Below are 288,358 nucleotides of genomic sequence, written 5' to 3'. Positions count from 1 at the left end.
GTAGGTTTCAACTTTACAATATTATCACACACTGTCTACATTATTGTGTTTTTATTCAAGTCATATTTATCAACAATTATTTTTTCCTTTTGTATATCAATGCACTCCCTTCCCATCTTTTTTTTTTGAAGTATATTTTACTGATGATGCTATTACAGTTGTCCCATATTTTTCTCCCTTTTATTTTCCTCTGCCCAGTAACCCCGCACCATCATTCCTTCATCTTAATTCATGTCTGTGGGCATACACATAGATTATTTGGCTTCTCCACTTTCTATACGATTCTTAATTCTTTCCTGTCTATTTTGTACCTACCAATTATGCTTCTCATTCCCTGTACCTTTTCCCCCATTCCCTCCCTCCAACAACCCTCCATGTGACCTCCATTTCTGTGATTCTGTTCCTGTTCTAGTTGTTTTTTTTTTAGTTTGTTTTTGTTCAGTTGTTGATAGTTGTGAGCTTATTGTCATTTTACTGTTCATAGTTTTGATCTTCTTTTTCTTAGATAACTCCCTTTAACATTTCATATAATAAGAGCTGGGTGACAATGAACTCCTTTAACTTGACCTTATCTGGGAAGTACTTTATCTGCCCTTCCATTCTGAATGATAGCTTTGCTGTATAGTCGTCTTGGATGTAGGTCCTTGCTCTTCATGACTTTGAGTATTGCTCACCAGGCCCTTCTCGCCAGTAAGGTTTCTTTGGAGAAAACAGTTGATAGTCTTATGGGAACTCCTTGTAGGTAACTGTCTCCTTTTCTCTTGCTGCTTTTAAGATTCTGTCCTTATCTTTAATGTTGGGTAAATTAGTTATGGTGTGCCTTGTTGTGTGCTTCCTTCAGTCCAACTTCTTTGGGACTCTCTGAGCTTCCTGGACTTCCCGGAAGTCAATTCTTTCACCAGATTGAGGAAGTTCTCCTTCATTATTTTTACAAATAAGTTTTCAATTGCTTGCTCTTCGTCTTATCCTTCTGGCACCCCTATGATTTGGATGTTGCAACATTTAAAATTGTCCTGGAGGTTTCTAAACCTCTCCTCATTTTTGGGGATTCTTGTGTCTTCATTCTGTTCTAGCTGAATGTTTATTTCTTCCTTCTGTTCCAAATCATTGACTTGAATCCCATTTTCTTTCCCTTCAGGCTTGGTTCCCTGTATGTTATTCATTATCTCACTTTGCGCAGAATTCACTTCTTCCTGTATTTTGCATCTGTACTCAATCATTTCTGTGAGCATCCTGATTTCCAGTGTTTTGAACTCTGCATCTGATAGGTTGGCCATCTCCTTGTCACTTAGTTCTGTTTCTGGAGCTTTAATCTGTTCTTTCATTTGGGCCATATTTCTTTGTTTCTGCACTTGTTATGTAGCAAGGGGTGGAGCCTTAGGTATTCACCAGAGTGGGGCAACCCATTTCACTGCTGTTGTGATGCTGTATGTGGTGGGGCGGTCAGAGAGGGAACAATGCTGCTTGCTTGGTTCTTACCCCACTTTCAGTCACTTCCCTTGCTACCCAGAAGAAAATTGGGCCTTTCTGGTGCTGATTCCTGGGCAGGTGGGGTTATGTACATTCTATGACCATGGGTTTTGCCAACAAACTCTTCTGTGAGCCTGGGAGTTTTTTTTCCTCCACCACAATTCCCACAAGTTTTTACAGCAGAGGTTCTGAGGCTTTAGTTTCCCATGCTGGAACCCTGGTTTGTGTTGTCTGTTTTGCTCCCAAGTTTTTCCTCCTGGCTATTCTGCATGTGAATGTGGGACCCCCTCATCCATCTGCTACCATCTTACCCCCACTGTGGTCTGTCAACCTGCGGTGAGTCCTTTTCGCCCAAGCTGCCTGTCTCCGTCCCTCCTACCAGTCTGGATGAATGTTTGTTCTTTAACTCCTTGGTTGTTGGACTTCCATACAGCTTGACTTTCTGGCAGTTCTGGTTGTTTTTTGTTTTTAAATTTGTTTTTGTCCTGTTGTTGTTGTTGTTGTTGTTGTTGTTTCAGGAAGCAGAGCATATCTACTTAATCTCCATCTTGGCCAGAAGTTCAAACACAGGTGTTTTTACACACTCCTTTTCTCGGGTTCTGAGTTGTTAAAGGAAAAGGAGCTGAGTGAAAGATAATTAAAGGGTTAGGGTCAAGACTGAGTTATGATGAGCAGAACTGGCATAAGTTAGCCCTGGCTGGTTATAGGAGACCATCCTGTGTGGCATGGGCCTGAACAGCCAGTGGAAAGTGAGGCCCAGTGCACAGGACCCACACCCACACATAGGTTCTCCCATGGGGAATCAGGCTTTCATTGTACCCAGGCCACTATGAGACTTGCTTTTTGCTAAAACTCCCTCTCCCTAAATTGAGGCAGCAAACATTTACTGCATATCTTTAAAGTGACTTCCTAAAAATCTATGCTAAACCTTCCAAGGACAAGTGTAACCAGTTTAACCACTTTTCCCTTTGCATTTGTAAATATCCTTCTTCTGTGATGTGACCAGCAGCATCCTCTCCTTTGTTTTCTGTAAAAGGTAAACACGTAAAGCAAACCTGTGCTTAGTAAATGAGGACCATCCTCAATGTAATGTGCCCAGAAAAGCAATAAAAGTCTGTCAAGGCAAGGGTCAGCGCGCTCTCCCCTTGACAGAGTGGCTGTGCCAACTCTTTTCCTCCACAGTACTTGGTAGTCTGTGTAAATTTGTCTTATCTCAGCCACAACACTGCGGACCCCACGAGCCAGGGTCCGCATGAGCTGGTGTAGCTCAGTGGATTGAGTGCCGGCCTGCAAACCAAAAGGTCACTGGTTTAATTCCTAGTTGGGGCACATGCCTAGATTGTGGGCCAGGCTCCCCGGTGTGGGGGTGCATGAGTTGCAACCACACATTGATGTTTCTGTCCCTCTTTTTCTCTTTCTCTTCCCCTCTTTCTAAAAATAAACAAAATATTTTTTAAAATAAAACCAAACTGGCATAAGTTAAAAAAAGCAAGGAGACTTAACCATAACTGACATCAGTTGGAAAGCCCAGAATATAGGCAGTAATGCAGTTAGTTGGAAGGCAAAGAATAGGGGTTGGATATAGAATTATCTGTGAGGCAGGGAATGGTGGGGTGCTGACCTCAATGGGAAAGCAGGGAGATGTGGGTAAGAGAGAAACAAGGCTGGATTCAATGGAAAATATGGAAGAGGTGGTTGGGGCTGGTATCAGCTCAAGTTTCTTTTTCTATATGATTAAAAAGTGTAGTCCCGGGTTTTGGGGGTGGTGTGGGGCAGGTACATATTTTGTTTTTCCAAGATGAGGTGTTTAAAAGTCTGTCAACTCTGCAATGTATACATCTACATTCTCTGTCATAGATTAGTTTTTCATGTAAGCGAGGGTTTAATTCTGGGCTCTCTTTACTGTTCCATTGATTTAGGTATCTGTTTTGTGCCAATTCCTTTCTGTTTTAGTATAGCTTTATAATATAGTTTGAGAACATGGAGAGTGATATCTCCAAATTTCTTCTCTAAATTTATTTGGCTACTTAATGTATTTGTGTTTCCATGTAAATTTTAAGACTGAATTGTTCATTTCTGAGTAGTTTGATAGGGTTTGACTTGGATGAATTAATTGCTTTGGGAAATACCATGATTATAACAATTTAATCTTTATGATATATAGGAATGTTTTATCCTTCCTTTTTAAAAAAATATATTTTATAGGTTATGCTATTACAGTTGTCCCATTCTCTCCCCTTTATTCCCTTCTGCCCTGCACACCCCCTCCCACCTGCATTCCCCCGCTTTAGTTCATGTCCATGGATCACATATATCAGTTCTTTGGCTTCTCCATTTCCTATACAATTCTTAACCTCCCCTCTCCCGTGTATTTTCTACTTACCATTTATGCTAACTTATTCTCTGTACCTTTTCCCCCTCTCTCCCCATCCCACTCCCCCACTGATAACCCATCCATGTGATCTCCATTTCTGTGATTCTGTTCCTGTTCTAGTTGTTTGCTTAGTTTGTTTTTATTTTTATTTTTTAGGTTTGGTTGTTAATAGCTGTGAGTTTGTTGTCATTTTATTATTCATATTTTTATCTTCTTTTTCTTAGATTAAGTCCCCTTAACATTTCATATAATAAGGGCATGGTGATGATGATCTCCTTTAACTTGACCTTATCTGGGAAGCACTTTATCTGCCCTTCCATTCTAAATGAAAACTTTGCTTGATAGAGTCATCTTGGATGTAGGTCCTTACCTTTCATGACTTTGAATACTTCTTTATAGCCCATTCTTGCCTGTAAGGTTTCTTTGGAGAAAACAACTGATAGTCTTATGGGAACTCTTTTGTAGGTAACTGTCTCCTTTTCTCCTGCTGCTTTTAAGATTCTGTCCTTATCTTTAAGGTTGGGCAAATTAATTTTGATGTGCCTTGGTGTGTTCCTCCTTGGGTCCAACTTCTTCGGGACACTCTGAGCTTCCTGGACTTCCTGAAAGTCTATTTTCTCTGCCAGATTGGGGAAGTTCGCCTTCATTATTCCTTCGAATAAGAAGGACAAAGGACTTGCCCAGGCTACACACCAAGTAGCTTTAGATGTGTATTTCATCCAAACTCAGAATGCCAACAGGCCTGTGAAGGAAAAACAGAGAGATTTTCATGAGTGAGTGGACATTCACAAACCCGTATCACCACAGCAGGTCCAGCAGTCCATTCTGCAGAACCAGGTACCGGGTAAGCGCCCGCGTAGGCTGGTGTGGTGCTAGATTTATTGACTGACACCCTCTTTTCCCACAAGCAAACTGAAGCCCACGGAGATGAGAGGATCTTCCCAACACACCACCTGGAGGTGGACAGAGTCACTTTTGGTTAAGAAGGCGCCCGCGTTCGCCTAGGGATACTGGGATTCGTTGGATGGTGATGATTCTCTATAGGTGATTGGATAGCTGGCCGTGTAAATGACAGTTCTGCATGGAAACTCAGTGCCTGCTGTAGACAGCATGGGGCACTTCTGGCGGGCCCCAGAGGCAACCGCCTCCTTTGGGGACAAGCTGGTGTGACCCTCACGCTAAGTGAAACGGGAAGCCGCATGGCTGTGAACTACTCGAAACATCAGCCCCTTCGGCCCACCCCCAAACTCTCAGCCTTTCGGAAACATGTACGGAGAGAATGGGATGCACGAGCTGGAGGAAGATTTTGAGCATTACGTGTCCCTTTCTATCGCGTGCTGGGGTGGGGGGAGAATGATGTGATTGTGTTTCTCGAGGGATTTTTTTGTGAGAAGTATTCATAGCCTGCTGTGAGAGGATCACCCCCAGAGTGCACAACCGAGGACCCCAGTTTTCTGAAACGTCGTTTCCTTTCCCTCTCTCTCTACCTTTGGAGAATTTGCCTAGCGATGCGATCGCCCGTCACGGCGGTGAAGCCTTCCTGTGTGTGTCGGGACAAGCCTGTGAGTGTCGTCGTTCAGAACTTAGAGAGATGGACAAAGGACTTGCCCAGATGCTTGTCCAAGGAGGACGCGGAGACAGCCCAGAGGCCTATGAAAAGATGTTCGGCATCACGAGCCATCGGAGAGACGCAGACCCTCAAGCCGCCACCACGAGATTCCACCTCGCACTGGTGAGAAGGGCCATTGTGAGCAAACCGACCAACCCACCAACGACAAGTGTGGGAGAGGATGTGGAGAGAAAGAAGCCCTGGCGCGCTGTGGGTGGGAATGCAGACTGGTGCGGCCCCTGGGGAGAGCGCCGCGCGATTTCCTCAGCGAACTGAAAGTGGAACTGCCTTTTGACCTGGCGATGCCACTGCTGGGATTGGATTCCGAGAACCCCAAAACACCACCGTGTCCACACGAACCTCTTTCTGACTAGGGTACCCGCTTGACAGACCCGGTGGTCTCTTCCCACTGAGCAAACCGCTGCTGTCCGGGAAGGCTCCCCTTTCCTCCCGCCGTTCCGTCCACCCCGACACACACGGCATCGGGAAGGCCTCATGTGCTGCCCACGTGAGATCTTTCTTCAGAAGAGTGACCTTACCTCGACGGTCTCGCACCGGTCTGCCCTGTTACCTGTGGCTACGCTCTCTTGTCGTACGGGATGCTGGAGGCGGCTGCGGTGTACAGTGAGCGGAATGGGTTTCCGATAGGCTCTTCGACACTCGCAGCCTACGAGAGTGCCCGAGACCCGGGAGAACATCTTGTTCTCTCCACTCTATCTACAGTTGGGGGAGCTAGATAAAGGCCCGTCTCAGGACTGTGGATGCCTGGTCAAGAGAGTTCCAACCTCTCTATTGTTCTGTCCTCGAGAAAGGTAACTTTTTAAAGGTTCCATTACCTGGTCCTTTGAAAAAAATCAGACTTGCCCAAAAACTCCACAGGGACGTTGACCCTCACCCACAGCCCCTGTCTAAATGTCACGAGGTATTCACCAGGGGTCTCCCGTCACCCCATGTGGTGGTGGTGGTGGTTCAGGTGGAGGGACGCTGAAATCCACCACTCACTATCTCCAGAGGGCACTGATGTTCCCCACATGCGCCTCTTCTCTCTCTGGGCTTTGTTGTGATCTACTCAGAGACGGATTTCTCTTACACTTCACTGTGCTCACTGTTACTGCTTATTGCCCATAGGGCTGCCAGGCTCTGTTTTTCAGTTTTGGATACACCCACTCCCGGTGCAGGAAGTGATAGATTGGGGTGGGGTGGGGGCAGAAGGACCCAAAAGAACAGAAAAGAGGACTTGGGGGGGGGGGGAGGGGTTGAGGATAAGCAGGGATAAAGAGAGACTTGATACTTTGGGCGGGGAGTGCTGGATGCAGATGATGTTTTGTGGATTGGTACGCTTAGAAAAGACTGGTGTGGGTTTCTTCCTTTCTCTCTCCTCTCCCCCACCTCCCACTCTTTTTCTTCAAGGAGTCCCATCCGGTCTCCCTGATGTCATTTCATTTTCAGTCCCGTGTGCTTGTGCGAACTGATGTGACCCCTGACAGAGTCAATGTGTGTGAAACGAGCTAAAAGGAAATAAGGAGGGGGAAATGATTTTTAAAAAGAAAAAAAAAAAAAAGCCCTGGCTGGCGTCGCTCAGTGGATTGAGCGTGGGCTGGGAACCAAAGTGTCGCAGGTTTGATTCCCAGCCAGGGTACATGCCTGGGTTGCAGGCCATAACCCCCAGCAACCACACATTGATGTTTCTCTCTCTCTCTCTATCTCCCTCCCTTCCTTCTCTAAAAATAAATAAATAAAATCTAAAAAAAAAAAAAAGAACGAAAAGAAAGAAAAAAGAAAAGAAAAGAAAAAAAGAAAAGAAAAGAAGCACAGTGGCCTCGCTCGGGTTGGTCGGTCCCGGGCCGGCTGCCGGGATCTTCTCTGAACCCTCTCGGGAGTCGGGCGCCCCGGAGGAGTGGGGGACGGCGGAGGGAGGGTTGAGGGGTGGGGAAAGCTCGGTGGGGCCCAGTCCGGTCCTTCCGGTCTCACCCGCCGGCAACCCTGGGGAAGTTCAGTCTTGTGCGAGTCGCTTGGCCGCAGCGACCCGGAGCCGGAGGTCTTCTTCCGGAGTCCCTCTGCGGCTGCCGCAGTCGCGCCGTGGCGGCCGGGAGCTCCGAGGCGGACGTGGTGTGCCGGGATGAGATGGGTCCTCCGGCGGGCAGCCGAGCGCCCATTTTTATATCGTCTGTCCCTTCCGGAGCCACGAGGGAGGCGATCTGGCGGCATCCCCCCGCAGGTGACTTCCAGCAGGCGGCAGCGCTGGCGGGATAGTGCTGGGGGTGCCGGTGTGTCCGCGCCCGACCTCCTGGCCGGAGACTGTACCTGCAGGATTATGAGCCGGTTGTAGTAGCCCGCAAAGGTGGACCAGCACGCGCCGGCGCCCGCCCCCCTGCCCCGCAGAAGCCAATGTCTAGCCTCCGTGACGGACCGACCGAATGACCTGGTCATTCGGGCCTGGTCGCTCCACGGAGAACGCTTGAGGTGGGTGCCTCGCGGCCGCGGAGGTGATGACAGGGGCAGGCCGCATCGGGTGGCCGGATGGGGCGCCACTGACTCGGTTAGCGCTCGTTCCTGGCATCGGTGCGGTCTTCCGCAGTGCCTCTGCGGAATTTTTCAAAGTCCAGAGGCTACCCGGGAGACGAGGGGACAGGCGCCCCGCCCCCACCCGGGTGGCGGCCCGGGGTCTTCCCCTGCCCATGTGCCTGCCCACCCGTGTCCCGCTTGCAGCGCGCTGCTGTGTCGCTGCCCAAACTTTCTGTGTCCCGTTCCGGAGGTGGGAGGGCACAGGCACAGGCCACCCGTGGAGGCCCGCGGAGGGCGAGGTGGGCCTGCAAGCGGGCACACGTGGGTCCCGGGCATCGCACTCCGTTCCTCTCCGCGGTTTTCTTCTCCGGAGTCCCAATACGGAGGCAAGGAGCGCCGCTGAGCTGTCCTGAGCTGTCCCGCGCGTGGCCTGTGGCCGGGGGCATTCCCTCCTCCCAAGGAGGCCGGTTCACTAGGGGCGCCTTCCCGGTGTTATCTGCAGGTTCCGGGGCGGAAGCGCGTTCTGGGTTGGCCTCCCGCTCCTCAGGCTCCTGCGTGTGCCCACGCCCCGGGGTCCGCTCTTGTACGGGGCTATTTTGAGGGGGTGGGGGCCATGTGGTCGACCAGATGGTCTGTGGAGCATTTGGCGACCCCCTCCACCACGCTTCTTTAGGGTTGAAGGAGTCGTGGCAGGTGGCCTGTGGCCGCGCCTCCTTTGCTGTTCGGGAACATCCACGATAACCTCCGAGAACTCAATCATTCCCTGGCCGTTTCCTAGAAACCTTGCCAACTCTGGCCTGGTGAGACTTCCCGGGCCAAATCTTGTCCCCGAGACTTCCCATTCCTGCAGTTCAGTGTGGTCCTCCGTGATTCAATCACTCACTGGCTCTCTGATAGCCTGGAGAGAAATCTCATCTTGGGGGACTTCCGTTTCAGGAGTCTCCATGTTAATCACTGAGACTCAATCAGTCCCTGGCCTTCTCCTACCACTGGGCCATGTCTGGTCTCCCAAAACTTGCTGTTCGGGAGTATCCATGATAACCACCGAGACTCGATCATTCCCTGGCCGTTTCCTAGAAGCCCTGCCAAGTCTAGCCTTGCCAGACTTCCCGAGCCAAGTCTCACCTCAGGAGATTTCCCATTCCCGCACCTTGAGGGTGATCCTCCCTGATTCTATCACTCACTCTCCAATTTATATCTCCATGTCACCTTCTCCTGTTGTGTAACACCCCCTTCCCACTTCTGGAGTTTGATCCTCTGTGATTCAATCAATCACTTTCACCCTTGTATCTCCTTGTCACCATCTCCTCCAGCAAGACATAACCTGGACCTGTGACTGGAGGGTCCATGAGTGTGTCTCCCTGGCTGATTATGTGAGGGAGGGCTCCCACTGGAGCCATGGCACGGGGAAGTCTCGAGAGAGGAGAAGATGACTCTGACCAGTGAGAAGAGGAGCCGGGAGTGAGCCTCCATCGAGTGAGGAAGGGCTACCGCTGTAGCTGTGGCAACGAGATGTCTGGTGGGAGTAGAAGGTGACACAGACCTGTACAGGGAGGGGCAGTGAGTGAGACTGAGTGAGGGAGGCCTTCCCGCTCCAGCGGCCAAGAACAAGAAGTCTCCCTAGGCAAGAACATGATCCGGATTTGTGAGGGCAGGGTCCGTGAGTATGGTTACCAGACTAATTGAATGAGGGAGGACTTCTGCTCAAGCTGCCGGGAATAAGAAGTCTAATGGGTCCTGAACATGACCCGGACCTGTGAAAGGAGAAGCCTTGAGGGTGGTTGTCAGACCGATTGTGTGAGGGAGGCCACCCGTTCGATCCACAGGATGGCGAAGTCTCTCAAGACGAGAACTTGACCCGGACCTGTGAAGGGAGGGGCCCTGAGTGTGGCTGCCTAACTGATTGAGTGAGGGAGGACTCCCGCTCAGGCCGTGGCAATGGGAAGTCAAGCAAGACTGGAAGAAGGCCCGGAACTATGAAGGGAGGGCCCTAAGTGTGGCTGCCTGGCTGACTGAGTGTGGGAGGGCTCCCACGCGAGGGGACGGCATCGTGAAGTCTTGCTAGACCTGAACATCACTCGGATCTGTGAAGGAAAGGGCCCTAGGTTTGGGAGGCCTCCCGCTCGGGCCGCCTGGAACTGGAAGTCTCGCAAGATGAGACCATACCCGGACTTGTGAAGGGAGGGGCCCTGAGGGTGGCTGCCTCACTGACTGAGTGATGGAGGACTCTCTCTTAAGCCGTGGGGAATGGGATGTCTCGCGAGATGCAAACAAGCTACAGACCTGTGAAGGGAGGGGCCCTGAATGTGGGAGGCTTACACTCAGTGTACACTCAGTACACTGAGGAGAAGATGACACGCATATACTAGAGAGAGAGTGAGTGTTTCAATCACAGAGGATCACAGTCCAGCCACGAGAACGGGAAGTCTCTTCCAAGGAGAAGGTGACACAAGCAAATAACTGAGAAAGTGAATGATTTAATCACAGAGGATCCGCCTTGAGCTGCGGGAATGGGAAGTCTCGTGAGATGAGACTTGTCCCAGGAAGTCTCATGAGAGGAGAGGTGGACGGCTGCTAGGATACGGCCAGGGCCTGATTGGGTCTCGGTGATTAACATGCGGATGCCCAAAAGGTAAGCTTCCCGAGATGAGACTTGGCTCCGGGCTATCAGAGGGCCAGTGAGTGATTGAATCACGAACGATCACAATCGAGCCACTGGAACGGGAAGTATCATGCCAGGAGAAGGTGATACGGAGATATAAGTGGGAGAGTGAGTGAATCAATCACGGGGGATCACCCTCGAGCGGCGGGAATGGGAAGTCTCGTGAGATGAGACTTGGGCCGGGAAGTTTCACGAGACAAGAGTTGGCCGGGTTGCTAGGAGATGGCCAGGGACTGATTGAGTCTTGGTGATTATCATGGAGCTGCTCGAACTGAAAGTCTCCTGAGACGAGACTTGGCTCCCGGCTCGCAGAGGGCCAGTGAGTGATTGAATCATGAAGGATAACCCTCAAGCCACGGAAACGTGGAGTATCTTGCAAGGAAAAGGTGACATGGAAATATAAGAGGGACAGTGAGTTATTCAACCAAGAAAGATAACACTCGAACCATGGGAATGCAAAGTATTGTGTGAGGAGATGGTGACAGGGAGATATAAGTGGGAGAGTGAGGGATCCAAGCACAGAAGATCACACTCGAGTCACGGGAAGGAGAACTATCGAGCAAGGAGAAGCTGACAGATATAAGAGGGAGAGTGAGTTATTCAATCACGAAGGATAACACTCGAGCCGTGGGAACAGGAGGTATCATGCAAGAAGATGGTGACACAGAGATATAAGTGGGAAAGTGAGTGATTCAATCAGCGAGGCTCGTCCTCGAACTGAGGGAATGAGAAGCCACCTGAGAGGTCTTGTGAGACGAGAGGTGGCCCGGTTGCTAGGAAATGGCCAGGGACTGATTTGAGTCTTGGCGGTTCCCAGGAGATCCCCCAACCGGAAGACATGTCTGGGGAGAAGAGACTTGGCCCGGTTTCTAGGAGATGGCCAGGACCTCACTGAGTCTTGGCGATTACCATGCAGACACCCAAACAGGAAGTCTCATAAGAGGAGACTTGGCCAGGTTTCTAGGAGACAGCCAGGGACTGATTGAGTCTTGACAGTTCCCATGGAGATGCCCGAACCGGAAGTCTGGGGATTAGAGACTTGGCCAGGTTGCTAGTAGAGAGCCAGTGACTGATGGAGTCTCAATGATTAACATGGAGATGCCAAAACAGGATGTCTGGAGAGACGAGACTTGGCTCTCAGCTGTCAGAGGCCAGTGAGTGATTGAATGAGGAAGGATCACACTCGAGCATGACAACAGGAAGTATGAGTTCTCTGTGCGAGGAGAACATGACACAGAGATATAAGTAGTTCAGTCAGGGATTCAAACACAGGATCACACTTGAGCCATGGGAATTAGAACTACTGAGCAAAGAGAAGGTGACATGGAGATATAAGAGGCAGAGTGAGTTATTCAATCACAAGGGTAACACTCGAGCCTCGGGAACCTGAAGTATCGTGGCAGGAGAAGGCAACACGGAGATACAAGAGGGACAGTGAGTGATTCAACTATGGAGGATCACACTCCTACTGCGGGAATGGGAAGTATCATACAAAGAGAAGGTAACACGGAGATATAGGAGGGAGAGTGAGGAGTTCAATCATGTAGAATCACACTCGAGCCTCAGTAGTGGGAAGTATCATGTGAGGAGACAGTGACATGGAAATTTAAGTGGGAGACTGAGTGAGTGAATCACAGAGGATAACCCCCCAGCTACAAGAACAGGAATTATCATGGAAGGAGAAGGTGACATGGAGGTATAAGAGGGAGAGTGAGTAGAGGGTCACACTTAAGCTGCAGCAATGGGAAGTCTCACGAGAGCTAGAATTGGCTGGAGAAGTCTATTGAGATGAGAGTTGACTCAGTTGCTAGGATATGGCCAGGGACTGACTGAGTCTTGGTGGTTTCCATGGAGATTCCCCAACCAGAAGATACCCAAGAAGAGATTGGCCTCAGCAATCAGATGGCCAGTGAATGACTGAATCATGGAGGATCACACTCAAGCCATGGGAACAGGGAGTATCACATGAGAAGAAGGTGACACGCAGATATAAGAAGGAGAGAGAGTGATTCAATCATAGAGGATCACACTCCAGCCATGAGAACGTGAAGTCATGCACGAGGAAAAGGTGACATGCAGATGTTAAGTGTGAGTGAGTGATTCGATCACGGAGGAACACACTCCAGCCTCAGAAACGGGATGTCTCTGGCTAAGAGATGGTGACACAGAGATATAAGATAGATAATGAGTGACTCAATAATGGAGTATCATTCTCAAGCTGAGGGAATTGGAATTCATGCACGAGGAGAAGGTGACACAGATATAATGGAGATAGTGAGTGATTCAATCACGGAGGATCACACTTGAACCATTGGAATGGGAAGTCTTGCCTGAGGGGAAGGTGCCACACAGATTTTAGAGGGAGAATGAGTGATTCAGTCACGGAGAATCACACTCCAGCTACAGGAATGGGAATTGTTGGGTAAGGGGAAGGTGACAGAGATAAAGAAAGAGAGTGAGTGATTCAATCACTGAAGATCTCACTCGAGCCACAGGAAAGGGAAGTCTCACGAGATGAGTTGGGCCTGTTAGTAGGAGACGGCCAGGTACTGATTGAGTCATGGTGTTCCCCATGGACACGCTGGAACCGGAAGTATTGTGAGAAGAGGCTTGGCCCGGGGCTATCAAGGGGCCAGTCAGTGATTGAATCACAGAGGATCACACTTGAGCCAGGGGGACAGTAAGATTCTGGAAAGGAGAAGGAGACATGCAGATATTAGAGGGAGAGTGAGGCATTCAATCACAAAGGATCACACTCCAGCCGTGGGAATGGGATGTATCTATCATGTGAGGAGAAGGTGACAGGCAGATATGAGAGAGAGTGATTGATTCAATCACAGAAGGTCACACTGGAGCCACAGCAATGGAGAGTCTCATGAGCAGAGAAGTTGACACACAGATATAAGTGATGCAGACCCCAGCTTATGGGGTCCACCACATTGTGGATGAGGCATGAGACATTCACACAGACTACTGAGTCCGGTGGAAGAAAAGGGACAGCATGGCTTTTCTCTCAAGGGGAGCAAAAGCCTTGGCCCTTGCCATGACCAGTCTTTGCTGGGTTTCTCAGCACATTACATTATGGTCTTCATTTACTATGTACAAGTTTGCTTTATGTTGTTACCTTTTACAGACAACAAAGGAGATGAAGCCACTAATCACATCACAGAAGAAGAATATTTGCAAATGAAAAGGGAAAAGTGGCTGGACTGGTTACACTGGTCCTTGCAAGGTTTAGCATGGATTTTAGGAAGTTACAGTAAGCACTTGCTGTCTCAATTCAGGGTAAGGGAGTTTTAGAAAAAGCAAGTCTCACAGCAGTCCAGGCAGAGTGCAGGCCTGATTCCCCACGGGAGAACCTATTCATGGGCATGGGTCCTGTGCATCTCTGAGTGGGAGCTGGGCCCACACCACGCAGAACGGTCTCCTACAATAAGTGGGAGAGGTAGTGATTGAATCACAGATGATAACACTGGAGACATGGGAAACAGGAAGTCTTGTGCGAGGAGAAGTTGACACAGATATTAGAAGGACAGTGAGTCATTGAGTCACCGAGGATCACACTGGAGCTGCAGGAACTTGAAGTCTCCCAAAAAGAGGTGACACGCAGATATTAGAGAGGGAGTGATTCAATCAGTGATGATCACATGTGAGCCAAGGAAACGGGAAGCCTCTTGGGAGGAGTAGGTGATATGGAGATATAAGATAGAGAGTGAGTTACGCAATCACAGAGGATTACACTTCAGCCACGGGAACAGGATGTCTCATGTGAAGAGAAGGTGACACACAGATATTAGAGGGACAGTGAGTGATTCAATCTCAGAAGATCACACTAGAGATGTGGGAAAGGGAATTCTCTCGAGACGAGTGTTGGACCTGTTGGTAGGAGATGGCCAGAGACTGACTGAGTCACAGCGGTCTCCATGGAGATGCCCAAACCAGATATCCCCAGAGATGAAACTTGTCCCAGGAAGTCTTGCTAGGTGAGAGTAGGCCAGGATGCTAGGAGACGGCCAGGACCAGATTGAATCAAGGTGCTTCCCATGGACATATCCGAACCAGCAGTGTCAAGAGGCGAGACTTGGCCGGGGGCTATCGGGGGCCAGTGAGTGATTGAATCACAGAGGATCACACTTGAGCCAGGGGAACGGGAAGCTTCACACGAGGAGAAGGTGACACGCAAATATTACAGGGAGAGTGAGGGATTCAATCACAAAGGATCACACTCCAGCTGCAGGAATGGGAAGTATCACTCAAGAAGATAACACACAGATATAAGAAAGAGTGAGTGATTCAATCATGGAAGATCACACTCGAGCTGAAGGAACAGGGAGTCTCACGCCAGGATAGGGTGATACGCAGATATAAGTGGGAGAGTGAGTGATTGAATCATGGAGGATAACACTCAAGGCACCGGAACTGGAATTCTCACGTGTGGAAAAGGTGACATGCAGATGTTAAAGGGAGAGTGATGGATCCATTCAGGGAGGATCACACTCCAGCCGCAGGAATGGAAAGTCTCATGCAAGGAGAGGGTGACACGGAGAGTTAAGAAGGAGAGGGAGTGATTCAATCACAGAGGATTACACCTGAGCTGCGGGAATGGGAAGTCTTGCAGGATGAGAGTTGGACGGGTTGCTAGGAAACAGCCAGGAACTGATTGAGACATGGTGGATCCCATGGTGATGACTGAACCAGAACTCTCGAGATGAATCTTGGCTCAGGGCTATCAGAGGGACAGTGAATGATTGAATAATTGTCAATGAAAGTCAAGCCGTGGGAACGGGAAGTCTCGAGTGAGGAATAGGTGAAACACAGATACAAGGAGAGTGAGTGATTCAATCATGGAGGATCACACTCAAGTCATGGGAATGGGGAGTCTTGTGAGGAGAAGGTGACATGGAGATATAAGTGGGGGAGTGAGTGATTGAGTCACGGAGGATCACACTAATTCCACGGTGATGGGAAGTCTCCTATAAAGAGAAGGTGACATGCAGATATGAGGGGGAGGGGGAGTGATTCAATCATGGAGCATCACACTCAAGCCGTGGGAATGGGAAGTCTCAAGCGAGGAGTAGGTGAAAAGCAGATATAAGGAGAGTGAGTAATTCAATCATGAAGGATCACACTCAAGTCACAGGAATGCAGAGTCTCAACCAAGGAGAAGGTGACACAGAGATATAAGTGGGAAAGTAACTGATTGAATCATGGAGGATCACACTTGAGCACAATGGCATCATGGTTTTCTTCCACTGCCCTCTGCCACCTTCATGCAATTTCACCATTCCATCATCCCAAGCATTGTTCTCTTTCAAAGCAGAGAACTCTTCTAGTGTCTTCTGCAGTCTTCCAGGGAATGGAAATTTCTCTCCATAAAGAAAAATTCAGAGAGATGAACTAAATGGCTGTGGGAAGGAGCAAGGTCTTCTGAGTACTGTGGAGGAATCTGGACTGTGCAGCTCAGCTGCAACCGTTTTTCCTGGTCACCAAAGAGAAATGTGTTCTCTCACCTAATCCTAACCTTCCACATCTTCTGCTGGCAAATTTTGGGCTCCTTCCCTTGGGCAAAGCTTTCAGTTAGTATGATGGGGAGCAAAACTTATTGCCAGTAACCTGCTAGCTTTCCAAAACAAGCTCCTACTGCAGGACTCCCTCCCAAATTCACCACAAGGGCATCATCACCTCCTTTAGATGAAGACCACCCTTGGAGGGGCAAGTGCTGGTTCCTGTTTGCCCACAATCTCTCCCATTCCACATTGCAGGAGACTGTTCTGTGTGGCGTGGGCCCAGCTCCCACTCAGAGATGCACAGGACCCATGCCCACGGATAGGTTCTCCCATGGGGAATCAGGCCTGCAATGTGCCTAGGCTGCTTTGAGTCTTGCTCTTGCTAAAAAACTCCCTCACCCTGAGTTGAGGACATTTACTGCAAAGTAACTTCCTAAAATCCATGCTAAACCTTCCAAGGATAAGTGTAACCGGTTCAACCACTTTTGCCTTTTCATTTGCAAATATCCCTCTTCTGTGATGTGATTAGCAGCATTGGCTCCTTTGCTTTCTGTAAAAGGTAACCACCTAAAGGGAACCTGTGCATAGTAAATGAGGACCATCACATAATGGGTCGAGAAACCCAATAAAGATTGATCATGGCAAGGGCCACGGCTTTTGCTCCCCTTGGAGAAACGCCATGCTGTCCCTTTTCTTCCACCGGTAGTCTGTGTGAATGTCTCATTTCATCCATAATGACATGGACACTGTGGGCTAGTGTCTGTAATCACAACATTATTCTCAAATAGCAAAGATTCATTCTCCCCCCCCACACACAATCTTGATGAAAATGAAACGTTTTCCTTATATTTCAGTGGAGAACCACTTGTGGAAATCCACTCATGAAGGATCCCCCACCATCCCACTTACCTCCAGTGGAGCCCAAATGGCAAACTGATTAATGTAACCAAAGTGGTGCAAATGATTTTTGAAGCCTGATTAGGACACTTTGAACATGTTGCCTGTCTCTTGCCTGCTATGACATGATATGTCCTCAGTGAACATCTGCAGTTGAGGGCTCTCCACTGCACCTGGTCTGCTGATGCACAGGAGAAATCTCCAGCATGAAACTTCGCAATCCATTTCTGACATGTTCCATCAGTCACAGCATCTTCTCCATGCATACCGCAGATCTTTTCTTACCTTACAGTTGCCCTTGTACCTTTCTTGAAATGACAAAGCCAAAGGGATGGAAAATGTTGCTTGTGTTCATGCATCTTCAGTGTGAAAATGGCCAACCATACATTCACCACTTGTGGTGAGATTTTTTTATCACACGGTAATAAACACAGACACCTGTCACAATATGGTCTAACACAATGGTTTCAAATGAAGCTAAAGACAAGTCATGATATCAATCACAACCCCAACCCCTAATCCTAACCCCAAACCATGCCACTCACCAGACACCAGACCAGGTGTCCAAAGCCTGTCCCTGACTCCAGATGCCTGACTCTGGACATCATACCACAGAGAAGAGTGTGTCCTCCTATTTAAACCTGTAAACCCTTGAACTGTAATCACCTCCTGTCTAAAACCATAAAGCAGGTTTCCATGAAACAAGTTATATTAAATCAAGCAAATTAAATAATGCAATGATAATGCACTTAAGACCTGAAATGCATGAGGCTACTGCTGGCATATCAAGGCATACCCTTCCAAAGCAAAATTGATTAAAGTAAATGAGTAAATGTGATGTCTTCCTCATTAAAAAAAATCTGGGTAGCAGGAGAAGCTATTCATGGAGTAAGAAGACCACCCATGGAATTGAAGAAAATGGTTGCACATTATACTTTCAATCAGACTCTTTCTTCCACAACAAAGAACTTTATGACTCCTCAATGAAAAGACACCTATATTATTTTAAACATTTTATGTATTCATTTTTAGAGAGGGGGAGGGAGGGAGAAAGAGAGGGAGAGAAACATCAATGTGTGGTTGCCTCTCATGCACCCCCTACTGGGGTCCTGGCCTGCAACCTAGGCATGTGCCCTGACTGGGAATCGAACCAGAGACCCCTTTGGTTTACAGGCCGGTGCTCAATCCACTGAACCATACTACCCAGGCAGACATCTATATTCTTAAAAAATTTGAAGAGTCCCTTCAAATGAGAAGACATTCGTAGAAATGGTAAAAAAAAAAAAAAAATACCAGAGAAGGTGTTCAATGGCCACATCACAGCACAATACCCCTTCCCAGACATTACAAAGAGTATAATGAGAAAGCAAACCCAAGAAATATTTATGATCACAAACAAAAATTAGAACAATTGACCATTTCTTTTGTAAATGTAAAATATTGCAGACCTGTTATAAAATGGTTTGACGTTTCCTCAAAAAGTTATCCTATTGTGTTCAATAACTCTACTTCGAAATATATAGCTGAGAAATTGAAGACATGTTATAGCAAACTTATACATGATTTTTTCATAACAGCTGTTACCAAGGAATGAAAGGTAGAAAGTATTAAAATGTCCACCCCCAAGTAAATGAATACATAAAATTTGGTTATTCTGTCACCGAAAAAGGACTGGACCCAAAGGGGGCTTTCCCTGGCAAGGTCTCATAAATGTAGGTTCTTGACTTCCTGCAGCAAAATTTCACAATACAAAGCTAGGGAATTTTGAGAGTTTGTATATTAAATTCTAAGGAAAGTGAAAGAAAAGGCTTCACGGAGAAGAGGCACAATCACAGCAACAAGAGTGAGCATAGGCGGAACTGTTTCTTGGGAAACAGAAAAGTTAGACACAAAGAAGGTCCTTGGGGACAAGATCAGAGAGTCATCCCAGGACAAGCTGCCGCTGCCCACTGCTCTCCTGACTTCAAGTCCCAGGAACTTTGGAGATAAGGAGAAACAAAGCAAAGATATGCAGCAAAGAAGAGAAGGGAAGATGCACATGTGCTCAACAAACAGTGCATACTGGGTCCTTTTTTTAGGGTTTTGCCTGTTTTCTAATGTTGAGGACTTTAGAGGAGGTCTTAGAGGAGTAATCTGCACAGAATACTCAGCTTTCCAGGGGTACCTTTGATGTGCCGATGCAACAAAATGAGCAAACGGAGCCATCAGGGTCCTTCTCTGGGCAATTTCTTCAGAAAAGTCACCAGAGAAGGGGTGGGACTGAGGTGAGTCTTCCCCTGAGTGGTCTGAAATGTGTAAACCATTTGCTTTCCAATGTCCTTGGTTGGGGAAGATAAGATCCTCAGATTTATTACCCTGGCTATAAATCATTGTCCTTATTTAGCTATCAAGCTCACTTTTCCCATTCCACTTCCCAAGGAATTTTCCTACCTTTTTTACTAATCTGCCTCAACTCCATACACTTGGGGACTCATATTGGCATTGAATTTAACACAATGTTCATCTGTTGACAGACACCAAACACCAGAACCAAACTCAGGACACAGATCTTTGACTTCAAAACCTGAACCCTGGAGCGAACCCAAATCAAACCCAGGACTCCAGGCCCAAAGCTCTAAACCCAAGCCATGTGCCCACACCTGAGCCAGACCATGAGGTCCAAAGGCCAAACACCAGATGCCAGGGACTGACATCGGACTCTTGTAATGCCAGACTCCATGCACCAAAACCTAAATCTTCATCTGCACATGGACCTCACAGGCAAACCCAGGACACAAAGCCACATCTTAAGAGGTGCAAGACTGCAGACACACAACCGAACACATTTTGACTCTGAAGCACAGGCTCTGGACATAGGACACAAATCTGTAACCAGGATGCCATGACCAGAATTTGGAGTTGGGGCCAGACGCCGGGCCCCTATTGCCAGAGGCCAGAGGCGGGAGCTGAACCAGATCCTCCCATTGTAAACAAACCTGTGATTCAATAAGATAAAACCCTTGTCTCTCCAAATGTAAACTTCAAAATTTTACCAAACCCAGCAGCAATAGGCCCAAAGACAGAGTGGACAAAGAGGATGCTGACCTTGGATGGCAGACAACCATGATCTCTCAATTGCAACAGGCTCAGGAGTTAGCACTGTCTCACCATTCATTCCACACTGCCGGCTTTTCAAAACTGCAGGGGGATTAAAAAGGGATTATTTTCCACAAACCTTGTCAGCTCTAACACCTGTGGGATAATAATCAAAATATCATAATCAGATCAACACAAGATATTCAACATTTAATAAATGCATGAGTACAAATGAATACCAGACAATGAGGTGATATCAGGTATATAGGACCTTTGGGATTATGGGGAAACCGGGTCTTATAGAGGTAAAATGGGTGACAGGTAATTTATGAAAAGTGCAGCCTTTGTGGAATGTTACTTTTTGGTAGGCAATCCCACAAACTATAGGACACAGCTAAACTAATAAACTCTTCCAAATTTCATTAACATAATCATTCAGTTGATAATAGGTTGCTTTGCTAAAATTTTTAAATCTTGTGGCAACAGCAGCAGACACAGCCCGAGAGTGCAACCAGCTGCCAGGAGGGCCTTGCATCACCCACAGGGGGTCAAAGGACTGAGCATCTCTGTCTAGTGCAGTACGGACTGTCCTCCTCTGACTGCAGCCAGTGGAGTGCAGTGGAGCCCATGAGTGCAAGTCAGGTGAACGTGAAGCCACAACCAGGAGCTGAGCCATGGCCACACAGGTGGGACAATGACACAGTCAAGACCTCAGTGCTGCCTGTACATCAGGCAGCCGGGATGTGGGCACATTTGAAACATTGATTGAGTTGGGACATCAATGAGCTGGAACATCGATGCAGGAGGACAAAGGCACAGCCAGGACACTGACACAGGCAGGACATTGACACGGCCAAGACATCTACACAGAAAGGACAGCAGCGCAGCTCACATACTGACTTAGTTGAGGAATGAACACAGTCGGTACAGAAGTGTGGCTGGGATAACAGGGGAACCTGGACATCGACAAAGATAGGAAAGTGGCACAGCCAAGAAATCTATGCAGGTGGGGCAGTGGCGCAGCCGGGACATCAAGGCAAATGGAATACTGAAGTGCAGGCAACACAGTAGCATGACCTCTACATCGACACAGACAAGACAGTGCTGTGGAAAGGACACAAACACAGACAGAATAGCAGCATGGCCAAGACATCAAGGCTGAGGGGACCTAGACACAATCACGATTTTGGTGAGGCTGGGACATTAGCATGGTGGGGATGTGGACATGGGAGGGACATCGATACTGTCAGGATGCTAACACACACGGGACATTGGACCACAAAGATGTGGACACGGTTGAAACATGAACACAGCCCACAGGAGGCACCTAGTTACCTGACATAAAGACACTACTGATGTACATGGGGGAGAGAAGGAAAAATGAAATACAAAGCCCATTTATATGAAAGTAATAACATGCATGACTAAGTACCATGCCACTCAACATTCGTAGATCATTCACTACAGCTGACAACCTTTCCTGCTGGCCTGCACTAAGGTGTTGTTCCCAAGATGAACTTGAGACGAGAAGAGAGCCACACTTAGGACATTTTCTTAAGTGACCATAATCAGCTATAAAGCAAGATTTAACAAATAGCAAAGAACTGAAATTATATAGAGTACAAGTCTAACTCTCATTGCTGTGAGTGTATAAATCAGGAACAAAAGGTCATTAATATATCCTTACATTTAAAAGTTATGAAATACACTTCTAAACTACATTGCAATCAACAGTGGTTGATATTCCACTGGAATCAACCATGTTTCCTGCGGACCTGCACTAAGGTGTCATTACTCAGAACTCCCACCAGATGGCCAAGTATGCACACTTAGAACACTTTGGAAATGACCACACGGTACCATCCATCAGTTTTCAACCAACTTCCAAAGACTGGAATTATTTAAAAAAAAAATACATGTGTCGTCCTCCTGACTGCTAAGATAGAAGTCAGAAACAGAAGGTAACTAGAAATCCCTTTTATTTAAATGCAATGAAAGACTTTTCAAATAACATTCCATTAACCCTTAGCAGATAATTCACTATAGCCAATTGAGTTCTCCTGCAGGCCCGCACGAAGCTGTTATTCCCAAATTACACACGAGATGGCAGCAGAGAGCCACACTTGGGACATTTTTCAAAGTCCTGTGCTAAGGCAAGTTTTAACAAATTTCAAAGGAATGAAATGACATACAGTATGTTTCTTACTGTCACTGCTGTTAATATAGAAATTAGGAACAAAAGTAGCTAGTAAGTCCTGATATTTAAAAGTTGCTAAATACACGTCTAAATAACATTGCAATCAATGTTCATTGATATTCTCCTACAGTCAACCATTTTTTCCTGCTCACAGGCTACTAACATGTTATTCCCAAAAATGCCCACGAGATGGAAGCAGAGATGCACACTTGGAAAACTATTTGCTTGGCCAACAGGTTCATTCGGTTTTTAGGTAAAGACACAATGAAAGAGACATTTTTCATTTTCACGAATAATTTCACTGAACAATGTACTCTCTGTTTTTTTCCCACTGCTTTCTGCAGTGTTTTGGGCCTCTTCAAAATTCCATCTTCCCAAAAGTTTCTCTCTTTTGGCCAAGTCCATAAAAAGCCAGTTTCAAAAAGCATCACAGCATTGAAGTTATATACAATATGTTTCTCAAGTGTTCCTATTCCACTTAAGCTAGAATTCACTAAAAATGAATGACTGGAAAGTCCTCATACTTGGTAGTTATGTAATACACTTCTAAATAACCTCAAAAATAAAGCAATTTGAATTACAAATATAAACTGAATGGTGATAATGGTACTGTAACTGGAAAAGACACCGGTGTTCGGGCTGCCTGTCACTACCAAATCCAATAAGCAATGACAGTGATTGAATCTTTTATAGGCACTTTATTCAGATGCCTGGCGATCCGAGAAGATGGAGGGTTCATACCCTAACAAACCATCTTGCTCTCTCTTTCCCAGCCAGATCTTTTATAAGGGGGTTGTGGGAGGGCAAACAGGAGTTAGTGAGAGTCTTTGAAATTCCAAGGGGAAGGGTAGTCGCCTGGTAGGGATGTCTCCAGGTGGTGGTATCTTTAGCCAGCACTCCAGAAGGTCAGTTTTTTTTTCCCTCAGGGGCCAGATGGGCCTTATCTGTAGTTTCTGAAACAAAAAGCTTAACATACACATTACTTGCTAGATTTATGGCTATTTACCTTAAGCTAAAATTTTCCAAGTTCCCCTATCAGTCCCCTGTCAGTACTACATACCAAAACTTATGAAAAACATCTTCACCCTTAAATGCACAGTATCAAAAATAAAAGCTGAAAATATACAAGTTTTGCTTGTATAACCTAAAATAATAAATGAAATCCAGAGAAAGTGGACAGAAACGTGCGCATCGACAGATCTGCAAGTGTATATACATAAAATGATAGCAGTTCTTTTTAACTCCTGGGGTAGAATTTTTAATAAATATTTTCTCATTGTTTAAGTAAGCAGCAACAAAGTAAATTAAAAATGCTTTTCAAGCACACTTAGAACTTTTTTTAAAATGACTATATTTAGCTATAAAGCAGGTTTCAACAAATGTCTCACAAACTATGTTTCTTGCTCTCTCTGCCATTAATCTGGAAACCAGTCGCAAGGTAACTAGAAAGTCCCTACATTTAAATGCTTCAAAATACACTTCTAAATACCTTCCCAAAATAAATCACAGTCAGAGTGGAAAATAATTTACATAGCAAAATAATAAAAATACTGCATACCAAACCAAGATTTTTCTGGTTTCAAAAATGATCAAAGCTTCAAACTGTTTCTCAACAAAGGTGATTTTTGCCCCCAAGAGGACTTTAGGCAAGGTACTGAGCCATTTTAGATTGTCCTGATGGGAAGGGAAGTGAGGGTGTTGGCAATGAATAGAGGTATTGGATGCTAATAAACACCTACAATGCAGATGACAATCCCCCAGGAGAATGAATTCTCTGTCCCAAAAGGTCCATAGTGTTGAGAATAAGAAACCCTATTCTGTGTCATGAAGACTCCATTAGAATACAAACAGTATGTCCCTTTGCATCCTAGATCTGACAGGCTGCCTTTCTTGGAAGAGGAAGCATGGAAGCTAAAACTTTAAAGAACGAAAAATGCTAGCCATCTTGCAAATGTCGGGAGAAGTGTCCTAGGCAATAGGTCAGGAGGCAATATCTGTCCACTTAGACCAGATCACACTGTGATTAAACGGAGCAGTCATCTGAGGACACCTGCTTCTTTCCATTGCTCATACATCACTTTAATAACTGATGGATAATCTCACTTAGAACAAAGAGGGGGAAGGGGTGAGGACATCTAATATGTCTTTCTAATATCTCCTAGACACCTTGAGTTCTGGACCCCATTCCAAATCCCTATTTTTTGGGCCCCCCGATAGGGGGCTTAAGACTTGGAAAATTTTAGCTTCAGGTAAATAGCCATAAATCTAGCAAGTAATGTGTATGTTAAGCTTTTGTTTCAGAAACTACAGATAAGGCCCATCTGGCGCCTGAGAAAAAGCGGCTGACCTTCAGAGGTGCTAATGTTGGGAACAAGGAAATTAAAAACTAAATGTGACCTTAGTAAGCAGGAACCGCATTGTAGCTAAAAGGAACTAATAAGGGAGACAGAGTGCAGGATGTAGTTGAGCAAACGTCCTGTGTCGTGCAGATGTTCTCTCCTGGGTATGCTAGATAAGCAAGCAATGCTTTGTTTAGTTTTAAAAATTTGAATTTTACCCTGTTCCCGCATGCGGTCTCTGTAAGCCAATAGCTAACTGCCACATCAGCTTCTGTGAAACGCTTGCTTGCTCGCGCCAATACCCCTATATAAGGACTTAGCTGTAGGCGCTCGGCGCGACTCTCGTCTGCAGCCCTTGTGGGTACTGTGTCTCCGGACACTTTGAGAGTTCGCCCCTGCGCAGGTTAAACTTGGCCAATAAAGCAACATCTTTGATACCCTGAAAGTCTCCGATATTTGTTCTCGCGTTTGCTGGATGCAACATTTGGAGGCCCCAGCGAGATCTCCCTCGGTGGAGCTTCCGTTCGGAGACCAGACAGGCAGCTCGAGCTAAGTAAGTATTTACTGAGGATCCTCTTCTGGTTTCTGGTTTCTGGGCTCTGGAGCAAATAACCCTGAGGTAGTAGGCGGGACGCTGCCGGTAGCCTACCCAGGGACCTCCAGAGGCGGACGCCCCCCCTGGAATCTGGTTCTGGTAATTAAGTAGTGATTGGTCACGTTAGTTCCCTTCCCTTTGCGCCGCACTGCGCTGTGATTAGTTTCAGTTTATAGGCAATGCAACTAGAGTGTGTAACTGTGTAAGTGAATGTGTTTGTAGCCCCACGGGGAAACCTACGGGGCATGAGAGGGCCCTAACCTGCGATCCTGTGTCAGATCATACGGCATAACGGTTGACAGTCTAACCCGGACTCTGATCGAGCAACCTTAGCCAAGATCGACATCACCTCGAGAGAGGGCAGGCCAGGCGGGTGAGCGACTGTGCTCTGTACCTTGTTTGTCTGTGTATTGTATTACATGTCAGGTACGTCCAAAGGTTCGTGTCTTCGTGAAATTGCCTTGTTTGTTGCCTTGTTTGTCTGTGTGGTGTGTTGGTCGTTTTCGATCTTAAGCCCTCCCAGGATGGGGCAGCAAGAATTGGTGCCCGGTTCCCCACTTGATTGTCTATTAAAGAATTTTTCTGATTTCCAGAGGCGGGCCCGAGGCTATGGCGGACCACCACTGGATTCTAGTTCCTGCAAAAGCTAAGCCAATTAGGATGGCCCACCTTTGATGTAGGATGGCCCACTGAGGGTACTTTTGATCTGCCTATCTTATTTGCAGTACGGGCCACAGTGTACAAGGTTCCCCATCCCGACCAGTTCATTTATATAGATGTCTGGGTCGACATTGCCACCGAGCGGCCCGGGTACATCAGAAAGTGTCAGGGTGGAAATCAGAGAGGGAGGTGGGCCGTGTGCCTAGCATCAAAGGGACATAAGGCAAAGGGAAGGGGAACTGGGACTCCGGCCACCGCATCGGGCGGGCCCCCGGAGCGGTAGAGGCTGTACCCCATCTTACCAGGACCACCAGAAGACTACTTGGACCCTGTGAATGCACCCCCGCCTTATCCCCGGAAGGAGGCCTGATTCTTCCTTGCAGGGAATGGGTGGACTCTCCAGCCCGCCACATACGCGAGGAGGAGCCCACTACAGAGCGGGCGCAGGAGGCGCCGCCATTTTGCCTCCTCCGGCGGGAGGCGCTCCCGGCGCCGGATGCTCCGCCACGAGCATCCCCATGGTTAATCTATGTCCCCTTTTCTACTAGTGACTTATATAATTGGAAGCATCAGAATCCCCCATTTTCTGAAAAACCCCAGGGATTGATTTCCCTCCTAGAGACTATTTTCAGGACTTACCAGCCAACCTGGGATGATTGTCAGCAGATTTTGCAGACTCTCTTCACATCAGAGGAAAGAGATCGTATTATAAGAGAGGCTGCAAAAAATATACTTGGAGAGGAGGGAGAGACAATGGCTGGTAGAAGGGAGATTGAGGACACCCTCCCCTCTCAACCCCCTGCTTGGGACCCCAACACTACTGGAGGAAGGGACGCGCTCCTCCAGTATCACCGGGCTCTACTCAGGGGATTAAAGGCAGCAGCAAGGAAGCCTGCCAATTTTAGCAAAGTCAGTGAAGTCATCCAAGGTAGGGAGGAATCACCAGCAGCATTTCTAGAAAGGTTAATGGAGGCATATAGGGTATATACCCCCTTGATCCCGAAGCAGAAGAGAACAGGAGGCTAGTGAACATAGCTTTCATAACCCAGGCAGCCTCAGATATAAGAAAAAAGTTACAGAAGATAGAGGGATTTGAAGGGGAGAATAGGAGTAAATTGTTAGAGATAGCCCAAAAGGTTTATGTAAACAGAGACAATCCAGAAATTGGAAGGGCCAAGGAAGTCGCCAAGATCCTGATTGCTGCCCAACAACCCCCTACCCAAGGAAAGGGAAAAGGGGGAATGCAGAAAAGCCAGAAGTGGCGAGTTGACAAGGATCAGTGTGCGTACTGTAAAGAAAATGGCCTGCTCTGACATTTATAATTGGAGACCAGTGGTAAATATAAAAGACAGGGAAATGTTTTCATTGAAGGTTGCTAATGTAACCCCAGCTAGAGAATATGTAATTTTTGTCAACTGCACTAAAAACTGTCTTGTGCTCTCAGCAGATGTGAAGATGAATTGCACCACCACCACTGATGTATCTTATGCTTATGCCCATATTAAGCTGCCAATAGCATGGTTCCTAATATGTGGAATAACAGTTTATTCTTATATTTCAACAAACAGCTCTGGGGGACCGTGCTCTCTGGGTGGGAAGACTGACAGTGTTTTTGCCTCAGAAGCCCCACTTAACCCAGGTTCGATGGAATGTCTCCCTTGCACCTGATTAAGTCAGTGATTTAAGCCTCTTTATCCCTGCTGAATATGTGTCTTTAACTATATTTGTGATGCCAACCATGGTAACTTATTTAAATATAGAAATAAGCAAGTTAGCCTGCGCTATGGTGATAGCCTTAAATGCCACCTCTCAAACTATTAGTGCCACATGCTGAGTCTAAGTACTGAGTTTAAGTATAGTCCTTCCCAGTGTGGGAAAGGAACCAGGATTAAAAGAGATTGATGGTTAAATCTGGATGTGTAAAAATTATGTGTAAAGGATGTGAAAGTTTTAAACCTGGAGTAAAGGAAACCTGAATTGTTTTCTGGTTTTGTAGGAAACGAGCAAGATTTCTAACATTGGTGTTGTTTCTGATCAGAAACCTTCTGTACTTTAAGACCTAGGAAAGGTTGCCTGTAACCAGTTGGGGAGGATGCCTTTGCCACTCAGGACCCAGGCAGGGTCATTTGGGGCTGACAAGTGCTTCAGCCATGGGCAAAGCAGCATGTCTCTGCCAAAAGACCAGGCCTGAAGAAGCATGTCTCTGTGCAAGAGAATGCCCCTGCCTGTGTACTGTTCTGGAAACTCTGTGTTTTGGATTTTGCTCTGTATCTGCTCTAAAAAGGAAATTGAGAATTCCAGGGAAGGTTGAAACTTCACACTCTGTAGGAAAGTAAATGGGAACCACACCTTCCATCCTTTCTAAATCACCATTGAGTTGCATTCTTAGTAATTGGGATAAATTTAACCCAGAAATTAGTTTTCTTTTGTAACACTGTTTGGCCCCAATATAAACTAGGGGATGGAGAAAGATGGCCCGTGAATAGGAGCAGGAATTATAATACTATCCTACAGTTAGATCTATTCTGCTGGAGGAGAGACAAACGGTCTGAAGTTCCTTGCATGCAGGCATTTACGGCTGTACCGAGATCCCTCATTTTGCTCCAGCCCCACCCTGACAAAACCTACAGGCCCAAGTATTGATCAATTAGAAGATACCCTCCTTAGATCCCCACCTGTCTCTCAAGGGAGACCAAGGGAACTCCAGAGTTCTGGAGTCTCTGACCCTACCTTAGAGGGAGCGACCTCTCTACCATCTTACGCTATGGACAACCTAAAGCCAACAGCTAAAGAAAAACTCAGCCCCATGGGACATACTTAAATGGAAATGTGAAAGCTTTGGAAAGAAGTTATGTGGTGTTAGTTAGTAATTGAAGGTATAAGGCATGGAGATGCAATCTTGGTGAATGTCAGAAGGTGTATGAAAGAAAAATAGAAGGTTTGTGAATGTTTCAGAAGGTCTGTGGAAGTGAAAGTTTTAAGAAGCTTGGTGGATATCAGAAGGAAAAGAATTTTCCTTCACGCTTTATATTTTTCTCCCTACCTGATCCCTCCAGAATTTGGCATTCTAAAGGAGTAAATAATAACATAAGGTTTTCTTGCATAAATCCAATAAGAGCAGTTGTTAATAGTGGTTTTATTAACCAAGACTTTGACTGGAATGTCATGCCTGAAGGAGGCATGTATGGGTTCTGGTCATCACCAGAAAGCCCTGAGGAACTAGGATTGACTTTTGAAGCTAGCGTAAGCCCACGAGAAAAGCCTGGTACTTTGGTTGGTTGTGTGGTTCGTGGCAGTCTTTCCAGGGAAGGAACGAAGGTTGCTTTCCTAAAAGATGGTCAAAAAGGAACCTACAAGCACAATGGAAGCCTCAAGGATCTGAGTGAAACAACTGGTACAGGCGAAGCCAGATGGTGGATGTGTGGCTCTGCTTCTGTGCCCGAGGGGCAGACTGAGAGGTCAATCTAAAGGTTCCCTGCATAAGTTCCAGCAAAGCAGACTTAAAGATCATAGATGATACAGGCTGTTCTTGGTGTGTTTATGCAAACAAACAGGCAAAATTAAAAGCTGGACTCAAATGTAGTCCCTTCAATGACAATGAGGGTAATCTTAAGGAGAAAAATCATGGTTCAAGGAAGATCACAATGCTCAGTATTATATATCAGAATGGTGCGACTAACTGGCTTAAAAGTTTGTTTTCATTTCAAAGTTGAAACTGGGTTTGTAATATCACCAAAGATGTTCAATTTACAGGCATAAGGGACCTGTCAAATTGCCACTATTAGATGTACCTTGTAGCAAAGGCCTTGCAACTGGATGTCTTCCCAAAAGACAGTCTCACAGGCACAGAGACTGGTTTGGGGATTGTTGTGTGAATTAACCTGTGTGTTTTTCTGTTTTCATAGGGCATATGCCTATAACCTCATTACCTGAGTAATTGCTTGCAATATAAACCTCATTTAAGGAGCCCATCTTCATCATCACCCCCTGAGACTCAACAGTTTGGCTAAACTAAGTGGTTGGGTTGGTAAACGGTTTGGGCAGTCTGTGGGCTTCACCTAGAACTAATTTTCCCTTTTCTGTCCTAATAGCTTGGACAGAAAGGGCTCAAAAATCTGAAAGGAGGGAAATCATAATATAATCCCTCAGCCTGAGTAAAGTACAATGGACTACAAAAGCTTTGGATAGGTGTAGCATGTTTTGTACACCTTCCTCCAGATAAGCCATACGTAAGCCCCTACCTTTGTCATTTAATGGTTATGATTTAATTGTGCCTTCCAACTCTTTCCAAATCTGTCACCTCCAGACTATAACCAAGATGCCAACGGACCAGTAATGCCAGCCTTTGGACAGTGAGCCTGCAACTTCCTGGTAATAGCCAACTGACCAGGATTCTGTAAGATCCTTCCCCTTACAGGAAGGACTCCCTCCATGCTGCACACACCCCCCCCTTTCAGGGCACCCCTGACCCATGGGTGGGTAAAACAACGTCCATTCCCGGCAGGAAGCAGTTACAAGAAGATGAGACCTTCGTCCATTGTCCTTTAAAAGAATTTAAAGTGGGTATATCTAAAAGGAGGGATTTGTAGGAGGGTGCAGCTAAAGGGTCCCCAAATAGAGATTTGGAGGACAAAATCCCCAGAAAATCAATTAGAAGAAAAGTGAACTGGACCTTGGGATATACTCCTGCTAGCAATCACTATAGGGCCTATCATCCTAAATAAAATTCTTGCTTACATCAAACAAAGAGTAGAAGTAGTCAAACTGATGGTGCTTTCCCAGCCTTATACCATCCTCCCAGGTGATGAAAAGTCAATGGTTTGACTTATTTTAAAGAAAACGGGGGAATGTTGGGAACAAGGAAATTAAGAACTAAATGTGACCTTAGTAAGCAGGAACCGCATTGTAGCTAAAAGGAACTAACAAGGGAGACAGAGTGCAGGATGTAGTTGAGCAAACGTCCTGTATCGTGCAGATGTTCTCTCCTGGGTATGCTAGATAAGCAAGCAATGCTTTGTTTAGTTTTAAAAATTTGAATTTTACCCTGTTCCCGCATGCGGTCTCTGTAAGCCAATAGCTAACTGCCACATCAGCTTCTGTGAAACGCTTGCTTGCTCGCACCAATACCCCTATATAAGGACTTAGCTGTAAGCGCTCAGCGTGACTCTCGTCTGCAGCCCTTGTGGGTACCGTGTCTCCGGACACTTTGAGAGTTCACCCTTGTGCAGCTTAAACTTGGCCAATAAAGCAACATCTTTGATACCCTGAAAGTCTCCGATATTTGTTCTCGCATTTGCTGGATGCAACACTGGCTAGAGATTACCAACTGGAGACATCCGTATCAGGAAGAAGCAGGCGACTACCCCTCCCCCTTGGAATTTCAAGGCTTTCACTGACCTGTTTGTCCTCTCCCAACCCCCTTATAAAAGATCTGGCCAGGAAAGAAAGGGGAAGATGGTTTGTTAGGGTATGAACCCGCCATCTTCTCGGATCACCGGCCATCTGAATCAAGCGGCTATAAAAGATTCAATCACTGTCATTGCTTATTGGATTTGGTAGTGACAGGCAGCCCGAACACCAGTGTCTTTTCCGCTTACACCCCCTCTTGGTTGCACCCTGTATCAAATAGGTAAAGGCAAACAAAAAAAACAACAAAAAAAACCTGGGAATAAACTTAACAACAATGTACAGGATCTGTATGAATGAAATTGGAAATTGCTACACAATAACAGAAACTTGAACAGATGAAAAATATCTTGTTTGGAAGTTAAAAATGGCTATTTTTGTATATCCATTTCCAAAGTTATCCATAACTAAACTATTTAAATAAATAAAGAAAAGTGGTCCCACAGGAAGTAGTCAGTTAAATTGGGACCCAAGACATGTACCCCAGAAACAGTCTGGCCCCCCTTTCCTGCTCCCCACAGGGTGGCTGTATCTGCCCCCCAACTTCCTTACCTCATAGCCCCCATGCAGCTCACCTCCTGCCCCTGGACTGCATTGCTTGCATCATGTTAGGCTGTGAGCATCACCTTGAGACCACAGAGACTGGCAGCCAGCAGCGCCTAACCTCCAGTCCTCGTGGTTGCTCATCTCCCCACCAGAACTGCCTGCCCCTCACACCTGCCAGCCTAAATATGCCTCCCACCCAGCCCCACCCACATCTGTGGCCCCCTTCACCTCCAGCCCAGTCCCGACTCTGACCTTAGACAGACCCCATCCCTCATTTGTAGGTTTGATTTTTAGTGGTCCATTTAAACAAAAATAGCCAAGAATCAAGGATACTGGTGAACATGCAGTGTAATGAAGAAATACATTAATAATATATACTTTATAAAATTAAAGACAACTCTGAAAAAGAACTTGTTCAGACAATAAAAAGAGAAGACACAAACTGGGAGAAAATATGAATTACCTAAAACACGGGGTGAAAAAATATTGAAAGTAAAAGAATGGGAAAAGATATACAGGATGGTGCAGAAGCAGCTTTACAGTTGTTCACATGGAAAATAATGTCATAATTATTAAGTAATAAGACAACAATAAACTTTGTTTCTCATCCTCACATCTCTAAACTTACTTTTGCCTCACCCTATCTTATGCAAACATAAACCACGTGAAAATTACATAATAACGTGCAGTAGACTTCAAGGTAAAAAGCATTACTAGAGATGAAGAGCATTTCATATCAAAAGTTTAATTTACCCAGAAGATCCAAATTCACCATGTACTTAATGTCATAAACTTAAAGTATATAGAATAGAGACACGAACAAAAATTCATAATCATATAGATATAACAAACCTCTCTCATCAGTAACATAGCATTCCTCTTTCAGAAACAAGAGACCACCTCAAAAAATTCAGTAAGGGTATAATAAAACCATGAGCAGCAAGTTGGATTCAGCATTCACATACAACCGACTCTACACAACTTTTCCTGCTGAACTACCCTAAGGTGTTATTCCCAAAGTGACCTCGAAATGACAGCAGAGATGCATGCTTAGAGCATTTTTTACATTGACCATATTGTAATGAAGATTCAAAAAAAAAATTCAAAGGATTGAAATTACATGAAGTTTCTCTCTCTCATTGTAGATAATCTAGAAATTAGTTGTAAAGGTCACCAGAAAATTCTTACATTTAGAAGTTATGAAATAGACTTCTAAATATCCCTCAAAATGAATTGCAATTGGAGTTAAAAAATCATTTCAACTGAATAATATTTAAAATAATACATTAAAAACCTATGGGAAAACATAGTGATAAATCCTCGCATTAGAGGGAAACAGTGGAAAATTCACATGTTTTTCATCCATATTACAAACCCAGAAAAATAAATTAAATCCAGAGAAAGTAGAAGAATGGAAATAGGCAAGTAGAGATGTCTGGAAGGGTATATACTTAAAATAATAACAGCTATTACCTGTTTGGGTAGGATTTTGAATTAATTTTTATTTTTCTATATAATTTAAGTAAGTTGCCACAAAAAAGGCAGTCTTACTTTGGGAAGAAGAAGAAGAAAGAAGAAAGAAGAAGAAGGTACAAGAGGAAAACTTGGCATAATTTAAGAGTAAAAATAACCTAGACTGCTGTGGTGACAACACCAGAGGCCTTTTCTCTGCTCAGCCAGCCTGATCCCCTCACTCAGAGAGGTCCCTTTTCCAAAGTGCCCTTCTTTGTGTGCAAATACAGCCAAGCAGAGAGGAAATGACAGGACCAGACCAGAATGAATAGAGAAGCTGTGAGCAGCACAGCCTGAGGTGGAACTTGCCCTGGGGCTGCTTCACTTCAAGATCTCCTCACAGCCAAAACACTTTACAACTAAGCAGCTGCACTATTGGGCTGACCCACAGAGGTGCTGCTTCATGATTCACCTGTAACAACACTGAGCTTCCTAACAGACATGCTGCACTGACAGCCATTAGTATCAAAACACAGCTGTTTGCACTAAATACAGTTTCCTTCTTCCCCACACCCCAACTCTGGAACTCCTGCTGACATTGAATTGGAGCCAATGACCATCACTTCACAGATGCCAGAAACCACAGACAGAGTCAGGACTGAACACAGGCCCTGGATTCCAGAACGTGAACCCCAGAGCAGATCCAGAACCAAAAGCTGAACTCCAGGCCCCAGCTCCAATCCCAAAACTGTCCCCACAACCCAGGCCAGACCATCGACCCCTGAATGCCAGACATTCAAAACCAGAGACTGATAGAGAACCCTGGACAACAGGTTCCATACATCAGACCATAGGGCCAGAGCTGCACATCGACCCCACACACCCACCCAAGACACAAACCCACACCTGAAGAGACTCCAGATCCCAGACACACAGACACATTCAACCCCAGGACACAGACCCAGGAGACAGAACCCAGATCTGTAACCAGGAGCCCACAGCCAGACTCCAGAGCTGAAGCTGGACAATGGAGCCCAGTTGCCAGATGCAGGACTAGGACTGAGTCCTCACAGTGTAAACAGAGCCAGGAGCCGATACAGAGCATTCCTGACTCTCTAAGTCCAAGCAGCTGGCCTCAGAAATAGTTTTTCATGCCAACGTAAGTGTACAAGGGAAGAAAATAACTCCAGGCACTACTAAATTATGCCAAGGCCCGCAGAAATAGACCAAAAAGGCTGGCAGAGCAAAAAATAATATTAATGCTTACTTTTGCCAGATGTCCACGATCTCTCATAAGCTGCACTTTCCTGAAATTAGTTTTCCCAGCCATGAATGTCACACGGCTGGCTCACAAAACCTGTGGGGGAATAAAAAATTATTTTTGTCATACCTTCTAAGTTATAACAGCTGGGATAACAATCAAATTAACATAATCTGATGAATGAGAGGTATTTAACGTCTAATACATGGCCAAGGGGAGTTCATGTTCAAATGAATACCAGGACATTCGGCCAAGATGGAGGTGTAGGTAGACACACTGTGCCTTCTCACACAACCAAAAGAAGGACAACAATTTAAAAACAACCAGAACTGACAGAAAATCAAACTGTAGGGAAGTCTGACAACCACGGAGTTAAAGAAGAAACTGTCATCTGTTGGGAACCGCCCTGACTGGTATCAGAAGCTAAACGGCTCCCCCCAACCCACCCCCCCCCCCCCCACCGCTAAGGCTAAGGGAACGCCCTTGGAACCGTAAGCCAGCAAGGAGACAAAAGCTTATCTCCCTGGCAGGAATGCTACTTCTGCTGCTTTATTCATAACTGGACCCCAAAAAGTTTAGTCGGTTAGCCAAAGATGGGTAAGATTCCCCAAGGGGGGAACGACCTAAGACAGGCATGATCACTTTGGGAGGCTCTCCAAAAGAAGGACTTTGGGGGCTGCAGCAAAAGGGGGTGATGGACCCTCGCTCCTCAGGCTTTGACATAGCCTGAGTTCTCATGATCTGGGAGAAAATCTCCTTATCTCTTGGTTGCCTTGGTTCCCTTGTTCCACCTAAGCCTGAGACAATGACAGGGTGGTGCAGCTCTGTGCTGAAAAGGGCAGATTCCCCGGATGATCAGGCCTAAGAAAGAATATGTAAATTACTGTGAAACCTTCTTTGTTTAGAATGCTCTCAGTTGAATGAGAGGGGTCCAAGGAGGAAGTTAGTTTGTTCCTCAAAGTCTTACAGCTCTTTGACCCCAACTCAAAATAGACCAGCAGAGTTCTTTGTTTTCTATAGTTCCTTACTTCCTCGTAATGAGTACTGTACTTTACCTGAATTATTATGCAAAATGAGCCCAATAAAAGCAGGTATGGACGGTAAATCAGCACATTCCCCACTAGGGGGGGTGACCATTTTGTCCCTACTTCTCCACAAAAACTAGTTTGTCTCTGTGCATGTTTTTTTCTCGCGTGTTTTCGTTGAGCCATCCACAGTGTTCTGTGATCACTGCTGGCCGGTGACCCACGCATCACTCATCCAGACCGGTAGGAGGGGCGGAGATAGGCAGCCGGATGGAGAGGGTTTGCAGCAAGGTGGCAGCTGGTGGAATGAGAGGTCCCACATTCACGCACAGATAAACCTGGAGTAACACCTAGGGAGTGAGACAGCACTTGCAAACCCAAATCTCTGATTGAAAACACCTGTGGGGGTTGAGGGGGCAGCAGGAGAAACTCCCAGCCTCACAGGATAGTTCGTTGGAGAGACCCATGGGGTCCTAGAATGTACACAAGCCCACCTACCCGGGAATCAGCACCAGAAGGGCCCACTTTGCTTGTGGGTAGTAGAAGTGACTGAAATCCAGCAGAGAGCAGAGCAAGCACCATTGTTCCCTCTTGGACCCTGCCCCACATACAGCATCACAACCCAGCTACATGGGTTACCCTGCTTGGGTGAACACGTAAGGATCCGCCCCTCACTACATCATAGATGCTTCAAGACAAAAAAAAAATGGTCAAAACGAAAAGAACAGATCAAAACTCCAGAAAAAAAAATACAACTAAGCGATGAAGAGATAGCCAACCTATCAGATGCACAGTTCAAAGCACTGGTGATCAGGAAGCTCACAGAATCAGTTGATTTTGGTCGCAAATTAGATCAAAATATGAAGGCTATGCTAAGTGAAGTGAAGGAAAATGCACAGGGAACCAATAGTGATGGGAAGGAAACTGGGACTCAAATCAATGGAATGGACCAGAAGGAAGAAAGAAACAACCAAACAGAAAAGAACGAGGAAACACAAATTCAAAAAAATGAGGAGAGGCTTAGGAACCTCCAGGACATCTTTAAATGTTCCAGCATCCAAATTATAGGGGTACCAGAAGGGGAAGAGGAACAGCAACAAGTGGAAAAGTTATTTGAAGAAATAATAAAGCAGAACTTCCCCGATCTGGCAAAGGAAATAGACTTCCAGGAAGCCCAGGAAGCTCAGAGAGTCCCAAAGAAGTTGGACCCAAGGAGGAACACACCAAGGCACATCGTAATTACATTAGCCAAGATTAAAATGAAGGAGACAATCCTAGAAGCAGCAAGAGATAAGGAGACAGTTACCTACAAAAGAGTTCCCATCAGACTGTCAACTGATTTCTCAAAAAAGACCTTACAGGCAAGAAGGGGCTAGAAAGAAGTATTCCAAGTCATGAAAGGCAAGGGCCTACATCCAAGATTGCTCTATCCAGCAAAGCTTTCATTTAGAATGGAAGGTCAGACAAAGTGCTTCTCAGACAAGGTCAAGTTAAAGGAGTTCATCATCACCAAGCCCTTATTATATGAAGTGTTAAAGGGACTTATCTAAGAAGAAGAGGGTAAAAAATATGAACAGTAAAATGACAGCAAACTCAAAATTATTAACAACCACACCTAAAACAAAAGCAAACTAAGCAAACAACTAGGACAGGAACAGAACCCCAGAAATGAAGATCACATGGAGGGTTAGCAACAGGGAAGTGGGAGGAGGAGAGAGGTGGAAAAGGTACAGAGGATAAGTAGCATAGATGGTAGGTAGAAAATAGACAGGGGGAGGCTAAGAATAGTATACGAAATGTGGAAGCCAAAGAACTTATATGTATGACCCATGGACATGAACTAAAGAGGGGGGTAATGTGGGTGGGAAGGGGTGTGCAGGGTGGAGGGTAATGAAGGGGGTAAAATAGGACAAGTGTAATAGCACAATCAATAAAATATATTTTAAAAATGAATACCAAACATAATAAGGTAATATTGGGTATAGAGGGTATTTTGGAAAATGGAAGAACAAAGTCTTAGATTTCAAAGGTGAAATGTGGGACATGCAGGTAATTTAGAAAAAAAGGCAGCATACCTGTCAGGTTAATTTCTGTTGGACAACTCCCACAACTTTAAGACGCAAGGAGTACAGTAAGAGGGTCAACAAGCTCTTGCTAGGAGTCCTACTGTCTGAAGCTAAGGTGATTGTGCTGAAGCTCTCTTCCTAAACCAAATTGTGGCAACTAAACCTCTTAGGAAGAAATGAGAGGACAATCCTAAGTAATTTCTCAGTCTTCCCTTTCTTAAAAACCAGTTTAACATCAACATGCCAAGTGCAAAATGTTGGCCCTCTTCATTGTCACCTTTGAAACTTTAAATAGAAGTTCTATATCCACAAGCTACATTTGTACATTGTTCCATATTTCACCGACACAATCAGTCAGTTTTGACAATAACTTACTTTACTTAAATTGTTAAATCTTACCTAAATAAATGGTGACGTACATATACTCCCCAAATTCTCCTCATATTAAACACCTGACTGCTTGCCTATGTGATGGGGAAACAACCTTTCCTGTAACCTCAAGAATCTTTGGCCTAGTCTAATAATCCAACAGGCATGGTACAGATTAGCAAATGAAAATGACCAAATGTCAGACATACATAGGCAGGAGAACTTCACTCACAGAAGAGAGTCAGAAACCCCACATGCAGAAGAGCATGAATGAGGCAACCATGATGTGAGGGACCATAGGGCTTCACAGTGTCCTTTCAAAACAGTAATAGCAGCTGCTGAGTAAGTAGTTGCCATCCTCAGGATGTGCACTAGATGGAAGCAGAGAAGAGCATTTCGGGGCAGTGGGCATCTGAGAGTGGGTGGGGTCCACTCTGCCAGCACAGAGGGTCCTGTCCCATCAGCTCTGCATTCTCTGACTGCCAGGAGGGGTCTTACCACAGAGAGTATGGGGCCCTGACACATCAGAGCATTAATGGATGTACCACCAACAAAATTTTTTCTAACTCCTCACATTACCTCCTATCTTCATATTTCCTTTCAAGCATTATGTATTTTTACATGTTGCTACATAACTAAAGTAATGCAATTTTATTATTGTATGGTAGCTTCTTTACCTTGATGAATCATGAAAAGCAACATAATGATCACAAATAATAGAATTTATTACCATGAGGGGAATAACACACAGAAATAAATATCTTTTATATGTATACAGAAACACTAAGTTAAAGATAGAATTGAAAAGATCAAATAGCAGCAAAACAGATACAATACCTAATGTTAACCTTAGGGAGAATGTGCATGATCTGCATGAACAAAATGTTAATGTGATGCCCAATAAAAGACACTTGAACAACTGGAAAGTAACATCGTGTTCCTATCTCTCTCCCTCTCTCTCTCTCTCTCTCTCTCTATATATATATATATATAGATAGATAGATAGATAGATCTATATCTATCTATCTATATGTATATATATAATAAAAGAATGTCAATGTCCCAAAGATGCTTATAAATTGAATGTGATACAATTTAAAATATTAACATTTTATAACACTAAAACAAACTCATTTTCAGTTCACTTATTAAAATGAGGAAAGAAAAGAGAATTCTGGAAAATCAAATTCAAAAATATATCCTAGTCCAACCAAGCATAACTATGTATTGTGTTACAAACCTACATTAATCTAAACAGTAGGGTAATAGCCTTTGAATAGACAAATTAATGGGACAGAATACAATGTCCAATAATAAGTGCTAAATCAGATGGAAATTTTCTGTGATAAAGCTATCTCCTTAGATATGTGGGAAAATGTTTGTGATATAATAAAAGGTGTTGGAACAACTGAATGGGAAAAATATTAGGCCCCCTGCAATACATCCTCTACCAAAAGCAATTCTTTGATTGAATTTAATAGCCACTCATAACTAATATAAAACACTGAGAGCTATCTGAAACATACAAACAGATCTAAAGTGAAAGAATAGGAAAAATATACTATACAAATATTAACAAAATGAAAATTATATAATAACATAGTAGACTTGAAGAAAAAAAACACTACTACAAATAAAAGGAGTACTTCATATCAGAAAGTTCAATGTACCAGTTTGTTCCAAATTTTTTTTAAAGATTTTATTTATTTCTTTACCACACATCAATGTGTGGTTGCCTCTCATGCCCCACTACTGGGGACCTGGCCCGCAACCCAGGCATGTGCCCTGACTGGGAATTGAACCAGTGACGCTTTGGTTCACAGGCCTACGCTCAATCCACTGAGCTACACCAGCCAGGGCTAGTTCCAAATTTTTATTCACTTAATAACATAAAGTCAAAATTACATAGAACAGAGCTGAATGGAAAAATATACAAAACAATAATCATAATAGATTATTTAACAAACCTCTATCATTTGGGTTCTGTTTCAGAACCAATAAAGCCCACAAAAAATAGTAAAACGTTTTAAAAAATAACATGACAAGAAAATGGCATTCAGTGTGCATAAGTACTTCACTATACCCCAAAACTGCAAATTACAGATGCTTTCCAAGCACCCTGGAAACTTTTTAAACACTGACCATATTGTGATATAAAGCAAGTTCCAACAAATTTCAAATGACTGAGATTTACATATATATTTCTTGCTCTCACTGCCATTAATCAAGAAATCAGTAACGACAGATAACTAGAAAATACTTATATTTACAAATTATGAAATACACTTCTAAATAACCACCCCCAAAAAAATCACAATTGGAATTAGAAAATAATTTGCATGGAATGATAGTAAAAATACTGCATATCAAGGTCACTCAGGTTCCAAAGATGATCAAAGCTTCAAGATCAGTGGTTTTCACCCTGGCTGGTATGCCTCAGTGGATTGAGCACGGGCTGTGAACCAAAGAATTGACAGTTGATTCCCAGTCAGTGCACATGCCTGAATTGCAGGCCAGGTCCCCAGTGGGGGCCACGTGAGAGGCAACCACACATTGATGTTTCTTTCCCTCTCTTTCTCCCTCCCTTCCCCTCTCTCTAAAAATAAATCAATAAAATGTTTTTAAAAGATCAGTGGTTTTCAACCTAAGGTTGACTTTGCTCCCAAGGGGACATTTGGCACATTGTATGGAGACCTTTCAGGTTGTCATTAGGGGGGTTAAGGTGGAAGTTACCGTCATGCACTGAATGAGATAATAATTGCTAATAAGCACCTACAATATGGAGAAAAATCCCCCAATCTCATAGCAATGAAATTACTGCTCTATATGGAGCAGGATGAAGAGTCAATTAGAATACAAACGACGTGTGACTTTGCACCCTAGATCTGAAATCATGCCTCTGTCTGGACAGGCAACCTGGAGGCTGAGAGCTAAAGAACAACAACAAAAATAAATAAATAAAAATGCCAGCCATGTTGCAAAGACTGGGGAAGAATGTCCTTGGCTAAGAAGACACCCACCAAAGCTCAGAAGCCAGGAAGATATGACATCTTAAGAGACTGAACCACACTGTGAAAAACCACAGCACTGAGGGTCACTGTCTCCTTTCATTGCCCATAAATCACTCTGCAATAATTGTTTCTTAAAATTACTTAGAATCTATAATCTTACTCTTTACATTCCAGAATTCACCATCTAACATTCTCCGCTTTGAAAATGTACACATTTGCCATATTGTGAGCTCTTCAGATAACCTACAAGGGGCACAATTTTACTTACAAAATACTTCTGATTTCTAAAACACCACTGCTCCAGGTCCTGAACTCATTTACAATGCTAAGAATCATGTTATTATCTTATTTAATTATTAATGAACTTATAACTTACACATTTTAACTCTTCTTGTCTTCATGTTTTATTCCAAGCTTTAACTATTTTTTTCATGCTTTATCAGCTAAACTAACATAATTTTATTATTGCACGATATCTCATTTACCTTGACAACACATGAATATCAACTTAAAGTTATTATAAATAATACAACTTAGTAAAATTGTGTGGTAAATAACATGCAGAAATAAATACCTTTTATATACACAGAGAGTAATTTAAAGATATAAGAAAACAACCAATGGTGCACCCCCAAATCTGGTGTCTGCTGTAGATGATGTGCTCATATAAAGTGGTCCCAAGGAACTGATCACTGACATTGGGACCTGAGACTTGTACCTCAAAACAGTCTTTAAAAACAATCAAGTCACTGATATTCCACTATCTCAACCACTTTTCCTGCTGATCTGTCCAAAGATGTTATTCCCCCAAATTCCCATGGCATGGCAGCAGAGATGCACACTTGGGACATACATGTATTAGTGACTTGGCCTTGGATCGAAGACATAAATATAAAATTCATTGTTTTGATAATAAATGGTTTTCATCTCTCAAACAGTAACTGTGTAACAAAGTATATTTTGCACTATGGAAATGTTCCTGCTGGAACAGGGCTTTGGATGCAAATTGGACACTTTGGATGGACAAGGTGCTATTTGAATAAGGAAGGCAGCATGGGCCACTGGATATAATGAGGTTGTGCAGAATTTTTGTTGAGTCATTCTTAAATGCATACATATATAACCAACTACTTCTCATCCATCCTTTTATCTACAAAAAATATTTATAGATAGGTTTATGTAAAGGAGAAAACAAATGACACAACATCCAAATGACATGAAGGAAAAGCAAGTTTTCCCCTGCACGTTGCCCAGGCCCTGATCCGGGTGACTAGTCCCTGTGTCTCCTCTTAGCACATCCTCTGCCTGTTTTGTTGTTTTTTTTTAACACAATTTGTTTTGCAAAATACTTTTCTCACATAATGACATTATTTAGAAGTTATTCTCTGTTAAAATCCATTACAACCACCTTACTAGGTTTTATTTCTTTAATGAAATATCATGTATTCCACCCATTTTTAATTTTATATAGTATTTCACAGTGTGAGCAAACCATAATTTAACAAATTCTCTTCTACTGAAAACTTCAAAATTATATCTGTTATTACATAAGTGTTGGATAAAATACATTAAACATACTTCATTTCATACCCAGGGAAGCATAACTGGGGGGAATTTTTAATGTTTTTCTTTTAATTTCATTTATTAATTTGAAAGAGAGAGTTGCTCCACTTATGTATTCATTCATTGGTTGCTTCTTGTATGTGCCCTGATTGGAGAATGAACTGACCACCTTGGCATATAGGCAGAACACTCTAACCAACTGAGCCACCAGGCCAGGGCTACTAGGGGAAATTTTTGAAAAGTGGAACTTCTGGATCAGAGGGTATGATGATGTTATTTCTGGATGATCACCAGAGAGTCTGCACCAAAGGACCCTTCCCTGAGTCTTTCAGAACAAGGACACTGCACCTGCTTGCTCATCAGCCTCAGAGATATCAGGAGTCCTCTGGATCCCCAGATGGGCCATCAAATTATGTTGACCTAAAAAATATAGCAGTCAGTTATTTTATCTGCAGATAAGGGAGTTATTCAGAAACAGTAAAAAAAAAAAAAATGCAATTTAGGATGAGCAAGCTGTAGCAAAAGTCATAGGCAAGCTCCACAAGTAAAAGAGAGGAATGTTGTTTCACAGGGAGAAAGGAGGAAGTTGGGAGGGGTCATTTCAAACGAAAGTGCAGTGGAGAAAAGCATCAGTTCAGGGTGAGGGTGGTTTCTCTCTGGATGATTTGCTGGGGAGTCGGTTTCTCCTGGGAGCACACGGTACATCTATATGTTGGGGCCTGTGACAGAAAATTTTTCTGTAATTGATCCCGGATGCAGCTATGTGACAGCACCTCCACTGACCCCCAACTCCATTTTAGTGAGGTTTCCCTTTATGGAGTTTCACAGTAATAACTACAGTTAGTTGGCTCATTTCCAGTCCATGGAAATCAAGTTATATTTACATGCTCAAGACGAGGTATGGGCCAAAAATGCTCTTCCCACTTTATCCCGTGAAAGCCAGTAGAGGCTAAACTGACCCTGCTCTGTGGACCCCTGACCTCAAATTTGATGTGTTATTTTTATGCAAAATACTTGTAGGTTTTGTCAGTATTATTAAATTTATTTAGTTTTGTTTGGTTTTATCTTGTCTTCCATTTTCTGAAGTGTTTTTAGACCTGGGTTACTTAAACATACCTATTACTCATAATGCCAGTTCTTTGAGATGTGAAATTCTCCCAGTGTGTTTTCCAGTATACTTATTATATCATTTGCTGTGTTTAAATCTTTGAACCCTCTGGAACTTATTTTGTGTCTATGAATTGCATGGTCAGAATTTACTGACTTAACTTTCCCCAGAATGCATTGCAGTCTTCACTCCATCCTCACTGGTTATGCAGCTTTTGCCGAAAGTGGGTTTGACCAGGGAGAGCCTGGACGGGCCTAGACGAAACTTGGGGGTCCAGACTACAGCCTGGTGGAACAAAGACACTTTGTCAGGCGGTAGGAGGGCCATGTCCAACCTAAGGTCTGGCCCCGGCTCGGGGCTCCCAGCTCGGGGTGGTGGGGGGGGGGGGGGTCCCTCACCAGCCGCTGGGAAACAAGCCACGGAAACTGCCGAGCCGGTCCTAGGCTGCGTGACAGGCATGACAGGCTCTCTCAAGACCCTGAGTAGCCAATCCCTGCGGGTAGGGCGGGTCTTCCGCTGGCCAGTCCAGAACCCAGGGGGCTCCGCCCCCCTGCTCTGCCCTGTCAACTTCTTCTGATCGCCCATTGGTGGGCAGGGGGGGACCTCCCACCCTGCACCCTCACATCTCCCAAGGTCGGGAAGCCCAGGAGCTCGGAGAGGACTCTCCAAGGAGGTGGACAGCATGGCAGGAGCCCCGGGAGAGTGACTGGTAAGTGGGGAGTCTTGCCATGTAGAACCCTTAGCCTGAGACCTTCAAAGTCCAGCCTAAGAGAGACCCCAGATGCCCTCATTCTGAGGGGCCCCAAATCCCTTCAGCACCAAAGGGCCCGCATCCGCCAACCCGGAGGACCCCATATCTCCTAACCCCCAACTCTTGGACCCCCAAACAACCTGAAAACCCCAGTTCCCCTCAGCTCGGGGCACCCTACCTGCAGCTGGCGACGGAAAGACCTAATCTCCCCAAATTCAGAGACCCGGAATGCCATCACCCTGGAAACTAACTCAATGGTGGGGAACCGGAAGTCCCTCGATGAGAGGCCCCAAATCTCCTCAGCCACAGAGGCCTTGACCCTCTCACCCCCCACCCCCCCATTCTAAGTATCCTCAGCCTGGAAGACGCAGGCTCGTGTCCTGAGGGACCCCAAGCCTCTCAGCCTGAGAGATGGTGGTCTACTGGAGACTGCGCCTGCATTTTGTGCAGGCTTCTCCAGAACCCCGGGGCACCTCCGGGCTCTTCCATGGGAAAAGTGAGTTTCCTGCGCTGCCACAGGGCCCCGCCCTGCTGCTACGGCCCTCAGACGCCCCAGCAGTGGCCAGTGCAGGGAAGGGTGGGAACAAGGGTGCCCCACCCCCTCAGGCGAGGCTGCCAGCAGCGTGGCCCTGCTGCATCCAGCCCCTTCTCTCCCCGCACGCCACCCCCAACCCCGCGTCCTCTCCTCTCTCCCGGAGCCCTGCCAGTGGGGAGAAAGGTGTTTGGCCTTCTCAGCGCCTTCTTCCACAGGCGCCTGGGACTCCGTGACCCCCGATGGGGGCCTGCAGGAGCACCCTGAGGGCAAAGCAGGGTGAACGGGGTGGACACCTCAGGTGAGCTGTGGGGTCGGCAGGAAGTGTAGGGACAGGGCTGGGGACAGAGCTTTACAGACGCCTGCCCGGGCCTAGGAGTGACCCTCGCTGTGTGAGTGCAAAGCGCTGGTGGGAGAGACAGGACTCCGCATGGCAGAGCCAGGTCAGGGAAGTGGGAGAAGGCCCAGAGTGCGAGCAGGCCCCCGGGACGGATGTACTCCAGAGGAACAGCCGCTTGGGGGCCCAGGATATGACAGAGACACGGGCTCAGCCCTTGCAGCACAGTGACCATCGAGGCCCCCGCCTGCTCCCTGCACCTGGGGCCAGCATTCTCACTGGCATCACTGACTTACTGGTGTTTCCACTCTCCTCTCCAGGCTAAAGAAGCTTTGAAAGACGTTTCCCTCTACTTCTCCAGGGAGGAGTGGGCAGAGATGGGAGACTGGGAGAAAGGCCCGTACCCAAACATGAAGAGAAACTTCGAGGTGCTCCTCAGCCTAGGTATTGCGCAGGCACTGGCGGGGAGGAGCCTGGTGAACCCGAAAGACTGCTGGGCTGGCTCCAGCTCAGGTGGCTCCATTCCCCTGCAGCTCCCTCCTGCATGGTCACCAGTCAGGGGGAATTTGCTCCTTTGGGTCAGAGCAGGGCTGGCACTGGTGGTGCAGTGCTCACAGCAACTCCTTGTAGACTCTCCCATCCCATCAGAGCCAGTCACATGGGCTTCCTGGTGCTTTTTCCTCCTCCAAGCTCTTTGCTTTCAGGGCAAAAGTTTTGTCTCTTTCCAGGTTTCAGGGCCCCTCCGCCAGCTTTCGTGTGTCACCACAGGCACGCCACCGAGCTCCAGCAGGAGGATCCCGAGGACTCTGATGAAGAATGGACTCCAAGGCAGCAAGGGGAGAGGCAGGAGGAGCCAGAGCTGCACTCCTGACATGGACCTGGTTTAGGTCAGGGTGCATCTCAGGAGTTAAGCAGGGAATAGGGTTTGCCTGTCAAGAAAACAAGCAAGATGCAAAAAGTATATCGTACAGTCATGGGCTATTCCTGTAAACTTTCTTTACTGTGGCTTTTAAAAAATGTATTTTATTGATTATACTATTACAGTTTTCCCATTTTACCCCCTTCATTCCCCTCCACCCTGCACACCGCCTCCCACCCACATTCCCTACCTTTAGTTCATGTCCATGTGTCATAACATAAGTTCCTTAGCTTCTACATTTCCCATACTATTCTTGCCTTCCCCCTGTCTATTTTCTACCTACCATCTATGCTACTTATCCTCTGTACCTTTTCCACCTCTCTCCTCCTCCCACTTCCCTGTTGCTAACCCTCCATGTGATCTTCATTTCTGGGGTTCTGTTCCTGTCCTAGTTGTTTGCTTAGTTTGCTTTTGTTTTAGGTGTGGTTGTTAATAATTGTGAGTTTGCTGTCATTTTACTGTTCATATTTTTTACCCTCTTCTTCTTAGATAAGTCCCTTTAACACTTCATATAATAAGGGCTTGGTGATGATGAACTCCTTTAACTTGACCTTGTCTGAGAAGCACTTTGTCTGACCTTCCATTCTAAATGAAAGCTTTGCTGGATAGAGCAATCTTGGATGTAGGCCCTTGCCTTTCATGACTTGGAATACTTCTTTCTAGCCCCTTCTTGCCTGTAAGGTCTTTTTTGAGAAATCAGTTGACAGTCTGATGGGAACTCTTTTGTAGGTAACTGTCTCCTTATCTCTTGCTGCTTCTAGGATTGTCTCCTTCATTTTAATCTTGGCTAATGTAATTACGATGTGCCTTGGTGTGTTCCTCCTTGGGTCCAACTTCTTTGGGACTCTCTGAGCTTCCTGGGCTTCCTGGAAGTCTATTTCCTTTGCCAGATCGGGGAAGTTCTGCTTTATTATTTCTTCAAATAACTTTTCCACTTGTTGCTGTTCCTCTTCCCCTTCTGGTACCCCTATAATTTGGATGCTGGAACATTTAAAGATGTTCTGGAGGTTCCTAAGCCTCTCCTCATTTTTTTGAATTTGTATTTCCTCGTTCTTTTCTGTTTGGTTGTTTCTTTCTTCCTTCTGGTCCATTCCATTGATTTGAGTCCCAGTTTCCTTCCCATCACTATTGGTTCCCTGTGCATTTTCCTTCACCTCACTTAGCATAGCCTTCATATTTTGATCTAATTTGCGACCAAAATCAACTGATTCTGTGAGCTTCCTGATCACCAGTGCTTTGAACTGTGCATCTGATAGGTTGGCTATCTCTTCATCACTTAGAAGTATTTGTTCTGGGGCTTTGATCTGTTCTTCCATTTGGGCCTCTTTTTGGTCTTATGGCACCTGTTATGTATGAGAGGCGGAGCCTTAGGTGTTCACCAGGGCAGGGCAACCCAGTTGCTGGGTTGTGATGCTGTCTGGATGAATGTGTCTATCTTAATTCCTTGGTTGTTGGACTTCAGTACAGTTCAATATTCTGTCAGTTCTCATTGTTTTTTTTGGTTTTTTGTTTGCTTGTTTCTAAATTTTTGTTGTCCTTATTTTGGTTGTGCAAGGAGGCACAGTGTGTCTACCTACACCTCCATCTTGGCCGGAAGTCCTATTTCTGTAAACTTTCAAGTGTGCAAAATAATCATATATATATTTATAGATACATTAATAGTCAGTAAATGTATAAGAACATACAAGTGAATAAGAAATAACTAATTCAGAATAGTGATGGTGCCCGATGGCCTGTATAGAGACAGACAGGAAATGGTATTAACCATGGCAATTACAGGAGTTGGGGGGGGGGTCAGGGTAGGGAGTAGGTGATCGCTGTATCATTTCAAGATTCAGAATTTGAGCAGACACCACTGCTTTCGCCACATAGACTCAACTGCCCTGAGAAGGAAGCATGAGGTTGGAGATGTGCCTCCCTCCAGATTACCACCCTCACACTGAGCCTGGGCATCCTCAGAGTGTCCTCAACACGGGCAGGTGGTACTGAGAATAACCTGTCAAACAAGATTCTTGCCCATCCCTTGCTAAAAACTGACACAGGAACAGCATCTGCCTGCACTGGAGTGTTGGGTAGGACATATGGTAAGCCAAGGCAGGGAGGACGAGGAAGACATGTGTCACCCACTAATTGAGTAGTCCTGAGCCTGGTCCATTTCTATTGCCAGATGGTCCAGCATCATAAGAAACACCATGCTTACACCTTGAAATTCTATGTATCATTTCCACAGTCTGGGAAAGAAAGGCTTTGAAACTATTCATCCCAAGGCCTAGAAAATGGGAGGGGTTCCATAGCACTCAAGGAAAGGAGCTATAAAACAAATTTAGCTAATAGCTTTCCTCTGACCACTATCTATTTTATGAGAGGGTCCCTAGTGCTTACAGAAAGAGCCCATAGATAATTTTGGGTAATTGCCTCAACTTTAACTGTCTCTTGTCATGTATCTATTTTACAAGATGACCAAATGGGGTCTGAAGCAAGATAAGAGTTCAGGCTAATGACCACCACACATACCTGCATTTGGGTATTCACGTCCCCTTGGAAGCTGGCACCACTTTTACACACCAATCAATATGTAAATTATTCACCCCATCCCACCAACTATATAAGTCCTCAGGACAAAGGACCTGGTGCTCTTTCCACCCAAGTGTTTGCCTTTCGCTCTCACTTCAGCAAGACCTGTCCTCTTCCATGAGAATGTATCACTAATAAACCCTGCTTACACACTAATACACTTGCTGACCTGTAATCCTTTACTGCATTGGCAAGAAGAAATGAGTTTCTCCTGTGACAGGTGCACCCAATTTGCATATGGCATTCATGAAGCCCACAACACAGCAGCTTCTGTAATGCCCTTTCCTTGTACCTGGGGCCCACAGAGTTTAATACCACTGACACTGTCTCAAAATTATTACTTATTGTATCTTTAAACTTTTGTTTGTGAAGTAAAGTCTGATGGGATAATGGATATGCACAATGTTGGTCATTCCTGGCCACCCATTCCCAGATATTGTCCACAATGGCCCAGGAACACAAAATTCCTTTGGACCCAGTGGGTAGGAGTACAGCGAGACCCAGAGTGAGAACAGTTTAAACATCTGCATCTGCATAAGCATAAGGAAGTGTGCTAACATCTCCCAGTGGTCACACTTTTCTTAGAACCAGAGCTGAGTTCAATACAGAGAGATGGTGAACAATTAGTGAGGACCCCATCATACCCTCTCCTGCATGAGGGAGACCTAAGCATGACCCACCCTGTTCCTGCTGGAGTGAGTTTACCAAAGGGGGACACCCACTCCCATGACCTGAAACGAGGACCTTTCTGTCCTTCCAGTGCCAGGCTTGTGAAGAAGGGTGTCTACATAAACTATGTGGATTTCAATAATAAATATCCACTATTATTTCCTTTTTTATAATTTTTAAAAGGAAGATGCGTGTCTTTCTTGGGTTTTGTTTCTCTTCCCTGTTTCTCACCCTACCAGCAAAGCCCAGAGAGAACACCACAAACTCAATATTCTGTGTCTTTCAGTAGAAGGGGCTAGAAAGTATTCCAAGTCATGAAAGGCAGGGACCTAAATCCAAGATGGCTCTATCCAGCAAAGCTACCATTTAGAATGGAAAGGGCAGATAAAGTGCTTTCCAGATAAGGTCAAGTTGAAGGAGTTCATCATCACCAAGCCATTATTATATAAAATGTTAAAGGCACTTACCTAAGAAGTTGAAGATCAAAAACTATGAACAGTAAAATGACAACAAACTCACAACTATCAACAAATGAACTGAAAAGAAAAGACAAACAATGAAAACAAAACTAAGCAAACACCTAGGACAGGAACAGAATCAGAGAAATGAACATCACATGGAGGGATTTCAGTGGGGAGAGGAAAGGGAGGAATGGGGGGAAAGGTACAGGGAAGAAGAAGCATAATTAATTAGTAGGCATAAAACAGACTGGGAGAGATAAAAAAATGGTATAGGAAACAGAGAACTCAAAGAACTTATACGTATAACCCATGGACATGAACTAAAGGGGGGAGGAATGCTGGAGGGTTGGGGGTACAGGGTGGAGGGGGGATAAAAGGGGAAAAACTGGTGAAACTGTAGTAGTATAATCAATAAAAACTTCAAAAAATAAAAGTAAGTAACTAAAAAAATTAAATTTAAAAAAATAACTCAACACGACTGATGGTAAAGATCCTCTGAACCAAACCTTGAAAAATAAATCTTCATCCTTGAATGCACAGGTTAGAAACAGAAGCTGGAAATGCACAAATGTTGCACCCATACGAGGAACCTAAAACAGTAAACAAAATCCAGCCAAAGTAGAGGAAATGAGCCCATAGACAAGTCCTGAGGGGCATGTACATAAAATGAGAGCCCTTGTATTTTGCTTTACTTTTTTTTACCTCTTGGTGGAGAATTTCAAATACATTCGACCTCTGTGTTCTTTAAGGAAGCTGCAACGGAAAAAGCAAATTACAAATTATTTTCAAGCACACTTGGCACTTGTAAAAATCTGCCTCTATTATGCTGCAAAATCAGTTCCAAGAAACATCACATAAAACATGCTTATTGCTCCCTTGGCCAATATCTGGAGACCAGTCGCATAGTAACTGCACAGTCCTGACATTTGGACGTCTTCAACTGCGTTTCTAAACTTCACTACTATGAAAAGTCAATGATATTCCCCCCTGCAATTAACCACTTTTCCTGCTGACCTGGCACTAAGGGGTCATTCCAAAAAAATGCCCACGAGATGGCAGCAGAGACCGATAGAGGCAACACATATCCCACTAATGGCTTGGCTGAAAGGTTTCTTCCCTTTCTGCTGTAAGATGCCATGAGGGGAACACTTTTTGTTTTCCCCCAACAACATGACCACACAACGTCATCGCCAATCAGTTCCACTGCCCTCTGCCATCTTTCATGCAACTTCCCATTCCGTCATCCAACAGCACTGTTAACTTGAGGAGCAGAGAGCTCTTCCAGATGCCTTCTGCAGTCTTCCAGGAAATGGAAATTTCTCTCCAATAAGAGAATTTAGGGAAGACCAAACTAATGGTGGTGCAAAGGTGCAAGATCTGGTGAGTACTGTGGAGGAATCACATCTGCACAGACAGGCCGGAACCATTTTCCCCTAGTCACCACAGAGAATCTGCACTTTCACCTCATTCTGAAGTTTTGGAGTCTTCTGCTGACGAATTCCAGGCTCTTTCCCTTGGGCGGTGCTTTCAGTTGGTCTGATGGGGAGCAGTACTTGTTTCCAGTAACCTCCTGGTTTTCCACAAGGAACTCCTACTGCAGGACTCCCTCCTGAATCCACCATATACACAACATTGCCTCCTTTAGATGAAGACCGCCCTTTAGAGGGGCTGCTGATAGTGATTCCTTTGTTTGCCCACAATCTCTCCCATTCAATACTACCGTAAAATGTCGATGGTTCATCCCCCCCTCACAACTGGTATTGGAAATGAAACGTTTTCCTTACATTTCAGAAGAGAACCACTCATGGAAATGCAGTCAAGAGGGGTCCCCACCACTCCACTTAACTTCTGTGGAAGCCAAATGGCAAAGCAATGAACATATCCAAGCTGGTGCAAATGATTTTTGAAGCCTGATTAGGACACTTTGAGTATGTCGCTTGTCTCCCACATGCCACAACGTGGTCTGTCCTCAGTTCACATCTGCTATTGATGGCTCCCCACTGAAACTGGTCTGCCAGACCTGTGGGACAACTACATGGGAGAAATCTTCAGAATGAAACTTGGCAATCCACTTTGGACATGGTCCATTACTCACAGCAATGTCTCCACACATACCACAAATCTTTCTTTGCCTTACAGCTGCACTTTCACCGTTCTTGAAAGAACAAAGCCTAAAGGGCAGAATATGTTACTTATATTCATGCATCTTCAGTGTGAAAATGGCCACACACACATCCACCAGTTGTGTTCAGATTTTTTTAACACAAACAGGTATGACGGCTGTCATGATGCAGTCCAGCAAAACAGTTTCAAATGATGTTAAAGGCAAGTATGTGAGACCAGAACGAGGTGATGGGGTAGGAGTGTGGTGGAGTGGGAGGATGGGGGAACCAAACTGATGTTTTTCCCAGACTGATTTAAGGCAAGTTTCAACCATCATCACAGCCTCAAAATCCTATACAATATATTTTTTCCCTCATAGCACTTAAGCAGCATTCACAGGGAATGGATGACTAGCAAGTTCTGTTATTTAAGACTCCTGAAATAGACTCCTACAGAAGCCCCCAAATGAACTGCCATTAGAATTACAAAATAACTTTACCTGAGTGATAGTGAAGATACTCTGTAACAAAAGTTGAGAAAGAAATCTTCACCTTTGAATGCACAGGTTAGAAACAGAAGCTGGAAATGCACAAACTTTGTACCCATATGAGGAACCTAAAATAGGAAACAAAGTCCAGGCAAAGTGGAGAAAAGAACCTGTAGACATTTTCCGAAGGGCATGTACACACAATGATGGCACTTGCATTTTACTTTGCTTTTTTATATCTCTTATACCAGCAGTATATATAAATTATACCTCCGCGTTGTTTAAGGAAGCTGCAACAAACAAAGCAAATTACAAATGACTTTCAAGCCCACTTGACACTTGTAAAAACCTGCCTCTGTTAATGCTACAAAGCCGGTTCTGAGAAACGTCATATTAAACGCATTCATCGCTCCCTTTGCTCTTAACCTTCAAACCAGTCACAAGGTAACTGGACAGTGCTGACATTCGGAGGTTTTCAAATGCACTTGTAAATACCACTACCATCCAAAGTCATTGATATTACACTGGAATCAACCACTTTTCCCGCTGACCTGCACTTAGGTGTCACTCCCCCAAATGACCACGAGATGGCAGAAGAGATGACAGAACACACACTCTACTATTGGCTTCACACAAAGGTTCCTTCGCTTTTTACCTGTACCATGAACCTAAAATAGTAAAGGAGTCTAGGCAAAGTAGAGGAAACGAGCCCATAGGGGCACATACATGAAATGAAAATGCTTATATTTTCATTTACTTTACATCTTGGTAGAAAATTTTAAATAAGTTCTACCTCCTCATTGTTTAAGGATTCTGCAACAGACAAAGCAAATTACAAATGATTTTTAAGCACACCTGTAACTTGCAGAAACATGACTATCACATTACACAGCCAGATCCAAGAAATGTCACATAAAACATGCTTATTGCTCTCTTGGCTGTTAATCTGGCAACCAGTGACAAGGTAACTGGACAGCCCTGACATTTAGACAGGTGTAAATACCCCTGCCCTCCTAAGTCATTGATATTCCCCTGATGTGTACCACTTTTCCTGCTGACCTTTACTGAGGTGTCATTCCATAAAGCAGCCACGAGGAGGCAGAAGAGAACGACACTTGGAACACATCGAACTTGGCTCTGTGGAAAGGTTCGTTTGCTTTTTACCATCAGATGCTATGACAGGCACCCTTTTCATTTCCCCCCAACAAAGTGACTGCACAACGTTGTCTCCGTTTTGTTTCACTGTCCTCTGCCACCTTTCATGCAATTTCACCATTCCATCGTCCCACAACATTTTTCTCTTTTTGAGTGGAGAAGTGTCCTAGCTGCCTTCTGCAGTCTTCCAGGGAATGGAAATTTCTCTCCATAAAGAAAAATTCAGACAGATGAACTAAATGGCCATGGGAAGGTGCAAGGTCTGGTGAGCACTGCGGATGAATCAGGACTGTGCAGCCAGGCCGAAACCGTTTTCCATGATCACCAAAGAAAAACGTACATTCTCACATTATCATGAAGCTTCCATGTCTTCTGCTGACAAATTCTGAACTCTTTCCCTGGGGCGGAGCTTTCAGTTGGTATGACCAGGAGCAACAAACGTTGCCAGTAACCTGCTGGCGTTCTGAAACAAGCTCCTACTACAGGACTCCCTCCTGAACTCACCACAAGGGCATCATCGCCTCATTTGGATGAGGTGGTTCTTTTCTGTCCCTTTGGAGGGGCAAGTGGTGGTTCCTTTGTTTGCCTGCAATCTCTCCCATTCCACATTATTCTCAAATAGCAAAGATTTGTCCCTCCCACACACACACAATCTTCATGGAAATGGAATGTATTCCTTATGTTTCAGTGGAGAACCACTTGTGGAAATCCACTCATGAAAGTCCCCCACCATCCTGCTTAACTCCTATGGAGCCATATCGGCAAAGCGATTAACATAACCAAGCTGGTGCAAGTGATTTTCAAAGCCCGATTAGGATGCTTTGAACATGTTGCCTGTCTCTTGCCTGCTATGACATGATATGTCCTCAGTGAACATCTGCAGTTGAGGGCTCTCCACTGCACCTGGTCTGCCTGCCTGTGGGAGAAATCTCCAGCATGAAACTTTGCAATCCAATTCTGACACGTTCCATCAGTCACAGCATCTTCACACACACCACAGATCTTTTCTTGCCTTACAATTGCCCTTGTACCTTTCTTGAAATGACAAAGCCAAAGGGACAGAAAATGTTGCTTGTGTTCATGCATCTTCAGTGTGAAAATAGCCAACCATACACTCACCACTTGTGGTTAGATTTTTTATCACACGCTGATAGGACACCCGTCACAATACAGTCTAACACGGCAATTTTGAATGAGGTTAAAGACAAGTCATGGTATCCACCACAACCACAACCCCTAATCCTAACCCCAACCCATTGCCATGCACCAGACACCAGACCAGGTGTCCAAAGCCTGTCCCTGACTCCAGATGCCTGACTCTGGACATCATACCACAGAGAACAGTCTTTCCTCCTATTTAAACCTGTAAACCCTTGCAACCTAAACATCTAATGTCTAAAACCATAAAGCAGGTTTCCATGAAACAAGTTATATTAAATCAAGCAAATTAAATGAGGCAATGAGAGATGCATGAGGCTGCTGCTGGCATATCAAGACATACTCTTTGAAAGCAAAATTGATGAAAGTAAATAAGTAAATGTGGTGTCCTCCTGATTAAAAAATTCTGAGTAACAGGAGAAGCTATTCACAGAGTAAGAAGACCACCCATGGAATTTAAGAAAATGGTTGCACATTATACTTTTGATCAGACTCTTTCTTCCACAACAAAGAACTTTATGACTCTTCAATGAAGAGACACCTATATTATTTTAAACATTTTATTTATTTATTTTTAGAGGAGGGGAGAGAAGGAGAAAGAGAGGGAGAGAAACATCAATGTGTGGTTGCCTCTCACATGCCCTCTACTGGGGACCTGGACCACAACCCAGGTATGTGCCCTGACTAGGAATTGAACTGGATACCCCTTTGGTTTACAGGCCAGAGTTCAATCCACTGAGCCACACCACCCAAGCAGACATCTATATTTTTGAAAGAATTTGAATAATCCCTTCTGAAGAGAAGACATTCATACAAGTGGTATAAAAATAACAATGACAGAAAATATGTTCAATGGCTACATCATGACACATACCCCTTTCCAGACACTACACAGGCTATAATGAGAAAGCAAAACCGAGAAATATTAATAATCACAAACAAAAGTTAGAACGAATGACCATTTCTTTTGTAAATGTAAAATATTGCAGACCTTGTATAAAATGGTTTGGCATTTCCTCAAAACAATTACCCTACTGTATTCAATAACTGTACTTCAAAATATATAGCTGAGAAATTGAAAACAGATGTTACAACAAACTTATACACAATTATTCATAACAGCACTGTTAACAACAAATGAAAGGTAGAAAGTATTCAAATGTCCATCCACAGATAAATGAATGAACAAAATTTGGTTATTCTGTCACCAAAAAGGTACTGGAACTATGGGTGGCTTGCCCTGCCAAGGTCTCTTATGTGTAGATTCTTAACTTCCTGCAGTAAAAATTTCACAACACAAAGCTAGGGAATTTTAAGAGTTTGTATATTAAATCTAAGGACAGAGAAACAAAGAAAGGGCTTCAGAGAGAAGAGGCACAATCACAGCAACAAGAGCTAGCATAGGCGGAGCTGCTTCTTGGGAAACAGAAAAGTTAGACACAAAGAAGGTCCTTGGAGACAGGATCAGGGTGTGAGCCCAGGACAAGCTGCTGCTGCCCTCTGCTCCCCTGGCTGAAAGTCTCACAGGGACCTTTGGAGATTAGGAGAAACAAAGTAAAGATACGGAGCTAAGGAAAGAAGAGAAGGGAAAGCGCATGCGTGCTCAATGAACAGTGCATGCTGGGTCCTTTGTCTTAAGGGTTTTGCTTGTTTTCTAAAGTTGAGGATTTTAAATTGCCTCAACTTCATACACTTGGTTACTCACATTGACACAGTGACCCTCTGTTGACAGACACCAACACCACAGTCAAACTCAGACCTTTGACTCTGAATGCTGGACCCTGAAGCAGACCCGAAACCAAAACCTGGACTCCAGGCCCAAAGCCACAAACCCAAAGCTGTGGGCCCTCACCTGAGCCAGACCATGTGGTCTGAAGGCCAAACACCAGATGCCAAGGACTGAAATCAGACCCTTAATGTCAGATTCCATACACTAGAACCAAAAGCTTATCTGCATATGGACCTCACACGTCAACCCAGGACACAAAGCCATGTCCTAAGAGGTGCAAGACTGCAGACACACAACCGAATACAGTTTTGACCCTGGACACAGAACCCACATGATGCCATGGCCAGAATTTGGAGTTGGAGCCAGGCACCGGGCCCCCAGTGCCAGATGCAGGAGCTGAAATAGACCTTCACAATGTAAACAAACTTAAGATTCAATCAAACAAAATCTGTGTCTCTCTAAAAGTCCAAGCTTCAAAATTTTACCAAACCCAGAAACATTCAGCCAAAAGACAACAAAAAGGATGCTGACCTGGATGGCAGACATCCATGATCTCTCAGATGCAACAGGTTCAGAAGTTAGCACTGTCTCACCATTCATTCCACACTGCCAGCTTTTCAAAACTGTGGGAGATTAAAAAGTGATTATTTTCCACCAACCTTGTTGGATCCACCACCTGGGATAATCAAAATAACATAATCAGGTTAATACAAGATATTCAACATTTAATACTTGCATGAGTATGAATGAATAACGGACAATGAGGTGATATCAGGTATACAGGGTATTTTGGAGTATGGGGAAACAGGGTCTTGTGTTACAGACATAAAATGGGAGATAAGCAGGTAATTTATGGGAAGTGCAGCACACATGACATGTTGGTTTTTGTTACGCAATCCAAAAAACCATTGGACATGAGGGGTAAGGTAAAGGGTTGGACAGAGCCCTGCTTGGGATATTAATGTCTAAACCTATGGGGATTATGCTAGTTTCCTCTTCCTCAACCAGGTTCTTAAACTCTAGCCCTAGCCCTAGCCTTAACCCTAACCCTAGCCCTAACCTTCCTACTTGTGACAGTTCCCCTGTGTATGCTTAACTTCCAACTAACAAGAGCCCTGTTCATTTGATCCTTAACAGCCCTGTTTCTATAAATTTTTCACTCACCCCCTTTTCATCAAAAGCACAGAATCTGAAAACACCAGTGTTCAAAAACACTAGTATTGGCTCCCCTTTATTCTGTCTGAAGACTGAGCTTCCTCAGGTGAGACATCTCGAGAAGATTCCCAAGCAAGACATATCAAAGACTCTTACAACCAGTTCTCTAAAACTGGGTCTAGTTTTCAACTTCAGCTCTATCTCTCCACCTAGAATGTATCTCTCTTTACAAGTCCCATTACTTTCTTCTGAATACTTCTACTCATCAGTGCCTAACATATCCCATGCAATATTTATTACGTAGAGTAGGACAAAATGTAGTGAATCAAATCCTTTTCACTAAATACCTCATAAAGGACACACCTTTGATACATCGCAGAGGCCACATCCTCATCATATAGCGTCTCAAAACCCACAGCACTTACAAATATTTTGAAAAGTAATACCCAATATGCCCAGTGTATGTATCCACACTTGGGCTCTTAATGTGCATAAATTACTCACACTTTAAGTCCAATCATTTTGTTTTTAGCTTCCTTGCATATCATCAAATATTTGGCAGTACCTTGGTCTCTACAGAATAAACTGCCTGTAGAAAGTCAACCCCACAAAGAGGTAGAGAAGAGAGAGACACAGATTAACTGAAAGCATAAGAAGATAAGAGGAAGATGAAAACAAGTAGAGTCATGACTGGTGTGGCCCAGTGGGTTGGGTATCATCCTGTGAACCCAAATGTTACTGGTTCATTTCCAGTCAGGGATCATGCCTGGGTTGCAGGACAAGCCCCTGTTTGGAGGATGTCTGAGGGACAAATAGATATTTCTGTCCTTTTTTTCCCTACCTTTCTGTGTCCCTAAAAATAAATAAAATGTTTTTTAAAGAGATGAAAATATTTCATTGGAACCTAATTTTTAAAAAAAAGCAAGCAAAATATAACCAGCCACATTGAAATTAAGAACAATCTGACAGTAACCAGAGAGGAGGTGGGAGAAGATAATGGAAGGATATGGGGGAAGGATTTCAGGGACAACTATAAAAGACACATGGGCAAAACCAAGGGTGGGTGGAATCAGGGGAGGGAAGTGAGGATGGATAAGGTGGGAGGGCAGTGGTGGAGGGTAAATGCAGATAACTCTACTTGAACAACAATAAAATAATTGGAAAAAAAGACAAAAAAAAACGGAAGAAGGATGTGAATGTACTTTGGAGATCAAACTTGTGTTTGAGGTATCATTGGCAAACATGTTGTCCCATACAGTTGGTTCCCTTTTCACTTTGCTGATGCTTTGTTTATCCATGCAAAAGTTCTTATTCAGATGAAGTTCCATTTGTTTATTCTTTCCTGACAGAAGAACTAGCTTCAACACAACATGTCCATACCCACACAACAGAACACAAGATGTGGTGGATGGAGTGACCCTCAGTTAATCAGCTGGAGGGCAGGACCCACTAAAGAAACATTCAACAACAATAAAAAACCAAAGACATTCAGAGAGCCAACATAAATGACAGCCCAAGACCAACAAGCTCAAGAGATCAAGGAGACTGCACTACTGAGTTCACACTATAAACCCAGAGAGTCAGAAAAGATCAATTCATGAAGCAGAGGATAACAAGAAGACTCTCACAAATGATGGGAAGGCAAAGAAACAATCCTCAAATGAAAGGGAAGGAGGAAGCCTCAGGAACAATGCTAAATGAAATAGAAGCAAGTCGACTATCAGATATTGAGTTCAAAGCAGTGGTTATAAGGAAGCTCAATGAGCTCACAGAGAATTACCAAAAACTACAGGAAAACTACAATGAACTCACTGCAAACTATATATCAACATAAAAAAAGGAGATCGAAACTATCAACAAAGGCCAAGAGGAAATGAAGAATACAATTTCTGAACTGAAGAACACAGTAGGAGGATTCAAAAGCAGGCTACATGAAGCAGAGGATCAGATCAGCAAGATGGAGGACAAGTTAGAAAAAAAAACACTCAGAAAGAGCAAGAAAAGGAAAAGAAACTCAGAAAGAATGAAGAGGGCTTAAGGGAAGTGCAGGACAACATAAAACATAATAATACCCATATAATAGGGATACAAGAAGGAGAAGAAGAGCAAAGGATAGAAAGCCTGTTTGAAAAAGGAATGATGGAAAACTTCCCTAACTGGATGAGAGAAAATGTCACACAAATCCAGGAATCACAGAGTCCCAATCAAGAGGAACCCAAAGAGGCCCACTTCAAGACACATCATAATTAAAATGGCAAATTTCCAAGACAAAGAGAGAATCTTGAAGGCAGCATGGGGGAAACAGGAAGTAACAAAAGGGAGTCCCAGTAAGGCTAGCAGAGCTGACTTCTCAGTGGAAATGCTCCAAGCCAGAAGGGAATGGCAAGGAATATTTCAAGTAATGAAAACCAAGGGCCTGCAACCAAGACTACTTTATCCAGCAAGGCTCCCAATTAAAATGGAAGGCTGAAGAAGGGGTTTCCCAGACAAAAGAAGCCTCAAAGAATACACCTCCTAAAAACCAGCTGTGCAAGAGATACTAAAGGATCTGCTTTAAGAAGAGAGAGAGAGAAACACATGTATGAAAAAATGGAAATGAATAAGTACCTATCAATAATAGCCTTAAATGTAAATGGCTTAAATGCTCCAATCAAAAGACATAGAAGAGCTGAATGGATAAGAAATCATGACCCTCACACATGCTACTTACAAGAGACCCACCTGAGAACAAAAGACCTCCACCAACTGAAAGCGAAGGGCTGGAAACAAATATTCCAAGCAAATGGGCAGCGGGGAAAGAGCCAGGGTAGCAATACTCATATCAGACAAAACAGACTTCAGAAAAGGGGGCATAAAAAGAGACCTAGAAGGTCACTTCATAATACTCAGGGGAAGAATCCATCAAGATGTTTACAATAAACATTGTACATATATATGCACCCAACATAGGAGTGCCCAAATACATACAGAAAATCTTGGAGGACGTCAAGAAAGATATTGACAGCAACATACTTATAGTAGGGGATTTTAACACCCACTGTCAATAATGAATAGATCTTCCAAACAAAATATCAACAATCGTATTGTGGCATTGAACACTGTCCTTTATCAAATGGACCTAACTAATACATATTGAGCCTTCCATCCCAAAGAAGCAAAATGCACATTCTTTTCAAATGCACATGGAACATTTTCAAAGACAGACCACATGATAGGACACAAAACAAGCCTCAACAAATTCAAGAAAATTGAAATCATATCAAGAATTTTCTCTGACCATAAGGGGCTGAAACTAGAAACCAAACTCAAGGGAAAAAAAAACAAAAGACACAAACTCACAGAGATTCAATAGCATGCTATTAAACAATGAATGGGTCAAGAATGAGATCAAGGAAGAAATAAAAAAGTTTCTGGAAACAAATGAAAATGAACTCACAACAATCCAAAACTTATGGGACACAGCAAAGGCAGTCCTGAGAGGGAAGTTCATACCTAAACTTCCTAAAAAGGATGGAAACATTTTAAATAAACAACTTAACTCTACACCTACAAGAACTTGAGTAACAACAACAAAGACAGCCCAGAGCAAGTAGAAGAAAGGAAATAACCAAGATCATAGCAGAATTAAATGACATAGAGACTAAAAGCACAATTCTAAGGATCAATAAATACAGGAGCTGGTTCTTTGAAAAGATAAACCAAATTGACAACCTTTAAGCAGACTCATCAAGAAAAAAAGAGAAAGGACCCAAATAAACACAATCAGAAATGAAAGAGGAGAGATTACAACTGATACCATAGAAATACAAAGGATTGTAAGAAGTTAGTATGAAGAACTATATGCCAAGAAATTTGAAAACTTAGGTGGAATGGACAAATTGCTAGAAAAATACAGTCTTCCAAAACTCAATGAAGAAGAAGCAGAAAGCCTGAACAGACCAATAACAGTTGATGAAATTGAAGCAGTAATCAAAAAGCTCCCAACACACAAAAGCCCTGGACCAGATGGTTTCACAGGAAAATTTTACAAAGCATTTAAGGAAGAGCTAACCCCTATCCTTAACAGATTATTCCAAAAAATCCAAGAAGATGGAAGACTCCCAAACTCTTTTTATGAAGCCAGCATTGTCCTAATCCCAAAACCAGATAAAGACATAACAAAGGAAGAAAACTTCAGGACAATATTGCTGGTGAACACAGATGCTAAAATCCTCAACAAAATATTAGCAAACCATGTTCAGCAATACATTAAAAAGATCATACACCATGACCAAGTGACACTCATCCCAGGGATGCAAAGGTGGTACAATATTCACAAATCAAAAAATGTAATACATCATATAAACAAAATGAAAGACAAAAATTACATGATCTTATCAATAGATGCAGAAAAAGCATTTGATAAGGTACAGCACCCATTCATGAAAAAAAAAAAACAACCTTAGCAAAGTGGGAATAGAGGGAACATTTATCAACATAATAAAGGCCATATACGAGAGACCTACAGCCAACATTATTCTCAATGGGCAAAAACTTAGAGCTTTCCCACTAAGATCAGGAACAAGACAAGGATGTCCGCTGTCGCCACTCCTATTCAACATAGTATTGGAAGTTGTAGCCACAGCAATCAGACAAGAACAAGAAATAAAAGGCATCCAAGTTGGAAAAGAGGAAGCAAAACTGTTATTGTTTGCAGATGACATGATAGTGTACATAGAAAACCCTATAGACTCCACCAAAAAATAACTTGACCTAGTAAGTGAATTTAGCAGAACAGCAGGATACAAAGTCAATATTCAGAAATCAAAAGCATTTTTGTACACCAACAAGGAAATAACAGAAACAGATATCAGGAAAAAAATCCCATTTGATATAGCAACAAGAAGAATAAAGTATCTAGGAATAAACTTAACCAAGGATGGAAAAGACCTGTACTCAGAAAACTACACAACACTGAAGAAAGAAATTAAGGAAGACACAAACAAATGGAAGCATATACCATGCTCATGGATTGGAAGAATTAACATCATCACGTTCATACTATCCAAAGCAATTCATAGATTCAGTACAATACCTATGAAAGTACCAATGACATATTTCACAGATATAGAACAAACATTTCAGAAATTTATATAGAAACATAAAAGACCCCGAATAGCTGCAACGATTTTGAGAAAGAAGAACAAAGTAGGAAGGATCACAATACCTGATATCAAGCTGTATTACAAGGCCACTGTAATCAAAATAGCCCTGTAGTGGCATAAGAACAGACACATAAGCCCTGGCTGGCATAGCTCAGTGGATTGAGCACGGGCTGGGAACCAAAGTGTCCCAGGTTCGATTCCCAGCCAGGGTACATGCCTGGGTTGCAGGCCATAACCCCCAGCAACCACACCGCACATTGATGTTTCTCTCTCTCTCTCTCTCTCTCTCTCTCTCCATATATATATATATATATATATATATATATATATATATATATATATATATATGTATGTATATATATATGTCCCTCCCTTCCCTCTCTAAAAATAAATAAATAAAATCTTAAAAAATTAAAAAAAAAAAAGAACAGACACCTAGACCAATGGAACAGAACAGAGAGCCCAGAAATGAACCCAAGTCTCTATGGTCAATTAATATCTAACAAGGGGGAAGAAGCATAAAATGGAGTAAAAATAGTCTCTTCAGCAAACGGTATTGGGAGATCTGGAGAGCTACATGCAAAAAAAAAAAAAAAAAGAAAGAAAGAAAGAAACTTGGTCACCCACTTACACCATATACAAAAATGAATTCAAGTGGATAAAAGACTGAAATATAAGTCATGACACCATGGAAGTCCTAGAGGAAAACATTGGCAGGAAAATCTCAGACATTCCATGCAGCAATATCTTCACTGATATGTCCCATAAAGCAAGGGACATAAAGAAAAAAATAAACAAATGGGACTTCATCAAATTAAAAATCTTCTGCATGGCTAAAGAAAAAAAGCATTAAAATGAAAAGAGAATAAAGTATATGGGAAAACATATTTGCCGATAAAATCTAGGACAAGGGTTTGAGCTCCGAAATACATAAAGAACTCACACAACTCCATCCAATCCAGTTAAATAGTGGGCAAAAGACTTGAACAGACACTTCTCCAAGGAGGACATACAGAGGGCCCAGAGACATATGAAAAGATGCTCAGAATCACTAGCCATCAGAGAGATGCAAATTAAAACTGCAAAGAGATACAACTTCACACTGGTGAGAACGGCCATCACAAACAATTCAACAAACAAGTGTTGGAGACAATGTAGAGAAAAGGGAACCCTAGTACACTGTTGGTGGGAATTCAGACTGGTGCAGCCACTGAGAAAAGCAGTATGGAATTTCCTCAGAAAACTAAAAATAAAACTACCTTTTGACCCAGCAATTCCACTGCTGTGATTATACCCTAAGAACTCTGAAACACCAACCCAAAAGAACCTATGCACCCCAATGTTCATAGCACCACAATTTACTATAGCCAAGTGTTGGGAGCAACCTAAGTGCCCATCAGTAAATTAGTGGATCAAAAAACTATGGTACATTTACACAATGGAATTCTACACAGCAGAGAGAAAGAAGGAGCTCCTACCCTTTGCAACAGCATGGATGAAACTGGAGAGCATTATGCCAAGTGAAATAAGCCAGGCAGTCAGGGACAAATATCATATGATCTCACCTTTAACAGGAACCTAATCAACAAAAAAAGCAAGCAAAATATAACCAGAGACATTGAAATTAAGAACAGCCTGACAGTAACCACAGGAGAGGTGGGAGGGTATAATGGGGTGAAGGGTTTTCAGAAACAACTATGAAGGACACATGGACAAAACCAAGCGTGGGCGGGGGAAGGTGGAAGCAAGGGAGGGAGGTGAGATTGGTTGGGGTTGGGTGGGGAAGTAGTCGGGGGTAAATACAGACAACTGTAATTGAACAACAATGAAATAGTTTAAAAATTAAAAAAACCTTTTTATGAATCAGTATGTATCTGAATAGCATAACAATTAAATAAAGACCTTGGGAGAATTGATGCTTTGTAATAAAATAGAATTATACATTTGGAAGCATAGTACACATAAGTGTTTGTTGCTTTTAGAATTCATTCTTGCCCATAAAATTTCTGAAGGAAACTCAGTGGCCCTAGCTCTAGTGCAAATTCATTTGTTCACATCATTACTGCTAATTAAAGATTAAAATATTTCCCATTAAACCTGGTAGCTGTTTTTATTTAAAGAGAAGTTGACTTTCTCCATTTTATGTCTGGAAATTACTCACGATGTATAAATCAGAAATAATGACAATTAAGTAAGAACTTCAAGTCCTATTCACCCTGTGAGAGTACAGCTGTGATGTCTTTCAGAGATTTGTGACAGCTCAGCCCTAAGTACAAGCTCTATAAAATGATGGGCTTTGAAATGCTGGCCAGGGTAGAGTGAAAAGCAGCTGCTGGTGATAATACCAGACCCTCAGCCAGTACCAAGTTCTGGTTCAGGTCTAAGGACAAAGAACTTGTGGAGCCTTTCCTGGCCTCTCAGGACTTCAGCACCTGCCAGCTCCAGTATTCTGCAGGACAGAAGGCTCACGGGGAGCACTCCTAGGCAAGAGATGGAAACCAAGAGGAACCACCAGCTCCTCCTGTTCCTGATCCTTCCCAGCGTGCTCTTCTGACAAACAGTGGCTTCCTTTGGGAGCCCCTTCTGCTGTGGGGAATGATGTCTTGGAAGATAGGGACCAATCAAATACTAGTCAGATGCAGTCTTCACTGACATCTATTCCTGCATTCAAGAACAAATGGCTGCGAAGAAATTTTTGACCTCACTGACTGGAGATGCAAATAATCAGGGTAAACCTAAAGTGGAGGAGTCACAAAGTTGATAAAAAAAGAACTCTTTGGAGCAAAGCTGATAAAAAGTTTTCAGTGAATTCTAGAAGAAAAATGATTAGGTGAAGTAGTTTTATTTTGATTTCTAGAGAAGTAATTCAAGCAAACATCTTCAAATAAAATAAATTAAATGAAAAACAAATGAAATGCTATTTTGTTAAAAAAAAAAAAGAATTTATCAGTTTGCCATGGCTGGTGTGACTCAGTGGTCTGAGTTATTTAGTCAGAGGCACTAAATATGGAGGGATATGCAAAAAATAGGTATAATTTTGCTTCATTCACAATGGATGGTTACTGTTGCCTTGGCTGTCGTCATTTTATTTGGCAATCTAAGGGAAAAGAGGTCAGTGCCCCTGACTCAATAGCCAGGTATTGCATGTTTTACAAATCCTTGCGGCACACCAGTTGGAAATCGCTGCTCTGTCCAGTTTGAATTAGAGCTTTCTGCAACTCTTGTACATTTTTCCAAAGGCAAACAAAACAAAACAAAACAAAAAAAACAACCCCCACCCCCCCACCCCCCCACCCCCCGCCCTGAGTTCTTTTTAATTCCTAACTATGCCCTAAAGATGGCAGTGTTTCACGATAAACCACTGTGGCAGGTAAAGAAAACTCCAAAAGTTTCTTATGCTCTGTAACTGTAACACTTGCAAAATTTCACACAGGACTGTAGAAGCTGACAAGTCGTAACCAAAGCAACGGCCAGTTACTCAAGGTCGTACACAGACTCCCATGATAAGTTCCTGTGCTCTGTGACTTCTGCAAATTCCTCCTGCGTTTTCTCTTTGTCTCCCATATAAGGTAGCTGGACCTAACTTCCGCATTCGGCTTCTGTAACCTTGCTTCGCCACGTAGGTAGGAAGCCCGGGACTATTTAAACCCCGGGAGAGTGAGGATCGGTGCTCAGAGGATTTGGATGTTAACCACCCCCTCTGGGCCCCCGGGTAATAAAGTTTGTGCTTCATTATCTCCCCGTGTGTGGGTGGATTTTCCACAACACCACAAACCAACAAGTTTCCTTTTCCCTGGGAACCACAGTGAGCAGCCAATGAGGTCAGTGTTATATTTTGTAACCTGCAAATACTGATTCTTCTTAGGGTACAAATTGCTTTACCTACCTAGTCAGGAGATTCTTTCTCTTTCAACATACATGTCAGCTGAACACAGGACCCACTCCCAGAGCAACAATATGCCAAATAAAGTTCCTACCCCCCTCATCACCCTGTGCACGGAAATGATGTACCAGACTACTCACTGCAAATTTTACGAAATCATAACCAAAGAAAAGGAAAAATTGGGAATGCTCTATGGTCAGCAGTATCCAGGGTGTGGATTTGTTCTAACAGGTGGTCCTAATGGATGTGGGGTGCCTCAAAAGAAACCATGTGTTTGCTCACAGGCCACTTTGCATGCCTTACAAAAACAAGCCTGCTTATCTCCCACAATGGCCCTACGAAGCAGCGATCGTGATACCCACCTCACAAATGAGGAATAGGAACAATGGGAAGTCCTTACAGCTCCTCATGGCAGAGCAGAGATTCAAAGCCAGGTGAGGGCTCTGGACAGGATTCCTGAAACACTAAGACAAAGAAAACTTTGCAGGTGGCTGGCAAAACCAGAAACTGAACCAGCCAAGTCCACTTGAGGGTAGGGGAATTCATTAAACATGGAGGCCCAGACCCTGCCCCAGAGGTGCTCACTGAGGGGGCCAAGGTGTGGCCTAGGAAGATGCCCCTCTTGCTAACAGGTGGAACTCTCTGATGAGCAGCCCCTCTAACATTCAAGACTCAGAATGAAGCTTCAGGACCCTGTGGACAAACACCATCACTCCAGGCAAGGGCCCCAGGGACCCTGTTAAAAGCTGCACTGATGTCACTTGGCCAGGAGTTTGAGAAGCCTAAGTGGCCCCTCTGGACAAACAGACCACCGACCCACATTCTCATCCTGAGATTCAAGCATCCCTTGAGAGTCTTTTCTGGGGAGAAAAATGTTTTTATTTTCCAAGAGGTTCCTATTAAATTTCATCAACCCGGGGAGGCATAATTCAAGCTACTGCCACTCCCAATTAGCAGTGGCATCAATTTCTTGGAGAACAGGAAACTTGGAGGGTTTTGGGGGTGTAGGGAGGACATCTTGGGAGGATCCTGAGGAATAAGCCTTACCTCAGTTGATCTACACTGCATTCATATGAAGTAGGTTTATCATCTTCATTCATAGATGGATGAAGTGAGAAGTTCAGGTGACTATTGTAGGATTTGATCCCCAGCTGCTGCACACCGTCTGGTATCCAGCTCTCCTCGGTCCTTCCCCTCTCCTACACCATGCTGACTTGGCTCATCCATGTCACTTCCTTTGGGCACTGGGACCATAGCAAACACGAGTGGAACGTTGGAAAGTGCTTGCACATTTGGAGCTTGCTCTCTTGTCCAGGGATAAGCTGCAACCCCCATCATTTGAACAAGTCCCAGCTTGCCTCCTGGAAGATGAGTCCCCCCTCACCCCACCTCATAAGAGGCCTGACACAGCAGGGAAACTGTGAAGAACTGCCTCACCAGCACATAGAACTGAGGAATAAATGTGTGCTGTTCTAAGCCACTAAGTTTTGGGACTGTTTGTTACACAGCAACAACCAACATGAGAAATTATGTGACTCATGCAAAGTCACACAGGCTGCTGAAGGCAGGGCGTCTGTCTCCTCACCCATAGCACTCTGTATTCACCTCAAGGAAGGCTGTTCAAAATCCTCCTGCAGCCTGCAGTCCCCTGCTGGCCACCCACCTTGGGGAGAGGTCCATGCTCCCAGGATGGTGTGTAAAATATTTAGCATGTAAGTCTCTAGCATGTTGAAATGGAGCAAGATCCTAGAGGTTCCTGTTATTCCTGGAATGAGCCCTAGTGCTTGGATCTCAGCAGCTCTAGGGTCACTGAGGGAGCAGTTATATACCAACTAGAATGGACAGTTTGTTACTTAAACCACCAGTCCAACTGTACAAGGTGAGTACCAGTGCATCGCCAGCCCCACTGGTGACAATATTTGACCTCCCAGTTCATGGCTTTGAAGAATCTAGAAGTTTGTCCCACAACTTCCTGAAAGATTTCCCCTAACACAGCCCACCCCACAGCCACACTGCCACATGGTTCACAGGTCCTTGTTCGGACACCACACAAAAACAAGACTCTTCTCAGATAATTTATTCAGAATTTTCATATAAACAGGTAATTACCCCATGTTTTACATGCAACACAATTTCAAACCCCCCACCCTCACCCAAAAAAAGGCATGTTCTGTATATGGCATTACTTGGCTTTTGTAGGAAAACATCGAAAATTATAACTGAGCTACTGGTGTGTTTTGTCTTTCCAAGTTGTTCTCCACAGAAGCCAAGGCACATTCGATCCTGAAAGGCTGAGGGTGCACAGGTGTCTGCTGCTGACACACGGGGCCAAGGCCACCCCCACCCAGACACACACGGTCGGAGGACCTGGCCGATCCTCAGTGTGCGTGTGGACACACACTTGCTTGGGGGACTACTCCTTCCTTCTCACACGGAACCAAGAGCCTCAGATTTATGATCTGGTTCCTAACAAGCATGTTTAGGGCCCACGCCCAAATAAAAATCTGGCCGGAGGTTGGTTCTGGACCTTGACGGGTATCAGGTGACAGCAAGTGGAAAAAGTCATTGTCCCCTCTGTTTCTGGGGGGACCCTAAGGAAACATTTGCCTTCAGTCGAAGCCCCTGAAACTTATTTTGCATGTTTGAAAAGAACACATGCCAATCAGTTCTTTCCATTCCCAACCTCACCTCTGGTGTAAATCAATATTCTGAAGAACATTCTGGAAGGTTTTCTGAAAGGACACCATTCTACATGCACCATTTATGTACAATCATCATTTCCCCATTCCTCACCCCCAACAAAAACCATAATTTCTGAATAGCCTGAGGTGTCGAGGACTCGCCAAGTGGCATCCACAAGTGTTTTAACACCACCTTCCACCAAAGTAGAAAAATGATTGACGATGGGACTACAGCACATCCACTTACCCAGGCGGCTGCAGGAACTGTGCCCTGAAACGATGTCCCTGCCCACTCACTGACTGGCATTCTGACGACTGTAGATGGACACCTCCCAACCCAACCAGCACAGTTCACGGCAGCCCATCCACGCCTGAGCACTCCGTGTGCTGGCAGCAGTCTCTGCAGCTGTGGGCTGCATGCACAGAGCCTTGCCTCAGTTCCCATGTGCTCTCTCAGTTGTGCTCAACATCTCTTCGAGAGCCTGCAGTGTTTTCCCTGCATCTGGGACAGCTCCTGGAACACTAGCGTCCCCAGATGTGCATTTGACGTCACTGGTCCAGGGAGAAAGCGGTTTGTTTGGTATTCTTCCCATAAGAAGAAACTACATGGATTTCACCACATGACTGAAAAGGGTTTCATAATAGAGTGACATCTTTAAAAACAAACAACAAAAACTGTCAACCTAGGCTGGCTTTGTTGCTTTTTAGCCATCACTACAACCCCCCAGGACAACCACGACTTCCTAGGACCGAAGTTCTGTCATTATAGTCACCATCACTTGGTGCACAAGGAGGTGTGTGATCCGACGGCTACTCACTCATCTCACTGCAACAGCAGAGACAACTAAATAAAGTCTGTGAAGTCCTGTCTGCACAGGGGACCTGCCTCTGTACCACACCTCTCCAGGGCAAGCAGAAACGTGTGAGTCTGCAGGGTAGTGCCTAAAAGTATGACAAGTGCGGCAGGGTTTGGTGAACAGGACAGCAGTCCTGCTGGCCCTGTCCAGACTCACGCATGGGCTCTCATAACCCCACAAGGTAAAACCAACCGTATTGGCTTGAGATCACCAAACCACAACATAGAGGTGCAAGGTTCTGCTGCTAAAAAATGCGTTCAGTATGCTGGTGGGTTTGGAGTTGGGATTTCTTGACATGCCTCCCAGGAGACAGTGCACTGGGTGTTTGCATGTGAGGTGCCCATGAGAGTGATTTGATTCACCCTAACACAGCGTCTCAGTCCGAAAGTAGTGGGGACAAGTCACAGAGTGACCAGGGCACCTGTGGTGCTCACTTCAAGGGGATGCAATGGGACAGGGGGAGGCCAGCTCTGAACCAAAGCCTGCTTTTCCTTGGAGGGAGACTGAGCGACCACTCCCTCCAAAGAGGAGCAGCTCAGGCCTGGGCACCCCACAAATCATATGCATAACATTGACCTAAAACTCAGTTCCTATTTGGGAAGCATGGTATCAATGAAGAGAAGTAAAAAATAAAATAAAAAAATTTCACAAAGATTAAAATCAGAGAAGACGATCACCTGCTAGAAAAAGGGTCTACTACTCACAGAAAGCCACACTTCATCCCAAATGCCCCCCTTGAAATTCTGACTGGTCCCTGGCATCCAGAATCAGTGGATGCGGAGTTTTCCTGATTCGGATCAGATCCTGGCAGAGTTCTGAAGTCTTGAAGACATCCGTTACTGAACCTCATCCTAACAGTACTGAGGTAGACTATGCTGGAGAAGAATCACCATCCCACATTCACCTGTTTATTTTTCTTTGATAAAAACTTATGTGCACTCCATTTTTTAGAAAAATGATTTTTAGTGATTTTATATTAAAATAAATTATTTTCCCCTGATGTAAGAAAAACTTTCTGAGTTAGAAAAATGTGAAAATTGCTGGCAACTGTAGTCTAGAGCCACTACAAATTTACTATGAAAAGAACCAAATATCTAGACCTATGTGGTATTTTTTAAATTTGCATAAAGACCTTCTCCTATGTACAGAGTGAGCTTGGTAAAAATAATTTCTGTACTCTTGCTCCTTGTACCCAATCGAGGAGGCTCCCCAGAAATATTTTACATGCTCTAATTTCTCAAATCTTATAAATAGGAGAGCAATAGACAATTGGTGTTTGTGTCTACCTGTGTTGTTAATCAGGAATTGAAAAGTTTGGAGGTTGCACTGAGTCTCTATCTGTTCTTGAGTCCACAACTCAAGAGAAGAGAAGGAAGCCGTCAAAAACCTGTGAGGAAATGCACTCAGGGGTGATCAGGGTGATGATTCTCACGAACCAAAGTAACAAGTTCACTGTGTTCTTTACTTGAGCAGCTGTGGTTCTTTTCACCAAATAAAGAAACTGTGGATTCACGCTAGTTCAGAAGTCTGGGGGAGTGTGAAGGTCCTCGGCGTTTTCTCCCCTGGGCTCGACTTCGTTGGGGCTGCAACACTGTAAGCACCTGAGAGTTCTGCTCAGGCCCCACACCTGGCCCAGCTGAGGTCACAGCACAGAGCAGCTTCTGGGAGGCTAGTTCTGAGGACAGCTGGATGCCCTGAGGTTGCAGGGGATGGACAGAGAGGCCCGCACTTCTTATTGCTCAGTGTCCTCTAAGTCCATCTGTGCCGTCACACATGGGGATATGATTCTGTCGTGTCTGCAGAATAACTAGAGGATATGTACCCCCAGTTGAGGAAGAGCTTGAGGTACACAGAGGGAAGCAGGAGATCCAAGAGCCACAAGTGTATTTGAAGATAGGGCTCAGTTCCAGGTGGCTGCCAGCTTCCCCAAGCAGAAACCTAACCATCCATCAAACCCAACTGTCCATGCCCTCAGCACGGCCTCATCACATCCAAAAGGGTTAGCAGCAACTGTGGCTTTATTTCCAGAAAGACAGATGCCTTGAAGACCAAGCAAAGAGGCCCTTCCTGCCTAGCACCCTATTCCCACACAGGGAAACCAACCCACCAACCCTGCCCCCAACCCAGGAAACAGTCAATAACTTATGGGGCGGATTGGAGATTTTTTAAAACTAAAATGTGTTACAAATGTATTCTCAAAACTCTTTATCATCTCAGTTTTCCCCCCTTTTTCTTATGTCCTGGTTCTGTTTGGTCTTTAAAAGATCCATTATCACTCCAAACCACTCCCTCAGCCCCTGGAAAACTAGTTTTCACCAAAGTTAAGGGACAGAAGACTCCTGAGGCTAGACTAGGGCACATGAGACTCTATTGAGGGCGTAGTCTCTGGTGAATGAGAAGGAAGGAGGGGAACCAGGATGCTCACACACTTGGAAAAGGAGAATCTTCACGAGCCGATCCCCAGAGCTGCACCTCAGCACGAGTGCTTTGCACGCACACACACACAGCAACCCTGCCTGCCCTGAACGCACATGCACACACACCGGGACTGCAGGTTATGGAAAGTATAAAAGCAGCAGCTATTGGTCAATTTGAGAAACTACTTTTGTGAAGGAAAAAAAAAATTCTTCAGCCTGGATGAGAAAAACCTCCCAAAAGTTCACTCCATAAAGCCTGAAACTCTACTGGAACAGCATGTTTTTCTTTCTTTCAAACTTTCGTTCCATGAACAACTTTTATGTTTTACACTGTAGCTCAGACACCAGCCCCCATCCCCACAAAAAGTCCTTTTTCAAAAACAGGTGCTTTCTTTCAATCAACTGGAGAAAGAAGTAACATCCTGGCCTGACCCAGCAGCTGCTGCCAAGGGCAGCAGCCGTGGTAGCCTCGCCCTCTACGTTCAGCCAGACTCTCCAGCCATGGGTCAGACCAGCAATCGGACAGTGGTGGTTTGAGGTCGTGCGATGAACACACGCAGAGAGCAATGATCTCTCCGCTCCACTGACACCGGCAGAGTCCTGGGAAAATCCTGAGTTTCTGAAGACCTTCCAACCAGAGGAGAGTGAAGTGGGGAGCCCCTCCCGCAAGCAGAAGCTGTTAGGAAGGGCTGGACCTCGGCAGAGTCAGGGCCCGCCCATTTCTCTTGGCCCCGTTCATGTGGGTGTAGGGGACGTGCTCCTCGTAACTTCGCTTGAGGCCCAGGGGGGACCCCACCACCTCCTCCCTCGGGAAGTGTGAGGGCCGGTCCAGGGGCACGCTCTCCATGTCCTCACACTCCATCTCCAATTCCTCGCTCTCAGGTGCCTTGTTCTCCTCGCTGTGAAAGAAGGAAACTTCTGGAAAGGTGGGGTGCAGGTCATCCTTAAGCAGGTCAACGATCTCTAGGAAGGTCGGCCTCATCTTGGGGTTGAACTGCCAACACATGCGCATCAGTTCGCTGCTGTGGGACAGAGGACACATTGAGGATGAGTCCAGGCTTCCCACCCAGCAGTCCCACCCACCACCCTAGTCAGATGGCATATTCATTTCAGACAGCGGCTACACACACAGGTAATGGTTAAGCAAAAGCAGCAATTTTATTGGGGGTGAAGGTCAGTTTTCAAAAGAGAACTGAAGGGGCTGCCTTAACCCAGAGATAGGTCAAGAATGGCCTCTCTTGGTGTTGCCACATGGTGAAGACCACAGTTCCTCATTGTTATACATCCCCACTGCTGACGGCCATGGCTATTGTGGTTTGAACCTGGAAAGCCAGCTCTGAGAGGCCACTGCACAGGCCCAGCTGTCACTCTTTTGAGGATGGCAGGAGGACATTACACCTTTGCTTGGCCAATAGCAAAGAGGACAGGTGCTGAGGGCTTGGGATTTCCATTCTCACCCCTTCCTTTCCCCACTGTAACTTCTTCTAGGGCAGGGTTGGCAAACTTCGGCCCCCTCACCAAACCCGACCACCCTGAGTGTTTCTGTCTGTGAACATTTATTGGTAAACACTGTCCACCTTCTAGCTACAGCAGCAGAGCTGCAACAAAGAGCACCACGGCCCACAGAGTGAAAATTCTAACAATATGGCCCTCTGCAAAAAAGTCTACAGAGCCCTGCCTTAGTGCTCCTGAGGTTCCCTGGTCCTGGAGCCAGAGCTGGCTGCTGACTGGCTAGGAGAGGGCCTCCACAAGGCAACAGTTTGAAGTGCTTTGCTCAGAGACTCTAAATAACTCTGCATCATACTTTTCTTGATAAGCAGTCCCTTCAAAACATATTTTTAAAGTTGGTGTCTTATTCTTTTGGGGATGAAGCATAAAAATGGCCTCTCCCCACGAATTTTCAGATCAAACTTTTTTCTTAAGCAACACTGATAAAGGATTTCATATGTAATAAATGCTCATTGTAGAAAGTTAGAAAAAAACCCAAAATACAGGGAAAATGCAGCTCACACAGTACTCTCCTTCAGATACAATCTCTTGTCTTTTATCTGGACATATTTGGAAATGTAATATATACACACTTTTTCACTTAATATTTAACTGGTTTATGCACTGAGTTATAAAACATTTTATAAGCATCATTTGAAATTTCAATTGCTACATCATATTCATGTATCAATTTACTTGGCAATTCTCATTTTGTTGGATTATTTGTTTAAATCATTTCAATTTTTTGAGACTTTAAAAATAACTTCCCAATTCCCAGTCAGGGTACATGCCTGGGTTGTAGGCCATGACCCTCAGCAACCGCACATTGATGTTTCTCTCCCTCTCTCTCTTTCTTCCTCCCTTCCCTCTCTAAAAAGAAATACATAAATAAAATCTTTAAAAAAATAACTTTGTTCTGGGTAGCTCTTATAACAGGAAGATAAGAATGGTTATCTAGCCATACCGTTGTTAGCACTGAGTGTTAAACTCACCCTGCTTTCTTTCCTCTCCCTCCTTCCCTCCATTCTTTCCTTCCTTTCTTTCGTTGTTAATTAAGGAAGACAGTAGTTTCCTTTCCTTTATTTTATACTCATTGGACTATTAGTGGGGCTGAATGATTTTGCAACTGTTTAGTGGTATGTGTATATGAGTATGTGTTGTTCATTTGATCTCATAACAAATATTCAAAACAAAAGTTTTTTAACGTTTATGCTTACTGACTTATTTTTTCCAGTATTATTGAGATATAATTGAATATAACATTATATTAGACTTGTGACAAAATTTTAAGTGGATAGAGAATTATACCTCAGTTTCTCACCAAACTCCCCAATTCCCCTCCAAAAGTATGATATACAAACTCAGAGGTCATGGAAACATAAAATATGCAAACATGAGCACACATGTAGATATAAGCAAACACTAGCACACATATAGACATATGAGGTAGCAACACTACCACACATATAGACATGATATACAAACATAAGCATGCAGGTAGACATAAGATATACAAACATAAGTATGCATGTAAACATGATATACAAATACAAATACATGTACAACATGCAATGCCTTTTAAATGAGCACCCATTGGGGAGATAAATAGTGATGGAAGGAGACCTGAGTTTGGGTGGTGAACACAAAATAAAATATACAGATGACACACTGCAGAACTGTAGACCTGAAACCTATATAATTTCATTAACCAATGTCTCCCCAATAGAGTCAATTAAAAAAATTTTTTTAAATAATTAAATAAATAAAGAAATACCCCTTTCTACACTTACAGTCTATCTGGACAATTGTCAGGCTGATCCAGATGTCCTCCATCCATGACAAATTTCAACACCTGCTCATTGGAGAGGCCTTGGTATGGCTGTTCTGCCAAGCTGGTGATTTCCCAGAGGACCACACCAAAGGACCTGCCAACAACAGTTGAGAAGAGTAACAAAGAACAAAAAAATATTTAAACACACACACACAACTTTCTTGGTTTACTACAACCTGGTGGGCTACTTATTTAAATAATCCAGATTCACTTCCTCTCAAGATGGCAGAGTAGCTAAACGCTCTGCCTGCACCCTCCTGTGACCACATGAAAATTACAGCTGAGTTACAGAACAATCAGCCTGGAAGAGCATCTGAAGGCTAGCTGAAGAGAAGTCTTATAACGAAGGACATAAAAAAGCAGCCACGTTGAGACTGTTAGGAGGGGCGGAGACATAGAACAGGGTGGCCCCACACACCTGTGTGGAGGTTGAGAATCAGGAGGGATATCTCAGCTGCAGAAATTCCCCTGAGGAGCAAGGGGGCCTAGGCCCGCATGGGACTCCCCAGCCCGGTGCTGGGAAGAAGAGCCCACAAAATATCCGCTGTAAAAATCAGTAAGGATTCTGTCCATCTGGGTGAGAGGAAAGGCTTCAGGAAACTGACATCCTCTTAAAGGGCTCACACAGAGACTCACTTGCTCTCAGGCACTTACCATGGGCTCTAGTGGAGAGACAGCAGCTGGGGGTGGCAAGGGGTGGGGGAGGGGTTGTCACTAGAGATATACAGAGAGAAACAAATTGTGTGGCTTCAGAGCAAGGGCTGGAGAAACAGCTCCTACCACACAGCCAAGTGTGAATCTGCATTAGCTTAATGAACTCCACTCCCCGACCCTCACAACCATGAGACTATGTCTGACCCAGCTCACCTACTGCCTGAGTCTTTCAGCAGCTGAGCCGTATGAGCAGTCCGAAGGCAGCAACGGGCCTTGGGGTACCCTGTGCCTTTCACTAGCGTCCCAAGGCCTGGTACTGGTGGCAGGAGGCCTCAGTTCACAGTGTGGCCTCTCCCATGGACCTCCAAACCCAGAATAGGCAACTACCAACCACAGAACACTTTGCAGCTTCCACAAGGTAGCCTCAGACCAGTCACAGCCAGTGGCTAGTGTAGATCTGTACCAGAGTTCCTCCCCAGAGGCCTCAGAAACAACACACCCAATGGCCACCTTCACACCACAACAGAGAACCACCCGATTAAGTAAACAAATGACATACCCAAAGGGTGGTCTCAGCTGGCATCAGAGTCCACTCGGGCAAACTTGACTCTGTGAGGTCAGCCCACACACAAAAGCTCATTCCCTGTGGTAGTGGCCAATCCTTACAGCCAGACAGCCTGAGGGTTAATATCTTCCACTGCAGTGCCAACAGCAATTGAGACTCAACTAGAACAGAATCCGCATAAGGGGCAGTCCGGGAGCATGAGGTTCAGGTGATCGGTGAGACTGTACCACTGGTCCCCACAGGTGACATACTACATAAGGCCATCCTGCCAACACTGGGAGACATAGCGGCTCTACCTAATACATAGAAGCAAACACAGAGAGGCAGCCAAAATAAGGGGACAAAGAAACATGTCCCAAATGAAAAAAGTGTAAGAAAACTCCAGAAAAAGAACTAAATAAAATGAAGTCGAGCAACCTACCAAATACAGAGGTCAAAATACAGGTTAAAAGGATGCTCAAGGAACTTAGGGGAAGAATAGATAAATTCCATGAAAACTGCAACAAAGAGATAGTAAGCACAAGAAAAGAACATGGAAACCATAAAAAAGAACCAGTCAGAAATGAAGAATATACTAACTGAAATGAAAAATACGCTAGAAGGAATCAACAGAAGATTGGAAAAAGCACAGAATTGAACCAGCAATCACAAAGTACCTAAACAGCAAAAACACAAAGGAATCCAAAAAAATAAGGATAGTTCAAGGGTCCTCTGGGACAAGATCAAGTGCAACAACATTCAGAAGAAGGGACCAGAAGAAGAGAGAGACCAAGGGATTAACAACCTATTTGAAAATATAATGGAAAACTTCCCTAACCTGGTGAAGGAAATAACATGCAAGTCCAGGAACCACAGAGAATCCCAAACAAGATGAAGCCAAAGAGGGCTGCACCAAGGCACAACATAATTAACATGGCAAAGGTTAAGACAAAACGAAAATCTTAATAGTGGGGGTGGGGGGGGTGGATAAATGCAGTTAGTTACCTACAGGGGAGTTCTCATAATACTGTCAGCTGATTTTGAAACAGAAACAAACTCTCCAGGCCAGAAAGGATTGAGATGAAATAGTCAAAGTGATGAAAAGCAGGGACCTACAACTAAGACTACTTTCCACAGCAAGGCTATCATTTAAAATTGAAATAGAGATAAAAAGCTTCCCAGACAAGAAAAAGTAAAGGAGTTCATCACCACTAAACAAGTGTAACAAGAAAGTTAAAGGGGCTTCTTCAAGAAGATTATTATAAAAAGATCATAAATATAAACAATAAAATGGAAATCACTACATAACTAACAATAATCACTTAAGAAGTAAATGGACTAAATGCTCCAATCAAAAGACATAGGGTAGCTGAATGGGTAAGAAAACAAGACCCATATATATGCTGAGTACAAGAGACTCACTTCAGATTGAAAGACATACACAGACTGAAAGTAACAAGACGGAAAACATATTTCATGCAAATGAAAATGAAGAAAGAGCTGGGATAGCAATACTTAGACAAAACAGATTTTAAAACAAAGGCAAATTAAGAGAGAGAAAAACATTTCATAATGATAAAGGAATTAATATGACAAGAGGATATAACCCTTGTAAATACCTTTGTACCCAACATTGGAGCACCTAAATACATAAAGCAAATACTGATAGACATAAAGGGACAGATCAATAGAAACACAGTCATAGTAAGGGGCTTTAACATACCATTAACACAAACGGATAGATCTTCCAGACAGAAAAGCAGCAAGGAAACAACAATCTTAAATGATACATTAGACCAGGTGGATTTAATTGGTATTTCTAGAGCATTTCACCCAAAAGCAGCAGAATATACATTCTTTTCAATTGTACATGGAACATTTTCCTGGAGAGACCAAATGATAGGCCACAAAACGAGTCACAATAAGTTTAAAAAGACTGAAATCATATCAACCATCTTCTTCAAACACAAATCAACCAAAAACAAAAAAACTGAAAACACACAAACACATGGAGGCTAAATAGCGTGCTACTAAACAATGAATGGGTTGACAATGAGATTATGGGAAATAGTCTCATTTGTTCTCAAGATACCTTGAGAAAAATAAAAATGAAAACACAACAACCCCAAATCTATGGGACACAGTAAAGGCAGTTCTAAGAGGAAAATTCATAGCAACACAGACCTACCTCAAGAAACAAGAAAAATCTCAAATAAACAATCTAATCTTACACCTAAAGAAACCAGAACCATAAAAACAACAACAACAACAAAAAAGCGCCAAATGAGGAGAAGAAAGAAAATAAAAAAGATCCATGCAGAAATCAATCAGATGGAGTATAAATAAACAATACAAAAAAATCAATGAAACCAAGAGCTGTTTTTTTGAAAAGATAAACAAGATTGATGCACCTTTAACCAGACTCATCAGGAAAAGAGACAGAGGACTTAAATACATAAAATCAGAAATTAAACAAACTGCATCACAGGAATACAAAGGATAATACTACTACCAACAATTATATACCTACAAATTGAACAATCTGGAAAAAGTGGATAAATTCCTAGTAACATCAATCTTCCAAGAATGAATCAAGAAGAAACAGAAAATCTGAAAGGAACAATCACTACTAACAAAATTGAATTAGTAATAAAGAAATTCCTAACAAACAGAAGTCCTGGACTGGATGACTACACAGTGAATTTTAGCAATTCAAAGAAGAATTCAAAGAAGAATCAACACCTATTTTACTCAAAATATTCCAAAAAACTCAAGAGGGAGGAAGGCTTCCAAGTTCATTTTGTGAGGCTAGCATTGTTACCCTGATTCCAAAAAAGAAAAATTATAGGCTGATATCCCTAGTGAATACAGATGCTAAAATCCTCAACAAAATATCAGCTAACCAAATTTAGTAATACATTGAAAAGATTATACACCATGATCAAGTGGGAGTTATTCCTGGAATCAAGTTTGGTTCAATATCTACAAGTCAAGTAACATGATACATCACATAAATAAAAAGGATAAAAATCATATGATCATGTCTAGATACAGAAAAAGCATTTGACAAAATCCAGCACCCATTTATGATAAAATTCTCAGCAAGGTGAGAATAGAGGAAACATTTCAACATAATAGAGGCTAATATCATACTCAAAAGGGAAAAGCTAAAAGTGTTTTCCTCAAGTTCAACATAGTCCTGGGAGAACAAGCCACAACAATCAGACAAGAAGAAGAAATAAAAGGCATCCAAATTGACAAGGAGGAAGTAAAACTGTTATTATTTGCAGATGACATAATATTACATATAAAGAACCCTAGAGATTCCACCAAAAAAAAATTTAGAACTGATAAATGAATTCAGTAAAGTAGCAGGATACAAAAAATAATATTCAGAAATCAGTTGCATTTTTGTACACTAATAATGAACTATCAGAATGGGAAATTAAGATAACAATCCCATTTACAACTGCATCACAAAATACCTAAGAATAAATTTAACCAAGGAGGTAAAAGACTTGTATGGTCCTTGGAAAATTATAAGATGTTAAAAAAATGAACTGAAGAAGATATAAATAATTGGAAACATATACTATACTCATGGGTAGGAAGAATTACCAAAAGTAATCTATAGATTTAACGCAATGCCTATGAAAATGTCAATGGCACTTTTCCCAGAACTAGAACAAATAATTGTAAAAATTTTAAATACTTTTCAAAGGTTTTATTTATTTATTTTTAGAGAGGGGGGAAGGAGGGAGAAAGAGAGGGAGAGAAACATCAAAGTGTGGTTGCCTCTCACATGTCCTCCACTGGGGACTGAGGCCACAACCCAGGCATGTACCCTGACTGGGAATCCAACCGGCAATCCTTTGGTTTGCAGGCCAGTGCTCAATTCACTGAGCCACAGCAGCCAGGGAAAATAATTGTAAAATTTAAATGGAATCACAAAAGACCCCGAAGAGTCATAGCAATTTCGAGAAAGAAAAGTAAAATTGGAGATATCATGCTACCTGATATCAAACAACACTACAAGGCTACAACAATCAAAACAGTATGGCACTGGCATAAAAACAGACATATAGATCAATGGAACAGAACACAGACCCCAGAAATAAACCCATACCGATATGGTCTATTAATACTTGACAAAGAAGGTAAGACACAGTCTATTCAATAAATGGTGTTGGGAAAATTGGACAGATATATGCAAAAATTGAAACTAGACCACCTTCTTAACTATTTACAAGAAATAGGACATGAAACCATAAAACTCCTAAATGAAAACATAAGACAATAAAATGTATGACATTTCTCTTAGCAATATTTTTTCTGATATAAGTCCCCAGGCAAGGAAAACAAAAGAAAAAATAAACAAATGGAACTACATCAAACTAGAAAGTTTTGTACATCAATAAAGCAAAAAGACAACCTGCCAAATGAGAAAAGACATTTGCCAATGACACATCTGATAAGGTGTTAATATCCAAAATGCATAAGGAAATCATAAATTCAACACCAAAAAAAAATCCCCAACAACAAGCAATCCAATTATAAAAATGGGCAAAGGGGCTGAATAGAAACTTCTCCAAAAATGACACACAGATGGCCAGTTAATGCTTATAAAGATGCTCAACATCACTAATCATCAGAGAAATGCAAATTAAAACCACAATGAGATACTACCTCACACCTGTCAGAATGGCTACCACTAAAAAAATCAACAAACACCAAGTGTTGGTGAGGATGTGGATAAAGGCAACCCTCATGGACTGTTAGTGGGACTGCAAGTTGGTATAGCCACTGTGGAAAACAGTGTGGAGGTTTCTCAAAAATTAGAAATAGAACTACCTTATGACTCACCTCTGAACATTCATCTGAAGAAATCCAAAACACTAATTTGAAAAGATATATGCACCCCTATATTCATCGACCCATTATATTTACAATAGCCAAAATATGGAAACAACCTAAATGCCCATTAATAAAAAATTGGATAAAGATGTGGTATAATACATATATTTATAATGGAATATTGCTCAGCCATCAAAATAAAATGAAATCTTATCATTCCCAACAACATAGATGGACCTAGCAGGTATTATGCTAAGTGAAATGGGTCAGACAGAGAAAGACAAATACATTGTGATTTCACTTACATGTGGAATCTAAAAACCAAAATCAGCTAATAATTAAAACAGAAACAGACTCATGGACACGGAGAACAAACTGAGGGTTGCCAGATGGGAGAGGGGTTGGGGAGCTGGATGGAAACAGTGAAAGGATTGAGAAGGACACATTGGTGGTTACAAAACAGTCACAGGGATGTAAAGTGCAGCACAGAGAATAAAGCCAATAATATTGTGATAACTATGTATGGTGCCAGATGGGTACTAAACTCATCTGCTGGGATCACTTCATAAATAATTACAAATATCGAACCATTATGCTATACACCTGAAACTAACATAATATTAAATGTCAACTATAATTGTAAAACAAATAAATAAAAATGAAAAAACAAACAAACAAACAAACATTTTTATGCTGCATTCAGAAATGCCTTTAAGATTAGTCCCGAATGGAATGGAATGGAATGGAATGGTGGCTAGCTGCTCAAGGGTCCTCAGACCTGACACTTCCTTCATTTTCTGAGGGCTGTGAGGAAGGTAGGTTTTAACTGCACCTCTTCCTTAGACTAGTGGAGCAACCTGAAATTCAAACCCAGCGTTCTAGCCCCCAGCCCACACTCCTCCACTCACCACATGTCAGAGGAGGTGGTGAAGACCCCGTCTTTCAGGGACTCTGGCGACATCCACCGCACGGGGAGTAGGCCTTTGCCGCCTTTCCGGTAATAGTCCGTTTCATAGATGTCTCTGGTCATCCCAAAGTCTGACAACAAAGCGTTCACAAACTTTTACCCTTCAGCCTTTTTACCCTGTGGCTCAGGTGTCTGCCATCCTCACTGCCTCACCACTGGCAGAGCCCTCAGATGGGCTCACCGGGCCCAGGTGTATGCTTGCCTGGGTGGCTGCCAAATCCTGGGAGAATGGATTCTGAAGGTGCTCGTGGGATGTGGAGGGAGAGGATGGGCCACCACTTAAAGGAAGGAGAAGGAACCACCAAGTGGCAAGGAAGCAATGCTCCACCCACAGCTTGGGAATCCCAGGCTCAGAAACGCTTCCTTCCCACCCAGGACTCACAAGCATCCCAAAGTATTGACTCTCTGTAGCCAATACACTGCTCCCCATTGGATATGGCCCCACCTAACTGCTAGCTGTTCCACCAAAAACCCAGAGTCGGCCCCTCCTTTGACCACTCTCTTTCCTCACATGCATAACTGTGGTGAGTCCTACCCACCCTCCCTCCACGTTCCCCTCTAACCAGCTATCTATTCCCCTCCACTGCTCTGGAACCAACCAGGTCCACCATCTTCTTTCACCTACAGGACCCTCCCTCCATCCTGACCCTGACAGCCCACTCCCCAACAGAAGCTACATAAATAGGACGGCATCACTTTGCTGCTTCCTGCCTCCCTTGCTGATATAGGGCAAGATCTTTGGGGATTATAAATAGAATAACATAATCTACTGCTTCCCAATGACTGCTAAGGAGGGAAATGTCTTTTTGGATCACACACAGAACCACATCACTTCCTGCTCTTCACTGGCTGTGCGGGATAACGTTCAGATGCCTCCCCATGACTTTTGAGCTCCTTCTGGGTCTGGCTCCCACCTGTCCCCTTAGCCTCATGTCTCGTGCTGCTCTGTCCCCCTATGCTCGTCTTGTTCAGACGTCAGTCACCCCTCCAGCCGCATGGCCGCTGCATGAGTTCCCACTGCCCCTGGGACGCTGTCACTCAGGTCAGCTTCTGACCCTCCAAATCTTGGGGGGAGTGGTGCCTCCTTTTAGACGGGGACCTTCCTCTGGTCACAGAAGTCCATTTCTCTCAGTGCTCCTCTCCCGTCTTCTCCACCTTGTGAGCTGTTCCATTGTTCACCTAGAACACCTCTGCCCAGAACTTTCTGTGGTGATGAATGTGGTTGACACCCACACTGTCCCACATGGCAGTCACTGGGCACCTGAAATGGGTCCCATGTGACCAACAAACTGAATTTTCAATTTTCCTAAATGTGAGTTAATTTATATGTAGATAGCCGCACATGGCCAGTGGCTTCTGTGCTGGATGGCACAGACAAAGGCTGCAAGCTCCTGGGGGCAGAAGAATCGTGGTGACGTCTGCATCGTCACACACAGGTGCCTGCTCGTGGCTGCATGTACAGGCGCACGGGTGTGACGTAAAGAAGTGAATGAGTAAGTTAATGAACGAATGCAATCCCATTACAGTATGGGAATTTGTAAAGTATATGGTTGTCTCAACTAATATAAACTAATGGCGAATGTAAAATGTAACTGAAAAATAAAAATTTTTAAAACTTAAAGTAAAGGAAAAAAAGAGATTTTCAAAATTGGAAAACATTACAATGTGGGGATCAAGCCCCCATCGGAAACCCTGCTGTTTCCACCACGGGAAAAGCTCTCACAACCCACAGCAGACAAGCCCCTCTGAAACGAAGCATGGCCCGAGCTACAAGTTCCAAAGCAGAAAGCCAGACAAACCTCCAATTTTGACAGTGAAATCATGGGCGACCATGCAGTTTCGAGCTGCAAGGTCCCGGTGCACAAACTTCTTCGCATTCAGGTAGGCCATCCCGTCTGCAATCTCAGCTGCCATCTGAATCATCTCATGCAGGGTGGGGGGAGGGCGGCCGGGATTATTCTACAGTCAAAACAAGAGGTCATGTTCAGCAACACTGGGGCATGCAGCCAGGAGGGAGTGTCCTGCGGGGCACCCGGACAGCTCACCTCAGCCTCAGGCCGCAGGGAACGGAGGTAGCTCTTCAGGTCTCCATGAGCCATCAACTCCATCACCACCAGCGTCGGCTGGCCCTTGGACACCACCCCCAGGAGACGGACCTGGAGAGCCAAAATTTGGGGTGGGTGGGAGTCTTGGATGAGGGCATGTGGGAAGATTTCAACTCGCCAAGATCTCCTTGTCTGGTCACACACAGCACCCTGCTCTTGGGTTGTGTGTGGTGAACCCTGGCCTGTCCGGCTCACATGCCTGGGCCACCACCCAGAGGTGGGAGAGCAAGGAGGGAGAATTCAGGACTCACAGTCTGGTGGGTGGGGGCATACACAGGCCTGCCTGCACATTGGAACATTCTAAGGCAAATCATGGGATATCCCTTGATGTCTCTGAGCACACACCTCCACCTTCAGGCCTACGCAATAGCTGTTCCCTGGGCCTGACTCTTTGTCCCCGTACATGCCCACACGCTGTCCCTACACTCTTTCAGTCTTTGTTCAAACACACTTTCTCCACTCCTGAATTCTCAACCCTGCAACCCTGCTCTCCTTTCTCATGTACCATAGCAGCATCTCCTAGCCAGGAACCTGTTGGGTTTGGAGTCCGTCTCCACCCACTGTGTTGAAAGCTCCAGAAAGCTACTGCATTGCAGAGATGAGAACAGGGCTCAGCACAGAGCAAATACCCTGCTCATACACATGGGGCAAAGGTGAAGGGACACAAGGCTCAAGGAGAAACCTGGTGAGGGAAGCAGGGGGCCAGGGAGAGTGTGTGCTATCTTAGGGGGTGCAGGCTGAGGGGCACCACTGTGTGTTTAAGGGTTAAAAAGGAGCTGAGAGGAAGATGAGATGAAAGACTCCAAAAAGCACTGGGGCAAAAAAATTTGGCTCCATTTGAGGTAGGACTGGAGAAGGGAGACCGACCCTCCTCCCACTTTTGGGATGCTTAGCAGGGTAGGGGCTGGGCAGGGGGCCCACACCCACCTTCCTCATGGGGCAGAGCAAGACCAGGGAACTGACAGGGAAGAGATAATGCCGAAAAAGTAACAGCAACAAGCATTGCTAAAAGAGTCATTTAAAAGGAGGCTTTTAGGAAAGGAGGGCCTCTGCAAGACTGAGCCCCACCCCGCCTCCTCTCAGAGCTGCTACTAAGTTGCTAACATGCTGCTAAACTCAGCTCAAGCTGAGCCGTAATATCCTGGAACAACACAGGGACTTGACCATCTGCTTGTAGTTTTCACGCTCTCCTCTGCTTACTGTAACTAGCCAAGCCCAGGCAACCCAGTCAGCACACTTCATCTGCAGGAAAAATGACACTCGGGGGTGTTTCCTCTGCAAACCCTGCCTTTCTTTGTTCTCTCTGCAGACAGTGTAGTTGCTATCTGAATTAGGGTCTCTAAGGTTTCAACTTTTTCCTCAAATAAGTGCATCTTGTTGTTTATTGTAGCCTGAGCCTCAGCTCTGGTTAACAAAAGCAGACTTTGCTCCCAGGGCAAACTCGGGACTCACCACATGATGGCAGGTGAAGCCTTTCATTACTGAGGCCTCGTTGAGAAACTCGATCCGCTCCCGCAGGCTGGCTGACTCGTTGACTGTCTTCACCGCCACTCGGGTCTCTGCCTCGCCCTTGATGATGTCCCTGGCGTTGCCCTCGTACACCATGCCGAAGGAGCCCTGCCCCAGCTCCCGTAACAGGGTAATCTTCTCCCGAGGCACCTCCCATTCGTCCGGCACATAAACAGAACATGGGAACACTACCCCTCACTTATCTACACAGCATCCTGTGGGGTCCCCCAGCCACCTCTGACCCAAGCCCCCCCACAAATGCTCATTGACTCCTGTGGTCCAGGACCCCAGGCACACCGCCAAGAACAGGACAAGTGTGGGTCCCTGCTATCACGGAGGGGATGGCAAAGGCTCAGAAAGAGGCCACACCAGTCCAGGGTCCTCCAGTAAATGCCTGCTAAGCCTGCATCCCCATCCTATCTGTGTGATTCAGAGATGCACAGTCCAATGGTGCCACTTCCCAACTAAGGCTGGTACCGAGGGGCTGGGGGACCACCTGGCCTGTGAAACACCGTCTAGCACCACCTCGCATCCACTGACCCCCAGGCAGGGGCAGCCACATCAGCGAGACCATGAGAACTGCCCAGCCAAGCACAGCCTTAAGGGCAGACCCACCCAGCTGAGAGCTAATGAGTTGGTGGTTTTACTCCACTGTTTGGGGCCATTTTTTACATAGCAAGTAAACACTGACATGTGCACGAAGGCCTCGTAAGAGTCCAGACGCTTCCTGCCTTCCCTGTGTGGCCACTGTGATGAGTTGAACTGGTCTCTCCCCAAAGTCCTCTGTGGAAGCCCTGACCCGGGACCCCAGAATGTGACTGTATTGGAAGAAAACGTCTTTAAAGAGAAAATCAGGGAAAATGAGGTCATTAGTTAGGGTGGGCCTTAAGCCAACATGAATAGTATCCTTATAAGAAGAGAAAACTAGGACAATGACACACAGAGGGACGACCATGTGTGGAGAGAGAAGACGGTCTTGCTATCAATCCAGCCACAAAACCTCACTGTCTAGAACTGTGAGAAAATGAAACTGCTTTCTAAGCCACCTAGTGTGTGCTACACGGTTACCACAGCCAAGGCCAATCATACAGGCACCAAAAGCTCACACAAGGACACTGAATCCACAAAAGCTCTGCACCCCAAAGAACTCACGGATGCCTAGTAGAGGTACCCTGCCTGCCAGGGCCCTGAGTTTGGATCTTTCCCTGTGTGAAGGCTCAGGCCTTCCCGACCTTCAAGACCCTGGAATCAGAATTTCCAGCCCAGACTGGGTACCCCAGAGTGGCCGAAATGATTCATACAAGCCAGTCCTGATCCCACTCACCCTGTCTCACCCTTTCCTCCCCATGGAAACCACGCTGGCCCAGGTTTCCCCTCCCTCTGCCTCCTGACGGCCCTGGTGGAGGTATGTGCCTCCTATTTCTCGGGGACTATGAGCAAAAACATCTTCCTTCATGACAAGTCACTTCCATGCCTGCATGTCTGATCAGACCTGATTAACACAAATAGGGGGTACCCTTAAAAACATCACCTACCTGTTCCCCAGCCAACATCCTGACAGGCAATGGTACCCATGCCTTGAAAGTCATTTCTGTATTTTTGCTGCATGAAGCAGTTTAGAAACTTGCAATGCAACAGACACCTTCCCCTGGGAAGGCAGCCAGTCCTTTGGTGTGACCAAGGGGAATATGGGCATCATATGGGCGTCAGACCGATGCTCCTGCCCCCGGCATCACATGCATTCTCAGCAGCCACCGACAGCAGGTGTGTCCCTAGCACCCACACTGCCTCCCACCCGTCTGATCCTGTCCCTACTTCTCATCTTGCTCACTGATCCATAATCTCCCATTTTGGCTTCCAATTCCCACCTCCTGGCTCGGGCACCAAGTTCAGACACAGCGTTCTAGCTCTGACCCTCAGCACTCTGTCTCGCACAGGCCTCAAGGTCCACACTCCCATAGCTGGGGCACCAGGTTCTCAGCCTCCCAGCCCAGCCCAGCCCATGGGTCCCACACCAGCTGGACCAGCTCATCCACACAGGTGCCAGTCAGCAAGTGTCTACGACTGCTCCCTGTGAGGGGGCTGTGCAGCAAGGGGCAGGTCTTCAGCTCCAGTGACAAAGAGGGCTGGTCTCAGCCTCTTGGGGTGTCAACTCTTTACTTTCACTTGACAATAGTGGTGAAGGAAACCGGACAGTAGGATTCTGGCCACCCATAGGTAAGGGGATGGCACTTACCATCACTGGCACTGAGGTACTCAGGGTTTGAAGAAGCATATAGCGGTCCCAGCGGCCCATCTGGCTGCCTGGAAAAAAGAAAGGGAGCCATTCCAGCTGAGGTTCCCCCAGGGCTTCACGGGTCCCTGCAGGCCTCCCCAGTGTAAGCAGCACCTCGAAGTAGCACCCGAGCAGCACCCACGTCCCAGTGCGGTTCTGGGGCCATCTCATCTGAGCTCACGAGAAACAACTGTTAAATTTTGGGAAACTTGCAAGCCAGTTTTTAAATAAACCATCATTCAAAAATAAAATAGATAGGCTTACAATTAAATAAATTATATTAAAAGCAAAGACGATGCCATTCAAAACTCACCACTCCCTCATTATCATACTACACCTCACTACGTTCAGCGCTCTGAAGGCTGCCTGCATTGCCTCACTTCTTATAGTGCTGCACACGTTGGGCAGCGACGCCACGCGTCAGGGCCACTGCATATCCCTCCCAGCTCGGCACTCAGGGGCGTCACGCTGTAGCTTGAAATTGGTCATGGTGGGAGTATTCACACCATGGAAGTAGGCAAACACTACAAACTAAGACTGAATTTCTTGTTCTGTTGTTTGTCTGGGTTTGACAAACTGACAGAAAAATATATTAATAATGCAGAATAAACTTAAACATATCATCTGTAGCCATGATGTTGCAAATGGCACAAAACACTGGGAAAATATTAAGTATTTAAGGATTACTAGACGGCTGATTCCACAAAGCCACTCCTGTGACTGATGAACATGTATGTCTCTTTTCATTTCTGGCCTACTCTTCAACATAAACAAAATGAACACGTGTCTATCAGCAACCATAGGCTGACTACAGAAACAAACGTTCAGGGGAAGAATTGATGGAAGTACTTGGTGAGGAAAATTACAATAAACTGGATGGCACATTGCCTTTATGATCATAGCTAGAAAGTGTATGCTACTTAGATACAACTGTATCTACATCTATGTATCTCTCTAGGCTTAATTTTTCTGCAGAGCCAGTTGTTAACCATCCACCACTGTACTAACCTCTTTCTCAGGAACAGGTAAATACTCCCAATCACAACACTGAAGAGGAAGACAAAGATGAGGGGGCCAATGATAATTTTTGCAATATCTGGTGAGGGGACTACTGAAATACAATAAGAAAACACATGTTTTGTATCAAAATGTGTTCATATCACAAGCTGCATCTACAAAGATAAAGGTGGGCCACACATACTTTTCTCCCATCTTTTGCCCCTGAGGTTCTCTGCTGGTCTCCTAGAACCTATTTCCCAGCAGTCCTGAAACACAATTTGGCTCCTTGGGGCTGGGCAGCAGGCTCAGAGGTCACTATTCTGAAAGCACACACTGACCCCCATTCCATTGCCTGCTGCCAGCCCTCTCTTCCCACCCAGGGCCAGCTTCACAGCCATGCCAGCCAGGCTGCCACCCACAGCCCCACACTCAGAAGGGCTGTGCTTTGGGTTTAATATTCCATAGTCACTATCTTGAAAGTCTTAATTTTAAAACAAGGGCCCTGCATTTTCATTTTGTTCTGAGCCCTGCAAATTAAATAGCCTGCCTTAATTCGGAACAGCAGCTCTGACAGATGACAAATCCACCAGGAAGTGCCCTGTGTGTGCTAGAAGGTCCTGCCCCTCCCCACTGGACAGCTGGTCCATGAACCTTGGAAGAACACCAGGCAAAATAAAGTGCACGTCCCCCAAAGAACCCATATGACTACATTGCTGAAGAAACGTTACTCGGCCTTTATTTTTTAAATTCACGTACAAGGCTCAGTTGTCTGAGATTGTAAACAGGCCCATGTCTCCAAACTCTTCCAAGCTGAGGTAGAAAATGGGTTTGGAAAAACCAGAGAAGGAATCTGGTCGTCTGGGCCTTTTAATAATAGTAGTTTACTCAATACTCACTAAGAACCAGGCTCTGTTCAAAGTGCTTTGTGCAGCAATCTTATTTAACTGTCCCATAAGCCAAGGCAGAAGGTACTCCAACTAACAACAGTTAGTGGGCTAGGAAACAGAGGGGCAGGGAAGGGAGAGGTCCTGCCCACAGTCTCAGAACTGACCCACAGAGCAGCATGTGTCCAACCCAGGCGGTTAGGGTGAGCTCTGACCAATGCCCCACGCTGCCTTTGGTGGCCAGGTGTAACCTGAGATGTCTCATCCTCCTGTACCTCCCCAGTGAAAAGCAAACCATCAGAGCCATCTCCAGTGGCTCCTGGCTGGCTGAAGGTCTCCACAAATGTTTAGTGATCGAGTATGAGTGGGAAGCGGAAAGGGTGTAGCCATGTGCAGCTGTGTGTGCAGGTATTTAAATGTTCCTCCTCCCCTCCCTTTTTCCTAAAGAGTGGGAAACCTGCAGGTGACCAAATGGTTAGGAGTCAGCACGACCCAATCCCATCTCTGCGTCCCAGACCCTACAGTCCTGCTCACTCCTCAGCTTCCAGTGGCAGCCAGAACTATACTGACAGAAGGGAGGTCTCCGGGTGCAAAATCCAAAAGCAGCTCTTGCTCTGGGTCATGCAAGGGTTGGGGCAGCCCCTGACGGAGAGCAGCAGCTCCTTCAGTTCTGCACCCTGGCGCCTTGCTTCCCTCCTTGTTCTACAACAAAGAATTTCTTTAAAAAGTATAGTGGACCTTTGAACAACACAGGTTTGAACTGCATGGGTCCTCTGATACATAGATTGTTTTCAATATATACACAGTACTGTAAATGTATTTTATCAACATTTTCTTTTTCTCTAGGTCACTTTATTGTGAGAATACAGTATATAATATGTAGAACATACAAAATGTGTTTGCCAACTGTTTGTTATCGGTAAGACTTCCTGTCCACAGCAGGCTATTAGTTGAGTTTTTGAGGAGTTGAAAGTTACACAAGGATTTCTGATAGTGCTGGAGGGTCTGTGCCCCTTGTCTGGCGTTGTGTAAGTGCTGCCGGTCCTCTGAAGGGTGACATTGAACTCCCCAGGTTTTTGGCTATTGTGAGTGGCACTGTGCTGGATTTCCTCGAACATGTATCTTTTTAAAACATGTCCGATTTTTCCTTAGGATACATTTCTAGAACAAGAATTGTTGGCTCAAATAGTAAGATCACTGATAAGATTTCTAATGCACATTATTTAAGTACTACATTTTAGCACTGGCCAACCATAAAAAAAAAAAATTCCATGTGTCTGAACTCTGGGACAGCACTAAACACTGTAATTGTAAAAAAGAAACCAACAAAAACTTTGCCGGTTCAATAAGTTGAAAATTACAAGTTGTTCTAATTTGCATTTTTCTTTTTTAGTGTGGCTTTATGTGAGGTTGGACATTTTTTCCTTGTTTTCTATTTATTTTTACACAGGCTTTCTACATTCTTTGCTTATCTTTAATGGTAGGACATTCACCTTTTACACATGTAATAGATAAGTGACCCTTGAACAACACAGGGGTCAGGGGCTCCAACCCCCTCCAAAGCTGAAAATCGGCGTTTGACTTTTGACTCCCCCCAAACTCAACTACTAATAGCCTATACTTTGTGTGTTCTATGTATCATATACTGTATTCTTATAATAAAGTGAGCTAGAGAAAAGAAAACGTTAATAAGAAAATCATGAGGAAGAGAAAACACATTGCTCTATTTTTTAGAGCATACACAGACCCATGCAGTTCAGGAGTCAGCTGTACCTTCCTTTTGTGTTCAGGGTGTTAACTTTTTGTCCACGTGCTATAAACACCTTTCCCACTCTGAGAGTATTTTCCTTTGAATTTCATCCATGGTGCCCCTGCTTCTTAGAGAGAGACTCCAATCTTGGATATCCTGAGTAGTAAGTCTTTGTGATTGATGAGCCTCTTGGAAGACACCTGAGTTCACGTCAGAAGGTGAGGTGACTCAGGAGGGGGCTGGTCACCAGAAGAGCAAGCATGTAATCGGGGGGCCGGTGTCAGGGGAGTGCCCAGCCAGCCTGACTTCCAGAAAGGGGATCAGGGCTCGAGATTCAGTTCAGTCATGTGGCCATTGATTGGATCAATCACACCTAGGTAGTAAAACCCCAATAAAGACTCTTGACGACAAAGCTGAGAGGATGAACACGTCTATGCATCGAGAGGATGACACGAAGTGTCCTCGTCGATGAGCAGGGAAGGGCGGCCCCATGTCCAGAGACCTCCTGGCCCTTGTCCTGTGTGTCTCTTCACTGGAATGGTCCTGACATACATCCTTTAAGTAAAACTGTCTTTGTGATTATAGCACTTTCCTAAGTTCTGTGGGCCATTCTAGCAAATGATCTAATAGAAATGACATACCAGAAAGGGTCATGGGAATCCCCAGAATTGTAGCCAGTTGGCCAGAAGTGCAGGTGGCCTGGAAAACCCCCAAACTTGCATCTGGCATCTCGGTAAGAGCAGTCTCATTGGCAGCTGCGCTCTCGCCCTGGTGGGTTGTGTGGTGACCCCAGTGGGCAGCGTTGAAAGCATGGCACAAGACACTCAGCTGGGGTAAAAATTTTCATCCTAGTCCTGACCCTGAGCAGAGCTACCCTGACAAGAATCACCCCCACTTTGCACACTCCCATTGTGCCAGGTCTCTGGGCATCCAGCCAGCCAAGCAGAAGCCATACCTCATCCCTCCCCACCAAGCCCTGCTCCTCCCCTTTCCCCTCCATCCAAGCTATCTGTTTCTCATTCCAGAGTCTAGGCTCCTGCCACGTGCCAGACTAAACGTCTTCTTTTGCCCTGGCTTGCACATTCTTCAGGTCTCGGCCAACTGGGCACTGGCTCCAGGAACCATTCCCTGCCCAGCTCTGCCTTCCCCACCTCTCCCCACCCTGCTATGCAGTGTGTCCAGCTGGCCCAGGGGTGGCACTTATGGTGTGAACATCGAGAGCACCCTCCATGGGAGGACATGGCCCATCTAATAACAGAGATTGAAATACCAGTTCAAAGGGGCTGATGTGCTTATCAGTCTTGTCCTGTTCCAGGCCACGTGACCTTCATGTTGTCATTGAAACCTCCCTTCACCTCCAGAGGTGGTCCCACTATTACCCCCATAGACAGATGAGGAAGTACATGCTGAGAGAGGGTAAGCACCTCACCCCAGTCACACAGTAGCCATTGGCGTAGCCGGAGGTCAAGTCCAGGGCCAGCAGGCCCAGCCTCCAACCTCCCCCCACTATTCTCTTAAATGTGCTGTTGTTCCCAGCAGCAAGCACAGACCCAGCTGGTCCAAGTTGCCATGCAGATTTACCATAGTCTGTCACGTAAAAATAGGTGGTTTCCGTCCAGGAGCCATTGCCCGCCAGGGAGGTGGCCCGTACTCGCACACTGTAATTCCCCGGCAGCAGCCCACGCAGCCTGCAGCCCCGCTCCAGAGCAAAATTCCTGCGGGAGACACACTGGTGCAGCTCCTAGAAGACAGGAGGAGAGAGGGGTGTGGGCGACTGTGCTTCATGCGCTCAGGTGTGTGTGGCCTGGGTAAGACTGTCACAGACGGGGTCTGCTCAGAAATGATGCACAAGGAGTTCCCATGGTCAGTGATAACCTGTCTTCCTTGACCAGAGCCAGCCATCTGGCCTGGGTTACCTCATTTAACCCTTGAGGCCCCACAGCTTAGTCTCTCCTCAGAGGTGGAGAAAGGGAGGCTCTGGACAGAGTCGGTGAACTTCTGCTGTAAAGGGCCAGGCAGTAAATATTTTCAGCTTCCAGGGGACAGGTGGTCATTGTCACCAACTCAACCTTGCCGTCAAAAGTAGCAAAAGCAGTCAGAAACCAACCTCCAATTTGTAACATCTGTAAACAAACAGGCATGGCTGTGCATCCATGGATGGACACGGTGGGGGTGGAACACTGAACTTCACATCACTGACCTGTACCTGCAATGCTCTTCTTCCCATGCTTTCCCAACCATGCTGAAATGCAGAAGCAGTTCTGAGCCCACGGGCTGTAAGAACTCGGGCACACTTGAGGCCGAGGCAGGGAAATGATGCGTGGTAAGTGCAGGGCCAGCCCTTCAGCCCCGACTGTCTGCCTCCAAAATTTCTTGCAACCACTGCGGGATGTTTCCACCCAGCCTCCAGAAAGTCCCAGAAGGGCAGGAAAGAAGGGACCCACATCACCTAAATCACATATCAGGCCTTTACCTTACACCTGCTGGCCTCTATCTCATTAGAACCAAATGGATACATGGGCTTAATGTCTAAAGAATAAATTTAAATTCCCCTCCCTCCCTCCCTTCCCTTTGCTACCTTTCTTCTACTGCCACTTAAAACACTGGGGACCTACCTACATTCTGATAAAAGAGAGAAGATAAGCATACACACCCCAGCAATAAACACACGTATAGAGGTAAACCCAGAGCTTATAAGGAAAGGTGTGATGTGCTCAGGGCCAAATTGTGAAAACCTTCCAACATAACTTCAGGCTCATAGTGCAGGCAAAGAACTAACCTGGAGAGTCTTCGGGGCAGAGAAAGAAATGCAAAGATTCCCGTGTTCATCATGTGACAAGAGCAGCCAGAAAACAGATCAGACTGTGAGCTCCAGTCCAAAGGTTCTTCCAAGAAGGATGAGTCACCAAGCAGAAAGGGACAAATAAGCAAACATAGAAACCAAAGGCAGCAGCTCTCCAGGACAAAGGGGACACATACCCTCCAACCTCAGTCACTCGCCCGATGCCTGGGGTGTGGATGAGAAGGGAGCGTGACAAAAGGAACTACAGCAGGGGTGTCACACTCATTTCACCGGGGGCCACATCAGCCTCGCAGTTCCCTTCAAAGGGCCAAATGTAATTTCAACTCCTTAACAGTTAAGGAGTAGTTACAATTATACAGTCCTAAAATTATATTTGGCCCTTTGAAGGCAGCCACGAGGCTGATGTGGCCCTTGGTGAAAATGAGTTTGACACCCCTGAACTAGAACCTGACACAGCTTCCTCCACAGACACAAAAAGGTTTTTGTAAAAGCTGGCAAGAATTGTGTGCCTTGGCTGGTATGGCTCAGTGGATTGAGTGCTGGTCTGCAGACCAAAGGGTCATGGTTTCAATTCCCAGTCAGGGCACATGCCTGGACTGCAGGCCAGGTCCCCAGTAGGGGGCGCACAATGACCTGCACATATACTGCTTACAAGAGACCCACCTCAGAACCAAAGACCCACACAGAATGAAAGTGAAGAATTGAAAAAAAATATCCCAAGCAAAGGGACAGAAAAAAAAAAGCTGGGGTAGCAATACTCATATCAGGCAAAATAGACTTCAAAACAAAAGCCATAAAAAGAGACACAGAAGGACGCTTCATAATACTCAAGGGAAGAATTCACCAAAAAGACATAAACATTGTAAATGTATATACACCCAACATAGGAGCACCCAAAATATTAAGTAATCTTGGAGGACTTCAAGAAAGATATAAACAGCAACACATTTATAGTAGGGGATTTTAACACCACACTGTCAACAATGGATAGATCTTTCAAACAAAATATCAACAAGGATATAAAGCTCTGAACCATGCCCTAGAACAAATGGACCTAATTGATACATGTTGAGCCTTTCATCACAAAGAAGCAAAATACACATTCTTTTCAAATGCACATGAAACATTTTCAAAGATAGACCATATGATAGGACACAAAACAAGCCTCACCAAATTCAAGAAAATTGAAATCACATCAAGCATTTTCTTGGACCACAAGGGCCTAAAATTAGAAATCAACTGCAAGGCTAAAACTCAAAAGCATTCAAATTGATGTAGACTGAACTGTATGCTATTAAATGATGAATGGGTTAATAATGAGATCAAGGAAAAATAAAAAAATTTCTGGAAACAAATGAAAATGAACACACAACAGTCCAAAATCTATGAGACACAGCGAAGGCAGTCCTGAGAGGAAAGTGCATAGCATTACAAGTCTACCTAAAAAAGATAGAAATATTTCAAATAAGCAACCTAACCCTACAGCTACAAGAACTGAAGAACAACAACAAACAAAGCCCAGAGCTAGTAGAAAGAAGGAAATAATATGAAGAGCAGAATTAAACAACAGAGAAACTAAAAGAACAATTCAAAGGATCAATAAATCCAGGAGCTGATTCTTTGAAAAGATAAACAAAACTGACAAGCCTTTATCCAGACTCATTAAGAAAAAAAGAGAAGACCAAATAAACACGATCAGAAACAAAAGAGGAAAAATTACAACTGATACAACAGAAATACAAAGTACTATAAGAAATTACCACAAACAACTATATGCCAAGAAATTTGAAAACCTGGATTCAATGGACAACTCCTAGAAACATAAGCTTCCAAGACTGAACCAAGAAGAAGTAGAAAGCCTGAAGACTGATAACAGCTAAGTGAATTTGAAGCAGTAATCAAAAAACTCCTGGCACACCAAAGCCCTGGGCCACACAGCTTCATAGGAGAATTTTACATTTAAGAAAGAGTGAACCCCAATCCTTCTCCAACTATTCAACAAAATCCCAAAAGAGGGAAGACCCCCATACTCTTTTTATGAGGCCAGTATCTTCCTAATCCCCAAACCAGATAAAGATACAACAAAGAAAGAAAACTTCAGGCCAGTATCACTGATGAACATAAATGTAAAAATCCTCAACAAACTATGGGCATATCACATCCAACAATACATTAGAAAAATCATACACCATGATCAAGTAGGATTCATCCCAGGAATGCAAGGATGGTACAATATTTGCAAATCAATAAATGTAATACATCACATAAACAAAAGGAAAGACAAATCACATGATCACATCGAGAGATGCAGAAAAAGCATTTGATAAGGTACAGCACCCAGTTTTAAAAAAAAAAACCCTCAGCAAAGTGGAAGTAGAGGGAGCATTCCTCAACATAGTAAAGGCCATATATAAGAATCCTACAGCCAAAGTCATACTCAATGGGCAAAAACTAAAAGCTTTTGCATTAAGATCAGGAACAAGACAAGGGTGTCTGCTTTTACCACTGTTATTTAACATAACATTGGAAGTTCTAGCCACAGTAATCAGACAAGAAGAAGAAATAAAAGACATCCAAATTGGAAAGGCAGAAGTAAAACTGTCATTGTTTGCAGACAACATGATAGTGTATGTAGAAAACCCTATAGATTCCACCAAAGACTATTCAACCTAATAAGTGAATATGACTAAACAATAGGATACAAAGTCAACATCCAGAAATCAAAGGCATTTTTGTATATAACAACAAGATATCAGAAACAAAACTTAGGGGGAAAAATCCCATTTGTTAGAGCAACAAGAAAAATAAAGTACCTAGGAATAAATCTAACCAAGGAAGTAAAAGACCTGTACTCAGAAAACTACACAACACTGAAGAGAGAAACTAAGGAAGACACAAACAAATGAAAGCATGCGCCATGTTCATGAATTGGAAGAATTAACATCATCAAAATGTCCATTCTACCCAAACTAACATACAGATTCAACACAATTCCTATTAAAATACCAATGACATATTTTACAGATATAGAGTGAGCATTTCAAAAATTTATATGGAACTATAAACGATCCCAAATAGCTGCAGCAATTTTGAGAAAGAAGAACAAAGTAGGAAGGATCACAATACCTGACATCAAACTATATTACAAGGCCACTGTTATCAAAACAGCCTGGTACTGGCATGAGAATAGACATGTGGATCAATGGAACAGAATAGAGAGCCCAGAAATAAACCCTTGTCTCTATGGTAAATTAATAATTGACAAACGGGACAAGAACATAAGATGGAATAGAAATAGCCTCTTTAACAAATGGTGTTGGGAGATCTGGACAGCTACATGTAAAAAAATCAAACTCGACCACCAACTTACACCATATACAAAAATAAACTCAAGATGAATAAAAGACTGAAATGTTAAGTTTTGACACCATAAGCATCCTAGAGGAGAACACAGACAGGAAAATTTCAGATATTCCACACAGCAATACTTTCACCGACATGTCCCCTAGAGCAAAGGATATAAAGGAAAGAATAAACAAATGGGACTACATCAAATAAAAAGTTTCTGCACAATTAAAGAGAACAACAGCAAAATCAAAAGGGAAACATCCGTATGGGAAAATATATTTGCCAATGATACCTCAGACAAAGGTTTGATTTCCAAAATATATAAAGAACTCATGCAACTCCAGACCAGGAAGACAAACAATCCAATTTAAAAAAGGGCAAAGGACCTTAACAGATACTTCTCCAAGGAAGACACACAGGGCCCAGAGACATATGAAAGGATGCTCAGCATCACTGGCCATAAGAGAGATGAAAATTAAAACCACAATGAGATACCACTCCACACTGATAAGAATGGCCATCATAAACAAATCAACAAACAAGTGCTGGCAAGGCTGTGGAGAAAATGGAACCCTAGTACACTGTTAGTGGGAATGTAGACTGGTGAAACCCTTGTGGAAAACTGTATGGAATTTCCTCAGAAAACTAAAAATGGAACTGCCTTTCCACCTGGTGATTCCACTGCTGGGATGATACTAAGAATCCTGAATCACCAATTCTGAAGAACCTATGCACCTGAATGTTCATAGCGGCGTTATTTACAATAGCCAAATGCTGGAAACAGCCTGAATGCCCATCACTAAATGAATGGATCAAAAAACTGTGGTATATTTACACAATGGAATTCTATGTAGCAGAAAGAATTTCTGCCATTTGCAGCAGCATGGATGGAACTGGAGAACATTATGCTAACTGAAATAAGGCAGGCAGTGAAAGACAAATGCCATACGATCTCAACTCTAAGTGGAACCTAATCAACAAAACAAACGTGCGAGCAAAATAGAAACAGAGACACTGAAATAAAGAACAAACTGACAGTGACCAGAGAGGCTGGGAAAGGGGGACAATTGGTGAAAGAAGGGGAAGGGTCAAGGAACATGTGTGTATAAAGAAGGCATGGATAAGGACAATGGGGTGGGAGGGAACTGAATGTGGAAGATGGGGGAGTGTAGTGCAGGGAAGAATAATGGGGGGGGGATGAGGACAACTGTAACTGAACATCAGTTAATTTTTTAAAATACTAAAAAAAAAAAGAAATATAAAATGGTGCAACTGCTTCGGGAGAGAGCTTAGCATTTCCTTTGAAGTTAAATGTAGAGTTACCATATGACCCAGGAATCCCACTCCTAGGTATGCACCCAAGAGAACTGGGAACATATGCCCACACAAAAACTTGTACACAAATGTTCACAGCAACATGATTCCTATTAGCCAAACGGTGGAAATAACCAAAATGTCCATCAATGGATGAATGGAAAAACAAAACATGGTCTATTCATACATTGGAATATTCTTCAGTCATAAAAAGGAATAAATACTGATATAAGCGACAATATGGATGAGCTTTGAAACTATTACACTAATGAAAGAAGGCAGTGACAAAAGGCCACATATTACATGATCCAGTCACATGACCTGTCCAGAGTAGGCAAATCAATAGAGACAGAGAGTGGAGGAGTGATGGCCAGAAAATGAAGATAGACGAGCCAAGAACAAGAAGATTAGGGGATGATGCCTAAGGTGAATATGAGGTTTCTTTTGGGGGTGATAAAAATATTAGAAGTCAACTGTGGTGATGTTTCCACACTTCTGTAAATGCACTAAAAACCACTGAATTGTACATGTTAAATGGGTGTATTTTACGGCATGTGAATGTATCTCAGTAAAGCCACTATGAAAAAACCATCATGCTTGAAGCCATCCAAAGCACAGCACTCCCTGGCCATGGGATTGGTGCCTGAACGTCCCCTGGCCTCAGACTGGATGGGATACCAGGATAGACTCTCACTTCTGGAAGCATTGATGCTGAGAGGATATGAGGCTTGGAACCATGGAAACCAGAGAAGGACAATCAGGAGCTGTTCGGCTCACTGCAAGGACCCTTAAGATGTAATTGATCCAAAGGAATTCTGGATCCAGCCATGCCTGAACTCCTTAAATTGTTCAGTTATGGGAGTTAATAAGCTTTCCTTGTGCCATAAGCTAGTCTGATGAGTGTGGGAGGGTTTCTGAAGTGCTGGTGGAATATGAGGATCTAAAGCCCGGGGCCCGTAATGTCAACTATTACATTATATGGAACAAAGGTCTTCTCAAACACCCTTGTAAAATGCTCTACATCTAGCCCTGGCCAGTGTAGCTCAGTTGGTTGGAGCATTCTCCCATGGACCAAAAGGTCAAGGGCTCAATTTCAGGTCAGGGCCATGTCTGGGTTGCAGATTCAGACCTGGTCGGGGCATACACAAGAAGCAACCAATTGATGTTTCTCTCTCACGTCAATGTTTCTCTCCCTCCCTCTCTCTCTCCTCCTGTTTTTCTCTCTCTGTGAAAATCAATAAGCATGTCCTTAGGTGAGAATTAAAACCAATACATAAATAAATACCTGTGCATCCACCTGTTTTTTGGATATACCATTTTCTATGTATCCATTTCCAACAGACATACATCTTGTATGTGTGCACTTTTGGCTGCTGATGAAAATCTTATTAGTAAAGTTTTTATCCCCCCTCATTCTGAATTATTTCCCTGGGACATATGGGATTAATATATACAGGTTAAGACATTAACAAGTCTTGCAACAACGACCCTCCATGAGTCATACCTCTCTGTCTGCAACCCTGAGAGGCCCCTCCTACACTGATGCTAGGTTTGGCCACTGAACTCACACTGAGCACATTCTTCTTTATTTCTTTGTACAACCGTCTGCAGTTGCATAAAAATAGGCCTCAGGCCAGATTCTGACCACAGGCCTGGAGTTTGATGATTTCCGTTTTAAATCATTGTCAAAGCTGAATATTGGGGCAACAAGAGTAAAGGTGGTCCCAGGTGGTCAACAATGGGAGGCCCACCTGTTCTCTCTGGCTTGGGGAAGCCATGCCATGCCCACCTGGCTATAGGATCACTGAAGGTCCAAGAAATCAGGCAGTTTTAGGTGCTGGCAAACTATGGCCCACAAGCTAAATCTGCCTCACTGTTTGTTTTTGTAAATAAAGTTTTACTGGAACTTCTGACCAAGATGGAGGCATAAGTAGATACACTTTGCCTCCTCCCACAAGCAAAAAGGACAACAACAAATTTGAAAACAAAAAACAACCACAACTGCCAGAAAATTGAACTGTATGGAGGTCCAACAACCAAGGAGTTAAAGAAAAAGCATTCACCCAGACTGCTAGGAGAGGCGAAGATGGGCAGCCAAGGCAGAGAGGACATGCAGCAAGGCAGTGGCTGGACGACTGGGTGGGCGAGGAAGCAGCTGGAGGACCAGGCAGTCCTACATTTGTGTGCAGATAAACTGGGAGGAACAACTGGTGAGCCAGGCAGACCATGAAACCCAGGGTTCCAGCACCGGACAAATAAAGCCTCAAAACCTCTGACTGTAAAAATCTGGGGGTCGCAGTGGTGGGAGAAACTCCCAGCCTCACAAGAGAGTTCATTGGAGAGGCCCACAGGTTCCTTTAATGTACACAAGCCCACATACCTGAGAATCAGCATTAGAAGGGCCCGATTTGCTTGTGGGTGGTGGGGAAAGTGACTGAAATTGGGCCCAGAGCCAAGCAAGTGGCATTACTCCCTCTCGGATCCCTCCTCCACAGATAGCATCAGAAAGCAGCAACATGGGTTGCCCTGCTCTGGCGAATACCTAAGGCTCCACCCCTTAGAATGTAACAGGCACACTGAAACAAAAAAAAAATGGCCCAAATGAAAGAAGAGATCAAAGCTCCAAAAATAGAACTAAGTGATGAAGAGCTAACCAACCTATCAGAGTCAAAAACATCAGTAATCAGGATGCTCACAGAAATGACTGAATATGGTTGCAAAATACAGGAAGAAGTAAAGGCTATGTAAAGTGAAATAAAGAAAAATATACAAGGAACCAACAGTGGAAAAAACCACGACTAAAATAGACGATTTGGAGCACAAGGAAGAAATAAATACTCAACCAGAACAGAATGAAGAAACAAGGATTCAAAAAACTGAGCAGAAGCTTAAGAACCTCCAGGACAACTTGAAACATTCCAACATCCGAATCACAGGGGTGCCAGAAGGAGAAGAGGAAGAGCAAGAAATGGAAAATTTATCTAAACAAATAATGGAGAACTTCCCTAATCTGGCAAAGGAAATAGACTTCCAGGAAGCCCAGGAAGCTCAAAGAGTCCCAAAGAGGTTGGACCCAAAGAGGAACACACCAAGGCACATCATAATTGCATTACCCAAGATTAAAGATGAGAAGAGAATCTTAAAAGCAGTGAGAGAAAAGGAGAGCGTTATCTACAAAGATGTTCCCGAAAGACTATCAGCTGATTTCTCAAAAGAAACCTTGCAGGCAAGAAGGGGCTGGAAAGAAGCATTCAAAGTCACCGAAAGGCAAGGAGGACCTACATCCTTGGATTACTCTATCCAACAAAGCTATCATTTAGAATGGTAGGGCAGATCAAGTGTTTCCCAGATAAGATCAAGTTAAAGGAGTTCATCACCACCACACCCTTATCATTTGAAATGTTAAAGGGACTTATCTAAGAAAAAGAAGATGATCAAAAATATGAACAGTAAAATGATAACAAACTCACAACTATTAACTACTGAACCTAAAAACATAAACAAAAACAAAAACAAACTAAGGAAACAACTGGAACAGAAACAGAATCACAGAAATGGACATCACATGGAGGGTTAGCAGCGGGGAGGGGGAGAGGAGAATGGGGGAAAAGGTACAGGGAATAAGAAGCATAAATGCTAGGTACAAAATAGACAGGGGAGGTTAAGAATAGTACAGAAAATGAAGAAGCCAAAAAACTTATATGTATGACCCATGGACATCAACTAAGGGGGGTGGGGAATGCTGGTGGGAGGAGGGGTGCAGGGCAGAGGGGAATAAAGGGGAGAAAAATTGGGACAACTGTAATAGCATAATCAATAAAATATATTAAAAAATAAAGTTTTATTGGCACATGTCACACCCATTCATTTATACATCATCTATATGGTGGCTTTCACATTACGATGGCAGAGTTGGGTATTTGCAACACAGACTGGCCACAAAGCCCAGCATATTTACTAGCTGGCCCTTTACCACTGCCAAACCCTGGATAGACTTGGATTTGTATCCTGACTCTATTCTTATGGCTTCGGACACAACTTAAATTCTAGAAGCCTTAGTACAAAGCTCACAGAGTTATTCTGAGCATTTACTGCACTCTAGCAGATCCAAGGGGCATATCATCTTCACATTTTGACATTTCTAGAACTGGAACACATCTTAGAGGTAACGCTACCTCACAGTTAGAGGTGGCAGTATCTTTTTTTGTTTCTTAGTGGTCCATAACAATAACATGGCCTCTAGTCACATCTCAGGTGTGATTAAATACAATAAATGAGACACTGTATGTAAAGACCTAAGCATGTGCAGGGCACACAGTGAGCCCTCAGGGTGGCTTGGCTGCTTTCTGTTCTTAGGTCCCCTGTCATGTACATCTCAGCACTCACCCTCACCGTGCACAGTGTCTGGTGGGAAAGACAGGCACCCAACAAAAAGTCACTTATTACGGTTTTTAGTTATGTATTTACAGACTCATATAACTCTCTAAAATGAGATGAGTCTGCTGTCATGCCAGGAAGGACAAATGCAGGCAGCCACCATTCAACTTGTAGGGCAGACCTGAAAAGCAACATGAGAAACTACTGAACAGAGTTTGTGGACTGGCATTTCTGCCCCACCTCTGTGGAAAGTTACGTATCAAGGCTTTGAGTCCTAACAGGGAAGCATCTAACAAGAGAAGTGTTTGGGCCAGAATTTAAGGAAAAGGAGGAGATACCAACGGCAGCCTTGTGGGCTCACGTCCAGGTATCAAGGGTCTTACCTCATCGCCGTATCTCCTGTAACTTACTTCATATAGCACGATCAGACCGTTGGGCTGCTTGGGCTCCTGCCACATCAGATGAACGCCATTGCTCTCGATTTCATGGGTCACGGGGCCAACAATGTCATCTGCCTTGGCTATAAGGTGCAGTGGTTGTTAGAGGCAGGGACTTGACCTGAGATTGAACCCCACCTCCACCACATACCAACCGTCGAGCTTGAGTTGGTTATATAAGTCTCCTATATCCCGTTTCCCTTGTTGGAGAATGAACATGTGAGACTCACCTCACAGGACTGTCCACATACCTATGTCTGTCTGTCTATCTTATGTCCCACTGGTTCTATGTCTCTGGAGAACCCACTACATGTATGTATTTCGTATTTTTTATTTTTTCTTACGGCTCGTGTGCATTTTTTCATGTTTATATGCCAGCTCTGTATGACCAGTGTAACTAAAAATAAAATAGGCACCATAGATGGACCTTGAGAGCATTATGCTACGTGAAATAGGTCACTCAGAGAGACAAGCTCTGTGTGATCTCACACGTAGAATCTGGAAAAGCTGAACACAGAAAGCACACTGGTGGATCCGAGGGGCTGGGTGGTGGGAAAATGGGGAGAGGGTGGTCAAGCGTAAAACTCCCAGTTGTGAGATGAATAATGTGGGGCACGGTGGTTATAGTTAACAGTATTATATTGTGTACTGAGAGTGTAGAACTTAAATGTTCTCACTGCAAAAAATGAAAAAAGAAACAACAAAAACAAAAAGAAAACCCGGTAACAATGTGATCTGATGGCGGCGTCTGCTGCCAGTGTCGTAGCACACACACTGCAATCAGAGAGCACATGCGAGGGGGCAGATCAGCACTCTGTGCACTGTGTTAGGTTAACTTACATGACATTACATGTCAACTGTACCTCCATGAGGCTGGGGAAAACTAATAGTAAATGACAAGTGATAAACAAGCAAATAAGTTAAGGTGGGGAGGGGGCTTCTGCTTGGTTGGCGTGGGTGCCTGGCCCTTGTGAGGTGCCACCCACCTTCGGGCATAGTCCTGGCACTGACGTAGGCTGCCACACTGCATCTTTCCTCGGGGGCATCTTGGTTGCAAGCCTGCAGCTCGATGCGATAGCCAGTGAAGTGGCGCAGGCCAGAGATGACCAGTGACTCTTTGTTAACCACCTTCTCAAAGGGCCGGTGCTCCTCCAAGTTTGTGGGTGCACTGGTAGAGGAGGTATTGGGGAAACCGGGAGCTGTGGGCACGGCCGTCGTCACATTGCCCTCATCACCAAGGGCCCTGCGTTTCCTCGATGGCCTGTCACGACAACAGGACACACAAGCACCACCTGTAAGTACATGCCCCTGGAGAATGCCAGACTTAAAGCAAAGACTGTGGAGCCTGGGATGCAAGGGAGCGGGTGAATTAAAATGTAAATTGCCGAGAATTACAACTCAGAACAGCTGTCAAGAAGTCCTTAGAAGCATCAGAAGTATGGGGAGGCCCACCCAGATAGGGCTGGGGATGCCAGGACCACCGTCCTGACACACAAGGAGCCTGCCTTCAGCGGGCGTGATTCAGGTTTTCATTTTGCAGAGTAACAGACCAGCCAAGGTCAGCGTTAAAAATAAGATGCCGAAAGCCTGTAAGGGTCCAGCTTTTCAGGAAGGCCTGCTGAATGGCATTTGCCCAACACTCTGAGCTACTGACCATCAGTTTAAAAAGGAGAAACGTAGCCCTGGCTGGCGTAGCTCAGTGGATTGAGCGCGGGCTGGGAACCAAAGTGCTCCAGGCTCGATTCCCAGCCAGGGTACATTCCTGGGTTGCAGGCCATAACCCCCAGCAACCGCACATTGATGTTTCTCTCTCTCTCTCTCTATCTCCCTCCCTTCCCTCTCTAAAAAATAAATAAATAAAATATTTGAAAAGAAAAAAAAAAAGGAGATGTCTTCCAATTCTTACAACCTGCTAAGGTGCCTGCAAATTTGAGTGACTCATCCTCAGTTGTGAGCAAAAGAACCTCACCAAGGAGGCTGGTCCCAGTAACTCCAAAGAAACGCCATGCAACTGATACATCCCTCCCCCTTAAAACGCTATATTGAAAAATAAATGCCAGTAGCCTGAAAGTTTAGAAATACATATATACTTTAGAAATACATATATACTTTAGAAATATACCTTACTTTCCAGGAAGTCCCACTGCTTCCCTCTTTCCGCTGCTATGCCGTCTGTTCCCCGAGGCACAGCCCTCACCAAGCATGCCGAGCATGCCGAGTGCCTTGTTCTGTGTGCCAGTGAGCTTTCTTTAAATGGCCTGAAACAGCCTTTCCCACTTATCTGTAACATTTTCTATCTCAGTAAACTGGCTAGAGAGGGCCTAAGCGGGGAAACTTGGGAAAACTGTAACAGCATAAACAATAAAATATAATTTATAATAAAAATTTTCACAGGTAATTGTACGTGGGGTTACTTAGGTTTTCTGGCAATTATGAAAGCAATCTTTTCCCCTGTTTTACATACTAATTATTGCTAGTATATCCATGGGCTTTTGTTTATATTGTCCCTACTTTTCCGAACTCTCAGGCTAAGAGTTTCACAGTTGACCTTGGGTTTTCAAGGAATACACCAGAAGAAACCAGGCCAGCACACTTTTACCATAAGTGTTAGAGGGTAAATATTTTGGTTTTGTGGGACATGTGGCTTTTGTGACAACCACTCCACCTTCCATGGTTTGCAAGCCACCACAGCATGAGCGCGGTGCAGCCATAGACACAATGGGAACTGGCGGGCGAGGCTCGAGCCTCCGTTGTGAACACAGGGGAGCGGCCAGCAGGCAGCCGGCTGGCAGAGGGGTGGCCAGCGTCCGTGCAGCCTGGTGATGGCGCATCTGCAAATACCCATGATTTCATTTCCCACAGTCCGCTCTTTTAAATTCTAATTTCTGCTCTGTGTCTAACCGCACTAGCTGGGTGCCCAGAAACAGGTCAGCAACCGCAGCATGAGGGTCTTCCTGACTCTGACAGGAACGGTTTAAGACGGGGGTCAGCTCAGCTGTTGGCTTCATCTAGACAATATTGACCTTGTTGCCTTTTCCCCTTCCTTTCTCTAAATTTGAATTTCTTAACATTATCAAATGAGCTGCATGCTTTTCCTTACGGGGTCCCCCCTGATGAGTCAGACCGCGTTCTCGGGTCTCCGGACCTTACCACTCTGGGACACACAGCACGTGTATCTCAGTGTGAGTTCTCCTTGTGACACTGGCATTTAACGCTGCCTGTGTGCTGGTCCTGAGGTTTTCTTTCAACGCACCATCTTTGTCAGGTTCTGCTAGGAGGTATTATTTTAGTTTCATAAAAAGAAAGCAAAAACTCGGTAAATTTCCATAGTCTATGCTCTGAAAAAGTTTCCATTATTATAGGAAGAAAACTGCTTTTGCAAGTCTGAACAAGCTTCTCAGTAACACTCTCTAGGCCAACGGTCTTTTTTTTTTTTAAGAAACTTAACATCTTTTCTTAGTCTTTTTTCAAGGTTATAAGAATATTTAATTTTTGTACTTCTTGAATCACCTCTGACAAGTTAAATTTTTCCACCTCACTGAAACTGTGTATTCAAATTGCACCGCACAAGAGAATTCAATGTGTTAAAATCTTCCTTCAACCCTAGTTTTGTCACCTTTGTAAATCCTAGTTATTTGTGTTTTTTCCTCTTTGATTTTATTTACAAGTTAAGCTATATTGATTTTCCCCTTGCTCCCTGATACATTTATATTTTTACATTTTAATTTCTTTCTTAACTCAAGAAACGATGTAAGTCTACTGATTTGCCTCAAAGCCCAGCTTTGTGATATTCTAGAAGTTAAGGTATGTGACTTGCATCTCCATTATTTTTCAGACATTAATGAAAGTTTCCATTTCTGCTTTGACTGAAAAGATATCTAAGTAGTTGGCTTTTAATTACCAGGAAGTAGAGTTTTCTGTTCACACATTTAAAGTCAACTTTCAGTGTTTATTGCCCTGTAGTCAGAAGGTGTGTGGCCAGAGAACAGCCCCTGCTCTGAGGCTTACTCATCAAGATTCTCACTGTGGTCTGTTTGCATGGAAAGACCAGTGACACTCTCAGATGGAAACCAAAGACATATCCACAACAGCAAGATCCAAACATCCCTATAAGTCAGTGGGCCATGAAATTACCAAGGAGCCGATGTGGAATTGACACCTCAACAACCGAGACACAAAATGATCTCATCAAACAGGCAAAATACGTATAGGCCACAGGGATTATCTCCAAGGAGACCACAAGTCAGTCACAAAAGACCCCCATGACCAAATGTCAGCTGGTCCTTCCACTCCCCACAAACACAGCGTTTTATTGCCCTACACCTGTGCGCTAGACCTCTGTGCTCAACCAGGGTACTCTGCGCCCCATCCCAGACCCTGGGGACACAAGGCCTGTCTGGAGACATTTTCAGTCATCACTGCATGCAGGAGAGATTGTGCTGCTGGAATCAAGTGAGGGGAGACCGAGGAATAAATGATAACAATCTAGCCCTAAGTGTCAACAGAGCTGTGGTCAAGAAACTCAGGTGTGGGCCAAGGTCTTACATTTCTAGACCCCTTCTCTGCAAGATGATATCACAAGTGGCTACTGGAGGGCAGATCAGGGCCACACTGAAGCCTAAGTATAAACAAACAAACTCTGCTTAAAGGATAAAATCACCAGGGTGAACAAAGGGGATGAGGTGGATTGAAAGGTACAACTTCCAGTTATAAAGTACATCCTGGGAGTGTCAGTGCACAGTAGGGACACAGTTAATATGCTGTAGTACATATTTGAAAGTTGCTAAGAGAGTAGATCTTAGAAGTTCTTATCAAAAGAGCTTTTGTGACTATGAACTTTTTGTGACTAAAGAAATGTGTGACTATGTGAAGTGACAGATATTCACTAGACTTATTGTGATCATCATTTTGCAATAGGTGCAAATATTGAATCTTTACATTGTACACTGAGAATATAATATTACCTCAGTAAAAATAAAATTGAAAATCCTCTTTTCCTGGCCCCAGTCTGCCTCTCCAGCCTCGCCTCCAATTCCTCCCAAGAGCCCACGGTTTGCTCCACCACCTTGCCACCCCTCCGGCTCTATCCTGCCCATCATCCTCGCCTCCCGGACAACACTGCATCTGAAGCGAACAAATGAAGTTCATTCAAAGGGCGGCGTGGCACACTGTCTTCAGTGGAGCTCAGCGACATGGCACACCTGGTCACACCTGGAGTCCCACACTTGTCACCCAATAAAAATGTTTTATTTCCAGGCCAGTCTTCTCTACTACCAGTTACACATGATTTAGACTCTGGGCACAGGAAGAGTGCCATGCCCACAGTAGGCACTGATCAATGGTCAGTGAGTGAATGCAGGGAGGAAACATGTGGCATCGAGGAGAAGTGTTAGTACAGACTTTCTCCCGAGTTCATGCCCAAATCCCACTTCAGGGTGAAGGCAGTGAAGGCAGTGAAGGCGTGAATTTGTGAAGCACCCAGTCCTGGCAGAGCTGCCCTTCAAGTGCATCAAGCCACAGAAGCCCCTGGGTCTCAAAGGGGCACAGCATGCTTTCTGCCCTGCCTAGTCCACCAGCCCTGTGCTGAGCAGCCCCCAGGGGCCACATGCATGTCCCACAGGCGAGTCATACCTACTGTCCTCGGCATCAGACCCTGAAGAGGATTTTCTGTGAAAACAAAACCAACTGCTTTGAGTACAGACAGAACTTCAGACAGGCCTCTTGCTTCTAACACCCTGGAAGCCACCTTCTGTCCAAGCAGCGTAAAGGCGCCCTGCCATTCACCATGGACCACTTTTTCCCATCACTTGAGCCACATCTTCCCCCACAGGTGTGGAGAACTTAGCAAGAGGGAGAAAACATAGAGAAAATACTCTCAGGGACCTGCCACCTGGGGTTCCCCTTGGGTGTCAAACTTGACTTCATTTAAACTCAGCCATAATCACAACCAACTCAGCCATTTCCCCAAGTCCGGCACCATTTTGTTTTTAGCAAGTAAAATGGTAACTGCCTCAATGCCTGCTGTGTAAAGGAAGGGAGGGAGGGAAGAAGGGAGGGAGAAGGGTACATGTTGATGGATCCAAGGAAACATCTAATATACTTGGATGACAAGTGAGGGTGGAGGTTCGAAGAGACACATTTTAGAATCTTGTTTTATCCCAATGTAAACCTTTTGGGGTTTTGATCTGCTTTGGAAATGGCCACACATTTCTGGATAGCTGTCTGCTAAAGTCTTTAAGGGTGAAGAGGAGAGGTCAAGGGTGAAAAGGCAGAAGGCCATTCAAAGCCCACGTCACACACTTGCTGGGATAACTGGGAGCAAGTTCTCATCCACTCAGAAACATAGGCTTGACCCGAGTGAGTGAGGGAGGTGGCACCTGCTTCAGTGGGCGGCAATAAAAATAAACAAACCAAAGTGATGCAGATGGTGCTGCAGGCCTCAAGGCAGGGAGGCCAGGGATGTTGCTCCACAGCCCACAATGCTCAGGGCAGCCCCACCACCAAGAGCTATCTGGCTGCAAACACCAATAGTGTCAAGGCCAGGACTCCCGGTATGACTCATGGAATCTCACAATCCTAAAGGATAGGGATTATTATTACCTTCATTTTACAGATGAGTAAACAGGCACTGAGACCAGTGAAAAAACCTGAGATTCTGCACCCACCACCGCCCCGCAAAACTTGCCTTTTACCTAAGGGTACTTGTTTGTACAAGTAAAAATGCTTGAAAAGCCTAGAGTCATTTTTACTGCAAACTCTCTCAGTAGATCAAATGTACATTAGCAGGTCCCTCCACGAACTAATGGGAAATGCAACATATTTAAATAGAAGTCTCTGGGTCGGAAGATGCTGTAGAAAGTTCCAGAAGGATGAGAAGCTGACATAGATTTTAAAAAGAGAGAATGCTCTCAGCTTGAGACTTGGTGACAAATCAAGCCTAGGCCATTTCTCACGACTGACATTAGTAACCTTACAAAGTTTGTCTAAGAACTTGGATGGATACTGGAGGCTAGGTATCCATGCTGGAGAGTCGGAAAGCAAAGGTTAACTTTAGAAAAGTTAACTTTTCTAAACTCTCCCCCTCTTTGGTCTTGGCAGTAAGGGTCCTATTGAAATCATGGGCTCTGTTCCTCCATGCAGGGAAGGGACTCAGCACGGACTCTCTGGGTCCCTGCTTCATCTTGTTCCCTAGGTCATGACCCCCGACCTCCAACCCTAAATCAGCAAAAGCCCCTGACCTGGGGACAAAAACCACATTGTGCAGGTAATCCTCAAATGTCTTCCGGAACGAGGACTCCTCCAGCTCCTTCAGAATCTGAGCATCGGTCTTCGGGCAGGAGCAGCACTCCCCAGCAGACTCCTCGTCCTCGCTCTGGTTGTGCTTCTGGGAGCCCTCTGACTCAAACGGTGGGGACCAGGTCCGCGAGGGCAGCTTCAGCCCTGCAGAAGGACAGAGCAGATGGACTCAAATCTCCTGGAAACACACACATACAGAACAAAAGGGACCTGCTCAAGAGCAGCTGGGCACACAGGACAGAGCTTGGAGCCAGGGTCTGGGTTCAAGTTCTACTGTGAAAAGCCCTTGCACGGGAGAGTCCAAACAGTGCCAACTGAGAAGGGGCATGTTCCAGACACTGCCAGACACCACCCTCCCCACAGGGCTGGAGATTTTGCTGGGCAGCCAGGCTTGCCCCTGCCCTCATGGAACTTTCTAGTGCACAGGTGCTGCTGAGAATAGGGAACACACAATAAACTAATAGATCAATAGATCAATAATAGATCAATCTTCCATGAGTCCGATGGCAGGGTCAAAGGAGAGGATAAGGAAGGGAGTGTTCTTTAACATGAGGTTTCAGAGAGAGTGGCTGCTGAACAGTCCTGCATGAAGTACAGGAAGGAGCCGTGCACACATCACAGCATCAGGCCATTCAGACAGAGCACAGAGCATGTGCAGAGGCCCTGAGGTAGGAACTTCCTGGCATGTTGAAAGACACCAAGGACCCAATGTAGCAAAAAGAGGATGTTGGAGGAACAGTGGGAGGAAGGGTTAGAAAAGAACAGGGGCGCCAAGTCACAGTGGAATGAATGAATCAAGCCAATCAATCAACCACATAACTATGGAGGCCAGAAGACAGAGCAGAATTCTACCAGGACTTCTAAGAGGTTTGGCTCAGAGACCCGATGATCACACTGAGCCACCAAACTGTGAAGCACAAATACCACAATTTACAGCTCCTTCAGGAATTCCTAAGTCAGATCAGAGCAGTGGTTCTCACCAGGGGCTGATTTTGCACCACTGGACACTGGGCAAGATCTGGAGGTAGTGCTAGTAGTTGGGATGTGTGGGGGGAGATGGGACTACTGGCCTCCAAAGGGCAGAGGCTGGGCTCCTGCTGGTTGGCCTGTACTTTGCAGGATGGCCTCACCCCAGGGGTCCTGGGCCTGGAAAGCCCACACTGCTGAGCAGAGGAACCCTGGACTAAAGACATGAGAGGAGAGTGGGGGGTGAGGGGGGAATTGTTTGAATCAGCTTAGGAAAGGGAATTAACAAAACAAAAACAACCTCTTCAGATAGCAGTCATGCAAACACAAAGCTGCTAAGTGACACAGCTGGCTGTGTCTTGATCCTTGAGGTCAAACTGCACAGCCACACTTCTGGTGCAGCCCAGAGAATGCACACTACTCCTTAGGGGCAAAGTCCATGACGGCCCTTCGGAGTCTGCTTTCCTGCCACCAGCCTTTGCTGTCTGGTGCCTACTAGTGCCTGCTGAGCAAAGGCACTTCCAGCCTTCCTCTCCCCTTGAATGGGTCCCTTAGACAATGAGCCCTAAGTATCTTTCTATGAATGGTGAGTATCTATTTAGAAGCCCAAGTACTTACACAGCTTTCAGGGCTACAAGGGACTCTTAAAAGTACTTCTTACACTTATTAGTCGACATGGAATAACCTGGCTGGGTAACTGTTAAAAGGCCAATCACGGCATTATGGATAGAAAAAACTTGGGTTTCCTTCATGGCAGGGTAGAGGTTTGGAGGGGGGCATGTTCTGACAATTTTCTGGAGAGAAGGGACTTCTGATCGGGTGCAAGCATAGCTCCTGACACATGTTACCCTTTGTGGTACCCACTCATGACACTTGGTGTCCCACGGTATTCTGTGACTATAAAGCATAATGACATCGCTCGGATGCTCCAATAGAGACAAAGAGTAGATGGTGGGAGACAGGCTGGGGGAGGGGGGTGGGAAGTTAATGTTTAATGGGACAGGGTTTCAGTTTGGGAGGATGAGAAGGTTCTGGAGATGGTGGTGGTGATGGCTGCACAACAGTGTAAATGTCCTTAATGCCACTGAACTGACACTTAAAATGATTAAAATGATAAATTTTATGTCACATGTATTTTATCACAATAAAAAGCCATACAGTTGATAAAACTGTACTGTATAATTTAAATATGCTGAGTTAGCATGTATTCTAAATGTTCTCACCAAACAAGAAAAGATGGATGTGTGCAGTGATGGATGGATATTAAGTAACTACCCTGTTTTTCGGACTATGAGACGCACTCCCCGGCAACGGTGGAAAGGGGTCACGGGTTATTAAATATTTTACCACAGTTTTTGCTTCAAAATTTTTTTTCCTATTTTCCTCCTCTAAAACTTAGGTGCATCTAATAGTCCTAAAAATATGGTAGATGGAAGGGGTTCTTTCACAATGTACATGTACATATGTCAAATCACAATGTATGCTTTAGATATCTTAGAATTTTAACTTGTATGATATTTAAAAGTTAAATGTCAAATAATTAATATCAAATATTAAATAAATATTTACAAAGATCTTACCATTTTAATTTGTAAGCAACCTCAATAAAGCTAAAAAAAACTAATATTGGATAATAAGAAGCCACAACTGGTCATGATTAGTATATTCAATTATTTTGAGTGTGTTAGTAGGTTTATAGAGTTGTGTGTGCATTGAGGTTTTTTAAATTATAGTAAAATACACCTCACATAAAACTCACCATCTTACTCATTTTTAAGCGCACAGTCCAGTGGCATTAAGTCCACTCGCATTATTGTGCAGCCATCCCCACCCTCCATCTGCAGGACTTTCTCACCCTCCCAAACTAAAACTCTGTCCCCATTACACACTAATCTCCTCCCCTCCCCCAGCCCCTGCCCCACCATCTACTCACTGTCTCTGTGGATCTGAGTCCTCTGGGGATCTCCTGTGGGTCACACCATATCCAGCCTCAGAAGGTTTCTTTTTTAATTACACAAACTTTGGGTTCATCAGAAATCAAGCCATGTTTAAATAGTCACATTGCAATGATAGATTTAGAATTCCAGAATAAAAAGTAAAATAAATAAATAAAAAATTTTAAAAAGTTTTTGCTGTTAAAAAAAAAACAAGGAAAAGTTGACAGTTTCCATCTCTGATATGGGACCAGCAGTTCATAGCTTAGGCCACAACTGGGCTTGCTCTCAAGTTATATAAAGCATCTGTGGAAATAAATGACACCTGCGGCCCTCAGCTAAGGCAGGGAATGAGGTCTCAGGCATACAATAAACATAGCCCATTATCCTGCAGCTGGGACAGCTACCAGAGATCACCTGGACTTCTGCCCTTTCTCCCAAAAAGGAGGTAGCTGGTGACAAGCTCAGTGACTTGCCCAGAGCCCTACAGCAGGTCGGAGGTCCAGCCCAGAAACAACCAAGAGTTCCTGGCCTCAGCCATGCCTCTCCAGCAGCCCCAAGGTCAAAGGCTAAAGATCACTAACTCAAAAAAAAAAACAAAACCCTATAGAAAAATGAATACAATCAAAAAACAACTAAAAAAATGACCTGTTTCTCCAGTTTGCTGGAGTCTTTTAAAATCCATTAAAAAATAATTTTTTAAAGACTATTTTTTAGAGAGGGGAAGGGAGGGAGAATGAGAGGGAGAGAAACATCAATGTGTGGTTGCCTCTCGAGTGACCCCTACTGGGGACCTGGCCCACACCCAGGCATGTGCCCTGACTGGGAATTGAATCAGGGACCCTTTGATTTGCAGGCTGGCACTCAACCACTGAGCCACACCAGCCATGGACATTTTAAAAATAAGCTTAAACTAATTTATACAAACTAGTTTGAGGCTTCAAATATTTTTTTCATTTTTTTCTGTAGAAAGAAGGAAACCCATTAAGTAAATAAGATGAAAGGCTGAAGAAAATCACCATCAGTACAAATTTCTAACAGAAAGCACAGGAGGAAAGAGATCATCACTCCTTTAAAACTTGAAGGTCCAAATTGAGGGCTGAAGTCCTTCCCTGACTCTTTCAAGCACCTCTCAGCACACTCGGTTATTTCTAGTCCAGCAAGGAAGGCTCCTGTGGGTGAACACAGCAACATCCCCACCAGGCAGGGTGGGAGAGGAAGAGGGGGAGCAGTGGGGGAGAAGAAGAAAATTCCAGACAGAAATGATGCCAAGATATGGGAAATACCTGGTTTCCACACGAGACCTCAGAGTGTGCTCTCACACTGTTATGTTTAGAAACGTGCATGCGTGTTCCCGTGTGAGATGGAGCAGAGTGTGTGCAAGTCTGCTCTCGAGCACACACTGGGGAACGGAAGAGGAGAGATGTTTCCCTGGAGGTGGAACATTTGCCCACACTCACCTTTCAGGCAGTAATCCAACTCATACAGCTCACTGTCCTCTGCCTGCCTCTCCCAGAAAACCAGGTAGTGTGTGATGTTGCCGTTGGGGTCAGAGGGAGGCTTCCACTTGAGGATGATCTGGGATGAGGAGTTAGAAACCGAGATGGGATCCAGGGGCACGGAAGGATCTGGAGAGGTAAAAGAAAACAGGTCCCCTAAGAGGAGGGAGCAAGCCATAGGGAAGGTGTGAGGGGATACACAGGTCAGAGAAACCTAAAGGTGTTTGCTGCAGTGATGTGCAGCATCCGAGAAAACTGGAGGCACATAGAGTACCAGCCCAGAAGGGACAGCAGGTATGGAATCACAGTCCATCCCTGCCACAAACCACATGGATCATGTGGGCATTCGTCTGCCCCTCCACTCACCCAGCTCCAACACGGCCCAGGCTCTCTGCCTGGGGCACTGGAAAGATGCTGGGGAAAGGATGTGAGAAGAGATGAACTCATATTTTCTGGTTAACACCCCAAACTGAACCCAGTCACAGGGCAAATTTTGGCAGCTAGATGCCATTCACCTGGCTGCACAAAACCTTCCTGCAAGAATGGAGGTGGCTGAGTGCGTCCTGAGGAACGACACACAGGACACTGTGTACAAACACCTGGGAGCTGGAAGTTTCCAGAAATTCTACATCCTTTGGTGTTGTTGGAGGGTACAGGATGAGAGGGCACTCGCTGAAAAAGCTGGGACTGATTCATGAAGTTCGTGCTCTACCATACAGGACAGGGTTTCTCACCCACAGCACTGCTGGTGTGCGGCTGTCCTGGGCACTATGGATGCAGAGCAGCAGCCCAAGGCTCCCCTCACTCGATGCAGTCACAACCAAAACTGTCCCCAGACCTCATGAAAGGTCCCCTGGGAGCAGAATCACCCCCAACTGAGAACCACCACTACAGGAGAAGTATAGATACAACTGAATTATTCCGTAATAACCCAACACCCAAAAAAACAGGGATGGGAAAGGTGGTGCAGGGATGGGATGAGGATGGGGGATAAGGAAAAATGGGGAAAGGTTGATGATTGTTGAAGCTGAGATGGTTCATGGGGTTAATTTTTCTTTCTACTTTTGTGAGTATTTGAAAATTTTCTGCAACAGAAGAAGAAATATATTTATACCCCTCCGCTGGCTGGCTGCTACTGCCTTGTCCTCTGAAATGGTAAACCTCAGCACTAGCTCTTCCAGAAGGCGCAGCCACACACGGAAGCACTTCACCGGCCTGTTAAAGGCAATACATCTGGTTCCTGCGCAAACCCCCAAGCCGCACAGCATACTCACTGGTGGCATCCGTCTGGACATAGATGATGTCGCTCTTGGCCCCATATGTGCGACGCTCATCAGAAAAGGTGACCAAGGTCTTCACGAAGATGGCATACTGGGTCCAGGGCTTGAGGCCCCGCATGAGCCACCCGGGGTGGCTCTGGGACTTGGGGTCATTGGACCTCACAGGCGGGTCGATGTCCACGACTGTCCAGCTGTTGGATCCACATGCATCCTGCCCATCGAACTCCGTCACATTCTGGTAAGGGCTTTCAAGGTGAAGGAGAAGACATTACCATTTTCGGCTATCACTCTGAGGACCAGAGATGGGGCCGGGGAAATTATACCCTATGGGCCTGCATCTTTTCACTGACAGCTTTATGCCACAAGGGAAACCAGCATGGCAACAGCCAAAGAGAAAGGAACCACCTCCACTGATTCCTCAATGATAATATTTAATAGTAGTAACTACCAATATTTAATAACACATTTTATTTAGTGTTATGTAATATATACTGTTTAATTTTATTATATAGTACAGTATACATAATATTATATACCCTGTACATGTAATTACAGTAATAAATATCACATAATGTCTAATAAGAAATAATATTTAGTAGTAATTAATGCTGTTTCCCAGTTACAACAGTGATGACGACGACCCTGACAGCAGCTACGGCAGGAGTTGCTGGTGAGGTTCAAGCGAGAGAACACAAGCAGCCCCTCAGCAACCGCCCGGCACACAGTCAGTCCTGAGAAACGGGGTCACCATGGATGCTAACGCCAAACCCGCGCAGGTCAGAGAACGTGGGCACTGGGGGAGCTGTGGTGGGCGGGGCGCCAGCAGCATGCACAGCACCCTGAGCCAGACACTTAGATCAGTTCGAATGCTCAACTTCGTTATGTGCCTTTCCCGCAATTCTTCTGTTCTCTCCAATGGTTTCGGTAAAGATCAAATTTTCCTACGTGGTCAACAAAGCCAGGTAAAGACTCTCCCTCCATTACTTCTCTGGCCTATTCTCCCATCAGGCCTTGCATTCCTCCTTCCCACCTGTCACTTCGTTAGAGGTGTCGGCTCTCTCCTTTTCTTGAGTTTGCTCCTCTGGCCCTTCTGACGTTGTGACTCTGGCCCTTGCCTGAGATTTCAGGCCCTTCTCATTCCTCCAGGGAAGCCCTCCCTGACCTCCAGGGCAAGTCCACTCTCCATGACCCTGCCCCTTGAAGCACTGTAACAGTCGTCATTTTATTTGTTTATTAAATTTCTAGGGGGTAATACTGGTTAATAAAACTACATAGGTTCAGGTGTACAATTCTACAATTCATCTCTACACTGTATTGTGTTGAACACCCAAAGACAAGTCTCCTTCCATCACCATTTACCCCCCCTTTACCCCCTCCTACTTCCGCCAACCCCACTTTCCCTCTGGTAGTCACCATACTGTTCACTGTTTCTATGAGATTTGGGGGTTCAACTTTTTCACTGATTCCTCCAACACCCCTCCCCTCTGACAGATGTCAGTCTGTTCCATGTGTCCATGACTCTGATTCTACTTTGTTCATCAGTTTATTTTATTCATTACATTTCACATATGAGTGAAATCATATGGCACTTCTTTCTCTGACTGGCTTACTTCACTTAGCATAGTGTTCTCCAGATCCATCCATGCTGTCACAAAGAGTAAGATTTTTATTTTTTTTTTTAGGGCTGAGTGGTATTCCATTTTGTAAATGTGCCACAGCTTTTTTAATCCACTCATCTACTGATGGACACTTGAGCGGCTTCCAAATCTTGGCTATTCTAAATACTGCTGCAATGAACACAGAGATGCAAAAATTCTTTCCAATTAGCATTTCAGGTTTCTTTAGGTATATTCCCAAAAGTGAAATCACTGGGTCAAAACATTTTCAATTGTTGAAGTATCTCCATACTGCTTTCCACAGTGACTGCACCAGTCTGCATTCTCATCAACAGTGCACTAGGGTTCCCCGTTCTCCACATTGTCGTCAGTACTTGTTGTTTGTTGACTTATTGATTATAGATGTTCTAACAGGTATGTGGTTTTAATTTGCATTTCTCTGATGATTGGTGATATTGAGCATTTTTTCATGTCTATTGGCCATCTGTATGCACTCTTTAGAGAAGTGTCTATTCAGGTCCTTTGACCATTTCTAATTGCATTATTTTGGTATTGAGTTTTATAAGGCCTTTATAAATTTTGGACATTAACCCCCTTATCAGATGTATCATTGGCAAATATGTTACCCCACCCAATAGGGTTTTTTTCCATTTTGTTGGGTTTGTTGGCTATGCTAAAACTTTTTTAGTTTGATGTAGTCCCATTTGTTTATTTTTCTTTTGTTTTCCTCGTCCAAGTGAATATATCAGAAAATATAATGCAACAAGAACTGTCCTAGATTTTCTGCCTATGTTTTCTTCTAGGATTACTATGGTTTTGAATCTAACATTTAAGTCTAATCTGTTTTGAGTTTATTCTTGTGTATGGTGTAAGAAGGGGGTCTAGTTTCACTTTTTTTGCACTGAAATTGCAGATACTGCCCTATTTTACTAACGTCATTTATTGAGTAGACTAGTTTTACCCCATTGTATAATCTTGTCTATTTGTCACAAATCAATTGATCATATAGGTATGGGTTTATTTTAGGGGTCTTTATTCTGTTCCAGTATGTTTTAATTACAATGGCCTTGTAGTATAGTCTGATTTTAGGTAGTGTGATTCCTCCAACTTTGCTCTTTTTTCTCAGGACTGCTGTGGCTATTCCTGGTCTTCTATGCTTCCATATAAATTTTTGGAATATTTGTTGTAGTTCTGTGAAATACGACATTGGTACCTTCATAGGAATTGCACTGAATCTATAGGTTGCTTTGGCTGGTATGGACATTTTAATGACATTAATTCTTCCAATGCATGACTTCAGTATGTGTGTGCTTCCACTTATTTGCATCTTCTTTAATTTCTTTCTTCAGTGTCTTACAAATACAAGTCTATTACATCCTTGGTTAAATTTATTTCTAGGGATTTTGCTTTTCTTGATGCAATTGCAAATGGGATTGTTTTCTTCATTTCTTCAGATAGTTCATTACTGGCATATAAAAAAAATGCAACTGATTTCTGAAATGTATTTTCTATCCTGCTACTTTACTGAATTAATTTATCATTTCTAGTAGTTTTTTGGCTGAATCTTTAGGGTTCTCCATATACAGTAGCACATATAGTTTCTTCCAAATGTCTTCCTTTACAATTTGGATGCCTTTTACATCCTCTTCTTGTCTGACTGCTGTGGCTAGGACTTCCAGTGCTACATTGAATAACAGTGGTGAAAGTGAACACCCTGTCTTGTTCCTGCTTCTTAAGGAAATGCTTTTGGTTTCTGCCTATTGACTATGATATTCACTGTGGGTTTCTCATGTATGGCCTTTATTATGTTAAGGTATGCTCCCTCTATTGCCAAGTTCCTGAGATTTTTTTTATAGTAAATGGATGCTGGATTTTATCAAATGCTTTTTCTGCATCTATTGATAATCATATCAATAACCACAATCATGTGGTTTTTATCTTTCGTTTTGTTTGCATGGTGTATCATATCCCTTGATTTGCAAATATTGTACCAAGCTTGTATCTCTGAAATAAAACCCACTTGATCATAGTGTATGATCTTTTTAATGTATTGTTGAATCCAGTTTGGTAATATTTTGTTAGGGATTTTAGCATTTATGTTCATCAGATATATTGGCCTGTAATCTTGCTTTCTCTGAAGACTCTGTATCTAGTTTTAAAATTAGAATAATGCTAACCTCAAAAAAAATGAGCTTGGATGTGCTCTCCTCTTGAATTTTTTTGAGTAATTAGAGAAGGATAGTTGTTTGTTCTCCTTTCTTTTTTAATCCTCACATTATGACATTTTGTTCATTGCTTTTAGAGACAGAGGAAGGAAGGGGGAAAGAGAGAGAGAGACAGACAGACAGACAGACAGACATGGATATGAGAGAAAACACGGATGGGTTTGATTAGTGGTCTCACACACATGCCCTGATCCGGATCAAACCTACAACCTAAGTATGTGCCCTGACCAGGAATTGAACCCACAACCTTCAGTGTACAGGATGATGCTCCAGCCAACCAAGTCATACCAGTCAGGACTTGTATTTGTTCTTTACTGAATGCTTAGTAAAATTCTCCCGTGAAAACATCTAGTCTCAGATTTTTCTTTGTTGGGAGTTTTTTGCTTACTGCTTCAATTAATTGTAACTACCTATTCAGACTTTCTGATTCTTCTTGATTCAGTTTTGGAAGATTGTATGTTTCTAGGAATTCATCCATTTCATCTGGATTGTCCAATTCGTTGGTATATAGTTGTTTGTAGTACTTTCTTAGAAATTTCTATGCTATCAGTTGTTACTTTTCCTTTTTTCTGATTTTTTTCTGATTTTATTTCTTTGTGTCCTTTCTCTTTTTATGCTTGATGAGGATGGTTAAATGTTTCTCAATCTTGGTTATCTTTTCAAAGAACCACATTTTAGTTTCACCGATCTTTTGTATTTTTTTAGACTCACTTATTTCTGCTCTGATCTTTATTAATTTCCTTTCTTCTATTCACTTTGGGCTTTGTCTATTGTTTATTTGAGTTTTTCTTGTTTTATTGAGGTAGGCCTGTAAAGCTATGAATTTTCTCCTTAGGATTGCTTTCATTATGTCCCATAGATTTTGTGTTGCTGTGTTCTCATTTTCATTTGTTTCAAGATATTGTTTGATTTCTTCCTTGATCTCTTATTACTAACCCACTCATTGTTTATTAACATGTTATTTAGCCTCCAAGTCTTTTTTGTGTTTTTCAGTTGTTGTTTTTTTTATTGTGATTGATTTCTAGCCCCATGCCATTATGGTCAGGGAAGATGAATGACATATCAATCTTCTTAAATATACTGGGCCTTGTTTTGTGCCCTATCATATAGTCTATCCTACAAATGTTCCATGTGCACTCGAAATTAATGTGTATTCGTTCTGCTGCTTTCGGGCAAAATACTCTGAAGACAGCAATTAAATCCATCTGATCTAGAGTGTCGTTTAAGGCCACTATCTCTTTGTCAACTTTCTGTCTGGAAGATCAATCCACTGATGTCAAATATGTGTTATGTGATGTCAAATGATGTCAAATGGGTGTTAAAATCCCCTCCTGTCTATATTCCTTTTGATCTCTCCTTTACATCCATCAAGATTTCCTTCACATAAATACTTAGGTGCTCATGTGTGGGGAGCATAAATGTTTACAAGGATTACATCCTCTTGTTGGTTTTCTCCCTCTATTATTATGTAGTGTCTTTCTTTGTCTCTTACTATAACTTTGGTTCTAAAGTCTATTTCATTAGACATTAAGAATTGCTGGCTTGTTTTTTTTTTCCATTTCCATATGCATGAAGTCTCTTTTACCATTTCCTCACTTTTAGTCTGTGTGTATCTTATGTTCTGAGGTGGGTCTCTTGTATCCAGAATATATGTGGGTTTTGTTATCTTACCCATTCAGCTACCATGACTTTTGACTGGAGCATTTGAGCCATCTACATTTAAAGTGACAATGGATAGGTATGTGTTTATTGTCACTTCATTGTTTTAACTTTGCTACTTTTCTTCTTTTCTTCCTCCTCCTCCCTCTCCTACTTCTCCTTCCCCTGCTTCCTCTTGAAGAAGATCTTTAACATTTCTTATAATACTGGTTTGGTGGTAACAAACTCCTTTGGCTTTCTCTTATCTGGGAAGCTATTTATTTCGCCTTCAACTTCAAATGATAGCCTTGTTGGGTAATGTAGCTTTGGTTGTAGGTCCTTGCTTCTTATCAATTTGAATATTTCATGCCAATCCCTTCAGGCCTGAAGTGTTTCTGTTGAGAAATCAGCTGACAGTCTTATGGAAGCTCCCATGTAGGTAACTAACTGCTTTTCTCTTGATGCTTTTAAGATTCTCTCTTTGTTTTTAACCTTTGCCATTTTAATTATGTTTTGTCTTGGTGCAGGCCTCTTAGGGTTCATCTTATTTGGGACTCTGCACTTTCTGAACTTGTGTGTCTTTTTCCTTCACCAGGTTAGGGAAGTGTTCAGTCATTATTTCTTGAAATGGATTCTTGATCCCTTGCTCTCTCTCTTGTCCTTCTCATATCCCTATGATGCAGATCCTATTACTCTTCATGTTGTCCCAAAGGTCCCTTAAACTATCCACAATTTTTTTTAATTCTTTTTTTCTTTTTGCTGCTCTGATTAGATATTTTCTGCTACCTTGTCTTCCAATCACTGATTCAATCCTCTGCTTCATCCAACCTACAGTTTATTCCTTCTAGTGTTGTCTTCATTTCAGATATTGTATTCTTCATTTCTGATTGGTCCCTTTTTATGGTTTCTATGTCCTTTTTCACGCTGTTGTAATTTTCACTAAGTTCCTTCAGCATCCCTCCAACCTTTTTTTTGAATTCCATATCTGATCCATAGTTTGACTCCATTTAATGAAGCTCTTTTTTCTGACAATTTCTCCTTTCATTTGAGGCATGTTTCTTTGTCTCCCCATTTTGCCTGCTTCTTTGTGTTTGTTTCTATATATTAGGTAGATCTGCTATGACTCCCAGTCTTCATGGGGTAGACTTATACTGTAGGTATCCTGAGAGACCCAGTGGCACAGTCTCCTTGATCACCTTGCCTGGGTTTTCCAGGAATACCCCTTGTGTGGGTAATGTGGGCCCTCCTGTTGGAACTGAATTTTGGTGCTTTTGGACCATGCTGGCTGTGAGGATCAACCCCAACCAGTGTACAAGCTACAGTTCAGGTGCTGACCACATGAAGCAGAATTCGCCTCTGTAGGGTCCTGTGCCTGCCGAGATCCCCCTTTGGATATGCCTCTCATGAAGGTAATTGGATGTTGCTCTGATGTGGTCTGAAGCTAGCCACTGTGTGTGTTGGTTCTGCAACCTCTTGGGATGGACTCTGGAGCGGTCCAATGTCAGACACTGCCTGTTACTGGCCCTGGGCAACCTTTCTGATGCTACAAAGCAATCTGCAGTTGTTGCTGTTTCTGTTAGGCCTCAATATGTGCAGGGAGGACCAAACCACACACCAAGGGCACTTTTACCAGCACTGGGTCCAGAGGCAAGTCTGCAAAAGTCCCAATGCACCCTAAGATCCACCTCTTCCTGTCTCTGCCTGCCAGCTGCCTGTTACACTCAGTCACTGGCTGTAGTCGAGTTGTCTAAGACAGGCGAGTCACCAGAGAGGGCCGAGTGGTGTTCACCAGGCTGAAACACGTTCGAACTTGGTGCCAATGCTGGGTGTGAGGTCACTCAGCAAATATCCCAGGGTACACCAAGTCTAGCTGCCACCTGCTGGGTGGTTAAACACCTTTGTGGTGGGGCCGAGTCTAGGAAATCATCAGAGTGAGGCCAGTAGAGTTTATGCGGCCCAAATAGACCAAGATTTGGCCCTATGATGGGAGGTCTCTACACAGGTTGGGCATGTGAGAAAAAAAATGGCCCCTGTACTAGACCCACACAACTCAGTCTGTCCAGAGTTTGCCCAAGCTCAGCTGGGGGAGAGTTGAGAGGATAGGGCTAGTAGATCCCCCACGAGATGGAAACATTGGTTAGGCTTTGGAGAAGTTGAGGGTCATGGCCTTTACCCCACAGCCACACAACTCAGGCTATCCCAGATTCTGCCCAGACCTCAGCAGGGCGGAGCCACCAGGACTAGGGATGGTGGGACCAGTGGATCTCCCATGGAGGAGATACATCACAGGTCAAGTTCACAGGAAAGTGGGAATAGCTCCACCCCAAAGCCACACAATTCAGTCACTGACACCCCCTGAGTCTGTTCGGACCTCTATGCCTTGGCCCAGGCAGCTGACTCCTCAGCAGGGGTGGATTACAGGAAGCCCAGAGAATGAAGCTATTGCATTTCCCCAGGCTGATGCTGTGTGGAAGGGGGTGCTCCACCCAAGAAAGATGGCATCTGTGGTGTGGGAGAGGGCTCAACACAGGGATCCTGGCAGCTATCTCTTTAGCTTTCTCCCCTGAGCCATGAACTCCCGTCTCTCCTCAAGCAGCTCTACTCTACTCCACCCTCCCTCTGACAGAGCCCAGGGTCAGTGGCCGTGAATGACATTTTGTGTGTTGCCCTTTAAAAAGGTACCTGTGTCTCTAGCACAATGCTGTCAGGCAGAATCCCTGCTTATTTTCAAAGTCAGGTATCCTGTGGGCATCTTTTCCCAGCTCTGGTGCTCTGGCTTGGGAAGCCCAGCTTGAAGTTGAGACCCCATACTTTTCAGGGGGAACCTTTGCAGCTGAAATATCCCTCCAGAATCTCAGCTGCCAGCCAGGAGAGTGGAGCCAGCTCTTTTCTCATCTCTGCCCATCCCACCTGTCTTGGTGTGGCTTCTTCTGTAAATCCTTGGTTATGAGACTTCTCTTCAGCTAGTCTCCAGCTGGTTTTTCAGGTTGTTGCTCTATATTTTTGTTGTAATTCCAGTTTGGTCCTGGGAGGCCGTGAGTGTAACATCTACCTACTCCACCACCATCTTGGATCTCCCTCCCACAATTTTTTTAATGTTGGGAAAATACAAAATAGGCAAACAAAATGAAATTTTAAAAACTATTAACCACACTGAATGACTTTTCATTGAGCAGAGCTGCTGAGATGTACATATAAAAGGCAAAATGGAATATTGCTATGGGAAATGGGCCAATATGGACCTCTGGATGAAACCTGTCTTCTTTAATTACTGGCTTTTCCACAAGTTTATTCCACAAGCAGGAAGAAGATAGAGAGGAGCCTTAGAGGGGAAGAGTGAGCACACATGTAACACCCACACCTCTTCACTCTCTACTTACGCCTCTTTGTAGAAGAGCATGAACCCCAGAAGGTCTCGGAAGTCAGGGGGCCAGTATGGCTCCCACTTGAGCAAGATCTTGTCAAAAGTTGTCCGAATGTAAGAAAATTTAAGCAATTCATTTTCACCTAGAAAAGTTTTTTTCAAAAGGCAGTATCAGTATTTCATCATTTGTTTCAGCCCAAGGCAGTGATCCTACTCTCCCAATAATGTCCACGAAACGGGAAATGTCAACCTGCTGTTCCACGTCACCCAGGATTTGAAGGCAAGAACTGGTCATGGCAGCTGGCCCTACTGCCAGTCAATTACCTGGCCAGATACTCAGCTGAATAATAGCAGTTGGCACCAATGCAAAAAGAACAACAGGCCAATAGTTAGGGATTTTTGAGATACCTGACACAGTTTTGTCATGCACATGGACTTCCAAGCCTGACATGTCAGAAGATACAACTCCAGTGCAAACAAGTGCACATTAAGTGAATTTAATGAGTGGACAGGTCATACCTCAGAGAGACAATTCCTTAGCTCTCCCATGCCTTGGGAAGGGTAATTTCCTCTGCCTGGAGTGCAAATCTTCCCTTTATGCTAACCCCAAACTCACTATTCCTCCCCAGAACTCCCACAACATGGACCACATCCTGCTGTAAGGAATCAAGTTCATCTGAGGGTATTATGGAATCCCTGGCAGCTCAGTAAGTAGGTATCTCCTCAAGAGGGTGCCTGTCACAGGAAAACTCCTGTGGTCTGACAGTCCCCAGTTGTAGCAACTACAGGACCTGCTGTAGCATTTGAGCCAAAGTCATACATAAAGAGGTGTCTTTCTTTTTTTTCATTCATTCAATGTTTATGTGGCATCTTCCAGTATCAGGCACTGTATCTGGTGCAGTAGATACGGAGACAAGATACACACCTGTCCTCAGTATTTAAAAAGCCAATCACACAAAGAGTTGTTTAAGCTCACTAGAAGGACACTGATAACCCCTAGGGGCCAGCATGGTAAGTGAAGGGAATGGAAGCCAAATTATCTGGTCCACAGGTTGGAAGTAACAGGGTATCACCACTTACAGGATGCCTGGTCCCCATTGGTCTTCAAGGCGATGTCATTCCTCTCCTGGCGCCCCTTTGTTCCCGAAACTTCTTCCATTTTATGAATTTCTGACAAGCAGAGTTTGGGATTATAGTGGAAGAACAGTTTCCCCTGAGTGATGGTAAGGTTGTGCTTGCTCCAGTCCCATAGCTGCCTTAGGTTCTGGTTGTCTAAGGCATAGAAAGAGTAGTTCCTATGGAAACACACACACCTAGTCATTCATCAATTTATAATCTCCAACTCCAAGATGGTGAGGCTGAGGCTGGATTTAATCTTATTCAGCACCACAGATCCAGCCCTAATCCCTTGCTTATCATACACTCAGTAAGTATTGAATGAGGGGTAGTAGGGGCAAGGGAATTTGAGGGAGTGTTCATGGCCAGGCAGGTGTCTGAGCTCCATACTGTGGGGATGGAAAGGAAGACTGTGATGGATTGAGATATGGGTTTCACAGAGAAAAAAGAATGAAGACAAGGGGTACCTGGGCTGGGCCCAAGAAAGAGCAAAGTAGCCTGCTCTGGCCAACAGGTGACAGGAAACAAGACTGGAGAGCTGCAGTGGGCCAAGTCCTCTAGCATACTACACACCAGACCAAGACTAAGAACACGGGACCTTCCTTGGTAACAGAGAGGAGCCATTGACAGTTTCATAACAGCTATCTTGCTTAGACCTGTGCCTTACAACTACTAATGGGCCACCAGCATGTAATGGATAGGAGAAACAAAGCATCTAGGCCTGTGTTGCACAATTCAGAAACTATTAGCCACCTTTAGCTATTGTGCACTTGAAATGTGGCCATTCTGAACTGAACTGGAAGTGAAAAAAAAAAACAAATTTTGAAGACATAGCATGCAAAAAAGAAGAATGTTAAGGATCTTCTTTGTTATTGCTTATATTGGTTGCAAGTTGAAATGGCATCTTAGATGACACAGGTTAAGTAAAATGCATTACTGAAATTCATTTCATCTATTTCATTTTAAATTTTTAAAATTTGGCTACTGGAACATTTCAAGTCATACATATGACTTGCATTATATTTCTGTTGGACAGCACAGGCCTAATTCTAGGATGCCCAGCTAGGAGATCATTGGAATACTACAGATGGAAGGTCTAAACATCAACAAAAAGGCAGTTTATGGCAGAAAAATCAGCATGAACTGGTCAGTGATTCAAGAAGGTAGTCTAAACAATTCTGTGGAATGGCTACTTGAAATGCATGTACATTCTCTCTTTTCCCTTGCCTACACAGACTGAAAGAGGTAAATATTCACTCTCCCAGACTCCCTTGCAGCTAGAAGCAGCCACATGACCCAGTTCTGGCCGAGATACAGACAGAATCAGTATTGAGGGTGAGAGTGTGGGAGGTTTGAGGTAAGATCCTTTTGAAGAGTCTCAATTGGCATATACCTTTGTTCCTTTCCTCTATTCCTGCTGGTTCTACAGACATAAGGTTGGGTGCAAGGCAGTCATCTTGTGACCATGAGGAACACAAAGATGGAAAAATCCTGGGTCCTTTCCTTGATGGAATTTTTGAATGGCCTTCCTCTGACTTCTGGCCCAGGAGTCCAACTCAATCTTCATGAAACATGGCTAGTGTGGATTTCTGTTGTTTCACTAACTGAAAGAGGGTTAGTGAGACTTCAAGAGGAGCAAATCCAAGAAATTTGAGGGTGAATTTGCTGAATTTGAGGCTGCTGAGGGTCACCTGGCTGGAGACAGACTTGGTGGTAAGCCACGGCTAAAAGTCTCAGCACTAGAAATCACTAGAGAGATGGCCAAGTCTGGAAGCCCAGGATACCAACTTGCAAAAGGGAGCTGGAAGAGGAATTAGGAAGGAGATCCAGGAGGCCAGCAGAGTATCTTGGGGAGTCAGAACCCTAACGGCCAGAGGAGATGAGATTTCATGGAGGAACAGGTGCAGTCAACACCAATGGGACCAGGACATGAGAAGATCCTGGACACAGAAGTTGAAGGGTCCTGGTCAAGCCTGTACTCCATCTCACAGTGAAGTCCAGAGAGCTGGATGCCCTGTTCTATTCTAGCTGGTGCCCCAGGAGGGCACACAGTTAGGTTGTTCGCCCTGCGACTTCCAACAGACTATAAGACAGGCATCACTTTCCTTGGCTGGATCTTCAGACATGGTCCTACACACATTCCTTCCTTTCAAGGGGCACCAGGCACATCCTCCTAATAGACGTTTTTGGGATTTAAAAACCCCTAAGTTACAGCATGGTGACTGTGGCTAACAATACTGTACTGAATATTGGAATAGGTTTTAAAGCTTCTCATTGCAAGAAAAAGTAATGTTTTTGTTGCTGTGTATGGTGATGGATGTTAATGGGACTAACTGTGGGACCATTTCACAATGTGTACAAATATGGAATCACCATGTCGTGCACCTGAAACTAACATAATGTTATACGTCTTGAAGAACAATTAAAAAAAAATGTTATATGTCAATTATATCACAATAGGAAACCCCTAAGTTTTTCTATTTTCCCTTCAGTTTTATTGCAATATAACTGACATCTAATATTAATTAATTTTATGTGTACAATATAGCAATTTCACATATATATTACAAAATTATTATAACACTAAGTTTAGCTAACATCCATCACCTCACACAGTTAAAAATATTTTTTTTCTTATGGTGAGAAGTGTTAATACCCACTCTCTTAGCAACTTTTAAATACACGCTACAGTGTTGCCAACTGCAGTCACCGTGCTACACACAGCACGTCCCCAGCACTCATTTCATACCTGGAATTTTGTACCTTTGAACACCTTCATCCACTTTACCCATCCACTCCCCAAGCCCCAACCTTGCCTCTGGCAACCACCAATCTGGTTTCTGTATCTATGATCTTGCTGGTTTTATTGGGTTCTACATGTAAGTGAGATCATACAGTATTCACCTTTCTCTGATCTGTTTCATTCAGCATAATGCCCTCTAGGTCAATCCATGTTGTCACAAATGGCAGCATTTCATTCTTTTTTTACAAATAATATGCCTGAATAATGTTCCCTGTATGTGTGTGTATACATGCACACACACACACTTTCTTCATTCATCTTGTCTTGACAAAACCCCTAACTTTTTATAACACACAAACTTCCTAGTTACTGCCAGACCATAGCCACAAAACCAGGCCCACATACCCGATTTCCAAGGTATCCCCCCGAATCAGACGTAACTTCCGAAAGAAGGAAAGTGACACAAGAGCATAGGAGCGGCGGATTTTCAGATACCCTGAAATTTCTTCAATGAGGCCAAGGTTGGACTCTAGTTCAGCTGCCAGGTTGTCTATGGAAAGGAGAGCATATCAGTGAGCTTTACACAAATATTTTAATCTTCCCTTAATTCCCCATAGTAAGGAATTAAATCACATGCTGACATGTCCTGCTCAAAATGAATCATAATTAAAAGACAATCCAAAGCCCTTACCATGGGGTCAGCAAGTCCCCCACCTTGTACCCTGCTCCCCTGTTCCAGACGTGTGGAGCCCCACACCACCCTCTCAGCACACCAGGTGCGCTCCTGCCTCAGGGCTTTGCCTGCTGCCTCCTTTCCTCAGAACATCACCCTCCCACCCATGTTCTTGGTGTGTTAACACCACCAACTCGAAACACAGCTCCCCTAACCAGAAACTTCTAAAATAGCAACCTCTTATTGTGTGTCAGAGGTCTGCAAATTCTAGCCGAATGGCCAAGCCCAGTCTGCTTTCTAAATAAAGTTTTATTGGCACAGAGCACACCCATTTGTTCACATATTCTCTACAAGGGCAGAGTTGAATAATTATGACAGATACCCTCTGGCCTGCGAAGCTAAATATATTTATTATGTGGTCCTTTATAAGAAAAGGTTACTCACCTCCCTCCGTTATCCCACTTTGCTTCCTTTGTAGCAGGACCACTACCTGAGTATATGTCCTAAATTGATTTGCTTTTTTGCAAGATTCATCATGCAAAGACTGCCTGATGTTTTGCAAATGTTTGCTGAAGAAATAAACAGAGAAATGTCTTTTGGCCTGCAATGGTATTTCTGGACACATGGCCCCTAGCTCTGAAATAGGGCATGTTGCCTGCTTGTTAAAATCACAAATTCCCACCCTGGCTGGTGTGGCTCAGTTAGTTGGAGCATTGTCCTGTACACTGGAAGGCCGCATGTTCAATTCTCAGTCAGGGCACATTCCTAGGTTGCAGGTTCCATCCCTGGTCAGGGAACGTATAGGAAGCAAATGATCAATGTTTTTCTCTCACATCGATGTCGAGAGAGAGAGAGAGAGAGAGAGAGAGAGAGAGAGAGAGAGAGAGAGAGAGCAATGAAAAATTCTTAGGTGAGGATAAAAAATAAAAACGTAAATTCCTGATGTTTCAGCTACCCATGTGGACATTCAGAATCTCTTCTCTGTGGGGACAGTGAGACCACATGGAGGTGTGAATTTCAGGTTTGGAAGCAAATGGCTGGGTGGCTCCACTGATCAGGGAACTACTCAGGATGGACTTAAAATAACCTAAGAGGTAGAAAACAAAGTCTAGACCATTTTCCCTCTCCCCTCAGGAACGTGGACCCCAGCAGGCCACCCCCCCAGCACTCACTGCCCCCTCGAATGTTGATGATGAGGCTCCCATTGATGACAGTGCAGCCTCGGAGCTCCTGGGCAGACGTCACTGAGTCAATGGTCTTCTCGCCTTCTAGGAGGTGACAGACCTTAGGACAGGGGCCCAGACACGGACTGCACATCAAGCTGAGTAAAAAGTGGAAAGAGAGGAGTCAGGGGTCTAGACACACAGACAGCATGTTGTACAGGGTCCCAAGAAACACGAGACTGCCACCATCAGCCTAAAGCAGGTACTACACCCATAGCACCATTAACATCTGGGGCCTGAGAATGCTCCATTGTGGGGCTGTCCTGTGCATTATGTTACATGTGTTACGCAGCATCCCTGGGCTTCACCCACTGATTCCCAATTCCACACACCCTCAAAGAATGACCACCAAAAATGTCTCCAGACTTGTCCCCTGGAGGGAGGAGGGCGACTGGCCCCAGGTAAAAACCACTGTCTACAACAACAGACTCATCCTGTTTCTCCACAGCAGTGGGTCCTGCAGCACTGCCCATGGTACCAATGCTTCCTCCCCAATATGACAGGGCTTCTGCTGTGCTCCAGACTGACAGGGTTCACACCATGCCCCATAGGGAAAGAAATATCTTCTACCCTGTGGAAACAGGACTCCCACTAGCACACTGAATTGATGGGACTCCCTGGAGTTACCATGGTGATGGAATGATATCGAGCTGATGGGCCTTACATGGGACTCACTTCGCTACTGTGCCAAAGAGGCAGAACTGCTGCAGTCACCCGAGGGTGGTAGAACTTAGGCTGTCACTCTCAGATAGCTTGTCTGTTCTGTGAGGGGTTTGCCATAACTGTGGTTAAAACAGGGCCTCATGTCTGATGAAGGATGACTGGGAGCAGACTTTGGCTTCACCTGCCTGCAGGCTGATGTCCTCAACTCTATAGCTCCCAGGAGTCCTTTGGGAACCCTCCCCAAATGGGGTCTCTGTGTCAATTGGCTGTTGCTGGCACAGCTCTCCTGGGTCCAGGCAGGACACAGGATCCAGGTTGGGCTGGGCACCACTCTCCATCTCAAGGGCTCAGACACACCAAGTCAATGTAGCCAGCTTTTTGCTAGAGCTTCCTGGAAGGAGACATTGTCCTCCTTCTGGGGTATCTACAAAAATATTGCTATATTGTTAGCATGGGGCAAGAAGTTGGGGAGAGGTTGCCTGAGAACAAAACCAATGGAGAGAGAAATAAAACCAAGGACAGAAAAGAAAGTGATTGTGTATATCACACACTCCTGGTTACAGCTGTACCTGAAGCCATTCCCTGAACTTTTTGGTTACATGCACCAATAAACTCCTTTAATCTTGCTTCAGCAGCTTGAGTTGGGGTTTGGTTACACACAACCTCAAGAATACCAACTGCTAATTTCTCAAAGTCTCAGTTTCCTCATCTGTGAAGTGGAGAGAATGACAATATCTACCCTCGAGATGTAGACTATGTGATATATACCACCCAAAGCACTTGGTACATAGAAAAGAAAATGTACTTGTCATTGCTACGGTGATCACTTTTTATCAGGGGTTTCATTGTCACTGTTATTTCCACATGCCTGTGGAAATCCACATGCCTGTGCATTCCAATTCTTCAGAATGATCTTGAGATGGTGGTAAAATAAAGAACATAGCTGGTCTTTGTCCCAGGTCCCGGCACAGAGCTTCAAAAGCTCTTGGAATTTCCTGAGTGCTAGCAGCATCTGTGTTATGCTAACAAAGTGGCCTGTGGTGGCCCCTACATAACTTTAGGATGGAGCTGGTCACCAGAAAGACCAACTACATGATTGGAGGGTTGGGTCTTTTAGCCACTTGACTTCAAGAGAGAGGAGGGGGCTGGAGATGGAGTTCCATCATGTGGCCAAGAATTCAATGGATCACAACTATGTAATGAAAACCCATTAAAAACTCAGAGGGCATTTCTGGCTGCTGAACACATCCACATGTTGGGAGGGTGATGCCCCTGGTTCCGGGAAGGCATGGGAGCTCCATGGCAGCGACACTCCCAGACCTCACCCTACGTGCATCCTCAATAACAAAGCTATAATTGTAAGTACATGGTGTACACCTCACACTAAGCTTCCTCGTGCCGAGGCATCCACTTCGGAAGACATCCATCTTGAATAAGCACAATGCCAGTCTTATGACTCAGCTACTAGTAAAACAACCAGATAAGGAATCAAGTTCTTTGTCCATGAAGGTCCCTCGTGCAGAAAGCTGTGGGTCACCTAAATAGCTGACCACTTGGATGGCCCTGTTTCTCTCTTCCTGGACTGCTCTTCCTGATTCCTGCTTTTATGCTTTAAATTTGACAATAAAGTGAGAACCCAGAGATCAACCAATGAACTCATAGATAAGTGGAACAACAAACTGATCTCTCTCGCTCTCTCCTCCCCTTCCTCTTTCTCTAAAATCAATCAATAAATAAAAATTTTTAGTAAAAAAGAGAGAACCCAGGAAACTTTAGACACCTCCCTCAGGCCCTATTAAAGGCTGAGCCCCAGGTCCCTCCCCCTCTCCCCCATCCTTTTCTTCCCACTGTCTCCTCTGTGCCCAAGGCCTGGCTCTTGGGCATACCACGTACCCTCCAGAATCTGTGAGTAATAAATCTGTTTGTCAGAGCTCCCTGAGGTTTCTTTCTGAAGTGCATCCAGGGGTCATAATCAGAACCATGAGAGCTAGCCCAGCCATAAGCAGGGGGCCGGGCAGGGGCGGTGCCTACACAGCTTGCTACAAGCGATATGCGAGTACGGGCATTCCTCACTGAGGGGCCCACCACCAGCAGGCTTGGGACCCACACAGCAACACGGCTTTATTTTAGTTGTCAGTTGTTCTAACAAATCACTGAACACAAGGGCTTGTGGGAGCCCCCAAATTTATAGCCAGTTGACCGGAAGTGTAGGTAGCCTAAGGACCCCAAAGTGTGGCTGGCATCTGAAGTGAGGGCAGTTTTGCAGAGGACAGAACCTGCAACCTGTGGTGTGACACGAAACCAGGAGGCCAGTGTCATGCGACAGTTCAGTGCACCCCGCTGATGTCAGAGCAGCTGAAGTAAAAGCAGAGTTGTAACCAAATGTTTGGGTCCTTTTGCTAACTGTGCAGCTACTGGGTCCTTTTGTTGGCTCTATAACCATTCACCAAACACTTATGATGTGGCAGGTGACACTGTAAGCTAGGGATCCAAAAACTACGGCCCATGTGCCACAGCCAGGGAGCCACCTGTTGCTGTAAATAATGTCACACACAGCCACAGTCACTGGTCCGAGGGTCATCCATGGCTGTCCCCACACCATCAGGGCAGAGTAGCTGCAGCAGAGACCACACGGCCTTCGGAGCTAAGAACATTTTCTCTCTGGCCCATTGTCAGTGCCTACTCTAAGCCACAGGCACACAAGAGCGAACAAACCTCTGGCTCTCCTTGTGTCCCTGGGACATGACCAACAGGCACGTGTTCTTTTCAGCCTTCCCATCAAGAAGCAGGACCTGTTTCTTCATCCAGTGAATCTGGGCTTGGCCAGATGTACTGTTTTGGCTGATGGGATATTAGCAAATGTGTTGCCAGCACAGAGGCTTGAAAAGTACTTGCACATTGGAGTATGTCCTTCCTCACTATCAGGATAAGAAACCACATGGAGAGAGGCTATCCGATGCCATAGGTCAGGGCTGACCCTGACCATGCCAGACAAACCACCCGTCAACCATCAGAAATCATAAATGAGTGCTGGGCTGGTCTGCTCTGCAGGAGGAGCTAACTGATACCCTTGGAAAGTGTATGGTGGAGCTGGGGAACATTGATAAACTGACAATTACAATACTAGCTAATGGTAGATGCCATAAAAAGAGTTAAAACTGGGTAATGTGCCAAAGAGCAACTAGATGGCTAATTCCAACAAGGTGGTCAGACAGGGCAGAACTCTCAGAGGAAGTGACTTGCAAGCTGTGAGTTGGATGACAAGGAGAAGCCAGTCAGGCAAAGATCAAGGGGCAGAACATTCTAGGGGGAGGGAATGGGAAAACCCTGCACCTGCCACACACTGAAAATTCGCCCCAAATACAGAGTCCTCCTCATCTCAGTTAAGACCACGCCCTGCTCTCCCCAGGTGTCTGGGAACGACCCCGTGATTCCACGTGACTTCACGTGATTCCACATGTGCCCCAAATCTCTGCTCCGAAAACACCAAGAACCATTTCCTACATTGGCCACAGGAACGGAAAAGCGCATACCTGGTCCTATTTAATACCAAATCACACCAGAGAATGTACCAGAGCTGACGTCTTTCATAAAATAAAGTAAGTTTCAAATGGAAAATATTATTTTTTAATAAACCTTCCAAGTAAAATTGTGCTATAATGAGTCTTAATAAGCAACGCTCACTTCGCCCTCTCTCAGCAAAGGTGATCAGCATCGCTGGACGCGCATCCATTCCCCGGGGCTTGCGTTTCAGGCCCCCACGCCACCTGGAGAACATCGAAGGGGGTTGCTCTCCTTCTCAGGTCTGTTATGGGGAATCTTGTATTTAAAGTCAATGTCTTTTAAACAAACATCTTATCAGAAGATGTTAATAAGAAACAAACAGAAAATGAATCAAAATGAAATAGTCATTTCCCCAACCTTACTGATAAACTAGCCCCCCAAAAGAAAAAAAAGCAGCTCTCTCTGGCATGCAAAGTGATTTATAGTCACCTATTTTTGGTCAACAAAGCCACAGGACAGGTTTTTGTCAAAAACTAATAAAACACAGTGTACTTGTAGGTTTCACAAACACTCGAAAACAGGTTCGTAAGCACTGAAATGAAAGCTGTCTTCCGTGCCCTCCCTGCCCAGGAAAACAAAATTGCCCACCAGAACACTCTCTTTGGCTAGTTCTCAAGTCTGAAGAGGAGGATTTTTTACGTAAGCAGGTCAGCTCAAGGCCCCTTGGCTTGAGTCTGTTTCTAATTTGTTTTTGTGGAGGCTTTTTTTCAAACCCACAACACAAAAACCAGGAAACAGATTTTTTTATACTTGGTCACAGCCCTAAGAAACCAAAATAGCTCATCTAAGAAGCTAACAACATGAACAAAAAGTCTGCAATATGTGTACGCCTTCTGACTTGCAGCAAAGAAAGAAAAGCTGCTCTTTTCCACCCAAACGGTAGGAAATGGTTTCATGGCGCTTTGCTTCAAAGCCCAACAAAGCCCAGGGATGAGTCTCTCCCGTCTTGTGCTGTGGGCTGACCTCAGCATGCTGTCCAGATCCAGATCAGAAGAAACAAAAAAACCTGCGCCCGTTTTGGGTGTAATAGCCAGGAAGTCCCAATGGTGGAGACGGTCCCATAAATGTGAAGGACACCACAGGAAGCCAAGGACTTCTGTCTGTACGCCTTGTATTCCCAGAGCCCACCACAGAGCTTTAAAAGTCATGTGCAAGATCCCAAAATACTTACTCTCCGGCTCTTCACAGAGACAGTTTGTCAACTCATTCTGCAAAGGCTGAAACAGGAGGCAGACACAGCATGCAGGAGACCCAAGCCCACCCCAGTCATCACAGCCACAGAGTCCGGCCTGCCACAGCTTTAACAGGGGCACCACCATCACCAACCCAGGTTCCTTCCCATCTTTGTTGCTCCCACCCCCAGAACCCACACCCAGAACTCACTTGCTGGAATTCATCGTGTAGCCAGAGGGACACTCAGGGATGCACTTGTTATTATGAATGACATACTGGTGGCAGCCTGGCCTCCTCGAGTTCTTGCATGTGTTGTGCAGGTCCTGGCAGAAGCTGAAGTTCACACAGCGCCAGTCTTGGAAGTGATAGTATGGAGGCGGACAGGTCTCCACACACCTGCCATCCAGGTAGAAGTTGCGGCAGGCCACACACTTGGTGGGGTCGTCGGGCTCGGAGCAGTTGCCCAGGCACTCGCTATGGCAGCAGAGGCCCTCGGCAGTGCAGCCGTGTGACTTACAGACGGTCGGGCAGACTGCAGAGAGGGAGGAAACAGCAGGTCAGTGGCTTGCCCAGCTCCTGTCCGCACGGACAGCAGTGCTGGATCAGGGAGTGCGAGCCAAGCCAAATAATAACAGCAGTCTCACCTCCACAGCAAGCACCGCTCCTCAGGCACAAAACTGTTAACAAAAGCATGAACTCATTCAAGTCCCCACGCCAGTGGTGTGCTTTAAATGTTTAGCAACCACTTCAAAGAGGGGGACAGAGCGGGGACAGAGAGAGGGACAGAGAGCGGGACAGAGAGGGGGACAAAAAGGGGGACAGAGAGGCTCTGACTTGTGCCATTGGCCAATTTCCATGGTGTAAACACCCCCAACCTAAGTGACTGAGCACAGAGCCGGTAAGATACATGGTACTGCAGCATAAACAGAATCTCCACCATAAAGATACAATAGCAACAAATAACCTCAAAAGCATAAATAAGGTTGTCCGCCGTTATTGTGAGGGATTCATTCCAAGACCACCAGTGGATGCCTGAAATCTTCAATAGTGCCCAATCATACACATACGATGTGTTTTCCTGTGCATACACACTGATGGTAAAGTTTGATTTATTAATCAGGCACAGCAAGAGATTAACAACAGTAACAAATAAAAGAGAACGATTACGACAATCTATCGCAGTTAAGAGTTGTGTGGGTGTGGCTTCATGCAGTAAATCAGGGTCACTTCAGCGTGAGTGCTGTGACGCCACAACAGCTGATCTGGTGACGGGGGTGCTGCTGAGCGACTACTGAGCAGGGACCGTGTGGGTCCCCGGTGGCGGGTACCGTGTGTGTCCCTGGTGGAGATGCTGAGACACTGAGCAAAGGGACCTGTCACGTCTTGGGAGGGACTGAAAAGGCCGGCAGGAGATTTCACGCTGTCCAGAACAGTGAACAATATAAGACTTATGAAATGCTTGATTCTGGAATTTTCCATAATGTTTTCGGACCCCAGGTCACCGAAAACAGGGAAAGAGAAACCGAGGGTGAAAAGGGACTATGTACAGAAGACCAGAGCAAGGATGTCAGGGTGCAGGGAGTTTTCAGTATTTATTTATTACCTTTGTTTTTAACATAACTTTATTCATTGTAAGCTCATGTTATTTAAATTTTAATAAAGGCTTGTTTAACAACTGGTTCATAAGTTTCCTGAAAACCGAATCATTGGCTTCAGCAAGTCAGGTCCAACACACATCTGCAGTGCTGGTATAAACAGATGTATTATTGTCTCCATTTTCTCCATTTTACACATGGGGAAACTGAGGCACACCCTCAGAAGGCTAATAAGTAAATTGCCCAATGGTCACTTATTGCTTCAACAGATGTGCTCACACTGATCTGGACACTGCAGTCACTGCAGGGCTACAGACCCCACCTGAGGAGTGCCGTCTCATGGTGCAGGCACATGAGTTCTTCAAACACACACACGTGCAACTGGGTACACAGCATATACCGGCTGGAAGTGAGGAGGTGATGTTCCTGCTGCAGCCAGAAGGAGGTAACGGATGGGCAGGAAAGAGAGGGCCCTGTGGATGGCGGCAGAGCGTGGGTTTTGTGGCCGGAGGACATTTCTCATTTCATGCAACTTGTCCATGGAAGGCTGAACTCTATTTGGGTTTTTTTAAAGATTTTATTTATTTATTTATTTATTTATTTATTTATTTATTTATTTTAGAGAGGGGGAGAGGGAGAGAAACACTGATGCAAGAGAGAAACACATGATCACTTGCCCCTTGAACACGCCCTGACTGCAACCAAACCTGCACCCCAAGCATGTGCCCTGACGGGAATGGAACTGGCTACCCTTCACTTCATGACCACGCCTAACCAACTGAGCCTCACCAACCAGAGCAGAAGGCTGTAGTCTTTCCTGGCTTCCTCTAGCAGCTTCTTACACATCCTCTTCTTCCCCGCGTCTCACGACTCATCGCTTCCTAATTACCCCTTGATTTTGGTCCCTTGGCATCTGGCCTGGGCCACAATGACCAGCCCTCCCTTCCCAGATGGTCATGGGTAGATGGCTTCTCTATGGCTGGACAGACCTCAGCCACAGCAGAGCCCATCCTCAGAGGCGCTTTCTCCATTCGCTCCCACATGGCCTGAAGCATGACCTGGACACTGCAGTGTGTCATTTGCTCCAAATCCTCAGGCTTTTTGATGGCTGCAGCGAACGGCCCAAGTCGACCCCAGTAACCAGACGCAAGGAACACAAGTGTCCCCTGAAGCCACTTTCACATATGAGCAGCACAGTCTGACAGAACTTTCTGCAACAGAAATGTCCTGTCTGTGCACTGCCTGTCCAACATGAGAGCTACTTCTCCCCTGTGGCTGTCTGTTGACTGTGGTTAATGCAACAAGAAATCTTATTTTTTTAACAAAATACACATGTCATAAAATTTACCATCCTATACATTTTAAGCATTCAGTTCAGTGGCACTAAGCACATTCACATTATCAGGCGACTATCCCCACCGTCTGCTTCCAGGACTTTCTCATCCTCCCAAACTGAAACTCTGCCTCCATCATACACTCACTCCCCATCCTCCTCCCCAGCCTCCCCCTCCCCCCACCATCTCCTCTCTGTTTCTATGGGTCTGACTCCTCCAGGGCCTTCCTGTGAGGGGACTCACACAGCCTTCCTCTATCTGTGACTGATGTATTTCACTGAGTATAATGTACTCAGGGTCCATCGTGTGTTAAAATTTCCTTCCTTTTAAGGCTGAATAATATTCTGTTGTGCAGATGGACCAGGTTGTGTTTATCCATCTTCTGCCCATGGATGCTTAGGTTGCATCCACTGTTTGGCCATTACAAACAACGCTGCTGTGAGCATGGGTGTGCCAATATTTCTTCACAACTCTGCTTTCGATTCTTTTGTGTACCTGCCCAGAAGCAGAATTGTTGAATCATATGGTGATTCCATTTTTAATTTTTTGAGGAACCACCATGCTGTTTTCCACAGTGGCTGCAGCATTTTACATTCCTGCCAAGAATGTACACAGGTTCCAATTTCTACTAAGAAACCAAAATTTTAATTGTATTTCAATCTTAATTTTTATGGCCACTGGCTCTTGCACTGGAGAGCAGAGGCTTAGAGAATAAAAATAAACTTGCCAAGGCCAAGAAGTGTCATGTGGTCTGGGGCCTGCCAGCCTCTCCGAGGCCTCCCAGCCTCAGGCGACAGCCACTCTGGCCTCTGGCCTGCCCCACCTGTACCTGGGAGCTTTGCCTGCAGGTTCTATCTACAGGGAAGTTTCGGGGGTGGGGCTGTGTCTGCACCATTCACTGCACTGGCCCCTCCGTACACCTGGCTGGAGCTCAGTGGATACATGTCCACTTAAATACAGAGGAGGCAAAGGAAGGGATTTGGAAGAGTTCCAAGTTCCCAACTTTGAGTTTATGGCTCAAGAATTACTGCAAGAACTCCCAGCTTCAGGAGCTCCACAAACATCCTTATAAACCACATGCAAAATCTGACGCACCTACACATAGGTGCCTATTATGATTTTCTCGACAGATCCAGAAAGAATTAAGGAGCAGGATGGGGGTTAACCTACCAATGTCTGTGTAGCTTTTTATAGGGTTCATATACCACCCATAAGCGCTTTACTCACTTCTAAACAAAGACCCCAGCGAAGAGGCTCCATTTCACAGAGGCAAGGAAATTGGCTCAGTTGAACTACAGTGGAGCTCAAACTGGAGCCTTGCCATCTTGGCTCTGAACCTCACGTTTCTGGGTCTACAGGATAGCCAAGTCAACCTCAGAGCCCATGCAGCCCAGGGGGAAGAGTGATTGACTTTAGTGATGTAGCACCTGATGTCCCACCAGAACCCCATAAAGGTTTCTTCAAAGAACCAACAGCAGCCTTGGTTTTCCTGACTGTAAAATGGGGATAATAACAACAGTGCCTTAACTCCTTCTGGTAACTAAATGAGGTGATGTGAGTAAAGCACTGGATTCCTTGACAGACACACTGTAGGTGTAGTATCAGTTAGCTACCATGGGTATTATTGTTACTATTATCATCGTCATTCTTAAGAGTCTGTCTGCAGGGATACAAGCTGAAACCCAACGGCAGGAAACAATATGAGGCAGATAACAACACTCAAGGACCCACACAAACTTCACCCCCGGGGAGGGCCCATTAAGGGCAGGAAGGGCCTGTTTCCTGGGCTGGGGCTGCATCTGAGGGTCAGGCCTTAACTTCAGAGGAGGCATCATCAAAGACCTAACAAAAACTTCCTGACACATAACCCTTCCAGACCAGACAATGCTAAGAAAACGATGCAACACCAGCAAACAGGCCAAAGGCTGACCACGGGACTTTTCATATCTCACACTGAAGCCCCGACTAAAAAGCCTATCCGAGAATTATTTCATTCTTCTGCACGGGAGCTGGCAAACTTTTTCTACAGAGGATCACACAGCAAATTTTGGGCCATATGGTCTTCGCTGCAACTCGTCCACTCTGTGGCTGTAGCCTGAATGCAGCCCCACGCCCACTGTGTCCAATAAAACTTTATTTACAGAAGCAGTTGCCAACCCTTTACCCAATGAGACGTACCTGTGGTTGAATTACTATTTCTATGAGGGCCTCGACTCCAGGAAGCCATATGCCACCTTACAGACAGATCTGCTGTAAGTCATTTCACCCAACAGAAGAGATAACCTCCCGAAAAAGGCAGTTTTATTGCCCACAGGATACTAAGCAACCCACATCTAACTCTGCAACTCCATTCCAGTGATCGCAAATGCTTTGGCTTTACCACCCTGCCCCTCACTAAAGGGTTTTTTAAAAAACGACAGGTGATCTTTCCTGCTTTCTGTTTTTTTTTTTGTTTTGTTTTGTTTTGTTTTGTTTTGTTTTGCCTAAGTGCTGCTTTTAACTTTAGGAGAAAGTTAAACTTGGATAACGATAGACTAGCTCTGTGTGTCTCTCCCACTCCATTTCCAAGTACTTTATCTTATTCAATAAAATGCCACTCAGGGTGGCCTCTCCTCACCACTACGCCCCCTGCAGCCTGAATTAAGAAAACCGAGTGTTGTGTAAGAAGAAAAAAACGCTACAACACAAGCCCTGGCTGGCATAGCTCAGTGGATTGAGCACAGGCTGCGAACCAAAGTGTCGCAGATTCGATTCCCAGTCAGGGCACATGCCTGGGTTGCAGGCCATGACCCCCAGCAACCACACAATGATGTTTCTCTCTCTCTCTCTCTATCTCCCTCCCTTCCCTCTCTAAAAATAAATAAATAAAATCTTTAAAAACAAACAAACAAAAAAAAAAACAACCTACAACGCAAGACAGGGCTGACTTTGCCCTCCCTGTGTCTCTGGCCCTGCTCCCTGTTCCAGACACCAAATGAGTCCCAGCATCCCAGTCCCAGAGGTCCACCACCCCAGTGCTGCTTCTGACAAACAGGATGGCAGCCTTTTCAGAAAACGCCAAGCAGTCCGGCAGCTGTCAACCCAGGTGCATGCTGTGTGTGCAGAAAAGATGTACTCAGACCTCCCCAGAGACGGAAAGCCCCTTCCCCTCCAAACACACAAGTTCCTTGTCTGTCAGTCCATCTCATCCCCTGCCCCCACTACCCCCAACCTGTTTTGGGTTGCTAGCTCCATTTTCTTCTCAATTCTCCCTAAAGTTTCCAAAAGCTCGGGACTTTCACTTCCCCTAGGAGATGCAGCCACTACCTTCCTGAAACTTTTACCTCAAGTGGCTTTTTCACTACACCTTGCTGAGAAGATTGAAAATTGACTTCCAGATAAATTGGTGGAGAAGGCGGGAGGCTGCTGTGTCAGAACCCTCTAGTTGAACCCTGTGAACTAAGCGCAATGCCCCTCCCATCGACACTGTCCCTAGAGAGATGATTGAGGGACAGAAAGGCCAACTCATTTAGACAGGCACTGCAAGGCACAGGAGGCAAGAACGACGTGACCCAGTGGTCCTACTTGGAGGACTCAGCCCACAGACAGGGCAGCACTGTGCACACAGACTCCTGAACAAGGACACTTCACCCGACGGGGCATTGGCCAGTCTGGTTTGTAACAGCAAGAGACTAGAAACAGTAGGTCCACAGCAGGAGAATTATAAGTAAGTCACCGTGGATCGAGGAGGTGGCAGAGTACAAAAGAAGGAGACTATAAAAAAGGAGACTCTGTGCGTCCTGGTGCTGAAGTCACTTCCAAGATAGCATTAAGTGAAAAAAAGCGATCAGAGCAACACTTCATTGGTGGAAAAAGGAAAGACACATACGTGGTGAGAATACAAAAAAATGTCCTGGCTGGTGTGGCTCAGTGGATCAAAAGGTCACTGGTTCAAGTCCCAGTCAGGGCACATGCCTGGGTTGCGACCCAGGTTCCCCAGTGGGGGACACATGAGAGGCAGTCACACATTGATGTTTCTCTCCCTCTCCTTCTCCCTTCCTTCCCCTCTGTCAAAAAATAAAGAAATAAAATTTTAGGAAAAAATGGAACAGCTAGTTTACAAAACAGTTTGGCAGTCTCTTATAGAGCTATGCATATACTTCCTATTCTCACCATGCAACCTTCAGGTTTACACTCATATGGGAATGTTTACAATGTCTACATTCATATCACCACAAACTGGAAACAACCCAAGTGCCCCTTGCTAGGGGATACACAAATTCTGTACCTCCACAATGAGCACTACAGAGGGAAAAAACTGGGGGGGGGGGGTGATACTCCTACAACAACGTGGGTGAATATCAAGTGCATTATATTGTGTAAGAAGCTTGTCTCAAAAGCTCCCCACCATGGGAGCCCATTTATATGACATTCTGGAGAGGGCACAACTGTAAGGGCAGTGGACACGTGGTGCTGAATGCAAAGGGGCATGGCAAGATTCCAGGGGTGATGAGACCACCAGGCGGTGGTTACAAGGCTGTGCAGTCAACCCTCACAAAACTGACAAAGGAGGCAGCAACATAAAGTGGAGTAAAAATAGCCTCTTCAACAAATGGTGTTGGGAGAACTGGACAGCCACGTGCAAAAAAATGAAACTTGAGCACCCACTTACACCATATACAAAAATAAATTCAAAGTGGATAAAAGACTTAAATATAAAACGTGACACCATTAACACTCACAAAACTTAACATCATAAACGGTGAATTCTGCTGTACAGAAAGCGCACCTTAAAATGGGGGTGGGGCAGAGGAAAACACAGATGAGATGTATGTTCCCCTGGGAGGACCACAGAGATGTGCCAAGGACGATCTGTGGGGGCACAATTTGATTTTTATTTTTTATGATTTATGTGTATTACCCTCTTAAAACTAACACATATTTTTTTAGATTTATTTATTTATTTTTAGAGAGGGAAGGGAGGGAGAGAGAGAGAGAGAGAAACATCAATGTGTGGTTGCTGGGGGCCATGGCCTGCAACCCAGGCATGTGCCCTGGCTGGGAATCGAACCTGCGATGCTTTGGTTCACAGCCCACACTCAATCCACTGAGCTATGCCAGCCAGGGCTTAAAACTAACACATATTTTAAAATACATTTTCTAAAAGCCTCTGCTAGACAATGAGCAAATGTTATTGATCAATTCTACCCCAAATATTCCAGTAGGGATTGTGTAAGAATAGCTGACAGGCAGTAGTGAGAGCTTCTACGCAGTATTTCTTAAAATGATTCCTGCTTTGTTACAAAATCAACAATCAAGGAAACTAAACTGTGATCCTAGACTGAGACCCAGACCAGGGAAAAACATTATTGATGAGGCACAACAGGAAAAGCAGGAGAGACAAATTCAGAGCCTATAAAAATACAGCCCCTTTTACCCCTTGCCTTTTAAAGTTCAGTTTGGTTTTTCCTAAGCTGCGTGGTAAAAGCAAAACAAAACCAAAAACCAAATCATTATTAACGTTTTCATACCACGACATATGGTAATAACATACAGTTTCATTCTTTTCCAAAGCTGGAGTTTAAAAAAAGACTGAAGAGTTACTATTCCAAAAATTACGGCTTTCCAGAAATTCCCAAATGGAACACTTGAAACAGTTGCCCGTGAGCTTGCAGACCACATGTGCCACAGTGCCCCGCGGCTCTCCCTGAAAATGTGAATTTTACAAACTCCTTAAAATAATTTACTTTGTTTCCATTCAAAGATTTTTCCTCCTACGCCAGCCCCGATACTAAGGCCTGAGGTTGGTGCAGACAGCAACAAGTACGAAATTCCTCCCACTGGAATTTAGTAAATGATTTAAAGGCGGGGTGAGGAGCTGGACGGGTGATCGACAGATGTCCTTTCAGCTCTGGATCCCCAGGGGGCAGCGGCAGGAACGCGGGTCTGTGAAGCCGTCCTCCTCCCCCGGCAATGCCACCCCCACAGTGAGCAGTGTTGCAGTCCGCATGCCCTTTGGAACAGAGTTGCAGAGTTCTCTGCAGAAACAAGGGTGAGCAAGCCAGGGAGGGGGCGGAGACAGGGCTGGAAGCCTCCCCACTAAGGCAGCCTCAGGACTGGTCAGCTCCAGGCGACCTGTGACTAGATTGTGGCTGGGGGGCGGGGACCAGGACCTGCGAGGCCTGTCCCAGGAGCCCGTCGCACACTCCGCTCCGTGGATTCCGGGGCCGGGCGGTAGCGGCAGCCGCAGCACCGCCCTCGCGTTCGGCCAATGGACGTGCGTTCTGCCGGGACGCTGCCTGCCCCGGCGCGGGGAACTTCGCTTGCCCAACTGGCGCTGGGGTTGTGACAGTTGCTGGGCACTCTGATCCAGACGTCCCGGAGGGCCTCTAGGGAGTGCAGACCCTGCAGGACGGGCCTGCGAAGAACGGCACTTTGGAAAAAGTGAAAGAAAAGGAGAACCCCGATGTGCGGGCCGCCCCAAGCACCACGGGGCGGCTTGGGCTACGCACGCAAAACTGTGACCCAAGGGAGGTCGGGTCACCTCCTAGCAGAGCCCCGGAGGCGGCCGACGGGTGCCCTGGCCCCAGGCCTCACTCACGAGGCTCCAAGTGGGGCAGCGGCTCTCAGGAGTGATGTAGCAACATCACCTAGACTAGGGGAGAGGGAGGGTCCACACTCCGAGGACAGTGCACGCTGGTTACCTACCCCGCAGTGTGTCCACCCACCACTCCCCAGAACACCAAGGGCCATACTCACGAATTATATTCTTAAGAAAATTTACAGGAGGCTTTTGGGGGCTGTCCTCCAGCCAATGTTCACCATGCATTTGAACACATCAAACCAGTGTGTGACACGTGTTTTTGCAATTTCAGTAAACAGGGAGCGAACGGCATTATCTCTAACCCCCACACCACGCCATGAACACACTTTGAAATGTGAACTCTATTTGCAGAATACAACGTTCAACCCATGACGGTTAATACACTCTTATTAACCCTATTATTCAAATAACCATCTGTTACTGATGGGGAAACTGAGGCACAAAATGGCTGTGTTGCTAAAGCCAGATCAGCTAACAAACAGAAATGCTAAAACTTGAACCCAGGTCTCCCAGGGAGAATGGGACTGGATATGGCAGCATGGAGTTAGGCTGTAGGTTTAATTCACCTGTTTCCCACCCTGGCCTACCTGGCTGGATCTGGTCCCTTCCAGGCACTGGTATGCAGAAACAGATGGAAATATTGCTCTGCTCTCAGAGGCACAAAAAGATATGCAAGCCTGTAAAGGGGAGGGCTCTGTCTGTCTTATTACTGCATCCCAAAGCCAGGCACACAGTAGGTACACAATAAAGCTCATACAAAAAAAAATGGGGGCAGGAGAGGGACAGTCCATGCAAATGCATGAATCACCAGGGTTTCCTTCAGCAGTTCAGAGGCAAAGGGCAAAGTACAGGGGAAGAGATGTGGGAGACCAGGCCAGACAGAAGGGTTAGGGAGTGGAGGGTTTGGGACTGGGCACCACAGGAGGAATGACCGAAAACAATACCACCAGATCCATATTTGGGGCCAATGTGCTGGCTCTCTGGTGGAGGACTGGGGAAAGCAAGGGCACAGGGAGCAAGGAGGAAGAGGCTGGCTTCTGACGCCATCAGGGAAGTGAGGCCATCAGAACTTATCACTTGGATGACTCCCAAGTTTCCACCTTGGAACTACAGACAGGAAATCAAGGAGCTCAAACTCGGAGAATCTGGGTGTGAGTGTGGAGTCCAGGGTGTTGGGGTTTCCACACACAACTGGCTGTGGCTGTGTTGCTAAGTCACGCCTCCAAACGCCCCAGTCCACTCCTGCAAACTAACTTGCTAAGGTGCATGGGTCTTTGTTTGTTGATTGTGGATATTTCTAAAGTTTTTCCTCATTTGTGTACATAATACACACATTTTAGGCAATTAACTATAGAAATAACTTCTTAATTGTTGTTGAGTTTCAGCCTACTCAGGTTTTCTGCTTCTTGAGCCAATTTAAATTTTACAGGCTATTTAGAAATTAATGAAGGCAGCATGGTTGGACCTGGAGAATATTATGCTGAGTGAAATAGTCCAGTCAGAGAAAGACAAATACCATATGATTTCACTCATAGGTGGAATCTAATGAACAAAATGAACTAACAAGCAAAATAGACTCAGAGAGAGCAGGATGACAGCTAAGGTGGGGAATGTTGGGGGTGAAGAATAGAGCAAAAAGGAAAAAGGACTCGTGGACATGGACAACAGGGTGGTGACTATGGGGAGCAGGGGGCCATAACAGGGATAAATGGTAATGGAAAAATATAAAATAAATTTTACAAAATTGATGATGGCTCTGGCTGGCGTAGCTCAGTGGACTGAGCGCAGGCCTGCAAAGCAAAGGGTTGCCAGTTTGATTCTCAGTCAGGGCACATGCCTGGGTTGCAGGCCAGGTCCCCAGTAGGGGGCACAGGAGAGGCAACCACACACTGATGTTTCTCTCCTCTTTCTCCTTTCCTTCCCCTCTCTCTAAAAATAAATAAAATCTTTTTAAAAAATTGATGATGACACAACAGCACAACTCATGAGATGCTGGCATAGCTGTTCTTGCAAGAGGAAATGATTAAAAAAGATAAGCACTTAAACCAGTAAATGAAATTATTTTAATTATTCTCAAATGATTGAATATCAGAGCTGTCTTTACTAATTTTTATGGATTTTAAGTTACATCTCCATTTTCAGTCTTAATTTTATACGCAATATTTCTTCTCCCTCCCTTTCCTCCCTTTTTCTTAGTTACCACATACAATAGATTCTTTCTGCTAAAACAGCACAAATAGCACAAACAGCAGAAATAAACTTTCTGAACTGACAGAAAATTTCTGTGTCTGTGCTGTCCAATTCAGTAGTCCCTAGCCGCATGTGCTAGCAGTCTGGGTAATGTGAATGAGAAACTGAATTTTCTTGTGGCTAGTGACTACTTTAATAGGCACTGCAACTCTCAAAGATCCAGCTCTTGACTTGGTCAGTTCTGTTTGTTTTCTAACTAGTTAGTCCCTGCTAATTCATTATTTCCCTCTTCCTGTGTAGATCTGTTCCATTACTCATTGTCTCATTTCTGATGTCTCTGTGCACAATCATTTAAGACTCTCATTTGTCTCTGCATCCACACCACTACATTTGCGGTTTTGACACCCTCCTTGACCAAAGGTAAGAATTATATTAATTATAAGATAGGTGTTTGTCTTGCATGCTTATTTGATTAAACTTTTAAAAATTAATTTCCAGTTACATTTACTTGCAGACAGAGATTTAGGACCATTGCAACATTTGCTTTTTGGAATATATTCGGATGGGTTTGGGAGATCGGTTTGGGAGTTTTTTTCAGATGTAACATGATTAATTTTTCTAAATATTCCAAGGGCACTTTAACATGTGTTGTTTGCAAAGAACAAAGTTCCACCACATCTGTTACCACGATCTTTTAAAACCTTGTTATTTAAACTCCTTGTTGGACTGTGTTTTAATCTGCCCCACCCTCTCCCCAGGTTTCTCAACTTTCCTTGTAGCTCCTGCAGTTTGCTCTCTAAAGTCTGGTTCTGTACTAGTTGACCTGCAGTAAGGATTGTCCCTCCACACAACGCAAAACTGCTCTTCTTTTCTCCCTAATAATGCCCTTTGCCCTGATTATCTGCACTGTTTCTCGGTTCACCCACAGGTTTGGTGTTCTGTGTCATTTTTGGAATCAAGTATAACCATTTTCTAGTGGGGGAGAGGTAGAGAGCAAGCGGGCAGCCTCCACGGGGCAACTGAACTACAAGGGGAGTATCCCCATATACAACCTCAAGGGTGAAAGGTCTGCTCACATGACCAACAGCTGTTCAGTAACAAGTCCATGGTGGTCTTCAATGTGCACAGGTTAGCAGAAGCCATTTTCCTGGAAGCTGCTACACTCACAGAGTTCAGGCACAGCAACAGGGAATGGAGAATATTTCAACTTATGAAGGACAAAAGTAAACAGCAGAATGTACCAAATTTTTGCACAAACACCATGAATCAGAAGAGCATGTCAATAAAAATACGCCTATTTCAAATTTCATTGTGACCAATGGCTTATTTCCTTATTGAGTTCATTCCTAAAGCCAGTCTAGCTGATTTATTTTCCACCTAGAAGAGATGAGAAACTCTTAAGTGCCACCTCCAGGTCGGGGGCCCAAGGGCTATTCTTGGGACACTGCCGTGTGTACAACTCAAACATTGCTGTTCTGTTCTGAAAAGAGGGAGTTCCCTGATTTGGGGGAAAACCCGTTTCCTCCCCTCTTTATTTTCACTAGAGAAAAGAATGCATTCTTCACCAGCTCTTTCACCAGAGCACATAGCCAGGGCCCTGGAACTCCTGACTCCCATCTCCCGATGCTGCCCCACCCCTGCATGCTCTTGGGGAAGATGCATGAAGGAAAATAAAGCTATGCCAAAGCTCCCCTATCGGACTGGATGCTGGGTAGCATCTCAGCACCCAAGTAAGTCACTCTGTTGGGGAGAAAGCTTATTGCTAAAAAGCCTGTTTTACATACATACTAGTGTAACAGGGTGCAGCCAAGAGGGGGGCCCTAAATAGAGATTTGGAATGGGGCCCAGAACTCAGGGTGTCTAGGAAATATTAGGATGTCCTCACCCCCCCACCAGGTGTGGGTTGGGGGAAGGGACAAATGGAGCAGGGCCACTGAGAGATGTTTTGCATAGCAACAGCTTTGCAGCTAACCTCTAGTGTGGTCATTTAACATATCTATAACCTTTAACTGGTTACACCAGTTAATATGTTAAATAGCTGTGGCCATGCTCTGAGCCAGGGGATGGAAGTAACTTCCCCACCAAGACATAACTGGGGGGGCAGGTCCCCCAAGTTACAGCGCCTGCGTGGGAGCTTGGAGAAGATTGGCTCCATGACATGGGGCCACACCTGCCCAGACTCACAATGGCAGCCCAGTGAAGCTGGAAGGATATGAGAGTGCTGGCAAGTGTAGCTGATTGTGGGAGGAGTCGGAAATGGGGCTGCGGAGGAAGACTGGCCGGAGATTTAAACGGAGATGTGGCAGCCATTGAAGAGGGAGAACCACTCGGTCTTTAGCAGAGTGGGGACTCCTATGGCCCTATGAGAGAGAATCACCATGTGGCTTTAGCAGAGAAACGCCACTCGGCTTTGGCAGAGTGGCGATCCCGCCCCCCCCCCCACACACACACCTTACAGCCATTGGAGAGAGGACCATGAGGCTGGGGCCCTGGCAGAGAGAACCACACGGTTTTGCCAGAGTGGAGACTCCTGTGGCCATTGTGCAGAGAAGACCACTCGGCTGTGGCAATAGAAAGGAGAGCCACGCGGCTTTGCCAGAGTGGGGACCCCTGAAGCTTTAGAAGGGGGAACCACCACCCGGCTTTAGCAGAGATCCCGGCGACACAGCTGATGGTGCCGGGAACCAAGGGAGGCCTCCCAGGCAAGACGGATTACTGAGAAGAACTCGGAGCTGCCTGAGCCACGGACTTCTATTTCTTTTCCTGAGATATGGTATCCTACACTGGGCAAAGGAGGGAGGAAGGACTGTGTGTATTTGTGGGTGTTTTAAGGGACTTTGGGATTTTGATGAAGACATTAGGTCACTACTTTAAGTCTGTATAGCATTAAATAAACATTTCCTTTCCTTTTCACGAATCTCTGGCATTGAGAGATGTCTTTCCTATAAGGCAGCGGACATAACAAACCTCGGGGGTTCTTTTCAGTAACAGTATATTGGCCCGGGCCCCCCCCTTGTTGCTCTGTAACACTAGGACCATGATGTCCCCACCCTTGCTCTCTGGCCGATATTTACTCCTGGAAATGCCCTAGCAACCCCTTCGACCTCTTCAGACAGGCTCCCTGACTACCAAGTCTTCGATTAATGTAAAGGTTTAGGCAGCAAAATACTTCCTGTTGCCATCACCATCTTCCTCCCAGCACCCTCGGTCGACAGATAGGAGCTCCTGTGCAGGAGCAGCAGCATCCTACACTCCGGACACCAGGTGGTGAAAAGCACAGCCAGTTCTGCAGCCATCAGCTCACCAGCACAAGAACATTTAGTTAGTTACAAATCAAGAACACTTAGCACAAATTGTGCTGATACTCCAAGTAAATTCACAAGGGGTTGTGACTATTGGTTTCCTCAGAAGGTGATTCTGTAAAAGCTGAAGTGTTTCTTTCTTGCATTGAACAGCCACAGAGCCAAATGTGTTCTCTCTGAACCTGCTGTCTGTCTTAATCCCCCAGCTTCCCTCTCCATCTTTGCCATGAGACGCAGCTAACAGATGTAAGGACAGTTGGCCACATCCCAGGACTGAGATAGGGACAGTATGATTGGCTGAGAAATTCTGCACTGTGCACATCTGTTCTCTGGAGGCTCCCCATCAGACCTGGAATACACAGTTCAAATCACCCAGGTGTGGAGGGCAAAGCATGATGGAGTCAGGGAGACCATTTCCTGGTCACATGACTATGCCTTCTGTGCCTCAGTTTCCCATGTGTGCATGGGGACGGTAATAATACCTTGGGCTGTCTTGAGGATCAGTGGAATGATGCCTGAAACAGGCTCAATACAGCATCTGGCCCCTAACAGAGACCAAGAACGAATATTTAAAGGTGTCCTCAGCACCAGCAGCAATTTCAGGCACCTCCCTCTATCAGCTCTGTACCCCACAAACAGCATTACCTACCTCCTGCATGGCAGGGTGGGGGGCTCAGTGACTAAATCGAAAACACGTCCCAAGAAACTTTCCTTTCCCCTTACCATGTTCTTGCACAAACTGTGTTCATCCCGTTTTTGCATGTTACTCCTCAAACCTGTTAGGAGGGGGCGGTGCCCCAGGCAGTTCAACAGGTGCAAGCCACTGTCTGCTGTGAACCAGGCAGCTGCGGCTGCCCTGCCCTGCGGGGCCCACAAGCCAGCATAGAAAGGTCCCAGCCGGACGCGTCTTCTTGCCCGTTTGTATCTGAGCCCACATCCTCTCCACGTTTCTGTCAACACACACTTGCATATTCCCCCAAATGAAAATACCTAAAAGAAATTTCCAAGGCACTATAAAATAAAACATGCGATGTGCTTTAAAAAAATTATGTATTGATTTGAGAGCAAGAGAGAAGAGAGAAACATCAATTTCTTGTTCCAGTTATATATGCAATAATTGGTTGACTCTTGCATGTGCCCTGACTGGGGATTGAATCCAAAACCTTGGTGTATCCAGACGCTGCTCTAACCAACTGCGCTACCTGACCAGGGAACAATTTGCTCTTTCTTTCTTTCTTTTTTTAAGATTTTATTTATTTATTTTTAGAGAGGGAGAAAGAGAGGGAGAGAAACATCAATGTGTGGCTGCCTCTTGAGTGCCTCCCACTAGGGGCCTGGCCTGCAACCCAGGCATGTATGTGCCCTGACTGGGAATCGAACCCATGACCCTTTGGTTTGTAGGCAGGCACTCAATCCACTGGGCCACACCAGCCAGGGCACAATGTGCTCTTTCTAAAGCCCAACTACTTCATAAAATAGCCACAGTTCCCAACAGCACCTTTGAAACCACTTGGAAGTTTCTGGAAAAGCTGACCCACAAGAAAAGAAAACTACAGACTGGAAGGGAAAACACAAGATGCCCAACTTTCCTCTCAGAAATTGAGATTTAATAGCCTCCTAGGGAAACCATAATTGGAGGGTGATCAGCACACTTCTCCTGGGGCCTGTGATCCTGCAATGCTGGGGACAGTTGGGAGTCTGGGCCTCGAGCAACTTTGGGCTCAAACTAGAAAGAGTGAGATCCAAAGCAAGAGGTGTAGCTAGGCCCCACCACACAAATACAGACATGGAGAGAAAGCTGGAAAGGGCACAAAAAGGTTGGAATGAAAGAAATCTTCACAAACAGACTTAAGTTCTCAACTAAAACACAGTCCGCCCCGTTACACCTCCCAAACGGGCTGAGAAAGGAGAGGCACAAGAAGCATGGCCTTGGACGTGAAAGATTTACGACAAAGACCTGCCCCTCCTGCGCAGTTGGGTAGATTGCTCCCTGGATGGATCCCTAATCGCCACTCCCACTCCCTTAAATTCCCTATTTTGAAATCTGAAGATCAAAGGTGCATTTTGGCTCTCAAAAGGCACCCTCAGAATCTCCTTGCTCTCTGTGTCCTCAGAGCTTCTCATTCCCAGCCACCTATTATTCACGAGTTCCACAGTATGCGAAGATAAAATGTAACGCACTTTTCCTTGGCAACAACAACCACAAAAGAGAAAACTTGTGGAAAATTAAACAGCAGACAGCCAAATAGAAACTTTGCATTAGAAGAACGAAGTCTGACGCACACGAGCGTCAGAACCTTGACCAGCTTCAGGGGACAGTCATCATGAATGCGAGCTGGAGCTCACAGGGACGGCTGGAGCCGTGTGCAGGGACACAGGGCTTGATGAAGGGTGGGGACAGGCACAGGCCACGGGTACCACAGCCAGCAGCCCCTCCAGGAAAGGGTGGGAGCAGCTGCTAAGCTGAGGGTGGATGGTCTAATGGAGGGATATGGGCAATACTGTCCTGACACCCCCACTGGTATTCTGTTTAGGAGAGGGCATGCCAGTAGTTATAAACTAAGGCCAAAGAATAAGATCCAAGGTGGAGTCTGCCACTCTGACTCTGACTCTCGGGCAGCTTTCATAGCCCAGCCACACCTCAATTTCCCCTTTTGCAAAACGGAAGATCATTAGGCTGCCTACTGTTAGTGCTCCTGTGAGGTTCATTCCATGACTCAGTGGTAGCACAGAGTAACCAGGCAATAAAAACCTGTTCCTGAAAAATCACTCGGTCACCTCAGGGCCTTTGCATGCACAGTCTGGCCACCTAGAATTCACTCCACCTCCCAGCCCCTTCCACAGCCATTTCCCTTTTATTCCTCCAGTCTCAGTTCAAATGTCAGCCTCAGGGGCTCCCCCAACCTCTCTGGGTAACCTCTCCACCCTGCCTTGTCTTGTCACCCTGACTGAAGTTCCTTCCTAGGACTTATCGCCACCTGAAGCTGCCCCTGCCATCCGTCTGTTAACTTGCCTACCGAGTGCCAGGCCCACTGGAGGGTGGTCTTCCAGGACTGGGGCCCCTTGTGATTTTTATTTACTCCCAGAGCCCAGAGCCCAGAAAAGAGCAAGAGCTGCACAAACAGTAGCTGCTGCTTTTCATAATGTCCTCGTACAGACTAAGCTTTACACCAGCTCCCAATGAGCTTGGGAGCAGGCCACAGAGTCTGAAGCCTTACAGGTGACGGGCTAGATTACAGGCAGTGCCAGGTCTCAACTCCCTGTCACTGTCTGGGAATAAGTACAGCCATCCTGCTACACAGGCATTCCTAAAAACCACCGTGTTTATGGGGAAGACAAGCTGAGGCCACAGCACTGAAACACGCCATCAGTGACACATAATAAATAAAACAGGAATCTAATAAAAAAAGAGGAACGCCATTTTGTACATGCCAAACGATTAAGAAATACACAACTACAAAATGTGAGACACTTGACCTTGCGGAGGCCTGACGTCTGCTTGTGAGGAAGCTGGTGTCAGAGGGCTGCCGCTGTGAGTGTGAAGAAATGGAGAGGGGGTGGTCTGAAATGGACGTGGAGTCGGGCACCTTTGGCATTTAGCCAGAAAAGGGGGGGCAAAGGGAACTACACATTGGAGCTTAATAAAATGGGGAGCATGAGCTTGTTCCTCCCCTCCCCCTCCAGTGCCGGATTGTTGGGGGCACAGAGGGAGGTGCGGGGCTGTAGAGGCCTATCAGTCCAACTAGGGAGTGTGAACACATCCAAAGCCCACAAAAGTTCATTGGTCATTTTGAATAAGCACCTGGTCCCTCCCAAGCTCAAACTAATGTAACCCTAGGGGAACAAAGATTCTCTCTCTCGCTCTCTCTCTCTGTGTCTCTCTCCCAACCTGCACTCGCCCCTTGCACTTGCAAGTCCTCCATCCACAGCCAAGTGGCCCTAGCAGCCCAGTGGCCCATGACCACTTGAGCACTGCACACGGGCTCTGTGAGGGGGCCTGAACACCTCAGAACAGCAATGGGCTGCAGCAGGAGCACTTGCTGGAACTAGCTGGACGCTGGACTGAACTGCGCTTCCAACACGGCCCAGGATCTCTGGACACTGACTCTATTTCTGGCTCTGATTTTCCATGGTGGGATGGAGCAGGGTGGGACATTCGAAACCCAGAGGCAGCTTCTATTTCCATGTGAATAAACTTTGCCACACCACACTCTCCCATGCGTGGGTCCTTGGAATGCTTTCCTCACCACCCCATGAAAAAGCCCGCTTTCCACTGGGACAGTCAGGACCCCAGATGCGTGTGGCGGCAGCTCATAGCCTATGCGGCAGTCCACGGGAAGGGTGCACACTTCAGATGTGTGTGTGCATTTTTGCCGACACGACTTGGTTCAGCTTGGGGCAGCTTTGAGTTCAGTTCACCTGACTTTTCTGAGACAAGATTGCCCAGAAGCAAAGGTGAAATGTGCAACATGTTTAAAATGTGCCTTTGCACCACCACTGTGTTGAAACAAATTTGAGTCTCCAAATCCAGCATTAAACCAAAGCTAACTGTACAGCCTCAGAAGCAGATCCCAGCAGGTGGAGCGCCAGGGGTCGCCATCTGCCCTGCAGCTTGCTCGCACAGCCCACCCGAGGACCCGGTGAGTCTCAGCTCCAGCCCGGGCTTCCCCTCAATAATTAAGGCTTAATCCCTCCAAACACACCTCATGGAGGGCAGTGCATGTCGCTCATACCTCACCGCAGCAGCAGCATCATCCAGACACTTACCGGAAATCTCTGGCATCCACTCTCCACGTATGCAAATGTTGAGGTCCACTCTGTGAATGTCACGTGTTTCACTCCACAGAAGATCTGTGTGGGTTTTGGGATAACGTCCTGCCCCACCTTCGCCTTTAAATACTACTTCCTCCACCGTATTCGGTCTCAGAACAAAGGCTATGTGTTCTTTGTGCTCGGGGGCAGCACCACCCAAGCAAAAACTCTGTGCATGTCACCTACGAGGTCAGCCAGCTGCTTCACCAGGAGTCACAACACAGGGATGTGCACAGCCCTCGGAGTGCGGAACGAGACCACAGGTGAGCACAGCCTCGAAACAGATCCAGGCGACTTCCGCAGTGTCATTATGGGAGAGTGCCAAGGTGCAGAGCAGCGAGGAAAATACTTGTGCAAAAAGGGACAGGCAGGTGTGTGCAGCATCCACACATGTGTATACATAGAATTCTCTCTGGTGAACAAACACTCAGAGGGCCGGCTGCCTCTGGGGAAAGGGCAGGCATGGAATGGAAAGGTCTTACTTTTCCTTGTGAACCTCTTTAAAATGGTTTTGACCATTGTATATAAAATAACCTTTTAAAAATAGGTTGAATGGATAAACAAAACATAACAGAGATCACACACACACACACGCACACGCACACACACACCCAGATAGTGGAATACTCCTCAGCCCTAACTTGGAAGGACATTTCGGCACCTGCTGCAACTGGGATGGGCCCTGCGCTTCTGCACAGTGAAACAAGCCAGACACTGAAGGACAAACGAGGTGCAATTCCACTTCCATGAGGTCCCTGGAGGGGTCAGGCCCATGCAGACAGACAGGAGATGATGGAGCCAGCCGGGGCTGGGGGACGGGGGGTGGAATGGGGATGGAGTTTCAGCCGATGAAGGGAGAAGGTGGTGCAGGTGCAGGGTAGGGATGGTTGCACAGCACCACGAATACACTTAATGCCACTGAACTGCGCACTCAGAAATAGTTAAGATGCTAAATTTTATGTGTATTTTACCACAATAAAAATTTCTTAATTAAAAAAGTGGAACAATTAAGTGCCAAGGCTCTACATAATTAGGCTATTATGTAATTCAGGAAGGTAAAAGCCAAAAGGAAACAGAGGTATCTTCTCTGCATCAACAAATTAACAGGAGAAACTCTGCCCACCTGATACATACACAAACTTGGTAAACTGACCAAACCCAGGAGCTGGGAGAGTGTGGATTCCGAGGTGCGACTGCGTGGCTTCCAGTCCACACGGTGCAGTGCATGCAGCTGTGTCACCCGTGGCCTGACGGGCCCCCAGGAGCCTCCCTCTCCCTGCTGGCGGAAAAGCCCAAGAAAGCTGTCCAAAGCTGAGGGCGGGGCCTGGGTGTTAAAGTGCAAAGGGTCCTCAAGCAGTCACCAAGACAAATAATCCTTTAACATAATATTTAAAAAGTCAAAACTAAGACCCAAAAGTCCATGGTACACAAAATTTAAAATAAAGACAAGATCCCTGACTGCTGTGGCTCAGTTGGGTGGGCATCGCGCCACCATGCGAAAGTACAGTGGTTTGGTTCCTGGTCTGCGCACAGGCCTGGGCTGCGGGTTCGGCCCCCAGTTGGGGCACATGCAAGAGGCAACCAACCCATCAGTGTTTCTCTTGCATCAATGATTCCCTCCCTCTCTTTCTCTCTCCATCCTCCTCTCTCTAAAAATAAGTAAACAAAATCTTTAAAAAAAAAAATAAAACAAAGACAGGATTTGACAGGGCCGAGATGAGGGTGAGGTGGCGAGGGTCAGACCTTGTCTGCATCCAAAATGCTGAGATGTTCCTCCCAGACACTCTGGCCTTCTGTTTGGTTTTAAAAGTGCTGCACTGAAGTGCTGAGTTTTTTGGTGCCACCTTCAATTTTGTGCCTGGGGCCCCTTATCCAGAGACCAAATTGTCCTTCATCCAATCAGGTTATTCTAGAAATACTGTCCCGTCAGTGTCCAGCTATCGGTCTGCTCAGCAGTCTGCTAAATTCAGAGTTCAGGAGAGCACCCTTGCAGTGCCAGTGGTCACTGCACTCCAGATAAAGATTTCACTCCGTCTTCTGCCTTTGAAAATGACCTGTGTGCCACTGAGCTTTGTCCACGATCTTCGGCTTCAGGGCCAGGTAGGCCCCACATTTTATTATTAGTGGCAATTAAATTGACGAACAACAACAGCAAAGCACACAACCGAGTGACCCCTGAACAAAGCACGTGTGAGCCCAGGTACGCGAGGCAGAGCGCTGGATGAGCAGCTGCCGCCTCTCCCATAGACCAGAGCTGTGGCCAGCGGCCATGAGTGAGAAGGTATCCCATCGATGCAATTGGAACAATCCACAAAGCTTATCAAGGAAGATACCATGGGCCAGAGGCAACAAACACAACTTCTGCCAAACAGAGCTTTGGAGGGAATGTTGGTTTGTCCAAGGCCATACAGGACCCCTGCTGGCTGCGTTTTCCGGGCCTGCTTCACACCTGGTGATGCTGGGTGTTTTCCCAACTATCTGGGACTAGTATTCCATCATTGCTGTCCGAGGCTGTCTCAGCCCTGCTGACACTTAGGGACGCATCACACTCTGTCCCAGGGGCTGCCCCGTGAGCTGCGGGAGCAGCATCACTGGCCTCCACCCACTCGATGCCAGATGCACCCCCAGCCCCAGTCATGACAACACAGAAATCCCCGGACCGTCAGTGCACCTCTAGGACCCTCAGCACACCACTCGTGGCAGAGACAGGGAAGTCAGGAAAGCACTGGGCTGGCCAAAGTGTATTTTTTTCCGTAAAATAAAGGACACATTTTCATTTTCACCAATAACTTTATTAATTTGGATATTTTGAGTATGTCAGCTATCTCCCGCTATTGGATTCCAGTGGGTAGAGGCCAAAGAGGCTGCTAAACATCTTCCAACGCATAAGACAGCCCACAGCAGAGAAGTATTTGGACAAAATGTCAGTAGTGCCAAGAAATTTTGCAAACCACTTTTGACACATTCAATCAGTCACAGAACCTTCTTTACACACTGCACAAATCTTTTTTTGCATTTCAGTTCTATTTTTACCTTTCTTGACATAATAAAATGTAATATGCCAAAAATGTTGCATATCTTCCATCTTTAACATTAAAATGGCTATACAAAAATTCACCAATGCTGGTAAGTTTTTTAAGTGCACATTGGTATGATAGCTGTCACAATAATCTAACAAAATTATTTCGAATGAAGTTAAAGACAACTAAGCACCACTAGAGCCATCATATGGAGAAAATTAAATGAACTTTTTGGCCAGCCCAATAGATGGGGTCAGAATAGTTGAGCTTGTCTTCTGTCCATCTTCGGATGCTACAGCACCACTCCCCTCCAGGCTTCCAGTTGTCCCCACAACCCAAATCTTGCAACTGCAGCTCAGCACCCAACCTGAACACACACAGGAGCCCCTGCACCCTCCACCTGCCTGGGTTTCACCAGGGGTGCAGCGTGTGCTGGGTCACAGTGTCTGCTGTCCCTGTCCTGACGATGCCTCCTGCCTGTCCACAGGCAGATCAGATCAAAGACACTTCCCTGCGCTCCTGTGCCTCCTTGGGCAGCCCCCCACCAGCCCCATTCCTCTGTGCATTCCTGCAGCGGTGGGGGGTGGGGGGGCGCCCAGGCCAGTAGTGAGGGCCCCATTTGAAATGTGAGGTTTGGGAACACCAACTGCAGGTCCCTAAACCACCACCTGGAACTGCAGACCCACCCGTGACAAAGGGCACAAAGAATGGTCACCAACCGTCCACTGTCCTTCTGTTTCTTTCACGAGGGAACGCTCAGCTTCTCACCTTATTGAGACAGAGACCACCTTAGAGAGGAAGGAGCAAAGGCTGTAAATCATCTGCACACACTTCTAGGCAGGGACCCAATCGCTGAAATTACCAAGAACAACGACACTGTTGACAACCCCGTGCAGCAGGCACCTCACACCTCACAGGAAAAGCCCCCAAGGAAACCCCACAGCCGGGCGCCCACTGCGTGGGCAGGCAGAGCGCAGAGCTGAGGTCTGCGCTCGGCACGCGGGAGGACTTGCATGTGCCCTGCTGCACCCAGCAGCTGTGGCCATCCTGTGACACACGCTTGTGAAACCGGTCTCATTTCTCACGGACTTGACTGATGCACCGCCAGGGTCACAGGTCCGTGTGTTTGTCCCGTGTCACCGTCTCAATCTGCAGGAAAGAATCCTGACTGAACACCACAGCGATCTCAAAGGTTCTGGATCCAGCCAGGGAGCAAGCTGTCACCACTGTCCCCCACATCTGTTCACATAGTGTGTCTCCACCATTCCACTTGTTGTGACTCGAAAAGCAGGGAAAGACTCAAAGCCAGGGATGGAAAAGCATGGCTTTCTAATGCACGGGCACAAGACGGAACATTTTTTCACTGCCCTTGGCCTAGGAAACGTGTGCAAGATGTCAGTGGGAAGCTGGGCTTTAAAACCAGCCATGGCTGGTGTGGCCCAGGTGGCTGGGCATTGTCCTGCAAAGTGAAAGGTTACCGCCGGTTCAAGTCCCAGTCAGGGCACATGCCTGGGTTGCGGGCCAGGTCTCTAGTTGGAGACGTGTAAGAGGCAACCGATCAGTGTTTCTCTCCCTTTCTTTCTCCCTTTCCCTCTCTCTAAAAATACATAAATAATTTTTAAAAAAAAACAAGGAACACCATCAACGGATGATGGATAAACACAACATGATCCATCCACACAATGTATTGAATACTATGCAGCCTTAAAAAGGAAGGAAATTCTGCCTTGGCTGCGGTCACGTGGACCAGAAGGTTGCCAGTTCAATTCCCGGTCAGGGCACATGACTGGGTTGTGGTCCAGGTCCCCAGTTGGGGACATGTGAGAGACAGCCAATCAATGTTTCTGTCACACATCAACGTCCTTCCCATTCTCCCTCCTCTGCTCTCTCTAAAACTCCGGCCATCCAGCCAAGTTGGAGACAGAGGCAGATACATTTTGCCTCCTCGTAGAACAAAAAGAAGGACAACAAATTTAAAAACAATAAATAACCAGAAATGCCAGAAAATTGAACTGTATAGAAGTCTGGCAACTGAGGAGTTAAAGAAGAAACATTCGTTCAGACTGGTAGAAGGGGTGAATATGGGCAGCGAGGACGCAAAGCAAGGTGGTGGCTGGCAGACTAGTCGGTCCCACATTTATATGAAGATAAATCAGAAATTAAAACTGGGGAGTGAGACAAACCTCGAAACCCAGGGTTCCAGTGCAGGGAAATAAAGCCTCAAAACCTCTGTCTATAAAAACCTTTGTAGGTTGCAGCAGTGGGAGAAACTCCCAGCCTCACAGGAGAGTTTGTTGGAAGGACCTACAAGGTCCTAGAAGGTACACAAACCCACCCACTGGGGAGTCAGCACCAGCAGGGCCCAATTTGCTTGTGGGTAGCAGGGGAAGTGACTGAAAGCTGGCTGAGAGCCCAGCAAGTGGCACTGTTCCCTCTCGGATCCCTCCCCCACATATAGCGGCACAGTGCAAAGACCTAGGTTACCCCACCCTGGAGAATACCTAAGGCTCCGCCCCTTATATTGTAACAGGTGCACTGAGACAAAGAAGTATAGCCCAATAAAAGAAGAAATCAAAGCTCCAAAAATAAAACTAAGTGATGAAGAGATAGCCAACCTATCAGATGCAGAGTTCAAAATACTGGTAATCAGGATACTCACAGAAATGGTTGAGTATGGTCGCAAATAGAGGAAGAAGTGAAGGCTATGCAAAGTGAAATAAAGAAAAATATACAGGGAACCAGCAGTGAAGGGAAGGAAACTAGGATTCAGATCAACAATTTGGAGCAGAAGGAAGAAGTAAACATTCAACCAGAACAGAGTGAAGGAACAAGAATTCAAAAAAGTGAGAAGAGGCTTAGGAACCTCTGGGACAACTTTAAGCAATAAATAGAAAACTCATTTAAAAACATAATGAAGGAAAATTTCCCCAATATGGCAAAGGAAATAAACTTCCACAGAATCCCAAAAAAGCTGGATCCAAGGGAGCACACACCAAGGCACATCATAGTTACATTACCCAAGATTAAAGATAAGGAAAGAATCTTAAAAGCAGTGAGAGAAAAGGAGACAGTTACCTACAAAGGAGTTCCCATAAACTTTCAGCTGATTTCTAAAAAGAATTCTTGCAGGCAAGAAGGGGCTGGAAAGAAGTATTCCAAATCATGAAAGGCAAGGACTTACATTCAAGATTGCTCTATCCAGCGAAGCTTTCATTTAGAATAGAAGGGCAGATAAAGTGCTTCTCAGATAAGGTCAAGTTAAAGGAGTTCATCATCACCAAGCCCTTATTTTATGAAATGTTAAAGGGACTTATCTAAGAAAAAGAAGATAAAAAACATGTATAGTAAAATGAGAGCAAACTCACAATTATTAACAACCACACCTAAAACAAAATCAAAAACAAAAACAAAATAAGCAAACAACTAGAACAGTAAGAGAACCACAGAAATGGAGATCACCTGGAAGGTTACCAGTGGGAGGGAGAGAGAGGAGGAAAAGGTATGGAGAATAAGTAGCATAAATGGTAGGTAGAAAATAGACGGCGGTGGGGGAGCAGGCATTAAGAATAGTATAGGAAATGTAGAAGCCAAAGAACTTATACGTATGACCCATGGACATGAACTGAAGGGGTCAAATGCGGGTGGGAGGCGTGTGCAGGGTGGAGGAAAATAAAGGGAGGAAAATGAGACAACTGTAATAAAAAATATGAACAGTAAAATGACAACAAACTCACAACTACTAACTACTGATCCTAAAAACAAAAACAAACTAAGCAAACATCTAGAACAGGAACAGAATCACAGAAATGGAGATGACATGGAGGCTTATTAGTGGGGTAGGAGAGAGGAGAATGGGGGAAAAGGTACAGGGAATAAGAAGCATAATTGGTAGGTACAAAATAGACAGGAGAAGGTTAAGAATAGTATGGGAAATGTAGAAGCCAAAGAACTTGTATGTATGACCCATGGACATGAACAGAGGGCAATAAAGGGGAGAAAAAATGGGACAACTGTAATAGCATAATCAATAAAATATACATTAAAAAAGATAAATAAAATCTTTTTAAAATAAGGAAGGAAATCCGACCCCTGCTACAACATGAAGGAACTTTAGAGACATTGTGCTCGATGAAAGAAGCCAGACACCCAAGGGCAAATACTGTGCAACTCCACTCACAGGGCGTCCCCACAGGAGGCAGACCCCTGCAGGAAAGAGGAGATGGGGGAGGGAGCCAAGGGCTGGGGAGAGACCGGGGAGTGGGTGTTCAATGGCGATAGAGTACAGTTTGCGAAGATGAGGACGTTCTGGAGGTAGATGATGGTAACAGTTGCATAGCAATGTGAATGCACTAATGCCACTGAACTGTGCACTTAGAAATGGTTAAAATGATAAATTTCACATTATAGTCATTTTACCACAATAAAAAGAAATAATAACAGAAGCACTAAAGACAGCCAGCACCATGCCAGCATTGTATTAGGGGGCCTCATCCTCCTGCTAACCACATCAGGTACAAAATTACCCTTATTTTGCTGGAGGTCACACATCAAGGATGTGGTAGATGGAGCCGGGATGTGAACCCATGCTGTCTGGCTCCAGAATCAGAACTTTTTTTTTTAATTCTCACCTGAGGACTTTTGTTTTTTCATTGTTTTAAAGGAGAGAGAAAGAAACGAGACAGAGAGAGAGAGAAGCATCGACTGGGTTGCCTCCCATATGTGCCCTGCCCGGGGATCATACTCACCCGAACTGGGGATTGAACCCGCAACCCAGCCACGTGCCCTAACTGGGAATCATCCCATATATAGCCTTTTAGTTACAGGACAACACCCCAATCAAGTGAGCCACACAGGCCAGGACCAGAGTCAGAACTTTTAATGTCCACATTGTATAGTCCTCCAACTCAGGATTCCTCATTCTTAACCTTCCAGTAAATTCCTTCTCCCTCCCTGTAGCTGCCTCTCTGTCTGTGACCTCCAAGACAACACATGGGAATTGTGATAATCACAGGATGCTCCTTGCCCCACCCCTACCCCACCAGACCACACACACTCCTTCTCTGGTTCAGCTGGCCTGAGCCAGGAGGCTCAAGGAGCTCCCAGCCCAATGGGGAGCAGGACAGAATTGATCCCAGCCAGAGGTCAGAGGTCAGCTGATGTGGGTCAGGCAGACCAACTCTGTCCTTACCTGAAATCAGGCAAGTCAACCTCTCTGGGCCTCAGTTTCCCCATCTGTAAAGCAGGGAGTAATGAATAATAATATGGGCTTTTTTAAGGAAAACAATAGCTAATACATAGGCACTTAAACTTCCTAAGACCCAGGGCAAGCTATTAACAGCCAAACCAAATGACTGAATCAGTTCCTTTTAAGGATGGCAACCTGATGAAGGTGTTTTCTCTATCATTAAACTTCATACTCATCCAGCCCTGGCTGGTGTGGCTCAGTGGATTGAGCACCAGCCTGCGAATCCAAAGGTCGCCAGTTCCAGTCCCAGTCAGGGCATATGCCTGGGTTGTGGGCCAGGTCCCCAGTAGGGGGTGTGCAAGAGGCAACCACACATTGATGCTTCTCTCCCTCTCTTTCTCTTCCTTTCCCTCTTTCTAAAAACAAATAAAAGCTTTAAATAATGTTTTAAAACTTAAAAACATAAACTACTTACTCACTCAAAGGGGGAACTTCAGTTTAAGAAGTGAACCAGGTATGAGAAAAAATGTTTTCCCTGGAGGAAGGCCGTGACCTCCTCCCGTCTGCCAACCCTGAACCCGCTCCTCCCAATGCCTTTTCTTTTACTTGCCTGTCTGCCAGTGCCTGAGAGAGCAGGTCTGGGTCATATCTGCCCCTGTGCCCGCCCTCCATAAATGTGACCTGAAGATATAAATCTATGAGTTCAGAGGCTACAAAAACCCCAAGACTCCTGAGCCACCAGTCAGTGGTGGGAACCAGTCCTTGGCACTTGAGTCAAAAGTTAAAAGCTTTCCCAAGGTCAGGAAGCCAGGACTCTCCAACCTGGCCTGAGGGCTCTGTTCCTCTCTACTGTGCTCAGCCAGGACAGAAAATGACCTTCTCTGCAGGTGGCCATGGTTGGGGGTTTCAAACTGACCACAGCTAGAGCCCAGGGAGAACGGACGGAAGCCAGCTGCCTGGCAGGCACTGGGGTTATGGTCTGCAAAGACTACCTCAGGTAAACCACGCAAAGACAGTACAGGTGGACCAATTATCTATCCCAACTATGCAGACGAGGAAACAGGCATGTGGAGTAAGTCCAAAGGTCACATAGCAAGGAAGTGGGAGAATCGGCATTTGAACCCAGAACTACAGGCTCCTCTCCATTTGCATGAATGTGAACACTGGTCAGCCCAGGCAGCCCAGGCTTCTTCCAGAGAGGACACAAGTAAGGTCGAGGGCTCTCGTATGTGCCCTGTGTCACCATCTAAATCTGGAGGAAAGAATCATGACTAAAACACCACAATCTTCCAGACTTTCGATCCAAGCAGGACAGCCGGCTGGCGCCACCACCCCGCTTATCTGCCTGCACAGCGTGTCTTTCCCCGCTCCTCTTGTTCATGATGTGCCAGACAGAGAAAGACTCCAAGTGCAATGCCCCCATGAATGGTCAGCAGGCTTCCTTTGTTCAGCCAACAGCCACAATGAGAAAGGAAAGGGGAGCCTGCACTTGACAGGCGAAGGGACTCCTGACCAACATCTGGCCCCGCTTGACCCTTTGGGCTGCAGCTTGCACTCAAATCCCTGGCCTCAGATGACCCTGAGCTATCTTGGCCCTGAATCCTAACCCTGAATCGGTTTCCTGTTTATCCCACTGAGCCTAACACTTGACACCCGATGCCCGGGCAGCACCAGCACCCACGTGCCTCCCTAATTGATGGGACTGTGTTCACCTATCGCTCTTCAGGGCAAACAGCTACGTCCTTGGGCCAGGCTGGACTCATTGGGCGTCCTCAGAAGATGCCACAGGAAAGCCGGCTCACTCCAGGGATGGAAGTGCCAGCTCCCACACAGAGACTGGAAGAGGGTAAAAACTCAGAGGGTTAGTGTGAGGCAGGTGTTGTGCTTAGCCCACCACAAACATGAATTACCTCATTTAACTCGCACCCCAATCAAGAAACGGAAGAGTCTACAGGGAGGATGCCAGCTCGGAGCTTCTCGGGAGCTTTCCGGGGAAGGGCCGTTGCCAGGGCGAGTGAAAAGGGGGTCACCAGGTCTCCGGGCACTGGTGTAGATAGAATTCTGCGGCTGGGAAAACCGACTGTTTGGTTTTCCTGGTACTGAGGGGTTTTTTGGGAAGCAGGGCTTTTCACACTAAAACTATGCAAGTCCTGGGCAAACCAGGACAAGCTGGTCGCCCTAGAGCCTAATTCTGGTTTCCAAATATTGGCCTTGGGCCAAATCTAGGAGGCCCGGGAAGCCAAAGTCAGCACAAGGATGTGTTTCTTTATCACACTCCTATTTGCCCTTCAAAACCTGGTGCAAAAGCTCCCTTTCCTCTGTAAGACAGAATCTATAGCAGGAAAAGGTGAATTTCTGGAGCCAGAATCTAGGTTTGTCTCCTAGCTCCATGAAGAGGTGCTATGAGGGCTGTGTCCCTGGTAGATGGTAGGTAACAGAAAACATCTTCTACACATTCCCGAGTGCTTCTGAGCCCTGACCCCCTGCACCTGTTACCTGTCCTTGTCCTCCATGGGACCCAGGGTCCCCCGTCTGCCCTTCTCTGAACCACCAGAACAGACTAGCACACAATTTAAAAACAAATAAATAAGATAAAATCCTGTAACATGTGCAACCAGTAAACACTCATCTCCATTTCAGTCTTTCTCCATTACTCTCCAGTCCTGACACCAAGCTGGGCTGTATTCCACTTGGCTCTCCCTCTTCCCGTGACTGCACAGGAGCCCAGAGAGGCGTGCAGCGGAGTCAGCAGGAGAAGTTCTGAAACCCCATTCATGGAGAGCTCAAAGGTGTCAGGCAGCGGCCGTGTGTGGCTGAGTCATCAGCCATGGGGACAAGGAGCCTCCGTGAAGCAGAGGAGACTTGCTGATGGCCCCACTCCAGAAGCAAGCGACATCTTGACTGAAGGAACACAAAGGACGCCGCTGTCGCTGCTGGAGGACAAAGGTCTTAGGTGGTCCACGTGGCAGGGGGCAAGGGAGCCTGAGCCCACAGTCCCTCGGACACGCACTGTGGCTGCACACAGCGAAGGGAGCCCTGGTGAGGCTCACCTCTCAGAGTGGAGACAGGCTGGGCTAACCATCAGCAACAGGTGCGGTTTTGCGCACATAAACCAGGACTTTTGCCACAGAGACACATGGTCTGTGCAGAAGACTCAAAACTGTTAAACATCCAAGTGACGCCTGCCTCCAAGTTGGCTGGCTAAGGGAAGTCTATAGCCTAACTATACAAGAGGAGGGGAAAGAAGGAAAAATGGCAGGACTGGGAGTAGAGTAAGGGAGAAACGTCACAGCCCGCCAAGGAAAGAAAAGAGGACAGTCAGTGTAGAGAGAGGCAAACACCCTGTCAAGGCATCAGGAAGGACAGGCTGCCCACAGACATTCAGGGTTCCCTGCACGCTAAGCACTGTTCCTTCTCTTCCTCCCAAAAAACTAAGGTACTACCGTTATCCCCATTTTATAGATGAAAACACCGAGGCACAGATCAATTACTTAGCCTACTAGTGAGTAGCCTAGCCACAGCGAGACAGCCCATGTTGCCCTGAGTAAGTTGGCATCACGGGTACAAGGTGATTCCTTTTCACTCTGTGCCCCACCCCCATGTGCGAAGCATTCCGGGGAAAATGCTGGAAGCCCCTTCCCTGACTCTTCCTCCAGAGCAGCTCAAGGGTGGCTCAAGCTACCTGCCTCTGCCCCAAACCAAATAAACTGACTTTGTTTTGTTTTTTAAAGATTTAATGTATTCACTTTTGGAGAGAGGGGAAGGGAGAGAGAGAAACATTGATTGGTTGCCTCTCAAACAACCCCAACCAGGGACGTGGCCACCAACCCAGGCATGTGCCCTGATGGGGAATTGAACCAGTGACCTTTCACTTTGCAGAAGGATGCCCAACCCACTGAGCCACACCAGTCAGGGCAAAAATGCTTTTCTAGTCTATGATGTCACTGACCAGGTGTTTAAACAACGATGTCCAACAGGGTGGGCCCCTGTCTGTTTTGCTCCCCACCACTGTGTCCTCACTTCCTAGCAAGGCACCCAAAAACCCCACAAAAACCACCTGTCTTGGACCATGACCACATTCCCTGAGAGCCCTTGCCCCCAGGGTGGTGGCATGGTCCTGTGTGCCAGAAGCAGTCCGTGACAAAGCACTGAGTCTGCACACACATGGCTGACAGCTGGCTCCTGGCTTCCGTTTTGCCAAGGAGCAAAGAATAACTGCAGAGAGCCCTCCCTCACCCAGATTCAGTCCTCTTAGTCCAGCAGCTCCCAAAAGGAGGCAACTGTGTCACTCAGGGAACACTGTCAGTGTCTGCAGACACCTGTGGTTGTCACAGCTGTGGGGAATGGTGCCCCCAGCACAGAGTGGTAGAGGCCAGGGAGGCTGCTTGACACCCCACAGTGCCCTGGGCAGCCCCCACCAGAGAAATCATCCCACCACGCAGCCCCTAAGTGTCGGGGCAGCATCTCTGTCCCAGAGTGAGAAGGTGTCCCTTTCTACCGCAGCAAAGCCAAGACCACAGCATCTCCAACTCTGACACCAGCTTAGGGGGAACATCTTATCTTTCAAAATATTGGCTGTAAAACTGAAAATTTTAAAAAGCCCCAAAGAGGAAATAAATTCTAGAAACCATCCCAATTCTACCCCCACTCCAAATAGGTTTCCAAATTCCAAAACGTCGATAATGATCCCTTACACGGACCTGACCTGACACCCCTCCCTCACTGCTTTTGAGCAACACCCGGGCAGCTCCCCTTGGACACCGGAACTCTACACCAGAGTGGACTGGCTGCACCAGCTTCTCTCAGTACCCAGTTCAAATCTTACCTCTGAGACCAAATGAACAAAGAAACCAAGCCGCGGGGCCACCTGGAACCTCTCCCCTTGATGCAAAGCATTCAACTTTCTGTGACTTCCGAGGTGGAAAACATGGATGTTTCTAGAACAGCGTGAGTTTTCCAGCACACATACTTTTTGTTTATTTTCAATAGGCTTGGTGTGAAAGATGAGGTGACCAGGAAATAGGAAGCACCAAAGACGATCAGACGATTACTGCATTCACTGCTGACGGCGACACAGCCCCTTGGGCTGGAACTGAGCGAGATCACTGGGGCACCACCCAGTGGGGCACCACTGTATTCTTCCTAAAGATCACTTGCATTTCAAAAACAATGTAGAGTTTTGTACCATCCTAACTGGCTGGGAATGCTTCTGACAGGGCTCCTCCCTCTCACCAGGAAGTCCAGCCATCCCTGCCCTGTCCCCTAGGGACACAGCAGTTTGTCCAATGAGTGACACAGGGGACAGATGGGAAAAGCCTGCCATAAAGAAAGTCACAGCATTGGTGTAATTATTTTGTTTGTTTTTTCCTGAAAGTCAACATGTATTACCAATGATTAGAATTATACCCTAAAAGGTATTTTTCTGTTTCTTAACATATCAGGAACAAGGTGGTCTGAGACCTGGACCTTCACACGAAGGTCCTATTTCAACACAGGAATTCAGGGGGCAGAACCTGCAAAAAGCACTGGCAACCCTGTAACAGCCTGTCCCAAACCTGCAAACTCTCTCAGGGCACAAGGAACAGCCTCTGAGGCCCCAGGAGGGCCTGCTCACAAAGGCACCTTTTCTCCAGCCACCCTCGTGCAGGGCAGTTCTAAAACCCACCCCAACCTGAGAGAGAACACAGAGTCCTAGAGTTCCAGGCCTGGAGCCCACCAGCCACCTGTGGAAACGCCAGCCCAGAATGAAGGCGGCCGTGTGACAGGAGGCGACAGACCAGCGCTCACTATGCTCACAAACCGAGGTCGGGTGGAAAGGCTAGTTCAGCAGCTTAACAGCTTAGCACATCGAATCCACTGTCCTTCTAAGTGGACAAATGTCATTTGCATCTCTTGGATTTAAGACAGTGAAGAGTTGATGATCACAGACCATTTACTAAGCAAGAGGCTGACAGGAAGGTCAATTGTCTTGACAATCACACAATTATTCTCTGCCTTCAACAACTGAAGTATTCCCCTCCAATTGGAAGTCAGTCAGGCTTCCCTCAATCAAGTCCATCCTATAGCAACTATTCTGGAAGTTCCCGCTAATAAGGTAACAGCAAAAGCCAATGTAATTATTGGTGAAGAGCAGCAAATAGTCGTTATCTGAAGGTGCTACTATTGATTATGGAGTTGGGAAATCAAAAGGAATCAACCACATGGCTTTAGAGTTTGTAGGCTCTTAACAAAGTAGCAGCAGAGAAAACCCCATCCCTGTCCCACATTCTGGGAAATATCCACACTTAGAGCTTTTTTAAAAAAAAAATCTCGCCCTGGCTGGAGTAGCTCAGTGGATTGAGCGCAGGCTGCAAACCAAAGTGTCGCAGGTTCGATTCCCAGCCAGGGTACATGCCTGGGTTGCAGGCCATAACCCCCAGCAACAGCACATTGATATTTCTCTCTCTCTCTCTATGTTTCTCTTGCTCTATCTCCCTCCCTTCCCTCTCTAAATAAATAAGTAAATAAATAAATAAATAAATAAAATCTTTTAAAAAATCTCTCTCATTGGATGGATGGATGGTGGATGGATGGATGGGTGGGTGGAGGATCAGACGAGTGGGTGGAGGGATGGAGGGAAAGCTAGCCAACCTAAGAACAATGCTCACAAGAATGAGATTCTGTCTGAAGAAAAATCATAAAACATTCCTAAGAATAGTCAAGAACCCTTGGGAAAGCATGTAAGTGCAAGTGAAGACTGTGAAGATGTCACTTTTCTCCAAACCAGCCTACAGGCTAACTATGCCCCAATGAAACCCACCACTGGCCCCAGGTCTGTCTTCTTTTCCTCTTTTCTCTCTCCTTTTTCTGTCTTGGAACATAGCTATATCTTGTACATTATAGGAAGAATAAACAAAGCAAGGTGCGTTTTCAAAAAACAGGAAGGAAGAACTATCTGGAAATTACTGTTAAGTTCATTTTGATTATGACATGAAAGCAAAAAGAAATGAAAGATCGATGGTTTAGAGTAGATGGCAAAAGCAAAAGCCACTATACACGGACCCAACGAACAGACAAGAAGCACAGGAAATGCAGGCTCCGACCGTGCGGCGGACGGGCCTTCGACCCACGGCGCTGCCCTGCTCTGATGCCGCATTCTAGCCTCTCAGCACACGTGTGAGGAGCAGAGCACTATTCCTTTCCAAACCTGAAAATAAACGGATGTTTCCTGCCCGTGGGACGGGAAAGAATGTCAGAACAGAAGCAATGGCAAGCGTGTGGCGGCTGGGAGGCAGAGCAAATGGGGGCAATCCGAGGAGGCACGGGAGCGAGTGCCAGCCCCTAGCACAGCAGCCCCTAGCACAGCAGCCCCATGGAGGTTTCCAACCCACTTCCTTTCTAAGATGAGCCCTGCGCCCGTGGTCTGGGGGTGCTGCAGCGAAGTGCCACAGACCAAGTGGCGGAAATATCAGGACTTCACTGTCTCATCACTTTGGAGACCAAAGTCCAAAATCAAGGTGGAGCAGGACTGGTTCATCCTTTCACCTGCGGATGACTCTCCGCTCTGTACCTCTTCCCACGGGCTTCCCACCATGGGAGTCTGCCTGTGTCTACTGTCCTTTACCACCAGGACCCGGTCGTGCTAGACCAGGGCCCTCCCCAATAACCTCCTTTGACTTGACCTCTTCTGTAAAGAATCTAGTTCCAAATAAGGTCACACTTTGAGGTTCTCAGGGTTAGGGCTCCAACATGTTTCTTTGGGGCGCACACATTTTAACCTGTGACAGAGGCCACTCGGGCCACAGTGGGGCACAGGGCCCCAGAACATGGCAAACACCACCTCTGGACCACAGCCAGCGCACCCAGGACAGAATGCAAGAACCTGCCCCTTTCTTCTGCACTTTCCTGTCTGGCAGGTCCCCTTGCCCCGAGTAACAGTGCTCACTGCCACCCCCAGCTGACCCAACTCCTCACTCCTTCATCTGCTGAATGTCACCAGTGCCTGCCTCGTTGTAGCCACCAAGCAGTCCGGAAGACATCCAAGATGAACAAGCCACAAAGCTCTCCAAGTCAGACAAGACACTCCCAAGCCTAACCGCTGTAGGTCACACTGGGATAAAATCCCAACTTCTTCCCACAGCCTACAGCTCACTTCCTTTTCCTTTTTTAATTTGTTGTTTAAACTGTGATAAAATATGTATAACACAAAGTTTACTATTTTAATCATTTTAAGTGCCCAGTTCAGTGGCAGTCAAGTACATTCACAGTGTTGGACAACTATCGCCACCATCCATCTGCAGAACCTCCCAAACTGAAACTCTGTCCCCATTAAACCCTGAGTCCCCCACCCCACCCCGGCTCCCACCATCTCCTCTCTGTCTCTATGGATCTGACTCCTCCAGGGACCTCATGTAAGTAATATCAATGGTATTTGTCTTTTCTGACTCATTTACTCCATGAGGGTGAAGTGCTCACGATTCATCCACGCTGTAGTAAATGCCTCAATTTCCTCCATTTTCCAGGCTGAAGGACATTCCTGTGTGTGTGTGTGTGTGTGTGTGCGTGTGTGTGTGTGTATGCACACACACACGCGCGCACGTACACATGGGTGTGCCCCACACTGTTCATCCATTATCTATCAGGAGACATTTGGGTTGCTTCCACCTTCTGGCTTCTGTGGATGATGCTGCCGTTAACAACGTTCATGCGAACATCTCTGAGTCTCTGCTTTCAGTTCTCGTGGGTATGCACCCAGGAGTAGGACTGCTGGGTCCTGTGGTCATTCCATGTTTAACTCTTCGGGGCACCACCAGACTGTCTCCCACAGCGGCTGTCCCACATCACAACATCACATTCCCACCAGCAGTGTGCAAGCGTCCAGGTCCTCCTCACCAGCACCACTTACTTTCTGCTTTTTGACCGCAGCCATCCCAGTGGGTGTGAAAGTGGCATCTTGGTGGCCTCCAGATTATTGATGACATCTATCCCCTCCCTAATGGAATATCAGCCTCACAAGGGTGGGCACCCTTGTCTCTGCTGTTCCCAATCATGTCCTCAGAGCCTGGAACAGCACCTGCCACTTAGTGAGTGGCCGAGCAGGTTGGGGAGGGAAGATGGATACAAAGGCCTTTTAAGGAGTTAAAGGGACTGGTTAGAGGAGTGAGGGAGAGGGAAGTTTCCAGCTGTGGACCCAGGTGAGTCTGTGTCCCTAGAAGCAAGGTCCTGATTTCTCTCTAAGCCCCAAATTCCTTCTTTGTGACATGGAATGAATATGGTGGTGTCCCCCTGAAGAGCCGGTGAAGTAATTCACACAAAGTGTCTGGCTTCCCTCCTCCTGAATGTTAGCTCACAGCCTCCTGCAGAAGAGATCAGATCAGGCAAGACCACGCAGCAGCAGAGGCCCCGAAGTCTGTGCAGAAGAGAAACTATCTAGGGAGTGTATTTTCAACAAAACCAATGCCAAAGGGACACGTGTCTGTACATGGAGCTATGGCCTCTAAAGCTTCCAGCTTCCCCGCCTGGCTTGGGGCACAGGGAAGTGCACTCCCCAGACAGAGGCCGAAGCCCTGGGGCAGCCTTGGAGCCACAGCCAGGGCTGGGGGTGCTGCACCAGCCTGCTGAGTTGCAGCAACTCAGAACTGCCTGCAGCAAGTGCACAGTCTGCGCCCAGGAAAACCAGGAAACAGGAAATCTCTGTGGGCCATTCTAAGTGGTTAGCAAAGAGGAAAAAGTTTCTGATCCTGAACTAGCTTCTGCAAACACTGCTTTGCTTCCAATGCTGTACTGTCTTGGTGAAGTTCAAAGTCACTGGCTGTCCAGGCTGCCATCTGGCACACGGTGATTAGCCACACATCCTTCTCTCCTCCACCACACGCTTGTCCTCGAGTCCTCATGGCTCATGGCACTGAGCCTCACCCACCACAACCACCAACCGGGCTGCGACTCTTCAACACAACTTTTGTTGGGCCGTGTCTCGGGCTCCTCATGGACGTTCTTCATGAAAAGTGTGACAAGGCTGGAGCGCCAAAGCTTCCTGGGTGTACCACCCCTACACTTGCCCAGCTCCCCCATTATCTACCCACTCCTCCACTCTCTTCTCCACAAAAATAAACTGAACAATACTAATCAATGAGGATGATACAAATAACCCCAATAACACATCACACCCAGGGCTGGGGAAATTCATGGAAAGGATCATGAGAACTTCTGGGATACTGGCCATGTCTACATCTTGGTTTTGTCCAAGGTTACACAAGTGCACACACTTGTCAAAATTCACTGAACTGAACATTTAAGATCTGCTCATTTCATTACATGTTAAATGTCTTTGTTGTTACAATTAACTAAAAAGAACAACACAACAGCAACAACGTGACTACAGTCACATCCCCTTATCTGCTGGGTATCTGCTCTGAGGCCCCAAGTGGGTGCCTGAAACTGCAGACAGCACCCCACCCTGCCCAAAAGACACTTCTTCCTGTGCACACAGACCAATGGTAAGGTTTAGTTTACAAACTAGGCACAGTCAGTATTAGTTACTGAGATTAACAGCAATGACTAATAATAAAGGGGAGCAATTATGACAATAGAGTGCAAATAAAAGTTACGTAAATGTGTCCCTCTCATTGTGTCATCCTCATCTTGCCACTTTACGGAAGCACCTCACAGCCTCTCTGCGGCACATGCAGCAGCACTGCTCTTGGGCTCTGGGGCCACTGTGACGTAAAATAGGGTCACTTGAGCACAAGCACTGCGACACCATGACAGCTGATCCGACAACTGAGCCGGCTACTAAGTGACGAGCGTGCAGGGAGCCTGTCCCTTGTGGCCATGTCCTGGGCAGGACAGAGTGGGATCTCATCATGCAGTTCAGAATGGTGTGCCATTTAAAAGGTACAAATGGTTTATTTCTGGAATTCTCCATTTAATATTTTCAGATAAGGGGAAACTACTGTGCAATTTACAACTACAATAATAGCGACAACATAACTGCAATGTCTTTTGTTCCTGCACTATCTGATTTGATCCTTACAACCTTATGGTTGGTTTCTGTTCCCATTTTACAGACAAGAACACTGAGGGGTATGGGAGAATTCCAGCAACCTGCCCGGGGTCCCAGTTAGTAAGGGACAGTGCCCGGTTACAAATCATAGTTTCTCCTTTGTGCCCCGGCATGCTCTGGGTAGGGAGGACAACAAATAAATCAGACATGACTGCAGCTTTTCAAGAAGTGTGTGCCCAGAAGGTCTGAAGCCCAGCGCCGTGAGCCACTGCCCCTGACAGAAACCGTCCCCTCACTGCCCTCACACACACACATGCACACGTGTGCACACACGCCCACCGAACCTCCTCCCCACCCTGGACTGCCAACACATCGGCACCCAGTGTCAGGTCGTTGCAATGCTGAGCAGCCCGGGAAAGCTAGCTACTGAAAGGTTGATTTACTATGACTCTTGACGAAGTTCTTTAGTAATACAAAGATGCAGCACATATATTTATGTGCGTGTACGTGTGTGCATGATGTTTTGTTCTTGACGAAACATGTAGACAACTAATTTGGGGTTGTGTGGCTTAAAACACGTCTTCGTGGGTCAGCAATTCAGCTGGGTTTTCTGGCGCAGGGTGTCTCAGGAGACTCCCACCGCGGCGACGGCGGGGTTCTGGTGGGGAAGAGCCAGCTGCCAAGTCTCTCTGGGGATGTCAGCAGGATGCAGTTCTTCACGGCTGGCTCGACTGAGGCCTTCGATTCCCTGTTCGCTCTCGCTGCAGGCTGCCCTCAGTTCTTTGTCACCTGGGCCTCTCCACAGGGCAACTCCGCTGCGAGCCGACAGGGTAAGAGCAGGTTCAGCTGGAAGAGTCAGGTGCAGAGTCGGGACTCGGGCAGGCACCCCAGGCCCTGCATGGCTGTGAGTGTGGATCCACATTTCAGGTGGTCGTGCAGCTTCATAAAAGTCTGTATGTGCCAATCACCTTGCATTTCATTTCTTTTCCTTTGGCTGGCTTTTATTTAAATCATTTTTCATTTTTCAATTACAGCTGACATATATTATTAGTTTCATATGTAACTTACTAAGTGATCACCCTGATAAATCTCCCATGCATCTGGCACAACACACAGTTATTAGGATATTACTGTCTACATTCCCTAAGCTGCACTTTATATCCTCATGAATACTCTTCAATGACCAATTTGTACTTCTTAACCCGTCCACCCATTCCCCAACCTTCTTCCCATCTGGCAACCATCAAAACATTCTCTGTGTCTTTGAGTCTGTTTCTGTTCTGCTCGTTCATTTATTTTCTTTGTGTTGATATATATGCATTTATTGCCATTTTATTGTTCATGTTTTTTTTCTTCTTCTTAAACAAGACCCTTTAACATTTCATGTAATACTGGTTTGGTGATGATGAATTCCTTTAGTTTTTTTTTTGAAGCTCTTTATCTCTCCTTCAGTTCTAAATGAGAGCTTTGCTGGGTAGAGTAATCTTGGTTGTAGGTCCTTCCTTTTCATCACTTTGAATAATTCTTGCCAATTCCTCTGGTCTGCCAAGTTTCTTTTGAGAAATCAGGTGACAGTCTTATGGGATCAGCATTGTAGGAAACTAACTGCTTTTCTCTTGTTGCTTTTAAGATTCTCTCTTTGTCTTTATCCTTTTGCATTTTAATGACGATGTGTCTCGGTGTGGTCCTCTTCGGATTCATTTTGGACTTCTATGTCTATTTCCTTCACCAGGGAAAGTTTAGGGACGTTTTCTGTCATTATTTTTTCAAATAGGTTTTCAACTTCTTGTTCTCTCTCTTCTCTTTCCCCTACAATGCAAATTTTTATAAAATTAAGTTGTCCCAGCGGCTCCTTACATTATCTTCATTTTTTTATTCTTTTTTCTTTTTGCTGTTCTGATTGGGTGTTTTCTGCTTCTTTATATTACAAATTGCTGATTTGATTTTCAGCTTCATCTACTCTACTATTAATTCTTTATAAATTATTCTTCATTTCAGTTAGTGTATCCTTCATTTCTTACTGGTCCCTTTTTATGGTTTCCATGTCCTTTTTTATGCTGTTGAAGTTCTCACTGAGTTCCTTGAGCATCCTTATAACCAGTGTTTTTAACTCCGCATCTTGTAGATAAAGTCCCAACTTTTTTTTCTGGAGTTTTGTTCGTTCTTTCATTTGGCAACCTCCTTGTGTGTGTTTGTATGTATTGGTAGAGCTATTATATCTCCCAGGCTTGGTAGAGTGACCTAAAGTAGTAGGTGTCCTGTAGGGTCCACTGGCACAGCCTCCTCAATGACCCAAGCTGAGCATTTCAGGGGTGCCTCCCCCATGTGGGCTGTGTACACCCTCCTGTTGTAGTTGAGCCTTGATTGTTGCTGGCACATCAATGTGAGGGATTTACCCTCAGGCTAATTGGCTGCAAGGACTGGCTGCAACTGCCAATCACCATAGATGACCAGCTGTATAGGGTCCAACTCCACAGGGCAGGACTTACGTTAGTGAGACTCTGAGCAGGTACCCACTGAGTCTGCCCTACCACTGAGGTAGAGATGGTTGAGTGGGTGCTTCAACATGGTCTGAAGCTGTCCACCAGGTCCACTAGCTCTAGGGCCTTCTGGAAGGTAGAGGCCAAGTTCAACCCCATCTGTGTTCTTCTCAGGAACCCCTGGCATGAACTGCAGAGCAACTTACAGATGGCTGCTACTTGTGCTGGGCTTGCGGATGCCCAGGCAAGGCCAAGCTACTGCTAGAGCCAGGCCTAGGGCCACTTAACAAGAAGAGATACAGGCCACACTGAAGGCAGATACTGCTAGTTTGAGAGACTTTAGTAAAACATGGAACATGAGCCAAAACTGGCCATTCATATGGAAAAGCCACTGGGAACAGCTAGAGTGGGCCCGCAAGTTGGGTGGGGCAGGGTCTCAGGGCATCACAGGTGGCGGGGGTGCGGGCACACATGGCAAAGAGCGTGAACCAGGTTGATGGAGACTCAGATATGGCACCTGCCTGCCAGCTTTGGTAGGGGGAGGGGTCCTCAGAAAAGGAACAATGGCCTCTGCCCGTACTTCTGTCTGGAGGAAGCTGCCTCCCAGCTCTGGACCTGATGCCAGACAATTCAGTTCGTCTCTGTATGTCCCTAGTACCTTCTGAGTTGCTGCATCAGAACTGAAGCTCAGATGGAGAGAGCTGAGCAAGTCTGTGCACAGGCCCTTTAAGAGGAACTGCTTGGGATTCCAAAAGCCTCTGTCTACCTCAGCCTCAATCCTTGCTGCTTTTTACAGCCACAACTTATGGGGACATTTCTTCCTGCAACTGGAACCCTGGGCTGGAGGACCTAATGTGGGGCTGGAACCGTTCACTCCTCAGGGGGGACCTCCACAGCCAGTTGAGATGTCCCTCCTGACTTTTATCCACCACACCTGGGTGTGGGACCAGCCTGTTCATGTCCCAGCCCCTCCTACCAGTCTTGACATGGCTTCTTCTTCTCAGGCTGTTCTGAGTGACAGTTGTTCTGTAGTTTAGCTATCACGCTGATATGGTATGGGGGGAGGCAAGTTTACCACCACGCTGACCAGAAGCCCCCACGTTGTGGCTGACGTGGCTGAGGTGAACTGCTTCCCCTCCCTGCCCCTCAGTCTGGACTGCATGCCCTGGCTGCACGTGACTGCTCACTGAGCAAGCCATTTATGTGCATTGTCTTACAGCTCCAGGAGAAGCCTAGATTGCAGCTTACCTTTTACAGGGGGGAAAGCAGAGGCCCCAAAAGGATAAACAACTCGTCTGCAGTTGTCAGTTAACAGTGGGTTCAGATTTAAACTCATCTAAGCCCTTAATTACAATGACAAAGTGTTTCCTTGAGCATGGCTGCCAAGTTGTTTTGTTTTTAATCTTTAATTCTGGTAATTTGGTGTTTGTGGATCCAACTCACTTGATGAACACTTCTTTTTTTTTTAAGATTTTATTTATTTTATTTTTAGAGAAGGAAGGGAGGAAGATAGAGAGAGAGAGAGAGAGAGAGAGAGAGAGAGAGAGAGAGAGAGAGAGAGAGAGACATCAATGTGCGGTTGCTGGGGGTATGGCCTGCAACCCAGGAATGTACCCTGGCTGGGAATCGAACCTGGGACACTTTGGTTCCCAGCCTGCGCTCAATCCACTGAGCTACACCAGCCAGGGCTTTGATGAACACTTCTGAATAACCTTTACAAATACAGCTGTGTATTGTTAATGTACCAGCCCCCTTATGTACCAGGCTTACGACTTCGCATCTTTGCCCCAGGTTTCCCAAGGACTTAGCACAATATACCTTTCTGGCATGTACCCACACTCTGTGTTTGAAACGCGATGTTCAGTCATTGTCACGTGGGACCCTTGTAGAGACCCATGTACCTTATATACAGAAAGAACAAACTCAGTAAAACTCACCTGATTGGGCAGCAAGGTTTTAAACAATTAGTAAAATGTTGATCCATTCAAAATGGATGTAGCATGTGTGAGGGTCAACACTTAGTTGTTAAAAATGCAGGTTTGGTGGTCACTTAAAAGTACAGTCAGTTATATCTCAGGAGAAGAAGGGAATTCTGGTTTAAAAGGGACATGTAGAGATATCTTTTAGGAAGCCCAGAATGCTCAGACACTTGGCCTGAGATGTCCTCTTTACAATTACTTGCTGAATCAAACAGACATTCCACCTGCCGCCCTGCAGGTGTGTATCACAACACAGCACAGTCAATGGTGGAAGAGCTAAGAAAACTGACAATTTGGAGTGTCAGGATCTAAGCATGAGAATTCAAAATACTCACATACATACATTCAAACCATGAAAACAAGGGTTTAGGTGGGGTTTTTTTACTCCCTTCTTTAAAATACTTCTGGAAATAGATTTTTCATAGATACCATCAGAGCACATGCCAGAATCAGATCCATCTCGATCAGTCAGCCCTAACTTGCCTCAGCACTCGCTTGCTGAGCTTTAAACCCAGTCAACAGTTCAAAAACAAGGCAAGGCTCAATCACCAGCTTTTTAAAACACCCTTGATAGACCCTAAGGTCATTCTACCACTAAATATTTCCCTCCCTTCCAAGACAGTGTTGAACTATTTAACTTCTAATGCCTTGTACTTACAGATGAAAAGTTATCCTAAAATCTTTGCTCCAAACTCCCTCACACATGAAGGAGAATTACTGCTACTCTGGAAGGTTTCTCAAAAAATTAGAAATACGCCCTGACCCGTGTGGCTCAATTGGTTGAGCTTCATCCCACAAAGTAAAAGGTCACCAGTTTGATTCCCAGTCAGGGCACATGGCTCAGTTGTGGGACTGGTCGCCAGTCAGGGTCCGTATACATTCAAGAGGCAACCGATTGACGTTTCTCTCCCTCTGTTTCTCCCTCCCCCTCTCTCTAAAATAAATACATAAACAAAATTTAAAAACAGGCCAATGTTTATTTAAAAATTAAAAATAGAACTACCATGAGACCCTGGCTGGTGTGGCTCAGTGGACTGAGAGCCGACCTGTGAACCAAAGGGTCACCAGTTCGATCCCCAGTCAGGGCACATGCCTGGGTTGTGAGCCGGGAGCTCGCAAAAGGCAACCACACACTGATGTTTCTCTCCCTCTCTTTCTCCCTCCCCTCCCCTCTGTCTAAAAATAAATAAATAAAATCTTTTAAATATTTTTTTTAAAAACAGAATTACCATATGATTCAGCAATTCCACCCCTGGGTATTTATCTGAACGGACCAAAAACACTACTCGAAAAGATGTCTGCACCCCTATGTTCATCACAGCCCTACTCACAAGAGCCAAGGATGGAAACAGCCTAAGTGTCCGTCCGTGGATGAGTGGACACACGAAATGTGCTGTATGTGCAGACATACACTCGTGTGTATACGGAGGTATAAATAATGGAGCACCACTCAGCCATTAAAAAAGAAGGAAATCCTGCCAGGCACAAAAACACGAATGATGTATATGACTGCAAATGACATAAGTCAGACAGAAAGACAAACGCCATATGATGTCACTTCCATGTGGAATTTTTAAAAAGAAAAACCCACAGAGAACAGACGGGGGGCTGTCAGAGGTGAAGTGTGGGGAGTGGGGAAGGTCGGTGATGGGGTCCGAAGGCACCAGCTTCCCATTGTAAAATAAGTGAGTCCTGAGGGTGTGACACAGCACAGTGACCGCAGTGGATGACACTGTGTTGTGTATTAGAAAGTCATAGACCTGAAGCTAATAGATTACATGCCAAGTTATATTTCAATTTTTAAAAAAGAATAAAATGGTGGGAAGGAGGGAGGAGTGACCAGGCAGAACGTTTGATTTTGTAATTGTCAATACTTCCAGTATGCACTCATTTGTCAAAACCCAGAGACTGTACAACACGGTGAGTGAGCCCTAGTAGAAACCATGGACTGTTGTTAATAATACTATATCAACGCTGGCTCATCAAATACAACAAACCACACTAATAAAATGTTCAATTACCACACTAATAAAGATGTTAATAATAAGGGAAACTGCCAAGGACAATGAGAGACTATATGGAAATATTTACTTTCTACTCAATTTTTCTGTAAACCTCAAACTGGTTTTTAGTCTATTAATAAACAAAAAAAGAATAAATTCTGCAAATGTCTGTGTGTCTGGGGCTGGAGCTTCTGGAAAATTCTCACAGGCACAACTTGGACCTCATTAAATTAACAACCTCACCCCATAAAAAACTGACTGCTCTTCTTGCCCTGGTTGCTGTGGCTCAGTGGCTTGAGTGTCAGCCTGCAAACCAAAGGGTCACCAGTTCGATTCCCAGTCCGGGCACAAGCCTGGGTTGCAGGCCAGGTCCCCAGCAGGGGACGCACGAGAGGCAACCACACATTGATGTTTCTCTCCCTTTCTTTCTCCCTCCCGCCCCCTCTCTGTAAAAAGTGAATAAATAAAATCTTTAAAAAAAAATGGCTGCTCTTCCAAAGACAGTTAAAGGTGAAGAGGGTGAAGGGGGGCAAATGGTGATGAAAGGACACTTGACCTGGGGTGGTGAACACACACACAATACAGATGGTGTGTTGTAGAAGTGTGCACCTTAAAGCCATGTCATTTTATTTACCAATATCACCCCAATAAATTCAATTTTTAAAAAATGTACAGTTAAGAAAAATGAAAGAGTTAAACCACTAACATTCTTGATTCCAAAGTGTATAAACAATGAGGAAAAAAACCAAATCAAACAAAAAAAAAACAGGCAAAAAATGTTAATATTCATTCTCCAAAACACACAGATCCCAATACACACATCAAAATGTGCAATGTCACTAGTCATCGGATGAATGCAAATCAGAGCCACAGTGACCATCAACTCACACCCACTGGAACGACCACTGTTAAAAAGACGGACAGCCAGGTGCTAACGAGGACAGGGAGCAACTCGTGCACACTGCTGGCAGCAGCCCAGCATGGAACCAGCGCTCAGGTCAAAGGTGCCGCAGGTTCTGAACCATCCACGCCCTTCCTAGGCATGTGTCTGAGAGGTGCAAGTGAGCGTCCTCACAAAGGCCCCTACGCAGGTGTTCACAGCAGGCTTATGCATAACAGCCTCAACAGAAAACGACCCAAATGTCCCTAACAGGTAAACACAACAGTGTGCTGCACGTCTGTGCTGTAAGAGCTCCTCGGCAATTTCGAAAGCTGGTGCTATTGGTAAATGCAGTGAGGTGTGTGAATCTCCGAGCATAAGGCTGAAAGAGGGAGAATACAGGTGGGTGATAGGTTTACAGTTGTTGTACGGAAAATCACACCACAATTAACAAATAATACAAGAAGAAACTCTGTTTCTCGCACTCACAACCGCAAACCTACTTTTGCCCACCCAGCATATTGCCTGAGTCCACTGGCATGGAACTCTAGGGAAGGGGAAGCTAATCCGTGATGACAGAAAGCAGAGTAACCACCCCAGGTGAGCGTGAGAGGGTACTACCTGCCAGTTGGGAGGGAACTTCGGCAGGGGATGCAAATGTTCTCTGTCACGGCCGTGGTGGTAGTTACATGGGTGTGCACCTTCATCAAAACTCACCCAACTGAGCCCTGGCTGGCATAGCTCAGAGGATTGCGCACGGGCTGCGAACCAAAGTATCACAAGTTTGATTCCCAGCCAGAGCACATGCCTGGGTTGCAGGCCACAGCCCCCAGCAACCATACGTTGATATTTCTCTCTCTCTCTCTTTCTCCCTCCCTTCCCTCTCTAAAAATAAATAAATAAATCTTTTTAAAAAATTCACCCAACTGTACACCTAAAATAGGTACATTGTTTTAATTTACCATCCTAACTATTTTTAAGTGTCCAGTCCAGTGGCATTAAGTACATTCACACTCTGGTGTGACCATCACCTCCACCTATCTTCAGGATTTTCTCATCGTCCCAAACTTTAAGTCTGTCCCCATTAAACACTACCTCTCCCACCCCTTCCCCAGCCCCTGCCCTACATCTCCTCTGTCTCTATGGATCTGACTCCTCTGGGGACTTCCTGTGAGTGGAATCACACAGTTCTGGTCTTTTTGTGACTGGATTTTTCACTAAGTGTCATGTCCCTAAAGTTCATCCATGTTGTAGCAGGTATCAGCATCTCCTTCCTTTTCAAGGCTGCATAATACTCCATCATGTGGCCGGGCCACTTTTTTTTTATCTGTCACCCATCGATGGACACTTGGGTTGCTTTCACATTGCTTCCTCAGTACTTTGGCATTAAGCCACTATCCAAATGAGTACGTCACCTGAAATATTACAGGATTAATGTTTGTGTCCCCTCAAAGTTCCTATGTTGAAGCCCATTAGGGAGGTTCATTCCAATGAGACATTTGGAGATGAGGCCTGTAGGAGGAGAGCAGGTTTAGACGTGGGCATGAGGAGGACAGGGCTCTCATGCTGGGATTAGTGTGTAATCACAAATAAGTATGTACACATGCAGAGAGAGACCTCTCGCCAAGAGCTGGCACCAAGGAAAGGGCATGTGAGGTACAGTGACAAGGTGGTCCATCTGCAAGCCAGGAAGCAGGCCCTCACTAGGGACCAAATCTGCTGGCACCATAACCTTGGACTTCCCAGCCTACAGAGCTGTGAGAAATATGTCTGTTGTTTAAGCCCCTTCTGTGCCCCGTTTAAGTCTGTGGCATTTTGTTACAGCAAGCCCAGCGGACTGACACACCTACCCAAGGTCACCTTCCTGATTCTGTTGTTCTAAGTTTTCTCAGGAAGGACCCCTGGGCACAGGAGGGCAAGGCAGGTGCAAAGAGGATAATATCACCCAGGGGGGGCTTGGGGACCCTGGAAAGCCCCAATCATATGGTGACCAGCGAACTGGGCCCCGTCCCCACATGACATCCTAAGCACCCGTGAGGAGGGCGCCTGCGGCATCAAGACACGTCCGGTCCAATCTTTGCAGGACACATGCCTCCCGTGGCACAGGGCACCCGTCCTCTCCCCGCAGAGTTCCAGGACTTGAGGTGCCCACGCTCAGGTCCCACGGGGTGGCACAGAGCTGACAGGAGAGCTTGGCCTGCACATCACAACGGATTCCAGCGACAACCCTGTAGGTCTGGTAAGGACACAGACACGTGCAGCAGTGTGGTCCAGATGGGGCTTCCAGGGAGGCACCCACGGGGACTCGTGAGGGGAGACGTGGCCTGCGGGCGTGGCATGTGGCAGGGATGCACCACACGGCTGCACCACATGAAGCGGTTCCAAAAGCTGTGATTCAAGGCAGGACACCCTCTCCATGCCTCGGTTTCCTCATCTATAAAGTGGGGAGGCTGAAACCTTTTCCCTCAGAAGACTGTCACGAGGATAAGCCTGCTTATGAGCACACAGTAAGGACCCAGTACCTACCAGTGCTTTGAATCCTATAGGTGTGTTTTTACCTTCTGACTCCAGCCCTATAAAATCCTTCAAATCCCAAAAGTACCAATAATCACAGGAGAACAGTCTATATTATAAAACAGAAATAAATAAAGTTAACCCACTAAGTCACCAGTTCATTCCCGCATTCTCGGGCACCCAGGGAATGCCCAGCTCCAAACAGCTTGGGAGAGGGGTCTGAGAAGAGAAACAAGCCAGTCCCCAGCTCAAACTGTCTAAAGGAGGAGACACTGGGAACTGCCCCAAAGATCAAATTTAGGGGGAGACTGATGCTAAAAGTGGATACACTTGGGGACAGGCTTTTGCAGGTATTTGGGGCTGCCACCAAATGGGGGCTGGTGGGACACGAGGCTTTCAGATGGTGAGACTCTGTGACTCAGGAACCACACGGCTAGAAAATAAGTGCTGGGCACTACCCGCATTGATAACTGACCTTCACAACAGGCATCTGCAAGTGCTGCTAACCCATTTTACAGGCGGGAAAGTGAGCTCATGTGTTCAGTGTCTTGCCCAAGAGCTCAGAAGAGTTAGAAGCAGGAGCACACAAAGGTAAAAAGGAAGACTCAATGTACAGGTGGGGTGATCCTGGGCAGGCTACTTATGCTCTCTGTGTTTCATTTCTCCATCCATGGAATGGGAACTACAGTAGCACCTACTTCTCTAGGTTGTTGAGAAGATGAAGTATATCAATACATACAAAGCTGTAAGAAGAGTGTCCAGCATAGAATGATCACCATAAAACAAGAGCTGCCAGAAAGAGGAAGATTCTCTATCTTGATCCGATTCCATCCAGGAGAAAATGAAAGTCTCAGAAGTCCTATGAGGAGGGGCCAACATGGTGTGCAGCGTGTGCAAGAGAGATCAGAGGGACAGAGTGGGTGATGAGGAGCACCTATGCAACACAGGGCCGCAGACAGGGGTGAGGTTCAGCAGAAGCCAGGTTTGCGGTGAGGGGCGGGGCCTGGTGCAGGTGGCACCAGAGAATTTTCAGGGTTGGTGGGAACTACTAATATCTTCATCGGGGTGATAGTTACCCAAGTGCATCCTTTTGTTAGAACGCTTCAAACCATACACTTCAAATGTGTGTATATAAGCGTATATAATTTTATTGTTTGTAAATTTTATCTGAATAAAGCTGGGGAAAAACAAGTTGAAAACAATCAGAAAAGTGAACAAAAATAAATATATAAATTTTTGTCACAGCATTCTTTCATGTCAATGATAAATTGGAAACAACCTCAAAATGTCCACCAATAAAGAAATTCAAAGATGGAAGGGCCCTTGACTTGGGGTGGTGAACACACAATACAATATACAGATGATGTATTCTGGAATTGTACACCTGAATCCTATACAATTTTATTAACCAATATCACCCCAATAAATTTGGTTAAAAAATAAACAAACCTAAAAAAGAAATTAAAAGTGTGATATAGGCTCATATACACAGAGTCTTCATAGATCTAAAAGAAAAAAGTAGATTGCAACCTAGGTATCATTTAGCATCATACAACCTCATGATTTTCTTTAATGCACAACAGGATTCCAGTGAACACACATATATTTGCAGGGATAATTAAAGAATATTTCAGAGAAAAAGAGGTCAAGGCTCTGGAGATGCGGATTTTAGGGTGACTTAATATATTTCCTTTTATCTATATATTTCTAAAATAAACATAGATAACTTATGAAATGAAGAAGATGCATTTTGTTTTGTTGTTTTTAATAAGTTTTTATTTTTCAACCACACTTGATATACAACACAATATTAGTTTCAGGGGTGTAACACAGTGATTGGATATTTACAAACCTCACAAAGTGGTCATTGTCTCGGTGAGTCTGACACCCATCGTACACCACATGCAATCCTTACATCGCCGACTCTATTCCTGTGTCTCACTCAAGTACCTGTGACTATTTCTTAACTACCATTGTACTTCTTACTGCCCTCCAGTTTTTCACCCATCTCCCAACACCCCTCCCATCTGGCAACTCTCAAAATGTTCTCTGTATCTACGAGTTGGTTTCTATTTTGTTTGTCCTTCTTTTGTCATTGTGTTTTAGATTCCACATGTAAGGGAATTTGTCTATCTGACTTATTTCACAGCATAACACCCTCCAGTCCCACCATGTTATTGAAGTGCAAGATTTCATTCTTTTTATGACCAGGTCTATTTCATTGTACATATCCACCACCATTTCTTCATGTATTCACCCACTGATGGACACTTAGGTTGCTTTCATATCTTGGCTTTTGTAAATAATGCTGCAATTGAATACAGGGGTGCATATGTCTTTTCAAATCAGTGTTTTAGTTTTCTTTGTATAATGTCCAGAAGTGGGGTTGTTCAGTCCTTCTTTTCTCTACTTATAACCTCTGGGGTTTTTTTTAAGATGATGATGATGATGATGATGATGATAATGATGATGATGATTTTAGAGAGGAGACAATAGAAAGAGAAGGAGGGGGAGAGAAACATCAATGTGTGGTTCACACACCCCACTGGGGACCTGGCCCATAACCCAGGCATGTGCCCTGACTGGGAATCGAACCGGCAACCCTTTGGTTTGCAGGCCAGCTCTCAATCCACTGAGCCTCACCAGCCAGGGCACAACCTTTGTTTTAAAAGTCTACTTTGTTTGGTATTAGTATTGGTACCCCCACTTTTTTTTTCATTTTCATAAAATACCTTTTCCATTCCCTTACTTTCAGTCTGTGTGTGTCTTTCAATCTGAAATCTCTTGCAGTGTTGTTTTCTTACCCATTCAGCAACCCTATGTCTTTTGATTGGAGCATTTAATCTATTTACATTTAAAGTCATTGTTAATGGATATATAGTTCTTAAAATTTTATTATTCATATTTATCTTTTTCTTCTTCTTCTTAAGTCCCTTTAGCATTTCTTGTAATACTGGTTTGGTGATGAACTCCTTTAGCTCTTCTTGTCTGGGAAACTCTTTACCTGTCCTTCAGTTCTAAATGATAGCTTTGCTGGCTAAAGTGACCTAGGTTGCAGGTCCTTCCTTTTCATCACTTTGAATATTTCTTGCCAATCCCTTCTGGCATGCAAAGTTTCTGTTGAGAATTCAGCTGACAGTCTTATGGGAGCTCCCTTGTAGGTAACTAACTGCTTTTTTCTTGCTTCCTTTAATATTCTCTCTGTCTTTAACTTTTACCATTTTAATTATGATGTGTCTTTGTGTGGGCCTCTTTGTATTCATCTTGTTTGGAACTATCTGCACTTCCTGGACTTGTATGTCCATTTCGTTCACCAGGTTAGAGAGGTTTTCAGTCCTTATTTCTCCAGATAGGTTTTCAATTCCTTGCTCTCTCTTCTCCTTCTCATATCCCTATGATGTGATGTTGGTATGCTTAATGTTGTCCCAGAGGACCCTTAAACTACCTTTTTGTGTATGTGTGCTGTTCTGATTGAGTGTTTTCTACTATATTTTTTCTCAAATTGCTGATTTGATCCTCTGCTTCATCTAATCTACTGTTGATTACCTGTAATGTACAAGGGGGGCCCCCCCAAAAACCAGAATCATATTCTGGAGGGTGGACCCCTTGTAGTACAGACTTCCCCTGCTAGGTGAGTGTTCTGGGAACCAATCTGTATCAGTGTACCAGCTGGCATTGCTGTGAGAGGCTGTGCTTGGCTTCAGTGAAATTTTTTTAGGACTTTCCGTGCATTTGCCCATTGCATGATGGGTTATTAACGAGCACAGCTGCCCATACCACACTGTGTGTTCAACAGTCTTTGACCAAAGATGGTGTGACATCTGTGCCCCACCCTCCCTGTTCACCTGGTCTTGCTCAGAGCAACTTTTCTTTTCATTTCCCCAGATGAAAAAGTCCTCAAAGGGAAACATTTTGCCAATGTGGAAGAGGTGAAAAAACGGCAGAGGCACTAAAAGTCATCAAAACTGACAAGTTAAAAAACTGGGTTTTTTTTTTTCATTGTTGTTCAACTATAGTTTCCCCATCTCCTCCCACACCGCTCTCTCCCACCCCACCCACACCCACCTCGCACACTCAACCCTACCCTGCCATGTTGAGCACTTTCAAAGGTGACTGAAGTTTAAACATGTAAGAATAAATACACATTTTTATAAATAAATTCTGTGTTTTAGGGGGTCCCTCATTGTTTTTTTCACTTCTGACTGGTTCTTTTTGTGGGTCCTACCTCTTTGCTGAAGTTCTCACTGAGATCATTGAATATCCTTATAGCCAGTGTTTTGGACTCTGCACCTGGTAGATTGCTTGTCTCCATTTTGTTTAGTTCTTTTTCTGAAGTTTTCTTTTGTACTTTAACTTGGGACATGTTTCTTTTTTCTCCTCACTTAGGCAGTCTCCCTATGTTTGTTTACATGCATTGAGTAGAGCTGCTACAACTCCCGATCTTGGTAGAATGGCCTTATGTATCCTGTGGGGCCCAGTGGCACAGTGTCCCTGGTTACCTGAGCCAGGTGCTCCAGATGTGTCCTTTGTGTGGGCTGTATGTACCCCTTTTTGTAGTTGAGCCTTACGTGCTATTGGCACATCAGTGGGGGAGATTAACCCTAAAGCTGATTGGTTGTGAGGACTGATCATGACTACACCTGAAGGATCAGCTATGCAGGGGCCAACCTCCACAGAGCAGGCCTCACTTCAGCCTAGCTCGGGTGCCCACCAAGTCTGTCCTTTGAGTGTTATCACTGGTAGAGGTGGTTGGCTGGTACTCTGGTGGACTCTGAAGCTGGCCACTGGGTATGCTGATTCTGAGGCCTCCTGGGAGGTACAGATCAATATCAGCCATTCCCTGTGCCCTGCCCCAGGCCACCTGGTATAAGCTACAAATAATCTGCAGTTAGTTGCCACTTGTGCTGGGCTTGCAGGTGGTCAGGAGAGGCCAGCTGCCACTAGTACAGGGCTTGGGGGTAACTTAGCAAGAGGAACAGGACATGCTAAGGCCAGAAGCTGCTTGTTTGGAGTTTGTGAACCTTTGAGAGACTTTAGAAAGTCCACAGCATGAGTCAAGACAGACCTAAATTAGTACGGCAAAGCCACTGGAAGCAGCTTGGGTGGGCCCACAAATTGGGTAGGGCAGGGTCTCAGGGCATCATCCAGGTCGATGGAGACTCAGACATGGCAGCTGCAGCAGGAAGGTTCAGCAAAGGAACAGTGGCCTCTGCCAGCCCCTCTGTCTGAAATAAATCTGCCCCTTCATTTCTCATCTCAAAGCCAAAGTTGGGGTATAGCTCAGGGGTAGAGCATTTGACTACAAAGCCAGACCATTCAGTTCCTCCCTACGTCCCTGGCACCTTTCACAGGAGCTACTGCCCCAGCACTGGAGCTCACAGCAAGTGACTCTGAGCAAGTCCATATGTGGTTCATTTAAGAGGAACACCTGTGATTCCAGAAACCTCCATCTCCCTTGGCCTCAGTCCCTACTGGTTTTCTCAGCCAGAGTTATGGTGACCTCTCTTCCCAGAACTGAAAACCTAGGCTGGGAAGCCTGGTGTGGGGCTAGGACCCCCATACTCCTCATGGGTGACCTCTGCAGCAGAGATACCTACCCCGCTCAGTTTTTAACCACCACACATGGGTGCGGGACCACCCTATTGCTTCTCTCTGCTCATCCCTATGTGGCTTCTATCCTTAGTTATAGGACTTCTGTTCAGCTAGACCTCAGGCAGTTCTCAATGATGGTTGTTCTGCAGTTTAGTTGTAATTCTGATGTGGTTGTGGGAGGAGGTGAGCACAGCATTTACCTATTCCTCAATCTTAACTTGAAGTTAAGACTATGCATTTTTCGAGACATAAATATTTTATCTATTTTATCATATTTTATTGATTATGCTACTACACTTGTCCCATTTTTTTCTCCTTTATTCCCCTCTACCCTGCACCCCCAACCACTAGCATCCCCTCCCCTTAGTTCATGCCCATAGGTCATATATGTAAGTTCTTTGGCTTCTACATTTCCTATACTATTCTTAATCTCCTCCTGTCTATTTTGTGCCCACTCATTCTGCTTCTAACTCCCTGTACCTTTTCCCCACTCTCCCCCTCATGTTCCTCACTGATAAACCTCCATGTGATCTCCATTTCTGTGATTCTGAACCTGTTCTAGTTGTTTGTTTAGTTTGTTTTAGCTTTTGATTGTTTGGGTTTTTTTAGGTTCAGTTGTTGATAGTTGTGTTTGTTGTCGTTTTACTGTTCGTAGTTTTGATCTTCTTTTTCTTAGATAAGTCCCTTTAACATTTCATATAATAAGGGCTTGGTGATGATGAACTCCTTTAACTTGACTTTATCTGGGAAGCACTTTATCCACCCTTCCTTTCTAAATGATAGTTTTGCTGGATAGAGTAATTTTGGCTGGAGGTCCTTGCCTTTCGTGACTTGGAATACTTCTTCTCAGCTCCTTCTCTCCTGCAATATTTCTTTTGAGAAATCAGCTGATAGTTTATGGGAGCTCCTATGTAAGTAACTGTCTCCTTTTCTCTCGCTGCTTTTAAGAGTCTCTCCTCATCTTTAATCTTGGGTGATATAATTATGATGTGCCTTGTGTGTGTTTCCTTGGGTCCAACTTCTTTGGGACTCTCTGAACTTCCTGGACTTACTGGAAGTCTATTTCCTTTGCCAGATTGGGGAAGTTCTCCTTCATTATCTTTTCAAGTAAGTTTCCCATTTCTTGCTCTCCCTCTTCTCCTTCTGGCACCCATATGATTCGGATGTTGGAACATCTGAAGTTGTTCTGGAGGTTCCTAAGCGTCTCATTTATGGGGGGCGGGGGGGCGGATTCTTGTTTCTTTTCTGTTTTGGTTGAATGTTTATTCCTTCCTTCTGCTCCAAATTGTTGATTTGAGTCCCAGTGTCCTTCTCTTCACTGTTAGTTCCATGTATATTTTTCTTTATTTAACTTTGCATAGCCTTCACTTTTTCCTCCATTTTGCGACCATACTCAACCATTTCTGTGAACATCCTCATTACCAGTGTTTTGAACTCTGCATCTGATAGGTTGGCTATCTCTTTGTTTCTTAGTTCTATTTTTTGGAGCTTTGATTTCTTTCATTTGGGCCATATTTCTTTGTCTCAGTGCACCTGTTACGATGTAAGGGGTGAAGCCTTAGGTATTCACCAGGGTGGGGCAACCCACTTGGGGGCTTTGTGGCACTGTATGTGAGGAAGGGGTCACAGAGGGAACAATGTCACTGCTCGGCTCTCAGCCAGCTTTCAGTCACTTTCCCTGCTACCCATAAGCAAATTGGGCCCTTCTGGTGCTGAACCCCAGGTGAGTGAGTTTGTATACATTCTAGGACCCTGTGGGTCTCTCCAACAAACTCTCCTGTGAGACTGGGAGTCTCTCCCCCTGCCAGAACCCCCCCCGGGTTTTTTCAGCCAGAGGTTTTGAGGCTCTATTTCCCCACGCTGGAGCCCTAGGTTGTGCAGTCTCTCTCCCTCCACGGTTGTTCCTCTGTGTTTATCCACATGTGAATGTGGGGCCACCTGGTCTACCAGCTTCCACTTTCCCTGTGTCCTCTCTGCCTTAGTTGCCCATCTCCGCCCCTCCTACTCGTCTGAATGAATGTTTCTTCTTTAACTCCTTGGCTGTTGGACTTCCATACAGTTCAATTTTCTGGCAGTTCTGTTTCTTTGTTTGTTTGTTTTTAAATTTGTTGTTGTTCTTTTGGTTGTGCAAGGAGGTAAATTATAGGTACCTATGCCTCCATCTTGGCCAGAAGTCAACATAAATATTTTTTAAGTGGACAAGGTTAAACTATGTATCCCAGGATACTACTTTTGGTCATAAAACTATACAGAAACTCAAGACAGTAATCACTATAAAAATCAGGACAGTGATTAGTTTGGGGAGACTGACAGGCACTCGGACCAGACAAGGCTCACAGAGGGGCTTAAGTTGGAATTGGCAAAGTGCTGTTTCTTGAGCTGGTGAAGGTAATGAGGGCATTCACCCTAGAACAGTAGTTCTCAACTAGGGGACTTTTAGCAATGACGTCTGGAGACATTTGCGGTTGTCACAACTTGGGGGGGCACTACTAACATGTAGGGGAAGAAGGCAGGGATGCTACTCAACATCCTACAATACACAGGTCAGCCCTCAGGACAAAGAATCATTCAGCCCAAATACCAGCAGCATTGTGGTTGAGAAACCCTGCATAAAGTAATTACATTTAAAAAAGAAAAAAATAGCCCTGACCAATGTGGCTTGGTTGGTTGGGCATTGTCTCACAAAGTGCGGGGTCAATGTTGGATTTTTGGTCAGGGCATATGCCTAGGTTGGAGGTATGGTCCCCAGTCGGAGTGCATATGGAAGGCAACTGATCTATGTTTCTCTCTCACATTGACATTTCTCTCCATCTCTTCTTCTCTCCTGCCCCCTATAATTACTTATATACATACATACATACATAGTTTTTGAAAAATACAAGAGATAATATGAATGGTCAATAAATATGGAGGGGCTTCCAGTCACAAAAGATGGCCAGCTTGTTAGCAGTGATCAAGATGATGCGTAAGGCCACAACAATGTGCCATCCAACCCTCCACACTCACCCAAACTAAAAAGTCTAACATTGTTAATTTGGAGGAAAGGTGAGGGAAAAACGGTGATTTTAATTTCCTACCAATGTGAGTAAAAATTAACAATTTTTTATTGTTGATTACTTTAGAAAAATTGTCAGTCTCCATTTTGTTCTTCATGTTCAATTTTAATTTAAAAAGTTTTTTTTATCCCATCAATGATTCTATGTTAAATAAGAGAAAATTTATGATGTAAAATTATAACACTGGAAACATGTGCATGTTGTATATCTCTGAAACTGTTAAAAATTAAAGGTTTTGATCTAAAGAAAGAAAGGAAAAGAAAAGAAACCCAGGGCAGGACACTTTTAGGACCAGCATCTGCTCTCAGCCTCCTGTCACAGCCCAGACAGAGGAAGTGAGGGCTGGGGTAAGGGAACCAGTCTTCCGATGGGGGCTGACACTCTGTCCAAACCCACTTCCCAACCCTCCCCCCAACACCACTCTTAGTCATGAACAATAAAGAAGTGCAAGGAACACAGATTCCAGATGGCAGATTAAAACCTTTATTAGATTTCAAATGAAAATTCCTACTGTAGTACTTCTAATATAATATAGTCCCATAAAAGTCAAGATGAATCACAGCCTAATTTAAAGGAAAGGTTTTGACCACATTACGTCACAACAAGTCACACTGACTTGCAGCGAGTCATGATGAGAACAAGACCCAGAAATAGAACTAAGGGCTAAAAGGCCAGTCAGCCCACAGGTCAAATCCCCTACCTGGCAGGCCCCTCACCCTTTTCAGCTAGCACCACAAAACCATATGCACAGGATGGGGGACGGAGAGATAAAGTGTGTTCGAAAAAATCAGTTCCAGCTACCTTGGGAGGCAGGGCAGCTGGGATAACAGCGAGTGCGAAATAAGAACTCTCCAGAAACACTTTGTAAGTCTGCATGGGCAGAGACATTTTGCCAGCAAAGTTAAGCCTTTATTTCCATGTTCCACGTGTATGTGGGCCCCAGGGGAAGTCTTCTGTGTGAAACTGCAGATTCTGAGCTCTGACTCAGAGCCTGACAACTGTTTCAGCTCCCCTGCAACATCTACAGAAGCTGATCCAACAGTCACTCAGCTAACCAGGAGCCACAAGCAACTGAAACATACAGAAACTCTACAGGTCACAAGTTCATTTTTTTAATCCCATCAACTTGGAGATTGAGAAAACCCATTGAAATTAAGTTAATTTTTTTTAATCCTAACAACTAGTGATTAAAACTCAGTCAACTGGAGAGGCCATGTAGTAGAGTCAGAAAGGCCCATGGTTTGGAATCAAAACAAGCCATGGTCTAAATTCCAGTCCTTTCCTGCCCCAACCCCATTATCTGTGTGACCTTGAGTAAGTCACCTAACCTCTCTTGGAACTCAATTTCTTCCACTGTTAAAACAGGCTGTTAAACAAGAATAATTCCTAGGGTTGCTATGAAGAGTAAATGAGAAAATTTATATAAAGTGATTGAAAATAGTGGACACTCAATAGCAGTTTTCATGATGATGATTATCAAAAATTAGTACATCAAAATTATTTTCACAAACTCTTTAGAAAACAATTAAAACAATGTTATATAGCCAAAATCCATGAGGACAGCCAAAGCCATGTTCAGGGATGAATTCATAGTCTTAAAAGCTTTCACTGTATTAAAAGAATGGTATTAAATTCTTCATTAATTAATTTATTCATTCATTCCCCAATTTATCCTAAAAAGGATTCAGGTGTCTAGTGACTCATCAAAGGAAAAAATGATCTGCTTTTCTGAAAAATAAAATAAGTAAAATTAACAAATCTAAAATAGATATAAAGGAGACTATACCAACAATATTTTATCATGCTTAATAACATGCTATTCAATCTGAAAATCTCAATGAAATGATGCCTAAGAATACATAAATCACAAAAGTTGAATTTGAAGGACACAGCAAATCCACTTCTGAAGAAATCTGAACCACTAATTCAATTCAAAAAGACAGGTACGTCCAGGTTCACTGGAGCATTATTTATCAGAGCCAAGACATGGAGGCAACCTAAGTGCCCCCCACTGGGTGACTGGATCAAGAAGTGGGACAACACACAAGGGAATACGACTCAGCTATGTTTTCGACAACACAAACCTAGATAGTGTTGTGCTCAGTAAAACAAGTCAGGCAGAGAAAGACAAATACCATATGATTTCACTTATATGTGGAAGCTAAAACACAAAATAAATGAACAGACAATACAGAAGCAAACTCATAGATACAGAGAACATTTGGATGGTTGCCAGATGGGAAGGGGCTTGAGGAACTGAATGAAAACGGTGAAGGGATTAAGAAGTACAAACTGGTAGTTACAAAATAGTCATGGGATGCAACCTGCAGCATAGGGAATATAGCCAATAATACCGTAATACCTAAGTATGGTGTCAGATGAAGAGTAGTTTTACCAGGCTGATCACTTTGTAAGTTATATAAATGTCTAATCACTATGCTGTAAACCGGAAGTAATATAATAATATAATACTGTATGTCAATTTTAATTGAAAAATTAAAAAATGATTTTTTAAAAAAATTGACTTAGCCCTGGCCAGTGTGGCTCAATTGGCTGGAACACTGTCCTGTAACCAAGGAGTTGCAGGTGCAATTCCCCCATCAGGGTACATGCCTGGGTTGTGGGTTCAGTCCCTGGTCCGGGTGTATATTGGAAGCAAACAATCAATGCTTCTCTCTCACATCCATGTTTCTCTCTCTCTCCCTTCCTCTCTCTCTAAAAGCAATGAAAAAAAATGTCCTCAGGTGAGGAGAAAAAAATGTTTTTTAATTTTGACTTAAAAAGATCTTACCAAAGGTTAAAAAAAATTAAGCTGAATTCTCAAACAATCTAGTATAAAAATTTTCAAATTATCAAAGAATTCCCCAAAAGGTATGGCACCATTTTTCCAACAAATAACCAGTTTTTCAGGAAGTGTTGATGCCATAATTTAAAACATGTAAAACCCTGGCTGGTGTAGCTCAGTGGATTGAGAGCGGGCTGCGAACCAAAGCATCGCAGCTTTGATTCCCAGTCAGGGCACATGCCTGGGTTGCAGGCCACGGCCCCCAGCAACCACACATTGATGTTTCTCTCTCTCTCTCTCTCTTTCTCCCTCCCTTCCCTCTCTAAAAATAAATAAATAAAATCTTTTTTAAAAATGGGGAAAAAAAAAACATGTAAAATGAAAACTTACCCAGTTCACTTTATGTGGCTAGATTATCAGGTAATAAAATGAAGAGATTGCAAAAAAGAATAGACCAAATAACATAGCACAATTTCACTCATGAACACAGCAAAAATAAAAAATTTTTTAAACATGTAAACTTAGCAAGTCAAATACAACATTATGCTAAGAGAATAATTCATCACACTCAAGTATGGTTTGCCACAGGGAAGCAAGTGGCTTTATATTAGGAAATCTGTTAAACATGGGTGTCAGGTAACACCATCATTAAATGTTTAATGTGAGTCTTGAAGCCCTCATCAATGGAATAAAATTTAAAACTGAAACAAGAGGTACAACATTTAGACAGGATTTTGTAAAAAAAAAATGTTCAAAAGTTCTAAAGGATAAAATTGCACACAATAAGTATAAAAATTTTAAACCTACTAATCAGTCTCACCAAGATGTTCAATATAAATAGGCTGACTCACAGCAGCAGTAACTAACACCAAGATCTCTGTGATACAGGAATCAGAAATAATCATAGCAGGAAATAGATGGAATAAATGTTTTTAAAAGAAAAATATGAAAAGATGTGAAAAAACTGAAAAACTGATCACGTATCTGCAAGGAAAGGAAAAATATTAAGGTACTGATTTCTCAAATTAATTTACAGATTAACACAATGTTTCATCAAAATCTCAGTGGGTTTTATATGTACTGGAGGAGGCAGATTTGAAGATAATCGAAAGTTTAACAACGAAAATACACACTTTGAAAAAGTGTAACGGAAAGAATGGATCTAAATGAATAGTAATTAAATCATATGGCACTGGGCTAATAGACACAGATGAGTGAAACAGACCATGGTTTTTCATTGAATTTAGTAAATGATAAAAAAAAAAATCAAGAGTCACTGGGAGCCCTGACCGGTGTGGTTCAGTTGGTTGGGCAAATGGTTACAGGTTCAATTCCCAATCAGGACACATGCCTGGGTTGCAGTTTTGGTCCCTGGTCGTGGTGTGTATGAGAGGCAACTGACTGATGTTCCTCTCCCTCTCTTTCTTTCTTCCCCTCTAAAAATAAATAAATAAAATCTTTTTTAAAAGTCATTGGGAAAACAGTTGATTATTCAATAACCAGCATTCAGGAAATTAAATAACTACTTGGGAAAGTCACTTTAGGTTCTTAGTTACACCACACACACACTTAGGTGTTTGCTGGAGCTCCGGGTCCTGGTGCAAATGTCTCATGAGTACCACTGTGTTTCCCACCTTGGGGTTTTGTGGTAGATGGCTAAAATGGCCTCAAATTCTTCCTCTTGTAGACCTTGAGAAAGAAGATACATACCAAGAAGGGCTCCTGGTGGCTCACAGGGCTCCAATTTATAAACAGAGCCAAGCAGCAGTTTCTGCACAGGGGCCTCTCACACAAGCTACACTAGAGGAAGAAGCTGGCACTAAGGTGTCTGCTCCCCCTGCACCAAACTGCTTGCCTGCACTGTGCCCCTGCCCTCTGAGCCAGCCCTTATGCAGAGGTCCTGGAATCCTATTTCAACCAATAGGACTGAGGCTTTCCCCATCCAATTGTATCTGTGCACCTATATCCCCATCAACATCTTCACCAATCAATTGGAGCATCTTTATTCTGACCAATCAGGACAGTGCTTTTTTGGACCAATCAAACTGCAAGGATTTGAAGTCATCATTTGCATGATGACAAACCAACCAGGGACCGGGGGCAGAGACTTCTGCCTATGTTAGTCAGCTCCCCTCTGGCTTAGGAAGCCTGAACTTTTCCTTTCCACCAAAGACTGGAGACTGTGTTTGCCTGGCTGGAGCTGAAACACCAAGGACGTCTCTTGCTGAACCAGAGCAGAGAACAGCAAAGCACAGAGACACAAAGCAAAGCAAAGGGGCACAGAGCTGTCTAGCTTGAGATGGGGCTGGCCCCAGGGCCACATTACAGCCCTGCTGCTTCGCAAGTGATTTGCAAAAATATTTGGCTGTCTCACAGCCATGCTGTATCCGATTGAGCTGTTTACAGAGTCAAGTTTCCTTCTTCACTGCCCCCCAAATTGGGGATTTCTGTTGGTGCTGTACTGATGCCAATGACCATGGTTGACACCCTCCAGTCAGCAGGTAGAGTCTCTATCCTCCCTCTTCCTTCACGCTTGCCTTGGCCATGTCACCTGCTTTGACCAAAGGGACATTAGAACACCTGATGCACAGAGAGAAAAGCACTGGGCACTAAGGGTTCATCTCTTGCTGCCCTTGGAACCTCAGAACCACCATGAGATCCAAATACAAGCTAGCCTACTGCAGGGTGAGAGACCACAAAGAGAAAAACCAAAATGTCCCAGCTGACAGCCAGCACTAGTCAGCAGTCCTAGGAGTGAGGGCATGCAACCTCATCAGCCACCAACCCTCTCACCAGCTGATCCCAGAACCAGGAGAGAGCCGAGCCTGTGTCTGTGGTCAGCTGGTAGGTCCAGCCCAGAAAACCTGCCCAGCTAACTCAGAGAACCATGAGTCAAATAAACAACTGTGTAAAGCCATTATGTCTAGGAGCATTCTGTTACACAGCCAAAGGTATCTGAGACAAGTTCCAAGAGAAGGACTTATTTCCCCCCCCCCCAATAAATTGCACCCTGTGGGGTTAAGTTAGTCTGATTAGATTCTCATTTTCTGTAATCCCCAGGCCACTGAGATGCTCAACGCTAAGTCAAGAACACAAATTCAGCCTGAGGTTCCCTCCCACACTCACTCCCCTGTTCTGACTCAACTTCCTCCAGACGCACACACCTTCTGCTCTGCTTATGCTGAAAAGCACTCTGCTCCCTGTTCCCAGAGAGGGAGGAAAAGCCAGGAAGGATCTGACACGTTCCTCACTCCTGGTAATCCACAGACATGATGACACTCTCAGCCCCAGTCAACACACCTGCCCCTTCCTTTCTTCTCTTCTCGACCACATGTGCCTCTAATAGCCTCTTTGTTCGTTCAACTTTCCCAAGACACTTCTTTGTCTATTCCAGAGACTCTCAAAAGGGCACAGAGGCTGGAGAAAAAAATTGATTGTTCTATTTTATATTTAAGGAGAAAAATCAAACTCAAAGTATACAAGAGGAATAGTAGTTTTATTTTCATCAGAAAAAAAAAAAGGATATCAGTTAAAAGTTGAGGGGAAAAAATTAAGATTGATTCTCTTACAAATTCTTCACTGTAGATGAGGAAACAGAAGCTGTGAAAAGCTAGGCAATCTGTCCAAGGTCACACAACGGTTAAAGAGTTCAAATGCAGGTCTAACTGCAGAGCTATCTTTTGCCATAAAATGAAATGCTCTCGGGCAGTGTTGCCCAACAGAACTTTCTGGAATGATGGAAATGTTCTATATCTGCACTGTCTAAACGTGGCGAGTGCAACTGAGGGATGAATGTTTGATTTTATTTAATTTTAATCCATGTAAACTTAGCTACATGGCCAGTGGGTTACTGGCTGGCTCCAGAATATCACCAAGGTGGTTCTACACCACCATCAAAGGTGGGACCTTCAACATCCTTACCTGCCTAAATCCCACCCAACAACCAGGAGAAGTGAGAATTGAAAGATAAGACCTTAAAGGGAAAGCAGTATGAGGGAAACAGGGTTGCCACCAGACCTAAGGAAGTCCTCTATAAATGTTCTTTTATAAAAAAAATACATTTTATTGATTATAGTATTAGAGTTGTCCCAATTTTACCTCTTTGTCCCCCTCCACTGGGTATCCCCTTCCCTCCAGCAATTCCCCCCACTTAGTTCATGTTCATCGGTCATACATATAAATTCTTTGGCTTCTCCATTTCCTATACTATTCTTAACTTCGCCCCGCCCCGTCTATTTTCTACCTACCATTTATGCTTCTTATTCACTATACCTTTTCCCCCATTTTCCACCCTCCCCGCTGATAACCCTTCAGATGATCTCCATATCTATGATTCTGTTCCTGTTCTACTTGTTTGCTCAGTTTGTTTTTTAGATTAAAAAACAAACAAGTTTTTTTTTAGATTCAGTTTGGTTTTTTAGTTTTTGATAATTATGAATTTGTTACCATGTTTTGATCTTCTTTTTCTTAAACATTTCCTTTAACATTTCATATAATAAGGGCTTGGTGATGATGAACTCCTTTAGCTTTACCTTGTCTGGGAAGCACTTTATCTGCCCTTTGATTCTAAATGGTAGCTTTGCTGGATAGAGTAAGGTAGGTTATATAGGTCCTTGCTTTTCATGACTTGGAATACTTCTTGCTAGTCCCTTCCAGCCTGCAAAGTTTCTTTTGAGAAATCAGCTGACAGTCTTATGGGAGCTCCTATGTAGGTAACTCTCTGCTTCTCTCTTGCTGCTTTTAAGATTCTCTCTTTATCTTTAACCTTTGGCATATTAATTATGATGTGTACTGGTGTGGTCCTCTTTGGGTCCATCTTGTTTGGGACACTATGTGCTTCCAGGACTTATATGTCTTTTTCCTTCACCAAATTAGGGAAGTTTTCTTTCATTATTTTTTCAAATAAGTTTTCAATTTCTTTTTTTTGTCCATACTACCCAAAGCAATTTATTTATTTACATATTTTATATATATTTTATTGATTATGCTATTACAGTTGTCCCATTCTCCCCCTTCACATCCTTCCCCCCGCCCACCCCCTCCCACCCACATTCCCCACCTTTAGTTCATGTCCATGTGTCATAAGTTCTTTCACTTCTACATTTCCCACACCATTCCTGCCCTCCCCCTGTCTATTTTCTACCTATTGTCTATGCTACTTATTCTCTATTATCTTTTCCCCCTCTCTCCTCCTCCCACTTCCCTGTTGCTAACCCTCCATGTGATCTTCATTTCTGTGGTTCTGCTCCTGTTCTCTTTGTTTGCTTAGTTTGCTTTTGTTTTAGGTATGGTTGTTACTAACTGTGAGTTTGATGTCTTTTTTTACTGTTCATATTTTTTATCTTCTTTTTCTTAGATAAGTCCTTTTAACATTTCATATAATAAGTTTAGGGCTTGGTGATGATGAACTCCTTTAACTTGGCCTTATCTGAGAAGCACTTTATTTCCCCTTCCATTCTAAATGAAAGCTTTCCTGGATAGAGTATTCTTGGATGTAGGTCCTTGCCTTTCATGACTTGGAATACTTCTTTCCAGCCCCTTCTTGCCTGCAAGATCTCTTTTGAGAAATCAGCTGACATTCTGATGGGAACTCCTTTGTAGGTAGCTGTCCCCTCATCTCTTGCTGCTTCTAGAATTCTCTCCTTTCTTTTTATCTTGGGTAATGTAATTATGATGTGCCTTGGCATGTTCCTCCTTGGGTCCAACCTCTTTGGGACTCTCTGAGCTTCCTGGACTTCCTGGAAGTCTATTTCCCTTGCCATATTGGGGAAGTTCTCCTTTATTATTTGTTCAAATAACTTTTCCACTTGTGTTTCCTCTTCCCCTTCTGGTACCCCTATAATTCGGATATTGGAACATTTAAAGGTGTCCTGGAGGTCCCTAAGCCTCTCCTCATTTTTTGAATTCCTGTTTCTTCATTCTTTTCTGTTTGGTTGTTCCTTTCCTCCTTATGGTCCCTTCCACTGATTTGAAACCCAGTTTTCTTTCCATCACTCTTGGTTCCGTGTGCATTTTTCTTCATTTCACTTATTGTAATCTGCATTTGTTCATCTATTTTATGACCAAAGTCCACCAATTCTGTGAGCATCCTGATCACCAGTGCTTTGAACTGTGCATCTGATAGGTTGGCTATTTCTTGGTCGCTTTAAAAAAATTGGCTCTGGGGCTTTTAACTCTGTTTGAGCCATCTTTTTTATTTTATTTTTTTCCTTTGGTCTGTTCGCACCTGTTACGTATGAGGGGCGGAGCCTTAGGTGTTCACCAGGGCGGGGCACCTCAGTCTCTGGGTTCTGACGTTGTATGTGGGGGCGGGGTCCAAGAAGGAACAATGGCATCTGCTCCACTCTCACCAGGACTCCAGTCCCCCTTGCTGCTTCCCACAAGCAAATTGGTCCCCTCTGGTGCTGGCTCCTGGGCGAGTGGGCTTGTACACTCTCTCAGACTCTGCGGGTTTCTCCAAGGAGCCTCCTGTGAGGCTGAGAGAATTTCCCAGCCTCCACTTCCACAGGTGTTTTCAATCGGTGCCTTCAGGTTTTGTTTCCCAGCACTGGGTCCCTGGGTTGTGCGGTCTGTGTTGCGCTGCCCGTTTTCACTTAGTTCTGTGGGTGAACATGCGGCTGCAGCCAGCCAGCTGCCCTGCATGCCTCAATGGGTCTGCTCAATGCCTCCCGCGCCCAAGGTCTGCCACCGGTCCATCAGCTGCAGTCTGCGCCCTGGGCACGCATGTCTGCCAGCCACCGATTTTTCCTGACGGTACCCCTCGACCCCTCTCCCTCTCCATAGGCCTCCGATTCCACCCCTCCTTACTGGACTGGATGTATGGTATTCAGACTTCCATTCGATTCATTTCTCTCTGTTCTGGTTGTTTTTTGTTTGTAAATTCTTGTTGTCCTTAGTTTTGGTTGTGTGAGGAGGTACAGTGCAACCATCTATGCCTCCATCTTGGATCCTCCTCAGTTTTCAATTTCTTGCTCTTCCTCTTCTTCTTCTGGCAACCCTGTGATTTGAATGTTGTTACATCTGAAGTTGTCCCAGAAGCTCCTTAGTCTATTCTTGGTGTTTTGTTTTATTATGTTTTCATTATTTTTTCTCCTTGCTGTTCTGATTGAATTTTTTTCCTTCCTTATGTCCCAAATTGTTGATTTGATTCTCAGCTTCATCTCCTCCACTGTTGGTTCCCTGTAGGTTTTTCCTTCTTTCACTTAATGTGACCTTCATTTCTGCCTGGATCTTTTTCATGCTGTTCCAGTACACACTGAGTTCCTAGAGCATCCCAATCACCAGTGTTTTCAACTCTGCATCTGACAGATCGCTTGTCTCCATCTCATTCAGTTCTATTTCTGGAGTTCTGTTCTGTTCTTTCATTTGGACCATATTTCTTTGTCTCCTCATTTTGGTGCCTCTCTGTATTTGTTTCTATGTACCACGTAGAGCCACTTTGACTCCCTGTCTTAGTAGCATGGCCTGTTGTAGAAAAGCACACCTGTAAGTTATACAGGGTGGAATCTTAGGTGATCTCCAGGGCAGTACAAATCATTTTACCGTTTTGTGGCTCTGTGTGGGAGAGGGAAGAGAGGGGACAATGCCGCTGCCTGGCCTCTGGAGATTTGTCCAGGAGGAAGCTGTCTCCTGGCACTCAACCTGTTGCCAGTCACTTCACTTTCTCCCCATATGCTACTTATGCCCTTCCAGCTGTTGTCCTGGTACTGAATCCCCAAGACGGTGGGTCTGCCTAAGACATAAGACCTTTGTAGGCCCTTTAATAGGAGTTTCCTGAGAATCCTACAGTTTCTTCCACCACCCCAACCCTCACTGGTTTTTACAGGCAGAAGGTAGATGGGGGACTTATCTTCCTGGCACTGGGTGGGTGGTCTGCTTCTGGGCTGGAATCCTGCATTCCCAAGGTATCCCTCCTGATTTTTACCCACCACACATGAATGTAAGATAACCCCTTCTGCTGCCTCTCCACGCCACTCCATATCTCTGCATCTCTCCACCACTCTGCACCTACCCATCTGGATAAATGTGGCTTCTTTAAATCCTTGGTTGTCAGACTTCCATAAAGCTCGATTTTCTGACAAATCTGGGTGATACTTGTTTTGTAGTGTAGTTGTAATTTTTGCTGTAGTTGTGTGAGTAGGTGAAGTGTGTTTACCTATTTCTCCATCTTGACGGGAAGTCCTCTATAAATATTCTAATGTCACCTAAAAGAGAGAGTCAAGCCCTGGCTGGCATAGCTCAGTGGATTGAGCTCAGGCTGCAAACCAAAGCATCACAGGTTCGATTCCCAGTCAAGGCACATGCCTGGGTTGCAGGCCACGGCCCCCAGCAACCACACATTAATGTTTCTCTCTCTCTCTTTCTCCCTCCCTTCCTTCTCTAAAAATAAAAATAAAATCTTTAAAAATAATAGAGCCAACCCATTCCCTTTTACACTCATTGAGCAACAACAGGTCCTGAACAAGTGATTCCCATGGACTGTTTCAGGCAGGCTAGACCCTCTCCAAGGTCTCCTTCACTGAAGTAAAACAAACTTAGAAATGTATCTGCTGCTGTGTAGGCAACATTCCCACTTTGGGTCAAGAGGAAACAACTAATATCATTTTCTGATTTCTTTGATTATGAATTTGTAACTTTTATGACCTGGGTCTACTTGAACTTTCTTCATTCCTCCTCCCAAGAACTCTGGGCCAATGTAGTATATGTCCTTTACTTTCCAAAATCCCCTAACTCCTATTTTTCATTCTGCTAAATGGCCAGCACTGTTGCATACAATCCCCATCAGGGAACACTTGTAAATATAACGCTCCTAAGGCAAGACGTTCCCAAATCAAGTCAAGCAGTGCTTGTGTGACTCTTTCAAAAGCATTCTTTCAAAACTGTAAAGACAGTCTGTGAAGAATTATGGCCAAAAGTCCTAGACCAGATGGCTTCATGGCCAAATTCAATCTATCATTCAAAAAAGAACTAACCCCTATCCTTCTCAAACTACTTCCAAAATTTCAAGAATAGGTAAGACTTCCAAGCTCTTTTTATAGATCATCATTACTCTAATTCCAAAACCAGGTAAAGATACTACAAAAAAGAAAATTGTAGGCCAAGTCCCTAATGAACATAGATGCTAAAATCCTCCACAAAACATTAGCAAACTGAATCTAGCAATACATTAAAAAGATCATATACTATGACCAAGTGGAATTTATTCTGGAGATGCAAGGTTGTACAATATCCACAAATCAATAAATGTGATACACCACATAAACAAAATGAAGACTAAAAACTACATGATCATATCAATAGATGTAGAAAAAGCATCTGATAAAATCCAGCAATGACTGGCACTTCAAGGTTCTTAGGATATAATCCTAGCAGTGGAACTGCCGGGTCAAAAATGAGTTCCACACCAATCCAAAAGAACGTATGCACCTCAGTATTCATAGCAGCACAATTTACAATAGCCAAGTGCTGGAAGCAACCTAAGCGCCCATCAGTAAATGAGTGGATTCAAAAACTATGGTACATTTACACAATGGAATTCTATGCAGCAGAAAGAAAGAAGGAGCTCCTACTCTTTCTGACAGCATGGTTGGAACTGGAGAGCATTGTGCTAAGTGAAATAAGCCAGGTGGTGAAAGACAAATACCATTGATCTCACCTTTAATAGGAACCTAATCAACAAAACGAACAAGAAAGCAAAATATAACCAAAGACACTGAAATTGAGAACAAGCTGCCAGTTGGGAGAGGGGAGGAGATTATAGGGGAAAAGGGTGAAGGGTTTGCAGGAAAAATTATAAAGGGCACATGAACAATAACAAGAAGGGGTGGAAATAGGCAAGAGGGGTGGGAAGAACTGGGGTGTAGGGAGAGGTGCGGGGAAAAGGCAAAAAACTGTACCTGAACAACAATAAAAAGAATATTAAAAAAATCCAGCAATGATTTGTGATGAAAACTCTCAGCCAAGTGGGTAAAGAAGGAACATACTGCAACATAATAAAGGCCATATATGATAAACCCACAGCCAATGTCATACTCAATGGGCAAAAAACAAAAGCATTTTCCTTAAGATCAGGAACAAAACAGGGATGTTGGCTTTTACCTCTCCCATTCCACATAGTACTGGAAGACTAAGCCACAGCAATCAGACAAGAAAGTGAAACAAAAGGCACCCAAATTGTAAAGGAAGAAGTAAAACTCATTATTCTCAGATGACATAATATTGTACATAGAAAACCCTAAAGACTCCACTGAAAGACTGCTGTATCTAAAAAATGAATTCAGTAAAGTAGCAGGATACAACATTAATATTTCAGAAATTGGTGGCATTTTTATATATCAATAATGAACTACCAGAAAGAGAAATTAAGAAAACAATCCCATTTAATACTGCAACAAAAATAGTAAGGTACTTAGGAATAAATTTAACCAAGGAGGTAAAAAACCTGACTCAGAAAACTATAGGACATTGAAGAAAGAAACTGAGGAAGATACAAATAAGTGGAAACATATATCATGTTCATGGATAGGAAGAATTAATATCATTAAGATGTCCATATTATCCAAAGCAATCTATACATTCAACACAAGTCCTAATAAAATACCAATGATCTATTTCACAGATCTAGAACAAATATTCCAAAAATGTAACATGAAACCAAAAAAGACCCTGAATAGCCTCAATAATCTTGAGAAAGAAGTCCAAAGTGGGAAGTATCATAATACCTAATATTAAACTATACTACAAGACCACTATCAAAACAGCCTGGTACTGGCATAAAAACAGGCATGTAGATCAATGAAACAGAACAAGGAGCCCAGAAATAAACCCATGGTCAATTAATATTTGACATAGGAGGCAACAGCGTACAATGGAATAAAGACAGTCTCTTCAATAAATGGTGCTGGGAAAATTTAACAGGTACATGCAACTAGACCACTAACTTACACTATACACAAAAATAAACTCAAAATGGTTAAAAATCTGAGGCAGTAAAATCTCAGACATCTCTCATAGCAATATTTTTCCAATTTTATTCCTACAGAAAGGGAAACAAAGGAAAAAATAAATAAATGGGATTACATCAAACTAAAAAGCTTTTGCACAACAAATGAAACCATCAGCTCTGGCTGGTGTAACTCAATGGATTGAGTGCCGGCTGCAAACCGAAGGGTCACCAGTTCAATTCCCAGTCAGGGCACATGCCTGGGTTGCGGTCCAGGTTCCCAGTAAAAGACATGTGAGAGGCAACCACACATTGATGTTTCTCTCCCTCTCTTTCTTCCTCCCTTCCCCTCTGTCTAAAAATAAATAAATAAAGTCTTTTTTAAAAAACCCACATGTTAAAAAAGAAAGAAACCATCAAAAAAATGAAAAGGGAACCCACTGTATGGGAGAACATATTGCCAATGACACATGTGATAAGGGGTTAATTTCCAAAATATATTAAGAACTTATACAACTGAACACCAGCAAGACAAATAATCCAATTAAAAAATGGGCCAAGGACCTCAACAGACACCTCTCCAAAGAGGACATACAGATGGCCAACAGACATGAAAAAATGTTCAGTCATCAGAGAAATGCAAATTAAAACCACAATGAGATATCCTACCTGCCAGAATGGTCATCATCAATAAATCAACAAACAACAAGTGTTGGTGAGGATGTGGAGAAAGGGGAACCCTAGCACACTATTGGTGGGCATGTAGATTGGTGCAACCACTGTGGAAAACAGTATGAAATTTCCTTAAAAAAACTAAAAATGGAACTGCCTTATGACTCAGAGATCCCGCTTCTGGACATATATCTTAAGAATTCTGAAACATTAATTCAAAAGAACATAAGCACTCCCATGTTCATAAGCAACGTTTTTAAACAGCTGAGATCTAGAAGCAGCCCAGTGCCCATCAGTAGGTGAGTGGATAAAAAAGCTGTGGCACATCTACACAATGGAATACTATACGGCCAGGGAAAAAGAAGGAAATGTCACCCTTTGGGACCATGTGGATTATTATGCTAAGTGAAAGAAGCCAGTCAGAGAAAGACGAACACAATATGATGTCATTTATATATGAAATCTAATGAACAAAATAAGCTGACAAAATAGAAACAGAGGCATGAACACATGGAACAGACTGACAGTTGTCACAGGCAAGGGCTGGGGGACTGGATGACAGAGGATGAAGGGATCAGCCAACGATCACACATGCAGAAGTCATGGATACAGACAAGAGTGTGGTGATGGCCTCAGGGAAAGGGAGTGGGGGCTACACGGAGGTGGGCAAAGCCAGGGATAGTGGGTACATCTGTATTAGTGTCAACAATTAAAATGAAGTTAAAAAAAATTATGTCCTCCTCTGAACCACATGGGCATCTGTAAGACAACTTTCTTCCTCAGACTCGGCACCACCAAGCTGCCTCTGCTCTCCCAGATGCATCCGCAGTCCCCCGTGGCCCCACGCCTCCAGGCCGGCTGCCTGCTCTGTCTTCCTCACAGTCATGAACTCAAGATCACCTGGGTTTTTGCTCACCCTTGTAATGTTCCTTTGCAAATGGGCCTCAGATCTCCTGCCTGTATCCACATAACTTTCTCAGCAAATCTTGCCTTTGTAAAGAAGGCAGTTTTATTAGGAAGATCAGCATGTGCGTTGTTTACCAAAACCTACAAAAAGGCCCATGAGTACCACTGGACTGAATGACAAAATTTGTAGAATTTAAAAAAAAAAAATAGCTACAGTGCACCCCACCACCCATAGCCATGCCCCAGGGAAGGGGCAGAGGGACCCCTCTGAAATGGCTGCCAGCAAACTGTGCTGGTGGGGGCAGCACATGGTAGGTAAAACCCACTGAAGGGACAGCCTGAGTCTGACCCTGACTCTGGGTCCAGGGGACAGAGGGCGATGAGAACAGTCAGCCCCACTCACACTGGGGCACATGCCTCAGGCCCAACAGTCCCGTTCTCCAGCCGGAAGAGTGTAAGGAAAAGAAAGTGGACAGGAAACCTGCAGACTGGAGCTTCTGGGTGCTAGGGCTGTGAGCCAGACCATACCTGGTGGTCAGGACTTCCTCTGCACTGCAGGGTGCTGGGCAGCATCCCTGGCCCCACTGGCTCAATAGCACATCCCCCCCAAAGTTGTAACAACCAAAATTGTCTTTATAGATTGCCAATTGTCCCCAGGCAGGCAAGCCACCCACAGTGGAGAATCACTGCTGTAGATCCAAAGAGACATATCAGTCTTTTTAATGGGCAAGACTAAACTGTATTGTCTAAAGATTCACACTTGTGTGATATAACTATACAGAAAGAAGGAAGCAACTAGCAGGAGAGGCAGGACAGTGTCCACTTTGCAGGGGCGGGGGGGGGGGGCGGCGGGCAGGAGGGGCTGTGATAGGGATGGAGCCCAGGGAAGGGCTTCCAAGGGAAGGGAGGGGGAGGTGCTGGCACAGAGCTATTTCTCAGCCAAGGTGGGGGCTAAGACTGTCCACCTTAGAGTAATTCATTAGGCTTTGTTTTGTGTGGTTTTCTGCATCTGTGGTTTGTTTGACGTTTTTTAAGGAAAATAAAACTAAAAGCAAAAAAGAAAAGGAACTGTGACTCAATATGTTACACATAGAATTATCAAATGACTCAGCAATGCCACTCCTGGATATATTCCCCCAAGAGAACTGCAAGTAAGTATTCAAACAAGAGCTGACACAAATGCCTGTGTCAGCACTATTCACAATGTCCCTCAGTCAGTGCAACGCAGTATTAGTCAGCAATAAAAGAAACGGGGTCCTCATGCATGCTACAATGTAGAACCTCCAAATTATATGATGTCAGAAAAGCAGGACACAGAAGTCTCATGATGTACGATTCTATTTACAGGAAACATCCAGAGCAGGTGAGTCCACAGAGAAGGGAACTCCAGGAGCAGTTGACAGGGGCTGGCGGAAGAGGGAGTGCAGCATGGCTGTTCCCCAAACAGTGTCTCTTGGTGAGGTGATGAAATGTTCTGGAACTAGACAGTGGCAATGGCTACACGGCAGCACAAATGTGCCAAGTGTCACTCACAGTAAATCTTATGTGCACTTTGCTACAATTAAAAAAAAAAAAACACTGTTCTTTAAAGAGCTATCTTGAATGCTCCGGATCCAGCCTGTCTTACTTTGCATATTTCCTGTTATATATCCAATTGCTCTGCAATCGTGAAAACCCTTCACCTCAGCACAGCCAGTGAGGTGGCCTGGGACAGGAACCCCCTGTGCGCGGACGTGCATCACAAGTGGTCGACAACCAGCATCCGGGCTGCACACACCCGGCGTCAATGCAACTAGGGCACAGCTCCTGAGATCCTGCTTCCACTAGATCTTCGGATGAGGACAGTCTCCCTCCTAGGTGACCACTTGGAAACACTTGGCAGTTACAGCCCCCCAAACAGACCAGCTTTCTAGGCTGCAGCCACTCTTATAGACCAAAGACTCCCTCTGAGGGACAAAGCCAGAAGCAAAGAAACTTCTACAAAAAAGGTCAAGTAACTGGTTACCCAAAACCCTCCAGGCACTTAAGGATTATAGGCTTTAAAACCAGGGCCCCCACTGCTTTCCCTTCCGCTCCCCACAAGTTGATGATCCATTCCCTTCTTCAATTCCCTGCCTCCATGTCCTGTGGCTTGAGGCTGGGTTGGGAGAGCTCAGTCAGATTCACATGGAATCGGAGAAAAGCAGCTCAATGTGGGTCATTCACACAGCCCCACCCACAAAACAATGCAGGCCAAAAGGCCAATGCAGGCCAAGTCTCTGGTTAGTCTGCTTCCCACTGTCAACATTATGTATCTCTAAGTATGTGCAGACCTTTAGCCTGAGCTAAAAAGAGGGGAAGAGGGGGAGGGAAGCAAAGAGAGAAGAGGGAGGGGAGGGGATGAGGAGAAAAGGCATACAACTTGGGAAAGAGAGCATTCTGTCCGGTGCAGGTGCAGGGAGAGTGGACAGACCATGAGGAACCAGCCCCTAACCTCCCAGTCTGATGGAGCTGAGGGCCTGGGGACCTCCTGGGGCATTTCAGGTGTGCAGTCACAAAGAACAGATTCTAATTCTGACAGAGGGTCCGGTGGCACAGGAGGAAATAGCTGGTCAATGAATTTTGTCAAGTAGGAGGGAGAAAAAGAAAAACCCATCAGACCAGTTACCAAGTTACTACACAGCCACCTTTCCAGAATGAGATTTAACTCTATCCCACCTTCTGCCAATGGATTGGGGCAATTTAGTTCTAGGCAAAAAGCTAGCTAAGCTGGTAGCCCTGAGTCCTCTCCAAGAAGCTGGGCTCTTGTTAAAACGGCAAGTCTGGATCTTCACTACTAAAAATGTGGACAGTACTGTCCCCAGGAGGCCCACATGGCCAACTGGTCTACTTTTATCCAGTGCATCCTTCAGCCTACATTAAGACTTTGTGCCTACCTGGCTTACAACCTTATGGTTACTTCTTTCACATTCTCCCCAACTCAGCAAGGACTCTGGGGTCCTGGGAACATGCCTGGCCCAGCATTGTCAGTATTAGCAGAAAGAGCGCATCCCAAACACAGCCCCAGTGTAGCCTGCGTGATTGCTCCTTCGTGCCCACAGGGCACATCTGCCTTCAGGCCACTCCTCACAGCACCCACAGAAGACCTCACTTCCATCACTGCCTCCCACCCACCTGAACTGCCTACCCTCCTCCTCCTCTCTTTCCAAGTGTCATTGCCACCCAGACCAAACCACAGTGTTATAAACACCACCATCTGGAACAATCTCCCTCTTTCCACATAGGCCAGTGGCAATTTATCATCAGTCCCGGCGAGGGAGAAGGGAGGCTCAGAAACACACACACTAGAGCACTTCTTTCCCCACTATTCAAGATCCAACCATCTTCAAAACTGAAAGTCATTTTAAAAGTTCCAATCATCTGGCCCAGACAGTGTGGCTCAGTTGATTGGATGTTGTCCCATGAACCAAAAGGTCGCCGGTTTGATTCCCAGTCAGGACACACGCCTGGGTTGTGGGTTCAGTCCCCAGTCAAGGCACGTGGAGAAGGCAACCAATCAGTGATTCTCTCTCATTGATGTTTCCGCCCTGGCAGCCTCACCTGTGACAGGGACTGCCGGCAGGGTGGAGTGTGACGCCGCAGCAGCGCCCTGCATACAACAAGCATGGGCTGCCGAGGAGATTCTGACTATTAAAATACTAAAGGCAGAACCAAACCGTGAAAGAAGGAATAAAAAGTTTCAACATGAAGCTGAAACTTCTGCTTAAAAGCAAACCCTTCAAGAGCAGGCATGCATTTAAATATTTAATGTTTAATATAAATAGAGCACCCAACTTTCTGAGAATCTGAAACACAAATGGAAATGCAGACCCAGAGAGGAGGGCCTGTCCCCTCTGTTTCCTGCTCCTGATTCCCTGCTGGTGTCTGTACATGGCATCGCCAGCCATCTTTCTGGCACCCAGCATGCCCCTCCTCACCCACCCCTCTGACTGGCAGCAAGCAGCTGCAGCGGCCTCCCAGGGAAAAAATGCCAGTGGGTTTGGCTATAGCAGCTGGTCAAGCGAGGCCTGTGGTTTCTGGTACCCCCAAGAGCCCAGCTGCAGGTCTTCGGAGCACTGGGAGCTGAGGCACAGGTGAGCAGAGTGGTCTTCATTCTGGAGCAGCAGGTCCCATACCCAACCTTCAATATGTGGTGGGCTTTCCTTTGCCTGCCCTCCAACTAAAGATAGAAACGCAGCCAACACTTGACAGGTTTTCATTAACTCAGAGGCTTGTCTGCCAAGAAAGAGTGGTGAACCAATGGCACTTACGAGAAGCTTCCAGAACACTTGCAGAGGCAATGGGCTGAGTGCACCTCCTGCACCATCTCGCTGAACCCCAGAACCACAAACCTAACAGGTGGGTCCCGTAATTACCCCCACTTTTCAAATGAGGAAACTGAGGCTTGAACCAGAATAGCTGAACAGGACTCCAAGCAACTCTCCTGGACCCCCCACCAGCATTCCTGTAAGCACTTTGGAACTGACCTGGTAGGGCCAACCGCAAGGCCTTAATGACACACCACTTCTCCCACCCCAAAGACGAGTTTAAGGCTTCAACCATGCTTTCACCCACAGACATCTCGCTGCTGTGACTCTCCCTGCAAGCAGACTCAGTCATATGTTCAGTGTCTGTATTCGCCACCAGAAGGGCCTTTCCAAAGACCCGCAATCCCCGGCACATAGCTCTCGACAAACGTGTTTCCTGGTCAAGCTTTTCCTCCCTGCATGCCCTGAGCTCCTTGCATTCGGCCTCTCCTGGCTTCTTCACCCAAAATCTATGGACAGAATGATGGAAAAGAAAAGTCTCAAGCCACACACCACAGTGATTTTTCCTTTTATTTACCCTAGCCATTAAGAACCTTCCTGTGCTCTCTTGCCTATAGCATTTCTGTTTTGGGGACATGTGGGAAAAGGGACACTGCACAGAATGCTTAAACCAGGTCCAGAGAACAACCCAATACCTTCATGCCCAATGCTGAGCAGTCCCCAGAAGCTCCCAGAGCCTGGCAAACACACAGGAAGAAGACAAAGACTGTGGATGCTCGAGAAAGTGTTTGAGAGGATTCTAGGGGACTAGATGTCTGTCTCCGAAACTGGAGAGTGTCCTCTAAGGGCTCATTTCAGTCTGCTTGGCATTCAAGAATCCCACACAACATTAAATATGACTTCAGAAGCCACAATGACGGGTGAGGTAAGCATTTAACAAGCTGGAGGCACACACCCATGTTCACCGCAGCATTAACCGCAATAGCTAAAACCTAGCAGCAGCCCAAGGGCCCATCCATGAGCAAATGGACAAACAAAATGTGGTCCATCCACACAGCGGAATATTATGCATCCTTAAAAAGGAAAGAAATGCCAACAGCTGCTACAACATGGATGAACCTTGAGGACGTTTTGCTAAGCAACGCCCATCAAAGAAGGACGAAGGCTTTGTGAGTCCACTCACAGGAGGTCCCTAGAGGAGCCAGATCCACAGAGACGGAGGGGAGATGTGGGCTGGGAGCTGGTACAGGGGAGTGAGTGTTCAATGGGAACAGGGTTGTTTGGGAGGATGAGAAAGTCCTAGCGATGGGTGCTGGTGATGGCTGCAAGACACTGGCATGTACTTAATGCTACTGAGCTGAGCACTGAAAATGGTTAAAATGGTAAATTTTATGTTTCGTGTATTTTATCACAATAAAAAACAGACAAACACCAGTTCAAAGAACTACCATTTGCAGACATCTGTCACCAGGACAGGACAATGCTTCACCTAAGGGACCCACCACTGATCACCAGCAGCAGCTGAGCCAGCGGCCGAGTGCCAGGAGCTCAGTATCCCAGCAGGTGTCAGCTGCAGTGACGCCTGCGGAACAGTACCTTCCCTGGTGACGAAACCCTCAGTGCTGGAAAAACAAGCTTTGTCCTCAAGAGCAAAAGGGTTTAAAAAAAAAAACAACTGCTGAAAATATCAGAGCCATTTGCAGATAATACTGTCCTGGATATTTTGACTAAAATGGATACATAAATAAACCCACAGAAGAATGTCTTAAATTATATCCCAAGACATAAGCCCAGAGCATTTCAAACAAGCTCCTAAATTTGGAGAACTTAGCCTTGGGATAAAAGAGTGTTCGCTGTTTTCCCTGGTGCCCCATCCAGAAGGGATCTCCTGTTCCTAAACATAGGACAACCCCCAAAGAGACATACACATTTTGTTTTGTTTTGTTTTTTGTCTCAAACCTGGTGCAAATCCCAGCTGTCTTTTATTAGCTGTGTGGTCTCAGGCTAGTTAAGTAACCTCTCTGGTCTCTAAAGCAAGGATAACAGAGCTTCCCTTGCAGCTGTAGTTTAGCTTCTCTCTGTCCCTGACCTGCCAACATTCTCAAGATTTTTCTACAATATAATAACCACAGCCTCTCCCCTGACCACAACCCTCCAGGTTCTCCTTCCCTTCATTGCCCAGCCTCTCAGAAGACCCTCCCTTTCCCCTTCACCTATCTTGTGTGATACAGCAACCCACTCACGTTCTTCCACCTGGATCTCATGTTCACTGACTCCTCCTAGGGAATTCTACCATTCCCTAGGAAAGAGTCATAAACGAGTAATGCGTGTGTGTGTTTGGAAGTTCCCTCCCAGATATCTAAACATTATAAAATGACAGTGATCAGAACAGTAATGGTCCTGGTGCCAGAAAAGACAGATGTATTTACGAATACCCAGAACCAGACCCCAAGTCAACAACTAAGGGGTAGGTTTCTGCAATCAACAGCACTGAGACCCCAATTGTTATTTGGCGGAAATGGACACCCCTTCAAATTATGCACACAAATAGAGACCAAGAGAGCAGGGTGAATATTTTTTAACAATAGCAACTGAAGTAGAAAACTTGGAAAAAAACACTCATTTCTAGACACAAAGGGACTCTCTAGGCATAAAGCAACCTGAGAAGCTCGTGAAAATCCAGCTCTGAACTCATAAGCGCTCTGAGTGAGTCTGGCAGCGGCCATCAAGGGCATCTGAACAAAAATGCCTAGGAACACAGCTGGCAAAGGGTTAACAGTCTGCATCTGTGAAAACCGCCTACAGATTAATATTTCAAAAACCACTGAGGTCCTATAAAATAAACAGACAAAGGACATGAACAGGAAGAGAAAACCCAAAGGACAAATATGTTTTAAAAGATCCAACCCTGATAGCAATCAAAGAAATGCAAATAAAGCAGCAACTACGCAGCGGCTCCGCCCTCCATGAGTTATGAAAGATTTCTGTGATCCAAGCCAGCTGAGGTGCTCCTCTCATCCCGTGCTAGGAGGAGCACCACTGGTACAACATTTCCGGAAAGCCGTTGGGCAATCAGGATCAAGAACCTTTGACCCAGAAATCGCACTTCTGAAAATGCAAGCCTTAAAGAAACAAAAGCTCAGTAAAGCTCTGTCCCCAAGATATTCATCCCTCTCTGTGAAAACTGGCAGTAATCTAAATGCCCAACAACAGGAACAGTTAAGTAGGTTAACACACAACAGAACCACTAGAAGGAAGAACCCGCATAACTGTGGAATAAGGATTGCTGTTTTAATTTTTTTCTTTCCGTGTTTCTTTTTCCAAATGTCTATCATGAGCAATGTTACTTCTATAACCAGGTAAGAAATAAATGTGTTTTTTCTACCACAAGTTCTACACTCATGCACTCCTACCCCTCTCCTCAAGCAATAGGGACATTCAACTGTCTACCTAGAGCAGGAGTTGGAAAATCCTGCCCACCACTTGGTTTTGTAAGTAGAGTTTTATCCAGAGACAGCCACATACGCTCACATTGCCTATGGCTGCTTTTCCACTCTCACAGCAATACTGCGTCGCTGCAGCAGAGACCATGCAGCCTGTGAAGCATAAGGGATGTGATACCAGAGCCTTTGCAGAGAAGACTTGCTGCCCCACCCCCGGTCTCGGGAACAAGGCATGAGCAACGCTTCAAAGCCTGCACACCCCACATACCTTTCTGGCAGTGGCTGTGAGTCCAACACCGCTCGACAAACTGCCCGTTAATGACCGTGGCAGGGCAGTTGGTCTTGCCCTTCGCAGTGCCTGGACAGATGTCCCCACATTCCTCGTTGTCGTCTTTGTTCAGCACAATGTAATTATCCTCCACTGAATCCAGGATTCGCGACCAGTCGATGGTGGCCAGGTAGCAGAGCTCATTGTTCTTCTCGATGCGGACGGCCCCCCGGGTGATGTTCATCAGGCTGTAGAGGCCAAGCTCCTTCAGGTGAACCATCTCAAAGATGACCAGCGCGTAGTTGAAGAACAGACGGGAACCCCGGATGACCGTGAGATTGGGGAACAGGTCCTTCAGGCTCTCCAGCCCGTAGACCCGGAACAGCAGCAAGTAATCAGTGATCATGATGAGTTTGGGGAAACTGAGGTCTCGGAAATCCTCGGGCCTTGTCTTGAACATCAACAGTATCTGCAAATGTCCTTCGATGACCGAGCAGTTAGCCAGCTCATGCAGCCGCGTGAGGTTGTTCCGGATGTCCATGCCGGGACATACTGCAAGTGAAAATATGCAGAGAGTGTGACAGGTGAGCAGACACACAATGGGTGGGTTATAAAAATCAGTGGCAGGGCCAGCTTCATGGGTATCCAATCTGAGTCCCAAACTTGCTCATCAGGATCCTGCCCTTGGCTTAACCCTCTTCCATCCATCTTCAAATCCTTAAACCATTTTTGAGCAAAGGACCCCATGTTTTCATTCTGCACTGAGACCTACAAATTCTATAGCCAACCCTGATTAGTGGCTTTCCTTGCAGTTTCTGTATCTAAGTAATTACTTTAGAGAGGCAAAGAAAATAACTCCTTTGGCAGTACCTGTTAGAAGCCTCCATGTCACTGAATGGGATGTGACATAATAGAGACATTGGGATCATGGGGACTGAGCAATGCGGCAGGTGCAGGAGGGGAGGGGCGCCAGCTCCACAGAGTCGCAGGGGAAGGTAGTCAGGAGATGACTTTGTGGAGGTCAAGGTGCCCGCAAGAAGTGACGGGCTTGTTTATCAGTTTTCTCACCCCACTGGCTCTCCTCAATGTGCCTCCCTTCCGGGCGGGCAGCCAAGGCCTCCTCACCTTTTACCTGGGAGTGGCAAGGGCCTCCCAGCAGTCTGCTCTCTCCTTCACAAACACCAAGGGTGCCCGCTCACCTGTCCTCCTAAAGCTGGTCCCTCCCAGGCTCGGGCACCCTCCATGGCTCCCCACAACCCTGCCCTTTCCTCTCACAGTTTTCAAGGTTTTGTCCCTCCTTCCTCTGTACCACATGACACAGACCTCCCCACCACGCAGCTCCAAGGCTCTGTGTCCCCACCGCTGTAGCATGACCCAGGAGTAAAGCAATGCAGACCTGGCCCGCAAGAAGTACCTGACACACAGTAGGTACTTATTAACATCAGCTATGTTGTCATTGTTTATTTCTCCCAAACATTATCAGTCATCTCTAGACTCTGTGCCTTCACTCCCCTAAACCAAGCATGGGCACATATTTTCTATAAAGGATCAGATAATAAATATTTTCAGTTTTGTGGTCAGTCTGCACTGAGACTATTCCACTCTGTCATTATACCGTGAAAGCAGCCAGAGACAATATAAGAAGTGCAATTGGCTGTGTTCCAATAAAACTTTATTTACAAAAGCAGGCAGCAGGCCAGAGGTTTGCCCCCTGGCTGTAGCGTGGCCACTCCTGCCCTAGTCCAATGCTGTCCAACCACTCTCTGTGGTAATGGAAATGCCCTGGATCTGCACTACGCACTGTGGAAGCCACCGGCCATTTGTGGCTCACAAGCACTTGCAAAGTGGCTAATAAGACTGAAGAACTGAACACTGAATTTAGCTTTAGCTAACTTAAATGCAAACAGACATGCGAGACTGGTGGCTACTGCCCTGGACAGGGGAGCGTGCGTCACAAGGGCCATCAAAGTCCTTTAAACCTCAGCTCCCTGTTTCTCAATCCAGCCCGTCATCCTTCAAGATCCAGTTCAATTGCCACCTTCTCCAGACAGCCTTCTCTGCTTTCCTTTCCTCCATACACCTATTTGGATCTTTCTCCCTTCTTGTGCCCCTTATACTTGAGTTAACATTCACCAGAATCAAACTCTTCAGACATCTCCTCCTTGCCAAACAGTAACAGGACACCCAGGCCACAGCCCCTGTTCACTGTATTCCAAGGCGCTAACCCTGAGGCAAACAGATACTGAGGCAAACAGAACTTTTCTAGAGGATAATAGAAAATCCTCCTCTTTAAAATGCACCCTGAGAGTGACTGGCAAAAAAAGCACAAACTAGAAAGTAAACAGCCAAGCAACAAACTGGGGAAAACAAAGCAGCAATGTTCCTGGGTCACATTCTGAACAGATTAGACGAAATCAAGAGAAATACATCCTCACTCCCTCCCTCATTAGGAAACTGGGCAGCGACTTATAAAGGACAAGGACATCCATTCTGGCCCCACACACTCATGCCCCCAGGCCCAGTCTGAAGCTCCCTGTGACAGTCACACCAACAGCACCCGCATGCAGAGGTCGCTACAGGTACTGAGCCACTGATGCCTCTCAGCAAGTTCCATCCCCACTCCACCTCTGAGAGACAAAGCCCATCACCCAAGGGAACAGAGCCCACGAGTGACAGGCATGGCTGCCAGATCTGGTGAATAAAAAAGCAGGGCACCCAGTTAAATTTGAATTCCATATAAACGATGAGTAATTTTTTAGGATAAGTATATCCCAAACATTGCATGGGATATATTTGTCCTAAGAAAATACTTGTTGCTTATCTGAAATCAAAATTTAACTGGGTGTCCTATGTTTTACTTGGCAAAATACAGCTTCAGCTTGACCATAGCTCTGGGCTCCTCAAGCCTGAGCCTCTGTTATTTCACACACACATACACACACACACATGTGAAATTGGTGCTGGTGCAAAGAACGCCCACCCACCATCCTCTCCAGGCTGTGACAGAATCAAAATCAGATGTGAACATGCATTCAAAGATTTTCCAGCTGCTGGACATTAGGGAAATGCAAATCCAAACCACAATGAGATAGCACTTCACCCCAACTAGGATGGCTCACATCAAACAGTTGGGCAACAATAAGTGTTGTCAAGGATGTAGAGAAATCGGAACCCTCAGACATCACTGGAAATGCAAATGGTGTGGCTGCTATGGAAAACAGTGTGGCAGTTCCTCAAAAGGTTAAGCAAATAGTGAACATGAGACCCATCAATTCCACTCCTAGGTATACACCGAAGAGAAGTGAAAACACACATCCACGTGGAAATTTCTATACAAATGCCCAAAGCAACATTATGTATAATGGCCAAAAAGTGGAAGCAACAGAAATGCCCGTGAACTGACAAATGCACGAGCAAAATGTGGTCCATCCGTGCAGTGGGGGTGTCTTCAGCCACAAGGAGGAACGATGCAGCGCTCAATGCAATGCATTGCGAATAAACTTTGAGAGCATGGTGCTCAGGAGAGCACCCACTCACAAAAGACCATGGCAGGGTCCAACTCCATTCACATGGAGTGTCCAAAGCAGAGACGGAAACAGACTTGTGGTTTTGAGGGGCTGGGGAGTGACAGCCGGAGGATGGGATTTCTTCTGGAAGGGATGAAATGTTCTAAAATGGACTGTGGTGATGGCTGCAAAACTCTGTACGTGTACTTAGAACCACTGAATTGTACACTTTAAATAGGTGAATTGCATGATATTGAATTATAGCTCAATAAAGCTGTTACAAAAAAGATTAAATGACTATGATTACCAGGGACAATAAAACACTGCCCTTTTTTCAATTTCCAATGACTCTAACTCAACTCATTAAAGCCATATGTGTCCCTATCAGTCTAAGACAATAGACACATTTACTGTTGGGGCAGAAATTCCCCGGAGGAAGTCAGAAATGGTGCCAGAAATAGACGGGGGGCCTCTGCTGGCTTTTGATGCCCCTGGTTGGAAACCAAGGACCCTTCAAGTTCTTAGTAAGTGCTACCGGGCTAATCGCCACTCCACACACAGGTGGGGAAGGATGAGGAGAAGCAGGAGGAGGAGGATCCCGGAGCCGGCTAATGTTTTCTGAGCAACTTGTATGGAAAGTTCATGGCCCCTGCTCTGGAGCACATTCTCTCTTGTTGAATTCTGAACATCATCCCCAGAGGAGATGTCCTGTCCACAATGCACACGGGCCATTGGAAGAGGTGCCGATAAGATTGCAATCCTGTATAAAATGTAAAGTCTGTGCTGTAGCTGCTGTGGTGCAGTTTTACCATATTTGTTTTTCCCAAGATATGCCGAATGAAAAAGCAGGTGCCCTAAACTTCAGGAAACAATGCAAGAGTTGCCGTGCCGTGATAACTGGGGAGAGCTGGGTAAGGAGAACCTCCCTCACTCGCTCCTTCAGCAAATATCTGCTGAGGATCTGCTCCGTGCCGGTCGCTGCTGCAAGTGCTAGAAGTTCTAGAGGGCACAGGAGAGTAGCAGTCGCTATTAACTTCCCAAATCAACTTGAAGTATAACTGAGGAGGACACCATAGAGGAGCACTCCATGATCTACAAGACTTCACAAAAACGAACTCTTTGACTTGGTCTGGGACAATTAAGGAGGGCTTCCCAGAGGATGTGATGCCAGGACTAAAACCTAAACAAACAGTGCAGTAAGAATTAATCAGTTCTGCCTACTGCACTGGGAGGTCAAGGGCGATGGCAAATAATAGCTCGTCCCTCTGGATGACCAGTGTGTAGGAGCTCCAGCAGCAACACCTGATAAAAATATGTGGGCCACATATGGTGTTTTAAATTTTCTCTAAAAAGGTAAAAAGAAACATGAAATTCAATATATTTTCTTTACTCCAGTGTATCCAAAAACCTCACTTCAACATGTAAACAATACTAAGGAAATATTAATGAGATACTCCACAGGATTTTTTTCACAGTATGCCTCTAAAATGCCATTGCATTTTACACATCCAGCATGTCTCAATTCAGATGCCACATTTCATGAGAAACTCTCGATCTGCACCAGCAGATTTCACAAAGTGCACCACTGAAAATGCAAGTCCACATGCCCAAGGTGGCCCAAACATCGGGAGAGTTTACCAATACCAGAATCAAGTACTGATTTTTTTGAAATTTAAATAAATGCAAGTTAAATAAAACTTTACATTTACATTTAAATAAATTAAAGTTAAATAAAAGAAAAATTTCAGCCGAGCTGGCCACAATTCCAAGAGCCCCCAGTGTAGACAGTGGCACCACCTTGGACAGTGCAAACACAGAACTGTCCATCGACACGGAATTTTCTGCCAGGACCTGCTGGTCTGAATTTCCCCCACTGCAAGAGGAAGCTGGGAATTTTCCAGAAAAGACTGGCATGACAGCTGTCTTCAAAAGTGTCCCCTGTCCCCTGGTTTTCTCTCCACCGTGAGAGCAGCAAAAGAGAAGGCTAAAGGGGCAGACACAGAGATATCTAGAAGATTCTGGAAAATCCTCTACAAGGCCAGGAGTGTCACATTTTCCTGCTTTCAATCAGGAATGTTCTCATTCCCCAGAAGCAGCGTTCTTAAAATGCTCCCCAGGAACCTATTCTGGGGTCACATGTTCCTCTCTGCATTCTTTCCAGTCTTAACACGGCTCCCTCTAAAGGTCAGGGCTCCACACCAACAAGCCTGGGTACAGGGGTTGGGCCACCACCTGTTCTGGTTTGGGGGGACCCCAGAAACGCAACAGACCAGGCTTCCCACCCTGGCACTGGCACCTGCCAGCTCTGTGGCCTGAGTCACAGCCTCAGCTGCTACGAGCCTCGGTTTCCTCACCTGTAAACAAAGACAGCAGCATGATCAAGGCTGTGAGGAGGGGAAGAGACATGTGGTCTGGATATACACGGGTGTATATCCCAGATTCCCAGATGTATTACCTTCAGAGATTAGGACTTGGGCACACTGCATTGTTAGATGCCCTTAAGATTCTCTGCCCGCCTGGAAGACTGGCCCTCAAAATTGACTTCCATAAAGGAGACACGGGCAGCTGCAGCAGATGGCAGGTTCTGGAACTGCAAGTCAGCCATGTGAAAATCACTCCTTTATTCATTCAAGAAATATTTCCTGGGCATCATGCTGGGCATGGGCACTGTGGAGTCAGGAGAGGTAGAGGCCTTACAGCTCCCAAGACTCCTGTTCTGGCAGTCTGCTGTGGGCAGACATGTATCACGAGCCTTGTGCTCGGTCATCCAACCCAGCCTGATCCATTCGGCCCAAGACTGAAACAACACAGCTGTCCATCAAAAGAGGACCTGTCAAACCAATGATGATCCTTCCACAGGATGCAGCATTAGCATCACCTGACGGCCTGTTAGACAAGCAAATTCTCAGGCCCCACTCCAGACCTCCTGACTCAGAAACTCCGGGGCTGGGGGGCCCCAGGACCTGCATTTTACAATGCCCTCCAGGTGACCTCGATGCATGATCAGGTCCAAGAACCAATGATAGAATGCAGGGGTCAACAAACATTTCCTATAAGGGGCCAAACAGCAAATGTTTTTGGTTTTGTGGGCAATGCCATCTCAGTTACTTCTCAACTCTTCGTGGCACTAAAACCATGACAACAGGTGACGTGTGTGCTCCAAGTAAACTTTATTTAGAAACACTGCAATTCAAATTTCATATAATTTACATGTGTCACCAAATCATAGCCGGGATTTTTTTTATATTTTGTTTTTTTAGAGAGAGGAGAAAGAGAAGGAGGGAAACATCAGTATGAGAGAGAAACATCGATTGGTTGCTTCTTGTACATGCCCAACCAGGGACCAGACCCTGAACCCTGGCATGCGCCCTGACCGGGAATCAAACCAGTGACCTTTCACTTTGTGGGATGACACTCTGACAACTGAGCCACACCGGTCAGGGCCACAGATAGTTTTCTCAACCATTTAAAAGTGTGAACACCATTCTCAGCTCAGGGGCTGTACAAAAGCAGGTGGCACACCACATCTGGCCCACAGCTGTTATGTACCGACCTCTGGTAGGATGGAATACTACACAGCTACAAAAAAGAGCAAGGAAGCTCCTAATGAGTAATATGGAAAGATTTCCAGGATATGATCTTAATAGTAAAGAACAAGATGACCAGCCCCAGCTGGTGTGGCTCAGTGGATTGAGCACTGGTTTGTGGACTGAAAGGTCCCCAGTTCGATTCCCAGTCAGGGCACATGCCTGGGTTGTGGTCCAGATCCCCAGCTGGGTACATGAGAGAGGCAACCAATCTCTGTTTCTCTTGCACATTGATGTTTCTCTCCCTCTCCTTCTCCTTCCCCTCTCTCTAAAAATAAATAAAATCTTTAAAAAAAAATAATCAGTCTGTGTGATATGCTATTACTTATGTGGATTACATACACAAGCATGTCTGCTAATATATGCAAACACTAGTCTCTAGAAGGGTAAACATGTCCCAAAAAAGGAAACTGCAATGCTGGTTGTCTCTGGGGAGAGGAAATGAGTAGCCGGAGGACCAGAAGGGTCCTGGAGCACATCTCTGACATACAGACAAATGCTTATGGAGACCCAGAGGGCTACTCCCAGTCTGTGCTGAAAGGGAAAGAGAAGGGGTGGGCGATGAGGCCAGGGAGGAATGGAAGACCTCTGACCAGCATCTGTGAGGAAGAAGAAGGTGGCTGTGGATGAAAAGGAGGGAGAAGAATGTCTGGAGCACAGAAAAACTCAAGTAAAAATGCAGATGCACACAGAACAGGGAGCCCCAGGAGCTGCTGCCACGCGCTTCAGTGAGGCTGCACGCAGCTGCAGCCAGACCCAGTACCAGGGGGAGGGACAGAGCCAGAGGCCAGGGAGGGACCCCAGGAGGTTGCAGAAGCATCGCTCTGGCAGCAGAGTGGAGAAGGGCTGAATGGAGCATGCTGGGACCACCACTGCACAGGACAGGGCATAGGGACCGTCTCAGGAGTGGGCAAAGAAGGGAAAGATCACAGAGCTGCTGGGGAATTAGAATCACTGGGTCTTGGTCTCCAGGGAGGTGGAGGAGAGGAAGGAGAAGTGAGGGAGGTCATTAATGAACCTGGAGAGGCTGGGACAGGACCAGTTAGGGGTGGCAAGGACAACAGGCTCAGTTTGGGGTGTGTTGAGTGTGTGATGGCTTGGGGGTGCTCACAGATGTGGGGTGGATGTGGGATGTTGGAAAGGTGTGGGTCTGGAACTTGTGGAAAGGGGTGATTGAGTGCTAGCAGGAGTGGTGACAATAGGTGATACAACGAGGAGGAGACAGGGCAACTGAGAGGAGAAAAGGATGAGAGAGAAGGTTGGGAGGGCACAATGTTTAGGGACAGGGAACTAGAAAGGGGGCCAGAGACCTGAAGCCACCCTGACACCAACATCTCCGATATCTGAAAACTGCAGAAAACCTGGGTGCACCCAAGTTAACTCCTCCAGTCAGCACCGTAGGTTTCAACATCCCATATCGCACCCCAAGATCCCAAGGAGTCCCACCTCCTCGTTTACACTGGGGATGCAGAGTGCCAGAGGAGACAGGAAGGAGAGCCAGGAGAAGTGGTGGCAGATGGCTCTGACATGATGCCCCTGGGAACACCTGGGAAGGAACACCTCAACACACCTCCCTTCTCTGGCCTTCTGCAAGGGAGAACACATCTTTGAAAACAGGCTGGTAACAAGGACCCCTGGCAAGGCCCCCAGGACACAGTGCAGCCGCACTGTCTTTCTCCCTCGTGACCAAGCACCACTTCTCCCACCCCATCAAGGATGCAGGGGTTGGGAAGCACTTGTGTTTCCACATTCCCAAAAGAGCATGAAAGAGAAGCAAGCATTTCCTGGGAACGCAAAACACAGGTGACTGTACAACCATGACGTCACACCATACCCTTATGAAACTGGAAGAAAAACCCAGATTGGAAATCAAATTTAAATCCTCGCAAGTCTGACTTAAACTCCAACTGGAACTCCTATCCCATCGGCATTTGGCAACACAGAACAGGGCAGCTTGCTCTATTGGAAATAAAATGTTTAGAAAATTCCAAAAGCCACTGGGGCAACCCCCCACAAGACCAGGGTCTACCAAACAAAGGGAGACCCTGCTCAAAACACTTTACCTAATATACACTGTGGAGTCAGCACCAAATAAGGAGTGTCGTCGACATCTGAGCAGCACGGTGCTCCTCCAGAGGCCCGCCGCAGCCTTCTCACCCTGTCGGGCGCTGGACAGCACGTTAGTGCTGTGCATGGGGGCCACTTTACACAACAAAATCACCACCAAGCACAAAAATTAGGAAAACATAGCAGTCAATATACCACAAAAAGGACCCTTGTTTTAATTCTTGAGGACTGTATGAATCCACACGTGGAAAGCTGAAGCCAGAAAGCAGACCCAGCAGCAACTGATTGCAGCTGGGACTCCCACGGCAAATTTTTCAGTGCCCTGTCTGAGAGTGACCACAAAGCTGCTCTGAATATTGATTATAGAGTTACAAATAAATTCTATCAAATAGTGAATTCAAAATATGGAATCCAGGAACAATGAGGATCTAATAGGTCCTTAAGTTAAAATTGTCAACTCTAAGACTATTAAGCCAATTATAAGATATTTTTTAAAGTCTGGAGAAAATGGGGGATGAAGAGATTAGTGTTGTGGGGGTGGGGAGTGAGGGGCATGGACCGGTAGGATGAATGGGGGCCCAAGGCAGATGGGCCACGAGGGAAGAGACTGCTGTGCATCCTGATTGTGGGGACAGACACACAACACTCTGCACCATTTGCTGAAACTAAAAACTGCAGCAACAAAAAAAAGAGAGTCAATTTTACTGTATGACTATTTAAAAAACTTTTAAAGATACATCTGAAATTAAGTAGTTTTTTCCTCCCTATACTTTTCTATTTTTTTGCAATAAAAATGCTCCAAGGAGGACATACAGAGGGCCCAGAGACATATGAAAGGATGCTCAGCATCATTAGCTATCAGAGAAATGCAAATTACAAATACAATGATATACCACTTCACACCAGTCAGAATGGCCATCATAAACAAATCAACAAACAACAAGTGCTGGCGAGGTTGTGGAGGAAAGGAAACCCTAATACACTGTTGGGAATGCAGACCGGTAAACCACTGTGGAAGACAGCATGGAATTTCCTCAGAAAACTAAATATAGAACTGCCTTTGACCCAGCAATTCCACTGCCGGGATTATATCCTAAGAACCCTGAAACACCAATTCAAGAGAACCTATGCACCCCAATGTTCATAGCTGCACAATTTACAATAGGTAAGTGTTGTAAACAGCCTAAGTGCCCATCAGTAAGTGAGCAGATCAAAAAACTATGGTACATTTACACAATGGAATTCTACTCAGCAAAAAGAAAGGAGCTCCTACCCTTTGCAACAACATGGATGGAACTGGAGAGCATAATGCTAAGTGAAATAAGCCAGGCAGTGAAAGACAAATACCATATGACCTCACCTATAAGTGGAAACTAATCAACAAAACAAGCAAGCAAGCAAAATACAACCAGAGACACTGAGATAAAGAACAAACTGACAGTAACCAGAGAGGAGGGAGGAAAGAAATAATGGAGGAAAACGGGGAAAATGCTATCAAGGGCCATGTATAAAGGACCCATGGACAAAGCCAAATTGGGAAGGATCAAGGGTGGGTGGCGGAGATGGCTGCGGCGGTGAGGATTGGTGGGGGAAAATGAAGACAACTGTACTTGAACAACAATAAAAAATAAAAGGTATTTGTTTAAAAAATGCATTACTTGTTATTCTATATTTTAAAAAACATAAGTACAGTCCAACTGCAAAACATAAACCAAGCTACCTGTTACTTACTTTTAATAGAAATTAACACAAGGAGTCTTGAGAGAAAAGCTCATGGCAGATGCCACTTTCTTTTAGGCTTTAGAGGCAGAGCCAACAGCACAGAATCCTCCTGCAATAATAGCTAACGAGGGGGCACCACCGTTACTTTCTCACCATCAGAACCCATTCGTTCAGCACAGCAAATGTATCCACTCATCTAATAGGGTTTGCTCTGTAGAGAAAATGACACTCCGTCCCCAGGTGTTTCACATGACTGGATTCATCCACACTGACCCAGGGACCACAGGAGCGGCTGGCCAGGCATGCACTCGTGATCCTCAAGGAGCTGGTTCTAAATCAAGAGTCAGCAAACTTTCTCTGTAAGGAGCCAAAGGGTAAACTTTTGCAGGCCATGCGTTTGCAATAGCCTCTATGTGGGAGAACAATAGCAGCAACAAGTGATGCATAAATGATGAATATGGCCACTACCAATAAAACTTTACTTATAAAAACAGACGTGAATGGGTAGGATTTGGACCCCCCATTTCAGTTTGCTGGTTCTTGTTCTAGATGAAAGAGTTTGACTATATATAAGTTTAAAGTGGGCTGAGAAAAGGTCAGGATAAGGACTGACCCACTGTGAGGAGCACTGACATCTTAGCCCAAAAGGGGACAGAGGCCCTGGCTGGTGTGGCTTAGTGGATTGAGTGCCAGCCTCCAAACCAAAGGGTTGCCCCTTGAATTCCCACCAGGTCCCCAGTAGGGGGCACGGGAGAGGCAACCACACACTGATGTTTCTCTCCCCCTCCCCTCCCCTCTCTAAAAATAAACAAATAAAATCTTTTTTAAAAGAAGGGGGGAAACAAGGGGGGCAGAAGAGGGGAAGAGAGAGGACCAGGAGAAGCCAGTTGTAGGTAAAAACCTTCCAGGAGCTTGTGCCTTCCAGGAGCGAGCGGGCAGTGGCACTGAGAGGTCAACTGGGGTGAAGCTGCAGGAAATAACGAAACTGGGAGGTGAGGAATTACCATCTCTGGAGCCATCAGCAAAGCAATGGAGACACAAGCCAGATGCCAGGGGCAGAGCAGTGGGTGAAAGGTTACACAGCAACTGTGGTGAGGACCAGCAAGAAGGGGATGGGGGTGAGGAGGGATTTCGGGGCAAGGCCAGAGGTGGGTGGTGAGTAATGGAGTTCAGGGGAAGATGGGCAGATGGCGATCCCGGAACAAAAAGGGGAGAGAGCAGGGACCCAGGTGGGTAAATGCACTAGATGAGAAGTTATCTCCTTGAATGCAGGGACTCTCAGTTGGAGACAATGTCTGCAGGCACTGTTGGCTGTCTTGACTGGGGTAAGGGAGGTGCTACTGGCATCTAGTGGGTGGAGACCAGGAACGCTGCTCAACATCTTATAACCCACAATCAACAGAACCCAAACCCAAATGTCAAGGTCACTGAGAGTGAGAAGTAGTGCTCTAATCAAAAAAAGATGAAAGTCAGTGATGGAAAGGGTAAGGTGGGGACCCCAGGAGGCTCACGCCAATGACCTCTATGAGTGAGGTGGTCAGAGACAAGGGGCAGGTCTCCCGGGGAAGTAAAGGTTAGGAATCACACCAAGAAGGTGACTGAACAGGTGGACACTCTGCTTCTAGGACCCTGGAGCGCACACTAGAAGACACAACAGCCCTGGCTGGTGTGGCTCAGTGGATTGAGTGCCAGCCTGTAAACCAAAAAATTGCCAGTTCAACTCCCAGTCAGGGCACATGCCTGGGTGTGGGCTGGTCCCCACTTAGGGGTTGGGGGTATATGAGAGGCAACAAATTGATGCATCTCTCTCACAGGTTGATGTTTCTCTTCCTCTCTTTCTCCCTTCCTTCCCCTCTCTCTAAAAGTAAATAAATAAAATCTTAAAAAAAAAAAGCCCTGGCTGGTGTGGCTCAGTGGATTGAGTGCTGGCCTGTGAATCAGGAGGGTCACCAGTTTGACTCCCAGTCAGAGCACATGCCTGGGGTTGTAGGCTGGGTCCCCGGCAGGGGGCACACGAAAAGCAAACACACACTGATGTTTCCCTCTCTCTCCCTTCCTCCCCCTTTCTCTAAAATTAAATCTTCAAAATCCCCATAAAAAGAGAGAGAGGACACAACAAAAACATCTCACACTGCCTTGAGAAATAGGGGGATCTGAAAGCAAGTGTCCCACACCAATTAGCCAAGTCACTGGACTCCCCAAAGCTCTTCTCTCACTTGACAGTGCCCACGGGTAATCTTGGGCCAGAGCTAGCTAACCCAAGGAGAAGGCCACTGCCCAGTTTAGCAAAGCAACAGGGACTCCACGGAAGATGAACTCGGGCTGAGGACAACTCCGAGAAAAAGTCCCTCCTTCCTTAAAAATCACATTGCTTGCCCCCACTCCCCACCCAAGCCAGAATGCCCTACTGCATGACTTTAGAGATTAATGATCTATAAAGTTTCCCCCCCCTCCCCAAACCTCCCAGGGGCACCCTATCTTATTCACTTGATAGGATTTTGTTAACTATTACTGCAGGGCTAGGGTACAGAGTCCCAGACCCAAGGGAAGAACTGCTCGGTAAGAAGACAGTGTGCAGAGACCAGGCTGGGTGGGGTTCCGATCCCAGCTCCGCCTCCAGCTGGCTCTATAGCCAGTTTCCTCACCTTCTGGAAAATGGGCAATAAACCATACTACCTCACTGGGTGGTGGTGAGGATTAACTGGAATTACATATGCAAACCATATAGAACAGCACCCATCTCGTATTTGCTATTGTTAGTAGTTCAGCATTGTCTGGAGAATAAAGGAGTACCAGTGGGAGCACGAGGTAGGAGCCAAATCAAGAACAAATATTTACCAAACACCTACTAGGTGCCAGACACAGTTCCAGACTCTGGAAATGCAGCCGTGAAGGAAAGAAACATAAGCCTCTGCCATTGTGGAAACTGTATACACGTAAAGAAGGGGTAATGCCATCCACTGACCCCTATAAGCCCAGGCACAAATCCGTAATTAATTACCGTAGTCCCAAGAAACAGCCGCAGGGAGTCGCGCATGCGCGCGCACAGACACAAAGCCAGCGGTAGGTCTAAGAACGCGTCTTAGATTTTCTTAACAAGAACCCAAACCGACTGCCACCCTTCACTGAATGCCTACGGTATACCAGGCACTCAAGGGCCTCGACACACTGTGTAGTTGGAAGTGGCGCTCATCGGACTTCCTTCCGTCCCAGGACCTGTGCGCGCCTTCCCCTGGGCCTCGTTCCCCAGCGCGGACTTCAGGAGCTTTGGTCCCTTCCCAAGTCCTTCATCATCAAGACTGATTTCCTTTCACGGACAAATCTGAAGGAACCCAACAGGTATGTTTAAAGTGGGGCCTCAGACCCCCTGGGGAAACACACCAGCTATATCCTCTTAACTGATTCTCCAGCCACTGTCCCACCAGCATAAAGTCTTGCTGGGGCTGGGGGTTTGCCTTGGCCTGCTGCCAGCACAGGGATGCCCAGGAAGGACTAGGTGGACTGAGAGGCTCACCCACGGTTACAGACCTCCTGGGGCCGACAGGAAGCCCTTCCATGCAGAGCAGAGCTGTGGTAGAAAGGTGAGCAGGGAGACACAGGACATGAAGCCTTACACAGAGAGGTCCAAGTCCTCCCTCCAGCACTGACTTCCGGGCAAGTAAATTGTGTCTGCTCCTGGAGCCTGTTTACTCCTCTTCGAAATGGGTGAACAGTACTGTCTGCCTCCAGAGGCCACTGTGAGAATCCAGAGATAAGGTGACCCAACGCAGTGGCATTTGGAGAGACGCTGATTATAATAAACCTAGTAACAACAGTCGCTGCTCCTACTAGTACTACCGTGCTGTTGCCACAGCACTGGAGTTTGCCTCTGGACATCTGGAGACAGGAGCCAAAAGTGTAAACATGGATCTGAAGTCCCAGGTGGCCAAGGGCCTAGATCTCTGGAAGAGGGGGGTATGTTACAATTTACCACCCTGGCAGTACCACCTACCAGCAGGGACCCCAAAGGACCCCCAGTCCGTCCCCCTCGACTCTGGCTGCAAACTGCGTGTACCCAGGGCACAGGGTTATCAGAGGCCGCCCAGACCAAGGGATCTCACCATTTAAAGGCGACCCAGGGAGGACTGAGTTGGGCTACGAGAGGGCCTGGCATGGATCAGAGGCGCGCTAGCAAGAGGTGCCCGCGGCAACGCGGGGTGAGGACTGGGGGAAGGTTCCTCCAGTCTGGGGTCCGCACAGGGGCTCAAAGCCGGGAGCCCAGACAGGCAAAGGCCAAGGTCAGAGGCTTCCTGCCCCTGCAGAGCCCAAGCAACGACCCCGTCTACCCGCCCTCCACCAAGGAGGACTCTGAGTCCCCAACTGCGGCTCCATTTTGGTAAGGGGTCCCCTCCCCACCACGCTGCTTCCCACCCAATCCCGAAACCCCAGACTTACCCTCTCCGGGATACAGGTGGCCCGCGGCGCCCACCAGCAGCGCAGCCACCGCCACAAGCAACGGCGTGGCCGCCGTCCCCCGTCTGCCCCCAGCGCCCATGGCTGCAGGAGCGCTGAGTCCCGGCGGATCAGAGCAGGCGGCGTCTGACCGCTGGGGTCATGCTCCGAGGTGGCTGCCCGGGAGGCGCCGTGAGTTCTCTTCCACACCGGCAGCCCACGGCCCGCGGATCCCGCCGGGTGAGGGCCCTTGATTTAGTCCCCCCAGAGGGGCGCGCGGCCTCAGCCACTACAAATCCAGCGGCGCGGCCCCAACCCCAGGCCACTGAGGCCCGGGCTCCGTTCAGTGATCTCAGGGCCCGGATACCCGCGCTGCCCCCTGGGCCTCTTGGCTCTTGGCCCCGAACACTCTGGGCCACGATCTGCGGACGCCTGAACAAACAGACACGCGGACAGAAGGACAGACGGGGACCTAAGCTGGCGGGTAGCGGGCGGCAGGAGCAAGGGCCGCTCGACCCGTAAACAACGTAGCGCGTCAGCTGGGCCCAGTGCAGGCGGCGAGAAAAGGCGGCCCGGATCTAAACTCGGAAGGGACTCGGCGCCTAAGGAGGGGCCTGGGAGGGGTTGAGAGAGGCCCGACAGAAGGAGGTGCAGTCCCTCCCCTCCACTCAGCCTTGAGCTCTCCGGCCCCGGTGCTGGAGGCCCTCGTCACGCAGTAGCGCAGGGGATACCCCAGATCCCTGCCCAGACTGAGTGCCCAGTCTGAGAGCGTGGGGGCGCCCCTGATGCCCAACGCATTTTGCTATATTGTTCTTCATGGCCTTTGGGGCATTCCTTTTGATTTTTTAAAAATATTGCATTAAGTCCTGGCCAGGTCGCTCAGTTGGTTAGAAGGCCAAGGTTGCATGTTGATACCAGGTCAGCACATACAAAAAGCAATCAATGGATGCATAAATAAGTGGAACAAATTAATCTCTCTCTCTTTCTCTTCCCCCTCTCTCCCTCTCTTTCCTCTTGCCTCTTCTCCCTTTCTCTAAAATCAATGAATAAAATTTTTAATACTACATTAAAATATGATTCATCTTGGTCACTTGGGTTTTTGGTACTCCCTTAAGTGTCCTCTCAGCCCAGCCAACGAGTCTGGTCCTAGAGCCCCCTACCCCACCTGAGAGGATGGGCCCCATGTTCCCTCGACCCCCACCCCCACTCTCTCCCAGCCTCACAGAAGGCCCCTGATGTGCACAGCCCCTGCCTTCAATAAGCTCCAGGCCCCAGTTCTGTGGGTGCCCTGTCGTTATTTTTCAAGTTGGAAAAATAACATCTGGGAGAATGTGCAGAATCTCACCAAAGTGAGACAACCAGGCTCTAGACATCCTGGGTACCCTGCAGGTGAACACCAAATTTTCAATTGGCAGACCTGAACTCCCTGTGTGCCTGAATATCGAGTAAATGTCATTCACAAATAGATCATGATGATGGTCAGCTCACCTTATGAAGGGAGGTAAGGCACCTTCAGTATAGGAGACCAGACAGAAGGAAGAATCTGGCTCCCTCAGGCCTCACTTCCTATGTGACCTTGAACCACTGACTTCACTCTCTCCGAGCTGGCCTCTCTTGCATAACGGATGTAACAATACCTGCCTGTCAGATTTGGTGAGCTGCAGGAGAAGCAGAGCATGAGAAGCCAACCAGCACAGCTCTAGGCCCAAGGCCTGCCTTTTTAGATTGCCAGGACCCTGGCCAGCTGCTCGTGTAAGGCACTGAACCTATTCCTGCCTCCAGGCCTTTGCCCTTGTGGCTCCCCTGCCTGTATCCAGTGAGCCCTCCCAGACCACACTTTGTAAATGCTCCTCCCCTCATCCCTTTGTTCCTTTCCCTGCTGTTCACATCACACCTGTATCTCCACCTGAATTTTTTGTTTGTTCTGCATGTGTGTATGTTCTCCCCTCCCTGTAAAGGCAGAAACCTCATCTATCTTGTTCACTGTTTTATACCCAGTGCCTGATATTTCTGTTGCTTAATAAATATTTGTTGAATGAAAGTATCAACATTCAATAAGTAATGGAGATTTACAGTAAGCAAAATAACATGATCCATTTCCTTGTAGATTCACAGTCTAGTGGGGGAAGAGCACCATTCATTAAACAACCATAGGGGGTGAGGGGTTCCTCCAAGGAAGTGATTTTGAACTAAAATCTGAAGATGAGGAGTAAGCAGCCATGGGAAGTATCAGAGAAGTGTTCCAGGTAGAGGGGACAGCATGTGCAAAGACCCAGAGGAGGACAAACAGGTATTCTTATAACTGAAATAGGTGCCATACCTGGAGCACAGGTATGAAAGAGGAAGTTGAATTCATGGGCTGGACAAGAAGGAGCAGAACCTCAACCACACCATGTTGAGGATTCCTGTCACACTAATCCTATAAGAAATGGGTGGGCATTAGAGGGTTTACACAAAAGGGTTAACATAATCAGCTATCTTTCCCAATAATTTGTCTCCATTGGCAATGCGGTAAGAATGGACCCAAGGAAAAGAAATTGAAGGCCACTGCAGTCCCAGAATTGCAACAAGTATGCATTTGATAATGTTGTTCCCCTTCCTTCTTGTGCAAACCTACACAGAGCTGTGGGCTTCCTTGTGACCCTCGGGAGTCACAAACACCATCACAACTATAGGGACACAGCATATGCAGAAAAAGGTGTGAAAAGGGACATGCTGTCCTCTAGAAACACACACACACACACAAAAGCAAGCACCTTGAAATTGAAAGTCAACCTCTGCCTTTTATTGAAATCATTGGAATAGAGATTTCCAGCCAAGATGGAGGCATAGGTAGATACACTGTGACTCCTCACACAACCAAAAGAAGGACAACAACAAACTTAAAAAGAAAAAACAACCAGAACTATCGGAAATTGAACTGTATGTAAGTCTGACAACCAAGGAGTTAAAGAAGAAATATTCATCCAGACCAGTAGGAGGGGCAGAGATGGGCAGCCGGGTGAGGTGAGAGTCCCTGGAGAGGACTCTCAGGGAGGTGGCAGGTGAGGTGGCAGCTGGTGGAGTGGATGGTCCCACATTTGCATGCAGATAAACTGGGAGGAACAACTGAGCAGCAAGACAGACTACAAAACCCAGGGTTCTGGCACAGAAGAAATAAAGCCTCAAAACCTCTGACTGTAAAAATCTGTAGGGGTTGCAGCAGTGGGAGAAATTCCTAGCCGCAAAAACGAGTTCATTGGAAAGACCCATAGGGTCCTAGAGTGTACACAAACCCACCCACCTGGGAATCAGCATCAGAAGGACCAAATTTGCTTGTGGGTAGTGGGGGAAGTTACTGAAAGCTGGTGGAGAGCCCAGCAAGCAGCATTATTCCCTCTCTGACCCCTCCCTCACAGGCAACACCACAACGCAGCCAACTGGATTGCCCCGCCCTGATGAATACCTAAGGCTCTGCCTCTTACTATGTAACAGGCACCCTAAGACCAAAAAAAAAAAAAAAAAAAAAAAGGACCAAATGAAAGAACTAATAAAAGCTCCAGAAAATATATAACTCAGCAATGAAGAGATAGCCAACCTATCAGATGCACTGTTCAAAACACTGGTAATCAGGATGATCAAAGAAATGGTTGAGTATGGTCACAAAATAGAAGAAAGAGTGAGGGCCATACAAAGTAAATTAAAGAAAAATGTACAGGAACCAACAGTGATGGGAGGAAACTGGGACTCAAATCAATTATTTGGACCAGAAGGAAGAAAGAAACATTCCACCAGAACAGAATGAAGAAAGAGGAATTCCAAAATATGAGGAGAGGCTTAGGAACCTACAAGACAACTTCAGATGTTCCAACATCCAAGTCATAGGGGGGCCAGAAGGAGAAGAGGAAGACCCAGAAATTGAAAACTTATTTGAAAAGATAATGAAGGAGAACTTCCCCAATCTGGCAAAGGAAATAGTCTTCCAGGAAGTCCAGGAAGCTCAGAGAGTCCCAAAGAAGTTGGACCCAAGGAAACACACACAAGGCACATCATAATTACATCACCCAAGATTAAAGATGAGGAGAGACTCTTAAAAGCAGCAAGAGAAAAGGAGACAGTCACCTACAAAGGAGTTCCCATAAACTATCAGCTGATTTCTCTAAAGAAATCATGCAGGCAAGAAGGGGCTGGAAAGAAGTATCCCAAGTCATGAAAGGTGAGGACCTATATCCAAGATTACTGTATCCAGCAAAGCTCCCATTTAGAATGGAAGGGCATATAAAGTGCTTCCTAGATAAGGTCAAGTTAAAGGAATTCATCCCCACCAAGCCCTTATTATATGAAATGTTAAAGGGACTTATCTAAGAAAAAGATAAAAAAACTATGAACAGTAAAACAATAACAAACTCACAACTATCAAGAACTGAACATAAAAATAAAAAAACCAAACTAAGCAAACAACTAGAACAGGAACAGAATCACAGAAATGGAGATCACATGAAGGATTATCAGCGGGGAGAGGGAGGGGAGAGAATGAGGGAAAAGGTACAAGACATAAGAAGCGTAAATGGTAGGTACAAAATAGACAGAGGGAGGTTAAGAATAGTATAGGAAATGTGGAAGCCAAAGAACTTACGTATATGACGCATGGACATGAACTAAGGAGTGGGGGCGGAGCGGGCAGTAAGGTGGGTGGGAGGGGGTGTAGGGTAGGGGGTAATAAAGGGGAGAAATGGGAATAAAGGGGGTAATAGCATAATCAATAAATATATTTAAAAAGGAAATTAAAAAAATAAAATCATTGGACTAGAAAAATCACCATTTGGCAATCTCCAAAATAATTAATCCAGGCAAGGACCATGAATGAATGCTAAAACTACTGTTTGGAAGTTTGAGAAGTAACAGGATATTTCCATGGTCTTCAAATAACTCTCTGCAAGATACTTGTCAATAATAAAAGAAAGGAAAAATGGTATCTTCCTGGAGGAGAAAGCTCGCAGATACCTGTTTGTTTTTTTGATGTTTTGAAATGTTTTTTATTGCTGTTCAAATACAGTTGTCCCCATTTCACCACCACCACCACCACCCTGCACCACCCATCCCCACCTCCCACCCTGGAACCTATCCCTCTTTGGCTTTGTCCATGGGTCTTTTATACATATTCCTTGATGACCTGTCCCCTTTTCCTCTGTTATCCCTGCCCCCCTCCCCTCTGGTTACTGTCAGTCTGTCCTTTATCTCAATGTCTTTGGTTATATTTTGCTTGCTTGTTTGTTTTGTTGATTAGGTTCCACTTATAGGTGAGATCATTTGGCATTTGTCTTTTACCACCTGGCTTATTTCATTTAGCATAATGCTCTCCAGTTCCATCCATACTGTTGTGAAGGGTAGGAGCTCCTTCTTTCTCTCTGCTGTGTAGAATTCCATTCTGTAAATGTACCACAGTTTTTGGTCCACTCATTTACTCATGGGCACTTAGGAGGCTTCCAAAACTTGGCTATTTTAAATTGTGCTGCTATGAACATTGGGGTGCATAGGTTCTCTTGGATTGATGTTTCAGAATTCTTAGGGTATAATCCCAGCAGTGGAATTGCTGGGTCAAAAGGCAGTTCCATTTTTAGCTTTCTGAGGAAATTCCATACTGTTTTCCAGTGGCTGCACTAGTCTGCATTCCAATCAACAGTGTACTAGGGTTCCCTTTTCTCCACAACCTCGCCAGCACTTATTGTTTGTTGATTTGTTTATGATGGCCATTCTGACCAGTGTGAAATGGTATCTCACTGTGGCTGTAATTTGCATTTTTCTGATGCCTAGTGATGCTGAGCATCCTTTCATATGTCTCTGGGCCCTCTGTAGACCCTCCTTGGAGAAGTGTCTGTTCAAGTCCTTTGCCCATTTTTTAATTGGGTTGTTTGTCTTACTGGTCTGGAGTTGCTGGAGTTCTTTATATATTTTGGAGCTCAAACCCTTCTCTGAGGTATCATTTGCAAATATATTTCCCCGTATGGTTGGTTCCCTTTTCATGTTGCTGATGTTTTCTTTAGCTCTGCTGAAACTTTTTATTTTGATGAAGTCCCATTCGTTTACCCTTTCCTAAGGGGTAATATGTCTAAGGGACATATTAGTGAAAATATTGCTGTGTGGAATATCTGAGATTTCCCTGACTATATTCTCCTCTAGGGCTTTTATGGTATCATGACTTATATTTAAGCCTTTCATCTAGCTTGAGTTTATTTTTGTGTATGGTGTAAGTTGGTGGTCCAGTTTCATTTTTTTGCATGTAGCTGTCCAGATCTCCCAACACCATTTCTTGAAGAGATTATTTTTACTCCATTTTATGCTTCTGCCCCTTTTGTCAAATATTAATTGACCATAGAGACTTGGGTTTATTTATGGGCTCTCTATTCTGTTCCACTGACCTATGTGTCTGCTCTTATGCCAGTAGCAGACTGTTTTGATTACCATGGCTTTGTAATATAGTTTTATATCAAGTATTGTGATCTCTCCTACTTTGTTCTTCTTTCTCAAAGTTGCTGAGGCTTCTAGGGTCATTTATGGTTCCATGTAAATTTTTGAAATGTAAGCCCTAGCTGGTGTGGCTCAGTGGATTAAGTGCCAGCCTGTGAACCAAAGGGTTGCTAGTTTGATTCCCATCAGGGCACATACCTGGGTTGTGGGCCAGGTCCCCAGTAGGGGGCATTTGAGAAGCAACCACACATTGATGTTTCTTTCCCTCTCTTTCTCTCTCCCTTCCCTTCTCTTTAAAAATAAACAAAATCTTTTAAAAAATAAAGAAAAATTTTTTTTGCAATATTCTACATCTGTGAATTATGTAATTGGTATTAAATAGGGATTATGTTGAATCTATAAATTGCTTTGGATAGTATCGACATTTTGATGATGTTAATTCTTCCAATCCATTAATACGGTATATGCTTTCATTTATTTGTGTTCCTTATTTTCTTTCCTTAGTGTTCTGTAGTTTCTGAGTAAACGTTTTTTACCCCCTTGATTAGGTTTATTCCTAGATTCTTTATCTTCTTATTGCTATAGCAAATGAGTTTTTTTTTCCTGATTTCTGTTTCTGATATTTTGTTGTTGATGTCGAAAAATGCCTTTGACTTATAAATATTGACTTTGTATTCCACTGTTTTGTCAAATCCATTTATTAGGTTGAGCAGGTTTTGGGTGGAGTCTATAGGGTTTTCTTTGTACACTATCATGTTGTCTGCAACAAATGACAGTTTTGCTTCCTGCTTTCCAATTTGGATACCTTTTATCTCTTTTTCTTGTCTGATTTCTATGTCTAGGACTTCCAATACTATGTTCAATAGAAGTGGTGAAAGCAGACATCCTTGTCTTGTTCCAGATCTTAGTGGGAAAGCTTTTAGGTTTTGCCCATTAAGTATGACATTGGCTATAGGTTTCTCATATATGTCCTTTATTATGTTGATGTATGATCCCTCTACTCCCACTTTGCTGAGGGTTTTTATCAAAAATGGGTGCTGTACTTTCTCAAGTGCTTTTTCCACATCTATTGATAAGATCATGTGATTTCTGTCTTTCCTTTTGTTTTTGTGATTTATTACTTTTATTGATTTGCAAATATTGTACCATCCTTGCATCCCTGGGATGAATCCTGCTTGATCATGGTATATGATCTTTTTAATGTATTGTTGGATGCAGTTTGCCAATATTTTGCTGAAGATTTTAGCATCTATGTTCATCAGTGATATTGGCCTGTAGTTTTCTTTCATTCTTGTGTCTTTTTTTGGTTTGGGGATGAGGATGATGCTGGCTTCATATAAAGAGTTTGGGAGTCTCCCCACTTGTTGGATTTTTTGGAATAGTCTGTGAAGGATAGGGGTGAGCTCTTCCTTAAATGTTTTGTAAAATGCTCCTGTGAAACCATCTAGTCCAGGGCTTTTCTGTGCTGGGAGTTTTTTGATTACTGCTTCAAATTCACCAGCTGTTATCAGTCTGCTCAGGCTTTCTCCTTCTTCATTCAGTTTTGGAAGATTACATTTTTCTAGAAATTTGTCCATTTCTCCCAGGTTTTCAAATTTCTTGGCACATAGTTGTTCATAGTAATTTCTTACACTCCTTTGTATTTCTGTGGTATCAGTTGTAATCTCTCCTCTTTCATTTCTGATTTTGTTTATTGGGTACTCTCTCCTTCTTTCTTGATGGGTCTGCTTAAAGGCTGTCGATTTGGTTTATCTTTTCAAAGAACCAGCTCCTGGTTATTGATCCTTAGAATTGTTCTTCTAGTCTTGATGTTGTTTAATTCCACTATGATCTTGGTTATTTCCTTACTTTACAATCTCTAGGCTTTGTTGTTGTTCCTCCAGTTCTTGTAGATGTAGGGTCAGGTTGTTTATTTGAAATATTTCTATCTTTTTTAGGTAGGCCTGTATCACTATGAACTTCCCTCTCAGGACTGCCTTCCCTGTGTCCCATAAGTTGGACTGTTGTGTGTTCATTTTTATTTGTTTCCAGAATTTTTTTATTTCTTCCTTTATCTCATTATTAACCCACTCATTGTTTAATAGCATGCTATTTAATCTTCAAGAATTTAAGTGGTTTTGAGTTTTATTCATTGGGGTTGGTTTCTAGTTTCAGACCCTTGTGGTCAGAGAAAATGTTTGGTATGATTTCAATTTTCTTGAATTTGTTGAGGCTTGTTTTGTGTCTTATCATGTGGTCTATCTTTGAAAATATTCCATGTGTATTTGAAAAGAATGTATATTTTGCTTCTTTGGGATGAAAGTTTCTGTATATATCATTTAAGTCCACTTGATCTAGGGGATTGTTCAGTGGGACAATACTATTACAGATATTTTGTTTGGAAGCTCTGTCTATTTTTGACAGTGGGGTATTAAAATCCCCTACTATAAGTGTGTTGCTGTTTATCTCGTTCTTCGAGTCCTCCAAGATTTTTCCTTTTTTTTCCCCACCCTTGTCCTCCTAGACTTTCATCCCTCTGTCTGGCTCACCCCACATGTCAGGTTCCCAGACTGGCCACAGTGATGACCTCCCCTACATCCCTCAACCATGACCAGAGGCACTTAGGGCTTCTCAGATCCATCCCCCTCGACCCCCACCTCAGCCAGTTCTCAGAAAAACCCTGGGTTTTCACTCCACCCGCACCTGTCCAGCTTTTCCCGCTCCCACCGTAGTGCTTCAAGCCTTGGGCTGGCAGCTGAGCAACCATTTGTATCTCTCTGTCTGTGTGGACCAGTCATTTCAAAGGGTGATGCAGAGAGAGCCTGGGAGGCAGCCAGGGCTCCTGAAGTTTCACAGTTTTTGAGCCCTAACTCTCCCAGCAGACTCCTGACAAGTTCCTTCACTGACAGCTGCCTTTCTCCATACTAGCTACAGCAAGTCATGACAGGATCGGCCCTGGTCCTCACTCAAGATTTTTCTTATATATTTCAGCGTTACTGTGTTGGGTACATAAATGTTTACAATGTTTACGTTTTCTTGTTGGATTCTTCCCTTTAATATTAGGAAGTGTCTTTCTGTGTCTCTTTTTATAGCCTTTGTTTTGAACTCTATTTTGCCTGATGTAAGTATTGCTACCCTGGCTTTTTTTTCCTGCCCATTTGCTTGGAATATTTTTTCCAACCCTTCACTTTCAGTCTGTGTGGTCTTTTGTTCTGAGGTGGGTCTCTTGTAGGCAGCACATGTGCAGGTCATGTTTTCTTATCCATTCAGCTACCCTTTGTATTTGATTGGAGCATTAATTCATTTACATTTAAGATTATTATTGATGGGTACTTATCCATTGCCATTTTACTTCCTTAATACCTGTGTTCTTCTCTCACTTGTTCTTTTTCTTCCTCTTCTTAAAGCAGTGCTTTTAGCATATCTTGCAGTGCTGGTTTAGTGGAGGTGTATTCTTTCAGTCTGCTTTGTCTGGCAAAGTCTTTATTTCACCATCCATTTTAATTGAGAGCCTTGCTGGGTAGAGTAGCCTTGGTTGCAGGTCTTTGCTTTTCATCATTGGGGATATTTCTTGCCATACCCTTATGGCTTGTGGTGTTTCTGTTGAGAAATCAGCTGCTGGCTTTATCAGAGCTCCCTTGTATGTTACTGTTACTTCCTGTTTCACCCTTGCTGCCTTTAAGATTCTTTCTTGTCTTTGAATTTTGGCATTTTAATTATGATGTGTCTTGGAGTGGGCCTCTGTGGGTTCCTCTTGATTGGGGTCCTCTGTGATTCCTGGACTTGTGTGACTTTTTCTGTCATCAAATTAGGGAAATTTTCCATCGTTACTTTTTCAAGCAGGTTTTTGTAGCTCTTGCTCCTCTTCTTCTCCTTCTGGTATCCCTATGATATCAATACTATTAGGTTTCATGTTCTCCTGCAGTTCCCTTAACCCCTCTTCATTCTTTTTGTCTTTTTTCATTTCTTGCTCTATCTGGGAGTTTTTTTCCTACCTTGTCCTCCTGCTAACTGATTCAGTCCTCTGCTTCATCTAGCCTGCTTTTGATTTGTTCTACTGTGTTCTTCAGTTCAGAAATTGTATTCTTCACTTCCTCTTGGCCTTTGCTGATAGTTTCTCCTTTTTCATGTTGGTATAGTTTGCAGTGAGTTCTTTGTAGTTTCTCTGTAGTTTTTGGTAATTCTCACTGAGCTCATTGATCTTCCTTATAACCATTGTTTTCAACTGAATATCTGACTTGCCTGTATTTCATTTAGCACTCTTTCTGAGGATTCCTCCTTTCCTTTCGATTGGGGAGTTGTTTCTTTGTCTTACGAGTGTTTGTGAGACTCTTCTTGTTTGCTTCTTCTTTTTAAATTGATCTGTTTTGACTCTCTGAGTTTGTGGTGTGAACTTCTATGGTAGGAGACTGTGAGATTCAATGGTGCAGTCTCCTTGATCTCCTGAACTTGATGCTCTTGGGATGCCCTTTATGCCATATATGTTGGCTCTCTGGATGTAAATGAACTTTGATTATTGTTGAGTCATTCTTTGGTGGGTCCTTCCCTCATGCTGGTTGACTGAGGGTCACTCTGCCCATAATATCTTGTATGCTGTTGTACAGGTGCTGCCAGAACAAAACCACAAAACCCAGGAAACAAACCCACATCTGCAAAAGTAACTCTGCCCCTCTGCAATCCTACTATCAACAGCAAATGAACCAATATTAATAAGAGTGTAAAGAGATTAAGAATATTATACAAAAGGAGAGAAATAAATTATAGTAGAAAATCTAGAGATTTAATATGCACATATTTGATGGACAAGAAATGAATGTTTAAAAGCTATGCAGGAAAGAAATATCACAAATCATGGAGAAGACCACATTGGATTTTGTCTTGGTAGCCTCTAGTATTTGTCACTGTTTTTTCTTTCTGGATCTGCCTTTGGAAATGTCAGATGTTGACCCTGTCTGACCTTAGGCAGCCTGCTCTGAGACTGCTAGGAGTCTACTGTTTGTGGCTGACTCCTTCAGTAGTTATTCTAGTCACTCTGCACTTAGCAGTCAGGCTTCAGCACCACAGAGCTGGGGCAGAGTCCCTCCTGGGGTCAGGGCTATTGTTTGCCCTCAGGCTGCTGCCACTTGGAATGGAGTAGTCTGTCTGAGCAAGATGGCTGTTGCTGGGATGACTCAGCACCGGGATCCCAGCGACTCCTGTCTCAGTTCTCTCCCCAAATCCTCTGTCCCCAGTCTCTTCTCAGGCTTCGCCAGCCCACCCCACCCCTGCTGAAGACGAAGGTAAGTGACTGCAAATGAAAATTTATGTGTTGGCCCTTTAAACAGCTCTTTGCATCTCCAGCTGTCTGTCTCTGGCAGAGAGCAACCCTGCCACTTTTCACCACTGGTTGTTATTTGTGTACTTTTTGGGCTCTGGTGCTCTAGGCTGGGGATCCCAGCTTAGGGTTTAGACCCCACACTTCTCAGGGAGATCCAACTGGTCCTTTAATTGTCCCTCCGGCACTGCCCCCTGTGGGTGCTCAGCCAGCCCTCTCTATTCTCCACCACACTCCTTACCAGTCAGTTAGTGCTGAAGATGATTCTTCTGTCTGTCCGAAGTTATAAGTCTTCCTTCTCACTATTGTTCAGTTTGTTCTGGGTGATTTCTCCACAATTTAGTTGTAATTCCATATTGGTCCTGCGAGGAAGTTAGGGTGGCTTCCATTCACTCCTCTGCCATCTTGCACCTCTCCTTGTGCCCCTTAATTAAGTGATCAAAGTTGGTCCTGAATATATTTTGTAATAAAAGACACTAATGGGAGCATTGAAGACTGAAAAGGCCAATTTGATAATAGTATTGTATCAATATTAATTTTTATCATTGCACTGAGGTGATGTCAGAGAATGTCCCTGATTTTAGGAAATGCACACTGAATGAAGAATGTAGGGCCAAGGGGACATAATGTCTACAATTTATTCTCAAGTGTTTCAGGGGTAATAAGAGGCAGAGAGAGGACAGAGCAGATGTGACTGAGATGACAAAAGTGGTGGACAGGGAAGAGGGTGCACATGGGTTCCCCGCACTGCTGGTGCAGATTTCCTGCCATCATCACGTCAGCATAAGAAGTTTTAAGGTTTGAAAAACTATTTGGGGACTTTTGTTTGTTTTTCTTCAGTTGGCTTTGGTTTGACATTTAAACACATTGTGTCCTCATACATGATGGGTTCATGGTTCAGGAACATCAGCATCTGATGCTCTGCTTTCATTTCCCATGAAGGAGGGCTTGGGGAGAACCCCCCCCCCACCCAACCTGGGGTCTTTCTTTAGCAGGTCCCTTTGGCACAATGTCCCTCCATCTAGCTGCTTTCCATTTCATTGAAGCAGGAAATTTATTATAAATCCTGACTCTGGTGTTGTCATGGAAACCTGCTTTAATACAGTACATGTAGGAGAATGGAGAAGGGAGGACTACAGATTTCATTTGTGAATTACAGCGCAAAAATCCAATATCAAGAATTCACAACAGAATCAGGCCAAAGATGAAAAGAACACTACACAACCACCAGGACCAAGTGGAACTTGAACCAGGAGTGCAAAAATGGTTCAGTGCCAGGAAGTCTAGTCACTGGGGTCGCTTCAGTCACAGCCGCAAGGACAGGAGGTTCACGCTGGGCTCGTCCCTGCTACCACAAATGTATGTGATGAATTCTGTAGCCATTCAGAAATGTAACCATAAGACTCTACATTATGGAAGTTTTGTTTTATAAGTTCAGAAGAGGGAATATTTCTTTACTCAAGACACAAATCCCAAATCTAAAAATAAAACATTTGGCTATGTAAACATTAAGATTATATGAAAAGAAGAAATTATGCATAAAGTTGAAAGTCATTTTTAAAGTGAGAAAAACAGGCAACTCAAATGACAGATAAAGGCATACATTCCATTATAATGCATAATAGGTAATACATAATATTAATTTTTCCAGTGAGAAAAATAATCAAAGCACTTGTTTTCCAAAAATTTTAATGGTGATGCATATAAATAGGCAGCTCACAGAAACAGACTACTGAAAACAAAAAAAGAAAAGAAATACAAAGGTATTTAAACATAGAAAAGACCGTTTAGCCTTCCCAGGTCACTGAGTTTGTCAACACACAGAAAAACAGGCAACATAATGCAGAGGTTTGTGAGAAACAGACCTCTCAAAAAATCACCAGTACAGCCCTGGCTGGCATAGTTCAGTGGATTGAGCGTGGGCTGCGAACCAAAGTGTCACAGGTTCGATTCCCAGTCAGGGTACATGCCTGGGTTGCAGGCCATGACCCCCAGCAACCGCACATTGATGTTTCTCCCTCTCTCTCTCTCTCTCCCTCCCTTCCCTCTCTGAAAATAAATAAATAAAATCTTTTTTTAAAAAATCACCAGTACGAACAGTTTCAACTCCAGTAGCAATTTGGCGATGACTTTCAACACCTAAATTGTGTCGACCTTCTTTTCCCACGGGTCTCACTCTTGGCAGTTATTCAAAAGAATATCCAACTTAGCCTGACCACTGTGGCTCAGTTGGCTGGGCATCACCCTGCAAAGTGGAATGTCACCAGTTTGACCTCCAGGCAGGGTGCAGGCCTAGGCTGAGGTTTCGGTCAGGGTGTGTATGAAAGGCAACCAATCAGTGTTTCAGCGACACCTATACATTCTCCTCAATATCTACCTAATCAATTCAAACATTTTTAATTTTCCCATTATTTCTCTTTTCTTTCTTCTCTGACACCACTCACATATGATTTGCACCAAGTTCTTATATTAATGTGAACTATTCTCTAATATTTTTCATGAGTTCTATTTTTCCCCCTTAGAAACTTTGAGGCTATGGAGCCAGGATGTGAAACTGGTGTAAGAAAATGGACACTTGAACTAGTGGAAACAGTGGGATCGTGGTTACCAGGGTCCAGGGGGGTACATAGAACTGGGGAGACACTGTTGGTCACAACTTCTAACTAGTAGGTAAGTTCTGGAGATCTAATGCACAACACTGTGATTATAGTCAGTGATGCTAAGTTACCACTTCAAAGTTGCTCAGAGACTACACCCTAACTGTTCTCAACACACTCACACACACAGAGAAATGACAAACTTGTTACACGATAGAGGTGTGTGCATCAGACCAATACAATGTGCATCTTAAACACACACAGTATTCTGTCCATTATATCACAGTATTTTTAAAGATTTTATTTATTCATTTTTAGAGAGGGGGAAGGGAAGGAGAAAGAGAGGGAGAGAAACATCCATGTGTGGCTGCCTATTAAGTGCCCCCTACTGGGGACCTGGCCTGCAGCCCAGACATGTGTCCTGACTGGGAATCCAACCAGCCAGGCTTTGGTTCATGGGCCGGCACTCAGCCCACTGAGCCACACCAGCCAGAGCACATCACACTATTTTTAAAAGGAATGAAAGAAGCAAACAGACCTCTTATACTTAAGAGGTCTATGACTGTCCATCCACACAGAGATGTATCACAACAGTGCCATGGGCTCTGTTATTCCCAAAATCTCTGTTTCTGACCCTGATTCAAATACTTTGGGTTATTGGTTTTGTTTGACTATTTTTATTGAGGTGAAATACATATAACAGAGAATTTACCATTAACCACTTTAAAGTATAGAATTCAGTGACAGACAGCCCATGATGTTGTACAACTATTGCCACGGTTTAGTTCCAAAAGTTTTCACTGCCCCAGGAGGAAATTGTGTTCATTAAGCAGTCGCTCTCATTCCCCCTCCGCTCAGCCCCTGGCAACTGCTGGTGTCCTTGCTGTCGCTATGGATTTGCCAATTCTAGATGTTCCCTGTAAATGGAATCCTACAGTATGTGACCCTTTGTGGCTGGCTACTTTTACTCCATAGCATAATATTTCCAAGTTTCAGCCATGTTTTGTAAGTGCATTGGTACCTCACTCTTTTTAATTGCTGAATGATGTTCCAGTGTCCACTAGGACGCGGGTCCTCAGAGCCGCACCGCCCCCCCCCCCCCACTCCGGCCCCGGCTGAGCTAAGCTCGGCCCTCGCGGTGCAGTCCCAGGCCTGCGGTGTGGTGCAGGCGCGCGCGAGGGGCGCCTGGGTGATGGGCTTCTCCTGCCTCCTGGTGCTGCCTGGGCGCAGTCAAAACTGAGGTTTCATCCTAGGAAGTTTCACAGAATTTGAATGGCAACGAAACTCATAGAGTACAATGCTTAGAATACGGAGGAAGCTTCCATTTAGAACTATTATTTGTATCTGAATAGGACAAAAAATGTTAAGGACGTATCACCGACTTGTGGGGAGACAGGACTCCTGCGACCTGGCTGCCCCTGCTTTCTCTCCTCCCCCACAGCCCAACGCAGTTTTCGAGAAAGGTGGAAGATGTGAGGAAGCCATATAAAAATACTTCTACTTCTCAAAAGCATTTATTTTCATAGTTGCAATGTACAGGACCCTTTCCTACTGGCTGAGAGTAGTGACAGACACTTGAATCAGGTAGAAAAGTATTATGTAAAAATTTATAATTAAAGAAACTGTCTTCTAACATTTAAAAAACAGGAAAATATTCAGTAATATACCATGACCTTCTAAGAAAATCAGTTAAATCTATGTGTACTAAGATGAGAAAATCTCCATGGTATATCTTATTATACAAAAATAATAATAAATGAAGAATAATGTAAATAGAATACTACCATTTGTGTTTTAAATGAAGTGGACCAACACAAATTCATATACGCTCATTCACAGATGTTTCCACATTTACAAAATATCTCCCAAAGAATAAACAGGAAACTGGCAATCCTTTTTGTCTGTCTAGATTGTTTTAACCCTGTTTGTAAATTTTCTTTTTACAAATCAGCGTGAGACACCATCACCTCTCAGAGTAACATCAGCACATGTACAAAGTGAAATAAAATAAAACACAAAGGAAATATTTTAACAGCAATGCTCTGACTCATTTTTTAAAACTATGGTACTTTATAAGGGAACATGACATAGGGCTTCAATAAATAAATACACCTTATTTCTGTGTAAAAAAAGATATTACATAGAAGCCATTCTCTTCCCTACCTCCAAAATAATTTACAAATCCAATTCAAATCAAAATCTATGTCTGAAAGGACATAGGAAAATTATTCTGGAATTCATGTGCAGGAAGGCCCCTCAGTCTCCAGGCGGCGAACACTTGGGCCCGGTCACCCCTCATCAGCAGGCTATTCCTTGCATCCGAGGTGTTGAGACGCGTCCCTGGTCTCAGCACCAGAGGACAACCACCAATGTCTTAAGACATCTCCAAGGGGGACCTAAGAGGCAAAATCCTAGCTGGGAACCACTGCTCTAAAAGGAATAATTAAATCAGCATATAGAAGAATTCTGGAAAAGAAAGGTACTTGGGAAGGCAATAACATTCTCAGGTATAAAAACATTTAAATCTTATAAAGCTGAAATAAATGTAAATAGGTACCAGGATAGGCAGTTGAATCAATATGTGTGAACGAGTCATCTAGAAATATACCCCAGTTTTTAGTAATTTATGTCTTAAGTATATGGATATTTTATTGAATTTATTGGGGTGACACTTGTTAATAAAATTCTATAGGCTTCAGGTATACAATTCTATAATATTGTATTGTGTTCACACCCAAAGACAAGTCTCCTTCCCTCACCATTTTCCCTCCCTTAACCCTCTTCTACTCCTCTACCCCTCTCTCTAGTAATCACCATACTGTTGTCTGTGTCTATGAGTTGTGTTTTGTTTGTTTTTTGTTTTTGCTTAATCCCTTCACCTTTTTCATCCAGCACAGCAACCCTTCTGCCCTGACAGCCATCAGTCTATTCTCTGTATCTATGAGTCTGTTTCGATAATGTTTGTTAGGTTTTGTTCATTAGATTCCACATACCAGTGAAATACTATGGTGCAAATCTTTCTGTGACTGGCTTATTTAACTTAGCATACTAATCTCTAGGTCCATCCATGCTGTCACAAAAAGTAAGAATTTCTTCTTTTTCGTAGCCAAGTATTTCATTGTGTAAATGTACCACTGCTTTTTAAAAAGATTTTACTTATTTATTTTCATGGGGAGGAGGAGGGAGAGAGAAAGGTATAGAGAAGAGACATCAATGAGAGAGAGAAACACCGATTGGTTGCCGTTCCTGTGGACCCCGACCAGGGATCAAACATGTAACCCAGGGATGTGCCCTGACCAGGGATTGAACCAGCAACCATTTGCTCCCCGGGACAATGCCCAACCAGCTGAGCCACACTGGTCAGAATTATACCACTGCTTTTTTACCCACTTGTCTCCTGACGGGAACTTGGGTTGCTTCCAAATCTTGTCTACTACAAATAATGCTGCAGTGAACATAGGAATACATGTATTATTTCAGATCACTGTTTAAGGTTTCTTTGGACTTCACTAATCAGGAGGCAGATACATTTTAATTTTTTGAGGTAACTCCATACTGCTTTCCACAGTAATTACACCAGTCTGCATTCCCACCAACAGTGCACTAGGGCTCCCCTTTCTCCACATCCTTGACAGCACTTGTTGTTTGTTGATTTATCGATGATGGCCATCCTGACAGATGTGAGGTGATGTCTCATTGTGGTTTTAATTTTCATTTCTCTGATGATTAGTGACATTGAGCATCTTTTCACATGCCTACTGTCCATCTGTATGTCTTCTTTAGAGAAATGTCTATTCAAGTCCCTTGATCATGTTTTAATTTGATTGTTTGGTTTTGGTGGTGAGTTTATAAGTTCCTTATAAATTTTGGATATTAACCCTTTATCAGATGTATCACTGGCAATATGTTCACCCATTCAGTGGGCGGTCTTTTCATTTTCTTTTAAGCTTTTCTTTATTTTTAGAGAGGGGAAGGGAGGGAGAAAGAAAGGGACAGAAACTTCAATGTGCAAGAGATACATCGGGTTGGTTGCCTCTTTCCTCTCGCACACCTCCCAACCAGGGACCTGGCCCACAACCCAGGCGTGTGCCCTGACTGGGAATTGAACTGGCGACCTTTTGGTTCGCAGGCCAGCACTCAATCCACTGAGCCACACCAACCAAGGCTGTCTTTTCATTTTCAAAGTGAGTTGATTTCCTTTGCTGTGCTAAAAATTTCAGTTTGATGTAGTCCCACTTGCTTATTTTTTCTTTTGTTTCCCTTGCTCAGGGAGATGTATCAGGAAAATATTGCTACTACAGCTGTACTGGGTTTTAATGCCTATGTTTTCTTCTAGGATTTTTATGGTTTCAAATCTATAATAACATTTAAATCTGTAATCCATTGTGAGTTAATTTTGTGTAAGGTATAAGAAGGTGGTCTAATTTCATTTTTTGCACATATCTGTCCAATTTTCCAAACACCATTGAATAGACTATCTTTACCCCATTTTATGTTCTTGCCTGCTTTATCATAGATTAATTGATCATATATGTATGGGTTTATTTCAGGCGTCTCTATTCTGTTCCATTGATCTACGTATCTGTTTTTATGCCAGTCCCATGCTGTTTTGATTACAATGGCCTTGTAGTATAGATTGATATAAGCTTGCACGATTCCTCCAATTATGTACTCCACTCTCAAGATCGTCATTGCTATTCAGGGTCCTTTGTCAGGGTCCATATCAACTCAGGGAATATTTGTCCTTGGGCTGTGAAATATGCCATTGGTATCTTGCTAGAAGTTGTGTTATATCTATAGGTTGCTTTGGGTAGTATGGACATTTTAATGATGTTAATTCTTCCTATCCATGAACATGGTATTGCTTCCACTTATTTATAACTTCTTCAATTCCTTTCTTCAGTGTCTTATAATTTTCCAAGTATGGGTCTTTTACATTCTTGGTTAAATTTATGCCTAGTTATTTCATTTTTAGTCCAATTGTAAATGGGGTTGTTTTCTTAATTTCCTTTTCAGATAGTTTATTATTGGTGTATACAAATTCAACTGATTTCTATATATTAATTTTGTATCCTGCTGCATTACTAAATACATTTATCAGTTCTAGCAGGGGGGTTTTGTGGAATTTTTGGGTTCTCTATATATAGTATCATGTCATCTGTAAATAATGACAATTTTACTTCTTCCTTTCCAATTTGGATGCTTTTTATTTCTTCTTCTTGTCTGATTGCGGAGGCTGGACTTCCAGTACTATGTTGAATAAGAGAGGTGAAAGTGGACATTGCTGTCTTGTTCTCACTTTATAGGGAAATGCTTATAATTTTTCCCTATGTAGTATGATGTTGGCTGTGACCTTTATTACTTTGAGGTACGTTCCCTCTATTCCCTCTTTATGAGAGATTTTATCATAAATGGGTGCTGGGTTTTATCAAATGATACTTCTTCACCTATTGATATGATCATGTGGTTTTTATCCAGTTTGATTATGATGTGTATCACATTTATTGATTTCAAGATATTGTACCAAACTTGCATCTCTGGTATAAATCCAGTTTATCATTGTGTATGAACTTTTCAATGTATTGCTATAACTGGTTTGCTAATATTTCGCTGAAAATTTTAGCATCTACATTCATCAGGGCTATTGGCCTATACTATTCTTCCTTTGCAGTGTCTTTATTTGGTTTTGAAATTAGGATAATGCTGGCCTCATAAAATAACCCTCATAAAATAAGCATGGAAGTCTTCTCTCTTCTTGAATTTTTTGGAATAGTTTGAGATGCATAGGTGTTAGTTTTTTAAATGTTTGGTAAAATTCACCTGTGAAGCCATCCAGCCCAGGCTTTTTGTTTGTTGGGAGTTTTTTTTTTATTACTGCTTCAATTTCACTAGGTGTACTCTGTCTATTCAGATTCTCTGGTTCTTCCTGATTCAGTTTTGGAAGGTTGTATATGTCTAGAAATTTATCCATTTTGTCCAGATTGTCCAATGTTTTGACATATAATTGTTTGTAACATTTTCATACAACCCCTTGCATTTCTTTGGTGTCAGTTGTTACTTCTCCACTTTCATTTCTGTTTTTATTTATTTGGGTCTTCTATCTTTTTTTCTTGTACTATTTTTTTCTAGACTGTATTTCACTCATTTCTGCCCTGATCTTTATTATTTCCTTTTTTGAATTCACTGTGGTCTTTGTTTGTTGTTCTTTTTCTACTTCCTTTTTTTACGTGTAAGTTTTGACTGTTTATTTGAGATTTTTCTTGTTCCCTGAGGTGGGCTGTAATGCTATGAACTACCCTCTTAGGATTGCTTTCCTTGTGCCTTTTAGATTTTGGATTGTTGTGTTCTTCTTTTTATTTGTTTCAAGGTATTTTTCATTTCTTCCTTAATCTCATTGTTCACCCATTCATTGTTCACTAACATGTTATTTAGCCTCCATGTCTTTGTGTGTTTTTCAGTTTTTTTCTTGTAATTCATGTCTAGTCTCATAACATTATGATCAGAGAAGATGCTTGATATGATTTCAATCTTCTTAAATTTATTGATACTTGTTTTGTATCCTAACATGTGGTCTATCCTAGAAAATATTCCATGTGCATTTGAAAAGAATGTATATTCTGCTACTTTGGGGTGAAATGCTCTGAAGATATCAATTAAATCCATTTGATCTAGTCTGTCATTTAAGGCCTGTGTCTCCTGGTAGGTTTTCTTTCTGGAAGATCTATCCATTGATGTCAATTGAGTGTTAAAATCCCCTACTCTGTCTGTATTACCTTCAATCTCTCCCTTTATGTCCACAAAGATTTGTCTTATAAATTTAGGTGCTCCTATGTTGGGTGCATAAACGTTTACAAGGGTTATCTCCTTTTGTTGGATTGCTCCTTTATCATTGTGTAGTGTCCTTCTTTGTCTTTTATTATAGTTTTTGCTTTAAAGTCTGTTTTTTCAGATATAAGTATTACTACCTCAGCTCTTTTTTTATTTACATTTGCATGAAATATCTTTTTCTACCTTTTTACATTTAGTCTGTGTGTATCTTCTGTTCTGAGGTGGGCCTCTTGTAGGCAGCATATACATGGGTCTTGTTTTCTTATCAGTTTAGCTACTTTATGTCTTTTGATTGGAGTATTTAAGCCATTTACATTTACAGCAATTATTGGTAGGTGTGTATTTATTGCCATTTTATTCTATTAATTATGTTCCTTTATTTCTTCTCCTCCTTCTCCTTCTTCCTCTTCCTATTCTTCTTCTTCGAGAAGACCTTTTAGCAATTCTTATTAAAAAAAAAAAAAGCTAAGGTCCTTTAGTTTTTTTCTTGTATGGAAGCTCTTTATATGTCCTTCAATTGTAAATGATAGCCTAAATTCTAAAATAGTTTCATCACTTTGAATATTCCACACTGTTAGAAATGCACAAGAGATAGAGGTGGGAGGAGCCAAATGATCTGATCCAAATGCCCTTATTTGGAGCTAAACTACAAGCAAGCTGAGTCCGAGCAGACTGCAGCAGCTGAAGGAGGCAAGAATGAGGTTTTTAAAAGAAAAAGCATGGGGTCATGGGGGATTAAAGTAGGGGTTAGTTTCTTGTTCTTCTAGACTGTTGCCTCAGAGTTTCAGGATGTCAGTCAGGACCATGGGTTAGGTAAAGGGCTGGGCTACTCCCAGGTACAGGAAGGTCAGTCTGACTGCTGGCCATTGTGGCTGGTACCAGGTGTCTATTATGCAAAATGGGAGAAAGTTTTGATGAAGCTCAAGCTATCAGGCAAGCTGGGATAACTGAGTCATGAGCAATCAGGCAGGTCGGAAAGCTGGCCTGACCCTTTCACATGTGAATCCCTCTGGCCTGAAACGTTTCTGTTGAAAAATCGACGTCAGTTTTATGGGAGCTCTTTTGCAGGTAACTATCTTTCCCTTGCTGCTTTTTAGATTTTCTCTTTGTCATAAAATTTGCCATTTTAATTATGATGTGTGTTGGTGTGTGCTTCTTTGAGTTCAGCTTGTTTGGGACTCTCTGCACTTCCTGGACTTGTACATCTTTTTCCTGCCCCAGGTTAGGGAAGTTTTCAGTCATTATTTTTTCAAATAAGTTCTCAATCCCTCCTTCTATCTCTTTTTTTTTTCTGGTTCTTCTATGATGCAAATGTTTCACTTCATGTTGTCCCAAAGGTCCCTTAAACTCTCCTTATTTATTTTTTATTTATTTTTTATTTTGCTGCTCCAATTGGGTGTTTTCTGCTACTTTTGTCTTCCGAATTGCTGAATCCATCCTCTGCTTCATCCAACCTACTGTTTATTTCTTCCAGTGTATTCTTCATTTTGGATATTGTGTTCTTCACTTCTGATTGGGTTTTTTTTAATGGTCTCTATATCCTTTTTCATGCTGTTGTAATTCTCATTGAGTTCCTTAAGGCTCTTTAGAACCATTTTTTAAAACTCTATATCTGATAAATTACTTGCTTCCTTTCATTTTAGCTCTTTTTCTGGAGATTTCTCCTGTTCTTTTATTTGAAGCAGATTTATTTTTCTCACCATTTGGCTGCCTCTTTGTGTTTGTTTCTATATATTAGTTAGATCTACTATGACTCCCAGTCTTTGTAGGGTGAATTTATATATTAGGTGTTCTGTGGGGTCCAGTGGTACAGTCTCCTTGATCACCTGAGCCTGGTACTCTAGAAATGTCCCTTGTGTGGGTTATGTGGGTCCTCCTGTTGTAATTGAGTCTTGATTGCTAGTGGCCTATTTATGCATGGGGTCAATCCTCAGGCTGGCTGATCAACCCTGACCATATTGTATGAGCTGTTGTGCAGGTGCTGACCACATGGAGCAGAATTTGTCTCTGCAGGATCTGGTGCCTGCTGAAATTTTCCATAAATATGCTGCTTGTGAAGCTAATTAGATCCTACTCTGATGTGGTCTGAAGCTGGCCACAGGGTGAGTTGGTTCTGGGACTGTTGGAAGAGACTCTGGGGTGGACCAATGTCAGACACTGCCTGTGACTGACTCTGGGCAACCTGTTTAGAGCTACAAAGTGATCTACAGTTTTTGGCTGCCTCTGCTGGGCCTACATGTGCATAGGAAGGGCCAAGCAGCACACCAAGGCTGGCTTTTACCTGCACCATGCCCTAGGGTAGATCCCTTAGATCCACCTCTGCTGCCTCTGCTTGTTTCACTCAGTCACTGGCTGTAGTCGAGTTGTCTAAGGCAGATTCTCAGTGAGCCACCAGAGAGGGCCGAGAGGTGTTCACCAGACTGAAACAGGTTCAAACGTGCTGCCAGTGCTGGGTCTGAGTGCACTCAGCCAATGTCCCAGGTACACCAAGTCTAGCTGCCACCTGCTGGGGGCTTGCACACTTTTGTGGTGGGGCCGAGTCTCAGGGAGTCAGGTGAGGTCAGTAGAGTTTATCTGGCCCAAACAGACCAAGATTTGTCCCTGTGATGGGAGGTCTCTGCACCAGCTGGGCATGTGAGGAAAAAAATGACTCTGTACTAGAGCCACACAACTCAGTCTGTCCCAGAGTCTGTCTAAGTTCAGCGGGGGCAGTCCAGAGGATAGGGCTAGTAGATCTCCCACGAGTAGGTGTCAGTCAGGCTTGGGGAAGGTGGGAACAGTGACCCCCCCACCCCAGAGCCATACAACTCAGGCCGTCTCAGATTCTGCCCAGACCTCAGCAGGGCAGAGCCACCAGAGGTTGGGAAGGTGGAGACAGTGGATCTCCCATGCAAGGGATGCACTGTCGGTCAAGCTCACAGGAAAGTGGGGGGAATGTCTCCACCTCAAAACCACACAACTTAGTCACGGACACCCCCTGAGTCTGCCCAGACCTCCACGCCCTGGCCCAGGCAGCTGACTCCTCAGCAGGGGTGGATTACAGGAAGCCCAGAGAATGAGGCTATTGCATTTCCCCAGGCTGATGCTGCATGGAGGGGGATGCTCCACCCAAGAAAAATGGCGTCTGTGGTGTGGGAGAGGGCTCAACACAGCAATCCTGATGGCTGCCCCTTCACCTCTCTCTGCAGAGCCACAAACCTCCATCTCTTCTCAGGAGACTCTACTCCATTCCATCAGAGTCCAGGGTAAGTGGCTGCAAATGAAATTTTGTGCATTGGCCCTTTAAGAGGGTGTGTCTCCAGCAGATTCCCATCTCTCCCTTGTGGAAAAAATACCCACTGATTTTCACAGCCAGGTATTATGTGGGCACCTCTTCCCATCTGATGCTCTGGGCTGGGGAGACTGGCTTGGAATGGAGACCCCATGCTTATCCCTCTAGAATCTCAGCTGCCAGCCAGGGGAGTGGGGCCAGCCCTTTTCTCACCTCTGCCCATCCCACCTGTCTTGATGTGGCTTCTTCTGTAAATCCTTGGTTATGAGACTTCTCTTCAGCTAGTCTTCAGTTGGTTTTTCAGGTTGGTTGCTCTATAGTTTTGTTGTAATTCCAGTTTGGTTCTGGGGGGCGGTGAGTGTGATATCTACCTCCTCTGCCACCCTTTTGAATCTAGTAATTTATTTTTTTAAAGTATCTTCCAGTAATTTAGAATGAGAAATTTTTTTCTCTGATACTATCACTCAACAAAAAGGGGTGGGATAATTGCCTGGTAATTTGAGAGGGAAATCTAGAGTCTTTAATGAATAGATTTAAAAGAATGGATCTCAAAGAACATTTAACTATAATTTGTTAAATTAAAAAAATTGCTAAGTTAAAAATTAATAATTGTTCTATTCTTCCAAAACAACTTATGAGGATATAGAATGGAATAAGAATTAATCTTCCAAGAGAGCATTTGTTATCAAGTCACCAAAGAAATAGTTACAGCATCAAGATTTCACTCCATGAAAATAAAAATATCTACATCTCCAGAAAGAAATGACCAAAATAGAAATACAAGCAAGAGAACAGGAAAATATATTCAACAAGCAGAATAAAGAAATTCGTATCTATAGTACATAAGGTGTGTTTGTGAGCTGATAAGAAGGGAAAAATGGCAACCACATGGTGTGAAGGGACTGTTTCCAAGAGAAAAAAACTGCCACCGGGCCAAGTGTTCAGTTTCACTCTTGACCCAAGAAAACAACTTGGGTGGGTGCCACAGTTTACCTGATGTATTTGTCAGTTTTTTAAAAAAAGGAAACAAAAGCACAGAGATTCCCACATGATCCAGCCATTCCACCGTTAGGTATATGCCCCCCCAAAAAATATTGAAGGCAGTTGTTTTTACACCCTTGCTCACAGCAGCATTGTCCACAACAGCCAAACAGCAGACAAAGCTTGCATGTCCTCTGGCAGATGATGGACAGATATAATGTGGCCCATCTACACGCTAAAATATTATTCAGCTTTTAAAAGAAAGGAAATTCCAACACCTGCTATAATATAAATGGACCCTGAAGATATTATGCTCAGTGAAATAGGCCAGACACAAAAGGATAAGTATGGTATTATTCCACTTCTTTCGAGTATCTACAATAGTCAAATTCATAGGGAGAGAGTACATTAGAAGTTACCAAGTTACCGGGGGCTAGAGAAGGGGGATGATGGGAAACTGTTTAACTGTAGAGGATTTCAGTTCAGAATAAAAAAATTCTGGGAATCTGCTAAGAGAGTAGAACATGAGCATCTCAACACACACACACACACACACACACAATGTGTGAGTTAATAGGTGTGTTAACTAACCTGATTGCGGTTATTCCACAAAGTAGATGTGGGTCAAATTACCACTTTAAGCATCCACTGCAATTTTATTGGTCAATTACACTTCAATAAACACAAAGAAAAGTTCCAGAGACAGATCGTGGTGATGGTCGCACAATGTTGCGATTGTATTTAATGCTGAACATACCTAAAAACAGTTTAAATGGTAGGAGATATATATATGGATGGATATATATATATATATATATATATCCATATCTATATCCATATCCATGTCCATATCCATTATTTTTTTTAAAGTAACAAACAGGACATGGAGGAGAACACTTCAACACACATCACTCAGTGAAGGAAGCTGGTCCAAAAGGCTACATACTCTATGATTCCAACTGGATGCTGTTCAGAAAAAGGCGAAACTATGAAGTGAAATGATCAGTGGTTTCCCGGGAAGGGGGAGGTGGGGCTGCACAGGCAGAGTACAGGGGGCTCTTAGGTTTGTGAGTCTGCTCTGTGTGACACAGCAATGGTAAATTCATGTCTTCACACATTTGTCGGAACTCCAAGGAGATACAACACCAAGAGCGAACCCTCCTGTAAACAATGGGCTTCGGTTAATAATGTTGAAGATGTTGATTCATCAGTTGTAACAAGTGTTCATATTAACCCAGGATGTTAGTAATTACTTCTAAATAAAGTAATTGAGGGGAGAGGGAAAAGAAGGTATACGGGAATTCTCTATTTTCTGCTCAACTTTTCGGTAAACCTGAAACTGCCTTAAAGAAATTATTTTAGACCCTGGCTGGTGTGGCTCCGTGGATTGAGCACCTGCCTTAAAACCAAAGGGTCGCTGGTTTAATTCCCATCAGGGCACATGCCTGTTCTGTGGGCCGGGGTATCTAGTTGGGGGCGGGTGCGTGAGAGACAAGCACACACAGATGTTTCTCTCTCTTTCTCCTTCCCTTCCCTTCTCTCTAAAAGTAAATAAATAAAAATCTGTTTTTTAAAGAAATAATTTTAGGATTTTTTAAATTTTAAAATAATTTTTTTAAATGGAAGAAAGTCTTGGACCCCTTAGCGAAGACCATCATCGGGATGCCATGAAAACAGCACTGGGAGGGAGCCCCTGTGCTCTTTCCTGAGTGTTTCCGGGAGTCAGGCACCTATCCGGCTCTGACCTTGAAGTCCATGCCCCCTGACACTTGTTGCCTGACCCAGGCATTCCCCCACTGACTCTGAGACCTACCCGACTTCTGGCTGCCTTATAGCCTCTCTAACTTAAAGTTACTCTGTCTTCTCCAGCCCCTGTCTTGAAGTCACCATCCTGATCATTCATTTAACAAATGTTTACTGAACATTTCCTCGGAGCCAAGTTGGGTGTGTCCATTTCCTATTGCTACCATAACAAACTGGTAGCTTAAAACAACACATTTCTTACATTTCTTTCAGTTCAGGAGATCCAAAGTTAAAAATTGTCTTGCTAAGTGAAAATCAAGGAGTTGGCAGGGCTATGTTCCTTCTGAACATTCTAGGGGAAAAATCCCTCTCCTTTTCCAGCTTCTGGAGGCCACCTGCATTCCTTGGCCTGTGGGTCCTTCCTCCATCTTCACAGCCAGCAGCAACAGGCTGAGTCCTCACAATGCTGTCCCTCTGCTTCCCTCTTTCTCCTGCCTCTTTCTTCCACATTTGAGAGGCTTGCAATGGCACCAAACTCATCCAGATAATCCCAGATAATCTCTGCATCTCAAGGTCAGCTGACTGGCAACCTGAATTCCGCTTCCCTCTGTAACCTAACGTAGTCACAGGTTGCAGGAATTAAGATGTGGACATCTGTGGAGGGGCAATTATTCCACCCACCGCACTGGTGCATGTGGCCTTAAGTAAAGTGAAAAAGATCTCCACCTTGTCAAACGCAGTGGAGAAAACAAGCACTAAACATGTGCGGGGAGAAGCGATAATAAAGATAATTGTAGATAGCAGCAAGGGCTGTGAACAAAATGAAACACCAGAATGTGATAAGATATTTAAAATATCACACACTAGATGGCCAAGGAAGAGTGGCTTGCCACAGGGGACCACCTAGTGGTTTGGCACCTGTTGGAGAGGAGGCAAATCTGGTGTCTTCTTGTCCCCTGCTTTTACATTAATGACACCACCACCAGTTTGGAAAAAGAAAACACCAACACTCATAAAAGTGTATCATCTCTGATACAGTAATTCTTCCATCATCTCTAATTACAAAGTAAGTCCATAAGAATTAAACCAGTAGCCATCCTGGGCAATGGAGACCACCATTACATTAGAGATTACAGTTATGCTGCAGACATGTTAACAGGACAGAATTAAGCACCACAGGTCTGTGGTGGCAAGTAGGCATTGTGAACTCCATGAAGCTGACGGAGCATGCTAAATAGAACCACCTGCAGCCTTCAGGGAGTCGGCCACAGCAACATGAAGATGCTTCCCAGCTATTAGCAGTGTATCTACTCAGCCGTCTGGTAGTGGCTCCAGATGCTGGTACGTGTGTGATGTGAAATCTAGAACTTGTAAGAAAACAGCTCATCTGCCCAGCACTTTTTTACTCCTTCGAATGCTTGTACAGCAATTCTCACCGGCGAGGTTTGTAGACTCCGCTTGAAGGGCACAGATAATTAAGTGGAAGGGTGAGTAAGGAGCTGACTTCTAGAAACTATATTCTGATTTAAAATATGCAGAGTTAATTATCAAAAAGATAAGAAATAACAAGTGCTGGTGAGGATGTGGAGAAAAAGGAACCCTCATGTACTCATGCTGGGGTTGTAAAATGGCACAGCCACTGTGGAAAACAACATGGAGTTTCCTCAGAAAAGCAGAAACAGATACTGTGTGACCCAGTACTACCATTCTTGGGTATTTAGTCAAAGGAAATGAAAACACTCTCTCAAAGAGATATCTGCACCCTTGTGATCATTGCAGAATTATCCGCAATCTTCAAGATACAGAAACAACCCAATGTCATTGACAGGTGAATAGAGAAAGAACATGTAGTACTTATACAGTGGAATCTTTTCCACCCTTAAAAAAAAAAAGGAAATCCCACCAGTTATGACATGCATAGACCTAGAGGGCATTATACTGAGTGAAATAAGTCAGACAGAAAAGCAGATACTTCATGATACCGTTATAAGAAGAAGCTAAAAAAACAAAATAAAACAAACCTGAGCTCATAGATCCAGAGAGCAGATTGGTGGTTGTGAGCAGCAGGGGGCGAAGGGCAGGGAAATGGGTGGAGGTGGTCAGAAGAGACAGACTCCCCGTCATGAATTCATGGGCCCTGGGGCACCGTACAGAGATGGCGACCACAGCTAAAAACGCACATGCATAGGCGGAAGCTGCTGCAGAGCGGGGTTTAAAGGCTTCATCATGAGAAAACAACTGTGACATTATGAGGTGCTGGGCGTTAACTAGATTTACTGGGCGAGCATTTCAAAGCATGCACAAATATCAAACCATTAGGCACCTGAAACTAATATGTCACATATCAATTATTTCTGAACCAAAAATAAATGTTTTAACATGCATGATATGAGTCATACCTCATAAGGCTGGGTGAACACTGAAATCAGTGTGTGTGTGTGTGTGTGTGTGTGTGTGTGTGTACATGCATGGGTATGTGTGTATGGGTGTGTACATGTGCATTTATACATATATGTATATGTGTATGTGTGTGTGTACATAGTATCTGTATTTTTTTATTAAGATTAGTGTTAGGATGAGGGTCAGGGTTTGCTCTCTCAGTTAGGGTTAGGATTAGAGTTGGGGTTAGCATGAGGGGTATGGTTGACTATGATTACAATTACATTTAGTCACAGTATTAGTTTGAGTTTAGGGTTTGAGTTTCAATTAAGGCTAGAGTTAGGTTTCGGGTAATAGTTATGCTTAGGATTAGGTTGAAGTTTTGTTTTAGGATGAGGTCTTGAGTAGGGTTAATGCTAGTGGTTAAGGGTAGGGTTAGGATTGAGTTTATGATTAGAGTTCTGGTTAGGGTTATGGTTAGAGATAGCTTTGAGGTCAGAGTTTGGATTTAAGTTCTAATTAGGGTTAGGGTAAATGCTGGAGTTAGGATTTGGATTAAAGTTAGGTTTAAGGTTAGTGTTAAAGTTAGAGCTAGGATTAGGATTAGGTTTAGGTTTAGGGTTGAAACTGAGATGAAATTCACTAGAAAAACCATTTTAAAGTGAACAATTCAGTGATACTTGGTATACTTACAATGTCGTACAACTATTACAACTAGTTCCAGAACTTTTTATCACCCCTAAAAAGTAATCTTGTACCCATGAAGCAGTCACCCACCCCCACTTTCTTCTCCTTCTTGGCAACCATGAATTGACATTCTGTGTCTATGGATTTACCTATTTTGGATATTTCGTGTAAATAGAGCCATAAAACATATGACATTTGTGTCTGGCTTCTCTCACTGAGCATCACGTTTTCAAGATTCATCCATGTTGAGATATCACCTCACACCTGTCAGAATGGCCACCATCAATAAATTAACAAACAAGTGCTGATGAGGACGTGGAGAAAGGGGAACCCTTTTGCAATGTTGGTGGGAATGTAGACTGGTGCAGACACTGTGGAAAGCAGTATGGAGATACCTCAAAAAAATTAAAAATGGATCTGCCTTATGACCCAGTGATTCCACTTCAGGGAATTTATCTGAAGAACCCCCAAACACTGATTCAAAAAATACATGTACCCCAATGTTCATTACAGCATTATTTATAATCACTGAGATCCGGAAGCAGCCCAAGTGTCTATCAGTAGATGAGTGGATGAAAAAGCTGTGGTACATTTACACAATGAGATACTACTCTGCCATTAAAAAGAAGGAAATCTTATCCTTTGTGACAGTGTGGATGGACCCAGAGAGTATTATGCTAAGTGAGATAATCCAGTCATAGGAAGACACGCACCATATGATCTCACTCATATGTGGAATCTAATAAACAAAATAAACTAATAAAATAGAAACAGACTCACAGATACAGAGAGCAGACTGTCAGATATCAGAGGGGGAGGGGGTTGGGGGACTGGGTGAAAAAGGTGAAGAGATTAAGCAAAAAAGATTGGCACACTCCTCCTTCTGGGACACTCTCTCCTTTGCTTCCTCCACAGACATGCACCTGCAGAACTCTAAGGGTCCCCACTGGACTTGCAACCAGGGAGCAGTGGGCAGTAGCAGCTCATCCAGGGCTAACCCCCTGAACCTGTCTCCAAGACTCCGTTTTCTCAGACTTCCCAGTGGACCAATAGCAACCCCACCTTGGCTCACTTCTGTGGCTTCTTCTATTGCTTCTTTTATCCCAAGTCCTTCCAAAAAAAAAAACCACGTCATAGACACAGACAACAACCTGTTGATTAGCAGAGGGAAATGGGGTGAGGGAGGCAGCAGAGGGTGGAGAGGGAATGAATGGCAACAGAAGGAGACTTCACTTGGGGTGGCAAACACACACTGCAATATACAGGTGATGTACTACAGAATTGTATGCCTGAAACCTATATAATTTTATTAGCTAATGTCACCCCAATTGACTCAATAAAAATATTTTTAAAAACAAGAAAAAAATTGTAGCAAGTGTCAGTGCTTCACTCCTTTTTGTGGTTCAGTGATATTTCATTCTCTGGATAGAACACATTTTGTCTATCCACTCATTGGTTAATGGACATTTGGGTTGTTTCCACAATTTGGTTTTTGTGAATAGTGCTGCTATAAGCATGTGGTATAGTGTTTTGTTTAAACATCATTTTCAGATTTTTAAGGACTTGCGGCCAAGATGGAGGTGTAAGTAGACACACTGTGTCTCCTCACACAACCAAAAGGACAACAACAAATTTAAAAACAAAAAACCACCAGAACTGACAGAAAATCGAACTGTACAGAAGTCCAACAACAAAGGAGTTAAAGAAGAAATATTCATCTAGACCGGCAGGAGGGGCAGAGCCGGGCAGCCAGGCAGAGAGGACATGCAGTAAGCGGTGGCAAGCTGTGGATGCAGCGAGGTGGCAGATTACAAAATAATGGTCCCACATCCATGCACAGATAAACTGGGAGGAATGACTGGGGAGTGAGACAGACCGCACAAACCAGGGTCCCAGTGCGGGGAAATAAAACCTCAAACCTCTAACTGAAAACACCTGTGGGGGTTGAGGCAGCAGTGGAGAAACTGCCCAGCCTCACAGGAGAGTTTCTTGGAGTGGCTCACAGGGTCCTAGAACATACACAAGCCCACCCACCCAGGACGTGCACCAGAAGGGCTCACTTTGCTTGTGGGTAGCAGGGGAAGTGAATGAAAGCTGGCTGAGAGCTGAGCAGTGACATTGTTCCCTCTCAGACCCCTTCCTCACATACAGTGCCACAAAGCAGCCAACTGGGTTTCCCCGCTCTGGTGAACACCTAAGGCTCTGCCCCTTACTATATAATAGGCATGCCATGACAAAAAAAAAAAAAAAATGGCCCAAATGAAAGAACAGATCAAAGCTCCAGAAAAAATACAAATAAGCAAGGAAGAGATAGCCAACCTATCAGATGCACAGTTCAAAACACTGGTGATCAGGATGCTCACAGAATTGGCTGAATATGGTCACAAATTAGAGGGAAAAGTGAAGGCTATGCTAGGTGAAGTAAAGGAAAATGTACAGGGAACCAACAGTGACAGGAAGGAAACTGGGACTCAAATCAACAATTTAGACCAGAAGGAAGAAAGAAACATTCAACCAGAACATAATGAAGAAACAAGAATTCAAAAAAATGAAGAGAGGCTTAGGAACTTCCAGGATAACTTTAAACATTCCAACATCTGAATCACAGGGGTGCCAGAAGGAGAAGAGGAAGAGCAAGAAATTGAAAACTTATTTGAACAAATAATGAAAGAGAACTTCCCCAATCTGGCAAAGGAAATAAACTTCCAGGAAGTCCAGGAAGCTCAGAGAATCCCAAAGAAGTCGGACCCAAGGAGGAACACACCAAGGTACATCATAATGACATTTCCCAAGATTAAAAATGAGGAAAGAAGCTTAAAAGCAGCAAGAGAAAAAGAGACAGTTACCTACAAAGGAGTTCCCATAAGACTATCAGCTGATTTCTCTAAAGACATCTTGTAGGCAAGAGGGGGCCGGAAAGAAGTATTCAAAGTCATGAAAGGCAAAGAGGACCTACATCCAAGATGACTCTATCCAGCAAAGCTATCATTTAGAATGAAAGGGCAGATAAAGTGCTCCCCAGATAAGGTCAAGTTAAAGGAGTTCATCATCACCAAGCCCTTATTATATGAAATGTTAAAGAGACTTACCTAAGAAAAAAAAGATAAAAAATATGAACAGTAAAATGACAACAAACTCACAGCTATTAACAACCAAATCTAAAACAAAAGCAAACTAAGCAAACAACCAGAACAAGAACAGAATCACAGAATGGAGATCATATGGAGGGTTATCAGCAGGGGAGGGGGAGGAGAGAGGGGGAAAAGGGTACAGAGAATAAGTAGCATAAATGGTAGGTAGAAAATAGACGGCTGGGTGGGGTAGGATTAAGAATAGTATAGGAAATGTAGAAGCCAAAGGACTTATATGTACTACCCATGGACATGACCTAAAGGGGGGAAATGCAGGTGGGAGGGGGTGTGCATGGCAAAGGGAAATAAAGGGGGGAAACTGGAACAACTGTAATGTCATAATCAATAAAATATATTTTAAAAATAAAATAAAATAAAATAAACATCATTTTCAATTCTTTTGAGACTATACCCAGAAGTCAAATGCCTGGGTCAGATGGTAACCATTTAACTTTCTGAGGCACCAACAAGCTGTTTTCCTCAACTTCTGCACCACTTCACATTCACATAGCAACGCACAAGTGTTCCAGTGTCCCCACATCCTGACCAGCATTGCTATTTTTAATTTTTCTCTTGCTTTTAATAATAGGCAGTCTAATGGGTGTGAGGTGGTATCTCAGTGTGGCTTAAACGTGCACTTACCTAATGACTAGTGATGTCAGATATCTTTTCAAATGCTGCTTGGCCTTTCGTATGTGTTTTTTGGAGATGGACATCCAAGCCCGCCAACCAGCATGCATTACTATTGAAATCTGGTGATCTGCTCTAACAAACACATCACACCCCAACTCCTTTTCAGCATCTGCTTCCAGAACAGCTGCAGCTCACGGTCCTAACCACCAGGGCACCCGCCCTTCCTCCTCTGGGCTCAATCCCTGCACATCTCTGGGCCACAGGCAGCCTGAGAAAGGCTCCAGCTGGCTGAGACATGTCAGACACTACCACCGGGCTTTCATATGAGATCTCCAGGAGCCGGGAACATGCTTCCCCTAATTCCTCTTCAGTTGTCTCTCAGTTGCTCCCCATAGCTGGATTCACAGCCCCTCCCAATTCTCCTCAACTCCCACGGGCTCCCAGCTCCACCTCACACACACCCAGCTGGCGACCTCCTCTGCACTCCTGAAAGGAAAAGAAGTCACAGGGTCCATGCTGTGCCCTCGCAACCTGTACCAAACCCCCATCCACACCCATCCACCTCGCCTTCCTTCCTCCCCAGAGGTGCTTTGTTCCCATCTGGGGCCAGCCCTTCCCGATGGGAGTCCCACCCCACCATGCCCTCAGGGTGAAATCCCTCAGTCAGCCCACAGTCCTGGGCCTCTGACCTTCACCACGCAACCCCTGCCCCACTCTGTGGTCCCAGACTGAGGCAGCCCATCCCGGTTCTGCCACATCCCACCTGGAGGAGAGGCCATCCACTTCTCTAAGCTTGAAGGTCCCCAGCTGTGACATGGGGCCCTGCCAGGCTCTGATGAGGTTGACAGCTGGAACGCACAGACACGGGCACCAGCGGGGCTATGTCCTGTGTTGGTCAGCTTGGGCTGCTGTGACCCGGTGCCACTGGCTAAGCAGCCAGACGTCCACGGTCAAGTGCAGGCCGAGCCAGTTTCTCCTGAGGTTTCTCTTCTTGGTTTGCAGACACACCTCTGGTGTCTCTCTGCAGTCCTAATCTCTCCTTATGGGGATCTCAGTCATTTTAAATTAGTATCCACCCTCATGGGTTCATTTTAACTTAATTATCTCATTAACGGCCCAGTCTCCAAATACAGCCACACTGTGAGGTACTAAGGATTAGGGCTACAACACATGAATCTAGGGGGACACAGTTCAACACTAACACATCTCCATGAAAAGGGGGAGTCCATTCTCTTTCCTCCTAAAAGCAATAGAAACAGCTGCTTGTCCATTCACTTTGCCTTACCTGTGCATGCCCCTCTGTCTTTGTCATTCAAATGTCCAGGCTGTCCCTGATGTATGTGCAGGCTGCAGAGAATCTGATGGAGTGAGGGTGAGATTTTAAATAGGGTGGTGAGAGAAGCCACCTCTGATGAAGTGACATTAAAGCCGAGATGTGAAGGAGTCAAGGAAGAAATTATGTGAGCACCTGGGAGAAGACTGGCCCCAGCATGTGCAAAGGCCCTGAGGCAGGACTGTGCCTAGCGTGCTGACAGAACATCAAAGTGCACGGGGCTAGACCTTGAAAAGTAGAGCATCACAATCAGCACCAGTAATAAAATAATAATTTCTCACCATCACCACCAGGTTGTCAACAGCCAATAAAACTCCTAGAACTCGGCATCAGCCTCACTCTTCTCCAGGGTAACCTGACCTTAAAGTTCAAGGAGTGGATCCATCTGAAACCTTGATGCGTGTGCTCATTCCAGAAGGTCAGTTTTGAAGTCACATGCTCTGCCCACCCATCAGGCAAGGCCAAAACAATCAGTAAATGATAAGCAGACTCCATGCTGAACAATTCCCACACCCCGCTTGCCCTGACCAGAAAGCCCCTTCTCCCTCCTTGGCTGAGAAATGTGAACTTACTCAATGGTGGGGGAAAAGATAAATAGGTAAAATGATTGTTAAGAGGGGAGATTGTTAAGCTAGCATAGGGTTTCTATGGACATTACGGGCCAGACAACTCCTTACACAGAGGCCATCCTGTGCAGTGTGGGGTGTTATTCGCAGATGCCAGCAGCACCTGCCCAGTGAGGCAGCCAACAGTGTCTCCAGATACCTCCCATGTCGCTGGGAAACGCCACTTTAGAATAATGCTGGCCGCTGTAGCAAATAAATCCCAATGTTTCGATTCTCTCATGCTCACTTCCGTGACCGCCTCTTTCTAGACCTCGGTTTCTAAGTGGAGGGACATCCCCAGCTGATGTATGAGGATGCAAGGAGCCACAGAACAAAGGCCAGTTTTAGTAAATAAAGTTTTATTGGCACACAGCTATGTCCATTCATTTATATGTTGTCTGTGGCTACTTTTCCAACAGAACAGCAGAGCTGAGTAGTTGCAACAGATACCACTGGATCCATAAAGCCAAAAAATGTACTCTTTGGCCCTTTAAGAAAAGTCATGCCAAATCTTGTTGTGGAATATCACACTGTCCTTAAAAGTAGCATGCTAACTCCTATTTTCCAGGTAACAACATAGAGAGATAAACATGATCTATTACTAGGTTGAAAAGAAATGCAGAAAAGTACACATGATACTATACCATTTGGGGAAGATTTATGGCTGTTATTTATTTATTTATTTATTGAGTGTACAAGGTCTGTCCAGAAGGTATCCAGCCATGTAAAATGAAAATACAGACATTTATTGAAAAAGATACCAGATACAGATACATTGCACATAGAACAAGGACGCTTCAGTCCCCTTCAAAGCAGCCACCCTGGGCCTCACACGGGTTCCCATCACCATCAGCTACCGGGCTCTGGCTGCCAAGTCTCTGGTTAGGCTGCAGAAAAAGTCCCTGGATGTTTACCCAGAACTGTGAAAGCACATATCCACACAGAGATTTGCACATCTCTGTGTTCAGAGCTCTGTTTTGTTTGGGGTTTTTTTGAAGATTTCATTTATTTATTTTTAGAGAGGAAGGGAGGGAGAAAGAGAGAGAGAGAGAAACATCAATGTGCAGTTGCTGGGGGCCATGGCCTGCAACCCAGGCATGTGCCCTGACTGGGAATCAAACCTGCGATGCTTTGGTTCACAGCCCGCACTCAATCCACTGAGCTATGCCAGCCAGGCAGAGCTCTCTTTATAGTTACCCTCAACTGGAGAGACAGCCAGTAAACAAACTGTGCACACCTGCAGGACGGGTGTGCGTTCGCAGGAAAGAAAAGAACCAAGTGTGGACACAACAGACCATGGCCCAGTCTCGACATCATCACGCTGAGTGAGTGCCCCACATGCTAAGACAAAAAAAAAAAAGCCCATATATGGCTTGATTCCATTTATATAAAATACTGGGAAATGCAAATTAGTCTGTAGTGACGGAAAACACGTCCATGGTTAATCTTGTTTTTAATTGTGGGTGGTGGGAGGAGAGGAATGGGAGGGAAGCAAAGTTGTGGGAATAATAGCCAGTGGGAAACTTGGGTTAGGGTTAGGGTTAGGCTGGTGTCCCTTTACCTTACTTTATCTTGTGATAAAGTTTCACAGGTATACAAATGTATCAGAACTAATCTAATGTTTTACGGTGAAAATGTGCAGTTTATTATATACTTGTGATGCCTCAACAAGCCACTAGCAATAAAAACGACCAAGTCCCATTTCCTCTAAAGTAGTTCTACACATTCGCACTGTGGCGAAAAAGGTTCTTCTCTCTCTCTGGAGCCTCAGCTTCCCAACCTGCACCACCCAGCTTCCGCTCCTGCCCCCTACCATCCGTTCTCAGCACTGCTGCCGATGGGCTTTGCTTTATCCTAAATATGTTAGACTACATGTATGACGACGCCCCTCCCGGGACTCCCTGTCGCCCCTTTGGGGTGTCCCTGCTGCTGACCTCCCACCACGTTCTCTCCAGATCCCTATGTTTTGGCCAGATCAGGTCTTTCAGCACCAGCCATCAGCTCTGGAAAAAAGCTCTGTTCACTAAATTGTATTTTATAATTCATTATATTGTATACTGAAGACATTGATTATATTATAAATATAATAAATACAAATGCCATTCATCTGTCCATTCAAGGGCACCATGCCAGAGATCATTTCCAGAATACAGCTGGTCTTTCATCCCTCTATGGCTGGTGTCTCAACTAGATAGAACGTCTCCATCTAGGAAACTCTTTCTCATCCATCAAAACCCAGCTTCCAGTTTACTTCCCCTGACTCACCTCTCTCCTGCATTTCATGAAATAAACACCCTCGTCCACTGTACACTTCTACTGTGGAAATAAAAGAACTTCTGAAGCATTCAACTCAAGAAGTGGGGGGAAAGGGAACAAACTGGGGAAGGAGCTCGCCATGGTGACGGAGTAGCTCCTCCTCTGTTAGTGCACAGCAGAAAGAATGGGATTCTGAAACTGAACAGCCACATCTCTAGCCAGTTTGTTAAGAAACAAAGAAAGGAGGCACGTGTAGTTATCTAAAACCAGAAATAGAAAAAAGTCTATAAACACAGGTAAAGATAGGATTTTTTAATTAAAAAATATATATATGATATGCAACTCTGTACTACATTTTTTTATAATCTCAGTGAAACTGAGTTTTCTATAAACATATACATTACAGATATTAACTCAAGAAAGAATAGAACACCTGAACGGATGAATAAACAATGGTAGAAAAAAACTAAGGACATTATCCAAAATAATCTCTCCCAAAAAGGTCAATCCCTAATGGTTATGCCATTGTTCAGCTTTCTAAAGTTCAAGAAACAGGTGAAGATTTTCAAGAGATGGAAAACATCCCGATCATTCTATAAATATTTCAACCCTGATATAAAACTTGACAACCTAGAAACAAAGTTTAAGATCAAGTTCAAAAAATAGAGAAAAAGAAATAAATAAAACCCAAGCTCACAGACTTTTGTTCACAATTCTGAAAATCAGAAAGTTCTATAAACTGAATTTTTTGGATAAGTTTGTCACCAAAACTAAATCGACAACTAATTCATCCAAAGTGATGGGAGCCTCTTTATAGTATCTACGACAACAAATGTGAATATTGAAGCATTTTTGCTGCTAAAATAGTGATGTGCCTGTTTACGAGGCTCTGCACAGCACACTAAGGCTATGGGTAGCAATCCAGCACATGCCCTGTGTTGTACATGTGCGTGCACATGTTAAAGTAGTAATCCACCACGGCCTTGGAGGTTTCTGTCAGGAATGCAGGTGGGACTCAGGATTGGCAGTCCGACCCTTCCTGTCTCCTTGCTCAGTGATATCACACTGGGAGCTTGCAACCAGCCATAACAGGAGTGTTTACACCACAGAAATTGGCAAGAGCTTTGACTTTTTTCTTTCTGTTTACCAGAACTCTACTGAACATTTAGAAGTCTTTTAAACAAAATTCAGTAAGTGAAAGAAAAAAAATAGTGCATATGTGTCTACAAAGAAGGCAGAAAGTTCTTTGATAAACTCTAGATTTGTCCATCATATCAAAACTAAGTTAGCAATGGAAGGAGGTTTTTATTGTCTGGGAAGGAAGGCGAAACAGCATACCATTAAACATGTAGGCTCACAAATTCCATGACCTGCGTTTAAACTCTGATTATTCCATTGGCTTTTTTGGAGGAGAAGAAGGCTCTCTGAACATAAGTTTTTTCCTCTGTAAATGTCTGTTACAATAGTACCTACCTCTGAGGGCTGTTTGAAAGAATTAAGTGAAACAATTCTGTAAAATGCTCAGAAAACTGCCTGGCAGTAAATGGTAGCTTTTGCTATTAATTATTACATGTGGTGGAAAAGATCATACTTTCCTAGAAACAAAGTGTTCCACCACAGCCACTGTGCCGTGATTAACAGAGAAATACAGCTTCCATGTTACAGTTGGGGAGAGGATCTGTCCCCAGGGTTAGAACGCCCTAGTCCTCATCGGCAAGCACTCGAATGTTCTAACCTTCACAGCACAACAAGGAAAAACAAAAAGACAAAGAGGCATCCAAAGAAAAGGGGATCAAGTCATATTTATTTACAGATGATACTTTATTGAACCTAGAAAAATGTAACTGAAAAACTATTACAGTTCATAGGAATTTGGGACAGTACAGGATACAAGGTAAATGCATAAATATTAATGGGGGTTTTTTCATTTTTAATATATTTTATTGATTATGCTATCACAGTTGTCCCATTATCCCCCTTCATTCCTCTCCACCCTGTACACCCTCTCCCACCCACATCCCCTCCCTTTACTTCATGTCCATGTGTCATAAGTTCTTTAGCTTCTACATTTCCCATACTATTCTTGCCCTCTCCCTATTTATTATGCTACTTATTCTCTGTACCTTCCCCCTCCCCTCACTCCCCTATTGCTAACCCTCAATGTGATCTCCATTTCTGTGGTTCTGTTCCTGTTCTAGTTGTTTGCTTAGTTTGCTTTTGGTCATTAATAATTGTGAGTTTGCAGTCATTTTACTATACATGTTTTTTATCTTCTTTTTCTTAGGTAAGTCCCTTCAACATTTTGTGTAATAAGGGCTTGGTGATGATGAACTCCTTTAACTTGACCTTATCTGAGAAACACTTTATCTGCCCTTCCATGCTAAATGAAAGCTTTGCTGGATAGAGCAATCTTGAATTGTAGGTCCTTACCTTTCAGGACTTGGAATACTTCTTTCCAGCCCCTTCTTGCCTGCAAGGACTCTTTTGAGAAATCAGCTGATAGTCTGATGGGAACTCCTTTGTAGGTTACTGTCCCCTTATCTCTTGGCGCTTCTAGGATTCTCTCCTTCATTTTTACCTTGGCTAATGTAATTATGATGTGCTTTCGTGTGTTCCTCCTTAGGTCCAGCTTCTTTGGGACTCTCTGAGCTTCCTGGACTTCCTGGCAGTTTATTTCCTTTGCCAGATTGGGAAAGTTCTCCTTTATTATTTGTTCAAATAACTTTTCCACTTGTTGCTCTTCCTCTTCTGATACCCCTATAATTTGGATGTTGGCATGTTTAAAGATGTCCTGGAGGTTCCTAAGCTTCTCCTCATTTTTTTTGAATTCTTATTTCTCCATTCTTTTCTGTTTGGTTGTTTCTTTCTTCCTTCTGGTCCACTCTAAATTGATTTGAGTCCCAGTTTCCTTCCCATCACTATTGGTTCCCTGTGCATTTTCCTTCATTTCACTTAGCGTAGCCTTCATTTTTTCATCTAATTTGCAACTAAATTCAACCAATTCTGTGAGCTTCCTGATCACCACTGTTTTGAACTGTGCATCTGATAGGTTGGCTATCTCTCAGTCGCTTAAAAGTATTGGTTCTGAGGCTTTCATTTGTTCTTCTGTTTGAACCATCTTTTCTTTTCTTTTTTTCTTTTTTTTTTGGTGTGGTCGTACCTGTTATATATGAGAGGTGGAGACTTAGGTATTCACTAGGGCGGGGCAACCCAGTCACTAGGTTGTGATGCTGTATGTGGGGACGGGGTCCAAGAGGGAACAATGATGCTTCCTCCGCTCTCCATTGGACTTCAGTTTTTTCCGCTGCTTCCCCCAAGCAAACTGGGCCTTTCTGGTGCTAATTCCCATGTGGGTGGGCTTGTGCACCCTGTGGGTCTTTCCAACGACCTCTCCTATGAGGCTTGGAGTCTCTCCCTGCACCTCAAACCCCCACAAATGTTTTCAGTCAGTGTCCCAAGGCTCTGTTTCCCAGGGCTGGGATTCTGGGTTGCGCGCAGTGCCTTGCTTCACAATTGCCACCATGCTGGGTCTGCTGGTTGCCACCCCTTGGCCAGGGTCTGCCAGCCGTTGCTTGCACGCCCAGGGCCCACCTGCTGCGGTCTTTTGAGCCTGGGATGCCTTTCAGCATCAGCTCCAACACTCTTTGTGCCGTGACTCCTCTCTGCCCAGTTGCCCAACTCCACCCCTCCTACTGGTCTGAATGAATGTGTCTATTTTAACTCCTTGGTTGTCCAACTTCCATACAGTTCAGTTTTCTGTCAGTTCTGGTTGTTATTCTGTTTCTAAATTGTTGTCATCCCTATCTTAGTTGTGCAAGGAGGCACAGTGCGTCTACCTATGCCTCCATCTTGGCCAGAAGTCCAATATTAGTAGTTTTGCTACACCAACAATACCAGAAAATGTAACCAAGGAAGTGACTCATTTCATAATATCAACCCAAACTATGTATAACATAGAAATAAAATTGGTAATAACTATAATAACTTAATATGAGTGAAATCATAAAATTGTTAAGGGATATTTAAAAACAAAACAGATAAATATTCCTGGGTGGGAAGAATATTATGAAGATATCACCATATTACAGATTACATAAAAAGATAGATTTAGAAAAAAGAACAGAAAATCCTTTAACAGACTCAAATATAGATAATCATTTGGTATTTATAAGTGAGGGCCCTCAAATCAGAATGCACAAAGCCACATATTCAATAAATGTATCTGGGACAACTGATGAATGATTTGGAAAAACATTAAGTTTTGACCTTCACTTCAACTCTCAAAACCAAGTAAATTTCAGATGGGTAAAATGTTAAAAGTAAGCCCTGGCTGGCGTAGCTCAGTGGATTGAGCACAGGCTGCAAACCAAAGTGTTGCAGGTTCGATTCCCAGTCAGGGCACATGCCTGGGTTGCAGGCCACAGCCCCCAACAACCACACATTGATGTTTCTCTCTCTCTTTCCCCCTCCCTTCCCTCTCTAAAAATAAATAAAATCTTTAAAAAATGTTAAAAGTAAAAAAGCTGCAACAGCACACCACTAGAGGAAAATAAAGATGAATATTTACCAAAAGTCAATAATTTTTTATTTTTTTAATATTTTGTTTTTATTTATTTGTAGAGAGAGGGAAAGTGAGAGAGAGAGAGAGAGAGAGAGAGAGAGAGAGAGAGAAACATCAATCTGTGGTTGTCCCTCCCACACTCCCTACTGAAGACCTGACCTGCAACCCAGGCATGTGCCCTGACTGGGAATCAAACCAGCCAGCCTTTGGTTCATGGGCCAGCGCACAGCCCACTGAGCCACACCAGCCAGGGACAGTTTTTTAAAAGACTAATAAATTCTACTACATAAAAAATTTTAAACTTCTGAGGCCAAAACAGTTTTATTTCATTTTTTCTTCAATAATTGACATTCAACGACCAAAACACATTTTTTAAAACTTAAACAAGAACCCTGGATAGCGTAGCTCAGTGGATTGAGTGCGGGCTGTGAACCAAAGTATCACAGGTTCAATTCCCAGTCAGGGCACATGCCTGGGTTGCAGGCCACGGCCTCGAGGAATCGCACATTGATGTTTCTCTCCCTCCCTCTCTCTCTCTCTCTCTCTCTCTCTCTCTCCCTTCTCTCTCTAAAAATAAATAAATAAAATCTTGTTTAAAAAACTTAAACAAGAAAAGCAAATCTAAAAAATAATATTTTAAACATTTGCCAAGAATACTTTATATATAAGAAATTTTAGGAATCAATAAGGAAAAGATGAAACACCTGACCAAGAGACATGAAAAACGCACAGCTTCATTAGGCATCAAATCTGTGCACATTAGATCAGACTTCCGGCCAAGGTGGAGGCGTAGGCAGACATACTGTGCCTCTTCGCACAATCAGAAGAAGATCAACTACACATTTAAAAACAAAAACCAACCAGAACTGCCAGAAAATCAAACTGTATAGAAGTCTGACAACCAAGGAGTTAAAGGAGGAACACTCACCCAGACTATAGTGGGGGCAGAGTCAGGCAGCCAGGTGGAGAGGATGTGCAGCAAGGTGGCAGCCGGTGGAGTGGGCGGCCCCACATTCATATCCAGATAAATCCAGAGGGATGACTGGGGAGTGAGACAGACCCACAACCCAGGGTTCCAGTTCCAGAAAATAAAGCCTCAAACCTCTGACTGAAAATACCTGTGGGGGTTGAGGCAGCAGCAGGAGGGACTCCCAGCCTCACAGGAGAGTTCGTTGGAGAGACCCACAAGGCCCTAGAATGTACACAAGCCCACCTACCCTGGAATCAGTACCAGAAGGGCCCACTTTGCTTGTGGGAAGCGGGGGAAATGAATGAAAGCTGACAGAGAGCTAGCAGTGACATTGTTCCCTCTCGGACCCTCCCCCACATACAGCATCACAACACAGTGACATGGGTTGCCAGCCCTGGTGCATACCTAAGACTCCACCCCTTATATGTAGCAGGCACACTGAGATGAAGAAATGTGGCACAAATGAAAGAACAGACCAAAACTCCAGAAAAAATACAACGAAGCAATGAAGAGACAGCCAACCTAACAGATGCACAGTTCAAAACACTGGTGATCAGGATGCTCACAGAATTGGCTGAATATGGTCACAAATTAGAGGAAAAAGTGAAAGCTATGCCAAGTGAAATAAAGGAAAACGTACAGGGAACCAACAGTGATGGAAAGGAAAATGGAACTCAAATCAATGGTTTGGAGCACAAGGAAGCAAGAAACATTCAACCAGAACAGAATGAAGAAACAAGAATTCAAAAAAAATGAGGAAAGGCTTAGGAACTTCCAGGACCACTCAAAACATTCCAACATCCAAATCATAGGGGTGCCAGAAGGAGAAGAGGAAGAGCAAGAAATTGAAAACTTATTTGAACAAATAATAAAGAACTTCCCTAATATGGCAAAGGAAATTAACTTCCAGGAAGTCCAGGAAGCTTAGAGAGTCTCAAAGAAGTTGGACCCAAGGAAGCACACACCAAGGCACATCCTAATTATATTAGCCAAGATTAAAGATGAGGAAAGAATCTTAAAAGAAGCAAGAGAAAAGGAGACAGTTACCTACAAAGGGGTTCCCATAAGACTATCAGCTTATTTCTCTAAAGAAACCATGCAGGCAAGAAGGGGCGGGAAAGAAGTATTCCAAGTCCTGAAAGGCAAGGAGGACCTACATCCAAGAATACTCTATCCAGCAAAGTTATCATTTAGAATGTGAGGGCAGATAAAGTGCTTCTCAGTTAAGGTCAAGTTAAAGGAGTTCATCATCACCAAGCCCTTATTACACGACATGTTGAAGGGACTTACCTAAGAAAAAGAAGAAGATAAAAAATATGAACAGTAAAATGACAACAAACTCACAACTATCAACAACCAAACCTAAAAAAAAGAACAAAAACAAAAATGAATTAAGCAAACAACTAGAACAGGAAAAGATTCACAGACATACAGGTCACATGGAGAATTATCAGTGGAGAGGGGGAGGGGAGAGAAAGGGGGGAAGGTACAAAAAATAAGAAGCATAAATGGTATGTACAAAGTAGACAGGGGAGGTTAGGAATAGTATAGGAAATGGAGAAGCCAAGGAACTTAATATGTATGACCCGTGGACATGAACTAAGGTGGGGGAATGATGGTGGGAGGGGGTGCTCTGTGGAGGGGAATAAAGGGGAGAAAAACAGGACAACTATAATCACATAATCGATAAAATATATGTTTAAAATACTGTGCACGTTAAAATGGGGCACACTATTAATACGTCAGCTTGGCAAAACATAATAGTCATTCCCCAGCCCTTATCTGCAGTCTCACTTTCCAAAGTTTCAGTTACCAGTGGTCAACTGTGGTCCACAGACATTTGAGGAAAAGTCCAGAAATAAACAAATCATAAGTTTCAAAGAGCATACCATGCTGAGCCACTTGCTGAAAACTCTCACTGCCCTACTCAGTCCCTCCAGGGACATGACCCATCATCCCTTTGCCCAGCGTCTCCACAGTGGACACATTCCCTTCTTAGCAGTCACTTAGACCCCATGTGGGTCACCCGATCAGCTGTCAGCATATCTCCGTGCCTGTGATCAAGGGACCTTTATTTACTGCATGAGAATAGTGATGCTGGCAATTCAGACATGTCATAGACAACCCACCAGGCGCTTCCTTTAAATGTACACATGAAAAGAGACATAATGCCATGCATGTGGAGTTCGGTGCTATGCTGGGTTTCGAGCAGTCCCTGGGGCTCTGTCTGGGAGGTACTGCTGAGGAAAAGGGCAGACTACTGTGCCCAGTGCTGGTGAGGATGTGGGGGCACACACCTGCCTTCTCTGAGCCTCAGCCACCACAGCGGAAAACAAAACTCCTCTCCCTCCCAGGGAGGGAGTGTAGGTTCAGGGGGACCAGACACGCAGTGTGTGCTTAGCGGCACTCATCAGTGTGGTGATCACTGCTATGTCCAAGTTCAGTCTCACCAGGGCAGACTCGTGGATCTATGCCTGTCTTCTGCAGCGGGCATGCTGTGGGCTGTCAGCAGCATTTGCTCGATGAATGAATCTGTGAACAAACGGAGTGCCATGGATCGAGGATCCTTCCCTCTCTCCTCCCCTGCAGGCCTTTTTGAATACTTAATAATATTAATAAATAATGTTTGGGGCCAAGTGCACCTGACACAGTACTTCAAGCACTTTAACAGTTTTGCTCTGAACTAAGAATCATTGTCATACTCATTTTTTTAGGTCAGAAAAAGGAGGCCAAGAGGTGTCAGATGAGTCGTCCACATGGGGATAAGCAGTTGAGTTCAGGCTCAGTGAGAATAGTCCAGACAGGCCCCTGATCCCACAGAATGTCCCTTCCAACCGGGGATAGAGACAGAGAATAAGCCCAGTCACAATGAATAAGCTCAAAATGTGTCACAAATATAATAGCTCTGGCTGGTGTGACTCAGGGGATTGAGTGCCAGCCTGCGGACCAAAGGGTCACCGGTTCGATTCCCAGTCAGGGCACATGCCTGGGTTGCAGGCCAGGTCCCCAGTAGGAGGTGCAGGAGAGGCAACTACACATTGATGCTTCTCCCCCTCTCTTTCTCCCTCCCTTCCCTCTGTAAAAATAAATAATTAAATTAATAAAATTTTAAAAGTGTCACAAGTATAACAAAGTCAAATTGAGTTATATGATACTGAGTAATGACGCCAGAAAAAAAAGTAACATTCAAGCTAAATAGAGGCTTGGAGATTTGGAAGGAGCCAACCATGAAGATCTGGGAGGAAAGAGAGTGCTAGACTGGAATGACCGCAAGTGCAAAGGCCCTGAAGCTGGAAAGAGGTCTGTCTGAACAAAGAGGCAGCCAATTGTCTGGAGGGCAGTGCACGGGAAAAGAGGGGTCCAGTTAGCAAGGAGGAAGATAAAACTGGTGTTTACAGAGTCTCAGCCTGGAAGCTGGCACACAGCCAGCGCTCAGGAAACAGCTCTCAAAGAGGTGGGCACGGCGGTAAACATGGAGGGTAAACTTTGGAAAGTGCCCAGCCTTCGTGTGTAGCCACAGAGCAAATGCCGACTGTGGGCCCTTCTCCAGGCCCGACTCAGGAAGGCCCCACCTAGGAATAGCCCGACCAGTAGGCGAGTCATTCTCCCTCAGTCCTTAAACAGCCCCCTCCCCCAATCCCACCAGGAGCAGAGCTGGAGAGGCAACACCATGTTGCCACTTTCCCAAGAAACTTCTGTCAGAGGTCAGAGGTCAGCCATGGCTCAGGAAAGAAACAACCAAATAAGGAAACTTTGTTCAGAATGCATCTTTCTTCAAAAAACATTGTAGTTATCAACTATGTTTAAAGACACCACAGTGATTGCTGCCCAGCGCAAGCTTTGTAAGAAGCCAAAGCCATTGACAGTTTGACGACGTCTCCACTGACCAGGGACAGAAAACCCTGAATGCCAGTCTTCACACCGGGGCCCCTTTCAGTAGGAAGCCCCAGGAGACCTGAGCTTCTGCTCATGAACCTGGGAAAGCAACTTTCTGCTTAATCAGAAAACCTGCCTGCCATTCTTCACACGACGGTTGGAAGTGCCGCCTCTGTCCCAGCCCAGGTCTGGGCGGCCACGCAACTCTTCACACCTGGATGTGACCTGTAGATGTGGCTCTACCATCCACTGTTCCACTAGCGAGAGTGCAGAGTTCCACACCAAACAGCTATAGTCAGAGATGCAGCAAGATGCCCAATATAGTGTTATTTTTAAAAAGAGAGAGAGAGTGAAGAGTTCTGGTTGCTCCAGAATTTTACCAGCACTTGGTGTCCTTGGATTTTTCTCCTTCGGCCACTCTGGCAGGTGTGTGGTGGTATCTCCTGGTAGTCCTCATTTGCACTTTTTCATAGACTCCCTGGCTGTCCATATGTTCTTTTGTCCTGAGGATCGACCAAGTCTTTTGCACCAGAAACACCTTTTGTCTCCAAACTCCTCCTGTTTTCCAGGATGCTGTCTGCCTCCCTCCATGCTCCTGAAAGCCTTGTTCCTGTAAGCACCACAGCCTGGGCACCAACGGACATTGGGGCTGGACCATTCTCTGCCACGTGAGGCTGTGCAGCATCTTTGGCCTCTTCCCACAGGACAGTACCACCCCTCCCCGCTGATGGACGTGACAATCCAAACCATCTCCAGACTACACACTGACCAGTGTGCTCTGAGGGGACAAAATCTCCCCCCAGTTGAAAACCACTGGCTTAGGATCACCCACACTTGAGTTAAATCTTGCCCTCTGAGTCTCCCTAGCTCTGAAATGTTGACGCTGCTCCCAAGCTGCCATCTAGCCTCCTGAATGCCCCATCTGGATGCTCACTGGTTGTCCGTTGGGTGGCGCCTATTCGTTTCTGGCTTCCAGTTCCACGTCTGGACTTGGCAGTGCAGCTGCAGAGCTGGACCCCATGGGCAGAACCAGCCCCTGAGCATCCCAGCATGTGTGGCCCAGAAGCTGCTAAGAGGAATTTCCTTCACTGTAACTTTGTTCTTTGGAGGAGCATTTGGCTTGGTGGAGGGCCAGGGGCTTCAGGGTCAAGGCTGGGGGAGAGAGGGAGGCAGGGTGGGCTGGGCTTTTCTCTGGGTCTAAAATCAGGCAGTGCTGGAAGTCAGGAGAGCCCTGGGTTCAAGCTCAGACACACCCATGTGAGTGCACACTTACGCATGTTCGAGACACGTGTGTGTGAAGGCAAATGCTCAAGCTCACACTGGCACATTCATAGGCACACAGATGAGAATACACTCCAATAGATGTGTGCGAATACACAAACAGACGTGCTCAGGTGCACCCAGACACCTGCATGGCCACACACTCTCAGATGTGCTCCCACAGTCACATGGGCAGGCTCAGGCAAGCACATGGTCCATGAGGCAGACGTCCACAGGTTCATGTGCACACAGGTGTACCTGTGCGAGAGGGCACACAGAGATGTGCTCAGGACACACAGGGACCGGTGTGGGCATGCACACTCACACAGCCTCAGGTGTGCACACAAAGACATGCTCAGCACATAAGAACATGCATGTGACACATGAGGCAGCCATGTCCTCCTTGCTCAGGCCACCGTCACCGGTGTACTGCTGCATGTTGGCAAACACCCATGGAGCACTGTGGGTGGACACGGGCGCTGTGGACTGGGTGGGTGCTAATATGGCCTTGCAGGAACCCACAGACAAGAGACCCATCATCTCTAACTCAGCCATGTGCCAATCCTGACAGGGGGAAAAGAGCCTAGGGGACACGTATTCAGAGATCCCACTGGGCTGGTGGGACGGCAGCAGGGCAGGGGCAGAGACAGCATCCCAGAGAGGGTGCTCTTGGAGCAAAGACCAAGTAAAGGGGAAGGAGCCATCAGAGGGAGTCAGAGGCAGGGGGGCTCCTCCCAGGCTGATGCCATCGCTGCAGCTGCAGCCGTAACTGGCAAAAAAGGGAATAAAGGAACCCCCAGAGGCAGACATGAGCCCAAGGCAACACACATGCTCCCCAAGTCCCCCACCACAAAGCTGGGCTTCCTGAGCTCTGAGTCCATGAAGGCACAGTATGGGAAGCCCTACCCTTCCTCGGTGGTTCCCAGAGGCGCTGGCACCAGTGGGGATTGTCCCACTCTTGCCCCCAAGGAAAAGAAGAGCAGCAGCCCAGGGCGTCACCTGCCTTTGGGTTGGCTGTTGGGGTGGGGAATCTTCCTCCAGCCCTCTCCCTTCCAAGGTGATCGGGGGACTGCTGCTGGGAAATTCCAGGCACAGGAAATATGGGTGGGCAAACAGCAGGAAGCAGACGGGGACGTTACACCCATGAACTGCTGGAAGCTGGTGCTATGTGATCAAAATGTTGACCCTGAGTCCTCCCCCTGTCCACTAGGGGACCAGGCTGGAAGCCAGGAGGCACCTCACTTCCTATCCTTGTGCAAAACCTCACCCACCTACTTCCAGGATCTCCTTCAGAGCCACCCACTTCTCTCCCTCCCATGCCTGGGCTAAGCCACTGCCCCCCTCCCCTGGTAACAGCACCCCCCCAGCCCACCTCCAGCCTCCTGCACTCTGTATCTGTTCTCCCCCTAGCTAACCAGAAGGTCTTCCTCAAACAAAGCCCAGAACTTGCCACCAGCGCCCCCACCAATGCATAATGTCCCCCATGGCTCCCCATTACCCTTGGAGCAAATCTTGCCCTCAGACCCGGCACACCCGGCACACGCCTCTGTCTCTAGCCTGTTTGTTATGGCTGTTCCTCCTGCTGCAGGGCCATCACTGCTGGTCCCCACTGTGGCCCTGTGCTGTCACAGAGTTCCCTGGCCTCACTCATTTTTCAGGTGTCTGCTGGGCATCTCTTCCTGAAAAAGCCTCCTTGGACCCCCAAGTCCAAGTTCATCTGGGCTCCCACAAGAACACATGTCATATGCTTGTACTTACTGCCCTGAGCTCTCCAAGGGCCTCCCACACCTGGCACAGTGTCTGGTCCAAAACAGATACCATGTGCTGTCCTGTGTGGGAAGCAGGTTTCATCTAACTGACAGGCAGGGGGCACCCTGCTACTGTCCCACCATTGTTCCATGGATGAGGGGGCTGGGTGCTTACCAGGCACTTGCCAGTGGTCCCTCCTGGCTCACAACACAGGTAGAGCTAGGTGATCCCCTCAATTAGAATGAGAGTCTAAAAATTGGAAGTATAACTCTCCTTACTAGGGAGCTTGGATGCCCCTCATATCAGGGCACTCAATACCTCTCATTGTCGGGGACCCTGATTCATGAGAAGACAGGGCTTGACACCATGTCTCCCCAGCCTGTGTGCCCCACCTGGCAGCTGGGGATGACCCCTACCCACCCCAGACAAACCTGGAGAGGGAGTGTCACAGGTGGGTACAGATAACCAGGTTCTTGGTGATCACAGACAAAGAATTGAACTGAACACACAGAGACTTTATAGCAGAAAGAGAGAGAGCAGACTCATTAAGCGATAGTACACTCCACAGAACATGGGAGAGGGCCGACTCCAAGCAGAGACTGACTTCAGGGGCTGGAGGGATTCTATTCTTACAGGGCGGATCCTTCCTGGCTAGTTTTGGTGAGCTTTTCTTGTGCAGGCACAAGTGGTTGTTATTACTTTAAAGCTGCTGTGCATGTGGTCTCCCGTGATCTTCCTTGATTGGCCACCGGAGAAGGGGGTTGCACAATGCTGATTTATTATGATGCTGTTATAATGAAGCAGGGGTCATGTAGCATCTTCTGCACAGGTGCATTCATGATTCAGCATGATTCAGCGCTTTTCCAGAAAGCAGGAACAACCAGTCTTAGAATAGGGTCTCTGTCCTGCCTGGATGTCCTTTATCTTAGCCCTGGGGCACCTCTGGAGTTTCCTCCTTCCTATCTCCTGCCTCAGGAGTGGTGTCCAGAAGAAAATGCTCCCGGCATGGGGGAGCAGAGTGGCAAGGCACTGGTGAAGGACAGCAATGCCCAGTGTTTTCCAGGAAGGCTGAAGCCCCAACCTGGAGAATGCAGTGATGGGAAGGGAACTACAGGGGCATGGCACTGCATGTGTCTCCCAGATGTGTCTCCCGTGGATGCAGTGGCAAGCAGAGGGTCCAGGTTCACTCTACCCACCAAGTGAGTCCAGGTTGCTGGCAGAGACAGGCAGGGTCAGCAGTCTGGGTACTTGGGTGGCCCTGACACAGCAGGGCACCCTGCTGCCCAGGGGCTCGAACTCCCCACATGCCCTGAATGAGGCAGAAGTTATAAGGGTTTCTACAGCCCACGGCCCAGGGGTGGGGGGATCACAGTGTCTCACCTCACCATACCTCAGCTCCCTCATCTGCAAAATAGGACCAATGGGGGACTTCCGGCAAGATGGAGGCATAGGTGGACGCACCATACCTCCATGCACAACCAAGATTAGAACAACAACAATTTAGAGGCAGAATAACACCCAGAACTGACAGAGAATTTATCTGAATGGCAGTCAGACAGCCAACAAGTTGAAGTAGACCCGTTCATCCAGACCAGTAGGAGGGGTGGAGACGAGCCTAGGTCGCAGCTCGTGGAGTGCGGGGAGAGCTGGGTGCCTAAGGCACCAAGAGCGCGTAAGCCATCTGGGGCACGCAGCAGGTGGACCCTGAGTACACAAGCAGCAACTGGCAGACCCAGTGGGGCTGCGATTGTGGACCAGGGTGGAGCGCGAAACCCAGGATCCCAGGGAAGGGACTGAGATCCCAGGAGAGAGAGGCTGCCGCCATTGTTCCCTCCCGCCCCCACCCCCACATACAACGTCACAATCTAGCGACTGGGGTGCCCAGCCCTGGTGAACACCTAAGGCTCCCCCCCTCACCTTAACTGGAGCGACCAGACCACAAAAAAAGAGAGAGAGAGAGAGCGATGGCTCAAAGAGAAGAACAAATCCATGCCCCAGAACTCATCCTTTCGAGCAACCAAGAAATAGCTACCCTATCAGATGCACAGTTCAAAACACTGGTGATCAGGAAGCTCACAGAATTGGTTGATTTTGGGCACAAATTAGATGAAAAAATGCAGGTTACCATAAAAGAGATGAAGGAAGATGCACGGAAAACCAATAGTGATGGGAAGGAAACTGGGACTCAAAACAATAGAGTGGACCAGAAGGAAGAAAAAAAAAACAGGAAAGAATGAAGAAATAAGAATTCAAAAAAACAAGGAGAAGCTTAGGAACCTCCAGGGTATCTTTAAACGTTCCAACATCCGAATTATAGGGGTACCAGAAGGGGAAGAGGAAAAGCAACAGATTGAGCACGTATTTGAACAAATAATAAAGGAGAACTTCCCCATTCTGGCAAAGGAAATAGACTTCCAGGAAATCCAGGAAGCTCAGAAAGCCCCAAAGAAGTTGGACCCAAGAAGAAACACACCAAGGCACACCATAATTACATTAGCTAAGGTAAAAACAAAGGAGAGAATCCTAGAAGCAGCAAGAGATAAGGGGACAGTAACCTACAAAGGATTACTGCCCATCAAACTGTCAGCTGATTTCTCAAAAGAGACTTTACAGGCAAGAAGGGGCTGGAAAGAAATATTCCAAATCATGAAAGACAAGGACCTATATTCCAGATTACTCTATCCAGCAAAGCTTTCATTTAGAATGGAAGGGCAGATAAAGTGCTTCTCAGATAAGGTCAAGTTAAAGGAGTTCATCATCACCAAGCCCTTATTTTATGAAATGTTAAAGGGACTTATCTAAGAAAAGAAGATAAAGAAAAAACATGTATAGTAAAAGGACAGCAAACTCACAATTATTAACAATCACACCTAAAGCAAAACCGAAAGAAACTAAGCAAACAACTAAAACAGGAACGGAACCACAGAAATGGGGATCACATGGAGGGTTAGCAACAGGGGAGTGGGAGGAGGAGGGGGGGAAAGGTACAGAGAATAAGTAGCATAGATTGTAGGTTGAAAATAGATAGGGGGAGGGTAAGAATAGTATGGGAAATATAGAAGCTAAAGAACTTATGACACATGGACATGACTAAAGGGGGGATATAGGTGGGAGAGGGTGTACAGGGTAGAGGGGAGTGAAGGGGGAAAAATGGGACAACTGTAATAGCATAATCAATAAAATATATTTAAAAAATGGGGCCAATGGAACCTGCCCCCCAGGAGGGCTGTGAAGATTCAACAAGTTGAAATGAGCCCACAGAAAGTGCTCAGAGAGTAGAGACCCCACTGCTGTGGTCCCAAACCAGACCTGGGTGGGAGCCACCTCAAGGTGCACCTTACAAGTGGACATACTCGAAAGCAATGCTGGGCATCTATGGGCATCCAGTTATGGGAACACTGAGTTCTTGGGTCATATTAAGATATGTTTTTCCTGCTGGAAACCCCCCAAGTCCCCCTGTGGTTTCTCTGGGGTTGCTCAGCAAGGGGTGAGCAAGAGAAGGGGCCCAGTCTCCCCAGCCACATGTTACTCTGAACTTGGGAAACAAGCCCCAGGGTCATAGAGGTTACCGTAAAATGTCCCTGAGTAGAGTACCTCAATTAGCCAATAAAAAACATAATTGTCTGGCAACCGTGAGTCCTCAGTGTGCTGGGGCCCTCTCTTCAGACTCATAATAAGTAATGTCTCCTGAATGTTTGTAAGTCTGTTTTTGTAAGTCTCATTTAGTTTTGAAAATACAGATAGAAGCAGCAGTCCTCACCCACCGGGGCCAGGGGTGGGGAATGAAAACAGGAGGCAGAGCTGGAGGTGGGGTGT

General features: G+C 45.0%; 1 protein-coding gene and 1 long non-coding RNA gene across 4 annotated transcripts; one reads left to right on the top strand and one right to left on the bottom strand.

The window, feature by feature from the left end:
* Positions 1 to 68,816: 68,816 nt before the first annotated feature.
* On the bottom strand, positions 68,817 to 234,471 carry INSR (insulin receptor). 3 transcript variants are annotated; one of them, XM_045827236.1, is made up of 22 exons: positions 233,946 to 234,471; positions 218,630 to 219,181; positions 138,032 to 138,353; positions 132,371 to 132,519; positions 130,931 to 131,075; positions 127,747 to 127,961; positions 126,683 to 126,809; positions 117,818 to 118,068; positions 116,505 to 116,672; positions 112,087 to 112,288; positions 110,480 to 110,515; positions 105,835 to 106,109; positions 104,795 to 104,931; positions 94,151 to 94,310; positions 89,945 to 90,044; positions 88,898 to 88,965; positions 86,605 to 86,849; positions 85,093 to 85,203; positions 84,847 to 85,006; positions 82,989 to 83,118; positions 75,988 to 76,122; positions 68,817 to 73,731 (listed from the first exon to the last, which is right to left on the bottom strand). In XM_045827236.1, exons 1-22 carry the CDS (start codon positions 234,043 to 234,045, stop codon positions 73,389 to 73,391), a joined length of 4,131 nt encoding a protein of 1,376 aa, XP_045683192.1. In that variant the 5' UTR covers positions 234,046 to 234,471; the 3' UTR covers positions 68,817 to 73,388. The 3 variants fall into 3 exon arrangements, with proteins under 3 accessions (XP_045683192.1, XP_045683181.1, XP_045683201.1); XM_045827225.1 differs by having other exon boundaries at positions 89,945 to 90,047; positions 233,946 to 234,470; XM_045827245.1 differs by lacking the exon at positions 110,480 to 110,515 and having other exon boundaries at positions 89,945 to 90,047; positions 233,946 to 234,470.
* LOC123811190 lies at positions 232,585 to 265,388 on the top strand. Its single transcript, XR_006784364.1, has 4 exons — positions 232,585 to 232,850; positions 257,086 to 257,209; positions 258,186 to 258,352; positions 265,084 to 265,388. It is a non-coding gene; the product is annotated as an uncharacterized LOC123811190 (long non-coding RNA).
* Positions 265,389 to 288,358: the final 22,970 nt, after the last annotated feature.

This window comes from Phyllostomus hastatus, unplaced genomic scaffold (genome assembly GCF_019186645.2).
Source record: "Phyllostomus hastatus isolate PE091 unplaced genomic scaffold, TTU_PhHast_1.1 phas_contig_150, whole genome shotgun sequence".
Lineage (NCBI taxonomy): Eukaryota > Metazoa > Chordata > Mammalia > Chiroptera > Phyllostomidae > Phyllostomus > Phyllostomus hastatus.
Note: the sequence above shows the minus strand (reverse complement) of the source record. Positions and strands in the feature narration are given on the sequence as shown.

Coding starts and splice junctions, on each gene's coding strand:
- INSR (XM_045827225.1), bottom strand. CDS start 234,045: ATGGGCGCTGGGGGCAGACGGGGGACGGCGGCCACGCCGTTGCTTGTG. Junction 106,110..110,479: donor TCTGATGCCGAGGACAGTAG/GTATGACTCGCC, acceptor TTGTCGTGACAG/GCCATCGAGGAAACGCAGGG. Junction 88,966..89,944: donor TACCTGTTCCTGAGAAAGAG/GTTAGTACAGTG, acceptor TCTTTTTTCCAG/GCAGCCAGATGGGCCGCTGG.